At 37.1% G+C, this 288,358-nt stretch overlaps 3 protein-coding genes across 7 annotated transcripts; 2 read left to right on the forward strand and 1 right to left on the reverse strand.

Moving 5' to 3' along the window:
- Positions 1–33,508: 33,508 nt before the first annotated feature.
- Positions 33,509–43,153, forward strand: LOC126816726 (failed axon connections homolog). The gene is made up of 6 exons (XM_050543478.2): positions 33,509–33,628; positions 36,910–37,048; positions 37,394–37,587; positions 39,750–39,958; positions 40,398–40,514; positions 42,984–43,153. Exons 1-6 carry the CDS (start codon positions 33,528–33,530, stop codon positions 43,109–43,111), a joined length of 888 nt encoding a protein of 295 aa, XP_050399435.1. The 5' UTR covers positions 33,509–33,527; the 3' UTR covers positions 43,112–43,153.
- Positions 43,154–100,382: 57,229 nt separating this feature from the next.
- LOC126816716 (transcription factor E2F4) lies at positions 100,383–217,091 on the forward strand. 4 transcript variants are annotated; one of them, XR_008787741.1, is made up of 10 exons: positions 100,625–100,746; positions 121,030–121,082; positions 121,736–121,845; positions 122,221–122,382; positions 159,501–159,609; positions 161,769–161,978; positions 175,531–175,660; positions 188,380–188,478; positions 198,901–198,936; positions 205,433–217,091. XR_008787741.1 is itself a non-coding variant. In XM_050543468.2 (9 exons), exons 1-9 carry the CDS (start codon positions 100,495–100,497, stop codon positions 205,543–205,545), a joined length of 972 nt encoding a protein of 323 aa, XP_050399425.1. In that variant the 5' UTR covers positions 100,383–100,494; the 3' UTR covers positions 205,546–217,091. The 4 variants fall into 4 exon arrangements, 2 of the variants coding, with proteins under 2 accessions (XP_050399425.1, XP_050399424.1); XM_050543468.2 differs by lacking the exons at positions 100,625–100,746; positions 121,030–121,082 and adding an exon at positions 100,383–100,497; XM_050543467.2 differs by lacking the exon at positions 121,030–121,082 and having other exon boundaries at positions 100,619–100,746.
- Positions 217,092–234,945: 17,854 nt separating this feature from the next.
- On the reverse strand, positions 234,946–247,915 carry LOC126816704 (uncharacterized). Of its 2 annotated transcripts, none has more exons than XM_050543448.2 (5): positions 247,790–247,915; positions 247,115–247,502; positions 242,343–242,455; positions 235,759–237,290; positions 234,946–235,290 (listed from the first exon to the last, which is right to left on the reverse strand). In XM_050543448.2, the coding sequence occupies exons 2-5, from the start codon at positions 247,493–247,495 to the stop codon at positions 235,025–235,027; spliced, it is 2,292 nt and encodes a 763-aa protein (XP_050399405.2). In that variant the 5' UTR covers positions 247,496–247,502; positions 247,790–247,915; the 3' UTR covers positions 234,946–235,024. The 2 variants fall into 2 exon arrangements, with proteins under 2 accessions (XP_050399405.2, XP_050399404.2); XM_050543447.2 differs by having other exon boundaries at positions 247,696–247,915.
- Between the last annotated feature and the right edge of the window lie 40,443 nt (positions 247,916–288,358).

Raw genomic sequence — 288,358 nt, forward strand, 5'->3', positions numbered from 1 at the left:
CGTTAATGGGAATTTTTCACTCCTAAACAACTTTGTCGGCACGAAAACGTCAAGGGCGATATTCGAATTTTTGAAATATTCAAATGCCAAATATTCGATTATAAGCCAGGCTTTCATGAAATGTATTAATTTCAGAAATAGGAGACGCATTGAACATACTACGGCCTATTGTGTTTATTTACAGGCCCGTTAATGTAGATTTTTCACTATTTTTCATATTCACTTCAAAATGGTGGCCATCAGTTGACATAAATCAAACTTCTGCTCTGAACTTTTATTAGGCATTCCTTCAATGATTCAGAAAATGTAACTCCCATGTCTGTAAGTATAATATCGCAAAAGCCTCAAGGATTTTGCACGTTTCAAGATGGTGGCACTTCCGGTTGTATCGATGTGTACGCATCGGGAATTCCTCATCTAGAACAGAAAAAAAATTCAAGGCAATCTGACCTATATTTAGTCGATTTTTTTTTTAAAACGTTGACCCTTAATTTCTCCAAGGGGAGATAAGTTAGGACATATCTAATGGTATCGTTGATGTTGGGTCAATGAGGTCTACATACATTCCAAATTTCATGAAAATCCTACCAATATTAAATAAGTTGTCAGTTCTGTTTTACTTCTGGGGCGAAATGTGAATGACGTAATTTTCGAAATTCGAAAATGGTAGATTTGAAGAAAATATTTCAAGATCATTTCACATGTAAAGTTTTTTGTCGTGTGCCTATATATATTCGAATAAGAAGATCCTAATCCGCAAATTCATCCCCCCCCCCCCCCAAAAAAAAAAGACGAAAAAAAACCCAAATCTATACTACAATGCCCATTCACTAACTTTCAGGTGTTAACATGGGCCCTATAATACCGACCAAGGTGTAAATAACGCAACGGCAATCGGCAATTTTATTATATTTTCCAAGTGTCAGTTTTGTCAGCCATCTTTGAACTATCCCGACCGTGCTTTATCGCATGGTACGACTGGTCACGACCACTGGTTGAACTAAATGTCATTCGCATGCAGATGGTTCGACTATTGTACGAAAATCCATGCAACCGAATGTCGCCCCGGGATCAAGTTCGAATTTTTGGTGTTTGAAAATTTCAAATTTCCAATTTCGCCTTTGACCTTTTACGTGCCGACAAAGTTGTTTGCAAGACAATTTATATGTTTAATTTTCAAAATTTATAAATTTAACCGAAATATTCGAACAGCTGAGGTCAATCTGATTCAAAAAATATTAGTTCCGTTCAAAGATATCTCATTTATTTTTTCGATATGTTCCTGCCTATTTTTAGTTTTCCCGCCATTTTCATTTTATTTTCTCATCCGTCCCGTTTTTAAACGGCTTGATCCATTTTTCTGAAACTTCTGGAACGGGAATTCATGTGTATTTTCTGCAAATCGGATTTCTCAGAATCTAACCATAGGATCTTTCTGAAACTATGACCTACAACACCAAAAAGGGGGTGCGGCTGTGGATTAAATATATTTTCAAAACGTTTTAAGAATCCAAAATCACCGAATTTTACGAACGAATAAATTGACCTACATACTCATAACTCTGTGACTATGTGACCTATGTTACTAATTTTTTTTTTTTTTTTGAGTACCTTGAAATATTTTCTTCAAATCTACCATTTTCGAATTTCGAAAATTACGTCATTGACATTTCGCCCCAGAAGTAAAACAGAACTGACAACTTATTTAATATTGGTAGGATTTTCATGAAATTTGGAATGTATGTACATCTCATTGACCCAACATCAACGATACCATTAGATATGTCCTAACTTATCTCCCCTTGGAGAAATTAAGGGTCAACGTTTTAAAAAAAAAATCGACTAAATATAGGTCAGATTGCCTTGAATTTTTTTTCTGTTCTAGATGAGGAATTCCCGATGCGTACACATCGATACAACCGGAAGTGCCACCATCTTGAAACGTGCAAAATCCTTGAGGCTTTTGCGATATTATACTTACAGACATGGGAGTTACATTTTCTGAATCATTGAAGGAATGCCTAATAAAAGTTCAGAGCAGAAGTTTGATTTATGTCAACTGATGGCCACCATTTTGAAGTGAATATGAAAAATAGTGAAAAATCTACATTAACGGGCTTGTATATAAACACAATAGGCCGTAGTATGTTCAATGCGTCTCCTATTTCTGAAATTAATACATTTCAGGAAAGCCTGGCTTATAATCGAATATATGGCATTTGAATATTTCAAAAATTCGAATATCGCCCTTGACGTTTTCGTGCCGACAAAGTTGTTTAGGAGTGAAAAATTCCCATTAACGGCTTGAAAAAAAGCTTATTGTTTCTGTTTAGATTATTATTAAGCTTTCATATATCATATGAAAGCTAATTTTTTTCTGTTAAGATTATTAAACTTTCATAGGTATTACATATGAAAGCTTATTGTTTCTGTTAAGATTATTATTAAGCTTTCTTATTTCATATTAACGCTTATTTTTTCTGTTAGGATTATTAAGCTTTCATATGTATTACATATGACAGCTTATTGTTTCTGTTAAGATTATTATTATTATTTTTTTTTTGTCTATTTCCTGCAAATCTTATATCTCAGAATCTAACAATGGGATCTTTCGGAAACTTTGACCTACCCCCCAAAAAATGGGGTTCGACTGTGGATTAAATATATTTTCAAAACGTTTTACGAATCCGAAATCACCGAAATTTACGAACGAAGAAATTGACCTACATACCTATAATCTTGTGACTATTTGACCTATTTTACTAAAAAAAAATCTTTGAGTAACTTGAAAAAAATCTTTGAGTAACTTGAAAAAAATCTTTGAGTAACTTGAAAAAAATCATTTTCATCTGCAATTTCAGATTTTCGAATTTCAAAAATTCGTCGCTGTGATTTCGAACCGGAAGTTGACACCAACTTGACAACTTGACAAATAGTTGCACGATTTTCATGAAATTCATTATGTTAGTAGATCTTACTGATGCGACTTGACAAATGATTTTAGAAATTTTCTAACTTATCTCTCCTTGGAGAAATTAAAGATCAAAATTTTCAAAAAAATCGACGAAATATAGGTCAGATTGCCTTGAATTTATTTTTCTATACTAGTTAAGTAATTACGGATGAGTTCACAAAATATGAAGTTTGTCGATCGAACCGGAAGTGCCACCATCTTGAAACGTGAAAACAAACTTAAGGTTTTTGCGATATTTTACTTACAGCTATGGTTATTATATTTTCTAAATCCTTGAAGGAAAGCCTAAACAATATTCCAGGCAGAATTTTGATTTAGGTCAACTGATGGTCACCATTTTGAAATGAATATGGAAAACGTTGAAAAATCTACATTAACGGGCTTGTAAATAAACACAATAGGCCTTAGTTCGTCTCCTATTTCTGAAATTAATACATTTGAAGATAGCCTGGCTCATGGTCGAATTTTTGGTATTTGAATATTTCAAAAATTCAAATTTCACCTTTGATTTTTTCACTGCCGACAAAGTTGTTTACGTGTGAAAAAATCCCATTAACGGCTTGAAAATCTCGGAATAGGCCGTCGTTTCGTGAATACGTCTCCTATTTCCGAAATTAATACATTTCTGGATAGTTTCCTTCCGGAATTAATATATTTTCAAAAAATGTTAAAATCACGGAATTTTACTGACAAAAACCATTTATCCATAATAGATAGAGTACATTAGACCATAGTTCGTAGTTAAAAATTGTTACAAAGTGCCTCAAGAAGTTGGTGAAGGGTATATCTTTAATTAAATTTGATAAAGTATGACCCTAAAAATGAAATATTCTCCCGATAGAAATGGTTTGCTAATTAGTAATTAGCATTTAAAAAAATGGATTCTTTTGTTGAAGTTGGCCACAGCAAAGGCCATTTTTTAGCCAATCAGATTTCACCAATTACCCCTAAGTACCACTAGGATTTCCAGTCAATAAACTCGGTCGATGGTTGGGCTAAAATTTGGGAATAGTTTGTTTGACTGAAATAAAAAAACGCACTAACTCAAATATCATTACATCGTTTTTTGTCTATTTTGTTTATTTTCCCCCAAGTTCAAATCTGACAGTTGAAATCAAATCTTTGTAAGATTAAGGTCATCATCTAGGGTTAAGGGTCAACGACTCATTGTTTTTTGTCTGTGTCCGGTGCATGAAACTGATGACAGCATAGTATCTAATCGCTTCGGAATGAAACCAACGATGTGGAGGGATTTATAGAGGAGTGGGTTACTTGTTGTAATCTTAGTTATTGCCACCACTGCTTAATAAAGTCAAGCTTTACGTTTTTCCTCGTCATATTGAGCGACTGGATTATTCGACTTAATTGATTATTCGACTGAATTATCTGCCTGTTTTTCCCGACTGGATTATTTGACTGTGGGCGATTCTTGCGTTACGTACATTCATTTAGAGCCGATTGAACACAACCAAAGATTAATAATTTTATTATAATGTGTTGCAGAAAGTCACTGTTCATGGCTTTGGATAGCTAACATATCTAATATAGAAACTAGAACAATTTTTCCATTGTAGTGCGGCAGAACTATAGCTGAACCTGGAAATTGTATACAAAGTTTTTTTTATCACTGATTTAGTAGCCTAGGGTGTCCTCTTTCAGAATCTGCCGGGTGAACCTCAGTCACCCTTGAGCGTTTTGAGAAATTCAAGATGGCGTCCAAGATGGCTGACATTTCAAATAATCCCCTATAACTCCCATAGTATTTAAACTAGGATGATAATTTTGGTGTCTAACCGTATGTTTTCGGGGTCCAGGAATACTCTGAAAACATTCATTATGTTGTGGAGTGATTAGATGATAGTAAAATCCAAAATGGCGGCTAATATAGCCCCTTAACCATTTAGCGGCGATTGGGAGCGATTATTTCACCAAACCTAGCTATATCTAGAGAGAAGCTATATATTTCAGGACATAGGTGCATAAGACGGATACGATGACATCATATACATGGCTACCAGTGGCTATTTTTTTTAACATTTTCGACCCCCCCCCCCCCCCCGAATTCTACCCGCTAAAGATGAAAATGACTTCCAAAAATAGGTAATATTCAGTTTAACTCTTTAGTCGTGTTTCCGGCTGCATCCTGCGGCGACACAAGCGCAAAATACTGTACATTTTAAGCCATCCCTAGTGCAGTTACAAGCACGCGTACTACATGGGTTGTCACTCTTGCATCCACATCTGATGAGCCGCATGACAGACTCCGGAGCAAGTTGATTATCAACTGGAAGGGTGACCGGTTGTAATGTTTTCAATTTAGTGTCCTTTACCCAGCCATACAGTTCCGGATCAAGTTCAGGCGGATTATGATCTTCCAATGAACGCCACACAATAGCATGGTGATGAGCTCTTTTTACATTCTCTGCAAATGCATCATTCGTTGGAGCAAGACTACACAGTTAAGGTGGGCATGATGACGATACATTTCCAGTTTTGGATGCCCATACCCCCCAGCGTGTTTCAGACATCGATTTGCCACAGCTCTGCCCATAACACGCTGACATAAATGATGTGGCTTGTGTAATCACCGATTCTACTGGAGAGTCTACTACCCCGAGGAATGAGAGAGAATACAATCCAGCTCTCATCACTTTCAATGCTGTTCCTTTCCCCACACCGCAGCAGCATGCAACCGTGTCACATCCAGTAAGAGCATGAGCTGGCAGGATTTCAGTGATAATGGATGCGTGTTTCTCCATAGTTTTACCAATGTCAATAGTTGTTCTTTCCTTGATTGGTGATTACATTGTAACGCGATTCTTCATTTTGACTATGTGGTAGTAATGCACAAGAAGAACGAAGACATCGGTATCGTCTGATATTACGGTTATGTCAGCTTGTTGATCACTTTGGGCACACATCATCACCTGCTGAACAATGATGTTGTCTGCTTCTTCATGTGTTGTTCGAAGATCTGTCCTGGTTATAACTATACCACCATTGCTAATCTCAACCGGGACAGCGTCCCCACCTATTACTACCCATTTATGGTTCCTGGTGTATTCATGATGGAATGATTCATCTTCAATTACACCTCCTCCCCCCGGTTCCCTTCAAATTTAATCTTTTTCCCAGGTATGTATAAATAAGTGTGCCAGCAAATTATTTACATATTTAAAAAGATCAAAGAACGTTCTTTTAAGTGATTGCTGTATTTTCGTAATTAAGACCCGTATTTTTTACTTTAAATACCCCTACCCTCGTCATTTAATAGGGTTTGTACCACCCTACTTTGATCGTTTTTTAAGATAAGTAAATATGAATGTGCCAGACAATTATTTACATATTTGAAGAGAGCAACGAACAAGCTTTTCAGTGATATATAACACCATGACTGGAATTTCGAATTAAGACCCGTATTTTTACATTGATTACCCCCCACCTCCATAATCATAGTAATAGAGTTTAGTACCACCCAACTTTGGTCGTTTTTTAAGGTAAGTAAATATAAATGTGCCAGAAAATTATTTACATATTTGAAGAGAGCAATGAAAAAGCTTTTCAGTGATATGTAACAACGTGGCTGGAATTAGGTATTATGACCCGTATTTGAACTTTAAATCCCCCCCCCTCCATAATCATAGTAATAGAGTTTAGCACCACCCAAATTTGATCGTTTTGTAAGGTAAGTAAATAAGAATGTGCCAGAAAATTATTTACATATTTAAAGAGAGCAATCAACAAGCTTTTTCAGGGATATGTAGCATATTTGAAAAGAGCAACAAATAAGCTTTTCAGTGATATATGACTGGAATTTCGTATTTTTACATTGATTACCCCCCCCCCCCACTCCCATAATCATAGTAATAGAGTTTAGTACCACCCAAATTTGATTGTTTTTTTAAGGTAAGTAAATATGAATGTGCCAGAAAATTATTTATATATTTGAAGAGAGCAATGAACAAGCTTTTCAGTTATATGTAACATCATGGCTGGAATTAGGTATTATGACTCGTATTTGGACTTTAAATACCCCTACCCCCTCCATAATCATAGTAATAGAGCTTAGCACCACCCAAATTTTATAGTTTTGTAAGGTAAGTAAATAAGAATGTGCCAGAAAATTATTTACATATTTAAAAAGAACAATCAACAAGTTTTTCAGTGATATGTAACATCATGGCTGGAATTTCGTATTAAGACCGGTATTTTGACATTGAATACCCCTACCCCCGTTCATAATCATAGTAATAGAGTTTAGTACCACCAAATTTGATCGCTTTATAAGGTAAGTAAATATGAATGTGCCAGAAAATTATTTACATATTTGCAAACAGCAATAAACAAGCTTTTCAGTGATATGTAACATCATGGCTTGAATTTCGTATTAAGACCCGTATTTTTACATTGAATACCCCCCCCCCCCTCCTCATTATCATAGAGTTTAGTGCCAACCAACTTTCATCGTTGTTTAAGGTAAGTAAATATGAATCTGCCAGAAAATTATTTACATATTTAAAAAAACCAATAAACAAGCTTTTCAGTGATGTGTACATCATGGCTGGAATTTTGTACTAAGACCCGTATTTTGACATTGGATACCTCTACCCACCTTCATAATCATAGTAATAGAGTTTAGTACCACCCAAATTTGATCGTTTTCTAAGGTAAGTAAATATGAATGTGCCAGAAAATTATTTACATATTTGAAGAGACCAATACACAAGCTTTTCAGTGATATGTAACATCATGGCTGTAACATCTAGCTTCTCTCTAGATATAGTTTGGTTTGGTGAAATAATCGCTCCCAATCGCCGCTAAAGGGTTAAGAGGACATATTAGCCGCCATGTTGGATTTTACTATCATCTAATCACTCCACAACATAATAAATGATTCCAGTGTATTCCTTGACCCCAAAAACATACGGTTAGACACCAACATTATCACCCTAGACTAAATACTATGGGAGTTATAGGGGATAAATCGAAATGGCGTCCATCTTGGACGCCATCTTGAATTTCTCAAAACGCTCAAAGGTGACCGAGGTTCACCCGGCAGATTCTGAAAGAGGACACCCTGGGCTACTAAAATCAATCTAAAAAAAAACTTTGTATACAATTTCCAGGTTCGCTCGAATTACTGGGTTTAGCGACCGGACTATTGCCATTGTACATGTCTCTTCAAGACGAAAATGTTGCTGTTACGTACGTTACATCACAAAAGACAAAATTTTGTACCGGTACCACTAAATTTAAAGTCCAAAAGTCTGTGATTTGATCTTTGTGACTGTGGTGCCGTTTTGCCGTTCATACACAATAGTATATATTTTGGTGTACTAACAGATGATTCAGGCCCAATTCTCCCATTGACACAGCATTATTTGGTGTTACGTACGTTACACAAATTTGTGCCATATAACATTTAGAATGGATCAAAGCACGCTTTATAATTATTATCTCTGTTATGATTTAACAAGTGAATAAAATATATGAATTTCAGATAATTTATTTCATTAAATTTGACATAAAATTCTAGATATTTGAAAACCGTTACTGAAAACCCTTGTGGTAAACTTTAGCAATCTATATGTAACTCCGACACAACTAATAATAAATTTAAGACATAGCTAATAATTTATTTTTATACGCCCACATTTTCATGTGGACGTATATTGTCGTCGCCCCTGTCCGTCCGTCCGTCCACAATTGTTTGTGAACAGTCTACAGGTCACAATTTTTAATCACCCTAACATCTCGGTTCCTTTCGATATTGGCATCTATCGGACAGTAACTTCATGGATTATGGCCCCTGATTGTACGAAAAATCACGTTTTTGGCTTGTGAACACTGTAGAGGTCACAATTTTTATCGTTAGGACATTTCTAACGATATCGTTGAAGTTGGGTCAATGAGATCTACATACATTCCAAAGTTCATGAAAATCGTACCAATATTTAAGAAGTTGTCAATTCTATTTTACTTCCGGGACGAAATGTCAATGACGTAATATTCGAAATTCGAAAATCAGAAATAGCAGATTTGAAATAAATATTGCTAAGTACTCAAAGCAAAAAGAATTAGAAGAATTGGCCACATAGTCACAGACTTATGGGTATGTAGGTCAATTTCTTCGTTCGTAAAATTCGGTGATTTTGGATTCGTAAAACGTTTTGAAAATATATTTAATCAACGTTCGCACCCCATTTTTTTTTTAGGGGGGGGGGGTAGTAGGTCAAAGTTTCAGAAAGATCCTATGGATAGATTCTGAGAAATCCGATTTGCAGAAAATACACCAAAAAAAAAATAAATAAAAAAAATAATAATAATAATAATAACTAGATCTGCTACTGTCCCATGCAGATATGAAAGCTTTCATATTCATCGTCAGGTGACATAGATTATATCAAGTATCTTAAAAGAAAAAAAGAACAAGAAAAAATTACTATCAAAATCGGTGAAAAACTCTCGAAGTTACAAGTCTAAACATGGTGAGAAACATTGCACCCGGCAAAAAAATAATCTGAAAACTAAAGGGAAATAACTGAGACTTGGATTGCTGTAATCGGAATGACTTCCCGTTCCAAAAGTTTCAGAAAAATGGATGAGAAAATGAAATGAAAATGGCGGGAAAGAACTAAAAAAAGGCAGGAAAATATCGGAAAAATAAATGAGATAACTTTGAACGGAACTAATATTTTTTAAATCAGATTGACCTCATCTGTTCGAATATTTAGGTTAAATTTGTAAATTTTGAAAATTAAAAACATAAATTGTCCTGCAAACAACTTTGTCGGCACGTAAAAGGTCAAAGGCGAAATTTTGAAATTTTCAAACACCAAAAATTCGACCTTGATCCCGGGCTATCCTGAAATGTATTAATTTCGGAAATAAGAGACGCATTGAAAATATTACGGCCTATTGTGTTTATTTTCACGTCCGTTCAAGTGGATTTTTCTCTGTTCTTCATAATCAATTCCAAATGGAGACCATCAGTTGACCGAAATCAAAATTCTGTTCTGAAGGTTTTTTTAGGCATTCCTTCAAGGATTCAGAAAATATAACTCATATGTCTGTAACTATAATATCGCAAAAGTCTCAGGGATTTTTCACGTTTCAAGATGGTGGCACTTCCGTTTCGATGGATAGACTTTATATTTTGTGTACTCATCAGTAATTTCTTATCTAGTATAGAAAAAAAATTCCAGGGCAATCGGACCTATATTTTGTCAATTTGATCCTTATTTTCTCAAAGGGGAGATAACTTAGAAAATTTTTAATGACTTCGTTGAGTTTGGATCAACCAGGTCTACTTACATTCTTGATTTTATAAAAAAATCCTACTAATATTCAAGAAGTTATCATGTCTGTTTTACTTCCGGGATGGGCTGTCAATGACGTAATATTCGAATTTCGAAAATCTGAAATAGAAGATTTAAAGTAAATGTTTTAAGGTACTCAAAGAAAAAAAGAATTAGTAAAATAGATCACAAAATCAAAATGTTACAGCTGTGTAGGTCAATTATTTCATTAGTAAATTTCGGTGATTTCGGATTCGTGAAACGTTTTGAAAATATATTGATTCCAAGGCCACCACCCATTCTTGGAAGGAGGCTAACCAGAAATGTATTAATTTTGTAAATAGACGAATTCACCAAACGCCGGTCGATTTCGATTATTTTCAAGCCGTTAATGGGAATTTTTCACTCCTAAACAACTTTGTCGGCATGAAGAACGTCGAGGGCGATATTCGAATTTTTGAAATATTCAAATACCAAACATTCGACCATGAGCCAGGCTTTCCTGAAATGTATTAATTGAAGAAATAGGAGACACAATGAACATACTACGGCCTATTGTGTTTATTTACAAGTCCGTTTATGTAGATTTTTCACTATTTTTCATATTCACTTCAAAATGGTGACCATCAGTTGACCTAAATCAAATTTCTGCTCTGAACTTTTTTTAGGCATTCCTTAAGGATTCAGAAACGTAACTCCCGTGTCTGTAAGTAAAATATCAAAAAAGCCTTAGGGATATATCAGATTTCAAAATGGTGGCACTTCCGGATTGAGCTACAAACTCCATTTTTTGTGTACGAATCAGTAGTGTCGTAGCTAGTACAGAAAAATAATTCGAAGTGATCTGATCTACATTTCGTCGATTTTTTTGACAAATTTGACCCTTAATTTATCCAAGGGGGGGGGGGTAAGTTAGAAAGTTTCTAATCACACCTTTCAAGTCGCATCGATATGATCTACTTACATTCCAAATTTCATGAAAATCGTGCAACTATTAAAGAAGTTGTCAAATTGGTCTTAACTTCCGGAGCGAAATCACAGCGACGAATTTTCGAAATTCGAAAATCTGAAATTGCATGTGAAAATGACCTTTGTCAAGGTACTCAAAGAAAAAAGAATTAGTAATACATGTCAATAAACAATGCATTGTTCGTTTTTTCGTCCGTAAAATTCGGTGATTTCGAATTTTTAAAACGTTTTGAAAATATATTTAAACAATACTCACCACCCATTTTTAGGGGTGTAGGTCAAAGTTTCAGAAACACCCTATGGTTAGATTCTGAGAAATCCGATTTGCAGAAAACACACAAAAAAAATTAATAATAACTAGATCTGCAACTGTCCCATGCAGATATGAAAGCTTTCATAGTCATCGTCACGTGTCATGGATTATATCAAGTATCTTAAAAGAAAAAAGAACAAGTAAAAATAATTATCAAAATCGGTCAAAAACTCGCGAAGTTACAAGTCTAAATATAGTGAGAAACATTGCACCCGGGCAAAACATAATCTGAAAACTAAAGGGAAATTACTGAAACTTGTACCAAAAATTCGACCATGAGCCAGACTATCCTAAAATGTATTAATTTCAGAAATAGGAGACGCATTGAACATTCTTTGGCCTATTGTATTTGTTTACTAGCCCGTTAATGTCGATTTTTCACTATTTTTAATATTCAATTCAAAATGGTGACCATCAGTTGACCTAAATCATAATTTTGCATTGAACTTTTTTTAGGCATTCCTTCAAGAATTCAGAAAATATAACTCCCGTGTCTGTAAGTAAAATATCGGAAAAGCCTTAGGCCCATATTCTCGAACGCTGTCTAAATTAGTCACCGATTAGTTTTGTTTAGAGATAGTTTAAAGTTAGAAACATTACAGAATTATGAGTACAAATCTTTTGAGACATTAAATCTAAAACTAAGTTCCTCCAACACTTGTGTTCATATAATATGTCTTTATCGGCCACCACCGTCTATGAAAAACAAGCATACTGAAAATGAATTTGTTGAAGAGTTATCTTTGCTTCTCTCTAAGAATTCCAAACGGAATGTTGTGCTACTTGGTGACTTTAACATTCACTACGACAACCCAAATTCTCCATTTGTCAAAAAAATCGTCAGAATCTTAAAACTGCACGATCTTCAACAGCATGTTCAACAGCCAACTCATAAAGCAGGCCACATCCTTGATTGGATTGTCACTCGCCAAGATTGCACCTTGATAGAAGACGTCAAAATAAGAGATATACAGATCGCTGATCACTACCTTATATCTTCAAAATGGAATTTTGAAAAGCCCCAACCCGATAAACAGTTAAAGTCTATTCGAAAGATACGATCCATTCAGTTTGACGCTTTCCGCGCTGACCTTGCTTCATCTGACCTAGTTTGTAACCCTCCTCAAGATCCAGATGACCTTGCTGTCCTGTACAACACGACGCTGCTCACTATCCTGGATCAGCATGCTCCAATCGTTACAAAACAGATTATACCTCGACCTGGCATTAACTGGTATAACACCGAGGTACGCGATGCAAAGAAAAGTCGTCGTTTGGCTGAACGGAAATGGGGGTCTACTCATCTTGAGGTACATCGGCAATTATATAACGATGAAAGAGCCAGAGTATCTAAAACTATCAGAGAGGCCAAGTCACGTTACTGTCTTGAAAAACTGACTGAAGATGCCAACTCTCTTGATAAGTGTCATTCCTTCATGAAATCATTGCTTGGTACCAAATCCACAGCCACTCAGCCACATTCAGATGATCGCGAGAAATTGGCAAACTCTTTCTCTGACTTCTTTGCCTCAAAGATTGACAAAATTAGAAAGGAGTTTACTGATCATGGAGTCCTTAGTGATACAAATACGTGTATACCCGTGAACTTGACTGATGTCGTGCCACTCAACGAGTTTAAGAGTTTTAGTCAGGATGACATTTTAAAGATCATCAAATCCGCCAACAAAACGACATGTCCACTTGATCCAATACCTTCCAAGCTACTCATTCAACTGCTAGACATTCTACTTCCGGTTATTACTCTATTAGTCAACTTAAGTTTAAGTACTGGATGTTTCCCATCGGTGTTCAAACAGGCGGTGGTGAGACCACTAATCAAAAAGGAGTCTCTTGATCCCAATATTCTCAAAAACTATAGACCTGTGTCTAACTTGTCATTCCTTTCCAAAATTGTGGAAAGAGCTGTAAATCTCCGTCTTCAATCCCATATCTCGAAATATGAGTTGTTGGATAAGTTTCAGTCTGCTTACAGACCCCACCATGGCACTGAGACCACTGTGTTGAGGGTCCTCAACGACCTACAGTGTGCAGTGGATACAGGGAACGTAGCATCTTTGACTCTTTTGGATTTATCTGCAGCGTTCGACACTGTGGACCATCAGATTCTATACAATAGACTTAAAAACCAGTTTTGGATTTTCGGTACACCGCTTTTATGGATCACATCATATCTTAGTAATAGACATCAAACAGTTCTACTTGGTGAGGCTAAATCTCTACCGTTTAAACTTGACTGTGGCGTACCGCAAGGCAGTGTTTTAGGACCCATTTTCTTTGTTCTTTATACAACCGCTTTAGGGTCTGTGATCGATGGCTATGATCAGAGGCACTACTCTTACGCCGATGATACTCAACTCATTGGTGTGTCTAGTCCTATGCTAATCAGAAATGCCTTACAAAAAACTACTGACTGTTCGCTGGCAGTTAAACAGTGGATGAAAGCGAACAAACTAAAATTGAACGACGATAAAACAGAGGCTCTTTTAGTAGGTTCATCACAACAACTCAAGTTACTACCTGATCTTAAAATCACCATTGGTAATTCAGAAATAAATTTCTCCAAAAATGTTCGAAACCTTGGAGTGATATTTGATCCTTCTCTGACAATAGACGCTCAGGTTGATATGGTATGCCGTACATGCTACTATCATCTACGCTGTATATGCAACATCAGAAACTATCTCACTGCTGACGCTTGTAAACTACTTGTGAGATCACTTATTTTATCAAGGATTGATTATTGTAATAGTTTACTCTATGGAATCCCACAAGCATTTCTAGCCAAGATCCAAAAGGTTCTTAATACTGCAGCCCGAATAGTAACAAGGACACATAAGTTTGATCACATCCAGAATGTGCTGGTTTCTTTACATTGGTTACCTGCTGAGACGCGAGTCAAATACAAAATACTAACATTAGTGTATAAATGTCGCAATAATGCAGCTCCTCAATACTTATCTGAACTCTTATATGACTACAATCCTATTAGATCACTTCGCTCTCAAAATAAACAGTCACTAGTTGTTCCAAGATATAATTTGAAGTCATATGGGTATAGGTCTTTCAGTTCAGCTGGTCCTAGATTATGGAACGAACTTCCACAACAGATCAAGAATCAACAAACTTTTAATCAATTTAAATACGCACTAAAGACTTTCCTGTTTCAACAGTTTTACCAGTAGAGCCATTACAAAAAGCGTTTTGAGCATGTGTCAACATGGAGAAGACGCTATATAAAACTTCATTATTATTTATTATTATTATTACTAGCTCATCAGAGATTAGAGGTTCAATTTAATTGGTATTCTCGAAGTTCTGATCAGCTAATCTCTGACTAAAATAATTGCTAAATCAATGATTAAAACTCGACATAATCTTCCTTGGGCCAATGTACCATAAACGAGAGACTATCTCTAATCAAAGATTAGTTAATCAATGATTTTTAGTTTTTGTCAATGATGTTAAGGGCCCTTGACAGGAAGTTGAAAGGAAAAGCACATGTTTGTGAAAATGGAAGACAAGACAAAAACTGGTAAGAGAGGTACAAATTGGACTCCTGAAGAAAGGAATGTTTACTAGACTTGATTGAATTACATATAAAAGATGTAGAAGATAAAAGGACAGACGGTAATGTCACAAAACGGAAAGAGGCGGTCTGGAGGAAAATCCATGAACAGTTTACAGTGTCTCAAGGATACAGAGAGGTAAAAAGAATGAAGGAATTATGGAAGCGCATCAAAGATGCTGCAAAAAAAGAATATCAAGAATACAAAAAGGAAAGTAAAAAGACTGGTGGAGGCCCAGGTCCTGATGATTTATCTCACCTTACACAACGAATTTTGAATTTGATACCAAAGAAATTTCAACAGTATACCAATCCTTATGATGATGATGCGATTCAAACAAACAATGACGACAGGTCAGGTCAAGATAAAGAACCGATAGTTCCCCTAGAATTAACAGCTGATAATGGAAATAAAGATAGTGACATAGAAGAAGACATGCCTGTTGTAGAAAATGAGATTATGGTTTATGATGTACAAGTTAAAGATATTGAAGATGTAATTTCACAGAAAACTAGTGAACTACCTCAACATTCAGGGAAAAATGAAAACAATCGACGTTTACAAATACAAGCCCCAGTCAGGTAATCCACGTTTGTACTGTGTTAAGTTTTTCCAGTCCAATGTATTCAAACATTTTTTTCCTAATCATGCTTACTGAAAATAATTAAAATCAGTTATATACCTCAGGATTAATACACACAATACAGGCCAGTTGCCCCCTTTGAAAGAATTTGCCCCCCCCTCCCCTCCTTCGGCAAAATCTAATCGAGAATTGTTCATAGAAGAGTTGCCACGTGTAACCCCCCCCCCCCCCCCCACACACACACACACACACCCACACACCCCGAATGAATCTGCCCCATCCCCCCTGGCCATAAAGGCTGACTACCGGCCTGCCACAATACAATATGACAAATTGCTGGGTCTAAATTTTTAAATTGGTCTAGTCTTTCGGATGATACAACTGAGGTCCTTTGTATACATTGGTGTGCACGTAAAAGATCCCTTGGCAGTTGGAATTCAATATAAGAGTAGGCTATAGTGCCGCTGCCCGGGCAAAATTTCCCTCATAGCACACTGTATGGCATATGCCCATTTTCATTAGTCCAGTCAGAGCAGAACAGTAGGAGGTTAAACCCCATTTCATTTCACGTCATTACCGTATATAATTCTTTGTAATTTTTTGAAATTTCTGTCAATTTCAGGAGAAAGGCCCAAATAGGTTGATATGGTATGCCGTACATGCTACTATCGTCTACGCTGTATATGCAACATCAGAAACTATCTCACTGCTGACGCTTGTAAACTACTTGTGAGATCACTTATTTTATCAAGGATTGATTATTGTAATAGTTTACTCTATGGAATCCCACAAGCATTTCTAGCCAAGATCCAAAAGGTTCTTAATACTGCAGCCCGAATAGTAACAAGGACACATAAGTTTGATCACATCCAGAATGTGCTGGCTTCTTTACATTGGTTACCTGCTGAGACGCGAGTCAAATACAAAATACTAACATTAGTGTATAAATGTCGCAATAATGCAGCTCCTCAATACTTATCTGAACTCTTATATGACTACAATCCTATTAGATCACTTCGCTCTCAAAATAAACAGTCACTAGTTGTTCCAAGATACAATTTGAAGTCATATGGGTATAGGTCTTTCAGTTCAGTTGGTCCTAGATTATGGAACGAACTTCCACAACAGATCAAGAATCAACAAACTTTTAATCAATTTAAATCCGCACTAAAGACTTTCCTGTTTCAACAGTTTTACCAGTAGAGCCATTACAAAAAGCGTTTTGAGCATGTGTCTTACGCTGGTAAGAGAGGTACAAATTGGACTCCTGAAGAAAGGAATGTTTACTAGACTTGATTGAATTACATATAAAAGATGTAGAAGATAAAAGGACAGACGGTAATGTCACAAAACGGAAAGAGGCGGTCTGGAGGAAAATCCATGAACAGTTTACAGTGTCTCAAGGATACAGAGAGGTAAAAAGAATGAAGGAATTATGGAAGCGCATCAAAGATGCTGCAAAAAAAGAATATCAAGAATACAAAAAGGAAAGTAAAAAGACTGGTGGAGGCCCAGGTCCTGATGATTTATCTCACCTTACACAACGAATTTTGAATTTGATACCAAAGAAATTTCAACAGTATACCAATCCTTATGATGATGATGCGATTCAAACAAACAATGACGACAGGTCAGGTCAAGATAAAGAACCGATAGTTCCCCTAGAATTAACAGCTGATAATGGAAATAAAGATAGTGACATAGAAGAAGACATGCCTGTTGTAGAAAATGAGATTATGGTTTATGATGTACAAGTTAAAGATATTGAAGATGTAATTTCACAGAAAACTAGTGAACTACCTCAACATTCAGGGAAAAATGAAAACAATCGACGTTTACAAATACAAGCCCCAGTCAGGTAATCCACGTTTGTACTGTGTTAAGTTTTTCCAGTCCAATGTATTCAAACATTTTTTTCCTAATCATGCTTACTGAAAATAATTAAAATCAGTTATATACCTCAGGATTAATACACACAATACAGGCCAGTTGCCCCCTTTGAAAGAATTTGCCCCCCCCTCCCCTCCTTCGGCAAAATCTAATCGAGAATTGTTCATAGAAGAGTTGCCACGTGTACCCCCCCCCCCCCACACACACACACACACACACACACCCACACACCCCGAATGAATCTGCCCCATCCCCCCTGGCCATAAAGGCTGACTACCGGCCTGCCACAATACAATATGACAAATTGCTGGGTCTAAATTTTTAAATTGGTCTAGTCTTTCGGATGATACAACTGAGGTCCTTTGTATACATTGGTGTGCACGTAAAAGATCCCTTGGCAGTTGGAATTCAATATAAGAGTAGGCTATAGTGCCGCTGCCCGGGCAAAATTTCCCTCATAGCACACTGTATGGCATATGCCCATTTTCATTAGTCCAGTCAGAGCAGAACAGTAGGAGGTTAAACCCCATTTCATTTCACGTCATTACCGTATATAATTCTTTGTAATTTTTTGAAATTTCTGTCAATTTCAGGAGAAAGGCCCAAATAGATGAAGGTGGTAGCACCAAAAAGATCAAATCAGTTCCCCCATCATCAACCAAAACTCCAGATATTGAGCAAGCTATCCTCAAGCTTTCAGAAGAAGAGCATGCATTGAAAATGGATATTCTTAGAAAGGAACATGCAGCCAAAATGAAACTTCTTCATTTACACCAAAAACTTGCAGAGACAAAATTGTCTGAAGCTGGATCATCTTCATACACTTCATGTGACAAGGATTCAGATCACGAACTTTCATATTGTTCTTGTTCCATGTATGATTATATTATTCAGTTGTGAATAGTTTAGATTTGTGACTTTATATCCTTTTAAAATAATGTAGGGAATTTTAACTAATTTCAACTAACAGTTGGGTTGTATCTATAAATTGTTCAATTCATATGCTATAATCATGTGTTAGCATAAGGCATTATAATGGCATATCAAGCCCTAGTTCGCATAAATCATCTAAATAACTATAGGCGAGCATTGCGCCGTGAAAGAGTATTTAGGGACCGATTAAATCCTTATGATAAATTCAGTGATGAAGAATTTAGGAATAGATTTAGATTTTCAAAAGAAGGGGTTAATTTCATTCATAATCTTATTAAAGATCATTTAAAAAGACAAACAAATCGCTCCAATGCATTATCTTCTGAAATTCATATTTTCATAGCTCTCAGATATTTTGCTTCTGGCACTTTTCAAATCAATGTTGGTGATTTAAATACAGTCTCTCAACCTACAGTGAGTAAGGTTATGAAGAAAGTGTCAATTTTATTAGCTGAACTTAGATCAAATTATATAAATTTTCCAAATGATCTAAACAGTATAAGACAATTAAAGGCTAAATTTTTTGAAATTGATCAGTTTCCAAATGTTGTAGGGGCCATAGATGGGACCCACATTAAGATATCGAATCCTGGTGGGGATGATCCTGCTAGATTCATAAATAGGAAGAATTTTTTTTCTATTAATACTCAGGTTATATGTGATAGTGAAGGCAAAATTTTGAATATTGTCTCAAGATGGCCAGGCAGTGCCCATGATAGTAGGATTTTTAATGAAAGTAATATAAAGGAACGCTTTCAGAATAACGAAATTTCAGGTATTTTACTTGGTGATCAGGGTTATGCATGCCTACCATATTTGATCACACCTATGGTAAACCCTGTTACTCGAGCAGAGAAGCGATTTAATAAAAGCCACATCAAAACAAGAGGAGTTATTGAACGTTCGTTTGGCATTTGGAAGCGCAGATTTCCAGTAATGCAAATCGGGATAGAAACAAAATTACAAACAGCATATGTTATCATTATTGCCTTGGCTGTTTTGCAAAATATTGCCCTTTTGTTAAATGAATAAGAACCAAATAATGATGAAAATGATGAGGATGATAATACTGATGATAATGAAAATGAAAATAATGAAAGAAATTTAGCCGGGTTAATCGTACGGCGGAATTTAATTCAAACACATTTCAGTAATGTCATATGAATAAGATGTACCATTATATATGTAAACTTTTAAGGCAGGGCACTACCTATAAAACAGTTAATTTTTATATTGTATATTGTCGTCGCCCCGTCCCTCCACAATTTGTTTGTGTTTATCCGATTTATAGATTTATAGATTTATTTCCCAAAGATCCGAGTTCCTTTTGATATTGGCATGAATCGGAAAGTAGAGATCACATTTTGGACAATTAGTTTGTGGCCCCTCTAGAAGTCACAATTTCCATCCAGATTTTGATGAAACCTTAAATATATATTCATAACCCAAATATCTTGGTTCCGTTCGATATTAGAACATATCGGTCCGTTACTTCCTGGATTATGACACCTGATTGTAAAAAAAAGTCTTGTTTTTAGCTTGTGAACCCGGTGGGGGTCACATTTTTTATCCGATTTAAAAAAAAGTAATGACGGTTGAGTTCGAATTTTGTGAAAGTTGGACCGAAACTGACCGACAAATGGTTGCTCCTCGTAGGCAAATAGTGTAAAAGTATACCAAGGTTCTCTAGAGGTCACATTTTTTATCCGATTTGATAAAACTTATGTTTATATCCCAAATATCTGGGTTCCTTTCGATACTTGCGTGTATCGGGCCCAAACTTCCTGGATTATGACTCCTGGTTGTCTATTTCTTGCAAAATGTGGGCTTATCTCGATCTTCCACTGCAACGTTTGTTGAAATATATAGTCGTATCTGTTTCTTTTTTGTTGGTTTTTTTTTGTAAAATTTGACAGGATATATTTTAGCCATGATAAAGGCCAATTTACCTGAAAGTATCAGATACTATATTTTTGTTTTCTTTTTTTGTTGTTAATAATAAAATATTTTATAAAAGCCAATTTACCTGAAAATATCAGATATTAATATACTTTTGTTTTTTGTTATAAATAATAAAATATTTGAGAATTTCTCTGGATTTTTTATTGAAAAATATTTTTTTAAAATACCTTACAAGAGCAATGATTAAAATGTATCATTTTCCAGGCGTAATCAGACTTTAAACTACCCCCCCTGGACTGACTAAATTTTGGCATGGTTTAGTCCTTGATTAAATTTTAGTCTACATTCGAGAATAACACTTTTTAGACTACCAAGATTAAATTAATCCTAGATTTAATTTAGTCGGAGTTTATGAGTTAGTCAACGTTCGAGAATATGATTTTAGTCGATATTCCCAAATGCAGACTAATCCTCTGATTTAGGTAATCATGGATTATTTTAATCCGAGATCAAAATTTGAACAGTTTTCGAGAATACCATCACCAAGTTAATCAGAGATTAAATCTCTGATTAACGCTAATCCACGTTCGAAAATATGGGCCATAGGGATTTTTCACGTTTCAAGATGGTGGCACTTCCGGTTCGATTGATAGACTTCATATTTTGTGTACGCACCAGTAATGTCTTAGCTAGTACAGAAAAAAAATTGAAGGCAATCTGACATATATTTTGTCGATTTTTTTAAAACTTTGATCCTTAATTTCTCCAAGGAGAGATAAGTTAGGACATATCTACTATTCAAGAAGTTGTCATGTTGGTTGACATGTCAATTACGTAATATTCGAATTTTCGAAATATTCAAATACCAAACATTCGACCATGAGCAAGGCTATCCTGAAATGTATTAATTTCAGAAATAAGAGAGGCATTGAATATACTACGGCCTATTGTGTTTATTTACAAGTCTGTTAATTTAGATTTTACACTAATTTTCATATTCACTTCAAAATGGTGACCATCAATTGACCTAAATCAAAATTCTGCTCTGAACGTTTTTCAGGCATTCCTTCAAGGATTCAGAAAAAGTAACCCCCATGTCTATAAGTATAATATCGCAAAAGCCTGAGAGATTTTTCACGTTTCAAGATGGTGGCACTTCCGGTTGGATCGATAGACTTTATATTTTGTGTACGCGTCAGTAATGTCTTAACTAGTACATAAAAAAAATTCAAGGCAATCTGACATATATTTTGTCGATTTTTTTAAAACTTTGATCCTTAATTTCTCCAAGGGGAGACAAGTTAGAACATGTCTAATGGTATCGATGAAGTTGGGTCAGTGAGATCTACATACATTCCAAATTTCATGAAAATCGTACCAATATTAAAGAAGTTGTCAGTTTGGTTTTACTTCCGGGACGAAAGGACACTTTAATAAACAAATTGGCCAACAACTGACTGGGTTATAACGAGAAATATTTCAACAATGCATCACTTCACGTCGGATGTTACTGATGTTGTCAAGAATGTTAAAAACAAAGAGGAATTATTAAAATCGCTCGTAAAGGCGCCGAATTATAACGAGAAACATTTCAACCGGTCAAAATTTTCCGTTTAACATTTTTTATGTTGCAGAGAACGTTTCGTTACCAACCGATTTTAGTAAAACTTTCAAAATTAGAAACTATTGTCCAACTTAATCGTTCGCCATCAACATTTGACCTGATTTCAAATGTCTGCAGTTTTTTAAAAAAATAAATTGAATATGTTTTAACCAGACATCACTTCACGTCAGGTGTTCCTGATTTTGTCAAAAATGAAATGGAGTTTAACGTCCTACTGTTCTGCTCCTACACTGGACTAATGAAGACGGGCATACGCCATACATGTGCTATGAGGGAAATTTTGCCCGGGCAGCGGCGCTTCGGCCTACTCTTATATCGAATTCCAACTGCCATGGGATCTTTTACGTGCACGCCAATGTGTGCACGAGATCTCGGATTTTCGTCCCATCCGAACGACTAGACAGCTGTCCTGCATCACTGACAAGGGGAAACCACGCCGAGATTTTGTCAAAAATATGAAAGTATGGTTGACTAAAGTATAACGGTACTAAACCTTTCAACCGGGTAAAATTTCCCGTTTTTACATATTCACGGTCACTTCTTGTCACATGTTATGGGTTACATAAGGAATCACAACAAAGAAAAATAATTATTAAAATCGGTCAAAAACTCGCGAAGTTATCATCCTAAATATAGCGACAAACATTTCAGTCGGGCAAAAAAATAATCTGAAAACTAAAGGGAAATAACTGAAACTTGGATTGCTGTAATCGGAATGACTTTCCGTTCCAGAAGTTTCAGAAAAATGGATCAAGACCTTTAAAAACGGTACGGATGAAAAAATGAAATGGAAATGGCGGGAAAGAACTAAAAAAGGCAGGAAAATATCGAAAAAATAAATGAGATAACTTTAAACGGAACTAATAATTTTTGAATCAGATTGACCTCAGCTTTTTGAATATTTAGGTTCTGTAATTTTCAAATACCAAACATTCGACCCTGGTCTCGGGCTATCCTGAAATGTATTAATTTCAGAAATAAGAAACGCATTGAACATATTACGGCCTATTGTGTTTATTTGCACGTCCGTTAAAGTGGATTTTTCACTGTTCTTTATATTCAATTCCAAATGGAGACCATCAGCTGACCGAAATCAAAATTCTGTTCTGAACGTTTTTTAGGCATTCCTTCAAGGATTCAGAAAATGTAACTCCTATGTCTGTTAGTATAATATCGCAAAAGCCTCAGGGATGAAACGGTCATGACTCCTCAGTGAAGTCTGTAAGTAAAATATCGAAAAAGCCCTCATATAGACTTCATATTTTATGTGCGCATCAGTAATTTCTTATTTAGTATAGAACAAAATTTCTAGGGCAATCGGACCTGTATTTTGTCAATTTTTTGAAAACTTTGATCCTTTTTTCTCTAATGAATTCGTTGAAGTTGGATCAACCAGGTCTGCTTACATTCTTAATTTTATGAAAATCGTTCTAATATTCAAGAAGCTATCATGTTGGCTTTACTTCCGGGATGAGCTGTCAATGACGTAATATTCGAATTCCGAAAATCGGAAATAGCAGTTTTAAAGTAAATGTTTTAAGGTGCTCAAAGAAAAAAGAATTAGTAATTTACTTTAAAACTGCTATTTCTGATTAGATCCAACTTCAACGAAGTCATTAGAAATTTTCTAAGTTATCTCCCCTTTGAGAAAAAAAGGGTCAAATTTTTCAAAAAAAAAATGACAAAATATAGGTCCGATTGCCCTAGAATTGTTTTTCTATACAAAATAAGAAATTACTGATGCGTACATTACTATTAGTATTACTCACACAGTCCGTTTTGACAAGATTCCAATAGCCGTTATCAAGCATACGCAATTTACAAATGAGCAGAGACAGTTGATAATAAAGTCATCTCAGAAAAAAACATGGGCTATACCTACTACATTTAGATAATTAAAATATGAGTAAGGTAAACATAAGAGAAAAACATCGGGTATGAATAATATACTATTCAAAAAAAGTAGGGGGTATTTGATTTTGGGGGCATAATACTAAAATATGCAAATGACTACGAAAAAAGTCACTATAGAACCTAACAGAAGAAACATTTCCAGTTACATGTGACGCCCAAACGCACCAATAGCTACCGCATGGAATGCAGGTGATGCTTGGGATCATCATGGGGGTCCAACCCAAGATTTGCACGACTCTGACTTTGAATGTTACAGTCATTGTGGCATTGAATTCCAGGGTGGAAACATCAGTTTAATTGTTTTAGTGACCAGAAAACAAATTTTGATATGCGTCGGCTTACCCAAAATGAAAGGTTACGTGCCCTTGGCATGCTACAGATCGGCACAAACACAGGCGGTTGTGGCGCGGACGATGAATGTTTCTCAGTCTGTCATAAGCAGGCTATGGTCCAGATACCGTGATACACAATCTGTACAGGACAGACCACGCTCAGGTCGACCAAGGGCGACAACTCAAGCCCAGGATCGATTTATCCGTACCTTGGCCTTGAGAAATCGTGTCATCACAGCAAATCAGATCAGCGCTCGTCTTCAAACAGACACTGGTGTGAGAGTGAGTGGCCAGACGATTCGGAATCGACTGCATAGGGGTCACCTTCGCGCCCGACGTCCTCGCGTGATCCCTTGTTTGAGAGATCATCACATTCAGGCAAGACGTCGTTGGTGTAGGGATCGTCAACACTGGGATAATCAACGCTGGAGCAATGTGATGTTTTCAGATGAGTCAAGGTTCACTGTTGATTTTTTGGACAGACGTAGGAGGGTGTGGCGTCGTCGAAACGAGCGCTTCCAAGACGTTAACGTCATCAGACATGATCGATTTGGGGGTGGTTCTGTTATGGTGTGGGGAGGCATCCCTGTTGCTGGAAGAACGGCTTTACATGTTGTTGCAGGGCGTGTTACAGGCCAGTACTACCGGGACAACATCTTGGCAGTCCATGTTGTGCCGTTCGCACGACGTCATGGCCGCCGTTTCATCTTCCAGGATGACAACGCAAGATGTCACAGGGCCAGGATCGTTACAGGTTACCTCCAACAACAGAACATCTCCACATTACCTTGGCCAGCACTGAGTCCCGACCTCTCCCCCATCGAGCATGTCTGGGACATGCTTGGACAGAGTCAACGTCAACAACGTCCTGCCAATGTCCAAGAACTTGCTGCTGCGTTGCAACAGGAATGGGACAATCTGGACCAAAATGACCTTAGACGTCTCATTAGGAGTATGCCACGTCGGATCAATGCTTGTTTGGCAAACAGAGGAGGATTTACCCGTTACTGACTTGGTTGTGATGCTGTGGTAACTTTGCTGTTTGACCCCGGGTATCATTTTACCCTTATAATGGTCAGTCTGTGCCTTACTTAGTCTAACGATCATTTGGAATAAATCGATGAATGTGAACTTCATTTCATTTTGTCATTTGTTTCTTCGTCAGTTTCATTAGGTGACTTTAATAACACTTAAAAATCAAATATCCCCTACTTTTTTGGAATAGTATATATCGTGAATACAGGGGATAACAGATTACATAACTAAGTTAATATGTTTAATAAACGAAGATACACCTCGCCTCGGGCATGCTAAGCACGGACGTCACATCGAGCACCATATTTGCGTCTACAATTGATTAATTTTCAATATCTTTGATCAATAGATCTATTAAATTTAATATTTTTACTTACGAGTATATGCAAAGGTCAAGTGTCATGGAACGGCTAGATCACCAGCTAGAAGATGGAAAATCGAACAAAATTCAAAGTGAACAAAATCGAAATTCAAAAATCGGTTCCCTAAGGATGATTGCCATTTGGAGTAGGTTCAGTTTAAAAAAGAAGTTTCGAAAATCGGAATTAAAATGGCGACTGGATATCGTTTTGAATGTTTTTTGTAAAATCCAATATGGCGACCAAGCGGTTGAAAATGTTAAAAACAACGTCTTTAAAAATGGAAGATAATATCTGGGGCTAACATCACTATATGTCATATTTTGTCTATGTTTGAAATGGAGACAAAAATCGCAAGGCCTCGGTAATTTCCGGAAGTTTCCGGAAGCCGTCACAAACTTTTTTAACATGCCATTTTGAAGGCATTGATGTGTTCCTTATTCCTACCAAGTTTCAACTTGATACATCAAATAGTCAATTAAAAAATGATGAAGAAAACTTTCGCAAATCGTTGATGCTAATATTAATGAGCGAACTTCCGAATTTTGAAAAACCGTCAGTCAGGGGCCATATGGGATTTGTCCAAAGAATCCCCAAAAGAAAACCTGAAGAAGATCCATTGAGAAATTACCATGGACAATGTGAGAATATTTTTTGTCCCGTCCGTAAAACACTTCCTGTTCGTCAAATGTGATTCAATTTATATTTAATAAATAGATCCACGGAGGCCAACCACATCTACGTTGACAGAATGTTTGCACCATGTACAGTTGTGGCTGCACAAACTGACTAAACCCCCCCCCCCCCCCAAATAAAAAACCAAAAAAACCCCAAAAAAAACCCCCAAAAAACACTTACAGAAACAATACGTGTTTCGACCCAAGGTTAAAAAAAAGTAATAAAAACGCTTACAGGACCAATAACTTGTCTGGAAACCTCTGAATAGATACTAAATACGCCCAATATCAATCTCTTGAATATTATTCGGAGTATAAGCTATAGGCTAATGCTTAAAAAGGGGCATTTTAGTAATCAATTACCATCAGAATTATTGTATTTGGTGGCTTGGACCCATTTGATGAAATGAATATATTAGTGTAAGCAATAGAATCTGTATCATAAAGTCTGCCATTGAGTCGACTGGCGTGGTTTCGAATCCCCGGTTGTACGTGGCAAGGAGTAGGGTCGTCTGTCCAACCTCGTGGGTTTTCTCCGGGTCCTCCGGTTTCCTCCCACTGCTAAAGACCCCTACGCGCAAGCGAATTATGTAAATAGAATTAAAAACCATATGTTAGTCCCGAAATGACCTAGTTTGTGTCGAGTGGACGTTAAACCCCATCTCTCTCTCTCTCTCTCTCTCTCTCTCTCTCTCTCTCACACACACATACTTTTTACTTTACAGGGCAGCTTTAGACATGCTCTATAGAGGAAATGTCAGGACTCATGGCTGGCCAAGGCATATGGAAAATATAGTGACGCTGGGCACGGGCATTATCATCTTGAAAGATGAAACGTCGACCTGCATGCAGATTTATCGGCGCCAGGATGTGGTCACGGTAGTGCACACCAGTGACCCTTCCTTTAACAATATGCAAGTCTGTTCTGCCAGTCATGGTGATTCCTCCACACACCATAATAGACCCACGCCCGAATCTCTCATGCTGTCTGACGTTAACGTTAGCATGACGCTCATTTACAAGCCTCCAAACGCGAGCACGCCTATCAGTGAAATCCAGAGTAAATCTGGACTCATCTGAGAACATTACACTCGGCCATCGACGATTACCCCAATTTCTACGCTGCCTACATTGACGCCTGTTTGCCATGTGCTGGCGAGTTAATGGAGGCACATGCAAATCGGCTGCATGTAGCCGATTTCTAATCGTTTGGGGTGTAACTCGAATTCCTGTAACTTGGTACAAGTTTACGGAAAGCTGATTGACCGTTTTGCCCTCGATTTTGCAAGACCTGTGTACGAATGTATCGATCCTGGGCTTGTGTAGTGGCTCTAGGGCGACCTGAACGAGGTCAATCATCAACATTGTGTGTTTGTTGGTACCGGTTCCACAGCCTGCTGATTACAGACAGTGACACATTAAGCATGTTGGTTACTGCTCGCTGTGTAGAACCCATTTGAAGCATGCGTTCAACATGTTGAAGACTTTTCATTGCAAATTAGACGTAACACACTAAAGCAGAGATACGCTAAACAGTAAACCTTATGCAAGAACCGATAGGAAAGCAAACATAGATAGGATAAACCAGCACGCGGCAGTTTTCATCAACCCTTCCTTGAAGTGTCAAATTTGAGCTGCATGTGCAGCTCAATGGTTCTATTGGGGCGATAAGTTTTTCATCTGTGAACATACTCTCAAAGCATGTCAAGTGTCCATGACTATTTATCATATCACAACCTGCATATAGGTATTTTCATTTCAATATCCCCTACTTTTTTTGAAGAGTATATAATAAAAAGAAAATGCTTCATTTTTCTCTTGTGACGCAATAAATTGATCACTAAACAAAGACAAATTGGTTCAAAAAATTACATTATATTTATAAAGGAGACCACAGTGGTTGTTTGCCGCGGCACAGCTAGGACTCTCTCTCTCTCTTTTTAAATGAAATGGGGTTTAACGTCCTACTGCTCTCTTTTTAAAGGTATTGTTTTTGATATTATACAAGTTATAATACAAGATTGGGTTATATCACTCATATTTGTATAAAATGGTCAGGTTATATAATATTTTTATAGAACATTTCGGATAATACTCAATAATTTTAAAAGTGAAAATCTTTAACTTAATTGATTTAAACTCCCGGGACAATAATTAATCTTTAAGGTCCGTATTTTCGAAAGTGGATTAGTGCTAATCATAGATTTAATCTCTGATTTTCTGACCAGCTATATTCTGAAAAGCTGATTAAATTTTAATCTAAGATTTTTATCCAATTTCAATGAAACTTGAAATATAGGTTTATCACCCTAAGATCTCGGTTCCTTTTGATATTGGCATGTATCGGACTGTAACTTCATGGATTATAGCCCCTGATTGTACGGAAAATCACGTTTTTTAGCTTGTGAACACTGTAGAGGTTACAATTTTTATCCGATTTAAAAAACCGTATTATTATATCACCGTTACACCCCAAGGATGGCTGAGTTCGAATTTCGTGAAAATCGGCCCACAACTGACAGACAAAATGGCCGCCCCTCGTTCTCAAATAGCGTAAAAATATGGTATGTCAAGGTTGTGGACCCTATAGAGGTCACAATTTGTATCCGATTTTGTTCAAACTTGAAATATAATTTATAACCCAAAGATCGTGCTTCCTTTCGATATTCACGCATATCGGACCGTAACTTCTTGAATTGTGGACCCTGATTGTACGAAAAATTGCGATTTTAGCTTGTGGACCCCATAAAGGTCATAATTTTTATCCGATTTAAAAAAACGTATTATTGTATAACCGTTATACCCTAAGGACGGCTGAGTTCCAATTTCGTGAAAAACGGCCCATAACTGACCAACATAATGGCCGCCCTTCATTCTTAAATAGCCTAAAAATATGGTATATCAAGGTTGTGGACCTTATAGAGGTCACAATTTTTATCCGATTTTGATGAAACTTGAAATGTAAGTTTATAACCCAAAGAGGTCACAATTTTTATCCGATTTTGTTGAAACTTGAAATGTAAGTTTATAACCCAAAAATCTTGGTTCCTTTCGATATTCGCGCATATCGGACAGTAACTTCCTGAATTATGGCCCCTGATTGTACGAAAAATCACTTTCTTTTTAGCTTGTTCTCTATCCATCTCTCGAAAATGTGGGCGTATCCTGCCTGGCAGCCGCTGGTTATAAACTTTGATTAGCCTAATCAGTGAGTAAATCATTGTTCGAGAATACCATCAAATGTGGTATTCTCGAACGTTGACTTGTACTTAATCATTGACTAAATCACCCCAATATTTAGTCATCTCAGGGGGGTAGTTTAAGGATAGATTAAGTACATGAATATGCAATTACAACGTATTGAATGTAATAGAAATGATTATTTTTCATTGAATTCAGACACACTGCACTTAGTTTTTGCCACGAAAGAAAAAAATCACATTCACCGTAAATTCTGGTGAAAATTTTTTTTTAAATATTTAACATTCTCTAAAATATAAAACATAAATAATAATTTAGTCAAAATGAATAAACTAAAAAATACAAATAATTTTAACAAAAGGAATTGTAAAGACGGAGCAAATCAACCTCTTAGCACAAAAGGGAACCCACAGCAGCTAAGTCGTCCGGCGGTCAACAAGGGTTGTCACATATTTTTTTTCTTTGGTCAGTAATGAAAACATTTACGACTCTAAAATCTGAGTACGAGTAACAACACATGAAGTAATTATCAGAAATCAGTAGAATTTGTTTGGTTTCTAGTTCTGCCCTCTACGAACGTTTACTATACAAAACATATAGTATCAAGGGCCAAAATTCTGGAAGTAATTATCTGAAAGCGTTGACAATCAATAGATCCCCTCCTCTCATGACGTTAAACACTGTGTATAAATTTCAAGTCAATGGGATATTAACTTTAGAACATCCACAAATTTTTCAAAGTGATCAAGGGCCATAACTCTGGCAGTAATTATCGGAAATCGTTGGAAATCAATAGGCTGCCCCATCTCGTGACCCTAAACACTGTATATAAATCTAAAGATATTAACTTTAGCCTCTAGGGCGTCCACAAGGACCATAACTCTAACAGTAATTATCGTAAATCGTTGGAAATCAAAAGGCTTCCTCATCTCTTGGCCTTAAACATTGTGTATAAATCCAAAGTCAATCGGATACCAACTTTAGCCTCTAGAGCGTCCACAAGATTTTTCAAAGTGATCAAGGGCCATAATGCAGGCAGTAATTATCGGAAATCGTTGAATTTCATGACGCTAAACACTGTATAAATCTATAACCAATCGGATATTAACTTTAGCTTTCAAAGTGATCAAGGGCAATAACTCTAGTAGCAAAGCCCAGAAATCAATAGGATCCTCCGTCTCGTGGCCTTAAATACTGTGTATAAATTTAAAGTCAATCGGATATAACCTTTAGCCTATGGAGCGTCCATATGATTTTTCAAAGTGATCAAAGGCCATAACTCTGGAGGTAATTATCGGAAATTGTTGAAAATCAATAGGCTTTTGTGTCTCATGACCTTAAACACTGTGTATAAATTTCAAGCCTAGTACTGAATACATGAAAGAACCAATAGAAATATTGAAGCATAGTAATAGTATACAAAGTAGAAAAGTCAAACGTTTCTTTTGATTTAGCATAATCTTTATGGGGGTTTTTTCAAGGTGTCCACAATGGCTTTCTTTTTGTCAATAAAAAAGAATTTGTTACATTCTTAGTTTTAGCTGTTCAAGCAATGTTTCCGATGTAAGAGATTTAAGAAACGAAAGTCAGTCCATAGGTTTTTTTAAAGTGATCAAGGGCCATAACTCTGGAGGTAATTATCGAAAATTGTTGAAAATCAGTAGGCTTTTGTGTCTCATGACCTTAAACACTGTGTATAAATTTCAAGCCTAGTACTGAATACATGAAAGAACCAATAGAAATATTGAAGCATAGTAATAGTATACAAAGTAGAAAAGTCAAACGTTTCTTTTGACTTAGCATGATCTTTATGGGGTTTTTTTTCAAGGTGTCCACAATGGCTTTCTTTTTGTCAATAAAAAAGAATGTTACATTCTTAGTTTTAACTGTTCAAGCAATGTTTCCGATGTAAGAGATGTAAGAAACGAAAGACAGTCGAGTTTGTTAAGACGTGATAAATGTAAATCAATGTTTCACATTTTTATACAATAATTAATGTTGCTAAATGACATTTTATATGCTTGGCACTCAGTTCAACAGTTGTATATAGAAAAATGCATACTTCTTGTGTCTCAATAGGTCAAGCAACTCGAGTCTGAAATTTGGGGTATAGGGGTAGCTCGGACCGGGGAGTAACATAGGCCGGGTGGCGTTAGTGTACCACTTCCGGTTTCGGGGTTATGACCCCCGAGCGAAGCCGGGCATTCTTCTAGTAATTAATAAAATCGCCCATATACGAAGAAAACCAAAATCCCACTAAAATTTGGGAAAGTGTGCCAGTGTGGTATTATTAAAAGCGGATAAATAAATTAATAATACAGATATAGCAAGTTTATGCACAAAAGACAATTAGTGATAATTTTGGATTTTAATAGAAAAGAGGTGGCATAAAATTAATTGCATCAGGAGAATAAATGGGACTTTGATATTAGCAACAGAAATTCATATTTCGATTACTAAAAGGGAGCCACGGTGATGCAGGATGCATGGGACAAGGTTGAGTCGTTTGGATTGGATAACAAACCTAAGTACCCTGTACACATTGGGGTGCACGTAAAATAGCCCTTGGCAGTTAGAATTTGGTATAACTGTGAGCCGTAGTGCCGCTGTCCAGGCGAAATTGCCCTCATAGCACACTGTATGGCGTATGTTCGTCTCCCTTAGTATTCATTTCGAATACTAAACATATCCGAACTCCATTTTAATTGCCTTTTTTTTTCACACATTTTATTTCTTTCCTGTCCACCCATATGAACCTCTTTGACTTTGCGGACCCTAAAAATAATTTCACGGACCCTAGGATGTGAAAAACTGTTCTAAACACGTACTTTTCTAATCTACTTCCTGTAATTGGACCCCTTTATCAATGACAAAAGCCTTTTTAATCACTGATTATATATAATCATTGATTAAATGTTTAATTATAATCAAAGTTTAAACATGAATTTTAATCGTTGATTACAAAAAATTATAGTCAAAGATTAGCTAATCTGACTATTGAGAATACCAAACTTAGTCAACCACTAATCTCTAACTAGCTAGTTACTGATTAGACCTAATCACAGATTATTTTAGACACTGTTCGAAAATATGGGCCTAAAACTGTAATCGTGTGTGTGCTATTGAAAGGTGACTAGCTAAAGATGAAATAATGTTGGGAAAGAACTTATATAGGCTTTGCCTGTTGTTCAATCCTTTTCAAATGAATAAAATATTGTTTAAACTAAATAATGTTATGTAATGCCAATGACATGTTGATTTATTACCAAATTGTTTATAAAACTTTTATAGATAGGAAGGAAGTAACTATATTAATATGGCGCGTCTAGTGAACATGCCAGTTGTATGCTTAATTTATTAGTTGTTTTATTGACCATTGTTTTATTTCTTATTATTGTAAATAAATTACATCGACTCTTACCCGTGTCAACACTCAGTGTATGTAGATAATAATTGTTATAAGTTTCCAGTATTAAAGATTTGAGGAGCCATTTCAGATCCGAAGGACCATCACGGTCACAGTTGTCTCCAAGGTAACATTCGAATGGGTTTACACATAATTATATAATTCTATGGGTTAACCACATTTGTCTTTAGCAAGAATGTAACATTGAAACTGTCATCATTGGGGTATATAGTTACATGTGACATTTAGATGTAAAATGTTTTATATACTGATAAACTACTGTTGAGGGTGAACAGTATGATAACAATCAAGTGTGTTATAGCAAGCCTGGGGATAGAGCGCAACACATCAGATTATCAACGGAAAGATTGTTCAAACTGTTGTTCACGGTCATAGTGTAAATCACGCTTCATTACCAGGCGACCACCGTTATAATAGCAGACTATTGTTGTTGAAATTCAACAATGTCCGAGTTTTGTTAACTGACACAAGTCGTTAAAAGAGTTTGCGCTTCTTTTAGCTATAGAAATATGTTTGACCGTGTGGAATCAGAGTTTGTGACATTTTTTAACGTTACATGTGGTATTTGTATAATACTGATGTTGACAGTTATATTAATTAGCACTTCAAGGTAGGTCACTGTTAGAATAATATCTTGTTTGTATCAGTTTGGGCTACCGTGTGTCATTTGGGATGTGGGTTGGGGGTGGGCGGGTATTGTAGATGATGGCACTGCAGGTGTGATTTTATTTTAAACTAATTTTCACTGCGAAAAAGGAACCACGTGTATACATATATATATACCAAAAAAAAGTTTATATGAACTACTACCTGAGATATATACATAAAATCTCGTTGAAAAAAGAAATAAACACATATTTTTGGCTAACGTTTTCAGTTTTCTTGAAACTCTTCAGGCCATATTAAAGAGAAGTACAAGGGTGTGTTTAATTGAAGCGAATCCTATCGAATCGGAATCCGTTTCATCACTGTATGAATCTAACGCATGGATCAGACCTCTCAAATGAAATTTAACTCAACACTCTAGGAGCAGAACAGTAGGACGTTAAAACCCATTTCATTTCATTTCTAAAGCGCAAAATCTTTAATCAGATACTGTTCAATCAAAGACGAGACAAGCTGTATGCAACGGGGTCCTCTGAGAGGGTCCCACTACATGCACATTCTAGACAGGGTCGGATAAAAGGGGTGTGGGGGGTGGATTTGGACTGGGACCCCAAATTAGTTTTAAAACTAAGTGTGGCGCACAATGAACAGAATATGCCCTTTTTTTACTATTGATGCATGGGCCCCATATAGTGATATTTTCAGCCAAGGTCTCAATGCAAGTTTAATCCAGGCCTGATTCTAGATCATCAAATGATATATAGTCAGTGAAATATCGTTCACTTTTAGCCAAAAGCATACAGGTAGTTTTTGATGTCCTCTTTCGACTAAGAGCGCGACACACGCGATCTGACCTCATTTCCAGTTGCCATTTTTGATTCAAAATAGTCGCAACCTGAAATATAGGATAGGTAACAAGCAGCTTAAAGTTGTTACCAGTGAAATACTGCAACAAAGCTTGGGCAAACAGTTATGTAGGAATGGTTTTTGTATCTGGTGCTGACTGGGGAGGTAAATTTGTGGGTATCACAAACAAAACATGGGTTCGTGCATACAGGTCAAGGAATTCGAGAGATTTGTTTGCCAAGTGTACGCTTCATCTGGTCCATTAACTCTACCAGCACTTAGATGGCAATTGTTCAGGTAAAAAAAACTAGAGAGATGCTGCCCCCGACTCGTGCTGCATTGTTACCCCATATCACAAGAGCAAATTACATTGCCATGCGCAACAAGTCGTACGTTACTAGATCCCCGAATTAGCTGGCAGTTGGACAAAGGCATTTATTTTCTTGTGCAGAAACTTGCTCTGCCTTCCCCTCGTGGTTGTAAAACAGGCTGCACGGGGTGGTGCAGTTGCCACAAAAATGGTCTGCAGTGTAGCAGTGTGATCAGGGATGTGCAGGAGGACAAGGATGAGGAATAACTGATGTAGTAGACTGCGTTTTATCTGGCTTGTTATGAATTCTTTTTGTTTTCGATATTAAACTTGTTTATTTGTTACAAAATGTCAAATTTGTCTTGAATGTCATGGCAGAACATTCCAAATCACCTAAAAGTGACCATATGAAACATTTTACCATGCTTCAGAAGCCACAAAAGTGGTACTGTGTGATAGATTACTCTAAGTTGAAATCGATCCGAGTTTGGCGTTTAGCGACACCATGGAGTCAAGGGGTCGGAAAATTTGAACCCCGACATTTATCGTATTGTTAGTTTGTATACACTGTCATGTTGAAATCTATCATTAGTTTGGTCACAGCTGGCTGGTTTAAGAGATGGGTGTATTTAGTTGTACACACCAGTAACTGCATATGGATAACTGCGTCGTTTCTCGTCTTCCCCATACTCTTGGCAGTGTTCCGTTCTCGACCCATTGCTTTATGAATATGTTCTTTCACAATTACCCGATGCACACCAAATCCATTCACCGAAAGTAAATCATCGAATCAGTTTTATATGTCCAAGCCAATGTCGCATGTTGTACAAATCTTTTTTTTTAAACTCGTGCCTTCGTTCTAGAACTCCATTTGCTTACGTTTTTCTTACGCACCAGGGCCCTGTTTCACAAAAACTTAAACTAAAATCACTAAAATTGATTTTAACTAAAATCAAACTGTAATTTAAAATTTTATGCGTTTCACGAAGATCGATTGTAACTTAAAATGCAATTTTAATAGATTTTAGTTAAAACTGCATATGGCGTATCGAGTATTATAGGACTGACGGGGTTTCGATTCCCCGGTTGTACGAGACAGGAAGTAAGGTCGCCCGTCCAACCTCGTGGGTTTTCTCCGGGTCATCCGGTTTCCCCCCACTACTAAAAACTTCTACGCGCTAGTGAATTATTCAAATAAAATTAAACCATGTGTTAGTCCCGAAATGACCTAGTTTGTGTCTAGTGGACGGTATACCGCCCTCTCTCTCTCTCTCATTTTAAACAATTGTAGGCCTACAAAGATATATTTCTTTTATAGACATTAGACATGAAGTGTGTTTAGATTGTTTTAGTGGGTTTTGTTTGGTCTATTAATTATTTGAAAATAGTATAATTTATACTTGAATCATGTGATAATATATAAAATAGTAACAAAGAGTTTCGATTACTGGGGTTTTGAGGGTTTTTTGGTTCTTGGGGTTATAATTTGGGCGTCATCTAATTGCTTATATTGCCTTACAATAAAATAAACGCGTGGGCCGCAGCTATATTTTCCATGCAATGGAAAGAAATTGAATGAAAATTATTTTTGTGAATGATAGTATGTTTAAATTATATAATCCGGGCCATTGGCAATATTATCATTATTACAAATATATCTATATGTCGCGATAGATCTCACAACGTAGCTCTAATCAATGTTTGTTAATGTCGTGATTTTAAGTTAGGAGAGGGTGACAGCTGTCCTAAGTTAAAATTGATTTTAGGTAAAATTGTCCCTAAAATAGTTTTGTGAAACGCCACTATTTTAAGTTAAGATACAATTTTAACTTAACAATATTATTTTAGTGGATTTTATCTTAAATGCTTAAATCGTTTTGTGAAACCCATCTATCTTAAGTTAAGATGGAATTTTCGTTTAAGACGATTTTAAGGAGATTTAAGTTTTTGTAAAACAGGGCCCAGAACTTTTGTTTATTATAAATCACCAACACTATTTCAGAATTTACACTTCACTACCTACTTATCCCCAAATTTCCTAGTTATAAAAAGAATACCTGTAATTTAATCTAAAATATAAGAGGTGGAGTGAGAACCCAGATGTAAATGTATGTTAATGTATATTATAGAAGAAGAAATGTGTCAGAAAATGTACCAGATAATGTGGTTTTATTATATCAAGTTGGTAGAGGACCATATGCACCCAGTTCTTCTCCGTTTCCTCTTAAATTGGAAACATTTTTACGAATGTATAAAATCCCTTATATGGTGAGTCTCTTACTCTTCATCTTTTTTCATTGTTTAAGATTATTGATTTCATCGTGCAGTCAAAATACCTATATTATGTTCTAATATCAACGAAGAGATATTAAGGTCCAAGACATAAGCATTTAAATAATAATAACAAACCTAGCATTTTAAAATATAAAAATTGTCTCGGTGTATTGGAATGAGCTGACTAGACAGCAAAAAATTTGGTCAGTATGCATCTTCAGTGCACAGGCGGGTCAATCGTATGAATGTTATTCATGTCAAAAACTGAAACATATCATACCACAATGAACTAACATTTTTGTACATATCCTTATTATGTTTTGTTTATTTTGTTTATAGAATGATCATTCTGGTAAATTTTCAAGTAAAGGCAAGACTCCGTGGATAAAATATAATGGTGTTTCAGTAGCAGATTCTGAATTTTGTATCGAGTTTTTGAAAAGAAAAAGAAATATAGATAAAGAGAAAATCAGCCCTTTTTTAAAAGCGACTGGTCGGGCTTTACAAAAGTTGACAGAGGAAAACCTATACTGGTAAATCGATCATTTCTAGCTGTTATGACATGAAAGACTCGCTCATGTCACTGTTTATTATGGAGGGTTGTTGAAATTTTGCACCATTTTTTTTCTCATGTATTATGGTTCTATTTCAACTGGAACCGTTAGAACTAGGGATTTTTAGTACCATATTTAGGACTTGACAGTTTTAATCCCGGCGAAAACAAATACTGATTTGTCAAGTGTGGCAGACATCACTTCGCTGGTCTGACAAATTGTCCACAGAGTGGAGTATAGAGCTATGCTGGGTCATAACTGCAATTACACGCCATTTTAAGATCATGCGTATCAAAAACTGGGCTGGATAAAACAAAGTACGGACTGGAAACACACTTTTATTATTATTTTCAATGATCTTGTATTAACTTGCAAAATATAATCAAACCTATCTGTAAAAGCTGAAGAACTGGTTGACTTTTATCCATATAATGTTTTCATCTTGTTCTTACCGCAGTCAGACAAGAAAATCGATGAAAGTAGACTATGTATATCCATTCCACCCCTATGTTAAACTTAACACAAGGTTCAATTTTATGGATACACAATTACTGAGTTTAATACTAAGCGAAGTTTCGACGAGGATACTCTCGTCTTTATCAAGCAAATGATACAGGTATGTGAATAGTATCCTCGTCGAAACGTCGCTTAGTATTAAACTCAGTAATTGTGTATCCATAAAATTGTACCTTGTGTTAATATGTTCAATTACTAAATGCCATTCAAAGAAGATATGTTAAACTTGTTAGAAATATCTGAGAGCTTTTATGACCGATGTTCACCAGGAGAGAATCGGTAACGTTTTGCTTTGTTTTGGGGGCAAATGTTATAGTTTTCAATGCTATTTCATGCCGCTGAATTAAACATACATTATGCTAGAGCTAAATCTGCCTATTGCAGGTCTTTTTTTAGGCCTAAAATATTATCCAAATTATTATTTAGACATTTGTTAACTTATCCAGACCATAATCAACTCGATGCCATCGCTAGCCTGCGATTTGAATCCGATTTGCTGCTCAACGCTCATTGATGATTTAATCCAAAAATGGATAATCGAGACTATGTTTTTTATCGTACCGACTTTAGTAATGGTGATCGAGGCTAGGCCTAAAAATTCAAAAGCTAAAGTCTCGGTTCAGAGTGGATCAATTTACTGAAATTTTCAGGAACTATTATACATGTAATGGGAACTGCCAGCTCTTTATCTAATCTCCCATAATGTCCCTTTAAATTGGCCACAGTGCACGGAAATGATCACACAGTAGGTGTGTGATGATTTTAAAAGGCCATATGATTGTACTTTATGGATATGCAATAAATTGTGTGATTATATAAAATGACCTTTACCATCTCGCAAATTGGCGAAAACCTTAAAGGAAATTCCATCCAAAAAACAAAGTCTATAGCTTTTGACGTTTGTAAGCTGTCATAAAAATACACCATAGGTCCGTTACGTCATGGGACTGTCCATAGAGCAATGTAAATCGATGAAAGGAGGCAAGTCCCTAACTCAATATCGTCCACAGTTTTCGACATTGCAATCACGATTTATTGGTCAATTTAAATCAACATTGATGTTGTTATCTTACCGTAAAAAGATGGGCTCCTGGTATCAAATATTTAAGACAAAATGAAAATTTTAAAATTGGCACACGAATCGCGTGCCAGAATGCTTTGTAATTAAGCGACTCGGTGAACGAGGCTAAACATATCCTACAGAAGGACACTACCGGTGTAGATTGGAATAACTAGACGCCAAAGACTGTCATTCAATTTGGACTCTTCGTGTATTTCGCCGAACATAACTTATTAGAAACGGAAACGATTGAATGTAAATCAGTTTATATACATTCAACGTGACAAGGAGTAGGGTCGCCTGTCCAACCTCGTGGGTTTTCTCTGGGTCCTCCGGTTTCCTCCCATTGCTAAAGACCCCTACGCGCAAGCGAATTATTGAAATAAAATTGAACCATGTGTTAGTCCCGAAATGACCTAGTTTGTGTCAAGTGGACGTTACTCTCTCTCTCTCTCTTTCTCTCTCTTTGCGACGTGCCAAAGAATAGCGATTTAGCTTCTTTAACTATTCAAAAACTGCAAATTTCTCTTTTTTTGGATATAATGATGTATTGTTCTGGTTTTAGGACAATGTGTTATTCTATGTTTGTGGAAAATCAAGATATGATTGCCACCGTTATGCCACAATATAGAGGTTGGAGATTAAAATTGTTGGTGATAATACTATCAAGAGTATTAAGATTAGAGATGTGGGGACACGGTATAGGAAGACATTCTACTAATGATATATGGCATATAGGAAAAGAAGACATTTGTGCCTTATCAAATTATCTAGGTACTATCTGCATTTTAAATATTATCTGACTTGGACTAAATTGTCTATTATACATTGGTGGATTAAAAGGAATGAACATTTTTTTTTTTTTTTTTTTTTAGTAAAAACATTTATGGCCAATAATTTCTTCTTTGACGGTTAATTATGAAATTGAACAGATACAATCACAGTTAATGATAATTATTATATTTTCATAAAATTATATCGCTTAAATTAAAAGACGCCACAGATAGTTTGTAATCATTTTGATAGAGGGCCCCCGATGTGAATTACAGAGGGGCCCCCATGCAATTTTAATCCGGCTTTTCTATTACATGAACAGATTTTTAACTTATTTCATATTAGACCCTGCACAGAATAAAATAAAGGTGCTCTTTTACACGTAATCAGTAATATTTTGTCTATAAATCCAAACGTCAATTTTTATTTTATATTTCAGGTGAGAGAATGTTCTTTCTTGGAGATGAACCACATGAAGTCGATTGTGCATTGTTTGGAATGTTAGCTCAAATTATATACCATATGCCTAACAGTCCTCACGAGAAGCTCATTAAAGGTGAGAACTTTTGTCTACCCATCAGTCTACTCATCTTATTATGGTATTACGACATTAGTCGGATGCATTGACTGTAAGTGGATCTTTCTGTGAATTGTGAGGGTGGCGCCTAATGGCAAGTTGTCATTTAATGAAGTCATGAGTTATGTTAGAAAACACATTATTGTACACTAATCTATAAATGTGTTTACATTGTTGCTCTCTACATTGGCCTGGTGATGGCCATTTGGGGTTGAGTACGGCCGAGATATTGTGGCGCAAAATTACATTTCGATTCAGGCGCAAAAATCACCCTTGCATTTGATATGCACGCCACCTATTGGGTCAATAAAATGAAATTGGAAAGTTGAATTGAAAACGAAAGAGTGACCACTTAAAAATGAAAGTGGTATTCATTTTATTTCTGCATGAAGAATTATTTATTTTTGTTTTGCAAAAAGATCCACTTTTGATTTGTGATGCAAAAATGATATCAAAAGTGGCGCATAAGTCACTGTAATAATGGTGCATGAATATTGCTAGCAATGCTACTCACGTACTCATTATCACCAGGCCCCTGTTGCTGTATGATATAGATGCCCGGCGGTCCTTCCGTCAACAAAATGCTACAGTTTTTGACGGATTTTTTTTTTTCCAATTTGATCTGAATCATTGTGGTCATGAGAGGACAAACCATATCGATAATAAGCGTACCTCGACCTTCTGGATGACTAATTTATAGAAACGTATACACAATGGAGCTGTGATTGGTTCACCTTTCAAGCAGCAGCAATTTTGAAAAATATCACTGCATTCAGGTGTACAGAAAAACGTTGTCGCGTTCAAGGTATCAGATGGATGTTGTAAGGCCGGGACATAACCCATCTGTTAAATGTTCGGTATTTCGACATTGCATTGGTTCAAACGCATATTTGCCCGATTCCCTATTGTCACTATCATTTTAGTAACCAGTTCAAATGTAAATACATTGATTTAAACTAGGGTTTATTTCTCATCATGACTACTATATTAATAAGTACACGTATGCATATTTGCCCGATTCCTTATTGTCACTATCATTTTTGTAACCAGTTCAAATGTAAATACATTGAGTTAAACTAGGGTTTATTTTTCATCATGACTACTATATTATTTAATAAGTACAAGTATGCGTATATCGTATGTAACGTAAAACATTGGCATTTTTCTAAAACAAATTTTTTTATAAACATATATTTTATTCACTATAAATGAATGGGAAATTGGGGAACAGGCAAAATGTCTATGCCAGACCCTATCCCTATTTACAATACAAATTATATACTAATAATGAAAAGCAGTATATACAATATATACAACCCTTACATAGTTGAATACACCTAAAGTATTATAGTATGTAATAATAATAATAATATTAATAACAACAACAATAATAGTTTAAAATCGTTTAGTTATTTACAGTCATGCTCGGAGAGCTTTTGTTTAAAAGAAAAGAGACTTGTTGCACGTTTTGTTGACTGGTCTAACCGGTTCCATTCCTTTATTGCGGATGGTACAAATGAGTTGGAAAATAATTTCGTTCTACACCGATATTCAGTGAAATCATTTATATTTCTAAAATTTTACGAAGATTTTCTAGGGAGTGGAAATAGTGTAGAAAGATCATTTGGTGTAGTATTATTGAGGATTTTATAAACAAGAATAAGTTTATGTCTTCGTCGACGTTCTTTTAGAGGAATGAAACCGGTCTAAATTTAATGTAGTGGCAGAAGGACTAAGACTAGTAATTATTTCCCCTTATTTCATGATGGACGAATGTAGTGCGAGTTATAAATAGACAATTTTTCCCTTAATTTTTTTCTCCCCTCTTCCTGCATTTTTGGGTTGACTTTTTGGTCTAGAATAGGAGAAAAGGGATCAAATTTGCAATTTTATAGCAGTTTTGGGTAATACTGATGATATTACAGCGGAGGGATAGGGGGTGTAAAATGTCTTTCTGCCGAGCAATCATTGTATCGGAAGTGAGATTTTCACCCCAGTCAACTTCAAATCCCCGTAGCAAAAAATCTAAACGGTCAACCCCCTACAAGTTTATGATGAGGAGATTGCCAAATGTGTTCCCCATTGTGCCTATAAAGATTGGAACCAACGGAATGTTGAGCAAAAAGCTACAGCCTGTGATGTTACAGCCATTTAACATTGAAGTCAATGGGCAAATAATTACTAGTCTGAGTCCAGAAAAATACCAACCATAGAATTTAATAATGTACGCCAAATGACCCTCCCTCTCCCCGCTGAAATTACCAGAAATGTTTTTAAATAATGAAATGATTTTTGTGGTAAAGGCATGCGTTATATATAAGAAGCTGATAACAGATGAGTAGAGTAGACTATAAATAGGTTCATTGTCGTATTCTTAACATACCATTAGTCATCATCTTTGTCATTGGAGATAGTCACTTTTTTATAATTGATGCTTTTATTTTACAGAGAAACACAATAATCTGAGTAGTTATTGTAAGCGAATGAAGGATTTATACTGGCCCGATTGGAATGAGAGATGTTACAATGTTCTCACTCCTAAAGATGACATGGGAAAAATTTACTTCAACTATTAAAACAGAATTTATACAAAAATTAGACAATCCTTCAAAAATAAATCTGATGGGGAAAGGAGGTTTTTATATTTTTGTGTTTTTATTGTGTTTGTCTAAATGACTTATCATAAATATCACATTTCAAGGTTCTACTTGGGTGAAATTTACTTCAACAATTAAAACAGGGTTTATATTAGATCATAAACAAAAGAAAAATGTATTTCTCAGATTTTCATACAGAAATAACCACTTTTATTTACTAAAGTAAATGTCAAGACTGACTGTTTAGACTATTTACATTAATATGCAATACCATAAAAATAAGAATCGAATAAAAAACACATCCCCTGTTGCTATAATATAGCTGGTTTATCTCGTAACGATATGGGTAATTGCGTATACGGGCTATAATATAATGACGACATGGTTTCTAATCTTCATACTGGAAGAGAAAAGTACTGAGTTCACAGGTTAACCGAAGGAAAATTAGTAGTTACAATTGATCTGTCCACTATATTACAAGTATGATAAAAAACAAATAAAACAGTTCTAAGCATAACAATTACTGTATTTCTATTAAAGCTAGTTTCAACAATGATTCTCTTGTCGTTATCAAGCACAATACTGATACAGACAGAAGGTATGAAATATGTATATATATATATATACATATGTATATGGAAACAGATATTTCTAATCTGATCGAAACCCATCCAAACGAAGAGGTCATAACGTCACTCAAATCACTTTGGACCAAGGAGATTAAAAATGAAGAAGAACAATCAAATAGAATCTGGAATAAAAAGAAAGAATTCCTTTCGAGTTTACCTACTAAAGAACTCGAACAAACTAATCAGCATGACCAGGATGCCTCCATAGGGGTAAACAATGGGGATAACAACCCTCGTCCGCCTAGTGATGATCAGTGGAGGGAGGTTTCTCGAAAAAAGACCTCAAAATACAATAACCACAAAGGTTATACTCCCGGTCAAAAACAGTACAACCAGTCTGAACATAGGCCTTTTTTAGACCAGGGCCACAGCAAACCACGACGACCCCCAAACAAGCGACAGGGGGGTTATCAACAGAGCAGGAGACGGACACCCAACGGACTTCATCAAGGGGAATTCCAAGAGAGGAAATACCAACAGAGGAAATATCAACAGGGGGAGGATCAGCATTGGGAAGGATATCAAGACGGGGAATACCAAGAAAGAGACTACAAGCACAAGAGATATCAGCACCGAGGGAACCAACAGGGGATATATCAGAGGAAAGAATCTCAACAGAGGAACGATCAACGGAATCTACCGAAAAGGAGAAACTAAATCCTAAAATTATTAATATTTCTTCCCATAGTTTTACGGAAATTGAAATTCAACTTTTACAAAGGGGACTGAAATTCACACCTACGCCTAAAACCAATATGTGTGAACTCAAATGTGATATAAAACATTTCTGTCGAAAACGTCTATCTATAGTTGCTTCCCTTAGGCCTCACAGGACCCCTCTCTCCGGGGTCGAGGGCAGGCCCTCTCCCGAGGTCCGGATTGACCTCTAAGCCTCTACGGGTCTCTCCTGTCTCTCTCCGGGTCTGCCTGTCTCTGCCCCTCAACTAGGCTTTTTATATCGTGGAGCAATATCTGTCGCGTCAGCTAGGCACGCCATAGGTAATATTATAACTGCCATCCGTGCCCAAGTTTTATCATCTGCTTATTATATTACGGAGTGAACTCAATTAACTTTTAATCAAATTAGTAAGTGGAACAGACTATTTTAAAATATTTACATTAGTATTGACATAAACCAAATTGAAAGTAGGAGGTCATTTGGATATTTGGAAAGAACCTATCAAAATTAACAGTGGTTTTAACTCTATATTTTTTTTTAAAACCCAAAACAATACATTACATTCGCTCTTAATTCCGAGCAAGACCCTCGCTAGGGTGAAACCAATTCCGCCTTATAGGAATTTCACATAAAACCCGTAACATCTCGGGCTTCCCAATCGCATATTATTGGGGTTAATACAAATAAAATCTCTCCCGTAAAACTCGGGGCAAAACCAATAAACTTTTCCCGTAACATATCTGGCATTATTGGGGTTAACAGAAGTAAAATCTCTCCCGAAAAATATCGGGGCATCCCGTAAATCCCGGGGTTAAAATATATATAGACAAAACAAAAAAAATATAAGAAATAAAACCGTTTATACCATGCGAATATTTATGAGTTATATCTCTCAATTAGGATACTCTAAACTCGATTCCAGTTAATTAAACAATCATAAAACATTTCACTTATTTCGGCAGTTAAATTATTAAACATAACATATCAGCATTATCCGTGGCCATGATTAGGATCAGAAATAGACTTACCTCTTAATAAAATGCTTTAATCTTCTAGTGGTCAGGACTTCAAAAACATTGGTCTGGTCATAACCTCAGGTTCGTCGATCACAGCACCACTTAAGAGTATGTGATAGAATACATAACTCTTATTTATTAAAAAGATATTTTAATACTGGATAACATATTTACAGGTACATTTGAACATCATTTGGTTGGGTATAGTAACGTCTATCTATAGCTGCTTCTACTAGGTCTCAGAAGACCTAATTCCTCCAGGGTCGAGAGCGGGCCCTCGGGCCGAATTCCCTCTACGTCTCTACAGGCCTCTCTCCAGGTCTGCCTCTCTGCTCCTCAACTAGGCTTTTTATATCGTGGAGCAATATCTGTCGCGCCTAATAGTAGTACACAAAGATTGAGCAACTTTGTAGATATTATCCTAAAACCTTTTTGTACATACGTGAAAAGCTTTTTACGAGATGACATAGACTTTGTGTGCAAACTACTAGAATCTGTAGACGCTAACAGCATTTTAGTCAGTTTAGATGTTGAAAATTTATACAGTAACATCGAACAAGATCTTGGATTAAAGGCTGTAGATTACTGGATAGATAAGCTGAATACAGAATGCCCAATAAGATTTCCAAAATCATTTGTTGTAGAAGCACTTCAAATTGTTCTCTCAAATAATATATTTTATTTTGCTGGGCAATTTTATGATCAAATTAAAGGGGTAGCTATGGGCACTAAAGTTGGCCCAACATATGCAACGCTTACTCTTGGCTATTTGGCTATTGGTGATCTCAGAAAACCCAAAATAAAAGACAACGATTCTAATAATATAACACTTGTGACAACATTTAATCCTTCTCAAGAAAGTTGGTTGTCCATTGTGAAGAGGTGGTTGGATATTTTAAAGAACAATAGTCGTAAATTAAAATACATCCTAAATAATTCAAAAATTATAAATAGTCTAAAACAACCTCAAAATCTTAGAAGAATATTAACATCATCAAAGGTTGATTTTGATATTTCGGTACCCCGTGTATCCAAGTGTGGGGACCTACGATGTATGACATGTTCCGATATATTGAACTGGAACATTTGTCCAAATTACTAAAGATGTTAAATTCTATGTTAAACAAAATATGAATTGCAAATCGAAGTATGTAATTTACTTATTAATATGTAATGGTTGTAATGGCAAGTACATTGGAAAAACTACTGATCAGTTGAATTTACGAATTAACCAACATTGTTCCCAATATAAAACTCGCAAGAAATAGAGTTTTGCCGGTGAGCGAACGTTTGGATATTTGTGGCAAAGGTCAATTCAAGATATTTCCTTTGTACAAACTCAATATTAGTGATAATGATCTCTTGGAAACAAAAGAAAGCAACTTTATCGCTAAATATAACCTAATTTTGAATGCTAAGGGGTGATTATTTTAATTATGTTTGAAATTTAATTAATGTTATTTCGTTTTAATTTTTATATTTCACATAGTCATTGTCCTCTGTTATGACGTGACGTTATTGTAACAGCATAGTAACGCATTAAAATGGCCTGACGGTTCGTTTGATAACGATGAAAGTACTTGCCAAAATTTTAATTGTTAGTGTTTTTTCTCTAATACTTGAATTTTACTTATAATATATATATATATATATATATATATATATCTAATCTACGCATTGGAAGCAGCGTCGAGTGATGATCCTCTATCAAAATGAGAAGCTTTCTTAGCCAGCAATAACTTAAGGGCAAGGTAAAGTGACACCATCTTGTTGCATAGTAGTCTCAACACCAACAAGGCTGAAGATATTATTTCCCCAACACAGAATAGTGGCCCTTGGATTCAAACGTCCAAAATAAACTCAATTACTCACAATACACTATTTCACTGTCAATACCCCTTTAATTCGTACATTCGCGTGTTAACACGTAAACGAAAATTTCAGTTTCATCACTTTCTTGTCCAATCGCGGTTACACCTACAGACAAAACGATAAAACTTGTGAACAGCTATTATCTCTCTATTTATACTCTGATCTATGTAGTACAGTGGTCGAGTCTTAGATTTTCGAGTTGCTTTCCTATTTCGTTGTAGTGTGAGATTTCCACAACTTGCTACCGCGGGTTTATCTTTTTCAATCTTGAAAATGACCCTTCTTATCTTTAGATGAGTGATGCGAATAATCGTTAAACTGACACCGTATAGATTGTATAGATATGCAAAGGTTTCATTTACATCACCATACATACAATTATGTCGTATTCCCTTTAGTAATAACACAATTCGCCGTTGTATAAATGTAAACAATGTTTCGTAGGTAGCTTTCGTGTCCGATTATCTGGTATGTCATTGACCTTATGCTAATACCAATGAGCAAAGTGTTAATTTTAAATACAAATTTTTAATTTTTTAATTTAAACAACTCCGGAATACGATTAATTCATATCAAAATACAAATGGGGTGTCATTTACGGGAATAGATAATATTTTTTTAAAAAATGGCGCTATTGCACTTTCGCACCTCTACCATTTCCCGTTGTCGTAGAGACCTGAAATTTTCAGGGGATGTTAAGGAATGACCGCACACCGAATTGCAGCCGAATCGATCAATAACTTTTTATTTTACCGACCTTTTGACAGTTCTGTTTTCATCAATTTACAGAACGGTCCATATGAATAATGTTGATATTAAAAGATGTGACAGTTCTTGCAAGTGAAGCGCAATAGTCTATAATATTACGATTTGCCACCTCATGTAAGTATAATTGTAATAATATAAGTCAAAAAGTATTTATTGCATTTTTATTTACCTTTTTCTATATCGAATTACCGCTCAAAAGAATTTATTTTACCGACCTTTTAATTTCTAATGGGAGAGAAGTTCATCCGTTCGTCGCCATTTTCTTTGTTGACGATTTAGCCTCGAATAACAAGACACTAAGACGGATTCCGACGCACCGCGCTAGCTCCCTAACACTGCAGTTCATAAAATTTAAAGATGTGTTCCCGCGTACAAACTGGGTGATTTAATGGTATATATGGACCAAAAACATATTCAAACTAATTAATTTGTCATAATTATGCTTCAAATCCTTCTCAAACATTGTAATTGCGAAGGAATGCCCTGCTATTAAAATTCGATCAAACCAGGTCATGTTTACGTCACGTATTGGGAGTCAGAGGAGAATTCATTGCATACGTAAGACGATGTTGTCTTTAATCGCTTATTATTTATTACAAATATCGAATTCTAATTAAATTCTCGGATTATCCACTGCCCGCGTCTTATTCCGTCATTTTTATCTCAGAAAGTATTGTACGTCTAACTCTTCATAAAGCTTATCAACTTGTACATCAACTTGTTCGCGTGTGACCTTTGACATCACGCGTGCAGAAGTTCCTAATCGTCGGGCTGTTGATTAGGGGAACCCTTACATTTTTGTCCTGTTTTTCGGGGAATCCGGTATTTTTCTAGTAAGATTGGATATCTCTACTTTCCATATATACCAAAATTGACATACTTTTATTGGAAATAACCACCCGATAAATACTTTTCTGGGAACCCATCTTTAATAATAATTTTCGTATATTTTAAATTTTGCGCTAAGCCCTGAAAATACTATTTGACGTTGACCAAATGGATTGGCCTTTACGTGTAAATATCGTCGTGACATTGACGCTGACCCTGCTTTCAAATTTTCCATTAAGTTCGGGACCTTTGCGTTTATAAGGGCTGCGCCCCTATTTCTTGCTGTATTATCGAGGTTAATGTCCGGGGTGGAAGCAGAGAAGATGCCCTTAAAAAAAGATGATTTGGTCAAAGTCAAGGTCATGTTGCAGAAAACTGAACGCAAACTTTTCAAACTCAGTTTTGGGACATTTGACCTTGACTTACGACCTTGGCCCCGAAACCATTTTAAAAGGTCATCATCGTGGCTTGAAACATCGACGTTTACCTTGGCCCTGTCGCACATTGCTCGGTCAGAAAACGGTCAAACGCAGAGGGACCGTGTTCGAAAGGAAGTCAATGGGCGCGGTCAATATGAAAGGTCGTGGTGACCTCCAGTAGTCAACGCTAACCAAGCGTGACCATGACTTTGACCTTGAGTCCAAACCTCCCATCGATCTCGGGGCCTTTGCGTTTATGCTTGCCGTGGCCCTATTTCTTAATGTATTATTAAGGTTAATGTTCAAGATGAAAGCAGAGACGACGTCCTTCAGAAAAGGTATATGGGCTAAAGTCGTGGGTCATGGTCATGTTACAGAAAACTGAACTCCAACTTTGAGACATTTGACCTTGACTTACGACCTTGACCCCGTAACCATTTTCAAAGCCATCATCTTGGCTTGAACCATGGACGTTTACCTTGGTCCTGTCGCACACTGCTCGGCCAAAACCAAAAAACGGTCAAACGCAGAGGGCCTGTGTCTGAAAGGAAGTCAATGGGCGTGGTCAATGTGAAAGGTCGTAGTGACCTCCACTAGTCAACGCCAACCAACCGTGACCTTGACTTTGACCTCGAGTCCAAACTTCACCACCATCTCGGGGCCTTTGCGTTTATGCTTGCCCTGGCCTTTTTTCTTACTGTCTTATCAAAGTTAATGTTCGAGGTGAAAGCAGAGACGACCTCCTTCAGAAAAGATAACTGGGCCAAAGTCGTGGGTCAAGGTCGTGTTACAGAAAACTGAACTCGAACTTTTCAAAGTCCATTTTTGGACATTTGACCTTGACTTACGGCCTTCACCTCATACAAAATTTTATACGCCACCACCGTGGCTAGGACCACCGACCTGGGTTCTTTCACACACTGCTTGGTCAGAAAACGTTCAAACGCAAAGGGGCCGTGTTTAGATTATTAAAATAGATTAATGTGGGTGTATATAATCCAATATGGTTTAATAGAATTCACATTATAGTCAACCACGAGAGGATGGGTTCGGTCTAGATTTATACATTTTAAACAATGTTATCCTCAAATTCGTGTACGCCTACTATACGGCAGTCAGATAACCAATAAAGGGGAGGGGTGGTGTATAATTATATTAACGTTGGTTGCAGAATAACATACAGCGAGATTGGGAGAGGGGTATAATATTTATTAACGTTCGCTATAGAATATAGTAATATCTACTATGGGGTTGGGGGGGGGGGTGTAGTATCCTCATATAGAAAATTAGTAGTCTGAATCTAATCTATTTATAGTATTTGTATGTCCCTTGAATGTCCCTATAGTTACGGTGTAATAACAATGTGGGAATACAGATTTATGATTCATGAACCTCCACTATTTTATAATATGTGAACCCATACACCCCGTCACATATGGCGACGAGTACGGGATTGATGTTAGGAACAGTTAGAGACTAAAGTAGATGTCGTAGAGGGCAACAGGCACATTTTCTTCGTCAAACCAGGCAAGTTAGGTGTATTGTAAAGTACAACATTCCAACAAACTGAAACTCCCTCGGATTTTCACTCTCAGAATTAGTCATCCTCTACATTTTGTATTCAACTGTAACTAACGTCTATAAACCCAATCATCATCAGAAGACAGTGTTAGCTATTAAACGGGTGTTAAACATCATTACATCAACCATGGCAGGTCCCAATGACACAGCCAACACAAGTTCTTTGACTAACAGCAATGACACATTTCAGGCATCTGGAAGTGTTAACAGAGACATCAAAATGATTCAATTTGTTCCTGAGGCAGATCTACTCCTCAATGGGCCGAAATGGGAAAAGTGGATGGATGAATTTGATACAAGATTACGGTACTTCCGTGTCACAGATGATCAAGATAAATTAGATGCTTTGAAAATTTATGGTGGAAAGGAAATTCGAGATAAAAAAAAACTTCTTCGAGATCCAGAGCCTGATTCTGATGACTCGTCAGACACAGAATTACAAGCGTCTACCACACCGTATGGAAAAGCAATAGCAAAGCTAAACAACCATTATGTTGGTTTAAAAAGTGTGCCACACGCACGATTTCGTTTTGGTAAACAACATATATTCACTAACCGTAAGCATCAGCAATCCACACAACCAGCTTACTCTCGCAATAAACAAGTTGACTGTCCACACTGTAATGTTGATCACCCACCTGGAAGATGGAACTGTCCGGCATCGGGGGTCAGATGCGATAATTGTGGTGGTAAAGGACATTATGCTGTAAAATGTTTAAAACCAAAGAACCACACTCAACATTCTTTCAGTTATCGTAAATCTAGTAAAACTAACTACCAGTCAAACAAACATCGTCAAACACATGTGAAACAGATTTTCCAAGAATCGGAAACAGATGAAGAGTGTGTATATAAAGTGTGGATTCCCAAAAGCAGTCAAGAGAACTATTCGTCTTTAGTTAAGATTCATGTAAGTGGTGTAAAAGTTCAGTTTGCAGTAGACACCGGTGCTAGTTCAAATCTTATTGATGAAGACAGATTTGACAAAAATTCAAGATAAATTAGATCCAAATAATAAGCTAGAGTTAAAACCAACCAATGTTAAACTACTTACGTATGGTGATTATATGATTCCTGTTATTGGTTATTTTGAAACAATAGTAGCCAGCAAACAAAATAAGACAATGAAGGCTAAATTCTTGGTTGTAAAAGGTTCAGTCAGATCTAGTCCACTCCTTAGCCTACAGACATCAGTTGATTTAGGTTTAATATCATTTAATTATCAAGTCCAGACTTCATTAGAAAAACCAAGTGAAAATATTGATAGTATTCTGCAGCAGTATAATGATATATTCACAGGTTTAGGTCAGCACACAAAATATGAAGCGTCGTTTATAGTAGATGACACAGTACTGCCTACAATACAGAAACAACGCTAGGTCGCATATAATTTAGAAGAAATGGCACTTCAAGAAGAAAAACGATTAATGGATAACGATATTATAGAAGATGTTCCAACCACAGAACCGACAACATGGTGTACTAATCCAGTCATCACAACAAAACCTCACAATCCTGATAAAATCCGTTATTGTGTAAATATGAGGCCAGTTAACCAGGCAATAAAACGACCTATTACTGAAGCACAAACTGTAGAAGATATTGCATTCAAGCTCAATGGTTCAAAAGTTTACAGTAAGTTGGATATGAATGAATCATACCATCAGATAAAACTTAAAGAATCTTCACGTCACCTCACAACGTTCTATGGTGTTAACGGGAAGAAAAGATATAAACGATTAAATTATGGTGCCAGATCGTCTCAAGACATTTTTGATGATATTATGTACAAAACAGTTGGTGATTTACCTGGTGTCATAAACATTCGGGATGATATAATTTGTTTTGGTTCCGATGTACAAACTCATGACGCTGCTCTCAAATCTGTTCTTCAAAGATTTCGTGAATGCGGTTTAACTTTAAACAAAGATAAATGTCAATTCCGGTCAACAGAAATAGATTTTTTCGGTTTTAAATTTTCATCTGAAGGAATGAAGCCTGATCCGAAGAAGATCGAAACAATTGAGAATCTAGAGAAACCGAAGACTGTCAGTGAAGTCAGATCTTTTCTAAGTATGTTAGCGTTTTCATCCAGATTTATACCTAAATTCTCAGCTATTTCAACACCTCTTAGAAAATTAACAGAGAAAAATGCTGTAATGAAATGGGGTCCAGAGGAAGAGCAAGCATTCAACCAACTTAAATCCAGTTTGTCTAAAGATTTAACTTTGACATATTACAACACAAAGTTAACAACGAGAGTTTACGTCGATGCAGGTCCTACCGGTATAGCAGCAATGTTAGCACAATTTGAAAATCAAGTTTGGCATCCAGTATTATTCGTGAGCAGATCATTAACCAAAGTGGAACAACGATACAGTCAAATCGAACGAGAAGCATTAGGTGCAAGATGGGCATGTGAAAAGTTATACATGTATATAATTGGTTCAAAATTTGAATTAATTACAGACCATCAACCTCTTTTGCCTTTATTCAATAATCCGAATAGTCGTCCACCTATTCGTATAGAAAGATGGTTACTATATCTCCAACAGTTCGATTTCAAGTAGACATCCAGTTCCTCATACTGACAATGATCGTGGTATTTATAGACATAGTGAAGAAACAGTTCGAGCTATTATTCGTCAATGTTCGCTACCAGCAGTTACACTAAAAGATATACACAACGAGACTGATAATGACAGAACATTAATTAAGTTACGAGAGTATATCAACACCAGCAACCATGATATGTGTAAGTCAGATGACGATACTAAGCAGTATGCTACAGTATTTCATGAACTTAGTCTAACTGATGACGTCATATTGCGTGGTGACAAGGTTATCGTACCAAAGAAATTGCAACATAAAGTCGTGGAATTGAGTCATGAAGGTCATCAAGGAATGACATTAACCAAACAATTGCTTAGATCTAAAGTATGGTTCCCACTCATGGACAAAATGGTGGAAACTGAAATAAAGAACTGTATTCCATGTCAAGCAGTTATTCCTGAGCATAATAGAGATCCGTTAGTCATGTCAGTACTACCCAATCATCCATGGGAACGTGTATGTGCAGATTTTTGTGGTCCGTTTCCTACTGGAGAGTATGCATTGGTTATAATAGATGAGTATTCAAGATATCCAATTGTCGAAATTGTGACGTCAACATCATTTAAAGTGGTAAAACCGTCTTTTGAGAAGATATTTTCATTATTCGGAATACCGAAATCAATCAAATCTGATAACGGTCCTCCGTTTAACAGTCAGGAGTTTAAACAGTATCTCATAGACCGTGGTTGTAGACATTCACCTGTTACACCTCTATGGCCTGAAGCTAATGGTATGGCGGAAAGGTTTATGAAACCTTTGGTCAAGTTCGCCCAAACTGTCAATATAGAGGGGGGGGGGGGGTGATTGGAGAATTGAAATTCATTCATTTTTAGCTAATTACAGATCAACGGCCAGATCAACTACTGGGAAATCTCCTTATCAACTAATGTTTAAGCGAAGTGTCACTACTAAACTTCCAACATTTGAAGTTAACACTCCAGAAAATTTAGAAGTACTTGCAAAAGACACTCCTAAAAAGGACGAGATGAAGGAGTACGCAGCAATCATAAATTTATAGTCGGAAATCCGGTATTAGTTAAAACAAAGAAGAAATGCAAGTTATCAACGCCTTATGATCCTCAACCATATATCGTATGTCGTGTTAAGGGTACAATGATTACTGCAACTAGAATATCGGATGGAAAGAATATAACACGTAATGCCTCACATTTCAAATTATTAGAAATTCCTATGAGATCAGTTATTATGATGAGTGATAAACAATCTCCTCGAACTAGAACTGATGAAGATTTGGAAAACGTCATTGAAAACGAATTGCACAATCAACAAATGTTAGTACAATATGATAATCAATGTATAAATCAGAAATATTCTGATAAAAATGATGTAAATGGTGCACAAGTGAAAGTGCCAAATAATGTATCTCAAAACCCAAGTAATATTAAGGACAGTGAAATTAATCAAGGTGACTCTCAAATCATACCTACTCAGTCAAACTCTAATTCTAGTGGAAACCTGAATAATAACAGTATAAGAAGATCCTCTAGAGTCAGAAAACCACCCGTTAAATATGATGATTATGTTATGTGTATTAAATACGTGTAGTATTCTAGCTAATTCATAATCACCTGGATGACATTAATAAAACATGTTACTTAAACATATAGCAACTCTAAGTAAGAGATATCTTATTTTGTTTCAGACTTTAAAACTTAAACAAAGGAAGGAATGTAGTATCCTCATATAGAAAATTAGTAGTCTGAATCTAATCTATTTATAGTATTTGTATTTAGAGTGATGTCCCTTGAATTCCCTATAGTTACGGTGTAATAACAATGTCGGAATAAAGATTTATGATTCATGAACCTCCACTATTTTATAATATGTGAACCCATACACCCCGTCACAGGGGGTATAATATTTATTAACGCTGGTTATAGTATAACGTAATGACTACGATAAAACCAAACGGCGGTCTGCACCGAAATGAGGGTTTGGGGTAATAATTGATATTTTTTAGGCCGTATTCTCGGGGTGAAAATCTTGTTACCTTCGCTCCCGCTAAACCGGTCTACAAATCGGACAATCAATAATCGTGCAATCAATATGTCAACAAAGTTCTCCAATAAAATCTGCCAATTTAATAGTTCAAGCTCGAAATAGGCTATAAATCGATGACTTATTTCTTTAGAGTGCGGAGCCATATTTGCGTAGATGTGAGTTGGATCCTGCGCATCTATTAAAAATTTGGCCAATCAGCGGTCTCGCTTGCGGGCTTGCGGTCAAAAATTCTGGGGTCAAGTGCCAGGTCATAGCATTTGTAAACAAAGCCATGCGAACGATTTACCTTGCAAATCGCTCGCGGTTGGGACGAACAGTGATCAAAATGAACCCCAAAAACGTCCCATCCGTATAGAGAAGTGGTGTATGAGAGCCACAAAAGGTATTTTGATCACACTGACATAAAATGTGGCAGTCAGTCAGGTTTTTTCAACACTGATTAAGGATATTGGACCGGTCTTTCACTAGAAAAATGCCTTACTATCAAGGGAGATTACAGAGAATGCAACAAGGTCACTGCTTCTATAAGTGTAATTCTAATAAAATCATTCATTTTACATAACAAAATACTTAAAACCTGTCTAGCCTGCTGTCTTGATAATGATCATGGATAGGCTAGTGTATAGCTAAGATTAAGAATGAAAAAACATATTTTGAAATAAAGGTTGAAAACTTAAAAAGGTGCAGAAATATTAAGAAGAAATGCTCAAATAATTTGAACTAGCTCAGAATTGTCAGGGGAAAGCCCATATGGACAAAATAAAATTTTGCATCTACAATGTATAAGCTTACAATAGATATATGAATTCAAAATGGGTTTTGTCTGTCTGCAATTGCGAATGAACCAGATGCCCCCCCCCCATCAATATGGGGCTCACCTACGACATAGTTTACATGTAATCATCGATAAAAGTGCCAAACACACTTTCAATGTTGGAATCTTGCTTCTGATTAATAAATATTCTGATTTTTTTAAACAATTAAAACAGATACTGTACATGTGGTCGATCAAATCCAAAACTAATTACCTTTGATTTGAAAAATATTTTTGATCACCTAAGATAAATAAAATACAATTTAATGGAGGATTTACACTAAGAGTAAGAGACTAACTCATTTAGTAGTTAGAATAAGTCTACCGGTATTTGTTTCACTGGACTTATCAAAACCACAAAAGTGTTATTGGTGCTTTAAATAAAATAATAAAAATGCTGTTTTTATTTCGCACTGGACTAAATTGTCCCTCTTTTGTATGGCCCCCGCTCGAACATACTTGGATTTTTTCTTGCAAATTATACAGATCTCTGATAAAACTGACTTCTTTAACTCTGATGAAGTAGTAAAAAGTAATGCACCATGATGTGATTCCTTTGGTGATATTAATGAAGGAGTAGGGGTGAATGAGACACACTTTTAGTTTTTAAATTTGTTGAAGTACTAGGCCTAGTAGTAGGGGTTATGGACATAAAGGCCCTAAACCAAAATGGCTCAAGTATTTGGTCATAACGGTCAAACATTTTGGTCAAAACTACATAACGGTCAAAACATTAGGGTCATAATGGCCAAAAAGAACATTTGAATTTTGATATATTATGTATCAAATGATATTTATTAATATTTCTTAATAGATAATATTTTCATATATATTTCTTTAATACATAAATTTAAAAACACTGTAGACATTTAATACTTAATACACTGTATAACTATAACATACATAATTTACAAAGACATCTATTTAATATGGAGGGTGGGTGGCGAATGGTTTAACATGTACACATGAAATCATAAGGTCTGTCATTGCGTCAATGACTTAATTTCAGTTCTATGCTTGTACGTGACAAGGACTAGGGTCACTTGTTCAACCTTGTGAGTTTTCTCCGAGTCCCCCAGTTTCCTTCCCCTGCTACAGACCCTTACATGCAAGCAAATTATTTAAATAAAAAGGAACCGTGTCGACTGGACATTAATGTTCAGCTCATGTTACTTTATCAGTGGGGTGTGAAAGACTTAATTAGGGATTATCAAAAGCTTTGATTAATTAGTATTCCCCTCTTTCCTTTGAATCACAGCATGCAATGTTCTGAGTTGACTTGGATGGTTATATTCAATTCTTTCATTCACAAATTTTTCTGGACTTATGGTCTGTAGCCTATATATGATGCACCTTTATTTATTACATTTATTTATTACTTCTACTAGTTGGAATAGAAGTGGTCATATCTTGTTGAAGGTTTGGTGAAGCCGTGTTTAAAATATTATGTTATGAGTGAATTGCTATTTTTGTTGAATGATTAATATACTAATAGTAAGTTGTTAAATAATGTTTGGTAAAATATATTATGACCACATCACAGTAATACTAATAGTCTGTATGTATGTCGTGACAGTTTAGTTTCGGTTGGACTGAATGTAGACGCTGCCTTATCACTCTCTTTCTTTCTCGCATCATTTAACTGTTTTGTTCTTAAAACATCTATAAAACGTTGGATGAAATCCAAAACCACTGCCGACTGTATCTTCAATATAATATCCTTCGTAATAAAATATCCATTTGTATCGAAAAATGCTGCAATGGATTGGTCATTTCCATCCAATTGAAACCAGTCTATAGCTACCTCACGACATTTATCTCACCTTGTGTTTGTAAAGGGTTCTGCACTTCCCTTATTAACACCGTCTAAGTGAACAATACAAGTTAATTGAGCCTTTGTCGCCATTTCGTGTAGCTTCTACATGTATAACTGCAATGCGTTACTCGTGAAGCACGCCATTTCGTGTTTACCAACAAAACACGCGAATGTAGACAATAACGTGATTGGTCGATTGTGGAAAAAACGATCACGTGACGCGGCGAACAACGCTGAATTCTGTCCAGTGACCTCGCGCACTATGAATTTTACTATCAATAAATAGTCCGGATTTCAACGAAGAATATCACCGAAGAACTATGGAATTTTTTGGAGAACATTACAACAAACGAATATCTCTATATGAACTATACACTGACAAAATTTCTTCTAGACCGGATTTGTAGGAACGAAAATATTTTTGCAACGACAATTTGTGCCCATGGAATGCGGCCTAATTTATAATATTTATTATTAACACAAATTTTAATACGCAATACTTATATTATTGTAAAGTCATTCCACTATAAATTACATTTATCAACACATGCGTATTAACAGGTGTCAGACAACAGTTACTTAATATTCTAAGGAGGGTGGAAAATTTATAATATTTTCATAGCGTCACATAGTTCAGCCTCTATGTCAGGAGTTCTTGATAACGCTGTATATAACTGTATATTAATGAAAAAAAAATGAAATGGCGTCTGCTCCGACTGGGTTAATTAAGACGGACATACGCCATACGGTGTGCTAATGATGGAAATTTTGTCCGGACAGCGGTGCCACAGTCTACTCTTATATCGAATTCCAACTGTCAAAGAATCTTTTACGTAAATCCTAATTTGTGGACGTGACCTCGGTTTTTCGTCCCATCCGAACGACTAGACAATTGTCATTCCATCCGCCCTGCACCACTGAGAAGGGGGGTCCAATCCGGAACATCTCGATGAACTTCTCGACCAAAACCGAGAGCGAACGGCGACCTCCAGGGTAGGGCGCCAGAGTCTTACCCACTTAGCCACCATGGCTCCCTCGGACGATGGAAATATCGGTCTGTTAGATTTACGCGTCATCTTCCAGAACGTCTGGAGAACGAACTTTCGCAATAATGGACAGGCTGTCAGGTGTGTATGGGTTGTTAACTATATAAAACTAGTAAAAAGTCTAAAAAACGAATTGCCGTATTAATATATGTTCGTAATAACGGTTGGCATATATGTACGGAGCTTTAACTGTGTATTTAATGCTAGAAATACGGGCTCGGGTGAACTGACTTGTAAGGGACGATCGATTTAATAGCCCGCAGGTCGATGATGGCCATTTAAATTGGTTACGGAGTGTAGGTCGAATGTCCAAAAACTGACTTTGAAAATTTTGAATTCTTTGCTTTCACCCCGGACATTAATCTCGATAATATACAACTGGCGGTAGTTTTTACTTTGATGTCCATAGGTTGATATATTCGTTCATATCAACCGCTGATGACGTCATGACAGGTTCATATTTCATATCAACCGCTAATGACGTCATCTCAGGTCAATATATTCGGCTATAAATTTTTATTCTTTTGACAATTAAAATTTGTTATGGTACAGTTTCTAACATTCAGGACCGAAATAGACGGCGTACTTATCGACATACATGTATTTAGATCGGTTATCCATGTCTAAGACATCTTTCAGAATTTTCTTTTCGTCCACATAGCGATTATTTCTCCACACGCTACAAGACTTGAAAGTATTTATCGCCCAAGAGTTCCTTTGTAAAGTATTTTTGGGTACAGTCCACTTAAAACAGTCGGTCAAATCCTTCTCTGAACATACCGAAAACCTTCAATCATGGTTCACTGTCAGAATTCTTGGAAAAGAATGCCTTTTGGTCCAAATTTTCTCCAGGCTTTGGATAGATCCTCGTCGATATTTGCATTCACATCTATTCCATCGTCAATATGTTGGCTAAAAAGGATTGATTATTCGGCTGACTTCGTATTACTATCCATTTTGTTTTTGCTTTCAATTCAATAGTCCAAAATGGCGACGTATAAACAAAAACATGCACGTAATTGCACGTGATTACTTCGGTAATTTTCGCTATTTGGCGGAAACTATCGGGCAATTATCCAATCGTTGTTGCCTTTTAATGGAAGAACCCATTAAATTTAAGGGTGACAATAATAGCGAACCAACTTTCGTCGGGAAAACTAGTAAACAAGGAACCCACATAGATCTGGCATTAGTATCAACAAAACTATACCCCCATTGCAACTGGGAAATAGGTAACGAAACCACATAGCAATCCATATCTCCGTATCTTGCAACTGGGAAATAGGTAACGAAACCACATAGCAATCCATATCTCCGTATTTTGCAATACTAAAACAGAAAACACCAAATGTCAGGCTAAATGGAAAATGGATAAGGCAAATTGGGAACTATATAAAAACTTGTGCAATGGGTGGGATTTTGAGTCAATAAGACATGACAATATAGACACATTTTCAAATAATCTAACTAAGGCTATAATAAGCTCAGCAGAGCAATCTATCCCCCGAACAAAAGAAACTAACAGGAAATCCCCCAAACCTTGGTGGTCAGATAATCTACAAACTCTAGTCAACATCCGAAAATCAGCGCTACGAAAATACAAACGTAGGCCGAATGAGGAAACTAGAACTGACTACCTTGAAGCTAAACTTTCCGCAGAGACAGAAATCAAAAAGGCCAAGGAAGAAAACTGGCAAAACTTCTGTAACTCCCTCAATGATCGAACAAATATAAAAACAGTATGGAACAAAATATCAGGAATCACCGGTAAAAAAGTAAGACAAAATATACCTCTATTAACCTATAAAACCGAAACAGCCTTAAATAATACGCACAAAGCAAACTTGTTAGGACAGACCTATGCAGATGGCTCTAGTAACAACCAACACAATGAAACATTCAAGGCCATTAAAAGTAAATTCTTAAAAAGCCAACCTCCAATAATACACAAATATGCAGATAATGAATCAGATCTAAATAGTCCCATTAATATAGATGAGTTGAAAAAAGCATTACGGACTAAATCCGACAGTGCAGAAGGGCTAGACTGTGTGAAATACACAATGCTGAAAAATCTACCCGAGAAATCACTGGCGTTAGTCCTTGACGTCTTTAATCTCTCATGGTCCAACGGAAAAACACCACAAGAATGGAAGACTGCCTCAGTCATTCCCCTACATAAGCACAATAAAGACAAAAACGAAACAACGTCGTATCGCCCAGTCAGTCACACATCTACTTTATGTAAAACACTAGAAACAATAATTACAAACAGACTAAAATTTCACTGTGAAAGCAACAACATCTTCACAAAACAGCAAACCATATCATTAGATTACAACATGACATCTCCAAAGCCTTCACAGCTAAACAATACCTCTGCGCAATCTTTGTTGACTTAACAAAGGCCTTCGACCTTGTATGGGTGGATGGTCTTTTACAAAAACTCCATAACGCGAAAATCAAAGGCCGAATGTACAAATGGATTGAAGACTCTCTGAACGATAGGCATATCAGAGTACGCAAATGTCAAACGATGTCTTAAATAAGCACGGTTTAAAAGGAACAATCATAGAAATAAAAACTTATCCCGTCACTCCACCCTGGCAACTAAGCGATCCAATCATCAACACGCACCTAATTAACGTTACAAACAAACACGCTAATCCGATAGAGGCTAGAGCACTAGCATTAGAACTAATAGACACCAAATGGGCAGACTATCTCAAAATCTATACAGATGGATCGAAAAATAATACACTGGGATTAACAGGATACGGCATTTTCATACCCAAAGCAAAGCTAAACATCAGGAAAAGGATACCAGAACATTGTTCTGTGTACACCGCATTAAAACTGCAATAGAATATTAATCAAACAATCAAAAATACTGGAAGGGAGGTAGTCCTTGCATGGATCCCCTCCCACATCAATATTCGGCAATGAACAAGCCGACAAGCTAGCCAAGGAAGGGTTGTCACTAAACGATATAGAAAATTTATAATACAGCAGTCAGGAATTCACAAGAATAGCTAAAGATAAAATTAAAAATGCATGGAAAACCCGTCTAAAACAGGAAAATACTCATCGCTATCAAATTGATAGCAATCTTGTAGACAAGGTTTACATCAATCATCCCTCAATCAAAATATGCAAACTCATCACGAGGCTCAAAACGATAAACGTAATTAAAGACTTCACCTTTACACCAATTAAATGCCCATGTGGACAAATTGCTACCACGTCACACCTGCTAATCAACTGTAATAAATTAAACATAGAACGTCAATCCGTGATAAAGAATCTAGCAGAGAGGGGAAAAACTCTGTCTCAAATCTCTCCTTTCTCCACAACCTGACGATAGATACTGGACATCACAGCTTGTCTGGGATTTTATTGAGAATATAGGCATGACCAATTACATAAAATAATCAATTAAACAGTAGGGCGGAACGTAAAAATGTCCTCTAGAAGGAAGCGTAAACCGCCCTACACTACTAATAAATATAGGCATGACCAAATACATAAAATAATAAAATTAATCAATTAAACAGTAGGGCGGAACGTAAAAATGTCCTCTAGAAGGAAGCGTAAACCGCCCTACACTACTAATAAATATAGGCATGACCAAATACATAAAATTAATCAATTAAACAGTAGGGCGGAACGTAAAAATGTCCTCTAGAAGGAAGCGTAAACCACCCTACACTACTAATAAAACTCCGATAAAATTAATAAATCGAATTATACAATGTAGGATGAAGCGAAAAAACGTCCCCTAGAGGGAATCGCCACCTGTCCTACACCACAAATAAAACTATTAATTAATGAATCAGGGTTTTAGCGCAAAAATGTCCCCATAAGAGGGAAACGCTACACACCCTGAAATATTTTTTACACTTTTATTTATTTGACTAAATAAGTATTGATTGTAGATCATATTAAGCCACCATATATGTATTATTTTATTTATTAACTCCTAATAAATTTTGATTGAATGTATATCATACTAACTTGCCATAAATGCAACAATTTTTTTTTCTCTCCCCCCCCCCCCCGAAGCCTTACTAGACGAAATAAAAACAAAACCATCACAAGACCAGCTACTCTTTTTTCTCTAGCTTTCTCTTTTCAGGCGCTGGATTCTTCCTTCAGAGAACCAACAATAAAGGAACAAAACCAAATGGAAGGAACATTGGTCCAGGTCTTACACTCACCTACAAGCCCCAAGGAAGAGTTGCACCGCCCTGCCATTCAACCGAACAAATCAACCAGACCGACGAAAACGACCTAAATATATATATATATGTACATACTATGTCTAAATGTTTGTCCCTGTCCAAATGCTCATCCACATTCATGTCTGTTTTGTTACAAATTCGTCTGTTTTGTAAACGTCCACTGGCACCTTTTTATTCTTTGCACCTGTTATCTCATGTCTCTTTCTGTTATCTATTGTCTTTTGTACATATATATAAAAACCTAATTATCCTCTTTTCCACTAATCACATTGTAAATTATTGTACCTTGAATACATAACATGTTATTGTCTGCGATATCACCTCGGTGGAAGCGGACGTAAAATACAACTAACTAACAACAACGGATTGATATGGTAGAGAACGCTTGGGCTTCGCCCGCGCGTTCTCTACCATATCAACCTTGGGTAGGTTAATATCCTATACATACAGCAAGAAATAGAGGCGCAGCACAAAGCGCGAAGGTCCCGAGCTTGATGGAAAATTTGAAGTCAGGGTCAGCGCCAAGGTCACGGCGATATTCACACATAACGGCCAATCCAACTGGTCAACGCCAAATAATATTTTATAGATATTGGTTGCTTAGCGCAAAAGTTAAAATATACGAAAATAATTAAATTTTATGAACTGCTGTGTTAAGCAGCTAGCGCAGTGTGTCGGAATCCGTCTTAGTGTCTTGTTATTCGAGTCTAAATCATCAACAAAGAAAATGGGGCGCTATTGCACTTTCGTACCTCTACCAGTTCCCGTGGTCGTAGGCACTTGAAATTTTCAGAGGATGTTCAGGGGGGCTAGCAATTACCACACACCAAATTTCAGCCGAATCGATAAATAACTTTTTATTTTACCGACCTTTTAATTTCTAACGAGAGAGAACTTCATCCTTGATTTTGACCTTGAGGCCAAATTTCCCACCCATATCGGGGCCTTCGCGTTTATGCTTGCCGTGGCCTTATTTCTTACTGTATTATCAAAGTTAATGTTCGAGGTGAAAGCAGAGATGACGTCTGTAAGAAAAGATAATTGGGTCAAAGTCGTAGGTCAAGGTCATGTTACAGAAAACTAAACTCAAACTTTTCAAATTCATTTTTGGGACATTTGACCTTGACTTACGACCTTGACCTCGTAACCATTTTCGAAGGCTATCACATTGGCTTGAAACATAAACGTTTACCTTGGTCCTGTCGCACACTGCTCGGTCAGAAAACGGTCAAACGCAGAGGGGCCCGTGCCCGAATGGAAGTCAATGGGCGTGGTCAATGTGAAAGTTCGTGGTGACCTCCACTAGTCACCTTTAACCATCCGTGACCTCGACTTCGACCTTGAGTCCAAACTTCCCATCCATCTCGGGCCCTTTTCGTTTATGCTTGCCGTGACCCTATTTCTTACTGTATTATCAAAGTTAATGCTTGAGGTGAAAGCAGAGACAACGTCCTTCAGAAAAGATAATTGGGTCAAAGTCGTAGGTCAAGGTCATGTTACAGAAAACTGAACTCAAACTTTTCAAAGTCATTTTTGGGACATTTGACCTTGACTTACGACCTTGACCCCGTAACCATTTTCGAAGGCTATCACATTGGCTTGAAACATGAACGTTTACCTTGGTCCTGTCGCACACTGCTCGGTCAGAAAACGGTCAAACGCAGAGGGGCCCGTGCCCGAATGGAAGTCAGTGGGCGTGGTCAATGTGAAAGTTCGTGGTGACCTCCACTAGTCACCTTTAACCATCCGTGACCTCGACTTCGACCTTGAGTCCAAACTTCCCATCAATCTCGGGCCCTTTTCGTTTATGCTTGCCGTGACCCTATTTCTTACTGTATTATCAAAGTTAATGCTTGAGGTGAAAGCATAGACAACGTCCCTCAGAAAAGATAATTGGGTCAAAGTCGTAGGTCAAGGTCATGTTATAGAAAACTGAACTCAAACTTTTCAAGGTCAGTTTTGGGACATTTGACCTTGACTTACAAGCTTGACCCGTAACCAGTTTCAAAGCCCATCATCTTGGCTTGAACCGACGACGTTTACCCTGGCCCTGTCGCACACCGCTCGGTCAGAAAACGGTCAAACGCAGAGGGGCCCGTGTCCGAAAGGAAGTCAAAGGGCGTGGTCAATGTGAAAGTTCGTGGTGACCTCCACTAGTCACCTTTAACCATCCGTGACCTTGACCTCGACCTTGAGTCCAAACTTCCCATCAATCTCGGGCCCTTTTCGTTTATGCTTGCCGTGACCCTATTTCTTACTGTATTATCAAAGTTAATGCTTGAGGTGAAAGCATAGACAACGTCCCTCAGAAAAGATAATTGGGTCAAAGTCGTAGGTCAAGGTCATGTTATAGAAAACTGAACTCAAACTTTTCAAGGTCAGTTTTGGGACATTTGACCTTGACTTATGAGCTTGACCCGTAACCAGTTTCAAAGCCCATCATCTTGGCTTGAACCGACGACGTTTACCCTGGCCCTGTCCCAAAAATGACTTTGAAAAGTTTGAGTTTAGTTTTCTGTAACATGACCTTGACCTACGACTTTGACCCAATTATCTTTTCTGAATGACGCCGTCTCTGCTTTCACCTCGAACATTAACTTTGATAATACAGTAAGAAATAAGGTCACGGCACGATTAAACGCAAAGGGCCCGAGATGGATGGGAAGTTCGGACTCTAGGTCTGGGTCAAGGTCACGGATGGTTAACGGTGACTAGTGGAGGTCACCACGACCTTTCACATTGACCACGCCCATTGACTTCCTTTCCGACACGGGCCCCTCTCCGTTTGACCCTTTTTTGACCGAGCAGTGTGTGACAGAACCAAGGTAAACGTCCATGATTCAAGCCAAGGTGATAGCTCTCGTTAGAAATTAAAAGGTCGGTAAAATAAAAAGTTATTGATCGATTCGGCTGAAATTTGGTGTGTGGTCATTGCTAGTCCCCCTTAACATCCTCTAATAATTTCAAGTTCCTACGACCACGGGAACTGGTAGAGGTACGAAAGTGCAATAGCGCCGAAAATGGCGACGAACGTGTAGTAGTGTATATTTGGTTGTCAGTTGTTATATATTTGGACACAGATCACTAAACATTTCGGCGCTATTGCACTTTCGTACCTCTACCAGTTCCCGTGGTCATAGGCACTGGGGGGCTAGCAATGACCACACACCAAATTTCAGCCAAATCGATAAATAACTTTTTATTTTACCGACCTTTTAATTTCTAACGAGAGAGAACTTCATCCGTTTGACGCCATTTGCTTTGTTTACTAATTTGACTTGAATAACAAGACACTAAGACGGAAACCGACTCGAATAACAAGACACTTAGACGGAAACCGACACACTGCACTAGCTGCCTAACACTGCAGTTCATAAAAATTAATATAATTTTCGTATACTTTAATTTTTGCGCGAAGCTACCATTTTCTATAAAATACTATTTGGTGTTGATCAGTGGATTGGCCTTTAGGTGTAAATATTGCCGTGACCTTGATTTTGACCTTGAGGCCAAACTTCCCATCCATATCGGGGCCTTTGAGTTTATGCTTGCCGTGGCCTTATTTCTTACTGTATTATCAAAGTAAATGTTCGAGGTGAAAGCAGAGATGACGTCCTTCAGAAAAGATAATTGGGTCAAAGTCGTAGGTCAAGGTCATGTTACAGAAAACTAAACTCAAACTTTTCAAAGTCATTTTTGGGACATTTGACCTTGACTTACGACCTTGACCCCGTAACCATTTTCGAAGGCTATCACATTGGCTTGAATCATGAACGTTTAACTTGGTCCTGTCGCACACTGCTCGGTCAGAAAACGGTCAAACGCAGAGGGTCCGTGTCCGAAAGGAAGTCAATGGGCGTGGTCAATGTGAAAGGTCGTGGTGACCTCCACTAGTCACCGTTAACCATCCGTAACCTTGACTCTGACCTTGAGTCCAAATGTCCCATCCATCTCGGGCCCTTTGCGTTTATGCTTACCGTGGCCTTATTTCTAACTGTATTATCAAAGTTAATGTTCGAGGTGAAAGCAGAGACGACGTCCTCCAGAAAAGATAATTGGGTCAAAGTCGTAGGTCAAGGTCATCTTACAGAAAACTAAACTCGGACTTTTCAAAGTCAGTTTTGGGACATTTGACCTTGACTTACGACCTTGACCTCGTAACCATTTTCGAAAGCTTTCACCTTGGCTTGAACCATCGACGTTTACTTTGGTCCTGTCGCACACTGTTCGGTCAGAAAAGGGTCAAACGCAAAGGGCCCGTGTCCGAAAGGAAGTCAATGGGCATGGTCAATGTGAAAGGTCGTGGTGACCTCCACTAGTCACCTTTAATCATCCGTGACCTTGACTTTGACCTTGAGTCCAAACTTCCCATCCATCTCGGGCCCTTTTCGTTTATGCTTGCCGTGACCCTATTTCTTACTGTATTATCAAAGTTAATGCTTGAGGTGAAAGCAGAGACAACGTCCTTCAGAAAAGTTAAAAAAGTCAAAGTCGTAGGTCAAGGTCATGTTACAGAAAACTAAACTCAAACTTTTCAAAGTCAGTTTTGGGACATTTGACCTTGACTTACAACCTTGACCCCGTAACCATTTTCGAAGGCTATCAACTTGGCTTGAATCATGGGCGTTTACCTTGGTCCTGTCGCACACTGCTCGGTCAGAAAATGGTCAAACGCAGAGGGGCCCGTGCCCGAAAGGAAGTCAATGGGCGTGGTCAATGTGAAAGTTCGTGGTGACCTCCACTAGTCACCTTTAACCATCCGTGACCTCGACTTCGACCTTGAGTCCAAACTTCCCATCCATCTCGGGCCCTTTTCGTTTATGCTTGCCGTGACCCTATTTCTTACTGTATTATCAAAGTTAATGCTTGGGGTGAAAGCAGAGACAACGTCCTTCAGAAAAGATAAATGGGTCAAAGTCGTAGGTCAAGGTCATGTTACAGAAAACTAAACTCAAACTTTTCAAAGTCAGTTTTGGGACAGGGCCAGGGTAAACGTCGATGGTTCAAGCCAAGATGATGGGCTTTGAAAATGGTTACGGGTCAAGCTCGTAAGTCAAGGTCAAATGTCCCAAAACTGACCTTGAAAAGTTTGAGTTCAGTTTTCTATAACATGACCTTGACCTACGACTTTGACCCAATTATCTTTTCTGAGGGACGTTGTCTTTGCTTTCACCTCAAGCATTAACTTTGATAATACAGTAAGAAATAGGGTCACGGCAAGCATAAACGAAAAGGGCCCGAGATTGATGGGAAGTTTGGACTCAAGGTCGAAGTCAAGGTCACGGATGGTTAAAGGTGACTAGTGGAGGTCACCACGAACTTTCACATTGACCACGCCCTTTGACTTCCTTTCGGACACGGGCCCCTCTGCGTTTGACCGTTTTTCTGACCGAGCAGTATGCGACAGGGCTAGGGTAAACGTCGATGGTTCAAGCCAAGATTATGAATATTCACCAAAACCTGGCAGAAAATTTATTTTCAAACCCTTTTTTTCAATTCTACACCAAAAAGTCAACAAAAATCGCCATGCAAAAGGGGGAAAAAGGAAAAGGGAGAGGAAGACTAAAAATAGCTTTGGCCCTTGTTTCGTGGGTGACGGCGTAGGAATATTTGGTGATCTGTGTCCTATATAGGGGTGAAACTTCAGGTATCACCAAAAGGCCTTTTTTATTTCCTTCCCATGTGTTCTGGCAACATGCCGGTGAAAGAAAATCAAAATCAAAGAATAACTGTAAAAATGATGGCCCTTTAAGTACACATGCTGCTTTATGTACACTGGTGCATCTCAGGTCCATAGGCCTTTTGTGCTAAAATTTAAAAATCTTTCTTATTAAAGGCAGTATCTGAGTTCTGTGAAAAAAATTAGACAAGTTACAAAGAAACTACATAGAAAACACTCATAATTTGGATTTTTTTTCAAAAATATAATTTTTTACTGCCATGTGATGAAAAATGTACAAAATTTACATGTAGCATCTCTCAAAATACCAATAATTTTCCACTTTTTTAAATATCCGGACGGACAAGAAATATATTTTTAGAATCTGTGGACAATATGCAAACAGAAAAAATGCAAACCAGTTGCAGTGATTGTAATATTAGAGATCTATACTGAAACATGTATGCCTACCCCCTGAACATGCCACTGATTGAATTAATCTAATCTATGGTTGCAGAACTTACATTACCAAAGGAATCTGTTTAACAGCTATGTTTTACCATCCCTGGCTAACATATGCACATATAAACTAAAATAGGTGCAATAAATATGAATTATGGTTAAAAATAGGCCTTGATGAATGAAAAAAATGCCATATTTGGTCTATGATCACCCCTCTCTAACAGAAGGGTCACAGAATACACAATTTTCACAAATTTGGGAATATTTCAATGTTTCCAACATCTCAAACCTCAGAGGCATGTTACAAATTTGTATTGCAATCCTTGTGCTGAAGCAAGATGTCTGGAACTTTACATTAATTTTCTTGAAAAAATGAAGTCAAAAAAGTAGTCATGACAGACTTGACAACATAAAAAGAGGCCTGAAAAGGAGAAAAATTAACATTTTATTGTTTTATAGGCAACATAAATGCAGCAAACACCACAAATGCTGGATTTTGATAAGAAAATATTGAACATTAAACTGACATTTACACATCTACACCAGTTTTATATCTGGGTCTGGTCTCATTGGCCTGAAATGCCTCAGGGTTCTACTTTGACTTTGACTAAATAACATTCTTAGCTGTAATTCAACCACAAATTCCAATTAAGATCATTTTCATGTCAACACAGGTGCATTTAAATCCCTCAAAACACATTAATAGAAAAGGGTGGGGTGGGGCATTTATTGCCTCTCTAAACAGAATGATGGAGTAAAAAATGTCTAGAAAGGCTGGGATATTGCTTCCTACATGAAGGAAATGCAAGAATTTAATGTTTCAAAGGAGAAAAAAATGCTTATTCTGGGTAAAATAGTGGCAAAATTGAGCCAACCCCTGTTTTGAACATTTTGTACAAACCCATCTGCTGTACATTATTAACTCAGTGTTACCAATTTTAAATTTTCTGTAGGAAAGCTGGAGCTATTTCTAAACCTGACAAACATGTAGATCCCATCTAAGTTATATTAGCAAAGAAAATATGGGCATTTTTAGACATTTTGACTCATTTTAGTAGTCATGAAAATATTAATTTCTACATCCAAATGGGGGGAATCTCAAGATTTTTTGTGAATATTCCTGATTTTTAGACAAAATTTGGTGAAATTTCAATACTGTTCACTTTATCTGTGCTTTCTGAGACTGAATAAGCCAACATTGGGCATTAGAATATTTTACTTACTGTTAAAAATTCAATAAAAATTGAAAATTGAGAAATTTGCAGTAAAATCACAATTTTTCTTCAAAACTTTGATTTTTTTTTTTTTTTTTAAATAACTTTTTTTAGTTTTTCTGTAGCCAAACTATTATATTCATATTTTCTGAGAATTTAATCTTCATATTTTCAAAACTAAGGCATATCAGTGACAGCCTTATCACACACTGACAGGACACAGATCACTAAAGATTTCCCCATTGGCTCCAATGTTAATTCTCGTATCTTAGACCGGCTCTAACTTTTTCCCAAATTTTCGTTGGGTAGAACGCTTTCTACCACAGATGGAGCAACATGTGGCAACCACTTGCCCAAAAACACGTATGAGGTTCTTCATGAAAAACTTGAGATACACAAGCTGGAAGTAGAGACAAGTAAACACGCAATTTCAGGCCCTACATTTCAACGTAACCAACTTCTCAACTCTTGTATCCTTCCGCATCAAAATTATGAATATTCACCAAAACCTGGCAGAAAATGTATTTTCAAACCCTTTTCCTCAATTCTACACCAAAAAGTCAACAAAAATCGCCATGCAAAAGGGGGAAAAAGGAAAAGGGAGAGGAAGACTAAAAGTAGCTTTGGCCCTGGTGACGGCGTAGGAATATTTGGTGATCTGTGTCCATTTAGTATTAAGAAGTAGCCTTTTTCATCCTGTGTATGGTTTTAGATTATTTAGTCAGTTAACTCAGTTCTTTAATAGTCTTGTTCAACTAGACATTTCATATAGCTTGTAGTCTTGCTTTTCTATGTCATCTGTAGCTTCCACCTTATTTGGAGTGAGTAGTAATCGGTAACATAGATACTATCCTACCATCCTGATTCACCTTTAGTTAGGGTGACCCATCATAAATAAATATCTCCATATATCTCGACAATTACGCCACAATATTTATATATATGCCAAGCCTCAAATCAGTTTCACACAATTATAGTCACTAAATAAACGATCATGTTGTACTTAATAAGCTATGACCATTAATCATGTATAAATAATAGACTGAAAACTGGTTCCAAGAGTCGTCCATAACATCCAGACACTTTTGAGTAAAAGATAGGTTACGTGCCCTTGTTTTGAAATTAGTCTCGCTTAACCAGTCTATCGACCATTCTACGTCTGATTGACAGGTCGGGATAATCAAGACTACTTTTTTACGAAACGTAACAGAAAGCTAGAACAAGAAATTGAATTTAGAAATAAGCACGTTAGGTAGCTCAACAATCGTTTTAAGAAGCTTGTAAAAGTAAAATGAAACTACTGCTAGTATCATGTTCCTGCCTAACCCGAGTGATTCAGAGATATTATTTGTACTAAACCAAACGATGCCGCTCTTAACGGTACAGTTAATGATAAAGCGATTTAAAAAATGAAACGAACGTAATTTCTAAATCTGCTGTAATAACCAAGAAGCTTAATTTAACTGCTATTCAAAATCGTCAACAATAAATTTTTTACGGCTGTAATAGTTGATAGATTTGTAGAGAATTGCATGTGCCATGGCTATTTATAGTATCATACTGTCAGAAAGTTGGTCTCGGCACGGCGAATGTGCACGCTTCAGTGGTAGTCTCGAACTATCAGCGGTGGACTGTATTTCTGTGAGTACATGGGTCACCCTACTTTAGTACTTGAACGCAATCATAATATAAGTAATTTACATATTTACTTAGATAAGTTATTTACATAGTAGTACAAATAATTTATTTTGTTTGGCCCTTTTAAATAAGTTTTCTCTTTAGTGTTAGGGTGTAGTGACATTGACCTACTGACATTGACACAGTAACCTTATGACGGGACCGCCATTTTATTTGTTTACATTTCCCATTGTTCTATAAATTAACAATTTCTACACATACACTTGCATGTAACATCTCTCCATTTCTATACTTCTAATGTCATAAATTACTTTACATTTGGAAGGTACACTATGTTTATATATATGCATTTGGTTTACAATATTCGTACTTTGAATTGAATTATAAATTGTGGTATATGTAGTTGGTATTTAGATTTGATTTATCTTAATCAGATCAGGTTTAATTTTTTTTTGGACTTGTGATGTTGGTATCTGTCGGTGATTTATTTTCGTCAGATTGTGTTTTATATTATAGATTTCTTGTGTTGTTTGACTTGTCTTCTGGACTTGATTATTATTAAGGAACTTAGACGTATTTGAAATAGCTTAGTTGATGTGTGATTGAACCTGGACTTGTATAGTTTGTTGATAGTGATAGATCTTTATGGTTTGTTTAATATTTATAATTTCACTTAGATGTTTTGTTATTTGAAAGTTTCGATTTCTAGTTGTATAATTTGGGGAATTTTTTGTATTCAACTTATTTCAATTTTCCATCTTGTAAACATGTCTCAATCCCAGGATGCAAATTTAACTAGAGCAGTTATTGATGAAATTAAAGGTATTATGTCAACTTTGAATCTGGAATATCAACAGGAAATTTGTCATGATGTTCTTGGTCATGATCCATCTGTAAGGCCCAATAATTCTTCGCCAGTTACAAGTTCAGCCCCATCACACACTTACATTCCTGGTAATTATACTTTCACTCTACGGCCGATCCTTCAACCTAATTTTACCCCTTCTACTGTCACTAATGTTGTTTCACATGGTTATCCACCGTCATTTCAAGCAACTTCCACTATTCATCAGTCAAACCCTTATAGGCAGCCTGTTTATTCAAACCCACCATGGCGTTATTCATCATATTCTCCAACATATTTGACATCTGCTTTTTCAACACCTAGATTATCTACTTTTTCTGGGGATGGTAATAAGGATGGTGTGTCATATAACCAGTGGCGATTAGAGATTCTTGGTTTGCAGTAAGAAGGTACACATTCTACACCTGTAATTATTAATACTGTTCGTAGGGCATCCAGGGGTACTGCAGCGGATTTTCTTGTTGGTTTAAATCCACAGTCTTTGGAGGAATTGTCCAGTCACCTTGATCCGTTATTTGGCGATATTCTTTCTTCAGAAGTTCTACTTAATAAGCTACACACTTCTAAACAGACTGATTCTGAATCGATTTCATCTTGGGCATGTAGAGTTAAACGTATTGTAATAAAGTTAATTTCATCAGGTATTTTAACTTAGTCTTCCTCTGATAAAATTCTTTAAGATAAATTTTGGCATGGACTTCATAATTCATTAGTCAGGAGCAACACACGGCATATTCTCGATTCTGGTGTTTCATTTTCGGAATAAATGACAGCAGTAAGAAAGTCTGAAGAAGAATTAAATTTAGTTTCATGTTTTCCAGATAGTTCAAGTCATCCTTCAGTTATTCCTCCAAGTCCTGTAAATTCTTCTGATAATTTCCAGGGATCAGTTTTAGAGCAGATTTCATGTCTTTCAGATCAAATTAAAAATATCAGCTTTAGAATAAATGATATGGAACGAATGTCGATGCCTCGTGCAAGATCTTATCCACCTAGAAATCCCCAAGCGCAAAATTTTTCAGTTCCTCCGCCCACACCTTCGTTAAACCCAGCTTTTCGTCCTCCACCACGTTTTACAACTTCAAATCCACCTCGTATTAGTCCCATTTGTTTTAAATGCCAACAGCCTGGACACAGACAAGGTGATAGAATCTGTCCTTTAAACTATCAGGGACTTGTTCCACGAGGCGGTCGATGAGTCCTGATGATTTTCTCCCAGAAAGATAATGCCTCAAATTTTATTTTTAATATAGTTGGAAGTTCAAATGTTGCAGATATTTTAGTTAATAATATTTTATGTCCTTCATTATTGGATTCTGGTTCTATGATTTCTACTTTGTCAGAAGATTTCAATCATAAATATTTATCAGAATTTCATATTTATCCTTTGAATGATTTGTTAGATGTTCGTGCTGCAGGTGGTGTTCCAGTTTCATATCTTGGATATATTTCAGTTCCAGTTCGTATTCCAGATACTTCAGAAGATTTGCAAGCCTTAGTTTTAATTGTTCCTTCATGTTCTTTCAATTCAAAGGTTCCATTTTTAATTGGTACAAATATTTTATCTAGGTTGTGTAATGTTCAGACTAAATCCACTGTGTGGAATTCTACGTTTTCAGTTTTATGTGATAGGATTAATGCTAGTAATGTTCCTTCTTCTAAGCCTGTAACTGTTCCAGCAAATTCTTCGATGGTTGTTGTTGGTAGTTGTAATTTATCTAAACCTCTACCTGGTAAACAATATTTGGCGTTAGACTACAATTCACTTCCTGGTTTCCTTCATGTAGTTCCTGTGATTGTACAACCTTCTGCTGATATTCATATAAACATCACAAATTCTTCAAATAAGCCTATTACTATTTCTCGTAATATTGTACTTTGTCAACTTCAGCAAGTAAATATTGTCAATGATTCTCCATTTTCTAGTCCACATGATTCACCTTCTAAACCTTTTGAAGATTTATTTAATTTCAATTCACTTCATTCTAAATGTTCTCCTTGCGAAACCGCGCAACTTAAAGATCTCCTTCATGAGTTCAGAGATGTTTTCAGCATGTCCGACACAGATTTTGGCAGAACAGATTTAACAACGCATAAAATTAAGCTGACAGATGAAACCCCTTTTAAACAACGACACCGTAGGATTCCGCCATCAATGCTCCAAGAGGTAAAAGAACATATCCAGGACATGTTAAAAGCCAATGTTATTCGTCCATCTAAGTCCATTTGCTTCTCCTGTTGTACTTGTACGCAAGAAAGATGGTTCTCGACGTTTCTGCGTAGATTATAGGAAACTTAATTCAAAAACTGTTCGTGATTCGTATACCCTTCCTCGCATAGACGAAATTTTGGATACGTTAAATGGCTCAAAATATTTTTCATCTTTAGACTTAAAAAGTGGATATTGGCAGATTGAAATGGCAGAAGAAGATAAATGTAAAACCGCTTTCACTACAGGTAGCCTTGGCTTTTGGGAGTTCAATTCTATGCCATTCGGATTAACCAACGCACCCAGTTCTTTTCAGCGTTGTTTAGAGCGGTGTATGTCAGATATTCATTTATTTCATGTGATATCATTGTATTTTCCAAAACATTTGATGAATACATTTTTCGTCTTTGTTCACTATTCTCCAGACTAAGGAAGCACAATCTTAAGTTAAAACCTTCAAAATGTGAATTTCTGCAGTCATCATTGAAATATTTAGGGCATATAATTTCGGAAGATGGTATTAAAGCTGACCCTGATAAAATTTCTACTCTTACACACTGGCCTATTCCTACATCTGTTTCAAAAGTACCCAGTTTTATTGGATTTTGTGGATATTTCAGACGCTTCATCAAGGATTATGCTAAGATTGCTCGACCATTAACTGATCTTCTTGTTGGCGATTCACCTAAAAAACACAGAAAATCTAATTGTAATTCATTTCATTGGAGTGCAGAACAACAACAGGCTTTTGATAATCTCATTCCTCATTTAAATTCTTCTCCTATCTTAGCTTTCGCTGATTTTACTCAACCTTTCATATTAGAAACAGATGCTAGTTCTCATGGTTTAGGTGCTATTTTATATCAAATTCAGGAAGGTAAACAAAGAGTAATTGCATATGCCAGCCGGAGTATTACAAAAAGTGAAAAGAATTATCCAGCACATAAACTTGAATTCCTGGCTTTGAAATGGGCAGTCACACAAAAATTTCAAGATTAGCTGATCTTTCTGCATTTGATTTTTCTTTAGAATACTTACCTGGATCTCGTAATGTTGCAGCAGACGCGTTATCAAGACTTCCCTTTTCATGTGTAGATAGTTATATTTCGTCATTGGGATAATTTAATTGTAAAGGATGATATTTTATATAAGAAATACTTACCCGATTCTCCAGATCCTGTTTTACAAATTGTGTTACCCAATTCACTTCATTTTCTTGTTTTATCACTATTTCATGACAAGGTGGGTCACATGGGTCGTGATCGCACATTAGACTTGGTCAAATCATGCTTTGAGTTTAGAGCCTTCTAAGGGTGGTATTGAAAACATTATTACTGACCACTTCACAAAATTTTCTGTTGCTGTTCCAACTAAAAACCAGACTGCTAAAACCACCACCAGAGCATTAATTCATAATTTCTTTCTACCATATCGAATTCCTGAAAAACTTCATTCTGATCAAGGTCGAAATTTTGAGTCCAATATTATCAAAGACGTCTGCAGTATTTTAGGTATACACAAATCACGTACTACTCCATATCAGTTTATGTGAACGCTTCAACAGAACACTTTTAAATAGGCTAGGTACTCTTACTGAAGAACAGAAAGGTAGATGGAAAGATCACTTTCTTATTTAGTTTTTATTTATAATTCCACTAGGCATGAATCAACTTCTTTTTCACCTTTTTATTTGATGTTTGGTAGAAATCCTAAGTTACCTGTTGCTATAATTTTTGGAAATAATAATAATAATAATAATAATAACGAAATTTATATTGCGCAACAATTCATCCCACTTGGGGATGCTCTAGGCGCATGAAAGTGTTCATGTGGGTGTGACTAAACAGCCAGGTTTTCACACTTGATTTGAAGATAGACAGTGTTTCACATTTTCGAATGGAAGGTGGTAGCGAATTCCATAGAATTGATGCATTATACTGAAAAGTCCTTGAACCAAATTTCTTCATCTTATAAATCGGTACATCTAACAATAATTTATTCTCGGATCTCAGTGACCTTTTTGGCTGGTAGTGTGACAAGAGATTCTGAAGATATCTTGGTGCCGTTTTATGTAACGTTTTGTATGTCAGAGTTAAAATTTTAAAGTTAATTCTTTCGCGCACTCGGAGCCAGTGAAGATTATTTAAGATGGGAGTGATGTGTGATTTTGATCTGGCTTTAGTCACAATTCGTGCAGCACGATTTTGGATCCTTTGCAACTTGGAAATTTGTTCATCTGTTACTCCAGAAAGTACGGCATTGCAGTAGTCAATTCTGGACAGCACGAATGATCGAGCCAGTGCAGCGGCTGCACTTTCGGGTATAAGACGACGAATTGATCCTATTCTTCGAAGATGAAAATGGCAAATTTTGCAGATATTGTTTATGTGAGAGTTAAAACTGAGGTTTGAATCTAAGAACACGCCAAGATATCGGAATATCTGATTTTCCTATTTTGAGAGATTTCACGATGCAAGTTTTAAGTCTGTGATCAGGTCCAATAAAGAGAAGCTCAGTTTTGTCGTCATTAAGCTTTAACATGTTGGCAGACATCCAGTTCTTAATACCGTTTAGGCAACTTTCCAAATTATCAATTGTGGAGAGCTGGCTGACAGTGTTGAGGTCAAATTTATCGATCAGCTGTGTGTCATCAGCATAACAATGGTGTTGAATGTTATAACTATCGATGAGGTTTCCAAGGGATTTTGTATACAAAAGGGGTCCAAGAACTGAACCTTGAGGTTCTCCACAGGATAGTTGGACTTGCTTTGACGAAGAGTTATTAATGTCAACATAATGATATCGACTGGTTAGATATGAGCTGAACCACTGTAGAGAAGATCCAGCTATTTCGTAGTGAGTCTTCAGTCGGTCAAGTAGGTTGCTATGGTCGATTGTGTCGAAAGCAGCCGACAAATCTAAAAGGGCTAGCACACTGACACTTCCTGAATCGACGGATGATTTTAAAGCGTCGATGACACAAACCAAAGCTGTTTCAGTGCTATATGCGGGGCGATAGGCTGACTGAAACTCATCAAAGAGCCCGGACTGGTCAAGGTAGTCAATTAATTGCTGCTTGACAACCTTCTCTAGAATCTTTGAGAGGAATGTTAGATTAGATACAGGGCGGTAGTTTTTCAACAACTGCGGGTCAAGCGATGACTTCTTGATTAAAGGCTTAACGACTGCCGTTTTGAAGCTAAGTGGTACCGTTCCCGATTGCAGACTTTTATTGACGATTTTAGCCAGAACTGGTAAAATAGTATCAAGGATACTCAACAGGAAGTGTGTGGGTATGGTATCTATTTTCTTGAGCTGCTCTGGCTGAACAGATTGGAAATTAATGAACTGTGTTGAGACTATGGGTTGTTCAGTACGGTTAATAGACGAAGAACCAAGACCATCATAAATCTTGGATATTTTGTCTATGAAATAATCGCTGAACTCTTGGGCCACAGTACTGTCTTCTCCAACAGGAAGAATCACTTGTTTTCTGTACCCAGAAGTTTATTTAGGGTTGAGAACAACACCTTTGGATTAGAAGCACTGTTGGATATATTTGTGATGTAGTAATGTGATTTGGCATTTGAAACACATTTCTGAAAATCTCTACAATTTTGCATATAAATTTGTTTATGCACAGCCAGTCCAGTTTTGTGCCACTTCCGTTCAGCTTGTCGACGCTTTTGTTTGATGTCTTGTACTGATTCATCGTACCATGGAGTATTCAGTGAACGGCTAACGGTCTTTGTGCGAATCGGGGCATGTTTTGCTACCAGATCAGAAATGGTTGTGATGAATAAATCAACCATATCATCAACATCATCAGCTGTTAAGTTATTGAAAAGTGAACTCTTGTTAAGATCTTCATTAAACTTGTCCAAATTTATGGATTTATAATTTCTATATTGTATTGCTTTTGCTAGCTTCACAGTTTCTGGAAAGTTAACATCAAAAGATATCGGAGAATGGTCAATGTTTTGTACAAGATTAGTATTTCGACATAGAACCCAATCAAGGGTGTGACCAGAGCGGTGGGTCGGCAAAGTAATTAATTGTTTAAGGTCATAAATGTTCAGACGATCACAGACACGTTTAGTGAGAACATTGTTCGGAGAGTCAAAATGTACGTTAAAATCCCCGACAATAAGGGTGTTTTCATCGTGGTAAGGATCTTCAGATAGCTCAGAGAAGTCATCAATAAAGTCTGCATCAGTGCAATGATTTCTCCTTGAAATGGGTGGTCTGTAAATGCAAACGAGTTTTAACGTCTGTGATGTTGATTTTATAGTTACTGTCAAGTGTTCAAATGAAGAAAACGTTTTTGCTGATTTTATAGTTTTAAGTTTAAGCTTGTCATTGAAAACAACAGCTATGCCCCCACCTCTACCAGTGAGTCGAGGAGAGTGAAAACAAGTGTATCCAGGCGGTGTAATTTCAACACATTTAGCCTCATCACCTACTTGAGATAACCATGTTTCAGTTATCAATAGTATATCAAATTTGTATTCAAGAATGCAATCAAATATGCAAGCTGTTTTATTTCTAATAGACTGAGCATTTAGAAGACCCAATTTAAGACATTTTGAGACATATTTACATTGGGGTTGTTTTTTGATTCCAGAGCGCTTTCCTCGAAATCTTTTCAGGATTCCAATATCTTTAATGTAATCAAATGTAGAGTAAGGTATTTTTCGAACAGTAGGTGAGTGATTTAAATCCATGAGTTGCTTTACTGAGTATGTGATCATACTGAACTAAACACCACCAAGATAGAGTGGGAGAATATATTGTAAAGTGAGTAGATTTATCAAATACTTCTGCTACGGATGTACGTAGTTCTTATACACAGTTTGCTTCTGAACTTCAAGATAAATTTAAAGCCGTGAACAGTATTGCTACAGAAAATATTCAGAAAGCGCAGCAGAAGCAGAAACTTTATTACGATGTAAAAACTCGAGGTGCTAATCTACATGTTGGTGGTGTTGTGTTAGTTCGTAATGTACAGATCAGAGGTAAAAATAAACTTGCAGATAAATGGGGGGATGATTGTTATACAGTTATTTCACAACCAGATGCTGAAATTCCAGTTTTTGTAGTTCAGAAGGCTGACACTTCATTAAGACGTACTCTACACAGAAATCTTCTACTTCCGATAAGTTCTTCTGGTCGACCTATTCCTGCTCACGATTAAATGTTCCACTTCCACGTGTTCGTTCTTCACCTGATGTGAGTATTCCTGATTTTCCCATTTCTCAACCTCACACAAATGATAATGATAATAATTCAAATTTTAATATTTCATCCGATTCTTCTGTTTGTGTTACCAACGTGTTACCTGATATTTCTGTTCCGGATATTACTATTCCTCCTATTAATGTTCCAGATATTCCTGATATGACCGTTCCTTATATTACTGTTACTGATAATTCTGATGATTCAATTTCTCCACCTAATCCCGATATTTCCTCTGATGATATTTCACAACCAGTTCTAGCTCCTAAACGACAACGTAAACCACCTTCTTGGATGAAATCTGATGCTTGGGTTTTAGTGAATACTGTTTGGCTTTGATTTATATTAGTTGTATCTACTGGTATTTTAATAACGATTTTTTTTCATTTCTGCATTATTAGTTAGATTATAAATTCCATTATCAGTTGCTTACATCATCACGGTAGGCTACAGCATTAACGCGATCCCTGGAAATGTGTAGGGCGGTCCCAGCGCTCACGATGTCGATCGCCATTGCCGCCAATTGCGATAAATTCCATTATCAGTTGCTTACAGTTTTACTTGATGACGACTTGGTTTTGTGTATGGATTATGATTTTGGTTATGTGGATTGGTTCATTATTTTTGTATTATATATGTATACTGTTGTTTTTATTATGGTGTTTAGGGTTGTTCGTGTCGGGACGCCACATCTTGTGCTGGGGGGATAGTGTAGTAGTTTATGTTTGAAAGAAGGCCTGGGGTAAATTGTTCCATTCTTGGGCAAGAGCAGCTTCTAAAGCAGCAATGGTGTGCATCTGTGGTCTCCGATACAGACGGCGTCCAATCTCATCCCAGACATGTTCTGTCGGTGCCATGTCCGGAGACATGGCTGGCCAGTCCAAGACATTGATGTTGTTAGCAGTCAGGTAGTCCATACTAAAATGGGCGGTATGCGGAAGTGCATTATCCTGTTGGAAGTGCTGAAGTTGTGGGTGGGCTCGAAACATCGGAACAACAATTGGTTGCAAGACATCATCACGGTAGGCTACAGCATTAACGCGATCCCTGCAAATGTGTAGGGCGGTCCCAGCGCTCACGATGTCGATCGCCATTGCCGCCAATTGCGATAAATTCCATTATCAGTTGCTTACAGTTTTACTTGATGACGACTTGGTTTTGTTTATGGATTATGATTTTGGTTATGTGGATTGGTTCATTATTTTTGTATTATATATGTATACTGTTGTTTTTATTATGGTGTTTAGGGTTGTTCGTGTCGGGACGCCACTTCTTGTGCTGGGGGATAGTGTAGTAGTTTATATTTGGTTGTCAGTTGTTATATATTTAGTATTAAGAAGTAGCCTTTTTCATCCTGTGTATGGTTTTAGTTTATTTAGTCAGTTAACTCAGTTCTTTAATAGCCTTGTTCAACTAGACACTTCATATAGCTTGTAGTCTTGCTTTTCTATGTCATCTGTAGTGTCCACCTTATTTGGAGTGAGTAGTAATCGGTAACTTAGATACTATCCTACCATCCTGATTCACCTTTAGTCACTTTTTCTGACATCACCATCTTGGATGCATCATTTTCTGAATTTACTAACTCAGATAGGTTTATATTTGTTTAACTTGACTTGACAATATAATAGAAGACAATTCCTTTGTAATTTAAATACTGTTTTATTCTGATATAAGTTACAAATAAAATAATACATTATATTCAATCTAAATAAGTAAAACCTTATATTTTAAAATGTATGTCTAATTTGGTGTTTTGTTTTATCTTTTAGTGTTTCGCTCTTTTGTACATGTTTATACGGTTTTCATCATATTAGCTCTATAATTCTTCATTTCATAAGAGCACCTTTATCAGGTGCCCTTGTCTTCTACTTGCTCTATTGTAAATAATTTCCTGTTTTGTTCCTGTGTGTATTGTAAATAAACTGTATAGCTGTGTTCCTGTTTTGTCTCTTTTGGTTCAACCCGCGACCTGGAAAGGTGGATAGTCCGTCGTCCATCGATCCTGCTACAAACGGATGAACTTCTCTCCCGTTAGAAATTAAAAGGTCGGTAAAATAAAAAGTTATTGATCGATTCGGCTGAAATTTGTTGTGCGGTCATTGCTAGTCACCCTTAAGATCCCCTGGTAGAGGTGCAAAAGTGCAATAGCGCCAAAAAAATAAGTCATGCATGAACTCATTGATGCGAGCCACATTTCCTTTGATCGGTAATTCGATATAGAAAAAAGGTAAATAAAAATGCAATAAATACTTTTTGACTTATATTATTACAATTATCCTTACATGAGGTGGCAAATCGTAATATTATAGACTATTGCGCTTCATTTGCAAAACTGTCACATCTTTTAATATCAAAATTACTCATATGGACCGTTCTCTAAATTGATGAAAACAGAACTGTCAAAATCTAAGCTACCATGGCTGCCGTTGTCAAGTGTTGTAATCATTTATGTTAGAATAATAATCATTTTGAGGGTCTGATATATACTGAGCGCCATGGAAAACGCATCACTTAGTTTTTCGTATAACAAATGATCCTGTAAACATATCTTATTTATTTTGCTTCTTATTGTGAACAATATTCAAATGGGAACACATCAATAACAACACATTTGTACACTTATGGATGTTTAATCTGTAATCAACGGTACAAAGTCAGAGGGGTCAAAACCAAAAGTACGACACATATGTCAGTAGCGCGTGTGTCCTCCAAGGGCTCTTACGCACGCTGTGCAGCGACGTCGCATGGAATTAACCAATGTTTGAAAGAAGGCCTGGGGTAAATTGTTCCATTCTTGGGCAAGAGCAGCTTCTAAAGCAGCAATGGTGTGCATCTGTGGTCTCCGATACAGACGGCGTCCAATCTCATCCCAGACATGTTCTGTCGGTGCCATGTCCGGAGACATGGCTGGCCAGTCCAAGACATTGATGTTGTTAGCAGCCAGGTAGTCCATACTAAAACGGGCGGTATGCGGAAGTGCATTATCCTGTTGGAAGTGCTGAAGTTGTGGGTGCGCTCGAAACATCGGAACAACAATTGGTTGCAAGACATCATCACGGTAGGCTACAGCATTAACGCGATCCCTGCAAATGTGTAGGGCGGTCCCAGCGCTCACGATGTCGAATTATTTGGCGATAACTTTTTCCTGTATTGCGATTCTTTTTTAACCATGGCGATAAATTTTTCTTGCCACAAAGCTTTGATTTCCACGCCGTGCATACACGTTATACAGTCTATTGCGCTTGTCCGAGTCAGTTATCTATCAATTAGGTGCCATCAATGGAGATATCTTTTGTCTCTTGATCAATCTCGGATTAGTATTGATTAGTATTTACAGTAAGAGTAGTAATAAACTAATTAAGAGACAAAAGATTTATAAATTATTTGTCTTCAAATACGAATCGGTGACTTTTTTGACTGTTTCTATATATTCAAAATGGCGGACACTACAATACTCGTACGATTTGATTGGGATTATCTTTTTCTTACTCCTGTTGCCCGCATCGTTAATAAGTGAAGCCAGGTTTGTTTTAACAGTTTATAATTAGGCCTACGTATATATTCTTTGGGCTGTCGAAAGTCAGTTATCATAAAATTACATGTCATGGGCCGTAAGCGAAAAATTGAACAGCCTTCGTCAACGTCCGATAGATGAATGTCAGATTATTTTAGTATGTCACCACCAAAATGCTCCAAGTCTACAGCTGATACTGACATGATCAGCTCTCATCCATCAAATATTATTAAATCCTTGAATGTTGAAGTGATATCAACTTCTACAATAGGTCTGCATGTAGGCTACCTCAAAAGTTCGCGACAGAGAAAAATTTCTAAAAAGAAAAATCTTAAAGGGGCATTATGGGAGATTAGATAAAGAACTGCCAGTTAAAAATAGATAACGTGAATAGAATATGCTGGAAATTTCAGTCAAATTGCTCCACTCTGAACCGAGATATTAGCTTTTGAATTTTAAGCCTAGCCTCGATAGTCATTACTAAAGTCGGTACAATAAAAAACATAGTCTCGATTATCCATTTTTGTTTAAGCGCATTCTGAAAAGGTAGATCTGCAAAGCAGAGAAGAATATTGTAAATTGTAATATCATATATATATTGTATGTACTTATGTAAAAAAAGGAACACTGACAAAATCTAATAGATATTTGTTCTTTATTTTGGCAGAGAAAATATGTGGCTAATAAATTAAATTGAAAAACTGGCGGAAAAAAAATGAAACCCAGAGTGAGCACTGGGCGGTCCGGTGATGAAATGTGAAGCCTCCCCACACCATTACACTTCCCCCACCCCATGGATTCGTTTCGAAGACGCAGCAGTCTGCAAGACGTTCCCCAAGACGTCTCCACACACGTTGACGGCCATCAGCGTGATAAAGATGAAAGCGACTCTCATCACTGAAGAGCACATTTTGCCAGTCTACTCTTCTCCATGTCTGGTGTCCTTGAGCCCATATCAAACGCCGCTGACGGTAATGATCCCTGAGGATAGCTCCAACATAAGGTCGTCGTGCACGGTGTCCTACTTCTCTTAGACGACGTCTTACGGTGTTGGCACTTACTGGACCTTGTCTTCCGACGACTGCTGCACCTGTTCGAGTCGCTGGGCGGAATCTGTCACGCAGATGAGTGACCCGGATGTAGCGGTCTTGAGCCTGGGTTGTAACGCGTTGTGGACCAGGACGTTGACGGTCACGTGTTGATCCGGTAACTCGAACACGTTCCACCAACCTTACAATAAAGGACTGATGACAACTGAAGTGTCTGGCAATAGCACGTGTAGACATGCCAGCCCGGGACATTCCCATGGCTTCATTCCGTTGATTTTCAGTAAGTCTCGGCATCTCTAGCTCGATTCCTTCTCACGTCCAACAACAAATTACGACAGATTGACGTTTCACAGTTCATGTAGTGCACATTAAGTTGAAAACATGCTTTTAAAGGGCTCACACACAATGCTGCACGTGAATATTGGGTTTTTCATGTGCATCTCGTGCAATTTTTTTTTTTGTGCACACGGGCCGATATTTTTTGCGTTTGGGAGCATTGTGTGAAACAATAGTTCATAGTATTGCATAATATTATACATACAAAACCACCTAGTAATAAAATATTTGGGAAAAAAAATGATGCGTTTTCCATGGCGCTCAGTATAGAATTTGTTACCTAGATATAATTTTTGTGGGGCAAATTCTATGGAGTACCATTTGAAACACATATTTTCAACACATATTGGACTATTAGTGTACAATCTAAGATTAAACAATGTGTTGAGTGTGAATAAATATTGAATAAAATTTATAAGAAATTATTTTACTGTAAAACTAGTAAAATGTTTCAATCTTTAATTGTCAGTGCATCTTTATGCTTTCTGGCACAACGTTTCAAGGGGTGATTAAGAATTAATACAAATGATAACAATGTGTATTCATTATAAAAAAAAATTGCTGAAAACCAAAAGCAGTTTCAAAGAAATTGTGATGCAGTATTTACAATAGTCCATACAGACCCGAAATATTTAATCCAAATGATGTTTATGATGGTACTCAATACTGAAAGTATTCCCTTGAAAAAAAATGGATATTTGAAAAAAAAAAAGTTTAATTATATGAACGTGTCTTGATGGTTGTATATGTATATTCAGGTATCTCTGTGAGACTTTGTGACTTCCCATGTTGAGTTGTTTACCCTGTAGCTGCGCAGTGCTGAATGGTATATTTGCTTCATATTTTCCAAAGTCACAAATTCCAAAGTCATTATTTTTTTATTTTCATCCATTTTTTATTGTTCAGTATCATCTCAAGCACGCCTCGACACCAAAAAAAAAGGCGCTACAAATGTTGTGAATGATTTTTTGAGGACCCCCCCCCCCCCATTCCCCATTTCAGGTGTTGTGACAAATTTTGTCACGTTACCTTGCCCTTAAAGTAGCTTAGTCTCTAACTCAATATCGTCCAAAGTCTTCGACATTGAAAACACGAATTATTTGTCACTTTAAATTAACATTGATATTGTGAGCTTATCGGGAAAAGATCGGCTTTCGATATCCAATATTTAAGACAAAATAAACATTTTACCATTGGTACACGAATCGTGTACCATAATGCGTTTCGGCGCCATTTGTAACAAGGGACTCGAAGAACGAGGCTAGACATAATCCACTAGTCATGTCAAACGGCATATTTTTATCTGGAGAGCATGCGCAATAAATACTATCGGTGTAGGCTGAAATAACCCGGCGCTAGATTTTGCCATTCGATTGAGACTTCGGGCGTATTTCGTCGAACATAACTGATTTGAAGTTAGAGGAAAAAGGGAAACGATTGAATGTAAATCAGTTTATATAAATTCATATTATGTATTATATATACACATTACTTGAACAGAACCGTACATTACATTCATTTATTTTCTTTTACATATCTTTACTGTTTCAATTTTAGGATTCTTATTTCTACGTTTATAGACAATTAGTATATGTTTAAACCTAACTCTTATTTACTTAACAATGTATCGTATCTACTATGTAACACTATGCAGTTCTATGAGACACTGGCTAGATGTGGAAATCCCTCCAAACACCACATCCAATGTGTGACGCATGCCCTCTTCATTGCGACATATTATAATAGCCTTGTGATCGTCCATTTTTTTAAACTTCACTTTTTTCCTGAACTTAATTATTTTACTAGTTTGACATTCTTTTTAAAACTTTATATTTAGCAAATCCCTAACCTTTAAAATTTTGTTAAAATTATCCCTTGGTCGTTTTGACTTTCCATTGTCAGTTTATTAGGAAACTAGCAGGATACCCGGCTTCACTCGGGGGTCATAACTCAGAAACCGGAAGTGGTAGACTAACGCCACCTGGCCTATGTTACTCCCCGGTCCGAGCTACCCCTATACCCCAAATTTCAGACTCGGGGCAGACCTAGTGTAGCCGCCAACCCCGAACAGACCGGCTTCGTCGGGGGTCATAACTCCGAAACCGGAAGTGGTAGACTAACGCCACCTGGCCTATGTTACTCCCCGGTCCGAGCTACCCCTATACCCCAAATTTCAGACTCGGGGCAGACCTAGTGTAGCCGCTAACCCCGAACAGACAGACAGACAAACGACAGTCACAAATATATATATAATAATAGATATTATGTAACTACCTAAAAACGACTTCGTCCAAGGATTTCCTCCAGGGTCGCATCCGGACGTCAGCGGTGCCATTACTGCTATCTGTAATCATTGGCCCCTGATCATCGTGAAGGACTTCCCGCTGTTATGGCAATTCACTCCCGGATTCACAGTCACGGCATCCATTACTGATATCTGTAACACTATCTTACAGATAACAGAAGATCAGCATAATTGATAAGACCTTTATTGAGAACATGAAATAGACATAAATCGGGAGGAGCTCTATTCCAAGTCTGACTTGCTGTCAGCAAACGACTGCTTATATAGCGTCTAACAATTAGGGGAGATGGACAGGAGTGATAATCATATATGGTATTGTTTATTATCAAATTGTGGTGTTTGTAATTACACTGCATATTTCTTTGGAAGTCATTGTCAGGTCAAGGTATGATGCACTGACCACTAACCACTAATACATTCTCTTTGAAGTTCTGTCTAGTGTTATACACGGATCATGTGTAGCTTGTAAAGAACATATTGAATAAACTAGATGTTTAATAAGATCGTGCCTTAACAGAAGTTATAGAGAGTTTAAACGTCAACTTCAGGTATAGATCACTTTGTCACATTTGTATTATGTTAAATGTTTATGTAAATTTACGTATTAAATTAATGCGTATGTAGTAATGCGGTGCGTCGAATTACCCAATAACACCCAATAACACCCAATAACTGCCCAATAACACTCAATAACTCCAAAATAACAACCAATAACACCCAATAACTCCAAAATAACAACCAATAACTACAAAATGTTGACTTTGGAAACACAAAATAACAATTTAGTTGAATTTAAGAAGCATTGCTGCTTTGTGTCCAAATCGGAGTTTCACGCTCACTCGCCTGAAGGGAGATAACTCGTATATGTGATTTTTGTTGACAAGAAATTAATAACGTCCAATAACTGCCCAATAACACCCAATAACTGCCCAATAACACCAAATTGTTGACTTTGGAAATACAAAATAACAATTTAGTTGAATTTAAAAGTCTCGCAACGTTGAGCCCAAATCAGAGTTTTACGCTCACTCGTCTGAAGGGAGATAACTCGTGTATATGATTTTTGTTTACAAGTAATTAATGTATGCTTTCGTTGCAATTCGTTTTAATTATACATGGGCGTCAAATATGGAATAACTATTTCAACCCCTCCATGGGTATCGTCAGGCGGTTGCAATAACAAAACGTTATTACAGATGTCCCCGCTATAGTTTTTCATGAAATTCAAATTAACTTCCAATAATTTTGCGCAAAAATGCACTACCCGACGACATAACGATTAGTCTGTAAAGAAATTCTAATTAACTGCCAAACATTCTACGCACAAAGGCGCTGCCTGACGAGGTAACGAGATACTTGGCGTTAAATTTGAATTCCTTTACAAACCAATATTTTATTAAAACATACACATATTCAAAAATGTTTCATATTAAAATATTATAAAGATAATAAAATAATTAGTCTGTAAAGAAATTCTAATTAACTGCCAAACATTCTACGCACAAGGGCGCTACCTGACGAGGTAACGAGATACTTGGCGTTTAATTTTAATTCCTTTACAAACCAATGTTTATATAAACAAGCCAACAGTGAGGCTGATGTCCCCCGCCGAAATTGCAAAATAAATAGATGACACATATTAATTAATCGCACATTTATTTTTTTCACTAAGTTTCATCACTCTCTATCAGATAGAATCAAGATTATCTTGTCCCAAACCATCGACAAATGAAATCGATTAGCTCTGCTTAGCTTCAGCTCGAAATGTTAATTATTGAACTCAGTCAAGACATTCACCTAATGAACATCTACATATACATCAAGTTTAAACATTCACCTAATAGACACCTATGCCAAGTTTGAACATTCTACCTCAATTAGAAGGAGAGTTATTGTGTTCCAAAGTTTCTACCAATCAAATTGCTTATCACTCTGCTTACCCTCAGCAAAAAATGTTCATTATCGAACTTAGTTAAGGTATTCATATAATAAATCTATACACCAAGTTTCATCAATCTCACTTAATTAGAACTAAAGTTATCGTGTCCCAAAGCATCAACCAATCAAATTGCTCTCTGCTTACCCTAAGCGGAAAATGCTCATCTTCGAACTCCATCAAGGCATTGACCTAATCAACACATACACCAAGTTTGAACATTCTAGCTCAATTAGGAAGAGAGTTATCGTGCCCCAAAGTATCAACCAATCAAATTGCTTATCTCTGCTTACCCTAAGCGGAAAATGCTCATCTTCGAACTCCATCAAGGCATTGACCTAATAAACACATACACCAAGTTTGAACATTCTAGCTCAATTAAAAGTTATCGTGTCCCAAAGCATCAACCAATCAAATTGCTTATCTCTGCTTACCCTAAGCGGAAAATGCTCATCTTCGAACTCCATCAAGGCATTGACCTAATCAACACATACACCAAGTTTGAACATTCTAGCCCAATTAGGAAGAGAGTTATCGTGTCCCAAAGCATCAACCAATCAAATTGCTTATCTCTGCTTACCCTAAGCGGAAAATGCTCATCTTCGAACTCCATCAAGGCATTGACCTAATAAACACATACACCAAGTTTGAACATTCTAGCTCAATTAGGAAGAGAGTTATTGTGTCCCAAAAAGTGTGACGGACAGACAGACGGACGGACAGACAGACGGACAGACAGACGGACGGACGGACGGACAGACAGACGGACGAACCCATTTTAATAGTCCCCTGCTTTCTTCGAAAGGCGGGGGACAAAAAAAACATACACATATTTAAAACTGTTTCATATGAAAATATTATAAAGATAATAAAATAATTAGTCAGTAAAGAAATTCTAATTAACTGCCAAATATTCTACGCACAAAGGCGCTACCTGACGAGGTAACGAGATACTTTGCGTTTAATTTTAATTCCTTTCCAAACCAATATTTTATTAAAACATTTAAACCTGTTTCATATGAAATATTTTATTAAAACTAACATAGCCATTCAATGAGTTTTTTCTGCGCGCCTTCGTTTACGTTGCCCTGTTTTTTTGCCAGACGTTTCTTTGGGCTTTACGCACCCGAAATCGACATTTTTTGAATTAACAATATTTACATTATATACATTTTTCTTCTTCATTAAATATTTATTCAACATGCGAGTTTTCTTGTCCGCTTCCATACAAGCCCGTGTTTCAGGACGGATCTCAGATTTGTGGTCTACAAGTTGCCAATTGCTTGTCCCGTATAAAGCCCGACGTATGTTGAGAATTTGAAATGTTGACACTCTAGCCAATTTTGTAACAAGGTCAGGTAAATTCTGAATATGCCAATCGGTTTCTTGTTTCAGTCTATTATTAATTGATTCTGCGTTGTTATTTGTCCATAAGTCTGAGATCAGTTTATTTTGGAGGGGCTTAATAACATATAATAACAATTTATGTTTTAAATATCTGTCCCAATATTGTTCAAATCTAGGATATTTTTCAAAATAAACAGACAAATCATCTTTTTTCATTTCAAAATCCATGTCATTTTTCGAATATACAATTCCTTCCTTACCAAAAATTAAATTTCTTATAATTGAGCGTTCTTTTTGTGGTGTTCCCGATTTCTCTAAATATCGACATAAATTTTCATTAATGTGTTATGTACAAAGTAAGAAATTAGAATTCTGGAATACTTCATACAAAGATTTAGTCATAGATTTTTCTTCGTCGGTACCAAATATTATTTTATCACTACCTAACTGGGAACGAAGATGTGAAAAGAAATAGTGATAGGTTGGTGCTTCGCCATCCCAATGGAGCATCATGGGGCCAAGCATTATGGGGTTTTGATTCGTTTCGCTTGGTTTTTATAAGACAATGCAGTAACGAAACATTTACCCAAATTGAAGGTTCGATCTATTCCAACAACACCCCCCCCCCCCTTCACCCAAACAGTTTGATTTCATATCTTGCAATTGTTCTTTAGAATAGATAATAATGTTCGGTAGTTTCCCTTCTGTATGCTCGACTCTCTTAATAACACTTCCGTTTTTCTGCATTTTAAGAATTGTTAATACCTCATCCGCAACGTTGTTAGGTTTACTGGTTATGTCCAAATTACTGTCAGCGCAACGCGTTTGTTTGCGTTTATCGTTGTATATTTTTTCCCTTATTTGTTTGGTTGATCTGGGTGTCAGTACACTATCATCTGCTACTGCGTTGAAGTAAATGTCCGCTGGGGATTTGTGTTTGCCATTGTCAACACATCTTTGTACGATTCGCGGGATTGTTCTAATATAAGCGCGATCACTTTTAGAATTTCCGTGTTGTAAATTCTGTATGGTTTTGGTACCACAATATTCAACGAGTGCCATCTTCTGAAAATGACTCAAGTCCTTCGGCGCGGTCTTTATAGTGGTGATTCTCTTTTTGTACTCGTGGTCGCCTTTAAGTTTGCAATAATACCGGTGAAAAATAATGTATAGCGCTCAGGCTGGGGAATACACTTTTCATAGGTTGTCTTTCCACACACAACTTTTTTGTAACACATCATACCATTTCTAATAAAAACGCTGGACAGTTGATTATTTTCACCAATAGAATACGCGTGGTTTGCAGTTGTCCCTTTAGTCGAGTCCCACACACCCATGTCATCTGGAAAAACGTCCTTCTGTCCTTCTTTACGTTCCATATTTACAACAACATAGACGTTATCTTTCATTCCCAAAGGAATGTATGTATTTATATTATGGCATTAACTATTATGCAATTATGTTAATAAATATCATTTCGTAGAATCCTAGCTAATTCATTACCGGTAAAATCGGCGTATTCAAGACCAGTATATTATAGGGTTGGTTGATCGGTATATAAAGGTGCTAAGTAGTACTCATCAGTGTGGATAGAAGCCGATTCGATAATTATTATAGATGATTTTGATGATTGGTGTTTGATGTATTAAAATTGTTTTTTTTTTATTATTGAGTTGTTGTTTAAATTATTTAATCTTATTGAGTTGTTGTTCAAATTATTTAATCTTAAGCTTAGGGTATGTAATTATTTTATATTTAGTGTATTTACTTTACGCAATTGAATATATTATATTGTTTTGTGTGTTTAACAATGTAATTGAATGTAATAAACATAATTTAGTGTATTTACTTTGAATATATATATTGTGTTTTTCAGAAACAATCAGCTAATGGAAACACAAATTGGCGCTGTGTTCACCATCCGAAAGTGGACTACTGTCGGGCGACAGTAATACAGACAGGGGATGAGTACGTGGAGAACCAATGGATATCGAACCGAGTGTTTAGTGCGAAGAGTTGGTCCGTTTTATGCGCTCCGTTCGCACGAATAATGACGTCGAGGGGTGGCATAACCAAATCAACTCTCGACTGAACACTCGGGGACCAGTTCCATTTTATTTATTGCTTGTAGAACTACACAAAGAAGCTAAGAAACTCAAAATGGATATGGTGATGCTCACCGAAGGAAAAATCAGCAGATGCCAACGAAGCAGAGTTGGACTTATGCAGACACGCATATTCTCTCTATGGACCAACTACAATGCAGGTGAAATGGATACTAGTAGGCTATTGAGAGAGTGTGCGTTTCTGTACGGTCCCTCTGCGGAAACATCGTCGTAAGTGTATTGTAGTGTTGTTTGTGTTGTAAGTGTATTGTAGTGTTGTTTGTGTTGTATCAACCATAAAAGAAAAGAAAAAAAAATTAATAGTGTATCACATTTATGAACACAATACCCCGTTCAAGTATAAAACTAAAAGAAAAAAAATTATGAACACAATACCCTGTTCACAGTTTTTTACGAACTATTATTAATCGCATCAGCTGAAAACATTGATTTTTGATGTGATAAATAAAGAAATATTAATAGTAACATCAACACAATACTCAGTTCAAAGTTGAATACGAAACTATGGCTATTATTAATCGCATCAACTGAATACGATGTTTTATATGTAAATATTGTCTTCGAATGTTAAATATTTCAACTCTTGTTTGTATTATGATTATTTAAAATATATAATATTAATAGTAACGTCAAGTTAAACACAATACTCAGTTCAAAGTTGAATACGAAACCGTCGGGGGTCATAACTCCGAAACCGGAAGTGGTAGACTAACGCCACCTGGCCTATGTTACTCCCCGGTCCGAGCTACCCCTATACCCCAAATTTCAGACTCGGGGCAGACCTAGTGTAGCCGCTAACCCCGAACAGACAGACAGACAAACGACAGTCACAAATATATATATAATAATAGATATTATGTAACTACCTAAAAACGACTTCGTCCAAGGATTTCCTCCAGGGTCGCATCCGGACGTCAGCGGTGCCATTACTGCTATCTGTAATCATTGGCCCCTGATCATCGTGAAGGACTTCCCGCTGTTATGGCAATTCACTCCCGGATTCACAGTCACGGCATCCATTACTGATATCTGTAACACTATCTTACAGATAACAGAAGATCAGCATAATTGATAAGACCTTTATTGAGAACATGAAATAGACATAAATCGGGAGGAGCTCTATTCCAAGTCTGACTTGCTGTCAGCAAACGACTGCTTATATAGCGTCTAACAATTAGGGGAGATGGACAGGAGTGATAATCATATATGGTATTGTTTATTATCAAATTGTGGTGTTTGTAATTACACTGCATATTTCTTTGGAAGTCATTGTCAGGTCAAGGTATGATGCACTGACCACTAACCACTAATACATTCTCTTTGAAGTTCTGTCTAGTGTTATACACGGATCATGTGTAGCTTGTAAAGAACATATTGAATAAACTAGATGTTTAATAAGATCGTGCCTTAACAGAAGTTATAGAGAGTTTAAACGTCAACTTCAGGTATAGATCACTTTGTCACATTTGTATTATGTTAAATGTTTATGTAAATTTACGTATTAAATTAATGCGTATGTAGTAATGCGGTGCGTCGAATTACCCAATAACACCCAATAACACCCAATAACTGCCCAATAACACTCAATAACTCCAAAATAACAACCAATAACACCCAATAACTCCAAAATAACAACCAATAACTACAAAATGTTGACTTTGGAAACACAAAATAACAATTTAGTTGAATTTAAGAAGCATTGCTGCTTTGTGTCCAAATCGGAGTTTCACGCTCACTCGCCTGAAGGGAGATAACTCGTATATGTGATTTTTGTTGACAAGAAATTAATAACGTCCAATAACTGCCCAATAACACCCAATAACTGCCCAATAACACCAAATTGTTGACTTTGGAAATACAAAATAACAATTTAGTTGAATTTAAAAGTCTCGCAACGTTGAGCCCAAATCAGAGTTTTACGCTCACTCGTCTGAAGGGAGATAACTCGTGTATATGATTTTTGTTTACAAGTAATTAATGTATGCTTTCGTTGCAATTCGTTTTAATTATACATGGGCGTCAAATATGGAATAACTATTTCAACCCCTCCATGGGTATCGTCAGGCGGTTGCAATAACAAAACGTTATTACAGATGTCCCCGCTATAGTTTTTCATGAAATTCAAATTAACTTCCAATAATTTTGCGCAAAAATGCACTACCCGACGACATAACGATTAGTCTGTAAAGAAATTCTAATTAACTGCCAAACATTCTACGCACAAAGGCGCTGCCTGACGAGGTAACGAGATACTTGGCGTTAAATTTGAATTCCTTTACAAACCAATATTTTATTAAAACATACACATATTCAAAAATGTTTCATATTAAAATATTATAAAGATAATAAAATAATTAGTCTGTAAAGAAATTCTAATTAACTGCCAAACATTCTACGCACAAGGGCGCTACCTGACGAGGTAACGAGATACTTGGCGTTTAATTTTAATTCCTTTACAAACCAATGTTTATATAAACAAGCCAACAGTGAGGCTGATGTCCCCCGCCGAAATTGCAAAATAAATAGATGACACATATTAATTAATCGCACATTTATTTTTTTCACTAAGTTTCATCACTCTCTATCAGATAGAATCAAGATTATCTTGTCCCAAACCATCGACAAATGAAATCGATTAGCTCTGCTTAGCTTCAGCTCGAAATGTTAATTATTGAACTCAGTCAAGACATTCACCTAATGAACATCTACATATACATCAAGTTTAAACATTCACCTAATAGACACCTATGCCAAGTTTGAACATTCTACCTCAATTAGAAGGAGAGTTATTGTGTTCCAAAGTTTCTACCAATCAAATTGCTTATCACTCTGCTTACCCTCAGCAAAAAATGTTCATTATCGAACTTAGTTAAGGTATTCATATAATAAATCTATACACCAAGTTTCATCAATCTCACTTAATTAGAACTAAAGTTATCGTGTCCCAAAGCATCAACCAATCAAATTGCTCTCTGCTTACCCTAAGCGGAAAATGCTCATCTTCGAACTCCATCAAGGCATTGACCTAATCAACACATACACCAAGTTTGAACATTCTAGCTCAATTAGGAAGAGAGTTATCGTGCCCCAAAGTATCAACCAATCAAATTGCTTATCTCTGCTTACCCTAAGCGGAAAATGCTCATCTTCGAACTCCATCAAGGCATTGACCTAATAAACACATACACCAAGTTTGAACATTCTAGCTCAATTAAAAGTTATCGTGTCCCAAAGCATCAACCAATCAAATTGCTTATCTCTGCTTACCCTAAGCGGAAAATGCTCATCTTCGAACTCCATCAAGGCATTGACCTAATCAACACATACACCAAGTTTGAACATTCTAGCCCAATTAGGAAGAGAGTTATCGTGTCCCAAAGCATCAACCAATCAAATTGCTTATCTCTGCTTACCCTAAGCGGAAAATGCTCATCTTCGAACTCCATCAAGGCATTGACCTAATAAACACATACACCAAGTTTGAACATTCTAGCTCAATTAGGAAGAGAGTTATTGTGTCCCAAAAAGTGTGACGGACAGACAGACGGACGGACAGACAGACGGACAGACAGACGGACGGACGGACGGACAGACAGACGGACGAACCCATTTTAATAGTCCCCTGCTTTCTTCGAAAGGCGGGGGACAAAAAAAACATACACATATTTAAAACTGTTTCATATGAAAATATTATAAAGATAATAAAATAATTAGTCAGTAAAGAAATTCTAATTAACTGCCAAATATTCTACGCACAAAGGCGCTACCTGACGAGGTAACGAGATACTTTGCGTTTAATTTTAATTCCTTTCCAAACCAATATTTTATTAAAACATTTAAACCTGTTTCATATGAAATATTTTATTAAAACTAACATAGCCATTCAATGAGTTTTTTCTGCGCGCCTTCGTTTACGTTGCCCTGTTTTTTTGCCAGACGTTTCTTTGGGCTTTACGCACCCGAAATCGACATTTTTTGAATTAACAATATTTACATTATATACATTTTTCTTCTTCATTAAATATTTATTCAACATGCGAGTTTTCTTGTCCGCTTCCATACAAGCCCGTGTTTCAGGACGGATCTCAGATTTGTGGTCTACAAGTTGCCAATTGCTTGTCCCGTATAAAGCCCGACGTATGTTGAGAATTTGAAATGTTGACACTCTAGCCAATTTTGTAACAAGGTCAGGTAAATTCTGAATATGCCAATCGGTTTCTTGTTTCAGTCTATTATTAATTGATTCTGCGTTGTTATTTGTCCATAAGTCTGAGATCAGTTTATTTTGGAGGGGCTTAATAACATATAATAACAATTTATGTTTTAAATATCTGTCCCAATATTGTTCAAATCTAGGATATTTTTCAAAATAAACAGACAAATCATCTTTTTTCATTTCAAAATCCATGTCATTTTTCGAATATACAATTCCTTCCTTACCAAAAATTAAATTTCTTATAATTGAGCGTTCTTTTTGTGGTGTTCCCGATTTCTCTAAATATCGACATAAATTTTCATTAATGTGTTATGTACAAAGTAAGAAATTAGAATTCTGGAATACTTCATACAAAGATTTAGTCATAGATTTTTCTTCGTCGGTACCAAATATTATTTTATCACTACCTAACTGGGAACGAAGATGTGAAAAGAAATAGTGATAGGTTGGTGCTTCGCCATCCCAATGGAGCATCATGGGGCCAAGCATTATGGGGTTTTGATTCGTTTCGCTTGGTTTTTATAAGACAATGCAGTAACGAAACATTTACCCAAATTGAAGGTTCGATCTATTCCAACAACACCCCCCCCCCCCCTTCACCCAAACAGTTTGATTTCATATCTTGCAATTGTTCTTTAGAATAGATAATAATGTTCGGTAGTTTCCCTTCTGTATGCTCGACTCTCTTAATAACACTTCCGTTTTTCTGCATTTTAAGAATTGTTAATACCTCATCCGCAACGTTGTTAGGTTTACTGGTTATGTCCAAATTACTGTCAGCGCAACGCGTTTGTTTGCGTTTATCGTTGTATATTTTTTCCCTTATTTGTTTGGTTGATCTGGGTGTCAGTACACTATCATCTGCTACTGCGTTGAAGTAAATGTCCGCTGGGGATTTGTGTTTGCCATTGTCAACACATCTTTGTACGATTCGCGGGATTGTTCTAATATAAGCGCGATCACTTTTAGAATTTCCGTGTTGTAAATTCTGTATGGTTTTGGTACCACAATATTCAACGAGTGCCATCTTCTGAAAATGACTCAAGTCCTTCGGCGCGGTCTTTATAGTGGTGATTCTCTTTTTGTACTCGTGGTCGCCTTTAAGTTTGCAATAATACCGGTGAAAAATAATGTATAGCGCTCAGGCTGGGGAATACACTTTTCATAGGTTGTCTTTCCACACACAACTTTTTTGTAACACATCATACCATTTCTAATAAAAACGCTGGACAGTTGATTATTTTCACCAATAGAATACGCGTGGTTTGCAGTTGTCCCTTTAGTCGAGTCCCACACACCCATGTCATCTGGAAAAACGTCCTTCTGTCCTTCTTTACGTTCCATATTTACAACAACATAGACGTTATCTTTCATTCCCAAAGGAATGTATGTATTTATATTATGGCATTAACTATTATGCAATTATGTTAATAAATATCATTTCGTAGAATCCTAGCTAATTCATTACCGGTAAAATCGGCGTATTCAAGACCAGTATATTATAGGGTTGGTTGATCGGTATATAAAGGTGCTAAGTAGTACTCATCAGTGTGGATAGAAGCCGATTCGATAATTATTATAGATGATTTTGATGATTGGTGTTTGATGTATTAAAATTGTTTTTTTTTTATTATTGAGTTGTTGTTTAAATTATTTAATCTTATTGAGTTGTTGTTCAAATTATTTAATCTTAAGCTTAGGGTATGTAATTATTTTATATTTAGTGTATTTACTTTACGCAATTGAATATATTATATTGTTTTGTGTGTTTAACAATGTAATTGAATGTAATAAACATAATTTAGTGTATTTACTTTGAATATATATATTGTGTTTTTCAGAAACAATCAGCTAATGGAAACACAAATTGGCGCTGTGTTCACCATCCGAAAGTGGACTACTGTCGGGCGACAGTAATACAGACAGGGGATGAGTACGTGGAGAACCAATGGATATCGAACCGAGTGTTTAGTGCGAAGAGTTGGTCCGTTTTATGCGCTCCGTTCGCACGAATAATGACGTCGAGGGGTGGCATAACCAAATCAACTCTCGACTGAACACTCGGGGACCAGTTCCATTTTATTTATTGCTTGTAGAACTACACAAAGAAGCTAAGAAACTCAAAATGGATATGGTGATGCTCACCGAAGGAAAAATCAGCAGATGCCAACGAAGCAGAGTTGGACTTATGCAGACACGCATATTCTCTCTATGGACCAACTACAATGCAGGTGAAATGGATACTAGTAGGCTATTGAGAGAGTGTGCGTTTCTGTACGGTCCCTCTGCGGAAACATCGTCGTAAGTGTATTGTAGTGTTGTTTGTGTTGTAAGTGTATTGTAGTGTTGTTTGTGTTGTATCAACCATAAAAGAAAAGAAAAAAAAATTAATAGTGTATCACATTTATGAACACAATACCCCGTTCAAGTATAAAACTAAAAGAAAAAAAATTATGAACACAATACCCTGTTCACAGTTTTTTACGAACTATTATTAATCGCATCAGCTGAAAACATTGATTTTTGATGTGATAAATAAAGAAATATTAATAGTAACATCAACACAATACTCAGTTCAAAGTTGAATACGAAACTATGGCTATTATTAATCGCATCAACTGAATACGATGTTTTATATGTAAATATTGTCTTCGAATGTTAAATATTTCAACTCTTGTTTGTATTATGATTATTTAAAATATATAATATTAATAGTAACGTCAAGTTAAACACAATACTCAGTTCAAAGTTGAATACGAAACTATGGCTATTATTAATCGCACCTTTATATACCGATCAACCAACCCTATAATATACTGGTCTTGAATACGCCGATTTTACCGGTAATGAATTAGCCTGGTATTGAATACGCCTGATACCATTTCGAATATACATATATAATAAATGGTATGTTGTTTTTTTTTGGCCGTTACGACCAAATACTTTGGCCGTTATGGCCATTTATTTTCGCCGTTATGGTTTATGGCCGTTATGTCTATAACCCGTTTCTCCGTCCCATGATGCATCTGTAATATTTGAAACAAGATGGCTGACCATTGTACTCCAAGTCGTCATGAAAAAAGTCTAGGTCTTCTTACGACTAAATTCGTATCGCTCTTACAAGAAGCCAAAGATGGCGTATTAGATTTGAAAGTGGTAAGATTTTATTGAATCTTTACAAGTGCATAGTTGGTCTAAAGGAACTACATAGTTGGTAACTTGTTCGGCTTTCCTTTCATAATCATAATTTGGCATGATTTGGAGCTAGCATGTACCAACCCAATTTTATTTTTGGAGCAATTGCTTTGAAAATTGGCAGAAATAATTGCCCAAACATTAGAATTTCAAAACCATTTAAATTTTTAGAATCAGACTTATACTTTTTTTAATATTCAATTTATTTTAATTTTGTTTTTTCGGTCCGAAATCTTTAATCTGGTTCAAAAAGTGGTAATTTGACCTCAGTCAGTGCAATGTAAAAAATTTATTTTTCAATGAATTATTCAATTAACATGAAACTTGGTAGAATAACAGTTTGGTTACTCCTTATTAAATTCACAATCATTCAGATAATAATAATAATAAGTTCTTTATTTTCAAAAGGGTGAAAAATTAGGCGGAATCACGTGGCTAAGTGGGTAAGACGCTGGCTCGCTAGCCAGCCTGAAGGTCGGGTGTTCGATCCCTGCATTGGCTGAGAAAGTTACTCCAGATTTTCCAGCGTGGTTTCCCCTTGTCAGTGATGCCGGACGGAGGGCCTGACAAGAACAGCTGTCTAGTCGTTTGGATGGGACGAAAAACCGAGGTCCCATAGTGCATATATTGGTAGGGAGTTCAGTCAGAAAATCATAATTACACAAACACAATAATGAACACAATATTATAACAGATGAGATTCCAAGCTTTTATTCAACATTGATTTTATTAAAATCGATTGAGGGGTTAAGATTTTATGTAGGTTTTTAATCTTTAAAAAAGTGACATTTCGAAGACAGTTGAGACTTGAAACAATATGCATTTAACATTAAGTCTAATTGGACAATGGCACCTTGATTAACACAATATTTTGAATCTTATTGTTATTAAACTATAACTTTGTCATTTTAGAAGATATCTAAATAAAATTTTACAACATTAACAATTGAATAATATCATCACAAGAATTCGTAAAAAAATTGAAAATATTAATTTAAATAATTTATGCTAATTAGCATTTAATGGATCTAATTAGCATTAAATTTGCCATTTTCTCTCTTTTCTCACATATTTCTTAAGTTATAAACACTACTGTTGAATTTTAACTATGTATTGGTTTTTGTATGCGATGACAGAAATAAATATGCAAGTTACATTTTATCTTATGCAAATTAGACTATCTAATTTGCATAATATGACCTAATTTGCATAAATTTATCATTTATTTTAACATTAAGCCAGCAAACATAACATAACTTATCACATTGTAGTACTGAATAAATGTGCATCTAGTTGAAGGGAATTTGATGCAAAAACAAGGCAGCTTATTATCATAATGCTTACTAAATTTGCATATTATGCACCTAATTTGCATATTATGCACCTTATTTGCATAATTTTAGGTTTTTTTACTCCGTTTTCATCATTTCACTAAAAAATTAAGCTACATAACATAACTTATCACATTGTACTATTGTAGTACTGAATAAGTGTGCATCCAGTTGAGGGAATTTGATGCAAAAAAAAAAAGACAGTTAATTATCATAATGCGTACTACATTTGCATATTATGCATCTAATTTACATAATTTTAGCATTTTTATACGTCCACATTCATAATGTGAACGTATTATGCCGTCGCCCCTGTCTGTGTGTGTGTGTGTGTGTATGTATGTATGTGTGTGTGTGTGTGTGTGTGTCTGTGGTTCGCCTACAGGGCGCAATTCTTCATGGATTTTCTTCAAACTTGGTATACTTATTCCTTATACCCCAAGGAAGATCCCTATTGTTTTTGGTGCATGCCCGACCCCCCGGGGCAGAGCCACGCCCATTTCTAGTATTTGTTTGTTTGTCGTCTACAGGCCACATTTCTTAACTAATAATCTTGAAACTTTGCATACACATTCTTTGTACCCTAAGGAACATCCCTATCGTTTGGGGTGCATGCCCAACCCCCAGGGGCAGAGCCACGCCCATTTTCTTTTCGTGTGTCTTTGTGTCGCCTACAGGGCGCAATTCTTACTGGATTTTCTTCAAACTTGGTATACTTATTCCTTATACCCCAAGGAAGATCCCTATTGTTTTTGGTGCATGCCCGACCCCCAGGGGCAGAGCCACGCCCATTTTTTGTATTTCTTTGTTTGTCATCTACAGGCCCCATTTCTTAACGTATCATATTGAAACTTTGCATACTTATTCTTTGTACCCTAAGGAACATCCCTATCGTTTGGGGTGCATGCCCAACCCCCAGGGACAGAGCCACGCCCGTTTTCTTTTTGTGTGGCTGTGTGTCGCCTACAGGCCACAATTTTTAAGTCATCACCTTGAATCTTTACATACTTGTTCCTTATACCCTAAGGATGATCCCTATTGTTTTTTGTGCATTCCCGATCCCCAGGGGCAGAGCCACGCCCATTTCTTGTATTTGTTTGTTTGTCGTCTACAGGCCGCATTTCTTAACGCATCATATTGAAACTTTGCATACTTTTTCTTTATACCCTAAGGAACACCCCTATCGTTTGGGGCGCATGCCGAACCCCCAGGGCCAGAGCCACGCCCATTTTCTCTCTGTGTGTCTGTGTGTCGCCTACAGGCCACAATTCTTAATCGATCGTCTTGAAAAAATTTCATATGAATTCCTTATACCCTAAGGATGATCCCTATTGTTCTTGGTGCATGCCCGACCCCCAGTGGCAGAGCCACGCCCATTTCTTGTATTCATTGTTTGTTATCTACAGACCGCATTTCGTAACGTATCACCTTGAAACTTTGCATGCTTACTCCTTCTATCCTAAGGAACATCCCTATTGTTTGTGGTGAATGCCCAGCCCCCAGGGACAGAGCCACACCCATTTTCTTTTTGTGTGTCTGTATGTCACTTACAGCCTGCAATGCTTAATCGATCATCTTGAAAACTTTTTTATACTTATACGTTATACCCCAAGGCTGACCTCTATTTTTTTGGTGATTGCCCAACCCCCAGGGGCAGAGCCACACCCATTTTTTTCTTTGTGTCTCTGTGAGTTGCATACAGGCCACGATTCCTAATGGATTGTCTTTGAACTTGGGATATGTTTTCCTTATAGCCTAAGGACGACAACTGCATGTCACACCCCCAGGGGCAGAGTCACGCCCAATTTTTATGTTTATCGTTTACAGGCCCGAATTCTGGATGGATCAACTTGGTATTTGGCATATGTATTCCTTATAGCCTAAGGGCATCAACTATTGATTTTGGTGAATGCCCCAACGCCCAGGGGCAGAGCAACGTCCAGGGGCAGAGCAACGCCCAATTTTTGCCTTTAACGCCCAAAGGCCACAATTCTGAAAGGATTATTTTGGAACTTGGTGTACTTATTCCTTATACCCTAAGGACGGCAACTATTGATGTTGCCATTTCAATAACAGATGGTACCTGTTTATATTGTTTCCATATCCAACCCCCATGGGCAGAGCCACGCCCAGTTTTTGTATTTATCGTCTACAGACTGCAATTCTGAATGGATCATCTTGGAACTTTGCATATTTATTCCTTATACCATAAAGACAGCAACAATTTATTTTGATACTTGCCCCGACCTCTTGGGGCAGTGTCACACCCACTTTATTGTTAGTATTTTGTCTGTAAATTTGGCAAAACAAACCCGACGCCTAGCCTTCTTTGCCTCTGATCATATTACAGCCATTTCATTTTCATTCTCTTCATTTTAAAAAGTACCATATCAATCAAAGCTGGAATGTGGACGTATATTGCAGCGTTAGCAATGCTCTTGTTTACTCTGTTTTCAGAATTTCGCTATAAATTAAGTCGTCTAACATAACTTGTCATATTGTAGATCTATTATCAATCCATTCATAGTTAATACCAAGCTTTTAACAGTGTGTTCCTGTAATACAAAAAAAAAAGAAAAAGAAATAATGATTAAAATCTAGTAAATTCTAATGAAATTGTTCTATATTATTTTTTTAATTGGACATATCTAATAAAAAATACAAATATGGATGCTGTCACTATTTCATTTTGAAATGACATGCTCGATCAAAGGTAGAGTGGAATAGAAGTTTTAAGCCACCACGGTATGTAAGCCAACACCACAAAGTGTACAAATTCCCGTAATTTCTCTAATTGGTGCTGTGTAGTGATGGTTCCAGAAGGTAATGAGCTTACTTGCAGTGATAATAAACAAATCTTTATGGCATATAAGAGTTTGGCCATCCATCTGGCCTTGTGAATAGCTCCAGGTTTCTTGAATGTAACTTCCTTCACCAGGTGACCATTAAGAAACAAAGTACACAATTCAATCAGTTCCTTATAGTCATTTCGGCGTAAATCAATGTCCTTGTTACATTGGAGAAGAGTCGCAGCCCGAAGTTCATCTGCCAGCATCAATCCCTCTTCATTGTCACAGACACTAGCAAGATCAATAGTTTGTATTGGAACATGGGGTAAAGCTGAATAGTTTTTACGGAATCGTCCAAACAACGATGATTCTGGAGACCTGGAGACTTCGATTTTAAGATCGTCATAAACATATGACAATATAACTTCACCAATATGGTGACGGCAACCGGACCAGTAAAGCGTTTTTTGTAAATACTGCTGGATACTAACACATGTTGCTGTTACATGCCCAGTATTTGATGCAGTAGTGTCAAAACACATGTTTATAATAGATTTACCACAGTTCCACAGCTTTACCAACTCTCCAGTTTTCCTCATAATAATCTCCCCAGTATTTTCATCAGTACCAGGTTGGTACTTAGGCACTCCTAACAACTTTATCTCGTCCTGGGTTCCAACTGCTACAGTCAGCCGTTCTTCTAATGAATATTTATGATTTAATTTCTCCAGTAGCTTAGAATCCCAGTGGAGAGATAAGTATGGAGGAACATCCCATGATTGACGCACTGATGTTGCTGTGGTATTGTTTGCTAGTCTTCGATGCTTGTCAGTGAAGGCATATGAAGTATAAACTTGGTTAGTATCACCACCAATTTCACCGACCAATGCTGCTGTATAAGCAGCTTGTTGCGTTGGAGTCATTTTCATTCTAGTCGCGACTGCAGCTAGCTTTGGCGACTGTAGAATATTAGCTGGGACGAATAAATTTGCTCCTTTGGGGTCAGACTTCTGTCGTTTTGGTGTCGGCAGTATCAACTTAAACTCATCATCAGTATAATCATTATCAGTGGAATCTTCAGAGTTTGAGACATTAGCACTTGTTCCAGGTCTACGTGATGATAAATGTTGTCTCTTGAGTTCTTTTTCTTTTTTTTTGTTCTTCATTTGTTTTTCTATGCTCTTTCCTCTTTAAAGATCCTTGCAGCTTCTTATCAAATTTGCCAAATGATGCTACCCTATCCGTCTTCATCGATTCAAGAAATAGTAAATCCTCTTTATTTTTGATGAGTTCATGTGCATTGATTGGCCATAATTGAAAAGTCTTTTTAAGATCTTGTATTTCCTGATCTAATTTTATTTGAGTACTTTCCAAATCTCTCCGTTTGACTGGTATAGATCAAACTTTGTAATTCTTTTCTGCTTGCATGATAATTTTCTGTATACATTTCTTTTCAGTGATGACAGGGATAATCGCTTTTTCATAAAATGGCAGTACCTTCTTGAAAACCAATTCTGCACACTGTCTTTGAGTTTGATTTTTTTGTTGTGGGTTGTCTCTGTGGTATAAAAAACATCTTAAAACTTGTTCACAAGTGGGAAGGCGACTTCCGCTAATTTGAGAATCTTCACTTGTTATTGCATTTCCCAGGCCATATATTAATTTGACCCTATTTGATGCCATCATGGAACACTAATGAAAAGCAATTATAAAACCATAATATTCAATCAACAACTAAATGAATCGATGTACATGTATTGTCCTGCTGGGGATGTTTATTATGATTAGGCTAAAACTACTATCCCATATTCTGTTGCTCCACTCCCTGTAAAGGCATGTGTCAAGGGAGGCTACTCTTGCAGTCATATGAGGATGCAGACCACACTGTGATTGCAATGCAACCCAATAACTGCTTGGTGAAATTTAAGGCAATAAATAATACACTGCTGAGTGTGTAAAATTATTCGTCCAGTAGTTATTTCGAATTTTGGTTGCGATATTCAAATAAATGGCATTAAATAAATAATTAGAATGACTTATAATATTTATTCAATTACTAAGATAGTTATTCTGGTGTTATATTCAATATTGGCTCAATTTATAATTATTCTGTATTATTTCGGTGGCGAAAACTAATATTATGGCCCAAAATGGTAACCCATAATCTTAAAAGTGGAGGTGGCCCCCCTAAATGATGTCCGATTTTAAAAAAAACAACAGATTTATTCATTGTGGCCACAGTTGGACACTTTGGCACTAGGGCCGAAAGAATTTATGATGGTAAGTTTTTCGTGTGCACCCTAGCCGCCGTTCGTTCTCAAATAGTGTAAAAAATATGGTATATCAAGGTTGTGGACCCTATAGAGGTCATAATTTTTATCCGATTTTGTTGAAACTTGAAATTTAAGTTTATATCCAAAAGATCTCGGTTCCTTTCGATATTCGCGCATATTGGACTGTAACTTCCTGAATTATGGCCCCCCGATTGTAAGCTTACGCAAAAACGCGTTTTTTGGCTTGTGGATCCTATAGAGGTCATAATTTTTATCCGATTTAAAAAAACGTATTATTATATCACTGTTAAACCCTAAGCATGAGTTCGAATTTCGTGAAAATCGGCCCAAAACTGACAGACAAAATGGCGGCCGTTCGTTCTCAAATAGCGTAAAAATATGGTATATCAAGGTTGTGGACCCTATAGAGGTCACAATTTTTATCCGATTTTGTTGAAACTTGAAATGTAAGTTTATAACACAACGATCTCGTTTCCTTTCCTTTCAATATTCGCGCATATCGGACCGTAACTTCATGAATTATGGCCCCTTATTGTATGACAAATCGCGTTTTTAGCTTGTGAACCCTATAGAGGTCATAATTTTTATCCGATTTAAAAAAACGTATTATTATATCACCGTTACACCCAAAGGACGACTGAGTTCGAATTTCGTGAAAATCGGCCCAAAACTGACGGACAAAATGGCCGCCCCTCGTTCTCAAATTGCGTAAAAATATGGTATATCAAGGTTGTGGACCCTAAAGGGGTCACAATTTTTATCTGATTTTGTGGAAACTTGAAATTTAAGTTTATAACCCAAAGATCTTGGTTCCTTTCGATATTCGCGCATATCAGACCGTAACTTCCTGAATTATGGCCCCTGATTGTACGAAAAATCACGTGTTTAGCTTGTGGACCCTATAAAGTTCATATTTTTTTATCCGATTTAAAAAATATTATTATATCACTGTTACACCCTAAGGACGACTGAGATCGAATTTCGTGAAAATCGGCCAAAAACTGACAGATAAAATGGCCGCCCTTCGTTTTCAAATAGCGTAAAAATATGGTATATCAAGGTTGTGGACCCTATAGAGGTTACAATTTTTATCCGATCTTGTTGAAACTTGAAATGTAAGTTTATAACCCAAAGATCTTGGTTCCTTTTGATATTCGCGCATATCGGACCTTAACTTACTGAATTATGGCCCCTGATTGTACGAAAAATCGCGTTTTTAGCTTGTGGACCCTATAGAGGTCATAATTTTTATCCGATAGGTCATAATTTTTATCTGATTTAAAAAAAACGTTTTATTATATCACCGTTACACCCAAAGGACGACTGAGTTCGAATTTCGTGAAAATCGGCCCAAAACTGACAGACAAAATGTTCGCCCCTCGTTCTCAAATTGCGTAAAAATATGGTATATCAAGGTTGTGGACCCTATAGAGGTCACAATTTTTATCCGATGTTGTTGAAACTTGAAATTTAAGTTAATAACCCAAAGATCTCGGTTCCTTTCGATATTCGCGCATATCGGACTGTAACTTCCTGAATTATGGCCCTTTGATTGAACGAAAAATCACTTTCTTTTTAGCTTGTTTTCTATCCATCTCTCGAAAATGTGGGCGTATCCTGCCTGGCAGCCGCTTGTTTCATTTAAAAGAGTTATGTTTCTTGGTCACATCAAAGTTTCAAATTTTGCTCTGAAAAACGAATTCTTACTTTCCGCAGTCGGAATTCTTTTTTTTACGTAAGTAAAATTAACGATTGAATTTAACATTTGTACGCGTGCGCAGCCCTTAGAGAGAGAGAGAGAGATGGGTTGTATTTTTAGCTGATTTTTTTACCGTTTACATGCAATAGACTATAGTTAAAACTTTCTAATAAGGGGTGAATTTCGTGGTTTACAAACGCAGTATGTAGTGAGTGCTTACCGTACTCAAATTGTAGATGTTAAATATCCTTTATGATAATCCTAATTTGTTTCAAATAATTATCACAAATATAAAAATCATACACATCAAAAACAGAGGAGCACACGACATACGCAAAGAAAAAAAGCCTTTTAAAAAGCCTTTTCAAATCGGTTCGGCAGCAGTGGTCCAGATGACTAGCATTGCATCCGGAATTACGTATAACAATCTACTTAGAAATCAAAAATGAGACTACTACACATTGTGCTATAAACTGTGTTATAAATTATAGAATAAACTGTAAATCAATTGAACCCATTTCAAGGTTGAACTGCATGCTTTTTGATATGGTTGGGCTATTTGTGGCGCCAGATAATCTAAAAATAGAAGTCGATAGTGACAATGTGTCTCGAAAAATTCTTTGATCTGTTATATGAAGGGAAAATTCTGTTATAAAAAACAACCGGCATGACAATGACTACATAATAAGTTGGAAGTTCTACAATAGGGATCTTTTAGTGGAATATTAGATAAATTTAAGTTTAAATGTATATCCTTTGTGTTTGAATTACCACTTATGGTTGGTTGTGTCGTATTATGTATCAATCTGGAAATTTCTGTTTTATAGCTATTGTTCTTGAAAGTAAGACGCACAATTTACGCATCGTGTCGCGTTTTCATATTTTTAATAATTATGAAACGGTCAATGCTCGTCTTTTTGGTTATATTTCAGTTCTAGAAAAATGAGTTGTTGCTGGATTTATAATAACTGAAACGTTTTGTAACCTCCATGTTAGAAATGGCAAATGCATAAGGATACTAAACACGAATAATGGCATAGCCATATGGCACATCCTCCTATTAAATTTGTCACAAAACCGGAGGCCAAATTAGCAGTGCCCTAAAATGATTAGAATCCGAGTCTTGTGACCAGTACCGTAATTTTATTTTAATAATACACATCTGGTTAATCGAGACTAGGGAAAATAATTTCGTTCAATTAATTTCCAGTCTCAAATTTTTTCTGCGTATTTAGAGCTAGCAACAATGTAACTCCTAAAGTAACTAAAGCGCCCACTAACAACAGAGTTTTACAATTAAATAAAAGTAACTTTCACAGTCTTGCAGTTTCGGTATGTTGCCACGAGAGTGGATTGAAAAGATAGAAAAAGGGCGAAACTACATGAGTTGACTCTGAACCGAGAACCGTTACAATATATACGTCATTGGTTACAATCAACTAACTTAGAAAATAAATCGCCGAGTTTTAGCCAAAATTTTAATCTAGTTCGTAACTACTTATTTTTAAAAGTCCAACGAGTAAAGAATAATTTTTTACATGGCTTCATCATTGATAAATAAGTGAATGAATATTGTCACATGAATGTCTATTTTGGGCGACTGTTTGCTGCCTACAGTGCACGAGCAAGCCCATGAGAGCACTTTTCTCATAAACAAAGTTTTGATCCACGTGACAACATGCTGTTAAAACAGGTCAGTTTATATAGTACAGATAATGGAGTCTGTGGGCCACTCTATCAAAGGCAAATAACTTACAAAATTAAATTGCCAGGTGAGAATTTGACTTGCACATGTATTATCCTATAAATCAAGTAATCTAGGACTTTTTAATTATATTTAAAAGCTTTAAAATGTCAATATATTTTTATGTTCTTTAGTTAAAGTATATCAAATTATTTTCATTATGTCTGCATGAGGCAAAATAATTGACTGGAGGTGTGGAATAAGCCTTATAATATATTTAATTATTATAGAATTGATGTGTAAATGTTATACAAGTTTGTAAATTTAACTAAAGATCTATTGTTAGTGCTGATATCAAGTAAAATTTTACGCATCGATGCATCGGACGCAAACATCGATTCTCGTATCGGTGCATCGGGAATTTGCCGCCATTTTGTTAATCAAAAATTACAGAAAAAACATTAGTATTTCTGATAAAACATAAATTTCCCTAACATTATCATTAGGCCTATTATAGAAATGTCGATTTATTTGAATAAATTTATTTCCACAATATTCTTCTGTTATTTATTATGACATTAATATTGTCCGATTCACTTCAATTGACACTCGTTAGCCATTGTTCAAATTTGTTGTGAAGGCATTAGGGGTGAGGGGATTACAAGAGACAGCGTTTGCAATGTTTATACGGATCGTATCAAAGCCTGTCTATAGTGGTTTATGAATTCTCTATTGCTCGTGGCAGAAAATAAGACTGAATCGTTTTAAAACTAGCGTTAAGAACCGGCCGCGAAATATTATCCTTCTGACAGTAGGGTGACCCACCATAAATAAATATCTCCATATATCTCGACAATTACGCCACAATATTTATATATATGCCAAGCCTCAAATCAGTTTCACACAATTATAGTCACTAAATAAACGATCATGTTGTACTTAATAAGCTATGACCATTAATCATGTATAAATAATAGACTGAAAACTGGTTCCAAGAGTCGTCCATAACATCCAGACACTTTTGAGTAAAAGATAGGTTACGTGCCCTTGTTTTGAAATTAGTCTCGCTTAACCAGTCTATCGACCATTCTACGTCTGATTGACAGGTCGGGATAATCAAGACTACTTTTTTACGAAACGTAACAGAAAGCTAGAACAAGAAATTGAATTTAGAAATAAGCACGTTAGGTAGCTCAACAATCGTTTTAAGAAGCTTGTAAAAGTAAAATGAAACTACTGCTAGTATCATGTTCCTGCCTAACCCGAGTGATTCAGAGATATTATTTGTACTAAACCAAAAGATGCCGCTCTTAACGGTACAGTTAATGATAAAGCGATTTAAAAAATGAAACAAACGTAATTTCTAAATCTACTGTAATAACCAAGAAGCTTAATTTAACTGCTATTCAAAATCGTCAACAATAAATTTTTTACGGCTGTAATAGTTGATAGATTTGTAGAGAATTGCACGTGGATATAGCGTCACGAATGGCCACAAGCTCTGCAGTGTACACCGAACAGTTATTGGGCAGTTTCCTGCTTATTCCCTGTTGCCCGTTTGGCAGGTATATTCCAAACGAGCTGGTGCCCCTTTCAGGATTGTGTGAGCCATCCGTGTACACATGGTCCCAGTCATCAGACGGCCAGTTGTCTTCCAGGTGTTCTAGAGAGAAAGCACGTGCAGCAGTGGGGTTGTTTTTCTTGTCGGTTTTCTGTAGTAGATCTAGATTAACCGGCGGTATAGGGAGCGTCCAAGGGGCGATCGCTGGGGGGGCGTGTTCATTTATCACGAGCTCCCCCAGTCGCAGTTCCTTGATTGTTTCCCTGATACCCTGGCCGAAGCTTTTCTTTCTAGGATCTCTCACATATCTTGTATTTTGTAGACGGACAAAGGTTGGGGATCTTTCGCCCAGTTGCGAGATCTTAGCCCAGTACCTTGTCGCTAGTTCTTTTCTTCTTAGGGATAGGGGCAACTCCCCGACTTCCTGCAGTAGTGCCTCTCTCTCCCAGTCCCTTGCCCTACGCCAGTCGCAATACATAGAGCTTTGTATTGGATGGTGTCAAGCTTCCTTAAGAGTAATGGCGCGCAGTTCATGAAGGCCAGAGAGCCGTAGTCTAATACAGATCGTATTAGAGCACGATACACCATCATTAGTGTGACTCTGTTGCCCCCGCAAGTGCTGCCCGTTATTTTCCTCATTAAGTTTAGGATTTTGGTGCATCTATCTACAGTCTCGTCGATGTGCGGTTTCCAGGTCAGCCTTCGGTCAAAGATTACGCCAAGGAACTTGGTTTGGTCTTTAATCTCGATGGTTTTCCCGTTCATTCACAGAGTCATTCTGCTTATCCCGCTATCCCTGCTTATAAGCATGCCGACTGTTTTCTTCTCCGAGACTTTGAATCCCGAATCGTTTGCCCATGCCATGAATTTGTCTAAGGCCTTCTGCATGTTCTTTTGTAGTTCACAGATGTTCCTCCCTTTCCTCCATATGGTACTGTCATCAGCAAATTTAGCTAACTCAGTTTTGGCGTCGAGGTAGGAAGATTTGTGTATGTCGTTGATCATGATATTGAAGAGAGTGGAACTGATAACCGACCCCTGAGACGTGCCATTTTCTAATGTTTGCCCGGCACTCAGGAATCTGCCAACATTCACCTGTATCCTTCTATCGCTCAGAAAGCTTTTGATCCACCGAAACATTATGCCTGTTATACCAATACGTCCTAATTTGAAGAGCAGCCCGTCTAGCCAGACTAAATCGAAAGCCTTAGTTAAATCTACGAACACGACACATAACAGGTTCCCAGAGAGGAGTGCCTGCGACATGACTTGAGTCTCACCAAGTGGTCTGTTGTTGAACGCCCTTTCCTGAACCCGCTTTGATTTTCGTCGATCAGTCGGTTGCTCTCCAGATAGAACTGTAGTCGTATGTTAACCATTGTTTCCAAGGTTTTGCACAGTGTGGATGTCAAACTTACTGGTCGATAGGACTCTGCCTTTGTTCTCTCTTTACCTGGTTTTGGAAGAGGGATGACGTTGGCTTTCCGCCATTCTTTAGGTACCTCTCCTGCCAGCCAGGATGTGTTGAAGAAGTTTAGTATTTTTTTGGCATTTCTAGGCAGATGTTTGAGCATCGAGTACTTTACTTTGTCCTCACCAGCCGCACCATCCTTCTTGAGGGAAAGAGCCTTATTTAACTTCTCCTCAGAGAAGAGTAGATTGATTGGTTTAGCCCCTTCATTAGGTTCAATTTCTAATGAAGGGTGCTGTGAGTAAAAGATTTCCTTTCTCTTCAGGAACTCTGATGATTGGTTTTCGTCCCTGCTTGCGTCAGCGAAAGCTTTGGCGAATAGATCTGCCTTTTCATTGCCGTTGGTAACATACTAAACTCCATTCTTTAGGTTTGGTATGTTGAATGATCTGCGCTTCCCGTTCATGGCGTTCAGCTTCTTCCAGACGTCACCTGTTTGCGTGTTTTGATTCAACGCATTACAGAATGTCATCCAGTGTCCGCTTTGTGCCTTCCGGATGGTGTCTCTTGCGGCGTATTTCAACTTCAGGTAGTTTTGGTGATTGACTTCATTGTAGTGGCGTTTCCGTAGGCGTAGTGCCTTCTTTCTTTCGTTAACCGCCTTCTGACATTCTGGTGACCACCAAGGTTTTCTAATCCTTGATTGCCCTCCAGAAGTCTTGGGAATGGAGTCGTCTGCGGCACCTATTATAGCACTCGTGATGTTGGCTGCGTACACGTCGATGTTGGCATCGGTGATGTCTTCTTCTTTCCACCCAAGGCAGCCTACACGGAAGTTAGCCCAATCAGCCTCTTTTATTTTCCAGTTGGGTTTTATAGACTTCCTTGGTTGTTTCACATTGGATGCAGAGTTCTATCAGTAGATGGTCGCTGCCAAGTGTTTCATCTTTGTGTACTTGCCAGTCGCAGCGGTTTGCCATACCAAGCGTACAGAGCGTGAGATCCAGGTGTGAAGGTGGGGCATTTTCTCCAACAAAAGTAGGGCTCTCGTCGTTCAGTATGCATAGGTCGTTCTCTTCTATTATTGAGCATAGGCTAATCCCCCGACAGTCATTCCTCGGTGACCCCCACAGGACGTGTTTTGCGTTGAAATCCCCGCAAAACACAAATTCGCCCTGAGGAAGCTGGTCGAGAAGTGACTGGAAGTCAACTGGTTTTCTCGTGACATCTGGGGGTACATAGACATTCACTATTGTCAATTTTGTATTATTGCTCAATGTGATGGCTATGACCATTGCTTCTAGAGGGTCCTCTACGTCAAGCGAAACAGCAGTATAATTTAAGTTATCACTGACGTAGATGGCAAGACCGCCGCCACGTGTTGTGCTGCCCGGTTTGTCCCTTCTCTGACAAGTGTATCCGGGCAAGTAGATGTCGTTCTTGGTTGGTAGTAGCTTGGTTTCTTGGAGGCATATTACATCTTTGGGGTTGCGGGTGATGTATTTTCTCAGCTCAGCACATCTGGGAGCCAGTCCATTAACGTTTAGTTGTAGAACTTTTACCTGGCCCGCCATGATAACTGTCCGGATGGATGCCTCTCTGGTTTGTCTGTTTATTGGTCAATTGGCGTTTCACATTCCATAGGAGGTGCCTCATTAGTGTTCGTCTTTGGTGTTAAAACCGGCAAGCAGATGGGCACATCGCCAGTGCTGTAGTGACGAACATGAGATATCCTTCTACGGAGTGCGAGGTTTGCCGTTTGATCGCCTTTTGTGGTTTCTTTGTCGTCGTCTTCTTCTCTTGATCTTTTTTTTAACGTGTTGATTGAATTAATCATGACACACAGGACATCGGCTTTGACCATGTGTGTCCTTATTTTGCCGAGTAGACTTGCCATCTTTGTAGTTTGGTCCTCATTGGACACAGCCACCCTGAGGAACTTGATCATGAAGTTCATGAAGCCACTTTCCGTTCTAAATTTAGGAATGAAGTGTTCTTCATGAATCTTCGTTTTCGGTTCCTCTTCTTTCTTCTTGGATGGGTTTGTCTTTTGTTTGACCTCTACAGGTTTGGTAGATGTTTTTTTCTCTTTCTTCTTCTTGTCTTTACCTTTAGGAGTGGGGGTTGCATCGGACGTCGAGAGAGTCGGTGCTGGAGCTTGTTTTGGTTCCACCACCGGTTCTCTGACTACTTTTGCTTCTCTCTCCTTGTTCTTTACTTGCTGGGTTGCCTCCCTAAAGGTAAGTTTTTCTTTGCTTTGCAGACGTAGCGCTGCTTTGGTCGCTTGTATTCTTGGGCATTGCGGGGAGTTGGCTGCGCGGCTGCCCTTGCAGTTTGAGCAGTTAATTTTGCTACCCACCCTACACTCAGCCACCGCGTGTTCTCCTCCGCATTGGGCGCATACGGTTTTTCCCTTACAGTACTTTACCATATGTCCTAGTTTCTGGCAATTGGCGCACTTCCTCACCCTCTGAACATAGGGGTGGGTACGGCGGTTGAGGTACACGATTTTAAGGGCTTCAGGTGCGGTACCTTTTTTGAAGGATAGGGTGACGCTTCCCTGATCCTTCCCCTGGGCCACATTAAACCGATATACCTCGGTAGCTTGGTACCCCCTCTCTGTAAGATCTTCCAGAATTTCCTCCCCGGTATATACGGCCGGTATCCCCAAAACAACCACCTTATCAATAGACAAGGTGATCGGTTCGGACACCGTCACGGCCATACCGAAAAGTACGTTCTGAGCCAGCGCCAGATCCATCTCAGACCTACTTTTTAAGGCAAGTCTAAGTTGGCCTGACACAGAGATCTTTAAGTCGGGTATGTTAGTAATACCCCACTTACTCTTTAGTTCCTTCCCCACCGCGGTAAGTTTGGTTCCTTGAAAGGACTTGCTTTCCAATGGCCTCACTAGTACGACGTGAGGCTGTTCCTCTCTCCTTTTTGCCGCAGGAAAGAACTTCGGTGCAGGGCTGCTGTAAAAAGCGTCAGCCATGGACATGGGTGCGCTAGCCTCTGTCGCCATCGTTCTTATGCTGCCGAAAGATACAATCGAAAACAAAAGGAGGGACTGAACAGTGTTGATTAAGGATGTATTCTGTCGTTAATTAATGACGTAAGCTGATATACCTGTTGTTAACCCTTTCCACAAAGAAGCGCTAGTCAATCAGTGTAATTAATACTAATTAACTATGGGTTCCTATTGCTTGTATGAGTGTACATGTACTTAACAGTTATCAGGCTTATTAGCTATAGAAATAAATTAGCTTGTTATTGTTTTAAGAAGCTTGTGACTAGTTCAATCAGTTGATCGGCTTGTACACTGAGCTTCTTTGTTAGTAGATGATAGAAAGAAAAGTGAAATGATTAAATAGATACAGAATAGGGTTTGAGATGTCTTTTTGGAGTCTTAGCTAGGCCACTTTATCTGGGATAAATTTAGTCGATAGCTTTGGAGCTCTGGTGCATTAGGTGTTATCAGTACGAGGCCCAACCCCCAGGGGCAGAGCCACACCCATTTTCTTTTTGTGTGTCTGTGTGTCGCCTACAGGCCACAATTCTTAATGGGTCGTCTTTGAACTTGGGATATGTATTCCTTATAGCCCAAGGACGACAACTGCATGATCCCTATTTTTATGTTGGTGCATGCCCGACCCCCAGTGGCAGAGCCACGCCCATTTCTTGTATTTTTTTGTCATCTACAGACTGCATTTCTTAACATATCACCTTGAAACTTTGCATACTTATTCCTTCTATCCTAAGGAACATCTTTATTGTTTGTGGTGAATGCCCAACCCCCAGGGGCAGAGCCACGCCCATTTTCTTTTTGTGTGTGTGTTTACTTACAGCCCGCAATTCTTAATCGATCATCTTGAAAACTTTTTTATGCTTATTCCTTATACCCTAAGGCTGACCTCTATTATTATTTTTGGTGCATGCCTGACCCCCTGGGACAGAGCCGCGCCCAATGTTTGTGTGTCTTGTGTTTCGCCTGCAGGCCGCAATTCCTAACAGATCCTTTTGAAACTTTGCATACCCATTCCTTATTGCCAAAGGATGACCCGTATTGTTTTTTGGTGATTGCCCAATCCCAAGGGGCAGAGTAACACCCATTTTTTCTTTGTATAAATTTATGTGTGTTGCCTACAGGCCACATTTCTTCTTAATGGGTCGTCTTTGAACTTGAGATATGTATTCCTTATAGCCTAAGGAAGACAACTGCATGGGCAGAGCCACACCCAATTTTTGTGTTTATCGTTTACAGGCCGCAATTCTGAATGGATCAACTTGGTACTTGGCATATGTATTCCTTATAGCCTAAGGGCATCAACTTTTGATTTAGGTGAATGCCCCAATCCCCAGGGCAGAGCCACACCCAATTTTTGCCTTTAGCGCCCGAAGGCCACAATTCTGAATGGATTATCTTGGAACTTGGTATACTTATTCCTTGTACCCGAAGGACAGCAACTATTGATGTTAGTGCACGACCCCCTCCTCCACCCCCCACCCCTGCCCTTTCGATGGTGCCACACCCACTTTTTGTTGATATTTTGTCTGTAAATGATATACTGGTTGCAACCATTAACAGATTTGGATCCAATTTAGACTGATCCAGCATACACTGTTAGGGTTGTACCTATATATATATATATATATATATATATATTGGTCCATTTCCAAGACCCAGGGGCAGAGCCACGCCCAATTAGGTTTGGGTGATATACCGGTTTTTCGGTATACCGTGATAAAATCATCGGCGATTTATATGATAATTATCATGTCCCAATATTGGTGATAATATGCTACATCATACGAAGTCGAAATTGTAATGCGAGAGGTCATGATTGATGCAAGCACTCGTAATCCAGTAGACGTGGTACAAGGGTTAATCAGCGAACTGGATGTATGAGATGTGTTGTTGACGTTTGGGAAAGTAGGACGAGGGGAAATGTGTAGGGAGTGAAGTGCTGTAAAGGGATAGTTAGATGTATTATGAATGGTTAGAGTGGCTGTGGTGTTACGGTGAAATACTATGCCGCCACGGTAACACCACAGCTTTATGATTTGTTAGACAGGAGTGATGTAATGGGTGTCAACAACTGGGTATGCTGGTACCGTCGCAACGTAGCCGTGAAATATATATTGTGGGGGGGAAGGGCGGAAACGGAAAAATATACAATGTTGACAGTATGTGCCAGGCATGAGGCTGCGCAGACCGAGCGGCAGCTCGATAGGGAGTGTGTGGGAGGGTCACCCTCATAAAATTTTTTTTTTTTAAATTTCAGTTTTCTGTAAGCAGTGAAAACACTATTTTGGCATTGTTTGCGGGGTTAAACCTAAAAATCACATTAATACACCTATTGCACGATATTGGGAAACTAGCTGACGAAGACAGCTCGGGCGGCGATTGTTCGACTCGGGGCTGCTCTGTCAGTATCTAACAAACGCATTTAGTTTGCGTACAACTTTTAAAAACCGAATGTCAGTATGGTATTTCTCACATAATTGGTTATCGCAAAAACAGAGTAAACTGAAAGCGAGTAATCTCGACTCAAACCTATAGTCTATAGCCTACTTACCACAACACTCGTCACTAGGCTTCCTATATTATTGTTTGTGGACGGTTTACTACTCAGTGATAAGCCTGCGCCGCAAAAAGAGGTCTCGCCTTTTATTATTAGTATAATGACTTCCTCATGTGCGGCAGGTTGGTTTGCTTCTAAAAACACTGTTTTCCGTTCCAAAAAATACAAAAGTAATTTTCTACCAGATGACCATGGTTCTTTTCACCGAGACTAGATAATTTCTCTCGGTGTAAGGATATAGCTATGGATAAGTTCATACAAGGTCAATAAATCCGCGGTCACTTCGGGTCAAACTGTTGAGAAAATAAACCGATGGGTTTGTTTAGTAGCAAATCGAGCATGAATCAACTGAGTTTGTACTGAAAAATTTTTGAGTGATATGTATGAACTGTCTTCACACATTCGGTTTATAATTAGCGATACACAGGTACAGTGGCAAGTGTTGTACTTCAGACTGTTTACCTCCGAACTACCTCCGCACGAAATCCCCGATTTGGGTACTTGTTAAAAGAAAAAGAAATAGTACCTGTGCGCATGCCAGTAAAAAAAAACTAAGAGTTTGCGCATAAAAATGCCCGAACGTACCAGGCGCCAGGTCATCGAGGAACAGTTGTTTGGCAAGGTCAAGTTTGGACAGTAACGTATTTCTCGGGGTATATACATGTAAGTCGATACTTTTTTCCGCAGCCGAAGTTGGACCTTCATCTTATAGTCTCCATCGACTTATATATCGATGAAGGTAAAAAAAAAAATGAGATCTCTGTAACTGTCATCCTACACGAAGTACGATGTTGAGTGACATCGTTTGCTAAGTATCAAAATAATAGCACTCTCACGGCAAAGTCAACGCACATTGTTCCGACTTTTGCTGTTGTTATTCCAATACAAATACTTGTCGGAGTTTCTAAATATATATATATTATATAGTTTGTTTAACTTTTAAAAAAATAATATAACCAGCATTCAATAAAGGCTAGAAAATGTCGTTAAGATAGAACCTTTCTGCCGACAAGAAACATATCTCTTATCTCTCTTAATTTCTCGCAAGAATTCTACTTTGGGTTTCAACTAAATTAACAAATCATAAAAATTCTACTTTGAAAGCCTGTATTTATTTTTTTATTGTCCAATCAATAGATGACTTCTATTTTATTTTATTCTATTATTAGTAACACTGTTTGATCGCCAGTTGCGTGCAAATAGAAACCGTGTATTGTCTTGCATTTATCGGAATAATAAAAAGGTTCAAATGAATCAAGAACAAAACTTAGAAAATAATACTCAAGTTAGTCCTACATTTAGCAGCTAATTATTTTACATCAATTGATTTTGTTTAGTACATCGGCACAGTATTAGACTACGATAATAACACTACCGTAACTCGATAAAAGATTACTACCCGAAATGAATGGAAAAACATACGTCTTCACTACACCGATTCGACTTATCTATGGACGGATTCGACTTATACCCCTCGTCGACTTATACCCCGTAAAATACGGTATTTACCTCAGTCGCATCTGTCACCGTCTTATAAATATCAAAAAGTAGATTTTCGAACCCTTCCAGCTATGTTTATGTATTATCATTAATATTTTACTTCGACTTATGTACAACATTCTATTTATAGGATTAAATTCATTCGTAAAAATAGCATTATTAAGTACCAGCTGGTCTCAGATAAATCTCCATCAATGACCTTAGCAACAAAAATGTGGCATCAAGGGACGATTCTAGGACCAAGTATTCAAAATTTTACTTCTTAAGACACACATATAAATTATCACGATAATATCGTTTATCGTGATATTTGATAAATTATTATCATGATATTTATTTTGCATTATCGCCCAACCCTACGCTCAATTTTTGTGTTATTTTTGTCTACAGGCTGGAATTCTAAATGGATCGTCTTGGAACTTGGCATTTTTATACCTTATACTGTAAGGATAACAACTTTTTATTTTAGTGTATGTGTCCCAACCCCCAGGGGCAGTGTCACACCCACTTTTTTGTTAATATTTTGTCTGTAAATTTGGCAAAACAAATGCCTAGCCTTTTTTGACTCTTGTCATATTACACTAATTACAGCCATTTCATATTTCATTCTCTTCATTTTAAAAAGTACCATTTCAATCCAAGCTAGAATGTGGACGTAAACTGAAGCGTTAGCGATGCTCTTGTTAAATTTGCTAATCAAATTTGGTAAAATTGGACTTTTTGATTAGCATTGCTGCAAATAAACTGTGAAAATTTACTGACAGCTCTGGTATATGGTCACCAACTTACTGTATCCATTATTCTATACTTTTCATGTGGATATATGGTTAACTGTCACCAATCCCCAAGTAAACAAAGGTTATATAACCAATTATGATATCTGTCTTCCTGGTGAATGTGAACCTTCTTGCTCAACTAAATTTAGAGGCATGGTATACTGTCGGAGCTTATCGTGGGTGAAAAACACTCAAAAGTCAGTGCAATAATTTGTAAGCTTATTCTTAGTTATAACTTATATTATAATTTTAAATAAAAATAAGCATTGACTATGTGCTCTTGCATTCTCCTAATTTTACTAACCTTTTATGTTTATTAGGCAGCAGATCAACTGGCAGTCAGACAAAAAAGAAGAATTTATGATATTACTAATGTACTGGAAGGCATAGGACTTATTGAGAAAAAATCAAAAAATAGTATACAATGGAAGTAAGTATCAATTGCAAGTAGACCTACATGTACTGTCTGAGTCATAAGTAAAAATAAAGTTATAGTATGAACAAATTACTTAATTAAAGTTATTAAAAACTTAAGCATTTATTTAAAATCACCTCTGGTAAATTGAATTCTATTGATGTGTGATTAAATATTTCAACTTTGACATTATTGTGAAATATAATGGAAGTGGCTCAGTTCTACTAGAGTTGTTGACAGATATTACAACTACAGGTTAAGTATTAACATACATTTTCGTTTATTTAAATGCAAAGTTCCTCTTGATTTAGTTATTTGCTATGTTGTTGCCATTGAGAGTTTATTTTAAACGATGTTTAAATAATGTAATATTAATTTGTATATTTAAAGGGGTGCTGGACCTGGTTGTAATACAAGAGAAATATCTGACAAGTTGATTAACCTTAAAACAGACCTTGAAGATTTAGACAGAAGAGAAAAAGAAATTGATCAACATAAATTGTGGGTTCAACAAAGTATCAAAAATGTTACAGACGAAGTTACAAACACTCGGTATCCTTTTATAAAGACTTGATGCACACTGCTCACGGGCCTTCATGTTTGAGGCGTGCTGTCACTCTCAGCTTCTATCGCTCACCTAAATTCCAATCTAGGTGCATATTTTATTGCTCTCCTCAGGCCTCGGTAATCACTCACCCAACAGAAATTGATGAACATACATCACATGATGAAACTTGAAATGTAAGTTTATTACCCTAAGATCGGTTCCTTTCGATATTCGCCAATATTAGACGGTAACTTCCGGAATTATGGCCCCTGATTGTACGAAAAATCACGTTTTTAGCTTGTGGACCCTATAGAGGTCATAATTTTTATCTGATTTAAAAACATGTTTGAATATATCACCGTTACACCTTAAGGATGGTTGAGTCCGAATTTCGTAAAAATAGGACCAAAACTGACAGACAAATTGGCTGTCCCTAGTACTCAAAATAGCATAAAAATATGATATATCAAGGTTGTGGACTCTTTAGAGGTCACAATTTTCTTCTTATTTTGGTTCCTTTCGATATTCGCACATATCGGACCGTAACTTCCTGAATTATGGCCCCTGATTGTACGAAAAATCGCTTTTTGTTTAGCTTGTTCTCTATCCATCTCTTGCAAAATGTGGGCGTATCCTGCCTGGCAGTCGCTGGTAGTGAAACTAACCAACATTCAAAAATATCGCTATGACTATGAGAACGTATGTCCGTTAACAAATATTTACATTTTTTTCTCTCTCATTCATATTTATGTATGGAATTGGTTAAAACTTCATATCCAAAGCTAAAATAACCCATTCTTATTATAATGACCATAAAAAGAAAAGATTTGCAAAAATTCTCAGAATAACTTGGGTTTTCATAGATGTACATCCGTTACTTTTCACAGTATTTCATGTTACCAAATATTTACATTTTATCTCTCGCATTCATTTTTATTTTTGGAACTGTTCAAAAACTCATATTTTCTAATATCACTAATTCTTGTTATTATGACGATAAAAAGAAAACATTTGCTGAAATTCTCTGCATCATTTGGGGTTTCATAGATGTATGCACGTCCGTCACCAAAATTTTAGGGTAAAAATGTATGTCCGTTACCAAAATTTTTAGGTCACAATATTTTATGCAAGGAGTAATGTTTTCAGGAAAGTAACTGCTCCATTAATACAAATGAGTTAATTATTATTATTATCTATCAGTCCCATTACTTAAAGGTTTACATATCTCATGTAATGGGTTAGCAATTTGCACTTGTACGTCCGTTACAATAATTTCTAATTTACTGGGTTACAATAATTTCTAATTTACTGGGTTACAAGAATCCAAATGTGAGAAGTGATCGTACAGTACAAATCTAGTATTAGTGCCCTTTCTTACAGTGATTAAAACTTTTGAATTCCACAGGACAATTCACAGAGTTTTGCAACTAATTCACAGAGTTTTGCAACTATGTTCATGCAGGCAAATCATAGTGTTCATTTCTGTACGGTCGTTACCTATACTTTGAGGAGCCAATATTTATTTAGGCTGTGATTTAGCCCCGAAAATCGTTTCATCTCGTCCCAGCAAATTCCGGGTGAAAATCTGACGCTTTGTTACATAATTTAACCAGTAGGCCGTCACTGTCGCATACATTTCTGTTCCGATGCATTGCACAATACGTCTTGCACTCGAATTACGTCTCGAACTATATTTGTCAAGTGTAGCCATAATTGGGTGAAAAAATCAAATTCTAAGCCAATCAGAAACCATAAAAGCAAAGATCGTCATAGGTCAAGGGTCAATAGCCATAAATAGACCAGGGAATACCTTTTATGAGACGGAACATGTTGGATTGTTTACATTTGTCAGAGAATTTCTCTGCAAATATGCCGGGATTACTGGATAATATCACCTGTTAAATGTTGCATTGACACGTTAAAGACGACTTACTCTGATCTGTGGCATAAACACTATACGACTGGTACCGTGGAATCTCGGGTAAATAGCGTTATTATCTTATCTATGTAGAATTATATATCATTGAATTTGACCTAATAGCATTCAATTTGTCCTTGTATACAACTTAAATCTCAACGTGCAATTTTGATCACCAAGCGTTAATTAACTAGTGTTTAGTTTGTCGACACGTGTGTAATTATAAGCGTCCCACATAATTTTCACGACTGTTCAATAATTAGTTGGACCGTTCAATTTCCCGAGTAGTGATTAAAATTAGTCAAGGTGTCCAATTACGCCAGGTATTCAATTCTGTTGCCGAACATCCAATTTCACATGCGTTGTTCAGATTTTAACGAAATGTTTATATTGAAGGAGTTGTAATATAGTAATGCTGCCGTGAAAACGTGTACATGTATAATGTACAGGCCGGTTTGAATAACAACAAAATGAGTTCGGTAATCTCGGGAAAACATTTACCGGCATTCTGTATCGGTTAGGATTTTTTTCTAACGCACTGTACATGCATATAACGTCGGCCAAAATGTATGCAACAATGAACAACTTACAATTTTTTTTACAACGTAACATTACATCTTCGTCTATAACTTAGATGTAATCCATCAATTATTGGCTGCTATAAAATCCAAACTTTAAATTATATACGTCCTATGATGAGCTTGCAGCTTCAGTTAATCTAAATCAATCATTCATAGAGCACTCGATCCACTCCACGGGGCGCTTAACGGTAACTCACGTGGTCAGAAATGCGCCAAAAGATTATTAGGACTATTTACATCTACTTTAAATGTCGCCCAATTCATTTCGGTGGAAGTGGATATTGAATAAAGCCATTTCACACACGTGTACATTACATGCGCATGTCATATATTTATACAATGTCCACAATGTCAGACTGCAGTTATTTATATATTTGATCTTTTTTGTGGGTTTAATTTGTTTACAAATTATCGTGCGTACCACTGAACTATAAATGCTCGTATCTTAAAATTGATCACACGCAGTACCGTCATTTCCCGATATCATAACCAACCCCAATTTGATTATCCGATATATTCTAATCGCCATTGTTATCAGATTAACGAATCTTGTTTTGAAAGTTTATAAATGTAAAAATTACCACTGCTATATTTACTACGCGTTGGCGTATTAATATATAAATGTAGTTTCTTACCTGGGTCATAGATAGGACTACCGAGAAAAGGTATAACAAATGATAACTCACATATCAAATAACACTGATGAAAATAGAGACATGCGCCCGCTTCCACCCACGGTAATATTGCCCATTGCCGAAAATTATTCAGATTCGATCGAACTATGTGTAACGAGCTCGTCTTTGAAAGAATAATACTGATATATGACCTAATATTGAGACGCTTGTTCATATAGTCGCTTGTTTTCCATTGTATGAAATAGCTTTATTAATTTACTCCACAGTACTAAGAAACCACAGGTTCTGTGTCGGTTCGTGCACACTTTTCACACGGAACTGTTCTTTGATGTTGACAGGCACACACAGTTAGCTCTGCTCTTTGATGTTGAGAGGCGAGCTGTTTCTCGTGCTCGAATGGATTAGCTGATAAAGTTGGTTGGAATTGTTACAGTTTATTTCAATAAGTACAACAAAAAGGACAATTTTGTAATGTGGGTGAATACTGTAGAAAATTCAATTTTGATCTTATTGCAATGGATAAATATGTGTGGTTCACTTTTCGAGCATCTCATTTAAATAAAGCTTATACATAATATGTATATATTATATTATATTCATTTCATTTTTTTTCTCATAGGAAATTTCGGTTAGTATCTGAAACAAAAAAACTGTCCAAGTCATTATATTATGTTGTAATCAAAGAAATGTTCAAACAAAGAAATGAACTGGACAAGATAAAGAGTATAATAAGCAATACCATTATTTGTTGTCACATATTGATGTTTATATGCGTTCATAATTAAATGTTTTAATTAAATCGTAACGTAAGAATTGTGTGCTTTATTTTTCATCGAATTGGCAATTGGCATTAGCCAAGACATTTGCTGCTACTGCTACACGCATATTTGCTCCAATAATGATAGTTTGCGGAATTTTATGGGGTTTTAAAAGAAACATAGTCAATGGGTGGAATTTAAGACTGGGCAGGGCGAAGACGGGGAAGCGTTATCAAGTTGTTATTCAAAGAAATATAAGGCCAAGAAATACGCGATGACATTGAAAAGGAGAAATGCTTGTGCTACTATGCCGACATTATCACGGCGTACGTGGACTAATGCTAAATCATAGGACTATGATATTTTGCTATAGCATATTTTGAACAAAATTTAAAAAAAAAATCTTTGTGGAAAATTTAAAATTTTTTCTAATAATATTAACAAATTATTTTTTGTTTGGTTGTTCTTCTTTTTGGATTTGTTTTTTAATTATTAAAAGGAATTTCCAATTCACATAGTAGAAATTTACATTTCTAATTATAATCACCAAACTGACACCAGAGCATGAACTAGACGCTTCGCTGATCACCAACTTGTAACAATGTTGACCTAGATGTTATATAACTGCTGCCAGACTTTATTAGGGGCAATAAATGGACACACAATTCCATTGTAACTGTATAATGTGTATTATAAACCAAAGCTAAATTTATAGATTTCAGAACAGAACAATAATATTCCAAATACATTCACTGTCTTGTTATATGATGACTTTTTGGTTTAATAAAATTTGAAATTCGTCATGATTCTGTAAGTTAATAACGATGTGTTGTGTATCCTGTTTAAAAACTGTAATTTGTCAGCGACACAAACGCCTCAATGGATTATGTACATAAGCTATAAATATTTTAATTACATCAAAGGTGTATTAGAAATTACTGTTGATCTGAAATAGTTTCTTTTTAAAAAATTCATAACTTGGAACTCGATAGAATAATAAATAGCCAGAAATATTGAAAATGAAGCTATATAGGTTTAAAATAATGACTTTAAAATATAGTGAATATGTCGAAATGGGTAACTGCAGCAATAAATTATTATTGCCTAATGATATAAATATATTCCTATAAAGGTAGTGGCCTAATTCTTTCACGCAATTTTACATGTTGATGTGAATAGAATACATAACAAATATAGTGAAATTTACTGAAATACATGACAAACCATCTCTTTATGCAAAAACTTTGGTGTGCATCATTATTTTTTGTATGAGTTATCACATTGTTAATGCCCCATGCCCCCTTTATGTTTATAATATTTTCTCTGATTGTAACAGCTTTAAGTGATTTCTCGGTATCATTCAAAATAACAAGTCTTTGCTCTGCAAAAGGAGATCAAACAGTTATAAATGGGATTTAGACAAAAGGGAAACATATTTACGCATATACTTGAAGACTTTCTGTTTCAAATCTACGTTGTATTATTCATCTGTTTTATGTGATTTATTTTTGGTATATACGGACACATATTTAATGTTCCATATTGTTCATACTGTATTAACAGGCCTTTTTAGATTTTTAGATTTCGAAGCGCACACAATTAAGCAGAATTGGCATTAAAAAAAATAAAAAATTACTACGGCTTATTATGAAAATCTTTTCAAATAAAGCGATCGAAATCAAAAAAAAAAGACACCAAAGTGATTTCCAAAGGCGATTGCATGCTTTTAGAATGGAACAAGCTAGGCGACACATGGAGCCGTGCCTAATTGTCCAAGAAGGGTCATCTAAGCTGTTGAAAGAAGGGAAACAAACATACCCTAATGCGAATATATCAGGAAGACGTCATGTAAATCGGCGAAAAGCTGTTTTGTATGAAAATATGATTACAATATAATGGCTGCTTCGAAACCAGATTGGTTAATCTGATAACAATGGCGATTAGAATATATCGGATAATCAAATTGGGGTTGGTTATGATATCGGGAAATAACGGTACTGCGTGTGATCAATTTTAAGATACGAGCATTTATAGTTCAGTGGTACGCACGATAATTTGTAAACAAATTAAACCCACAAAAAAGATCAAATAACTGCAGTCCGACATTGTGGACATTGTATAAATATATGACAATAATCCCAATAATCTTTTGGCGCGTTTCTGACCACGTAAGTTACCGTTAAGCGCCCCGTGGAGTGGATCGAGTGCTCTATGAATGATTGATTTAGATTAACTGAAGCTGCAAGTTAATGACGTATATAATTTAAAGTTTGGATTTTATAGCAGCCAATAATTGATGGATTACATCTAAGTTATAGACGAAGATGTAATGTTACGTTGTAAAAAAATTGTAAATTGTTCATTGTTGCATACATTTTGGCCGACGTTATATGCATGTACAGTGCGTTAGAAAAAAATCCTAACCGATACAGAATGCCGGTAAATGTTTTCCCGAGATTACCGAACTCATTTTGTTGTTATTCAAACCGGCCTGTACATTATACATGTACACGTTTTCACGGCAGCATTACTATATTACAACTCCTTCAATATAAACATTTCGTTAAAATCTGAACAACGCATGTGAAATTGGATGTTCGGCAACAGAATTGAATACCTGGCGTAATTGGACACCTTGACTAATTTTAATCACAACTCGGGAAATTGAACGGTCCAACTAATTATTGAACAGTCGTGAAAATTATGCGGGACGCTTATAATTACACACGTATCGACAAACTAAACACTAGTTAATTAAAGCTTGGTGATCAAAATTGCACGTTGAGATTTAAGTTGTATACAAGGACAAATTGAATATGCTATTAGGCCAAATTCAATGATATTTATGAATAATTCTACATAGATTAGATAATAACGCTATTGACCCGAGATTCCACGGTACCAGTCGTATAGTGATAAATATGGCCAATAATTGGGAAATAGTGTAATGATTGAATGAATCTTTTATTTTCTGGAAACAAGTATTTCTTCAAAACTATTTCAGTGAAACAATAAATATCCAAGAGAAATATATACTTTAACTTAATACAGATGAAAACGATTTTGGCATGCTTGAAATACTGGTTCGGTCTTATAATTATATATAATGTTAAGAAAAAACAAAAATAATAATACCATGTGATCTGATCGATACAATTAATAATAATTCACCTTCAGCAATTTTACTACTTTTTTTAAAAAAGAAAACAAAAGACTTATTATAAGAGTATAGAGAGAGAGAAATGGGGTTTAACTTCCACTCGACACAAACTAGGTAATTTTGGTTCAATTTTATTCCAATAATTTGCTTGCGTGTAGTGGTCTTTAGCAGTGGGAGGAAAACGGAGAACCCGGAGAAAACCCATGAGGTTGGACAGGCGACCCTTCTCCTTGTCAAGTACAACCGTGGAATCTAAACCATGTCAGTGGACTCAATGACAGACCTTATGATACAGCGCGCATATGCTACCCATTCGGCTACCCAACCCCCTATAAGAGAGTATAAGATTACATTTATTTAAAGAAAGAAATTAAAAAAAAATAAACAAATGCAATTATATAAATTTCCTCGTACACAACAATACCATACACCACTAGTATTAATGAAAAATGTATATACATGTAATATAATAATATCATTTATAAAGTGTATGAATACAATTGCCGCCAATTGCGATAAAAATATAATTTTGGCGATAAAATATTCAATCTGGCGAAATTTTTGGCGATAACTTTTTCCTGTATGGCGATTCTTTTTTAACCATGGCAATAAATTTTTCTTGTCACAAAGCTTTATTTCCACGCCGTGCATACACGTTACAGTCTATTGCGCTTGGCTGAGTCAGTTATCAATCAATTAGGTGCCAATGATAGAGACATCTTTTGTCTCTTGATCAATCTCGGATTAGTGTTGATTAGTATTTACAGTAAGAGTAGTAATAAACTAATTAAGAGACAAAAGATTTAATTATTTGTCTTCAAATACGAATCGGTGGATATTTTGAGGGTTTCTACATATTCAAAATGGTGGACACTGTGAATAATACTCGTTTGATTTGTTTGGGATTATTGAATTATGACGTTTGTTTCATCTTTTTCTTACTCCTGTTGCCCATATCGTTAATAAATGAAGCCAGGTTTGTTATTACAGTTTATAATTGCGTACATATTCTTTGGGTTGTCGAAATTCAGTTATCATCAAATCACATGCCATGGAATGGGTCGTAAGCGAAAAAGGTCTGCATGAAGGCTACGGTACCTCAAAAGTTCGCGACTGACAAAAATTTCGAAAAAGAAAAATCTTAAAGAGGCATTATGGGGGATTAGATAAAGAACTGGCAGATCTCACTATAGTTAAAAATAGATAATGTGAATAGAATATGCTGGCAATTTCAGTCAAATTGCTCCACTCTGAACCGAGATATTAGCTTTTGAATTTTAGGCCTAGTCTCGATCACTGTGTTACAGTGTAATTTAATGTTACTAAGTACTGGAAAAGTGGTTAACCCAGATGTTGAAAAAGCTTTCAAAAAATGGGCTTCTGCAAAGCAGAGAAGAATTTTGTAAATTGTAATATCATATGTATATTGTATGTACTTTTGTAAAAAAAAAAAAAAATACTGAAAAAATCTAATCGATATTACTCTTTATTTTGGCGGAGAAAATATATGGCTAATAAATTAAAATGAAAAATTGGCGAAAAAAAAATGAAACCCAGAGTGAGCACTGATACTGGAGAACGGTTTCTAATGTGCTGTTCAGGTTCTTATATTCACAGAATACATGTATATATACAGACACTGGGCCTTATAGGGGATCACGTGGCTAAGTGGGTAAGACGCTAGCTCGCTAGCCTGGAGGTCGGGTGTTCGATCCCTGCATTGGCTGAGAAAGTTCATCCAGATTTTCCGGCGTGGTTTCCCCTTGTCAGTGATGCAGGACGGAGGGTCTGACAAGGAAAGCTGTCTAGTCGTTCGGATGGAACGAAAAACCGAGGTCCCGTGTACACATTGGCGTGCACGTAAAAGATCCCTTGGCAGTTGGAATTCGATATAAGAGTAGGCCGTAGTGCTGCTGTCCGGGCAAAATTTCCCTCATAGCACACTGTATGGCGTATGCCCGTCTTCATTAGCCCAGGTTAGGAGCAGAACAGTAGGACGTTAAACTCCATTTCATTTCATTTCATTTCTGGACCTTATATGGGGTCTCGTTGTGAAGTGTTCCAGTGGGGCATCATTAATATGGGGCATATATATTATATACAGATATATACCCCACAATTTTGATGCCCCATTTTGTTTGTAAAATAACAGAATTATGTTATAGATGCTTACATATATACCCCACAATTTTGATGCCCCATTTTGTTTGTAAAAAAACATAAATATGTTATAGATGCTTATGGGGCATATAATTTCTATACCCAATAAATAAAACACTAAATGTTCGTCTGTAAGCATCCAGAAGCACCCACGGGCGGGTTCTGAGGTTAGGTGTTCTAGAAGTATATCAACCCCGGGAAGTCACCAGGTGCCCTCTAAATTCACTCTCGATGGCCGCAAGTGGGTGAAATCGCAAGTTGGTGAAATTGAGCTATGTTGTACGAAAAGACCACTTGGAATGAACAGAAGTGGATTTTGAGGACATATCCTGATGCACAAGGACCAATAGCTGCAGGGCTATTTTCCCAGAGCTCCGACACAAAGTGGGTCCCATAGTTTAAAGCCCCCACTCGGTCCATTGAGGCTCCGGTGCCCCCAAAATCCCTTTTTTAATCATTTTTTCTAATTATTTTTTTAGATCATCCGGAGAACTAGTCCTCATGGCTACCTCCCCTAAATCGACTCTTGCGTATTGCATGGTGCATTTGAAATGTTTCTCCAGTGACCGGAAGTGGGTCGAAATGACCTACAGTGGTCATTTGACCTAGACCTCTGAGGGTCAAAACAAGGTCACCACACAACTCCCAGGGGTCGATTTAGTTTAAGAGGCTGCGACTTCAAGATGTAGATATTACTTAGTTAGTGACCTTGTACATTTCAGGTTCATAGCTTCAACCAAAATGAAATGCAACCATATTCATTTGGGCAAAATGGGGTCTTGTTTTCGACCAACTGAGGAGGGTTGGATTTCCTTATTGTTGCAGCTAGCAGCCTGAAATTTTACCTTCCTATAGATATCACGTAGTGACCCAGAAAATTTCAGGTTCTTAGCTTCAGCCAAAATGAAATACAAGCATTCTCAATTGAGCGAAAAACTATGCACTATGTGTAGAGAGGTTTTCATTGAAAAAAATGTCATTTTAAGCTTGTCAAAGCCTCAAATGTACAGTTCTAAATTGAGCTAGCAAGCTGAAATTGTTACTGTCACCCAGGAATACATGGATGATTCTCTGATTGCACATTCATGGCTCCAATATTTAAAAAAACAAGCAGGGGGGATACATGAGAATAACCCGAAAAGGCATGGGATTGCCAAAGAATGCAGAACTGAACACCACTGCCTTTGTCACTTCGAATCATACTATCCCCTTGAAATGTTTATATGTTCCCCAACAGACTCTGCAGAGGTACCTACCCCAATTCCAGCTTCCTGACATTAATAGAATTCAATACAGAGCATTACACACATGAAATTTGGTCAAATTTGCCATATTTAGACATGTATTGAATCCATATCTTCATTTTGTCTTAATCTAGTAAGCTGAAATTTATACAGCCACCTTGTCCTTGTAATTTTTATATAGGATGAATTTCTAAAATATTCCAGCTTCCTAGCTCCCAAATTAAGCAAAAAGGTCAGTGGTGGTATGTCGCAAAGAAGTGATCAGTTAGGAATGTCATAGCTGCAAAATCTCCATTTGCACTCAGGTCAGCAAGCTCCAATTTTCACAGGTCTTTCATAATATATACGGGAAGATTATATCAAATTTTAGTCTCCCGGCACCAAAATCGCACGGTGGCATTGTTTTTTATTTCAATTCCCCCTCCCTAAAATAAATGAGTGTTTAATGCAAGTGTTAAAAGTTTTAATAAAAGGGTTGCATAAAAGTCACAGGTCAAATTAGCAGCCATAATGAACTTATCTCATTTGCTTGCGCTTAGGGGTCTTTTAGCAATGCAAGAAAACCAGGGGACCATAAAAAACACACAGGAAACTATACTCATGTGCAGTCTTGGGTTCGAAAACCATGCCACTGTACTCAATTATACACTAAAGAATCTAAAGCGCGCACTTTAAGACCACAAAACCACCCACATGGAAATCGAATAGATGGATTAGAATCAGAACCAAACTGTTAGATCTGAATTATTGTCCCCCGCCTTTCGAAGAAAGCAGTGGACTATTAAAATGGGTTCGTCCGTCTGTCCGTCCTTCTGTCCGTCACACTTTTTGGGACACAATAACTCTCCTTCTAATTGACCTAGAATGTTCAAACTTGGTGTAGGTATTTATTAGGTCAATGCCTTGATGGAGTTCGAAGATGAGCATTTTCGGCTTAGGGTAAGCAGAGATAAGCAATTTGATTGGTTGATGCTTTGGGACACGATAACTTTAGTTCCAATTAAGTGAGAGTGATGAAACTTGGTGTATAGTTTCATTACATCAATATCTTGACTAAGTTCGATGATGAGCATTTTTTGCTCAGGGTAAGCAGAGCGATAAGCAATTTGATTGGCCGAGACTTTGGAACAAAATAACTCTCCTTCTAATTAAGCTTGGATGTTAAAACTTGGTGTAGGGGTTTATGAGGTCAATGCCTTGATGGAGTGTGAAGATCAGCATTTTCTGCTTAGGGTAAGCAGAGATAAGCAATTTGATTGGTTGATGCTTTGGAACACGATAACTTTAGTTCTAATTACGTGAGAGTGATGAAACTTGGTGTATAGTTTCATTACATCAATACCTTGACTAAGTTCGATGATGAGAATTTTCTGTTTAGCCTAACGAGCAATAAACATTTTGATTGGTCAAGACTTTGGAGCATAACAACTCTTCTTCTAATTGAGGTACATGTAGAATGTTTAAACTTGATGTAGATGTTCGTCTTGACTGAGTTCAATGATTAACATATCGAGCTAAAGCTAAGCAGAGATAAGCAATTTCCTGCTTTGGGACAAGATAACTTTGATTCTATCTGATAGAGAGTGATGAAACTTAGTGTATAGTTGATAATCAGTTTGATTGCTTGAAACTTTGGGAAAAGAAAATAGATGTGCGATTAATTAATATGTGTCATCTATTTATTTGGGGATTTCGGCAGGGGACATCAGTCTCACTGTTGGCTTGTTTTATTTAAAAATTAAAATACAAAACAAAATTGTTATAGTAGGTCATGACGGGCAACTCTACTTGACTGAATTACAGACTTTATGATCTAAAGAGCACACCTAAAGACTACTCAACCACCCACAAGGAAACCAATTAGATAGGTTAGAATCAGAACCAGACTGTCAGACCTAAATCATTTCATTTAAAAATCAAAATACAAAACAAAATTTTTACGGTAGGCCATTTCATAACTAACATGTAATTTCAATAATATGAATTAAATGTATTTTCAAGAAATTTATTCTGATCATCGGACCAGGGTTTTTTTGGTATCTTCTTAACAGGCTTTGCTAAAATAAAAAAAGAATTTTAGTTTTAAGACAGATAATAAACAGCATAATTTATAAATAAAGAAACCAAAATCTTCCGTATCAGATAGGATGGTTAATCAGTGTTTCCGCTAGCTTAAAAAAATTATCGGTACATCGTACCGGTAGAGGTCAAAAATACCGGTCCACTCGTAATTTTACCAGTCTGATGAAAACAAAATTTTACCGCTAATCATTCTTGTAAATGTATTCAAATAAATAAACCCTTCATTGAAACATGTTGTGAGAATTTGAACACATTGTGAAAAAAAGCCAGGCGGATCTCGTCATGGATTGTATTGTGAATCTCGAGAATCGCGCGTCTTTGATTGACGCTCCATATGAATTCCAGGTAGATATTAAAATAATAATTGGATCATAGATGTGATGGTTTCACAGACCAGTTGTTAGTTCAATTTAAATCTTCATTGAATATAATCCACTGATAGAACACCGAATATTCTGAGAAACAGTCATTAATAACATATTTTTCGGATAAAATCTCGGAATACCGATGACATGTGACATCGCTGAAATTAGGTCAATGAATCGGCGAAGTTAGCTTTAGTTTTAAATACTGTTTAACGTTATGATTTTTTACTTTATACTACATGCTGACAGAAGCTTTGATTTATAAATGTTGTCGATATTATTAAAGGCTATGACAGTCCAAAAAAAAAAAAAAGATTTTAAAGAAATTTCAATTGTGGTTGTCACGTGATCATGTTTGTTGTTTGTCTATCATCGTCGAATGAATAAAAACTAAAAGGTGACATACAAAAACTAGGGTGCTATGATAAACGATTACGCAGCGACGTATATTAAATTTTGCCGACGGAAACACGTTTTTCTCTGCTGGAACTACCAAAGATATAACGATATTTCTTTTGCGTTTGATACATGTATCACCACCTCCGTTAAAGGACGAAAGATTCGTCTACTTTGGCACCATTTTGTGAAGATCATGCAGACATTGAGCAGCGATCTTCAAGACGGAAGAAACCATCATACCGAAGTTACTATAAAAAGCACCACTTTTCGACACCCATGGTCAGCACGAGATTTTTGACAAGAGTTATGAATGGAAAGATAAAGTTGCAGTTAATTTTGTTGACGTTTACGATTTTCCGTATCATTGTTTACCGGTCCCATTGACCGCCGGGAAGATAATTTACCGGTACACGTTAAAATTTACCCGTATAAAACCGGAAAATACCGGTTATCGGAAACTCTGGATTAATATTTTCTCATATTATTATTTGTTTCACATTAATACCAGATTACTATTCCCAATATGCCAAGAACTGAATAAATTTGCCAATAACACACAAATCTATGGATGGACAAGCCAACAGTGAGGCTGAATTCCCCCGCCGAAATCACAAAATAAATAGATGACAAATAATATACTCAGCCAAATTAAAAACTTGACACTTGGGATTTTTGGGACTAGATTTTTAATATTTGGTTTACGGAAACTATTTAAGTGTTATGTTGTGCACAGACGGCCTTGACATCAACAGAAAGCAAGAATACGTCTCGCCGAAAGTCCTTGACATTGATAACATTCTTGATGTCACAGTACCCCCCCCCAAAATGAAATTAACAGACTTGGAGAACAATCGGAATAAAGTGTTTAGTAACGGTTGTGGCCTCTTCTCATGGATCTCAGAACATTAGTAAACACTACCCGAGGAAGACGTCGCCACTGCTCAGCAAGAGCATGTTGAAGGTCCTGCAACGTCAGTGGTGGATTCACTTGCTGACGAACACGTCGACCCAGTTCGTCCCAGGACTTGGACACTGGCATTTCTTTAAAAATTCTGGGTAGCAATTGCTGTATGGGGTCGAGCATTGTCTTGTTGAAACATTAGTCCAGGCCCATGTCTCTGCATAAACGGAAGAAGAACAGGTTGCAAAATCTGATCCCTGTACTGGACAGCATTTAAGTTCCCTTGGACAACAACAAGAAGAGAACGTCCATGTTCACAAAAAGAACCCCAAACCATGACGCTGCCGCCACCAAATCGGTCAACTTCTCTGACGCATACTTGAGCGTAACGTTCACCTCGTCTGCGGTACACTCGGACCCTGCCATCGGCAAATCTCAAAGTGAATCGAGATTCGTCACTAAAGACAACCGAAATCCACTGTCTTTGAGTAAATCTTGTGTGTCTTGTGGCCCACACAAGTCGGTTACGGCGATGAAGAGGTGTCAATATTGGTCCATTAAAGGGCCTCCGAGCTCGAAGACCAGCAGCCTGCAAGCGATTTCGAACAGTTTGTGTAGTTACCCTTCCACCAAACATCTCTCTAATTGTGGAGGTTGCAGTGACAAATTTATTTCTAAGATGACGTAATCGCATTGCTTGATCTTCCTGGAGTGACGTCACACGTGGCACTCCCGCCCTTGGGCGGTCGGCAATAGTTCCAGTTTGAAGCACACTCATTCTAAGATTAATTATTGTCTGGCGTGAACAATTGAAGGCTCTTGCAACAGTGACCACAGACTGACCAGCATAGAGTCTACCTATAGCACGTAGACGTTCTACATTTGAAAGGCGTGGCATTTTCTAACAAAGATGAAAATAACAATTTTAATTTGTTTTTCCAGTTCAAGTTACGTGTGCGTGTTCAGTTTAAGCAAACTTGCATCGATTGACCTCACGAGTTTGTGTTTGCACGTGTTTTTCAGGTTTTTATACGCCCACATTGAAATGTGGTTGTATATTGTTGTCACCCCCGTCCGTCCGGCGTGGACGCTCTAGAGGCTACAGTTAATATCCGATTGACTTTAAATTTATATACAGTGTTTAAGGTCATGAGACGAAGAAGCCTATTGATTTTCACCGATTTCCGATAATTACTGCCAGAGTTATGGCCCTTGATCACTTCAAAAAATCTTGTGGACGCTCTAGAGGCCAAAGTTAATATCCGATTGACTTTAAATACACAGTGTTTAAGGTCATGAAACGAAGAAGCCTATTGATTTTCAGCGATTTCTGATAATTACTGCCAGAGTTATGGCCCTTGATCACTTCAAAAAATCTTGTGGACGCTCTAGAGGCCAAAGTTAATATCCGATTGACTTTAAATTTTATACACAGTGTTTAAGGTCATGAGACGAAGAAGTCTATTCATTTTCAGTGATTTTCGATAATTATTGCCAGAGTTATGGCCCTTGATCACTTCAAAAAACCTTGTGGATGCTCTAAAGGCTAAAGTTAATATCTGATTGACTTTAAATTTATACACATTGTTTGAGGTCATGAGGCGAAGAATCCTATTGATTTTCAAAGATTTCTGATAATTACTGCCAAAGTTATGGCCCTTGATCACTTTGAAATATCTTGTGGACGCTCTCGAGGCCAAAGTTAATATCCGATTGACTTCAGATTGATACACAGAGTTTAAGATCTTGAGACGAACAAGCATATTGATTTTCAATGAATTTTTATGACTTGGAACAGCTAAATCCATGATACAGTATTAAAAGTTTTGTATACAAAACCGTTAGCATGGGGCAGAACTTTATAAAAACCAAACAAATTCTAATGGTTTTCTGAGTTGTTGCTCTTAATCAGATTTTAGTGTATTATAAATGTTTCATTACCGAAAAAGTAAAAATATGCGACAACTCTTGTTGACTGCTCGGACGATTTAGCTGCTGTGGGCGTATGTTTCGTTGCCTGGCAACCTATCTTTCATCTTTATATGCTCAAAAGTCACGTGATCTACGTGACTTTACAATTTTATGAAATTAAAGGCTTTTTACTACTTACTATCGTTAGAAACACTTTAAAATTTATTTGATTTACTAGAAAAAAAAATTTGTTGAAATTCAACAGTGTCAAGTTTTTAATTTGGCTGAGTATATTAATTAATTGCACATTTATTTTTTTCAAAAGTATCGAGCAATGAAACTACACACTAAGTTTCATCACTATCATCAGATAGAATCAAGATTATCTTGTCCCAAAGCACTGCTTAGCTTTAGCTTGAAATATTAATCATTGTAATCAGTCAAGACATTCACCTAATGAACATCTACATCAGGTTTAAACATTGTACCTCAATTAAAAGCAGAGTTTTTATGTTCCAAAGTCGACCAATCAAACTGCTTATCGCTCCTTGGCCCAGGCAGTAAATTCGCACAATCGAACTTAGTCAAGTCGCTCTCACTTCATTATAACCAAAGTTGTCGTGCCACTGAAGCATCAACCAATCAGATTTCTTATATCTGCCTACCGTAAGCAGACAATGTTCATCATCGAACTCCATCAAGGGATTCACCTAATTAATGACTACACCAAGTTTGAACATTCTACCTCAATTAGAAGGAGAGTTATTGTGTTCCAAAGTCTCGACCAATCAAATTGCTTATCGCTCTGCTTACCCTTAGCAGAAAAATGTCATTATTGAACTTAGTCAAAGTATTGATGTAATAAAGCTATACACCAAGTTTCATCAGTCTCACTTAATTAGAACTAAAGTTATGGTGTCCCAAAGCATCAACCAATCAAATTGCTTATCTCTGCTTACCCTAAGCAGAAAATGCTCATCTTCGAACTCCATGAAGGCATTGACCCAATAAACACCTACACCAAGTTTGAACATTTTAGCTCAATAAGAAGGAGAGTTCTTATGTTCCAAAATCTTGGCCAATCAAATTTTGCTTATCGCTCTGCTTACCCTGAGCAGAAAATGCTCATTATCGACCTTAGTCAAGGTATTGATGTAATGAAACTATACACTAAGTTTCATCACTCTCACTTAATTAAAACTAAAGTTATCGTGTCCCAAAACATCAACCAATCAAATTGCGTATCTCCACTTACCCTAAGCGAAACATGACCTAATAAACACCTACACCAAGTTTGAAAATTCTAGCTCAATTAGAAAGAGAGTTATTGTGTCCAAAAAAGTGTGACTGACAGATGTACGAACTCATTTTAATGGTCCCCTGCTTTCTTCGATATTATTCCTTTTTATACGCCCACATTTTCATGTGGACGTATATTGTCGTCGCCCCTGTCCGGACGTCCACAATTGTTTGTGAACAGTCTACAGGTCACAATTTTTATCCGATTTCAATGAAACTTGAAATATAGGTTTATCACCTTAAGATCTCGGTTCCTTTCGATATTGGCATCTATCGGACTGTAACTTCATGGATTATGGCCCCTGATTGTACGAAAAATCACGTTTTTGGCTTGTGAACACGGTAGAGGTCACAATTTTTATCCAATTTAAAAAAACGTATTATTATATCACCTTTACACCCTAAGGACGACTGAGTTCGAATTTAGTGAAAATCGGCCCAAAACTGACAGACAAAATGGCCGCCATTATTTCTCAAATAGCGTAAAAATATGGTATATCAAGGTTGTGGACCCTATAGAGGTCACAATTTTTATCCGATTTTGTTGAAACTTGAAATGTAAGTTTATAACCCAAAGATCTCGGTTCCTTTAGATATTTGTGCATATCGGACCGTAACTTCCAGAATTATGGCCCCTGATTGTACGAAAAATCGCGTTTTTTAGCTTGTGGACCCTATAGAGGTCATAATTTTTATCCGATTTAAAAAAACTTATTATTATATCACCATTACACCCTAAGGACGGCTGAATTCGAATTTCGTGAAAATCGGGCCCAAAATTGACAGACAAAATGGCCGCCCCTCGTTCTCAAATAGCGTAAAAATATGATATATCAAGGGTGTGGACCCTATAGAGGTCACAATTTTTGTCCAATTTTGTTGAAACTTGAAATGTAAGTTTATAACCCAAAGATCTCGGTTCCTTTCGATATTTGCGCATATAGGACAGTAACTTCCTGAATTATGCCCCCTGATTGTACGTTAATTGCGTTTTTTGGCATCTATCGGACCGTAACTTCATGGATTATGGCCCCTGATTGTACGAAAAATCACGTTTTTAGCTTGTGGACCCTATAGAGGTCATAATTTTTATCCGATTTAAAAAAGGCGTTATTATATCACCGTTACACCCTAAGGACACCTGAGTTCGAATTTCATGAAAATCGGCCCAAAACTGACAGACAAAATGGCCGCCCTTCGTTCTCAAATAGCGTAAAAATATGGTATATCAAGGCTGTGGACCCTATAGAGGTCACAATTTTAATCCGATTTTGTTGAAACTTGAAATGTAAGTTTATAACACAAAGATCTCGGTTCCTTTCGATATTTGCGCATATCGGATTGTAATTTCCTGAATTATGACCTTTGATTGTAGGAAAAATCACTTTTTTTTTTAGCTTGTTCTCTATCCATCTCTCGAAAATGTGGGCGTATCCTGCCTGGCAGCCGCTGGTTCCGATCTGACATAGGGTTCCTGAATGATAAGCAAAAAATATATTTTACATTCTGATAAGAAGAAAGCTACACTCGAATTTGAACAGTTCTTGGAAGAAAATGTTAAACGACATGCGATGTCTGATCACTCCGGATTGCTGTGACATCCGACATGATTTTCATGTCCCGATTTATTTCCTTATTACTTCAGCCAAAAAATCGCTGGTAAATCCGGATTCTGTATGTTCCGGATTACGACATTAATCAGCCGTCCCGTCACATAATTTTCATTGAATCGACACCGTATAATCCATACTTCAAACGGTGGGTGTGAAGCATCCAATTATCGGTGAGATTAAAACTCAATGGGTGTGAAGCCAGAAAAGATTAACAAGCAATCACCAATCAATTATCGGTGAGATTAAAACTTGCAAGCTCCAGTCTGTGTTGATTACTTTGATAATGTTATAAATTCTTTGTTGATTATTTTACAATTTATAATCTCTTGTAAGAGTGCGCTTGGTATTTGATTTTAGTTACTCATGTCAAATACCGCGACATTATATAAAAATTGCCGTGATTGAAGAATCATTATACATTATTGTATTCAAAATGTCTGAACGTCCTGCAAAGCGTGCCCGAACAGATTTTACATTAGATGAAAAGCGGCAACTTATAGCAGATTTCGAGAAAGTTCCACCACCTTCGCAGAAGGAATTAGCCGTTAAACATACATTATGCAAGAGCTAAATCTGCCTATTGCAGGTCTTTCTTTAGGCCTGAAATGTTATCTAAATTATTAATTAGACATTAATTAACCTATCCAGACCATAATCAAATCTAGATGGCATCGCTAGCCTGCGATCTTTAGTGGATTGTGAGACAATTTACTGCATAACTTTCCTTCTCGATTAAATAGATAATCGAGACTATGCTGTTTATCGTACTGACTTTAGTAATGATGACCGAGGTTAGGCAGAAATTTCATTCGTTTAGTTTTCGGTTCATAGTGGATCAATTTGAATCAAATTTTCAGCAAATTGCCTTTACGTTATCTAGTTTTTATACGCCCACATTGAAATGTGGACGTATATTGTCGTCGCCCCCATGCGTCCGTCCGCGGTCCGGCAATTGTGGACGCTCTAGAGGCTAAAGTTAATATCCGATTGACTTTAAATTTATACACAGTGTTTAAGGTCCTGAGACAAAGAAGCCTATTGATTTTCAGCGATTTCCGATAATTACTGCCAGAGTTATGGCCCTTGATCACTTCAAAAAATCTTGTGGACGCTCTAGAGGTCAAAGTTAATATCCGATTGACTTCAAATTTATACACAATGTTTAAGGTCATGAGGCAAAGAAGCCTGTTGATTTTCACCGATTTCCGATAATTACTGCCAAGGTTATGGGCCTTGTTCACTTCAAAAAATCTTGTGGACGCTCTAGAGGTCAAAGTTAATATTGGATTGACTTCAAATTTATACACAGTGTTTAAGGCCATGAGATGAAGAAACCTATTGATTTTCAGTGATTTCGAATAAATACTGCCAGAGTTATGGCCCTTGATCACTTTGAATAATCTTGTGGACGCTCTAGAGGCTAAAGTTAATATCCGATTGACTTTAAATTTATGCACAGTGTTTAAGGTCATGAGACAAAGAAGCCTATTGATTTTCAGCGATTTCCGATAATTACTGCCAGAGTTATGGCCCTTGATCACTTTGAAAAATCTTGTGAACGCTCTAGAGGCTAAAGTTAATATCCGATTGACTTTAAATTTATGCACAGTGTTTAAGGTCATGAGACAAAGAAGCCTATTGATTTTCAGCGATTTCCGATAATTACTGCCAGAGTTATCATCCGATTGACTTCAGATTGGTACACAGAGTTTAAGGTCTTGAGGCGAACAAGTTTATTGATTTTCAATGAATCTTTATGACTTGAACAGCTAAATCCATGATGTTAAAAGTTTTGTATACTAAACATTAGCATGGGACAGAACTTTATAAAAACCAAACAAATTCTAATGGTTTTCTGATAATTACTTAATGATTTGTTACTCTTAATCAGATTTTAATGTATTATAAATGTTTCATTACCGAAAAAAGTAAAAATATGCGACAACTCTTGTTGACTGCCCAGACGATATAGCTGCTGTGGGCGTATGTTTCGTTGCCTGGCAACCTATCTTTAACTATTATAGTGAGAACTGCCAACTCGTTATCGAATCTCCCATAATGTATCTTTAAGTATTCAATTGGCCGAGCTACAGTGTCAGACATATTAAAGCGTAAAGATGAATTTAAACAGAAGTTTGCCGATAATTTAAACTGCAGTAAGAAACGATTGTTATTGTTAATTATTTAATGTAATAAAATTTTGAAAGTACAGAAAGGTTTATCATTTTTAAAGGGAATAGCATTCTGGTGATTCGAAGCTACAATATAAAAATACTTCCGGTTTTCTTAGTTACAGTATTTCCGGTTTTGGAGAAAGCTCGGTATTCCGACACACTGTGTGATCCAAAATATTGTAACGATCCCATACGATGTCGGATGTGACAGAGTCCACTGTTTATCAATTTTCATGAAAGCGCATCCAATACAAAACCAATTTTAAATGAAACAGCATACCTATTTCCTCTAACACTGTTTCCTTTGTTGCATTTTCATTAGCCCAGAGACAATGGAATTTCTGAAATATAAAAAAATTGGATTTTAGTTAAGTAAAAATTTACCCCAAACTTTGATGATTATGTATAGTAACAGACAACAGCACAACTGGCAGCAAATGTACTCCGTCCCATATTATTTTCTAGAGTGAACAGTAAGGATAGAAGTATAGCATTTGTAACTTAATACATTTAGTATTACATTTACAGAGGGGGGTAATTACACATACACAACTTGTTTGTGGGGGGGGGGGGTAGCAAAAATGAAACCGACTCACACACGCATGAGTCAATAGATTATTGAGGAGTCTTGTTTCGTTACTGAATGCCTAAAAGATTTTACTAATTTGAGCTTTAATAAACTGCTGTGTATTGTGATATCCAATGAAATGAAATATGGGTCATTCCACAAATGAGGGGTCCGATTGAAAATTCATACATATCATTGCTCGAAGCAGCAGAAACACCTATTTACTGATCACCAATTGTTTAAAAAAGTAATTGATCATGTAATATGTTTATTATTTTATACTTATGTTCTATTAAAACATAGAAAATTGGTTTGAGGTTAAATTTTTCTATGTTGCAATTCGTGGTGTCCCTGAATTTTTGTGTTACGTTTTGGGGACATTTTGTACTCAACATTTTAACAACTGGACCATGTTGAGCACAAGACTAATATTTCCAAATATTTTTGCGAAACATGCAGCAGAGAATGTAAGATTCTGTTTGCTAATTTTTCATTTCTTAACAAATGGTAAGTAATCTCAGTGAGAAGATTTTTATTCACGTCTCACAACGTAAATTTTTGTGTCCCCAATATTTACGTTGTATTATTGTTACGTTAGCCACGATCTTAACTTGAAAAATCAAACCAAAATGTTTCATCTTAATTCCATTTGGACGACGTTGTAATAAATAACAAATTCCGAAAACATAAGCAGTTGTATTGTGTAAAATTGTCTGTGAAAATTTTATTAGCTTTGTCGATATTGAAAATCGAGTCCCTCGTTCAATTTACTAAGTGCTTGTTTATGCCGCTGGTAACGCCCTCTATTAGCTGCGAATTACGTCAGAGAGATATATTTAGTTTATGGTCACATGATAGACATACCCAAAGATTTCGATGGCCTGGCGAATGGATATTTTCTGAATGAGTTCGAATCAAAGTTTAGTGTCCCTGTATTTACGTTGTTATCGAAATTACGTTGTGATGTGAATTTACCCCCTGCATATGACGCATAGATGCCGAATGTTACAATTGCCGAGTCCAAAATAACAGTATTCTTCCATAGATGAAAATTATCGCTTCCTTGATATTCATGGATAACGTGACAGAATGGTTGTGGTGTCAGAATATTATTATGAAAATGGGAAACCAAAACTTTCGTGTCCCTATTATTAACTAGATATTGTATTAGTATACGCGTATGTAACCAATGCTACATTATTTTCTTTGCTTTCCGGTAAACAAGCTGACAATCTTGAAATGTTACCTTGATCTTTTCAAAGTCTTTTGTTTCATTGTTTTGGCTAAAAGGATTCACAACGTAAGCTATTTAAAGGGACACAACCAATTCTCAAAGACTGCTACTTATTTTGATTGTTGAAAGTTTAATATTTTTTTTATTTGAAAGTATATTTATTTTTCAAGTTTTAAAGGAGAAATACTACATAATATGGTTTGATTTAATTATTAGTAGGCAAGTCATCAACATTTGGTGTCCCTTTACACGTGAAACTGCAGTACTTCGAATCACAGTAAACCTTTCCATGTTGATTTTTCATGATAACTGATTTACAAGTAGTTCATATCGATTGTTAACGTCATACAAACTTCATCAATTTTGCAAAATCTTTATTTTATTAAAAATCTACAGAAACTGTTCAGTTTGTATCGGGAATTTGGGAATATCAATGTAATCGACATTGACTGGCAAGAGGTGTTGGCACAAATATACACTATTTCTGCTTAGACTTCTAATAAAGGTGCCTTGTTTCAATAAAAATAATACATCATAAACACATTAGTATATCTTATATATGCACAGAAATTTAGCATTAACAGTCTAATTTAATGTCCCTTTACACGAGAAATCTGTACGTAACCTGTCATGTAAAATCGTTCATTTCTTTTCTTTGGAACTTGACAATGAGAAATCACCAACTGTCCCTCAAATGGCACACATTACTCATATTATTTGTATAATTTTATAAGTGATTGAGATAACTTAAAATTTTAGTACCTATGTCACACTTTGGACCCCTCATTTGTGGAATGACCCATATACATGTATTAAGTATTTGGGATTTTTGTTTACCTCATCTATTCATTTTGTTGCTGATGCATAATTTGGAGATAGACTGCACTTATTTTGAGACCAGACTTTATATCTGCCCCTTCCCCCACCCAACATTTATGCCCGCGTTTAAAGGGATTTATAAACAGAAATCATAAACTAACCTTCAAAATCAATTGAAGTTAGATCTGGCCCTTGAAATTATGCAGTGTTCCATTTTCAAGAGCTATCAAGGCTTGAATATCGGTATGTATTGCCACAGTGTGGCCCATGGTAACTGCAACCAGTTGAAATTCCAAGTCATTTCAAGGAGCTGTAAAAGTAAAATGAAGAGGAATAAATAAAAAAAAATGAGCAAATTGTTAAAGAAAAACATGAAACAATGTTGATGTCCTACTTTTCGGCACGCTACTCCAATGTCGCGCTTCATCTTAAGACTAAGAGGTTAGAGTATCCTATAATATAATCTGCAGTGGATCAAAACAGAAGTAACTTTCACTGCCATAGCAGTCTGCAGTGGGCAAGTTGGACTACTCAAGCATGGATTTTTTTCAGCCCTACTTAAATTTACATGAGTAAATGAAATAAATTGAAATGAAATAGAGTTTAACGTCTTATCATTCTGATTCTTCTGTACTAATGAAGACGGACAAGGGGAAACGTTGCAGGAAAATCTTGGGCATTTACTAAGGCTTCACAAGGATCGAACCCTGAGGCTTTATGTTAGCGAGCCAGTGTCGTACTCACATAGCCACCACGCTCCTATGAATTAATAAAAAAATAATTCATGCTTTGTTTCAACTTGTGTATACTTATACAGGTGATACTTTTAAATGAGATCTTAATTGGAGGTCAATAAATCCACAATAAGTACTAGATATTTAATTAAATTTATATTTAAAGTGCTAATTATTTTTTAACTATGATCAGACTCAAATTCAGAAGCTGGTCAAAATTCCATTAGCAGAGAAGTGAAATAAATTGATAATATCATCATAGGCCTATGATGGGCTAAAGCCTATAATAAACAATGGAAATTTGTTCATTACCTTATTAAAATATACAATTAATCAGGACCATATATGTAGTAGAATTTCACAGATATTGTTGGGGGTTTTTTAGTGTCGGCTTATAATGTATATGGATCCATGCACTATGGTTTGTTAAGCAAAGAAATACAAGCCAGAAAATTTATTTTGACACGCCAAGCTTGAAAAAATGGCTACCAATTACTTATCTGTGCCCCGTAATAATCGACTACTTTCGTTTCTTCAATCGACTTGGCCACGACGATACATTAATTAGCCTATGGATAAACTACCTTTTTATTAACAAATCTTAAACTTACCTTCACAAAAAAAAAACAGAACTGTAGTACGAATACGATGCATTTTTTCGTTTCTTTGCTTATTTTCTTTGTTCCGATACTAATCTCCAACACACTAGACTAAAAGTAGTCTCGAACACGCTAGAGTCTATAGCAGTCTCAAACAATTTTTGTGGGGCCTATATCCCTTCAGCCAATCAGCTTCACCCGAATAGTAGACTCGAATGTCAATAAACATCCACGATTCTGAGAGATCGTCAGAAATGCGGTATGTGGTCTAAGGGGAGACAACTATTGGAAATATCAATATAAAAGCGAAATATGCACCAGTTGTTAAAAACAACATATTTGGGCTGTAGATCCAAAATAAAATCAAGATAAAAATGAGGTTTTATATATGCCCCATAATTTTTGAATACCCCACAAGAAAGGTCTTAAGTGGAAATATGCCCCGTATATTACCAAATATATCTTTATTTACACAGAGATCAGGTCTTATGCCCATATACACTGTACAAAATTGAAAAATATATACCAACCAGTAAATAAAAGTACATACCAGGCGGTATAAGAGAAAAACAAACAGTTACCTAAGTAAAATGGTTCTAGTAAAATGAATTAGAAATGAAATGGTCTAATGAAGATGGGCATATACGCCAATTTTGCCTGGGCACAGCACAATGGCCTACGTTTATATCGAATTACAATTGCCAAGGGATCTTTTTACGTGCACACCAATGTATACACGAGACCTCGACTAGACTGCTGTCCTTGTGCCTTGTCAGCCCCTCCGCCTGCACCAATGACAAGAGGAAACCGTCGGAAATGAATTAGACAAAATATAATATGAAAATTTATTGACGTGTACAGTACATTTAAAGGACAATATTGGTGCCAGTCATTATCGCATATGTGATAGAGCTAGTTAAACACATTCCAAAAATAATTTTAACACAGAGATCATTGCTACGATAGCTGAGTAATACAGGTTTCCAGAATCGGAAGTGACGAACGCCAAAGGAAAACACAAGTCATCTCTCTATATAACTGACTGATGTGACGAGTGATAACGGATATACGGGCGAATTTCTGCTCACTTATAATTCATTGGAAGACCAAAAGTTGTTGTATGAGATTGTGAGAGGATATCTGACAATTCATAAAAAGAATTGACTGCCACTAGATAAGTGAACCCGAAAGAAAAACAGAAAAAATCCGTGCATTACCATGTTTTTATAAGATATAGAATGAATATAAACAAGGGAATGTACAGACTATTTCTATTTTTCTCGTGTTCTCTTATCTAATGACATTCAATTACTTTATTGAATTGTCAGGTATCCTCTTACAGTCCCATATATCAACTTTTGGTCTTCGAAGGAACTATTAGTGAGCAGAAATTCGGCCGTATATTCATTATCACTTGTCACATCAGTCAGTTATATAGAGAGATGACTCGTGTTTTCCTTTGTCGTTCGTCACTTCCGACTCAGGAAACCTGTATTACTCAGCTATCGTGGCAATGATCTCTGTGTTAAAATTATATTTGGAATGTGTTTAACCAGCTCTATCACATATGTGATAATGACTGGCACCAGTATTGTCCTTTAAGTAAAACATATTTAAAATATGTATTATTTAAAAACCGCTTACAAAAATACATGTATACAGGTGTAGGCCTACTCACATAATTTCATCAATATCATCATCACTATTAAAATCAATGTCACTGTCAGCATATGTTTGGCTGTCACTTTTATATTCGAACAATATAGACAAATCCATACAAGAAAGTTTTCACTTGTAACAAGTACATCTATTACTGATCTATCTGGAAAAGTGTAATGCAGCTTGATTTACATTCACATTGAAAATTTTGTTTGGTGCTTGATCTCTAGTCACCCTAACCCTGTCATTTGTCTTTACCAGTGGTCTTCTGTCTTTGACTGAGTGGACTTCTCTATTGGTCTGAGTGGTCTTGGGCCGAGTAGTCCTTTTGGTCTGGGTTGTCATGCATTTAGGAGAATATATTCATCAGCTTACATTTGCAAGAAAATGGGGAAAATGTTAAGATATGATCCGATCCCCTTAAAAAATTAACCAGACCTATTATTTTATTCTCTTTCTCTTTTTTTTTTTTTTTTGCTGCTTGTTTCTAAACATCACTTTCTTCAACAATTTTGGAATCGTGATAATGTTTCATACACAGTTTTGTTAACATTGGTAACGTGGAATGTGAGAAGTAGTAGCCTCTACCATACCCCAGTGAGAGTTTTGTCTGCACATATTTAATTTACGTTTTCTATCAAACGTCAAAGAATTGATAAAAGAAAAGTTGTGTGACAATACAAAGTAATACTAGAAGAATTAGATGATGTAGTTTTTTTTTCACCCGAAAATGGTCGGGACGGAGAAACAGAAGCAAGCTAGCTAGAAATTTCACACCATGGCCTAATTTCAGGTGTTCATGAACAAAAATCATATATCAGGTAATACTTATAACATATGTCTTTAATGCTATATGAAACCCAAACAGTTAATTATTCATGGTTAGATAATATTGGAAGTATTCAAAATATGACGTGTTCAAAATGTACGTACGTTACCGTGAATTTCCCAAATGCATATTTAAATATGAAGGTGTTTGTGTATCGATCTGTCCAGCCCATCTTCAGTGTCTTTTGCACACTATGGCGGTAATCGAAATCGCCGACAAATAATCCTGTTGTGCACTACCATCCATTATTGTTTAAAAACATTTCCCCTATTGATTTTAATAATAATAATAATAAGTCCATTTATAACACGCTAATTCCACATATTCGTGCTCATAGCGCTACAAAAAAACACATAATCACTCTTGCAAATGTTTTTCAAATAAGTTTGTTTTCAATCTGGATTTAAAGGAGTCTAATGATGGACTGGATCGAAGATTTTCCGGTAGCGAGTTCCACATATTGGCAGCAACAACATTAAATGAGAGAGCTCCAAAGGAGCTTAGTTTATATTTTGGGACGTCAAGGTTGTTCTTAGTACTTGATCTTAGATTTTTCGATGGCATGTAAGGTACATGTACATGTACCACCAGTTCTTTCAGATAAGATGGCATTTCACAGTATATGCATTGATATGTGAGAGACATCAATTTAAAGTCAATTCTTGCTTGCACTGGACGCCAGTGAAGTGACCTAAGTGCAGGGGTAATAGGGTCTCTCAAAGGAGTTTGTGTTACGATCCGCGCTGCCTTGTTTTGTATGCGCTGCAGTTTATAAATTGACGTTTTATTAATTCCGGGAAGTAAACTATTGCAGTAGTCCAAACGGGAAAATACAAGAGAACAGACTAGTGTTGCCATGGCAGAAGGAGTAATTAGATTTCGGATGGAACCAGTATTGTGGAGATGGAACACACATTTTGAACGAACGGGAAAATACAAGAGAACGGACTAGTGTTGCCGTGGCAGAAGGAGTAATTAGATTTCAGATGGAACCAATATTGTGGAGATGGAACACACATTTTGAACGAACGTCGTCAATCTGTTTATTCATAGACAAAGCTGGATCAAGAATCACTCCCAGATTTTTCACTGAGGATGAAATACAGATGCTCGATTCAGCAATTTTAATGGGGCTGGTATTGTAATTAGACACTTTTGTTGTTGTTCCAAATGTTATGGATTCAGTCTTGTTTTCATTTAGCTTGTGCATATTTGAGTTCATCCAAGTCTTGATCTTGTGGGAACACTCTTCCAGTTGAGATAGTGTTAGGTTGAATGCAGATTTATTACTATTAGGTGGAAAACTTATATAATAACTCAAACTGGGTATAGTCAGCGTACAGATGGTGTTTCGCTTGTTCATTACTTAAGAGGTTGCCTAACTGTGTAGTATACAGAGTAAACAGAATGGGACCAAGGACGGAACCCTGTGGTACACCACATGTTAATTCAGCTTCTGAGGAGTGAGATGCACGGATAACAACGGATTGATATCGGTCAGTTAAATAAGAGGCGAACCATGAGAGAACTGTACTTTCAACACCAAAGTCGTGGGCGAGGCGATTTAAGAGCAGTTTGTGATCAATTGTGTCAACGGATAGGTTTAATAGTAGCAACAGAGATATGTCACCGTTATCAACTGCCCATCGAATATCACTAAGAACACAAATCAGAGCAGTTTCTGTACTGTGTTTAGGTCTGTAAGCCGACTGGTACTTGTGCGAAAGGTGTAACAAAGGGTACATAGCTACATGTAGATATATGTATAAATATTCAACGAAGTTAGGATTCTGAATCATCTATCGTCTGGATGAATTTAGAAAACGTCTTTTAACAGTAGTGTTTGGTCACATCACAAAATGCTACCACTACCATGTATCATATATACACCATATGATACACTAGAAATATGATTTACTCAGAAAGGAAGGCCTCTGATCTATCAGTTACAGCATATTATCGACTTTTCCTGCAGTTGTATGTGCTTAAAATTATGTATCAAAAATCTTTTCACTTCGTGGAAAACCTTTTAGAGCGTATGTTCCCATTGATTGGCTTTGATTCCGTTAAATTCTGTAGTATCTTTGAAAGATGTGTTCGAGAAATCAGTAGTCTGGATCCTAATCTGGAGGATTTCAATGAAATTTTAAATCAACCAGGAATAAAGGATTATAAACCATTACAATGGCTAGGAATTGTTTTGAGGTACAGTGACCTTCTAGCAAACTCTAGTGTACTAGAAAAAGCTCTTACTGAACTAGGTTTGTTTAGAAGCACTGGTTTTAGAGTTACTAATGAACTAGTTGTAAAACTTGAAAGGTTTCTGGTTGCTGAGGGCATCCAGGGGCATAAAACTATTGAATGACTGGGTTATTTTAGGGTGCTGGCCACCTGTTCTCTTAAAAAGGCCTACAGAACCATAGACAGCGTACTCAGTCAATATTCTAAGCTTATCAAATCAAGAAGGAAATCCGTTTCCTGTCAAGACAAATTCTTGCAGTGTTGTGAGCAAGAATTTGGTTTCCCATCTGTTGGCAGTGGCACTGACAGTATCACTGGTACAGATGATCTCCCCGTCGTAGATAAACAAGCACCTGAAAACTAAAAGGAAGAAGACATCAGTATTGCTGTTAGCCTTAATGATATTCATCAAAAAGCAGTGATGGTTGATGAACTATGTGAAGCTGGGAGTGGGATGACAAATCCAAAGACATCACTGGGTTCAGCACTAAGGAAAGCCGGAGGAAAAGCAGAAGGAAACTGATGAACTCCAACTCAGACTGCATGTGTTGAGGGAAGAAATGGTGAAAAAAAAGATGTTGAGCAAAGGCTAGAAATGTGTGAGGCTTAATCAGATAAGTTTAGATCAGAACTTTTGACAACCAAAAACAGATTAATAACTTGTCAACTACAATTGACAAACTCGAAAACAGCTCCTTTGTACAAGCGACTTAAAAGGAAGGAAGCCAAATTCCTCAAGTATGAAGCCTTCTATCAAAGAAACAATGGTAATAAGATTTCTGGGGAAATTGAAGCGCTAAAAAGAACTGTAAAATTTTACAAACTCGCATACATCAAATCACAGGAAGGACATGAGTTTTGGATATAACATGGTTGCAACGGAGAACACAGATACTTTGGTAGATGTTGCAACTAACATTTTGCAGGAGCTGGCTGATATTTACTCAGTCGGATTCTGCCATGGAAAAAGATCTTGTGTTTAGAGATATCCTGAAGAAGTTTGTTGCTCTCATGTCGGATCGTGCAAGCGTGATGAAAAGTTACAATAAAGCCTTTGATGCAAAGTGTATTGAAGTTCTTGGGGATGATTCACCCAAACTACAGTTTAATTACTGCAGCGCATGCTTTCTGTTGGGCCTCAGCTCCGAAGCAGAGAAGACACTGAAGAAGCAGGAGAAGTATCTTGGTGGTAAATTGGGTCGTAATAAGGAAGCTGCATTCAAGTTGTTTGTCATCACTGGAGAGACGGCTGTGATGTACTGGGTCTAAGAGGGGATGCAAAGAATGGCTGTCGGGATGCATGTGAGGCATATTGTGGTATCGAAGCAATAGGTTCAACAATTTCTTTGAAGGTGCAAGTGCGCTACACCATCACTGAGACAGTATTGCAGATTTTTTTACAAATTACCCTGAGAACCCAAATCTCAAATTGCAAAGTGTTCTTGCTGACTGTATTTGTGATGTATGCTGGATTGCCTACTCACTGCTGTTGGAATATGCTGTGACCGGACCCTACTGGAAATTGATCACAAGCAGTGTTGAATATTTGGACCTTTACAGATATTTTGTTCCCATGCGTGGAAAGTTTGTAGAGTATTCAAAAGATGCGTCCCCTCTGGTAGGTAATGAAACTGTGCTGTTGGTGATTCCAGGTTTTACCATGGGTGATTGTGACCAGATGAGAAGTCTACATGAAAAACAACTAGACAAACAGTTGGCCAAGGAAACCCTTGAGAAACTATTTGCAGGTTTTATTAATGTTGCTGACTGTCAGCTAGCTGACTTTCTCCCTGGATTGGTACATCAGGATGAAGAACTGAGACGCAAAATGAGACATTGTCAACTCACCAATTTGACATTAGGGACAAATTTAGCGGACCTAGATTTCACCATGTTCACACAGAGACATGCTTCACTCCACCATCGCAGCTTCATTAATATGATGAAGAGGAACAAACCTGTTATCACATGGTTGGACAAAAAGCCAAAAGCAGAACAGAGTCAGATTCTGAACCTGTCAGCAAAGAAAGCGCAATGTTTGAGGGATAGCCATAGGACCAAGGAAAAGGAAGTAAGGAGGCAGAAACGTAAACAGGCGGAGGAGGCAAACAAAAAAGCTGGAGGAAAACCGTGTCAAAGCCATGCAGCGAAAGGCAAAACTTGCAGCTACTGTCAAGTCAAACGGAGGGCCATGTCTTACTGCTAGAGACGTTGATAAACTCTTAGATCGGCATCGGTCTGCAACATCGAAGAAGAAAGTATTGAATAGCGAGATTCAGTACTAGAAAGTTGTGCTGGGTTCCGAAGACAAGCTGCTGAAGTCTTTTGAAACTTCCATGGGAAACAGTGGCCACCAACCTGAAGTGCTTCCTTTCTCATCTAAATGTACGAACAGGTAAATACATGTACTATTTGTAAATGGTATGAATGAGATAAACATTTCAATTTCAGGTTACATACTTTTATAGTAATATTTCATTTCAGTAAATAAAACTTTCAATGCATTTTCATGAATTTTTTAATTATTAAAAACTTGATTTAATTACATGTCCATATTAATATTATTTCACCTATTTTAAATGTTAATTTTTCCCTTCATTCATCTTCCAGAACATGATGACGCTCTTCACCCGAGTACTGATGTGCCAATGGCTGAAATTTCTGCTAATGACATGGATGGTGATATCATAGAGCCAATTGATGTTTTGGATGAAGACACTTGGATTTCTGCTTGGTCTGATTCTGAAAGTGAAAGTAGGGCTGTACGATATTGCAAAAAGGGACAAATCGATATTGGCATTTTTTTCAACGATATAGTTAAAAATCGCTATATTTAATAATAATGTCACTTTGTTATTCAATGAATTAAATATAAATGCATTAAAGCTGACTACAGTGTGAGTAAGAATTGTGGGTAAGAAAAAAATTGCTTTATTCATACACTTTAAACTTTGCTTTTTTATATGCCCACATTTTCATGTGGACGTATATTGTCGTCGCCCCTGTCCGTCCGTCCACAATTGTTTGTGAACAGTCTACAGGTCACAATTTTTATCCGATTTCAATGAAACTTGAAATATAGGTTTATCACCCTAAGATCTCAGTTCCTTTCGATATTGGCATCTATCGGACCGTAACTTCATGGATTATGGCCCCTGATTGTACGAAAAATCACGTTTTTGGCTTGTGAACACTGTAGAGGTCACAATTTTTATCCGATTTTGTTGAAACTTGAAATGTAAGTTTATAACCCAAAGATCTCGGTTCCTTTTTCGATATTCGCGCATATCGGACCGTAACTTCCTGAATTATGGCCCCTGATTGTACGTAAAAACACGTTTTTTGGATTGTGGAGCCTATAGAGGTCATAATTTTTATCCGATTTAAACAAAAATTATTATTATATCACCGTTAAACCCTAAGGACGGTTGAGTTCGAATTTCGTGAAAATCGACCCAAAACTGACAGACAAAATGGCCGCCCCTCGTTCTCAAATAGCGTAAAAATATGGTATATCAAGGTTGTGGACTCTCTAGAGATCACAATTCTCTTCTGATTTTGATGAAGATCTCAGTTCCATTCGATATTCGTACATATCAGATCGTAACTTCCGGAATTATGGCCCCTGATTGTATGAAAAATCATGTTTTTAGCTTGTGGATCCTATAGAGGTCATAATTTTTATCCGATTTAAAAAAACGTATTATTATATCACCGTTACACCCTAAGGATGGCTTAGTTCGAATTTCGTGAAAATCGGCCCAAAATTGACAGACAAAATGGCCACCGTCATTCTCAAATAGCGTAAAAATATGGTATATCAAGGTTGTGGACCCTGTAAGGTCACAATTTTTATCCGATTTTGTTGAAACTTGAAATGTAAGTTAATAACCCAAAGATCTCGGTTCCTTTCGATATTCGCGCATATCGAATGGTAACTTCCTGAATTATGGCCGCAGATTGTACGAAAAATCGCTTACTTTTTAGCTTGTTCTCTATCCACCTCTCGAAAATGTGGGCGTATCCTGACTGGCAGCCGCTGGTTTAAGACTCCATATAGAAATTCTCATCCACAGTGGCACTTTCCCGTAATCTCGAGCGCCACACGAAAATTGCTTAACATATAAGGCAGTGCTTACTATGAAGCTATGTGCTATGAGTCACGTCCGCCATACGCTGAAATTAGCTATGCCTTTTTACGAGTGATTTAACTATCAATGTAATTTTAAAATACTAACTTATGAGGAAGGGAATAGTGTTTTGTCATCACCACAAGTATTATTATTTCGAACGCCATTCTTTCATTTGCTGCCGTATAAACAAGACATGAAATTTTGGAGGAATATTACTGGCTAGCAGGTACGGATCGGCAAACTTTCATTCTATTGTATTACGAAAACACATAATTTTGTAGGAATATTACTGACATACATTTGAATACCATAACCATACAAGAATTAAATATGAAAAATAGTGAGGTGTTTATATTTCTATTACACACGGATTTGAATATTATGGTTGTGAATTTGATGCCGAAGCAGGATCGACAAGCTTTCATTCAATGTATTACGAAAATGCTTAATTTTGTAGGAAGGTTACTGACATAAATTTGAATGCCGTACGGGAATTAAATGTGAAAAATAATGAGGTTCACCAATTTTTATTACGTACAGGATTTGAATATTTTGTTGACAAGTGATTTTTGATTGTGGTAGGACTTGTATACCGTATGGGAATTAAATATGAAAAATAGCGAGGTTTACCTATTTTTATTACATACAGGATTTGAATATTTTGTCGACATGTGATTTTTAATTCTGGCATGAATTCTTCTGCTTAAATAACGATAAAAGTTATGCCCCGTTATTTTCGGTAAAATGTCAAACAAGAAAAATTTTGAAATCCCATCACTGTCTAAGATGTATGTTTATTTAAAGTAAGAATTATTTCTATGATATGAACAAATAAATATAAAATATAAAATGCTCAAACAAAATATTGAAAAATGTTCAAAGTTGCCCCATTGCTCAAAGTAGCCCCAGTTGAAATTGAATGAATAAAAAAGTAATATTTTGAAAACTTGTTAATATCTCCTTACCTAGTCTAAATCGGGTAAAATTGACTACTCCAGTGGATTTAGCAGCCCATTTTACTTTAAGGTGGAAATTTTCAGCCAGTTTGAAATTTTTCATTATTTGGCCATTTTTTGCTTTTAGGCTCCCGTGGAGCCAAATAGTGGCTGGGACCATTTACTGGGTCTGATATCTATCTTTAGGGCCTTTTCAAGGCTGTCACTAGAATTGGGGCTACTGTGGGGGCCATTGTCAGCTGATATATGGAAGGTAATACCTGTGGTACACTTATAATTTATTTTATAGAAGGGTCAAATTGCTCCAGCCGATTTTGTCTTGGGCATCGGCTAAAAAATAGCATTTTGATGGGTCAATAGTTTCAAAAGAAGTGAAATCACAGGCTTTTCCTTGCATTTATTCCAACTTGACAGTAGGTACTCAATGTTAAAGAAGTTTCAGGAGTGTATAAAGCTTAGTTTTTATACGCCCACATTGAAATGTGGTAGTATATTGTTGTGGCGTCCGTCGGTCGGTCCGGCGTCGACAATTGCTTGTGGACGCTCTAGAGGCTAAAGTTAATATCCGATTGATTTTAAATTTATACACAGTGTTTAAGGTCATTTCCGTTGTGGTTCCCCCTTGTCAGTGATGCAGGACAGAGGGCCTGATAAGGACAGCTGTCTAGTCCTTCGGATGAGACAAAAAACCGAGGTCTCGTGTATACATTAGAATGCACGTAAAAGATCCCTTCGCAGTTGGAAATCGATATAAGAGTAGGCGATAGTGTCGCTGCCCGGGCAAAATTTCCCTCATAGCACACTTTATGGCGTATGCCCTGCATAGGAGAAGAAAAGTAGGACGTTAAACCCCATTTCATTTCATTTCGTTTAAGGTCATGAGACGAAGAAGCCTATTGATTTGCAGCGATTTCCGATAATTACTGCCAGAGCTATGGCCCTTGATCACTTAAAAAAATCTTGTGGACGCGCTAGAGGTCAGAGTTAATATCCGATTGACTTTAAATTTATACACAGTGTTTAAGGTCATGAGACGAAGAAGCCTATTGATTCTCAGCGATTTCCGATAATTACTGCAAGAGTTATGGCCCGTGATCAGTTTGAAAAATCTTGTAGGCTAAAGTTAATATCCGATTGACTTTAAATTTATACACAGTGTTTAAGGTCATGAAACGAAGAAGTCTATTCATTTTCAACGATTTCCGATAATTATTGCCAAAGTTATGGCCTTTGATCACTTTGAAAAATCTTGTGACGCTCTAGAGGCTAAAGTTATCATCCGATTGACTTCAGATTGACTTCAGATTGATAATTACTTCATGGGTTGTTACTCTTTAATCAGATTTTAGTGTATTATAAATGTTTCATTACCAAAAAAAGTAAAAATATGCGACAACACTTGTTGACTGCCCGGACGATTTAGCTGCTTTTTAGCTATTGTTGGTATTCGATATTTTAAGTGTGCAGTTAAGTTTTTCACATAGCCAAGTATATGTAAAACAGGGCCTTTGAATACCGATTTAAAGTAAGACACTTATTAAGTGGAAAAATTAAGTATTTTTACTTAACTTTAAGAAAACCTTTGAATATGGATCCAGATATGATATGAAAACGAATATATCAGTTAGTAATTTTTTGAACCGGTTCACCAGTGCAACTGAACCATGACTGGTTAACTGATAACCCGTTTACATCCTTAGTTCAATGATTAACATTTTCTGCTAAAGCTAAGCAGAGCTAAGCAATTTTATTGGTTGATGCTTTGGGACAAGATAACTTTGATTCTAACTGATGGAGAGTGATGAAACTTAGTGTATAGTTTCACTACCAGTTACTTCAAAACCTCGACTGAGTTTCATCATGAACATTTTCTGCTTAGTTAGACTAAGTATAGATAATCAGTTTGATTGATCGATACTATTCAAAAAGATGTGTCATATTTGTTTTGGGATTGCGGCGTGGGATATCAGCCTCACTGTTGGCTTGTTTCTTTTGTTATTGTAACAATAGAAAGGTTGTATTTAGTTTTTGTGATTATTCTTCCATGTGTAAAGATGATAAAATAAATCAATTTATATGTTATTGGTAAAAGAATTCGTCTTAGTTTAAAGAAAATAAAATTGATATTAAAATATTTCTTAACTATAATAGTTTAGCATATGTTACACATGAAGATACATGTAAATGTTTTAGCGGTGATACGTTGATCGCTGTCCAAGCACCTTCTGGTACACAGTTAGAAGTTCCTATACCAGCTATAGTAAGTCTAATTGGATATTACTATTAAAGTAGCCATGATTGTTGATTACAAAATAAATTGGCTTTGGATGAAACAAATTATTTCCATCTACAAATCACGTCATTTCTCATACAGTGTTTGAGAACTCGGTTTAACAACCCAAATGTCAATTGCTTACTACAGTTAGTAATTTCATTGGGGGATGATGTTGATAGTATTCAAGATGGATGAATGTAACAGAGCCTAAATTGTTTGAATGTTTAGATTAATATATAAGAATAAATGTAGTTAAAGATAAAGGCTGAGTTTTCAATGAACCCTTTGCTTCTTTTAAATAGGTAATAATATGTATGTAGCTCAAAATGAAATTTCTTGGATTCTGATTGGTGAAAAAGTGGTGTCGCATAAACAGTCCTCTAAATATACTAAACAGCAAAAAAAACGTCAGTACGATTTCAAAATCAGAGAGGCACTTTAATCAAATCATACTAGAATACGACTTACTAAATGGATCAAAGCAATTTTTTGGGAACTGTATGTTGACATATTACTAATATTAGTGATTAATTCATCACAATTCCAAGACATTCTAGAAAATGTCTTACTAAACGGATCAATTTTTTGTGAACAGTATGTTGATGTATTACTAATATTAGTGATTAATTCATCACAATTCCAAGACATTACGAGAAGGTTCAGCGTCTGTACATAGTCTATACATCAGTATCTGGTGTGTCCACCGCAAGTGTCAATAACAGCAGCGCCGCATCTGTACATGGAGTGGACCAGACAATTGATGAACGCCATTGGCACCTGGAACCACACTCTCGGAAAAGCCTGGCGCAATCCATTGGCTGTGTTTGGTCTCGGTACGTCGTTATTAAGTCTCCTCTGAATTTCATCCCAAAGATGTTCAATCAGGTTTAAGTCAGGACTAAGGGCTGGCCAGTGCATAACGTCGACACTGTTTTGCTGTAGAAAGATCCGAGTAACTCCGGCAGAGTGGGCATGGGCATTGTCATGCTGGAAAATGTTATTTCGATGACGTGTGAAATGTGGTATGACGTGGGGTCTGAGAGATTGATCCATGTAGCGCACTGCTGTGATGCCGCCTCCTCTCCCTGGACCAAGATTTTAGAACAGCACAGGACCCACTCTCTGGTTCAGGCCGATTCCACCCCAACCCATTATGCTTGGACCTCCCCATGAGTCTCGTTCCATGACACATTGGTCAGAATAACGCTGGCCATATTCTGGTCCTGCCATCTGCAGTTGATATGCAATACCAACTCTCATCTGTGAACAGAACAGTTCTCCATTGCCTGTGTCGCCAGTTCTGGTGTTGTTGGGCAAACTGTAGACGTTCACGTCGATAGCAAGAGGTGATGATCGGTCCACGGTAAGGTCTACGGCAATGGATGTTCTCTCTGGTGAGACGTCGGCGCACTGTATCGGTACTGATTGGTTTTCCGTGTATTCCCACTGTCTTGTGTGCTGCCTCAGATGCCTGTGTGAAGGGATTCTGCATGTGTTGTCGCACAATATGGCTGTCTTGTCGCCTTGTGGTAACCCTTGGTCTACCCGTGGTGTTGGTGGCCCGAAAGCGTTGCTGAAGCCTGTAGATGGTCCGAACATTGACCTGGAAGTGATTGGCAACGGCTTGGGCAGTGTGGCCAATGTCAAGTCTTCCAAGTACCTGGTTCTTCTGAGCTGTCGTGAGTCATGGCATGCTGCTGACGTTGTAGTGTGAATGATTCAACCAAGTATGGGGGTGTATTTTATAGGGCTGGTCCCGGTGAACAGGACGTGCAGCATGAGTTACATGAAAATCATGGAGAACACATTACCATCTCAGAAGTCAGGTTGCGTTTTTGAGAACATTTTCTGGGCTCAATTCTGTGTTTGGGACGGAGCCTTATTGCTCAGGTAAAGTTGGAGATGTGGTCACAAATACACAATAAAAACATTTGGCAAGTTTTATACAATGCGTATATTCAGAATAACATACCAACCTGACTTTTCTTTTGCTGCTATATAATGGTGCAACTAACTGTAAATTAATATTTCCATGTCTCCAGAATCTCATCATAATGAATAAGTTTTCTTAGAGGAGATTGATTGCTGGATAATCTTTCTGTACCAAATGAACTCTCTACGGGAAGTATTTATCTATTTTTTAGGGGCCTGGTTTTAAAAAGAACTACCAAATTCACTTAAAAAGTCATTCAGGTGCTATCAATGTATTATTGGTTAATAAAGATACAGAAGCTGCTACACCTGTTGTTGTACAAGTACCTCCACCGTCAGATGATCTTGTTAATACATCAGAGAATCAAAATGTTAATCCTCATCCTTGTTCTACAGCAGCTAAAGTTGGCAAAACAGGAAAGGTTGGTATAGAAAGTGAATGAAATTGAACAATAGATTTCTTGAACTCTGTGTTTCTTTGAAATTCAGTATTGTTCTAAAAATCTTGAAAAAAATATATTATCTGTTATTAAATTTGGCTTGCGAAACATTTGTATTTTGCAGATTAACATGGCTATTTTTATATGCCCACATTTTCATGTGGACGTATATTGTTGTCCGTCGCGACGTCCGTCCACAATTTGTTTGTGGACACTCTACAGGTCACAATTCTTATTAAATTTTGACAAAACTTGAAATATAGGTTTATCTCCAAAAGATCTCGGTTGCTTTCGATATTGGCATGTATCGGATTGAAACTTCATAGATTATAGCCCCTGATTGTACAAAAAATCAGGTTTTTAGCTTGTGGACCCTATAGAGGTCACAATTTTAATCCTACTTTGATAAAACTTGAAATGTAAGTTTATAACCCAAAGATCTCGGTTCCTTTCGATATTCGCGCATATCGGACTGTAACTTCCTGAATTATGGCTCCTGATTGTACGAAAAATCACGTTTTTAGCTTGTAGACCCAATGGAGGTCATAATTTTTATCTGATTTAAAAAAAACGTTTTAATATATCACCGTTACACCCTAAGGATGGTTGAGTTCGAATTTCGTGAAAATCGATCCAAAACTGACAGACAAAATGGCCGCTCCTCGTTCTCAAATAGCGTAAAAATATGGTATATCAAGGTTGTGGACTCTCTAGAGATCACAATTCTCTTCTGATTTTGATGAAGATCTCAGTTCCATTCGATATTCGCACATATCAGATCGTAACTTCCGGAATTGTGGCCCCTGATTCTATGAAAAATCATGTTTTTAGCTTGTGGACCCTCTGGAGGATATAATTTTTATCCGATTTAAAAAACCGATTGAATATATCACCTTTACACCCTAAAGTTGGTTGAGTTCGAATTTCGTGAAAATTGGACCAAAACTGACAGACAAAATGGCCACCCGTCGTGCTCAAATAGCGTAAAAATAGGATATATCAATTTTGATCTGATTTTGATGAAACTTTAAATGCATGTTTATAACCCAAAGATCTTGGTTCCATTCGATATTCGCGCATATCGGATGGTAACTTCCTGAATTATGGCCCCTGATTGTACGAAAAATCGAGTTTTTGGCTTGTGGTCTCACCGTTACACCGTAGATTCGTGAAAATTGGACCAAAATTGCCAGACAAAAATTGCCACCACTTGTACGCGAATAGTGTAAAAATATGGTATATCAAGATTATGGACCCTGTAGAGGTCACAATTTTTATTCGATTTTGATGAAAATTGAAATGCATGGTTATAACCTAAAGATCTTGGTTCCTTTCGATATTTGCGCATATCAGATCATAACTTCTTGAATTATGGCCCCTGACTCTACGAAAAATCGCCTTTATTAGCTTGTGGTCCCTCTGGAGGTCACAATAATTACCCGATTAAAAAAAACATTTGATTATATCACTGTTACAATGTAATGAAGGTTGAGTTCGAATTTCGTGAACATCGGACCAAAATTGCCAAACAAAACGACCGCCGCTTGTACGCGAATAGTGTAAAACTATGGTATATCAAGGTTGTGGACCCTTTAGATGAAACTTGAAATGCATGTTTATAACTCAAATATCTTGGTTCCTTTCGATATTTGCGCATATCGAATCATTACTTCCTGAATTATGGCCCCTGATTATATATATGAAGAATAGCCTTTTTTTAGCTTGTGGTCCCTCTGAAGGTTACAGTTATTATCCAATTTTAAAAAACGTTTGAATATATCACTGTTACACCGTAATTAAGGTTGAGTTCAAATTTCGTGAAAATTGGACCAAAACTGTTGGATAAAATGGCCGCTGTTGTACGCGAATAGTGTAAAAATGTAATGAAGGTTGAGTTCGAATTTCATGAACATCGAACCAAAATTGCCGAACAAAACGGACGCCGCTTGTACGCGAATAGTGTAAAACTATGGTATATCAAGGTTGTGGATCCTGTACAGGTCACAATTTTAATCCTATTTTGATGAAACCTGAAATGCATGTTTATAACTCAAAGATCTTGGTTCCTTTCGATATTTGCGCATATCGAATAGTAACTTCATGAATTATGGCCCTTGATTGTAGGAAAAATCACTTTCTTTTTAGCTTGTTCTCTATCCATCTCTCGAAAATGTGGGCGTATCCTGCCTGGCAGCCGCTGTTTAGCTTGTGGACCCCATAGAGGTCACAATTTTTATCCGATTTAAAAAACCGTTTGAATGTATCACTGTGACACCCTAAGGATGGTTGAGTTCGAATTTTTGTAAAAATCGGACCAAAACTGACTGACAAAATGGCCGCCCCAGGGTTGTGGACCCTCTGGAGGTCACAATTTTCATCTGATTTTGATGAAATGTGAAATGCATGTTTATAACCCAAATATCTTGGTTCCTTTCTATTTTCGTGCATATCGAATCGTAACTTCCTGAATTATGGTCCCTTCTTGTACGAAAAATCGTTACACCGTAATTTTGTCTGGTTGAGTTTCGTGAAAATCAGACCAAAATTGCCAAACAAAATGGCCGCCCCTTGACGCAAATAGTGTAAACATCTGATATATCAAAGTTGTGGACCCTCTAGAGGCCACAATTTTGATCCGATTTTGATGAAACTAGAAATGCAAGTTTATAACCCAAAGATCTCGGTTCCTTTCAATATTCGCGCATAACGGCTCGTAACTTCCTGGATTATGGCCCCTGATTGTTCGAAAAATCACATTTTTAGCTTGCGGATTCTCTAGTGGTCATGATTTTTCTGCGATTTTTTAAACCTGTTTAAATACATTACCATTCCACCATAATGAAGGTTAAGTCGTATTTCGGGAAAATCGAAATGAAACTGCCCGACAAAATGGCCGCTCTTCGTATGCAAATTGTGTAGAAGTGTGTAATACGAAGGTTGTGGACCCTCTACAGACCTTGTCAAAAGGCGCGAGTCATTACTCACGCGAACGCTATACCCGTCTGAAATGTAATCCATGAAGTAAGGCATAACTCGCGCAAACATTTCTGGAAACTTTTCATAGAAAAATGTAATATTCTTAAATGAAAATTTAAAACTATCTAAGGCTCAGGGCTCTATAAAAGTTGAATGTGCCTGCGCAAACACCTGAAAATGTGCCTGCAGGGTCATACTGAAACACAGGGATGTAGCCAGGATTTGGTGAGTGGTGTAAAAATATATCTGGCGAGCGGAGGGAGACCAAAAAATTTTTGGGAGGGGGGCGTGGTCTTTTATGAAAATTAAACCCTTCTTGGTGTATTTTCAGAGCATCTGCTGCCTTTTGTATTTGGTTCAGTGCAAATCAAATTTCCATTTATATATTCAAATTTTACCAAATTCACTTAATTTTCATCAATGATACAGGGGTCTACAGTACACTTCAAGCGGAAGTACTAAATTTCCCCGAGGTCCAACCTGGGCGGAAATGAAAAATCGCGGACGTCAGTTAATAAATCCGCTCTGGCCACGCTCAAAATTCCGCTCTAAATTTCCTCCGCGAATTTAAATAAACCGCCGACCTCCGCGATTATTTTAAACTGGTTTGAAATGGGTTTATTTATTATGCGATTCCACGGCAGTGATATCATAGTCGAATATCGGTTAATACGGCATGCCAAAAGAAAGATTGTTAATTTAACACGGTTAGACACGCAGATTTTACTGGCTTATATTGAAAAATAACAAAAATCAAACACGCTTTTAAATAATAAAATAAACAGAATTATGGCTGTACCGATACATTACTTCATCAATATGTTCGACATTTTTAAGACTTGCATCGATCGACTATTTCAAACTCATTCAAATTACGAAAATTTCAAAGTTTACACACATAGATGCTGGTCTTACCGTTAGCGAAAGTTTTGTAAATCGAAATAGCCGTTTCCATTCGGACAAATATGTCACACAATGCATTTTAAATTGATAAATCACACCCGAACAAGTAATATATGACTTCATGTCCTGTTTTCAAGCACACATAGCCAGAAGTCACCGTCAACCATGCTGAACACGTGGTTGATTTCGGCACCAAAGAGTCTGAGTCAATGCATACTGGCAGTCAAGATTCCTAATTAATTACGTGAATTCACACGTGTCATCAAAAGGAATTGATAGTTGACTTAAATAAAAGCCCCTTAACAACAAATTGTTACCATGTCGTATTCTTGTAAACAATACTTTTATTCTGAATTGTCAGTAAGTAATCATTATCCAAAATAGTTGACCTCATTATTAAAGAACAATTACAATTGGGACACGACCAATCTAGATTTTCACACAAAATAGGTGCAGTTATCATGGCTAAATTACGAACGGGCTACGATGAATAGCACACCCCACCCCACACAATATACATCATGTATTACCAGTAGGTTACAAGGGATTCTATTAATTTTATTTACGATAAAACTCGGGATTTAAAAAATGTGGATATAAAAGATAATTCAATTTTTGAATCGGTTTTTGTCTTCGATATCACCTCGGTGGAAGCGGACGTAAAATACAACTAACTAACAACAACATTGAATCGGTACAGACTTAAAGGTTGTCGTATGCACTGTGTGAAAAGAATACTTAATCATCATATTCGCAGTTGACATATTCTGTTAAATCATTCGTTGAACCGGTGGTGATATTTTTTTTTAATTTGGCACAAAAACCATCCCTTATATCGCACCGTGCCCCTTTAAGTCAGACTTTCCATGCATGTACAGTCAGCACATCCGTATATGTAAATGTTTTAAAATAGCTAGGTTTATTTATAGTGCAATTGCACCGCAGTCATCATATCGTAGTCGAATATCAGCTAATACGGCATGCAAAAAAAAATTGTTAATTTAACACGGTTAGACACGCAGATTTTGCTGTCTTACATTGAAAATATAACAAATATCAAAAATTGGCAGGCAGGCTTTTATATAATATAATAAACAGAGTTATTGCTGTACGATACATTACTTCATCAATATGTTCGACATTTTTAAGACATTCAAACTCATTCAAATTACGAAAATTTCAAAATTTACACACATAGATGCTGGTCTTACTGTGGGCGAAAGTTTTGTCCATTAAAATATCCAATCCCATTCTGACAAATAAGTTTCACAATGCATTGTAAATCGGTAAATCACACCTGAAGTAATATATCTTCAGATTTAAATCACAAATGAATTAAATGCACACCTTGCCAGAAGTCAACGTAAACCTTGACGCAACGGGTACATTAACACGTATCGGTTGGATAATACCATGATGACCTATTCATTTCGGCACCAAAGAGTCTTGAGTCAATGCATACTGTCAATCAAGTTTCCAAATTACGTGAATTCGCACGTGTCATCAAAAGGAATTGATAATTGACTATAATAGAACCCCTTTAACAACAAATTGTTACCATGTCGTAGTCTTGTAGACAATACTTTCATTCTGAATTGTCAGTAAGTAATCATTACCCAAAATAGTTGACCTCATCAAAAAAGAATAATTACAATTGGGACGCGAACAAACTGGATTTTCACACTAAATAGGTGCGGTTGTCACGGCTAAATTACGAACAGGCTACGATGAATTAGGGTTAGGTTAGGGTTCCGATATCTTTCTTTAGGGTTAGGGTTGGGTTAGGGTTCATTAGTCCACCGATATCTATCATTAGGGTTGAGTTAGGGTTAGGTTTATTGATACCCACATTATAGTATTTCTTATAGCGGCGGACTAGTGAACCCCTCTCGGTGATAATATTTTTAATTTGGCACACAAATCATCCCTTATAACTAACGCATGCTTTTTTGTTAGGCAATTTCCTTTGTTCTGTTTGATGTTCACTCTTTGATCAGTTACTATTAATCTAAGTTCTGTCCGGACAAGATCCCATTCATAAGATCTGGTTGTTAGGTGTTTTATTAAAGGTTCTTCGATATGTTCATTGATAATTATTGGAAAGAAACCGAACCGGATTATTATTTAGGATATTTATCGTCAACTGTATAAATACGGTAAGCAGTTTGTGTGTTGCATTTATAAGTTAAAGTATAAAAAGAAATATTTGAAGGGGCTAAATAAGACATGATGTTTTTAAGCCTCTTACCTGTAACTGAAACGATTTGACGTGTTGATCTGTTTTGCAATGTGGGGAATGGGGAATCTGTAAAGTCAAATACGAAACTGAAATAAGTAAACAATCTTCCAGCTTCTATCCAATATGACTTTTAATTTTGGGGACATAAAGTACATGTATATATTGAACGTTGGGAGCCGAATCGTCATTTTAATTGAATTACCGTTAAAGGAGAAAATATTCCTTCCTAGCAATTTATGCTAATTCGTTTATTTCTACGAATATCGTTAAATTGTTGTTCATAATTAAAACAGATAATAAATCAGTATATAAAAAAACAGCATATTTTAAGACATCCACGTGCAAATCGCTACCTTATGTTTACTGTCGTCCATTTTCAGACATTGTTATCAGAATTCATGAAACATGGTTTCATTGTCTGCTTGTCGGATCAACTAATGACATAGAAAATTGCTATGTGTATGTGCTTTATGGTGTGATTCACGAATTAAATACCGATGTAGATGTACATTATAAATGAATAGAACATAACGGACATTTTAGGATATGAATACAATAATACATTGATACACTTTAGTTAATAATCAAAACGCAATTTGAAAAGAGTATTATGAATATATGAATTACCGGTGAACTAAAACGACTAATATACTCGTGATATCGTTCCATTAAATATTTGTTTCTTTCTAATAACGTCTAAATTACTCTATTTCAAATCACTATGGACTATAATCCGCCGTGAATTTGATATCCCAACGACTATAATCCGCCGCGAATTTCATATTTTCGCGGGCGATAATCCACCGCGAATTTTATATTTTCGCGGACTTTTTTCCACCCAGAACGTCTCTAATTCCGCTGAGTGTATATGGGTAAAACACCGCGATTTTTGAGCGGAAAAAACCGCCCAAAAGGACTATTTTCATACTTGACACCACCCGACCGAGCATAAAATTGTCCCACCCCACTCTGTTTCTCTTGATAGATAAGTTGAGGACCTTTTGGTATTTGTTTTGTTGTTTTTTTTTCAAATATTACTTTATTACTTTGAGATTAAAAATTAAAACGATTCTTAAAACGGTGTTTGTGTTTTATTTGAGTACAACGAATTATGACAACAGGTAGATATTGATAATTAAAACACGTTGTATTATTTGACTTGTATGTAAAGTTGTTGTACATGTCTCACGAATATTATTATTATTACGGTGGAATGAGAATCGGGTCAGGCAGAAACTGAGAAAGCTCTCATCGCCCTCCTAGTCCTACTCTCGGGCCGTAGCAAATCCACGGTCAACACAGGTAAGAAATAAAATAAGAAACATCGTGAAAATTGTTGGACAATTACGACATTCAAACCTTTAACATTGGAGTGCCGTAAATTGGTCAGGGTGACCTATTTATGGCAAATAAACAAAAATAATTGTAAAATGAATAGACCTAGGCCTACACATCTTCTAAGTATAAATAATCAAAATACCAATACATCTTTCTTTAAACTAATTTGGGATGATAGGGTCTACTACGGCACCCAAAAATAAATTATGCCGTGACAGACATGGTTTGCGTACGTCGGCTTTTACCATGGCTTTGTCGTTTAATTGCCGTGGTAAATTTCGAGCGCCGAGTTTGTGCACAGAGAAGGACGAAGTGGTTTAAATACGACTGGGCGGCTTTCTTCGATTTTTTCTTTGTGTTGGACGGCAAAAAATAGTACCGGGCGCAGGCGCCGCCCGGCGTGGCTACATCTTTAAAAATTTTACCGCAGAATAATTGTAAAATGAATAGACCTAGGCCTACACATCTAAGTATAAATAAACAAAATACCAAAAAATAGTGCTGGGTGCAGGCGCCGCCCGGCGTGGCTACAATTTTACCGCAGAATAATTGTAAATTGAATAGGCCTACACATTTTCTAAGTATAAATAAACAAAATACCAATACATCTTTCTTTAAACTAATTTGGGATGATAGGGTCTACTACGGCACCCAAAAATAAATTATGCCGTGGACAGACATGGTTTGCGTACGTCGGCTTTTACCATGGCATTGCCGTGGTAAATTTCGAGCACCGAGTTTGTGTACAGAGAAGGACGAAGGGGTTTAAATACGACTGGGTGGCTTTCTACGATTTTTTCTTTGTGCTGGACGGCAAAAAATAGTGCCGGGCGCAGGTGCCGCCCGGCGTGGCTACATCTTTAAAAATGTGCCTGCAAAAAAGTTTTTTTAAAGCAAATGTGCCTGCGTGCGCATGTACGCGGAAATATCGATGCCTGCTAAGGCTAAAGTTATTTGATTTCCTGATTTGCTCGGTTCACCATTTTTAATTCAATATCTACGATAAATTAAAAGACAATAGGCCAACTCTGTCTGTTTCCTGTTGTACGTGACACTGCGATAAAATTATTCCAATTAACAATTTTACTAAGAATAGAATAAAGTAAACATAGAAGGCGTCTATTGATTAGACAATAAAGAAATTATTTCGGGCTTGCAACGTAGAATTTTTATGATTGGTTAATTTAACTGAAATCTCGCGAGAAATATAACGAGATATGAGTCTTTATGACTATATTTTGAATAGTGGTTTCATTTTAAAATAAATATTAAACAAGCTAGAATATAGTTAGAAATGCCGAGAACTATTTGGATTGGAATAACAATAGCTAAAGTCAGAACAAGGTGCGTTGACATTGCTGTATGTACGAGTGCTATTTAAGAGTCATTCCATGAGAGAGGGGATCACGTGGCTAAGTGGGTAAGACGCTGGCTCGCTAGCCTGTAGGTCGGGTGTTCGATCCCTGCATTGGCCGAGAAAGTTCATCCAGATTTTCCGGCGTGGTTCCCCCATGTCAGTGATGCAGGACGGAGGGCCTGACAAGGACAGCTGTCTAGTCCTTCGGATGAGACGAAAAACTGAGGACCCGTGTATATATTGGAATGTACGTAAAAGATCCCCTGGCAGTTGGAATTCGATATAAGAGTAGGCGATAGTGCCGCTGCCCGGGCAAAATTTCCCTCATAGCACACTGTATGGCGTATGCCCGTCTTCATTAGCCAGTATAGGAGCAGAGCAGTAGGACGTTAAACCCCATTTCATTTCATTTCATTCCATGAGAAAACCATGCAAAATCGCGCAGAATCGGGAAGATGGGGGGGTCGGCAGATCGAGTTCATCTCTGGGTTATTTTATGGACTCCCCCTGACTACTTCACAGCCAGAAGGGCCGATTTCAAAATTTTCACCGTTATTGAGAAACAGCCTCTGGGTGATTTTTGGCCTATTTGCCATTTTTCAGGTCATTTTTGGTCAATTTTCAGCCACCTATTGTGGCGAGTCTAGGGTTTGGATGAAAATGGTGGTGATTTGTGATGTTAGTGGGGGTCTTCCTGTGCCCCAGTGTGAAGACCATGAAGTCGCATCTATTCTCTGGGAGCAATGATCAGCAAAATTGTAAGATATGGTGAATAAAACAAAAAATATATACCTGCGAAGATTAGCTCTATTTTTTATGATGCGGGTGTAGGTCAAAATATCGAAATGGTTTTATGCACAGCTCGACTCCCTCTATCGATATAAGAAATAAAATCTCTGTCACCTCTCTTCAATCAATGCGAAATCATAAGTCAAAGTTGGTGAATTTTCCCTATTGTAAATCTCTCATTCTCTATGAAATGGCCAACTACTTTCATTCAGGGTAAGCCAGCTCTCTCCGTTTCTTCACCAAATCATTCGCCCGTGCTCACTGGTAGCAGCTTAAAACACCCTCGAGCAAAACTAGTCTCTTTGATGAGGCTTGGTATCCAATCCAAGATGGCCATGCCCGAAAGCGCACAAAATTGCGTTTTTTCCTCATGTTTGGCCATTAAATGTGGTACATATCCCAGATATGACCAAGAGAATCACTTCATACGATTTAAAATGTACTAAGGACATTAAGGCCCACCTTTTAGCACATCACATAGCAATAAGTGATGTATGAACCGAATGGGAGTTGATTTCTTGACGAAGCTGCATTAAATGGAATATTCCAAAAGGATGCATGCTGCCACATCTAAGGAGAAGCCATACAAAGACCTTGTTGTGTCACTTGGAATCAACTGATTCCTATTGGAATGGCTAAGTGAAATAAAATACTATTGAAAAAAAAGAAGGAAGAAATTGTGTCTTTGAAATATCGATAGAAACCTTGTGTGTGTGCTCGACCACAATCAAATTAGCAGAAAACAGTTGTGCGGTGATACTCCAGTTGACTGAGTTAAGCGATGGGGTTCAGAAGTCCTCAAACCAGCTGCATTGAATCTGATATAGCTGTAATACCTTTACTAAAGGCCAGCTCTCTGCTCTTTTTTTTTAACTTTGGCAGCATTAAAAAATTCTTGTTAATTTTAGAATTTTTTTCTTCTATTCTATGTATATGCCAGAAATATTATGCTGCCCATAATGAGGAAATGGGATGTCAAGAGAGCCAAGTTCCTACACCGCCTCAGGGTAGTTCCTCAAATAAAAAATATGGCATAGGGTAAAAAATTCAACTTCATCATATGATCATTTTGGTAGCCCAAAATGGATCTTGCTGGGCCTTTTAAAACTGAATTTGTACATGAAGGACATTTCTATCTCCCACTGCTACATCATCTGCAGCTACTGGTAGTGCTGCTTACATCATCCTCTGCAGCTATGGGTATTGCAACTGCCACGCTGCCTCTTCCTTCTGTAACCGCTATTGGTAATGACACCAGTAACAGTAATGACTACCAATAATAGGTCTTGATCAGGTAATGACGATGATTACATGCGAATCTTGAACCAATCCCAGTATTCTAATTCTGATTTCTTTTGGTGTAGGGTTTCAGCAAATTCTTAGCAACCTTCCTAAAGGTTTTGCATGTAATCATCATTACCTGATATTATTGGTAGTTCTAAGTCATTACTGTTACAGGTGTCATTACCAATAGCTGTTACAGAAGGAAGAGGCAGCGTGGCTGTTCCAATACCCATAGCTGCAGATGATGTAGTAGCAGTAGATTGATGATGGATGTAAGCAGCATTACCAGTAGCTGCAAATGATGTAGCAGTGGTAGGGATGTCACCAGTTCTAACAGTAACCTGAAACAACCAAACCACATAAAATTATTTACTAAAACTATTTTCTAAGTATTTGCAGGGATCCCTGTTACCAGCCATCATTCAGAGACTCGATGCAAGAAAATTTTCAATGGCCCATATATGTTGGGGTTGATATCAACAATATTTTGAGAGGTGGGCCCTGATAGAAATGTCCATATACAAATTTAGTTTTAAAGGGCATGGCAAGATTTATTTTGGGCTCTGAAAATGATCCAATGATGAAGTTTAATTTTTGACCCTACGTCATCATTTATTTGAAGAACTAACCTGAGGTGGTGTAGTAAATTGGCTCTTTTGACAGCCCATTTCCTCATTATGGACAGCATATTGTTTACATCCTTTTGGAATATTCCATTTGAGACCCAGGCGGTAGCGATGGACCGCACATATCACCTTTCCATCTAGAATCGACTTATCAAGATCAAAAATCTCACTTCGTCAAGAAATCAGCTCCCATTCGGTTCTCAATTCACTTATTGCTATGTAATGTGCTAAAGGACGGGCCTTAATGTCCGTAGTACACTCTTTCAATCTATTAAGTCATTTCATTGCTCATATCTGGGATATGTACCACATTCTATGGCTAAAAATGAAGAAAAAAACACAATTTTCTGCGGTCTCGGGCGCGGCCATCATGGATTGGATATCAATCATCAAAGAGACTAGTTTGGCTCGAGCGGGTTTCAGGCTGCTACCTGCGAGCGCTGGCGAATGATTTGGTGAAGAAACGGAGAAAGCTGGCTTACCCTGAATAAAAGTAGTTGGCCATTTCATAGAGAATGGGAGATTTACAATAGGGAAAATTCACCAACTTTGACTTATTATTTCGCATTGATTGAAGAGAGGTGACAGAGATTTTATTTTTTATATCGATAGTGTGTGTCGAGCTGTGCATAAAACCATTTCGATATTTTGACCTACCCCCGCATTATAGAAAATAGAGCTAATTTCCGCATGGGTATATTTTCGGTTTTAGTCGCCATATGTTACAATTTTGCTGATCATTGCTCCCAGAGAATAGATGCGACTTTATGGTGTTCACAGTGGGGCACAGGAAGACCCCCACTAACATCACCAATCACAACCATTTCCATTCAAACCCTGGACTTGCTACACTACGTGGCTGAAAAATAACCTGAAAAATGGCAAAATTGGCCAAAAATCACCCAGAGGCTGTTTCTCAATAACGGTGAAATTTTGAGATCGTCCTTCCTGGCTGTGAAGTAGTCCTGAGGAGTCCATAAATTCCCCCAGAGATGAACTTGATCTGCCGACCCCCACCTTCCCACCTCCTGCATGGTTTTCTCGTGGAATGACTCTTAATTACTAAACTATTAATTATTAGTATATTTTAGCAGACGATGCCACTGTTAACATTGTGGGACAACAGTACATTCTACGATTTTCAAACATCTAATGTATATTACAAAAGGGTAGAGACGTATTTTTGAAAACCTACTTATCTTAGCTAAACAGGATAACGAAAAACATTTGTTATAATAAAGATGAATATGACCCCAAACGACAAGTCACAAGGGTCTTACATTAGACTTTACACACGATCGACTACTATTATTTTCACCAGTTGTCTTTGTTCCTTCGACAGAAGCCTTTCATATTTTTTTAAACTACTATTATTTTCACATTCAGCCAAAATAAATTGGACAAAATATTCTTTTATTATTCTTTATTAAATTAATCTAGGCACTCGCACAAATAGGTTTTCTTTTTGGAATTAGAATGAATAAAAGTTCAAGTGTTGAATTAATATTAATAATACTACAAATGACAAGAAGGCTCACTTCTAGTGAAGAACATTAGAAAATACAGTCTTTACAACTTTGGAATGGAAGTTAATCAATGGAGTCTATGCCTAGCTTCCATTTGTCAGAGTTCTTGGTCTCTGTTGTAATTTTACTCCCCTAGGAAAATTTTGCGTGAGTAAGTCAGTTACTCGCCAAACTCATGCAGAGTCTTATTTTGCTTGAGTAATGGAGTACTCACGCAGTGATTCTTCATGGCAAGCACTGCTATAGAGGTCACAATTTTTATCTGATTTTGATGAAACTTAAAACATATCTTTATATCCCAAAGATCTCTGTCCCTTTTGATATTTGCACATTTCAGGCGGTAACTTCCTGGATTATTGCCCCCGATTGTACAAAAAATCGCATTTGGTTTTAGCTTGTTCTCTATCCATCTCTTGCAAAATGTGGGCGTATCATGCCTGGCAGCCGCTGGTTCATATTGTTTCCATCATACTTTACTCATCATTTCTTGTTATAGAAAACTGGAGTAAAATCTCCATTAAAAACCAGTCAGCCAACATCAATAGATACAAGTATGGGTGGTTTATTATCCTCTACTAGAATGGCTACCCGATCTTCACCAAGGAAAAGTCTTGATAGCATGCAAGGTAATATTATATTTCTTTACATGAAATGCAGTAAATATAGTGTGATGGTATGTGATATAGACTTGATTGACATATGTGACCGGTGATAGCAAAATGAGTCGTAAGTCGCACAAGTAGATTTCTAATTATGAGTGTATCCGCGAGAAGACCAGGAAAAAATCGCAAAATGTGCTAAGATGGGGGGGGGGGGCGGAAGTTTTTGATCAAACTTATGGTATGACAATCCCTAGAGGCAAGAGGTGGCATGCTGAAGTGGTTACAACCTGATGTCGCTATAAAGGACTGTACTGGAAATAGTCATTTTATGGGTAAAATTTTGGTTTTCACATGTGTATTTAAAGCGTTTTATAAGCACTAATTTGAAAAAAAAAATCAGTCCATACTAATTTATTGTGGACTTATTTTAGGGTACCATATTCACATTGTCACAGTAGTACAGAAAAAGATACACTGTAACTTTTTCTTTCATGGTCGGAAGTAGAATTTCTTCGGATGGTTTTGAAATGCTAAGCACATAGTATCAATAGGTGTAAAAAAAAAAATGACCTGAATGGAACATACTTAAAATATAGAGCTTATTGAAAAGTGCTAAAAATAAGCTTTTGTGATACATTTTTTTGCAAATTGAATTAGAGAAATAAAATTTTTGACGTTTATACGTTTTCATCATAACCATAGCCATCATTTGTACCATGTGGTACTGTATATAAGTGTATATTTGCATTTATTGTATATTTTGTATTGTCGTATTGTTCCTTTAACATATTTGTTGTATTGTCTCTTTAAGGTTTCATTTTCCAACAGGTCACTGAAAATGGCTACAAAACGTTCAGTTTCAGAGCATGTTTCCACTATTCATTTTGGAACACATCCACTGATTTCTACAATTCTACAATACAGAAATGTGGAAGCTTAAATTTTAACGGCAACGCAGCCTTGTGTCGAAGTGGCCGACATTGAACAGTGTAGCATGATAGCTACGGTTCTCTAGCACCGTCAGCTACATCTTCAGGGCCGGATTTAGAATAAAAGAGGCCCTAGGCAATCCCCTGAACAAGGCCCGCGACATGGACCTTGGGGCCCTGGGACAAGCAACTCGGTGAGGGGGTGGATCGGGGGGCAATCATGCGATTGGTGGTTTGAATCTCACTTTTAGGTGAATTTTTCATTTTTGTTTGGATTATTTTATTTAAAATAATGTCTGTTTGAGAGTAATGGATATGTTTTGTTAACATCATTTCATTGAGCACGTCGATACTCCAATGGAAGCTTGTGGACAACTGCGGAAGTCAATACCCGTCAGCGTCAGATGGACCATGAACAATTACAGGCCTTTTAAAGTATTTTTTCAAGACATTTTTATAAAACAGATACTAAACACTATATGAATGAAAAGAAAAAAAAAATTGTTATTTTTTTTTTATCTACTACGGTTAATTATCTCCCAAATAGGGAATTTACAGGTTAATTTCATGGGTTATTTTTTCCTTTACCTAGTTTTTGTCAAGTCGATTCCGGTCATTTTTATTTTTTGTATCAAATTTTTTAAACCCACCCCATGAAAGAAGTAGCTATAGGTTGTCAAACTTTGGGTGACGAAAAATGGGAAATTTAGATAGGCTTTGATATCCAGTCCGTATACAGATCTCGTGCGTCAGAATCGTCTGAAATTAATTTTGCGGTAACAGCACTAGGTCATATACAAACTGTGTGAGTTTGGTCTTTTTGCTAGGTATAGTAAAGGTGTGAGGACTTGCCAAAGTTGATATTTGAGAAAAGACGGATTTTGGCAATTTCACCATATGACAAATGTTTTTTCAATTTTCTCAGTCTGGAATTGAAAGATTTATCTGATATTGCATATTTATGTGTTTTGGGACTATCCCAACTTATAAACCAAATTTGGTTAAAATCTGTGATTGAAGCCTTAGCATCTTCTGCATGGTGTTCTTGCGGACAATTGTGGATGGACGAGCCCGACGACAATATACGACCACATTTCAATGTGGGCGTATAAAAATTAACTGCAGTTTTAATTCATAACTTTATAATTATAACTCGAAAGGCGGCCGTAATCTTGGTTATGAAGACATCGCCAAAGTTCAACCAATCAGACGTCGCGATAGATAGGTCACGTCATTGACATCACCGAATCACGTCCTCCACAACGTCACATAGCAACAAGTGCAAAAAATTTCAAAATTTGATTTTGACCATTTTCGAATACCTACTTTATCATATTAAAATTCAGCCGGCACACTTTACTTGCAAAAAAAAATGTCGATAAAGGGTAGAAATAGAGCAATTATTAAAGAGTAGTTTACTCAAAGTGGGTCAAGTTACTTGTAACAAAGCCCTGCATGTAACCTATACCAAAACAACGGGCAAAATCCTCTTTCTATTTATAGTACTCATTATAATATTCTCAACACCCCTAACAGGGGTTGAAATTGAAACGAAAATGCCACAGTAATTCCTTCGTCACTACAGCAGTTTTTATTTGCACTAAGGCAAAACTTTTAATTTACTTTCGTTACTACGGCATTTTTTTAAACTGGGAAACTTTGACATATATATCGATATTATTACGGAATTTGTCCAGAATTAGGTCACCACAACACCCTTAAATTTACGTACACCGCAGTCCATATGAATATCGTAATATGAATCTGTTTTATTTCTTCGAAATCAGAAGACCTAAAAATTCTTGAAAGTCCGCGAATCTGCTTTGGCTCAGCGACACGAAGATCCGTGCAATTCTATAATCCGTATCCACGTGAATTCCACCAAATATAAGTATCGTGGTACCAAACTTGCATTTTAAATGAATACTTCGCCGTTGAGTTTTGAATTCTGATTCTAAAATATCAATAATACCGCAAATTGATTCTCAAAGCACGACTTCACTCCTGTGCATGGCATTATAATATTACATGCACATCGTGCGGCGGACATGTAAACGCCCTCTGGATTTTTTTTCTTTTCACAACCCCGTCTATATTTACGCTAACAATTATATTATATGCAATATTTTCCCGACCTAATTTTTTTATTTGGTCATATTTTCCAGTAAATTATTCATAGCCTTTATATCTGGAAATTGTTTTGAACTTCTTAAATGATTAAATACACTAGACAACAAGCCGTGTGTATTTCCATTCTAGCGAACAGCATGTGATGTTACGGTAGAATTAGGTCAGATAGAAAAATACAGTCACGAGAACTCAGGAAAGAAACAAAACAATAAATTCCTACTTTCGATTATGCTGCGGATTACGCACGTATACAACGGTGATTTTATTGTCAACATCGGCAAATTGCCGTCATGATATTCTTAAATAAATTACCACGGCTATATATGCCGTAGTTATTATTTATTTTCTACGGCAATTTCGCTAAATACTACGGCAATTGCCTCGGGGGCCGTCGTGAATTTTGACCCCTGACTAGTCAGCCAATAGCAGCATTTAAAATTGTAAACAAACCCGTCTTGTTGCTATGTGACGTTGTGGAGGACGTGATTCGGTGATGTCTGATTGGTTGAACTTTGGCGATGTCGTCATAACCAAGATTACGGCCGCCTTTCGAGTTATAATTATAAAGTTATGAATTAAAACTGCAGTTAATTTTTATACGCCCACATTGAAATGTGGTCGTATATTGTCGTCGGCCCCGTCCGTCCGTCCGTCCGTCCGTCCGTCCACAATTGTTTGTGAACAGTCTACAGGTCACAATTTTTATCCGATTTCAATGAAACTTGAAATATAGGTGTATCACCCAAAGATCTCGGTTCCTTATGATATTGGCATGCATCGGACTGTAACTTCATGGATTATGGCCCCTGATTGTATGAAAAATCACGTTTTTAGCTTGTGAACACTGTAGAGGTCACAATTTTTATCCGATTTGGTTTAAACTTGAAATGTATGCTTATAACCCAAAGATTTCGATTCCTTTCGACCGTAACTTCCTGAATTATGGCCCCTGATTGTACGAAAAATCGCGTTTTTAGCTTGTGGACCCTATAGAGGTCATAATTTTTATCAGATTTAAAAAAACGTATTATTATATCACCGTTACACCCAAAGGAGGGCTGAGTTCAAATTTCGTGAAAATCGGCCCAAAACTGACAGACAAAATGGCCGCCCTTCGTTCTCAAATAGCGTAAAAATATGGTATATCAAGGTTGTGGACCCTATAGAGGTCACAATTTTTATCCGATTTTGTTGAAACTTGAAATGTAAGTTTATAACCCAAAGATCTTGGTTCCTTTTCAATATTCGCGCACATCGGACTGTAACTTTTTGAATTATGGCCCCTGATTGTACGAAAAATCGCGTTTTTAGCTTGTGGACCCTATAGAGTTCATAATTTTTATCCGATTTAAAAAAAAGTATTATTATATCACTGTTACACCCTAGGGATGGCTAAGTTCGAATTTCGTGAAAATTGGCCCAAAATTGACAGACAAAATGGCCACCCTTCGTTCTCAAATAGCGTAAAAATGTGGTATATCAAGGTTGTGGACCCTATAGAGGTCATAATTTTTATCAGATTTTGTTGAAACTTGAAATGTGAGTTTATAACCCAAAGATCTCGCTTCCTTTCGATATTCGCACATATCGGAACGAAAGTTCCTGAATTATGGCCCCTGATTGTACGAAAAATCGCGTTTTTAGATTGTGGACCCTATAGAGGTCACAATTTTTATCCAATTTAAAAAACTGTATTATTATATCACCATTACACCCTTTCGAAAATGTGGGCGTATCCTGCCTGGCAGCCGCTGGTTAAAGTTATGACATATGAAGTTGCTATGGCAACCACCCAAAGTCCTTAATATTTCAATAAAATTATACAAATCATAATATTTCATATTACACGGGTTGCAAAAATAGGCTAAAATGCTTACTGATACTGTACTTAAAATGTCGTGATCGTTTGGTTTGTCATGGTAAACACCATTGAAAATGGTATAACATTGCCTTTTTGGGGGTTTGTTTTTCGTTTTGGTTGGTATAACAACTAAATATTAAGTAATATACAAGAGTAAAGATAAGTAATAATTCACAAACATATTTACTTGTAAACAAAATATCTCTTCAAGATCTTAATTCCGTCATTTTTTACTTATGTCTTAATAACGGCCAAAATGGACAATTTGCTACTGCAGAATGTTTTTCAAAAGCAAATCCCTTTCCAGGTTTAAGAGAATAGTATAAATATTTTGATTTTATTTAATTTTTAAAATCTTGCCCAATAGCTTCTGATTTTGAAATAATACAATTATCAATACATAGTATTGGTGTCATAATTATTGGAAAATAATGCTTTTGGGGAAAAAAATAACTGTGGTTGCTATGGTAACAACCGAAACTCTTCATATTTTTCTCAAACTTCAACAATCCATATCATTTGATATTACATGGGTTTCAAATATTTTAAACTGCTTACTTTAAAGTCTGGTAATGACCTTTTGGGTTATGGTAAATAGCGTTGAAAATAGTCAAAAATTGCCTTTTTATACGCCCACATTGAAATGTGGTCGTATATTGTCGTCGCCCCCAGTGTTTAAGGTCTTGAGACAAGAAGCCTATTGATTTTCAGCGATTTCCGATAATTATTGCCAAAGTTATGGCCCTTGATCACTTTGAAAAATCTTGTGGACGCTCTAGAGGCCAAAGTTAATATCCAATTGACGTAAGATTTATACACAGTGTTGAAGGTATTGAGACGAATATGTCTATTCATTTTCAGCAATTTTCAATAATTACTTCCAGAGTTATGGCCCTTGATCACTTCAAAAATCTTGTGGACGCTCTAGAGGCCAAAGTTAATATCCGATTTGACCTAAAATTTATACACAGTGTTTAAGGTCATGAGACGAAGAAGCCTATTGATTTTTAGCGATTTCCGATAATTACTGCCAGAGTTATGGCCCTTGATCACTTCAAAAAATCTTGTGGACGCTCTAGAGGCCAAAGTTAATATCCGATTTGACCTAAAATTTATACACAGTGTTTAAGGTCATGAGACGAAGAATCCTATTGATTTTCAACGATTTCCGATAATTACTGCCAAAGTTATGGCCCTTGATCACTTTGTGACGCTCTATAGGCTAAAGTTATCATCCGATTGACTTCAGATTGATACACAGAGTTTAAGATCTTGAGACGAACAAGTATATTGATTTTCAATGAATTTTTATGTCCTGAACAGCTAAATCCATGATATTAAAAGTTTTGTATACAAAACGTTAGCATGTGGCAGAACTTTATAAAAACAAACAAATTTTAATGGTTTTCTGATAATTACTTCGTGAGTTGTTGCTCTTAATCAGATTTTAGTGTATTATAAATGTTTCATTACCGAAAAAAGAAAAATAAGCGATAACTTTTGTTGACTGCTCGGACGATTTAAATAGCTGTTGTGGGCGTATGTTTCGTTGCCTGGCAACCTATCTTTTTCCATTTTGGTTTCTATGACAACCAAAATTGGTAATATATGGCGGATTGGAAATATGTAATTTTAAAAATTAAAACTTTTTGACATATTCCCATAATTTCACTTTTGTATGTCCATTCCTTCATATTTTATTAATGTCGCAAAAAGGCCGCAAAAATAGGCAATTGTGTGCCGCAGAAAAATTGTTCAAAAATGAACATATATTCAGCTCTTAAGAGACGGCATATAGATATTTTTACTCTTTTTTTTTCTGTTAATCTTACTTAATAGCTACTGATTTTAAAATGCATAACAACCAGGTTCAATATTTCAGATATAACATGGACAAGACCATTTTTTGATGAAAAAATTGACCAAAATCACTTTAACAAAATGGAATTTTTGAGAAAACCTATGTAAATGTGAAAATTGAAACATAATTAGCCATAGAGTTGTATTTCATGAATTTACGTCTACATTTTTGATAACTTTGATATGGAATGAAATATGGCATCACATAACACACCAAAAACGACTTTTGAATCTGTAAAAAGTCTCGTGAGAAGAATGATGAGATCTACTTGAAAAGCTAATAAAATCAAATGTATAATCATAATCTCAAAATCACCTTTTCCACCTAATACAAGTGAGAAGCAGGCATGTAACATGGACAAGTGTGAATTCATGCTCTGTTGTATTACCATTTTAGATACATTAAATACAAATAAATAAGTTTTGAATTATCAAAGTGGATTTCTAAGTGCAAAAGCGTATTCCTGAAGACATTGACATGATTGACATGAAAATTTTCATTCTGACAAGCACGTAACAGGGATAGTACAAGTACTCGTAGTGCTGTAGGCTATTACCTTTTTCTGGCGAAATTTCATTCACGTATTATATGCTTTGAATCAAAATTATTAAAAGTTTTACATGGTCATTTATTATCAGTATGATAAGATTTAGACAAAAAACTGGTCATTCTACAGGACATGCATTGCTTGGTGCAGAAAAGTGTGAGGTTGAACCTCATTCCCCCTCCCCCATAGCAGTCATCTGGAAATGTTGAAAAGGAAATATTGACCCATATCTACCATAAAAACATGTGATTCAGAGCAATGTTGAAATTGTTTATGTAACAATGAGCACTTACAAGTGGTGTCTTTTCTCATTATATCCCTGGGTACATGTGAGTGTAACTAAGGTGAAGGGTTCCTTTCATCAAGTGATATGTTTTCAAAAAGACCCATGTGTTGCTGTAAACACAGTTGTATAACATTAACATTCAAAATATTTACCAACTGTAATATAGGGCTGAGTAATGAAAAAAACTAACAATCTCAAAACAAAAAAAACAACTTTTAAACATGCATTATGCAAGAGCTAAATCTGCAATTTACAGGTCTTTCTTTAGACTTGAAATGTTATCAGTAATGATGACCGAAGCTAGTCTAAAATTCAATGGCTAATATCTCAGTTCAGAGTGAAGCAATTTGACTGAAATATTCAGCATATTTTGTTTTAATTATCTATTTTTAACTATTATAGCAGGAACTGTCAGCACTTTATCTAATCTTGCCTAATACCCCTTTAAATTTAAACACCCATGTCCATGTTACATACATCCCCACATTCAAATTCTTCAGTGAGAAAAGAAATTGCCCATGGATTGGAAGACTGTGATTTCCTGACTTCTTTGGTGTATTTTTTCCTATAAATAAGCAGTTTTCATACTCTTTTCCACCTTTTTATACGCCCACATATCCGATTGACTTTAAATTTATACATAGTTTTTAGGTTCATGAGACGAAGAAGCCTATTGATTTTCAGCAATTTTCGATAATTACTGTCAGAGTTATGGCCCTTGATCACTTCAAAAAAATTTGTGGACGCTCTAGAGGTCAAAGTTAATATTCGATTAACTTTAAATTTATGCACAGTGTTTAAGGTCATGAGACAAAGAAGCCTATTGATTTTAAGCGATTAACTTTAATTACTGCCAAAGTTATGGCCCTTGATCACTTTGAAAAATCTTGTGGACGCTCTAGAGGTCAAAGTGAATATCCGATGGACTTGAAATTTATACACAGTGTTTAAGGTCGTGAGACGAAGATATCTATTCATTTTCAGCGATTTTCAATAATTACTTCCAGAGTTATGGGCCTTCATCACTTTAAAAATCTTGTGGACGCTCTAGAGGTCAAAGTTAATATCCGATTGACTTTAAATTCAACACAGTGTATAAGGTCATGAGACAAAGAAGCCTATTGATTTTCAGCGATTTCTGATAATTACTGCCAGAGTTATGGCCCTTGATCACTTCAAAAAATCATGTGGACGCTCTAGAGGCCAAAGTTAATATCCGATTGACTTTAAATTTATACACAGTGTTTAAGGTCATGAGACGAAGAAGCCTATTGATTTTCAACGATTTCCGATAATTACTGCCAGAGTTATGGCCCTTGATACTTTCAAAAAATCTTGTGGACGCTCTAGAGGCCAAAGTTAATATCCGATTGACTTTAAATTTATACACAGTGTTTAAGGTCATGAGACGAAGAAGCCTATTGATTTTCAGCGATTTCCGATAATTACTGCCAGAGTTATGGCCCTTGATACTTTCAAAAAATCTTGTGGACGCTCTAGAAGCCAAAGTTAATATCCGATTGACTTTAAATTTATACACAGTGTTTAAGGTCATGAGACGAAGAAGTCTATTCATTTTCAGTGATTTTCAATTATTACTGCCAGAGTTATGGCCCTTGATCGCTTCAAAAAACCTTGTGGATGCTCTAAAGGCTAAAGTTAATATCTGATGGACTTTAAATTTATAAACAGTGTTTGAGGTCATAAGACGAAGAATCCTATTGATTTTCAAAGATTTCTGATAATTACTGCCAAAGTTATGGCCCTTGATCACTTTGAAAAATCTTGTGGACGCTCTAGAGGCCAAAGTTAATATCCGATTGACTTCAGATTGATACACAGAGTTTATGATCTTGAGATGAACAAGTATATTGATTTTCAATGAATTTTTATACGCCCACATTTTCATGTGGACGTATTATGCCGTCACCCCTGTCCGTCAGTCCACAATTGTTTGTGGACTCTCTACAGGTCACAATTCTTATCCGATTTCGACGAAACTTGAAATATAGGTTTATCCCCAAAAGATCTCGGCTGATTTCGATATTGGCATGTATCGGATCGAAACTTCATGGATTATGGCCCCAGTTTGTACGAAAAATAACGTTTTTAGCTTGTGGACCCTATAGAGGTCACAATTTTTATCCGATTTTGTTGAAACTTGGAATGTAAGTTTATAACCCAAAGATCTCAGTTCCTTTCGATATTTGCGCATATCGGACAGTAACTTCCTGAATTATGGCCCCTGATTGTACGAAAAATCACGTGAAAATCGGTCCAAAATTGACAGACAAAATGGCCGCCGTTCGTTCCCAAATAGCGTAAGAAGATGGTATATCAAGGTTGTGGACCCTGTAGGGGTCACAATTTTTATCCGATTTTGTTGAAACTTGAAATGTAAGTTTATAACCCAAAGTTCCTTTCGATATTCGCGTATATCGGACCGTAACGTCCTGAATTATGGCCCCTGATTGTACAGAAAATCATGTTTTTAGCTTGTGGACCCTATAGAGGTCATAATTTTTATCCGATTTAAAAAATCGTATTATTATATCACCGTTACACCCTAAGGACGGCTGAGTTCGAATTTCGTGAAATTCAGCCCAAAACTGACAGACAAAATGGCCGCCCTTTGTTCTCAAATAGCGTAAAAAATATGGTATATCAAGGTTTCGGACCCAATAGAGGTCACAATTTTTATCCGATTTTGTTGAAACTTGAAATGTAAGTTTATAACCTAAAGATCTCAGTTCCTTTCGATATTTGCGCATATCGGACCTTAACTTTCTGAATTATGGCCCCTGATTGTACGAAAAATCGCGTTTTTAGCTTGTGGACCCTAAAGAGGTCATAATTTTTATCCGATTCCAAAAAAAAAGTATTATTATATCACCGTTACACCCTAAGGACGACTGAGTTCGAATTTCGTGAAAATCGGCCCAAAATTGGCAGACAAAATGGCCGCCGTTCGTTCTAAAATAGCGCAAGAATATGGTATATCAAGGTTGTGGATCCTATAGAGGTCACAATTTTTATCCGATTTTGGTGAAACTTGAAATGTAAGTTTATAACCCAAAGATCTCGGATCCTTTCGATATTCACGCATATCGGACCGTAACTTCCTGAATTATGGCCCCTGATTGTATGAAAAATCAAGTTTTTAGCTTGTGGACCCTATAGAGGTGATAATTTTTATCCGATTTAAAAAAACTTATTATTATATCACCGACACACCCTAAGGACGACTGAGTTCGAATTTAAGTAAGTTTATAACCCAAAGATCTTAGTTCCTTTCGATATTTGCGCATATCGGACAGTAACTTCCTGAATTATGGCCCCTGATTGTACGAAAAAACCCGTGAAAATCGGCCCAAAATTGACAGACAAAATGGCTGCCGTTCGTTCTCAAATAGCGTAAAAATATGGTATATTAAGGTTGTGAACCCTATAGAGGTCACAATTTTTATCCGATTTTGTTGAAACTTGAAATGTAAGTAGTTCCTTTCGATATTTGCGCATATCGAATTGTAATTTTCTGAATTATGGCCCTTGATTGTAGGAAAAATCACTTTCTTGTTAGCTTGTTCTCTATCCATCTCTCGAAAATGTGGGCGTATCCTGCCTGGCAGCCGCTGGTCAATGAATTTTTATGACTTGAACAACTAAATCCATGATGTTAAAAGTTTCGTATGCTAAACATTAGCATGGGGCAGAACTTTATAAAAATCAAACAAATTCTAATGGAAATGAAATGAAATGGGGTTTAACGTCCTACTGTTCTGCTCCTATACTGGGCTAATGAAGACGGGCATACACCATACAGTGTGCTATGAGGGAAATTTTGCCCGGGCAGCGGCACTATCGCCTACTCTTATATCAAATTCCAACTGCCAAGGGATCTTTTACGTGTATTCTAATGTATACACGGGACCTCGGTTTTTCGTCTCATCCGAAGGACTAGACAGCTGTCCTTGCCAAACCCTCCGTTCTGCACCACTGACAAGGGGAAACCATGTCGGAAAATCAGGATGAACTTTCTCGGCCAATGCAGGAATCGAACACCCGACCTCCAGGCTAGCGAGCCAGCGTCTTAACCACCTAGCCACCGTGGCTCCAAATTCTAATGGTTTTCTGATAATTACTCTTAATCAGATTTTAATGTATTATAAATGTTTAATTACCGAAAAAAGTAAAAATATGCAACAACTCTTCTTAGACTCCCGGACAATTTAGCTGCTGTGGTTGTATGTTTCGTTGCCTGGCAACCTATCTTTAGAAAGTTATCACCCAATCTGTATGAGATTCATATGCATCATTTAAATTAGTGAAATAAAGAAGCCTATTGAATGTCAGCAATTTCTGTCAATTACTTCTAGAATTATGGCCCTTGTTTTACTTTGTTGAACCTTGTGAACGTTCGAACGACAACAGTTATCATCCGATCTGTATGAAATTGATATGCATTATTTGAATTAGTAAAACTAAAATGCCTGTCGAATTTCAACAATTTCTGTAGATTACTTCCCGAGTTACAGCCCTTGTTTTAGTTTTTAGAACCTTGTGAACCCTCAAACGACGAAAATTATAATGTCATCAGTTGTCTATTATATTCCCCTAATTACCTACAAAAGAATAAATATGCGACAACCCTTGTCGACTGCTCGGACGATTTAGCTGCTGTGGGCGTATGTTTTGTTGCCTGGCAACCTATCTTTGTTTTTAGCTTGTTCTCTATTCATCTCTTGCAAAATGTGGGCGTATCCTACCTGGCAGCCGCTGGTTTATTACTGAATAGAACAATATAGGTAGAATACTTAATAACATATCAATATTAAGTGAAGAATATTACACTTTCACAAACTGCTAATCAATTGGGCAAATTGCTACTCAGTTTGGAAATGATTAGTATCAATAGTTGAGAGTTAAAACATTCCTTACTTCAGTTTCTGTCTATAGTTATTCTCGAAATCCTCAAATGGAATATGGTACATGATATAGTCAAACTTTAAAATTACTATCAATATTACTGTTCTTCCATTCTGGCTTATGTCTTTGTAGTGTATGGTAGTATTGATTTGTATACAGCTGATAGATAATAATAATTAATATAGGAATATTGTTTATTGTAGGTACCAGTTCTAACAGTAATAGAGATTCTCCATGTTTATCTGGTTTAGATCCATTTTCACCAGAACTCTGTCTCTTAGATCCTACTAGAGCTGATCTAGGTAAAAATAATTGTCTTCTTATGGAACATGTGGTATTTCAACATTTCTCTGACAATACATCTATAATAATCTAAGAATTAGATGAACTTCTAAGCAATATATTACTTTATTGTTCCCAGACCTCAATAATGCATTTTTAGAAATCCAGGTTGTGTCAGGTTAGACATAATTAACACACATATCACATTTATGTACTACAGTTAGTCCCAAATTTTTGGGACCGAAATCGCAGAGAAAAAAACAAAACGCTCAGAATTCTCTTAGATTTCGCATTGAAATTTCGCTTGATTTTGCAGCGATTTTTTGCTAAGATTCGTTTGGAATCCACCTTGTTTCGCTAAGAATTCACCATGTTTCGTCATGCAAGGAATTTGCGAGCCTTTCGTCAGCTTTTCCTGCTGGCTTTTATACGGTAACAGTAGTGTACCTTCACTTATTTGTATTTTCCGATGGCTGTAAGGTTATTTTACGGCTTTTGTAAGTTCTACAAGTTAATACTGCCGTGAAAACGTGTACATGTACAATGTACAGGCCGATTTGAATAATAACAAAATGAGTTAAGTAATCTCGGGAAAACGTTTACCGGCATTCTGTATCGGTTAGGTTTTTGTCCTGCGCCATTTGAAGAAAGCAGGGGACTATTAAAATGGGTTCATCTGTCTGTCTGTCCGTCCGTCTGTCTGTCTGTCCGTCACATTTTTTGGGACACAATAACTCTCCTTCTAATTGGTGTAGGTGTTTATTAGGTCAATGCCTTGATGGAGTTCAAAGATGAGCATTTTCTGTTTGGGTAAGCAGAGATAAGCAATTTGATTAGTTGATGCTTTGGGACACAATAACTTTAGTTCTAATTAAGTGAGGGTGATGAAACTTGGTGTATAGTTTCATTACATCAATACCTTGACTAAGTTCGATAATGAGCATTTTCTGCTCAGGATAAGCAGAGCGATAAGCAATTTGATTGGCCAAGACTTTGGAACACAATAACTCTCCTAATTGAGCTAGAATGTTCAAACTTGGTGTAGGTGTTTATTAGGTCAATGCCTTGATGGAGTGTGAAGATGAGCATTTTCTGCTTAGGGTAAGTAGAGATAAGCAATTTGATTGGTTGATGCTTTGGAACACGATAACTTTAGTTCTAATTAAGTGAGAGTGATGAAACTTGGTGTATAGTTTCATTACATCAATACCTTGACTAAGTTCGATGATAAGCATTTTCTGTTCAGGGTAAGCAGAGCTATAAGCAATTTGGTTGGCCGAGACTTTGGAACACAATGACTCTCCTTTTAATTGAGCTAGTATGTACAAACTTGGTGTAGGTGTTTATGAGGTAAATGCCTAGATGGAGTGCGAAGATGAGCATTTTCTGCTTAGGGTAAGCAGAGATAAGCAATTTGATTGGTTGATGCTTTGGGACACGATATCTTTAGTTCTAATTAAGTGAGAGTGATGAAACTTGGTGTATAATTTCATTACATCACTACCTTGACTAAGTTCGATGATGAGAATTTTCTGCGTAGACTAAGGAGCAATAAGCATTTTGATTGGTCAAGATTTTGGAACCTAACAATTCTGCTTCTAATTGAGGTAGTATAGTTTAAACTTGATGTAGATGTTCGTCTTGACTGAGTTCAATGAATAACATATCGAGCTAAAGCTAAGCAGAGATAAGCAATTTCCTTGGTCGATGCTTTGGGACAAGATAACTTTGATTCTACATGTATCTGATAGAGAGTGATGAAACTTAGTGTATAGTTGGTAGTCAGTTTGATTGCTTGATACTTTTGAAAAAAATAGATGTGCTATATGTGTCATCTATTTATTTGAGGATTTTGGCGGGGGACATCAGCCTCACTGTTGGCTTGTTTTTTTTTCAAATCACTATACATAATAATATGTGCATGCATTACGTGTAGCCAAAATGTATGCGATCAATGAACAACTTACAATTTTTTAAACGTATCATTTGATCTTCATCGATAACTGAGATGTAATTTCATTAATTATTGGCTGCTGTCAGATCCAAATTTAAGATTATATACAATGAGCTTTTACGCATTACTTCATTACTCGCAGCTTCAGTTAATCTTAATTAATCAACCATCCATACAGCACATCATAAATCACTCCGCAATGTGCATAACAGTAAGTCTGTCACGTGGTCAGAAACGCGCCAAAACATTAAGTTGTTGGGTTCAATACAGGGACTATGTTCTTACTGCTGTATTACTCTACTTATCGATGGCCCAAAACTATTCACGCTAGGAAATAGCTAACATTTCATCGAGTTTTTCGGAAGTGTATTACTTTCACGGAGCATTTCACTCTTTTCTATTTTCCGATAGCCGTGAATGTGTTTATTTACGGCATTTGTAAGTTCTACTTTCCTTCGTTAAGGGGGCAACTTAGAACAATTCCACTGATTGAATGCTTGAATATATTATAATCAGTAACAGATCTAAATGAACACATAAACTACTTACCGGGTATTCTGTTTTGCCGAAATTAAAGAAATCGTCACTGTTTATATCCAAGGAGTAATGCACCACGTGGATAAAACTCGTTCATTTGGCGAATGAATACATACATTGTATCAAACAAGTCCCCAAATTTATACATGTAGATTATATATTAAACACCATGTGGTATTTCCGCATACCTCGATGACTTTGAAAATTTCCACAGCCTTGAACGGAGCTTATTTAATTCTATAGTCAAACTCTAATACAATATAATGGTTTCACCTTTAGAAAACATATTTGCAATAGCGTAAGAATATAGTCCCATATTGCGATTCCCTTAACCGATTGGCTTTTATAGATTTGGCGGGATCTCAAGGCATATCTTTCTCCGGTGATTTATGATACACTAAAATGTTTGATGCGAATTGTTTGTTTAAAGTCTCTAACTCAATATCATCCAAAGTCTTACACGTTGAAAACACGAATTATTTATCAATTCAAATCAACATTGATATTATGATCTTACCGGGTAAAGGTAGGCGTCTGATATGCAATATTTAAGCCAAAATAAACATTTTACCATTGGTACACGAATCGTGTACCATACATGTAGTGCGTTTCAGCGTCATTTGCATCAAGTGACCAGAAAGATTGAGGCTAGACATATTCCACAACTCCTGTCAAACGGTGACGCCATATCTTATCTGGAGAGCATGCGCAATAAACTGGAATAACCAGACGCTTGAAATTGGCATTCGGTTGAGACTCATGCCGTATTTCGCTGGACATAACTGATTTGAAATTAAGAGTCAAAATGGAAACAATTGAATGAAAATCAGTTTATATACAATCAGATAACATAATTATATGCGTTTCGACCCATAAGGGTCAATTTCTAGGTCCCAAATATTAGCGATTTAGCTCCTTTAAATTAAGTATGTAATTTAGTATTACATGTACATTAAAGCCCATTACAATAAAGCACTATACAACGTGATCCAGACCTGCAAGTTTTATTAAATCTTTGTTTAATTATATATTTACTCTTTATTACAATGGAAAATAATATTTTCTTATGAAGGGAGACTACGTTTTTATGTTTATGCAACCTGTTCCAGCCCTAGAATATTTACTAAATAAAGCACTATTCAACGCTATCCAGCTCTGCAATTTTTACATGAAATAATAAAGTTGTGTCAATGATATTATTATTAGCACTTTAATACTGTGAATAGGTGTCACAGCGCCATTGCCCGTGTTGGAAGAAAGTCATTTTTTCCCAATTTATAACACTTTTTCAACTTGACGTCATATGGTGCCTATTTAATATTAGTACTACTGATAATTAGTACATCGATTTCTATCCACTTCAACGGGAATTATACCCAAATAAAGTTGGGCCAACAAAAGAATTAACACTAGCTGAAATAATTTGAAAAATGGCTCATTTTCTGGATTTGCCGTTGGCGATTTACAACTTTTCGTTTGAGATGATGGAACCGACATAGATTATGAATTAGGTCAGTCATGTCAATAATATACTAATTACTATCATCACTCAGTTATTCAGTATTGATACGGATACCCAATTTTCGCAAAACGTTTTACTAAATAATTTAGCATTATATCACAGTTGTCATACTAATTATTATAATTTTAATTCTTTTTTTTTTTTAGGAAACTATATTTAACACCGCGAGTATCACATATTTGTTGGCCAGTTAAACAAATTGAATGAACCAACAGACATAAGGTCTTAATTAGGCCTTGATTCGATATGTATTTACGTTGGGTTGGATAGCTGAATGGTTAGCGTGCGCGCTGTACCTCGTGGGTTTTCTCCGGGTCCTCCGGTTTCCTCCCACTGCTAAAGACCCCTACGCGCAAGCGAATTATTGAAATAAAATTAAACCATATGTTAGTCCCGAAATGACCTAGTTTATGTCGAGTGGATGTTAAACCCCATTTCTCTCTCTTCTCTCCCCCCTATTTACATTGATTAAACTATACAAAAAAGGAAGTTGCTCAATGAGCTACATACCAATTTTAAGGAATAATAGAAATATTCAAAAGTGAAGTAAACACAAAACAATTCCTTGAGTTAAATTGTAGCTATTAGGCCTAGGCCTTTATAAACATGACTAGGCCCACCATGGCCTATCAGTAACTGAGTAACCTACTTTTACTCTTTAGTCTTTAGAGAATAATTTTTTATTGGTCAATGTTATCTTCTGAGTAGAAAATAATATGTAAAAGCAGAATTCTAACAATAATGTAAGCAAGGAATGCTGAGAACAATGATAATGAACCAACAGTTGTCCCTTTTTTAAAATTATGTGGTTGCTATGACAACCATCCAAAATCCTTAATAATTCACTAAAATTATACAATTCTTAATATTTTATATTGCATGGGCTATAAATATATATGCTAAAATGCTTTCTGCTACTGTACTTAAAATGTGGCGATCAATTGGTTTGTCATGGTAAACATCATTGAAAATGGAATAACATTGCCTTTTTTGGGGTGTTTCTTTTCGTTTTGATTGCTATAACAACCAAATATTAAGTAATATACAAGAGTAAAGATAAGTAATTTTAAAATTTACAAACATATTTACTTGTAAACAAAATTTCTCTTCAAGATCGTAATTCCTTTATATTTTATTTATGTCTTAATAATGGCCAAAAGGGACATTTAGCTACTGCAGAATGTTCTTCAAAAGGGAACTCCTTTCCAGCTCTTGCGAGAAGACATATAAATATTTTGATAGTATTTATTTTTTAAAATCTTGACCAATAGCTTCTGTTTTTAAAATAATACAATTATCAATATTGATGTCATGATTATTGGAAAATAATGTTTTTCGGAAAAAAAATAAATGTGGTTGCTATTGTAACAGCCCAAACTCCTTCATATTTTTCTCAAACTTACACAATCCATATCATTTGATATTACATGGGTTTCAAATATTTTAAACTCCTTACTTTAAAATGTGGTGATGACCTTTGGGGTTATGGTAAATAGTGTTGAAAATGGTCAAAAATTGCATTTTTTTCCATTTTGGTTGCTATGACAACCAAAATTGATAATATATGTAAGATTGGAAATAAGTGATTTTAAAAATTCACAAACTTTTTGACATATTCCCATAATTTCACTTGTGTATCTCCATTCTTTCTTACTTTATTAATGTCTCAAAAACACCCCAAAAATAGGCAATAGTGTGCCGCGGAAAATTGTTCAAAAATGAACATATATCCAGCTCTTTAGGGAAGGCATATATATATTTTTACTCTTTTTATACGCCCACATTGAAATGTGGTCGTATATTGTCGTCGCCCCCGTCCGTCCGGCGGTCCGTCCGTCCAGCGTCCACAATTGCTTGTGGACGCTCTAGAGGCTAAAGTTAATATCTGATTGACTTTAAATTTATACACAGTGTTTAAGGTCTTGAGACAAAGAAGCCTATTGATTTTCAGCGATTTCCGATAATTACTGCCAGAGTTATGGCCCTTGATCATGTTGAAAAATCTTGTGGACGCTCTAGAGGCCAAAGTTAATATCCAATTGACCTTAAATTTAAACACAGTGTTTGAGATCATGAGACGAAGAAGCCTATTGATTTTCAACGATTTCCGATAATTACTGCCAGAGTAATTGATCACTTCAAAAAATCTTGTGGACGCTCTAAAGGCCAAAGTTAATATCCGATTGACTTTAAATTTATACAGTGTTTAAGGTCATGAGACGAAGAAGCCTATTGATTTTCAACGATTTCCGATAATTACTGCCAGAGTTATGGCCCTTGATCACTTCAAAAAATCTTGTGGATGCTCTAGAGGCTAAAGTTAACATCCGATTGACATTAAATTTATACACAGTGTTTAAGGTCATAAGATGATGAAGCCTATTGGTTTTCAGCGATTTCTGATAATTACTGCCAAAGTTATGGCCCTTGATCACTTCAAAAAATCTTGTGGATGCTCTAGAAGCGAAAGTTAATATTCGATTGACTTTAAATTTATACACAGTGTTTAAGGTCATGAGACAAAGAAGCCTATTGATTTTCAGCGATTTCCAATATTTGCTGCCAGAGTTATGGCCCTTGATCACTTTGAAAAATCTTGTGGACGCTCTAGAGGCCAAAGTTAAAATCCGATTGACTTTCAATTTATACACAGTGTTTAAGGTCATGAGACGAAGAAGCCTATTGATTTTCAGCGATTTCTGATAATTACTGCCAGAGTTATGGCCCTTGATCACTTCAAAAAATCTTGTGGATGCTCTAGAGGCTAAAGTTAATACTGATTGAGTTTGAATTTATACACAGTGTTTGAGGTCATGAGATTCCTATTGATTTTCAACGATTTCTGATAATTACTGCCAAAGTTATGGCCCTTGATCACTTTGCAAAATCTTGTGATGCTCTAAAGGCTAAAGTTATAATCCGATTGACTTCAGATTGATACACAGAGTTTAAGATCTTGAGACGAACAAGTATATTGATTTTCAATGAATTTTTATGACTTGAACCGTTAAATCCATGATATTAAAAGCTTTGCATACAAAACGTTAACATGGGGCAGAACTTTATAAAAACCAAACAAATTCTAATAGTTTTCTGATAATTACTTTGTGAGTTGTTGCTCTTAATCAGATTTTAGTGTATTATAAATGTTTCATTACCGAAAAAAGTAAAAATATGCGACAACCCTTGTTGACTGCCCGGACGATTTAGTTGCTGTGGGCGTATGTTTCGTTGCCTGGCAACCTATCTTTTTTCTCGTTAATCATACTTGATAGCTACTGATTTTAAAATGCACAACAACCTGGTTCAATATTTCAGATATAACATGCACAAGACCATTTTTGATGAAAAAATTGACCAAAATTGCTCTGAAAAATGGAATTTTTGAGAAAACCTATGTATTTTGCAGTTGCTGTGGAAATCGGTCTAATTATTACAAAAATGTGAAAATTGAAACATAATTAGCCTTAAAGTTGTATTTCATGAATTTACATCTTCATTTTTGATAGGTTTGATATGAAATGAAATATGGCATCACAAAAAACACCAAAAATGGCTTTTTCAAAGTGTTGAAAAACCTTTCTTCCACGAAAAGTCAAAAATCGCAACTTTGAGTCTCAATTAAAAAAAAAAGTTTTCATCCGATTTTGAATCTGTAAAAAGTTTTGCGAGAAGAATGATGAGATCTACTTGAAAAGCTAATAAAATCAAATGTATAATCATAATCTCAAAATCACCTTTTCCACCTACTGTGAAAGGGATGTTTTCTTAGGTAGCCAGACTATGTTTGTATAGAGAATAGCTTGCTTAACATTAATATTGTATCTTATAGAAGATGATTACATTGTATTAACAACCTTAATGGGTCAAATTTAAAGAATGAAATAGCTTCCTGTAGATTTGTCAAAAGCCTTTGTCTCTTAGCTTGGTGGTTGAGAAGTATTAGTTTCGATCCCTGTAGCTCTATCGTCGTTGCGACATTGTTTTTAAATTTATAGACAAAGAATAGAGAAATAAGATGACTTTATATTTCATTAATTATTATATTTGGCAAATTAATAGTTTGACACATATTCACATATATACTGAGCGCCATGGAAAACGCATCACTTTTTTTTTTCCCAAATATTTTGGGGGGTTGGGTGGCCGAATGGTTAGCATGTGGGTTGTACGTGACAAGGAGTAGGGTCGTCTGTCCAACCTCGTGGGTTTTCTCCGGGTCCTCAGGTTTCCTCCCACTGCTAAAGACCCCTACGCTCAAGCGAATTATTGAAATAAAATTAAACCATATGTTAGTCCCGAAATGACCCAGTTTGTGTCGAGTGGATGTTAAACCCCATTTCTCTCTCTCTCTCCCAAATATTTTATTACTAGGTGGTTTTGTATGTATAATATTATGCAATACTATGAACTATTGTTTCACACAATGCTCCCAAACGCAAAAAATATTGGCCCGTGTGCACACAAAAAATTGCACGAGATGCACATGAAAAACCCAATATTCACGAGCAGCATTGTTTGTGAGCCCTTTAAAAGCATGTTAATGTGCAGTACATGAACTGTGAAACGTCAATCTGTCATAATTTGTTGTTGGACGTGTGAAGGAATCGAGCTAGAGATGCAGAGACTTACTGAAAATAACGGAATGAAGCCATGGGAATGTCCAGGGCTGGCATGTCTACACGTGCTATTGCCTAACACTTCAATTGTCATTAGTCCACTATTGTAAGGTTGGTGGAACATGTTAAAGTTACTGGATCAACACGTGACCGTCAACGTCCTGGTCCACAACGCGTTACAACCCAGGCTCGAGACCGCTACATCCGGGTCACTCATCTGCGTGACAGATTCCGCCCAGCGACTCGAACAGGTGCAGCAGTCGTCGGAAGACAAGGACCAGTAAGTGCCAACACCATAAGACGTCGTCTAAGAGAAGTAGGACTCTGTGCACGACGACCTTATGTTGGAGCTATCCTCAGGGATCATCACCGTCAGCGGCGTTTGATATGGGCAAAGTGTGCTCTTCAGTGCTGTTTCAAGGATCGATTATCACCGACCATCTGACAATCAATAATCGATAATATCGGCAAATTATTTTGACTTACAATTGGTTTGAAAACAATCATAATTTGTGCATGAATAACAAATTATATGCAAGTTTATGTTGTGATATCATTCTGTATGCATATAGAATTTTTTTCATTTATTTGACATTTGACAATAAAAGTGTAGAAAGAAACTGATCAACTTCGTTTGGAAGACAGTAAAATGTTGTTATTTCCTCTTCAGACATTTCTTTGCAAATTCCTTGATAAACTAATAAAAGGAAAGTACGTGTTTGACTTAGAAACAGACAAGACGTAAGAAATGGAGAGTCAAAATAAGGGGCACAACTGAATGTTACATGAAACCATTGGCTCTCATGACATAAGCGGCCAACATTACTTACCGGTGGCGTCTCGCGTGAAAAAACAAGCGTTGCGAAGAATACAGTGATAAGGATTATTTTTATGGACTTCTTCTTATAAGTGAAGTACCTATAATTGCGCGATAATTGATATTTTAAAGCTGTATCGATCATCAATTTTCAAAACGCTTACCGACAATTATCGGCAATATTGATATTTTCCGCCAGCCCTAATACCGGTGACAGTCAAGATTTGCTAAATACTTTTCGCCAAGTAACACAGTGTAAGAATATAGTCCTTGTGGCGAACCCAACAACTCAATATTTTGGTGCGTTTCTGACCATGTGACTTACCGTTAAGCGTATTGTGGAGTGATTTATGATGTACATGCATTGCACTGTGCTGTATGGATGGTTGATTTAGATTAACTGAAGCTGCGAGTAATGAAGTAATTTGTAAAAGCTCATCGTATATAATTTAAAGTTTGAATTTGATAGCAGCCAATAATTGATGGATTACATCTAAGTTATAGACGAAGATGAAATGATACGTTTAAAAAATTGTAAGTTGTTCATTGTTTGCATACATTTTGGCCCCACATTATGCATGTACAGTGCGTTAGAAAAAAAAATTCCGACCCTAGCTTCCTCACCAATGCTTAACATACCTTGTATTCAACTTAAATAAGTTACATTTTTCTTTAACATGCTTAAATCGGGATGATAGTGGCACTCAAGAGATTCACCGTGTTCCACCGCGAAACACTGTAATACGTTGCGAAACACCCTATTTCACGGTGATCTGGTTAGCTGGTGTTTCGCAAGCGATTCTCCAAGATTCCACCGCGAAACAGAGCATTTTTTCACCGTGTTCGGCGATTCCAGTCCCAAACTCCAGCACCGTAGTGTATGTTTATAGAAATGTGAATTACAGTTGAACTCTTAAGCTACTAATGCAGGTATATCGATACAAAATTTTATATTTTTCTGAATTAAACTTTATAATTTTTTTGCATAAATAGATGGAGAATTTATAGAAGACCTTATCTCGTCCGATGGTATGTATCTCAAAATATGACTGAATATCATTTGATGCTTTTACTATATCTGGGTTTTATAATCAACAGACATTTTATGGATTTGCAGTCTAATTATGATTAGATTAGTTTCATTTCAATTTGTTCTGAGCATCTGGATGTTCTGCTTAAATTCCACAAATTATTATACGACCACATTTCAATGTGGGCATACTATTATGTTGCCCCGTCCGTCTGTCAACAGTTAGTTTGTTAACTCTCAATATTTAGTGTTCTGTTACGGAGGTACCCCCTTCCCTTACCTGTAAACTTTGTTAACACAGTAGTGGAAAAACTCTCAATTTTATTTCATAAAACCTACCTGACATATGTACATATGGATTTCCTTTTTGCGCTATTTATAACTCGCACTTTCCGGTAATAGACTAAACAAGTCTACCGGAAGTTAAAAAACGTGTGTACTACGTCATCATAATGTGACTTCCTGCACACGTGATATAATATGTCAGTTTCCTTTCTCGGCGCGTCGAAATCGCACGTGTTTTTTGTGTGAACTTTAGTTTGTTTTCGGTTTTATGATGTCCGAAATTTCGAGTGATTCATCTACAACGATGACTTCTCTTTCCATTGCGGGGCCCAGTAAGATGCCTTCGGCTTTGGATTTAGACGGTGGAGCCGATGGATGTAGTAAAAATTTTGATCATGCGAATGATCGTGTCACTGTAGCGAAAGAGACAGCCATAGATGAGGTAAGAATTACTTCAAAAAAGAATAAATCTCACAAGAAGTCAAAGACAAAAGCTAGATTAGATGCTTTAGAGCTTAAACTAGATCGTATTTGTCAAGCGATCGAAGGTAATGGCGGCAATGTTTTGGCCAAAAAGCCAGTTACCTCTCCTGAATCATGTAGACGGACAGAACTTCGAGAGAAGTTAGCCCATGTTAGAACGGCCAATACTAATAGAGTTTTCTCTAGGAATGAAGATTCTTACGAATCAGATGACATTTTGTCTATTCAGCCAGGACAGCAAGAACGCATAGACTCTGACGACACTAGGTCTGATGTTGAAATGCCTATTTTAAGTCGTGAAAATTAACAAACGTCTAACACCTTTTCTGACAGTGTTCTGAAAAAAGGGTTATTTTCCATTTTTGGCAAGGATGCATTGACCAAAAAGGAGGTAGATGAATCTCAAAGAGAAGTTTTGTCTCAAAGTTGGAGAGCTGTAAATCCTTCTAGCATTTCTGCTTTTCCCGAAGAAAATTTGGGAATGTTTCCCATTGATGAGGAAACAAGAACATTTTTACAAGTCATGACATGAAAGAAGCCTGCTTAATTCAAAAGCATGGTTCAAAAGCATCTTTTGCTAAATCTGGTCGCTCCTTATATAAACAACCGTACAGAGCGGTAGAGAAAGTAGCATATAGGGGACAGCAGGCAGCTTTTATGGGTATCAGTATTCAACTTTATATCCAGCAGGCTTTGGGTGAACTCATGCAGCAATTTTTTGAAAGTCAGGATCTGAACTCTATAAAAGAGAACTTAGTACAGCAAGTACAGAACATTTTTGCTATGTCAACAAAAAATTTAGATCAGATAGGTACAGTGAGGGCTTTTCACCATATTATTAGACGTTCGGTAGCTATGACTGACACATCGCTTTTTGAAGTTGAAAATTCAAAGACTGTATCTAATCTGCCTCTTACAGGAGATGGTGTGTTTGGTCTTGATTTAGAAAAAACTTTGAAGGAGAAAAAGGATCAAAAGAAAGCTGTTCAAGACCTGTTACCTGATGTGCATCGTCGAAAGCGTAAGGGGGCGTTCGTTAGTGAGTCTTCCCCAGCGAAACGAAGCGCATCTTTCCACCCATCTACTAGTAGGGAAATGCATTTTAATACAGGGTCTTTTCGTGCCCCAACACAGAAGTTTACAAGTAGGCCTTTTGATAAAAAGGGATCATATCCTAACAAAGGCTACCATAATAACCGCAAACCTTCCTTTACGGTCGGCTCTCATAGGAAAGGCAAAGATCCACAACAATGACGAGGTGAGTGTTTTAATGAGGTGCCCAGAAGTACCTGTTGGGGGACGTCTTTCTCGTTTTCTGGAACAATGGCAAGAGATAACTACAGACAAATGGGTTTTATCAACCATAAAAGAAGGTAACAAACTGGAATTTCTTCAGTTACCTCCTTTCTTAGGAGTAAAGCACACTATTATGGGTGTGGAAAATTTAAAACTTATAAAAGAAGAAATTTCTTCTCTTTTGCAAAAGAATGCCATAGAGATTGTTCCAGAGAAAGAGAAAAATGTAGGTTTTTACAGTACACTTTTCTTGGTTCCCAAAAAGAACGGGGAGCTGAGACCGGTCATCAACCTACGGCCCTTAAACAAGTATCTCAAGAAAACTCATTTCAAAATGGATACTCTACGGAAAGTTTTGAATTTAGTCGAATCAAACGATTGGGCAATCTCAATTGATTTAAAGGATGCATACCTCCATATTCCTATTTTCCCAGGCCACCGGAAATATCTTCGTTTTTGTGTAGAAAACAAGGTGTATCAATTCAAAGTGTTATGTTTCGGCCCAACATTGGCACCTCGTGTCTTTACAAAACTTCTGTCGGTTGTAGCAGAAAATCTTCGCATTCAAAATATCAGAATGGCGTTTTACTTGGAGGACCTTCTATCGGTAGACAGCCAGAGGGAGAATCTTTTAATAAATCGAGAAAAGATTGTACATCTTCTTATTCGACTAGGTTTTATAATCAATCTAAAAAAGTCACAACTTGCACCATCCCAACAAATCGTTTATATAGGCGCCCTGTTTCGTCTAGACCAGGGCTTAGTTTATCCCACGTCAGAGAGGGTGAAAAGTCTGTTTTTATCTGTTCAAAGTCTGCTCAAAGATCAGTGCACAGCAAGGCATTATCTACGTCTTTTGGGGATAACAGCATCTTGTTTAGAGTTAATTCCAAATTCAAGACTAGCAATGAGACCTATTCAATTTCACCTTTTAGGTGTTTGGAAACCGGCAACAATGAGTTTAAATTTAAAGGTGCCTGTTTCGCCAAGTCTAAGATCACATCTGCAGTGGTGGTTACAGGAAGCAAACATTTTGAAGGGTCGCTCATTATGTCACATTCACCCTTCAATAACGATAACCACAGATGCCTCATTGAATGGCTGGGGAGGTCATGTCAACCATCTCTTTGTTCAAGGAGTTTGGTCGAAAACTCTGAGAACACAGCATATCAATTTTCTGGAATTGAAAGCAGTGTACTTAACAATCAAACATTTTGTTCCAGTTCTTATGAACAGAGATATACTAGTTCGTGCAGACAACACTACAGGGGTGCAATATCTAAACAAACAAGGGGGGAACAAAATCTGCACAACTCTGTCAGGAAACGATGAAAGTGTGGAATTTAGCGCTCAAGAACAACATGACTATACAGGCAGCTCATATAGCGGGGGTAAACAATTCTTTAGCAGATCGCCTCAGCAGGGGCAAAATTCTATCAACAGAATGTTTACTGAATCAAGATATAGTCAACATCATTTTCCGGAGGTGGGGATATCCGACCATAGATATATTCGCGACTGCCCAAAATCCCAAGACGCTGATCTTTTGTTCGTGGATCCAGCATCCTCTGGCCCATGCAATAGATTCTCTGTCCATTCCGTGGACAAATATTTTCGGGTATGCTTACCCACCAATAAGTTTGATTCCGTTAGTGTTACGACACATTCAAAATTGTCAGTGCGAAATCATTCTGATAGCACCGTGTTGGCCACGACAGCCTTGGTATCCTCAATTGTTATGACTTCTTGGAGCCCCTCCTCTGAAGCTGCCAAATTCAAAGATATTGCTGGAACAGAGCAATCCAAAAATATTTCACCCAAACTCAACAATGTTTCAGTTGACTGCATGGAGGTTGTCGACAAACGTTTTGAGACAAAGGGATTTTCTGCGAACACTAGAAAATTACTGGCAGCATCCTGGAGGTCGGGAACAAAGAATGATTATAGGTCAAAATTCAGACGATATGTTAGCTGGTGTAGTGAACGGGAAATTGATCACTATGCTTCAACTTTAAGCAACTGTGCTGATTTCTTGTCGGATCTGTACGATAGTGGGCTTAAATATAGAACAATTGCTGGGTATCGATCTATGTTATCAACAGCATTACAACCTATTAATGGGGTACCAGTGGGACAGCATCCATATATAATTCGCTTGCTGCGGGGTGTGTTCAACTCTAGACCATCCGTTCATAAACTTTTGCCAGAATGGGATCTTCCACGAGTTTTGGAATTTTTGAAAAAGCCACCCTTTGAACCAATGAGAAAATCTAAGTTAAAATATGTAACTTTGAAAACAGTTTTCTTGTTTGCCATTACAACTTTCAGAAGGTGTGGAGATCTTCAGTCTCTAAAATTAGGGGAAGGTAATATTAATATACACTCACGGGGGGTAACTTTTATTCGTCAAGGTCTTTCGAAACAGGACAGAGCATCTCATATGAATCCAACTATTTTTATTCCATGTTTTTCAGACTGTAAATTATTGGATCGAAAAAGAGCCTTTTCTATATATTTGAAGAAAACAGATTTTTCGTCAACAAAATGGGCAAGATCAGACAAAGGTCTTCTTGGGTATTATGCCTCATCATCCGGTAACGGCACAGACAGTGTCTAGGTGGATTGTTAATACGGTTAAAATGGCCTACACAGGTGATGTGGAGCCAGTTGTGCGGGGACATTCAACTAGAGCGGTAGGAGCATCTTGGGCTCTGTATAAAGGGGCATTGACTTTTATTTACATGATGTTAATGTAAATTTTTTACAAACACAATAACTGGTTAGTGAGGTGTTTGACTGAAATTTCGGCTAAAGTCGAATGGTTATTTGTTTAATTCCCGGCGAGTTTTTCGGGAAGGTATGTATTTTCTTAACTGTTGTATTTAGTATGAACAACTATAAGATGGTTCTTAAAAGTTTAGGTAAATGAACTGATCTGGAACCCACCGCCTTTTTAATGGTACTGCTTGGGGAATCTAGGATTAATCCATATGTACATATGTCAGGTAGGGTTTATGAAATAAAATTCAAAAATTTGATAAAATTCAAATTTTATGAATAATATACCTACCTGACATATGTACGAACCCACCCATCCTACCCCATATACCAAGATCAGTTAAACACAGGCGTTTTCACACGCGCCTCGTTGAAACTGACATATTATATCACGTGTGCAGGAAGTCACATTATGATGACGTAGTACACACGTTTTTTAACTTCCGGTAGACTTGTTTAGTCTATTACCGGAAAGTGCGAGTTATAAATAGCGCAAAAAGGAAATCCATATGTACATATGTCAGGTAGGTATATTATTCATAAAATTTGAATTTTATCAAATTTTTGAATTTTCAGTGTGTTCTGCTACCTTGGCTTTCTTAGTAATCCCCTTTTCTGTAAACCGATAAGAGGCTAGAGTTTTTAACCGATTTTTTCCCTGATTTGGTCATGAGAGGATGAACCCATATCAACCTTCTGTTGTAGTATTTAATGATGAGATTGACTATTATTTATTATTGTTATGAAAAGTGGAGAAAACATAAACCTGTGCAACACCAAGTAACATAGCTGGTTCTTAATAAATATGATTTCTGGAAATGTAAGAGTAAGGAATTTCTTGAATCCTTTATTGCAATATGTGCAATTCAAGGTATATAGTGGTCGTCGCCTTTAGAGGCTAAAGTTAATATCCGATTGACTTTAAATTTATATACAGTGTTTAAGGCCATGAAACGAAGAAGCCTATTGATTTTCAGCGATTTCCGATAATTACTGCCAGAGTTATGGCCCTTGATCACTTCAAAAAATCTTGTGGACGCTCTAGAGGCTAAAGTTAATATCCGATTGACTTTAAATTTATACACAGTGTTTAAGGTCATGAGACGAAGAAGCCTATTGATTTTCAGCGATTTCCGATAATTACTGCCAGAGTTATGGCCCTTGATCACTTCAAAAAATCTTGTGGACGCTCTAAAGGCCAAAGTTAATATCCGATTGACTTTAAATTTATACACAGTGTTTAAGGTCATGAGACGAAGAAGCCTATTGGTTTTCAGCGATTTCCGATAATTACTGCCAGAGTTGACTTCAGATTGATACACAGAGTTTAAGAGCTTGAGACGAACAAGAATATTGATTTTCAATGAATTTTATGACTTGAACAGCTAAATCCAAGATATTAAAAGTTTTGTATACTATATGTTAGCATGGGGCAGAACTTTATAAAAACCAAACAAATTCTAATGATTTTCTGATAATTACTTCATGAGTTGTTACTCTTAATCAGATTTTAGTGTATTACTGAAAGAAGTAAAAATATGCGACAACACTTGTTGACTGCCCGGACGATTTAGCTGCTGTGGGCGTATGTTTCGTTGCCTGGCAACCTATATTTAAAATTTGAATAGATTTTGATGTTTTGTTTTTTTTCAGCATTTGCACCATTACTTCGACTGAGTCCACTACCCAATGATCGTGATTATTATTTTAATCTAGATGATACAGAAGGTGTATGTGATTTGTTTGATGTACCTCTAATCATGTGAGATATATATTATATACCAGATGTGCCTCTCATCAGAATAACATAATTATCTCATTATATTACTCACACATTTCAAATGACAATTTATTGATATTGCACCTCTCTGTCTATGCTTCTGTTGACAATTCTTGAGATTTTAAATAAAGTTCCATTTGTTGTGAAGATCTTGGTCATCCCAATATCAATTATTGCCGATGTTTAGGGGATGGTGTTATATCTCCTGAGACCCATATCACTTTTGACACCACATTGTCGTAACTTCGGTAACATATATTGAATAATATCATGAAAATTAAATCTATCGCTATTAATTATAATTCATGTTCATATAATCAAAGAGATTGTTAAATAATATGTTACCAACATTTGGTTCTATTTTATTTTGTGTACCCCACTTTATCCTAATCTAAAGACACATGTTTATTAACCTAACAATTAAAACCTGTGATGTTGAACATTCTGCAAATGCTTTTGATTGGTTTCATTATCTAAGACATTTAATTGGTTGTCTAATCATGGTCAAAGGTATTATTATGCTGTCATGCTCAGAATACAATTGGACTTGATTGTGATTATTTTTACATATGTATACATATATTGCCATCGCCCCGTCCGTCGTCCACAATTTCTTGTGAACGCTCTAACCCCAAAAGTTATCATCCTATCTTTCTGAAATATATATGCATTATTTAGATTAGTGAAACGAAGAAGCATATTTAATTTCAATAATTTCCATTAATAACGTTTAGAGTTATGGCCCCTGTTTCACTTTGTTGAACCTTGTGAATGCTTTAATGCCAAAAAGTTAAAATCCGATATTTGTGAAATTTATATGCAATATTTAAATTAGAGAAACGAAGAAGCCTATTGAATTTCAGCAATTTCCGTTTATTACTTCTAGAGTTATGGCCCTTGTTTCACTTTGTTTAACCTTGTGAACACTCTAACCCCAAAAGTTATCATCCTATCTTTCTGAAATTTATATGCATTATTTAAATTAGTCTAACGAAGAAGCCTATTTAATTTCAATAATTTCCGTTTATAACGTCTAGAGTTATGGCCCCTGTTTCACTTTGTTGAACCGTGTAAATGCTCTAATGCCAAAAAGTTAACATCTGATCTTTGTGAAATTTATATGCAATATTTAAATTAGGGAAACGAAGAAGCGTATTGAATTTCAGCAATTTCCGTTTATTACTTCTAAAGTTATGGCCCTTGTTTCACTTTGTTTAACCTTGTGAACCCTCTAACCCCAAAAGTTATCATCCTATCTTTCTGAAATTTATATGCATTATTTAAATTAGTGAAACGAAGAAGCCTATTGAATTTCAGCAATTTCTGTGTATTACATGTAGAGTTATCGCCCTTGTTTTACTTTATTGAACCTTGTGAATGCTCTAACGCCAAAAGTTGTCATCCGATCTTTCTGAAATTTATATGCATTATTTAAATAAGTGAAACGAAGAAGCTTAATGAATTTCAGCAATTTCTGTTTATTACGTCTAGAGTTACGGCCTTTGTTTCACTTTATTGAACTTTGTGAATCCTCTAACATCAAAAGTTACCTGCTGATCTGTATGAAATTTACATGCGTCATTTAAATTAGTAAAGAGAAGAATCCTATTGAATTTCAGCAATTTCCGTTTATTACTTCTAGAGTTATTGCCCTTTTTTCACTTTGTTCATCCGATATGTATGAAATTTATATGCATCATTTAAATTTGTGAAACGAAAAAGCCTGTCAAATTTTAACAATTTCTGTAGATTACTTCCAGAGTTGAGACCCTTGTTTCCATTTGTAGAACCTTGTGAACCCTCAAACGGCAAAAATTATAATCTGATCTGTATGGAACTGTCTTGTAAAGGCCCCCAATTACCTACAAAGGAATAAATATGCGACAACCCTCGTCGACCGCTTGGACTATTTAGCTGCTGTGGGCCTATGTTTCGTTGCCTGGCAACCTATTTTAATATTAGCCCTAGCCATCAAGTTAACATGGCTTGTTTTCGCTACACAGTGTTTGATCACTGGGAATCGGAATAAAGACATTTTCAGATTCATTTGAAATCCATTCATTTATCTCAAGTAATTTTCAAATCTTTATTGTAATGTGTAAGCTTACTCATTTCAAAAACTATTTATTTGTGGTCGTGAACTGAAGTGAGAGTCTACATTCTGTATTTTTATACGCCCACATTTTCATGTGGACGTATATTGTCGTCGCCCCTGTCTGTCCGTCCACAATTATTTGTGGACACTCTACAGGCGGTGGGACGATTTACCCAATACACCGAATACCACCCGAATACCCCTCCAATATCACCACATACTACCCAATACTACAACATAATGGTGCCTAATGAACATATTACTAGATTTTGTTCAAAAATAGTGAGATATATCGTGAGAAATGTACTTCGAATGTGATCGAATGTCTGGCTGTTCCATTTGCCTCCCTATATCACCCAACTCAAGCAAATAATAACCCAATACTACCAAATACTTATCAAATACTACTTAATACTACCCAATATTATAAAATACAAACCTAATATCGTCAATTAGCAGCACATCAGTATAATTGCAACGAATATTCGATAATTTACACAAAATTAAAATATTTACGCAGTTATCTCCCTTTACAATCGACAAATAGATATTAGATTGCTACTCAGATTAATCACCTTGTTGGGCTTTACAGTTTGTTTCCAAGACAAAAAAGAGTTTTAAAAGAAGTTAAAGATTTAAAAATGCATTAAAATAAAATCAGTTTATAAAATAAACATCCAAGTAAAATAATATTTTAGAGGTAGATTTAAAAATGTTCATTTAACGGTCTCGTGCCCTACTCAAAAGTCTTCTTCTACTATAATTATTTCTTCATCCTGGTGATTTAAGTATTATAACACGCTGTCTACAAGTGCACGCATTCCTGTAAAAAATCATTTGGGTATAATATGTCAGGAAAGCACACAAATTTATCTTTATATCTATCTTTTAATGACTTATTAACATGTATGTCTTTTAAATGTTTCCGGTTCCAAACCAGTCACCCTTGAAAAAAACCCTCATGTCCGAATTTCACATTCCTCGAATATCGCCACTATCGAACAATTTCTATGTATTCTACGGTATATATCCACAGGTGACAATGTCGCGGCGATGTCATTACCACCTTAATGAATAGACACGGTCACCAGTTTCCTCCCACACATGCATATGTTTATATTTATTTTTTCATGTCAACGATTAAGTTATTGCATATATACTTAATGGACGATGTTTTATTTTAAAATTAACGAAATTGCATATGTTTCTTACAATGCACATATTTATTACAAATGTGTAATACTCTAATACATTCCACCTGACTTAACAATTAATCAATGGGGTTAAGATTGTTGATTGGGTAATCAAGTTCTGGTTTATTTATATTATCAAAGAAACCGACAGAGCTGTAACAGGCCGCAAATGATAGTTTTGATGAACTGAGAAGTGTCGTGTCGAGAATTACACACTGGAAAGAAACATGTGCAATTTGGTTAATTTTAAAATAAAACATCATGCAGTAAGTAAATACACAATAACTTAATAGTTGATATGCAATTGTTTTGTTAAAGCATTAATTTTTATACGCCCACATGGAAATGTGAAACTTCCAATCAGTAGAAGTTAGTATTTTTTACTGACGAAACGTTGGATAAAACGATGGTTTTTTGATATTGTATTCTATTAATTATTTTATATCACATGGAAATGTGGTCGTTTATTGTCGTCGCCCCCGTCCGTCGTCCACAATTTCTTGTGAACACTCTACAGACTACATTTATCATCTGATTGTTTTGAAATTGATATATGTTGTTTGTATTAGTGAAGAAGCCTATTTAATTTCAATAACTTCCGTTAATGTCTTCTGGAGTTACGGCCCTTGTTTCACTTTGTTGCGAGCCTATTGAATTTCAGCAATTTCCGTTAACTCATCTAGAGTTATGGCCCTTGTTTCACTTTGTTGAATCTTGTGAACGCTCTAATGACAACAGTTATCATCCGATCTGTTAGAAATTGATATGCCTCATTTAAATTGGTGAAACAAAGAAGCCTATTGAATTTCAGCAATTTCCGTTAATTACGCCGGCCGCCCGTCGTCTACAGTTTCTTGTGAACACTCTACAAACTACATTTATCATCTGATTGTTTGGAAATTGATATATGTTGTTTGCATTAGTGAGACGAAGAAGCCTATTTAATTTCAATAACTTCCGTTAATTTCTTCTGGAGTTATGGCCCGTTAATTCCATCTAGACTTATTGATATGCATCATTTAAATTAGTGAAATGAAGAAGCCTATTAAATTTCAGCAATTTCCGTTAATTTCTTCTGGAGTTATGACCCTTGTTTCACTTTGTTGCACCTTGTGAACGCTCTAACGACAAAAATTATCAACTGATCTGTATGACATTATTATGCATCATTTAAATTAGTAAAACAAAGAAGCCTATTGAATTTCAGCAATTTCCGTTAATTACATCTAGAGTTATGGCCCTTGTTTCACTTTGTTGAATCTTGTGAACGCTCTAATGACAACAGTTATCATCCGATCTGTTTGAAATTGATATGCCTCATTTAAATTAGTGAAACGAAGAAGCCTATTCAATTTCAGCAATTTCCGTTAATTACGCTGTGAGTTATGGCCCTTGTTTCACTTTGTTGTAACTTGTAAATGCTCTGACGACAAAAGTTATTATCCGATCTGTATGAAATTTATATGTATCATTTAAATTAGTAAAACGAACAAGCCTATTGAGTTTCAGCAAATTTCGGTTGTTTACATCTAGAGTTATGGCCCTTGATTTACTTTGTTGAACTTTGTGAACGTTCGAATGACAAAAGTTATCCGATCTGAATGAAATTTATATGCATTATTTGAATTAGTAAAACGAAAAAGCCTGTCGAATTTGAACAATTTCTGTAGATTACTTCCAGAGTTACGGCCCTTGTTTTAGTTTTTAGAACCTTGTGAACCCTCAAACAACGAAAATTATAATGTCATCTGTATGGAATTGTCTATTAAATTCCCCTAATTACCTACAAAAGAATAAATATGTGACAACCCTTGTCGACTGCTCGGACGATTTAGCTGCTGTGGGCGTATGTATTGTTGCCTGGCAACCTATCTTAAAATAAATACAAACAATCGACACTAACTAGGTAATTTCGGGACTAACATAATAGTTCAATATTATTTCATTAACTCCCTTGCGCGAAGGTATGTTTAACAGTGAGATGAAACCGGGGGACCCGAGAAAACCCACCTTGTTTGACAGACGACCTTATCAAGTGGTAGGAGACAGATGGGTCATTTTGGGAATAAAATATGGTATATCGTCATACTTGTTTTTCTTATTTTAAGTTTGTCGTCTTGGAAACCTACCGCAAAGCCAAAGAAGATGATTAAACCGTGTAGCAATCTAAAATCAATTTACCGGTTGTAAAGGGAGATAACTGGGTAAACATTTCAATTTTCTGCAAAATATCGAATATTCGTTGCAGTAATTATACTAATGTGCTGTTATTTGACAATATTAGGTTGTTATTTGATCATATTGTGTAGAATTTGATGAGTATTTGGTAGTATTAGGTTATTATAGGCTTGTTTGGTATAGGGAGGCAAATAGAACAGCCAGACATGGTTATCGCATTTGAAGTACATTTCCCACTATATAACTCTCTATTTTTGAAAAAAATCAAATAATATGTCTATTTTGGATCATTATGTTGTAATATTGGGTAGTATGTGGTGATATTGAGGTGGTATTGGGTAAATCGTGCCACCCCTCTACAGGTCACAATTTTTATCTGATTACAACAAAACTTGAAATATAGGTTTATCTCCCTAAGATCTCGGTTCCTTTCGATATTGGCATGTATCAGACCGTAACTTCATGGATTATGGCCCCTGATTGTATGCATAATTGCGTTTTTAGCTTTTGGACCCAATAGAGGTCACAACTTTTATCCAATTTTGTTGAAACTTGAAATGTAAGTTTATAACAAGATCTCAGTTCCTTTTGATATTCGCGCATATCGGACCGTAACTTCCTGAATTATGGCCCCTGATTGTACGAAAAATAGCGTTTTTAGCTTGTGGACCCTATAGTGGTCATAATTTTTATCCAATTTAAAAAAAACGTTTGAATATATCACCGTTAGACTCTAAGGGTGGTTGATGAAACTTGAAATGTAAGTTTATAACCCAAAGATCTTGGTTCCTTTCGATATTCGCCCCTGATTGTACGAAAATTCACGTTTTAGCTTGAGGTCCCTCTAGATGTCACAATTATCATCCGATTTAAAAAATGTTCAAATATATCACCGTTAAATCATAATTTTGGTTGTGTTCGAATTTCGTAAAAATCAGACCCATATCGCTGGACAAAATGGCCGCCCCTCATACACAATTAGTGTAAACATCTGGTATATCAAAGGTCACAATTTTGATCTGATTTTGATGAAACTTGAAATGCATCTTTATAACCCAAGGATCTTGGTTCCTTTCGATATTATGGCATATCGGATAGTAACTTCCTGAATTATGGCCCCTGATTGTATGAAAAGTCATGTTTTTAGCTTATGGTCCCTTTTGAGGTCACAATTATTATCCGATTTAAGAAAAACCTTCGAATATACCACTGTTACACCGTAATGTTTATTGAGTTCGAATTTTGTGAAAATCGGGCTAAAACTGTCGGACAAAATGGCCGCCCCCCGTATGCAAATAGTGTATAGCATCTGGTATATCAAGCTTATGGACCCTCTAGAGGTCACAATTTTTATCCGATTTTGATGAGAGTTGAAATACATGTTTATAACCCAAAGATCTTGGTTCCTTTTGATATCTGCCACTGCTAAAAGACCCCTACGTGCAAACGAATCATTAAAATGAAATAATAAACCACATGTTAGTCCCAAAATAACCTAGTTTGTAGCGAGTGTGAGTTAAACCCCATTTCTCTCTCTCTCTCTCTCTCTCTCTCTTCGATATTCGTGCATATCGAATAACTTTCTTGAATGTACAAAAAAATCATGTTTTTAGCTTGCCGTCCATGTAGTGTAGAGGTCACAATTTTGATTCGATTTAAAAATACATATAAATATATCACCATTACACACTAAGATCTTAGTACTTTTTGATATCGCGGCCGTATATCAGAACGTAACTTCCTGGATTATGGCTTCTGATTGTTCGAAAAATCGCATTTTTAGCTTGCGGATTCTCTAGAGGTCACAATTTTTTTTTCCGATTTTAAAAACCGTTTAAATATTTCACCATTCCACCATAATGAAGGTTCAATTCAAATTTCGGAAAAAGCGAAATGAAACTGCTCGACAATATGGCAGCTCTTTGTACACAAATTGTGTAAAAGTATGCAATACGAAGGTTGTGGACCCTCTAGACACTAGAGATCCCATTTTTATCTGATTCTGATGAAACTTAAAACACATCTTTATATCCCAAAGATCTGTCCCTTTTGATATTTGAGCATTTCAGACCAGAACTTTCTGGATTATTGTCCCTGATTGTACAAAAAAATCCTGTTTGGTTTTAGCTTGTTCTCTATCCATCTCTTGCAAAATGTGGGCGTATCCTGCCTGGCAGCCGCTGGTTAATTATTTTATGATTGCATTTATACTACTACTATAAACCTACAATCAAAACCTGATAGACTACAATTTATTAAATCTGACATCCATTTATGTAGACATTTAATAAAACTGATCTGTAAGATACTATAACTAGAAATAAAGGACAAATAATAATATTACTGACATTGAATGAGGTTTTCACAAAGGTCTATCAATGTGACAGCAATTTTTTTGGACCAAGGTTAAAGGAGCTGTCTCAGGTGTATTTTAGTGGATCTGCTGGTTAATTCTGTGTGGAATACTCATAGAAACCTGTTTCCTAGCTCCATGTAGCTATCTGAAAATCTTTGAAGTCCCAAATCCCCTGCTATTCACAAATGCCTGCATAACAATTTCTATATACTGTATGTATAGTGCTAAGCTGTTGTTGCAAGTACCAAGTCCATGGAATTCCATAAATGTGTCAAGTAAACCCTGTTAAACAAATTTAGCGATCACTTTCCATCGATACCCGGCGAAATCTAGGACTATCCCTTTAAAATCACTTGAGAGTTGATCTATTTTTGTAGCAACCTCAATCTTTGCTTTATTATATACCAGTTTTGAAACTGTTTATTATCTGATGATTCTATCAGTTTATTTTATGATAAGACAGTTCTAAAACTTGTAATATGATTTTTGTTTGCCTTATGTATTTTTTTTTTAGAAGTTTTCAACTGCCAAATGAAAGCTGCTTTTAAAACTGTCATTATTATTGTTGCCAAAAAGTTTCCACTCCAAATAGTCTGATTCAGTTTGTTACATAATTCCCATCCGTGGGCTTTACGGGTAGATATCGTGGAATAAGCTTTATTTTGAAGGTTTGATGTTTAACCCTTAACCGGTCATTGTCGATTATAGTCACCACAACAGCTAAGTGGTCGCGGTCGACCACAGCAAAAACCTTTTTGATAAGCCAGATTTAAGTATTTAGTTTCGTATTTAATTGATATGGCCACGCATGCGTGTCAGACAGGAACTTGTCTTGTCAAGGGCATTGAGAACAACATGTCTTTGTTCAAGATTTTTTGACGAAAAATGTAATTTAATGATGTCGGGGACATTAAAGACGCTCGAAGTGGTTGAAATACTTATGAATGATTCTGACTCGGATTATATCGACGACACCGAATCTGAAGACGATATTTCTGATGAAAAGGACTTAGAATGATTTGCAAATTATAGATCAACTTATCCACTATTAAAATGGGTTTGTCTGCCTGTCCGTCTGTCCGCCCGTCACACTTTTTGGGACACAATAACTCTCTGTCTAATTGAGCTAGAATGTTCAAACTTGGTGTAGGTGTCTATTAGGTCAATGCCTTGATGGAATTTGAAGATGAACATTTTCTGCTTAGGGTAAGCAGAGATAAGCAATTTGATCGGTTAATGCTTTGGGACACGATAACTTTAGTTCTAATTAAGTGAGAGTGTTGAAACTTGGTGTATAGCTTCATTATATCAATACCTTGACTAAGTTCGCTAATGAGCATTTTCTGCTTAGGGTAAGCAGAGTGATAAGCAATTTGATTGGCCGAGACTTTGGAACACAATAACTCCCCTTCTAATTGAGGTAGAATGTTCACACTTGGCGTAGGTGTCTATTAGGTGAATGCCTTGATGGAGTTCGAAGATGAGAATTTTCTGCTTAGGGTAAGCAGGGATAAGCAATTTGATTGGTTGATGCTTTAGGGCACGATAACTTTAGTTCTAATTAAGTGAGTGTGAAGACACTTGGTGTATAGCTTTATTATATCAATACCTTGACTTAGTTCGATAATGAATATTTTCTGCTGTCATGTCATGGCTGAGTTCAATGATTTACATTGATCGATGCTTTGGGACAAGATAACTTTGATTCTATCTGATAGAGAGTGCTGAAACTTGGTGTATAGTTTGATTGCTCGATACTTTTGGAAAAAATAAATGTGCGGTTAATTAATATGTGTCATCTATTTTGGGATTTCTGCGGGGGACATCAGCCTCACTGTTGGCTTGTTTATGGTGTCAAGAGTCAATCACTTATAAATTATCGACAGTAGTCGATTGAAATAGGCATACAAAATATTTCACTTTAGCATTTATTTAGCCTGACCACTTGACGTCATGACGTCAAAATGACATTGACCAATTAAGGGTTAATGACAAAAAAACAATGTTGACATTTTTTCTGAGTAGGTCTTCATAGTATGGGTGGCTATATTTGAGGGTAGCCATTTTGTGATAATATTCCAACTTATTTTTTTATTTTCATCTTTTTTGTAACGTTATCGACATACCAACTGTGATTTGGCAATGTATTAATATTGCCAGGGGTCGTGACTATATTTCAATTTTTTTTCCGTCACTTCACGAAGGTATTTCCAAGATGGCGACCATTTTAGGTGGGAAAATCGGATGATGTGCTGATTTTGATTAAGTAGTCGTCTTTGGTGTCAATATATATTTTCAGAGGCAGATTCCATTTCTGCCAGTAACAACTGTGTAAAATGATCACATGTTCACCTCATTTGCATATTTCCAAGATGGGGCCATTTTTGCGGGAAAATGGGATGATGTGCTGATATTGATCAAGTAGTCGTCTTTGGTGTCAATATATCTTTTTCTGGCGCAGATTCCATTTCTCCTGTTTACAACTGTGTAAAATGTTCAGAGAGAGAAATAGGGTTTAATGTCCACTGGACACAAACTAGTTCATTTTGGGACTAACATGTGGTCCAGTTTTTACCTTATCTAATTAGGTGACATGATGTACAAGGAAGTATGTTTACTCTTCTAGAACACTGATTATAAGCAGATATATATACTCTTCAAAAAAAAGTAGGCTATATTCAGAAACAATACAAAACTGCAGAAATGCACTGCTGTTTTTATTAGAAGTAACCAGTGTATGTTAATAACAGGCCAATTGCCAACACATGAACAGTTCATATGGGCGGCTTATCTGACGGCCCCATTTCACTCGCAAAGAGATACGTCAAAAGTGAAAATGGACTATTTTGATTTTTGTCTTAATAATGAGTAATTGCTCCACCAATCCTCAGACATTCAGCAATTCGTCGTGGCATGCTCCTAATCAACCGTCCAATCATGATTTGGGGCAATCTGACCCACTCTTCTTGCAGTGCCACAGCCAATTCTTGCAGTGTTGTCGGTTGACGTTGACGTCGACAAACGCGTCTCCCGATCAAATTAAACGTAACACACTAAAGCAAAGATACGCTAAACAGTAAATCTTATGCAAGAACAGATAGGAAAGCAAACATGGATAGATAAACCAGCACGCGGCTGTTTTCATCAACCCTTCCTTGAAGTGTCAAATTTGACAGTGAACCCCTCCCACATATATTGCGTGTCGAATGTGCAGTTCAGTGGTTCTGTTGGGGCGATAAGTTCTTCATCTGTGAAAATACTCTCAAAGCATGTCAAGTGTCCATGACTATCACAACCTGCATAGGTATTTGCATTTCAATATCACCTACTTTTTTTTGAAGAGTATACAAGAGTTCACAAAGTAAATAGATTTTGTTGATAAATTAGAATCTTCATTTCAGTGATGCTGATTGGCTGATTTCTTAATACCAAACTACATGTCTGTAGATTTATAGATTAAATCTTTACATTATATATAAATAAGACAGTTATACATTTTACTTAGCACTAGGAGGGAGGTTACCCTGTAAATATGCTGTGTATTATTATTATAGTTATGTTCTCTTATTTAATTATGTAAGTGCTGAATTCTAGGATTTAATAGAGGTTAAAAGCACCTGTTTGTTTTTACATGGTATACAATCTTTTGAAAGTTCATATTTGTGTAAATTTTCATTCAGTAAGTGAATAAATCTTACATATAAATAATTTATGTTGGTTTTGTTGCTACCTTAAAGATTCATTATTACTTACCAAGAAAATAAATGAAATTGGTACACTGTTATATTAGGCCTGCGGCCAAAATTTCCAGCGTGAAGTTCCGCTACATGGTCCTCCCAAATAAAGAAACTATACATTTTTGGAAAGCTTAAAACACCAGGAACACAAATCAATAGAGTTCCAAGCAAAAAGTCTGCACTAACTCGATTTAGGGCCAGATGAAAATTGTGATAATTGTCAAGTAAATGCTATATTTATACTAATAATTGAGAGGTTGACATAAAATTAAATATTGACAAAAACACCCGATGCCTTCATCCTATGCATGCAATATGCCGTTGGTTAAATTTTGATTTAAAGCAAAATGTTCAACCTTATTTTCAGATAGGATTTGAGGCTAAAGGTCTAACAAATATTTAACCTGAAACATAGCATCTACAGATATTTAGTTTTCTCACTAAAATAGATATGGCCAAAACTAAATAATACTGTAATGGGAGTGACAATATTGTAATGAAGAGAAAAAATATCAAATGGAGTTTAATGTCTTACTGTTCTGTACCAACCCTTATAATGAAGATGGGCGTACGTCATACATTATTGTTTGGTGGTGGGGGGGGATTGTACAACTAGTATGCAAGTGTCATCATAAGTGTGCAAGGAAGCCGCGGTGACTCAGTAAAGGGCTGGCTCACTTACTGGGCAGCCCAGGGTTTGATCCTAATCCGGCGTGGTTTCCCCTTGTCCGTGACTCACTAATCAGGAGGTCCGGGGTTTGATCCCTGTGTTGACCTAAACAGTTCCCCAAACTTTCCAGCATTGTTTCCCCTTGTCAGTGATGCAGGAAGTAGGGGGGGATGGGCAGCTTCTAGTTATTCGGATGGGAAATAAAACTGAGGTACCGTGGACAAGTTGACGTGCATGTAAAATAACCAAATCCCCCCCTATAGCATAATGTATGGTGGGCGTATGTACAATGTACATCTTTATTATGACGGTTGATTTTTTTTTTTTTTTTTCTCTTCATTACATTTGCTACTCCCTTACAGTATTATTTAGGTTTTGCCATATATCTATTTTAGTGAGAAAATTACGTATAGATGCTTTGTTTCAATTCAAATATTTGTTAGGAATTTAGCCCCAAATTTAATCTGAACTAAAAGTTTACATATATATTAGTAGAAATACTGTTTTGGGAGAGCTTATATGCCCGCCCGCCCTCCCAGATTTGTTGAACCGTCCATTTTTAGGGCAATGTATTTCAGTTTTTCGGGCACAAGCTTCAGAGAATGGAGAATGCGACCATATCACATGGAAATATAATTGTATATTTGTGTAATTAATTCAAAATAAACAACCATCACAGCTTTGTGGAAAATTCATTTTAGTTAATGATTGATTCATTCAGAAAATTTTGGTGACAAATTTTTCAGGCAAATAGGCTCAACTTCACCCCACCCCACACCCACACCCAACTGAGATTAGCCCCCTACACCCATGTAGCTCCTTACCTGTTGTTCAATCCGATTCACTTTGTTGAATCAAATATTGTTTAAACTATTGTTTTCCCTCCCATCCGAACGACTGGACATTGTCCTTCCAGCCCACTCCCATCCTGTATCACTGACAGGGTGTAACCGCACCGGGGTTGTCTTGTACATGTACATATCTAATCTGTGTAAGTGTAGTAAATGTGAAAATGAAATAAAAAGACTATTAAAGAAACCAAACTTTATGTTTATACATGTAGTGACAGTGATGATGATAATGACCAACTTTGATGACATGCATTTAAAGAGAAGAGTAACTGCGTAATTTTGATTTTCAATAATTGATTTACTTCAATAAATAATTTTTGTCTTAAAAAAATATTTATTTTTTAGCAAATTACACAATTATAAATACGGTTTCAGTTTAAATGTTTGTAATTCGGCCTTAAATATCTGAACTAGAGGTTTACAGCTCCCTATAGTAAAAATAACGTAGGGTCTAATTGAAAGTGTATGTTAGTGCGGGTTTATGTTTTAGTGGAAAAAATCATGTGGTTTCAATGCGATTTACAAAACTACGGACATAGTCTGGTCTCCATTACTTCATAGACATATTGCTCAACCAATGTCAAACATATCTCCTTGCTCATCAGACTAGGCGCTCCGCCCTTAATTTTTGGGTAAACACCCGCTCACCAACCCTTGCAGTCCCCTGTGACCCCATTAACGATATAAAAATTGGGCTTGTGTGCTCACACATGGTTTTGTTGTGGGTCTAGCCTAGTGGTCGCGGGTTCGCTCCTGGTGTTAGACGAGAAAGTTCATCTGGATTTTCTGCCGTGGTTTCCCCTTGTCAGAGGTGCAGGAAGGAGGGCCTGACAAAAGTAGCTGTCTAGTCGTTCGGATGGGAAGAAAAACTAAGGTCCCGTGTACACATTGGTGTGCATGAAAAAGATCCCTTCACACTTGGAATTCGATATATGTGTAGGCCGTAGTGCTGCTGTCCTGGCAAAATTTCCCTCACAGCACACTGTATGGCATAAGTCGGTCTTCATTAGCTGAGTCAGAGCATAATGGTAGGATGTTAAACCCGATTTCATTTCATTTGTTTAAAATTGTGTGGATTAGCTAGAGGCTAAAGTCATGATCCGATTGACTTTAAATTTATAAACAGTGTTTATCGTCGTGAAACAAAAAAGACTAAGAAATTTCAATGATTTACGATAATTACTCCCATAGTAATCGCACTTGATAACTTTTAACAATCTTGTTGTGTACTCAAGATTATAAATTTATTTTTCGGATGCCTTTATATCTTACACTGTGTTTATGTTCAAGAAATAAATTACTTTCGGTGGGTATTACCCTTGATCACATTTTAAAATATTGTGATTTCTCTAGAGGTTAAAATTATTTTGTTATTGATTAGAATTTAATACACAATGTCTATGTGATATTTTCAACTATTTCCGATAAACCGCTAAATTTATCACGGTTACCAAGATATATTTTCACAGGCATTTCAAGGGATTAAAATAAAACTTTTTATTACTGTTTATTTTAATCCCTTCAAGTGCCTATTTTATATTTTCACAGGCATTTCAAGGGATTAAAATAAAACTTCTTACTACTGTCTATTTTAATCCCTTCAAGTGCCTGTGCATATTTTTGTATAATAAATTTTTAATGTTACCATCTTGAAGAACTAGAAACCAATCAAATTCAAAATATTTCTGATAATTAACGGGTTGTTTTGTTTTTTTTGTGTTACTCTCGCTAAGTTCTTAGAGTCTCTTCAGTGCTCCCATTACCTACAGGGTGGTTGGATGGCCAAATGGTTAGCACGTGCACGTTGCATCATGGGGTCTGTCATTGAGTCAGCTGGCGAGGATTCGATTCCCCGGTTGTACGTGACAAGGAGTAGGGTCTCCTCTCCAACCTCGTGGGTTTTCTCCGGGTCCTTCAATTTCCTCCCACTGCTAAACCCCCTATGCGCATGCGAATTATTGAAATAAAATAAATTAAACCATGTGTTACTCCCGAAATGACCTAGTTTGTGTCGTGGTCGTTAAACCCAATTTCTCCCTCTCTCCCCCATTACCTACAAAACAATAATTATGCGACAACACCCTTGTAGACTGCACAAAGACTTAGCTTCTGTAGGCGTATGTTTCATTCTCTGGCAACCAATCTCTTAATTGGAGACAGACCACCATTAATCTTAGCGAACCTATAGCCTCTCTCTCTCTCCATGTCTTATTCATCTGTCGATTTGTGATATAAACATCTTCGAGCCGCCAAAGATAGCTAGCTTGGATGTTAGTGAGTAGGAAGTGAAATTTCACTACTTACTAGTGATGGTACAATTATCGGTTTCGCCATCGGTAATTAGCCAATAAGTGGCATATCGGCAGAAATCGGTATGGGCCGATACACGGCCATTTTGCTGATACTTGCGTAGCCGATATCAGCAAATACCTTTCAAATATTATTCAAATTATGAACAAATCATTCCTTATTTTTGTTGCCGGGTGTGTGTGACTATGTAGACATAATACAAGACTCGCCCATAATAGATGGTTGTATTTCTAATTCTATAAATAGAAAAGGCGGGATAGTGTCACGTGACATTTACAAAGACAGAAGCTATAACTGTTACTATGGGCCATTCTACAGGTGCAGATAAATTTAGGGATTTATATTGTAATCAACATTTAAGACCTGTTAATAAATCATAATCTGGATCATACAGCCAGTGCTCGAAATTAACCACGGCATTCGGCAAAACTGTGGTAAAAGATGAAGCAAACAGGACTACATTGGGTAATACAAATGACACACTAGATGGTTTTCTACACCAAAATTTATTCCTTTTATATACATAGTAAAGATGACACGTGAAATGCATAGGTCATAACCTTTAAAGTAGCTAAGTCTCAACTCAATATCTTCCAAAATCTTTAACATTGAAAACACGAATTATTTGTCAATTTAAAACAACATTGATGCTGTGATCTTACCGGAAAAAGATGGGCTTCTGATATCCAATATTTAAGACAAAATAAACATTTTACCATTGGTACACGAATCGTGTACCATAATGCGTTTAAGCCCAAGTTCTAGCAAGAGACTCGAGGAACGAGGCTAGACATATTGCACCAAACCAAACGGCGTATGTAGACTGGAATAACCAGACGCTAGGAATTTGCATTCGATTGGGACTGCTGGCTTATTTCACGGAACATAACTGATTTGAAATTAGAGTAAAAACGGAAACGATTGAATGTAAATCAGTTTATATACATTCATATTACAGTATTATATGAGTTGCGACCCACTTGTGTAAATAGCATACAGGAACGACTGGACTTGGAATTAGGTCAAATGGGCACAAAACCAGACCCAACTTTTCTACAGTTCATTTGCACTGAAAGTGAATGCGCTGTCATTCTTGTATTATGAAATGAAGCTGAAAATGATCGAAAGTAATGACACTTTCAAAAAAAATGTAAACTTGCTAAATTCACCTTTAGTCTTAGTGACCCTGGAGGTCAAAAGGTGAAATTTACCGTTTTTGCACTAGGAAGATTTAAAGTAATAAAATGTCAGCGTAAAATATAAAAACTAAAGCGAAGCCTGTTCTAATTAATAATAGGAACATTTAAAATTTATCTTTAGGTTGTCTTAGCACCAAACTTTTACTTTGGAACGTCGAAAATGATCTTGCATAACAGAACCAAAACACTTTGAAACCGGTTTCAAAAATACGTAAAAACGGTCAAATAGAAATCTCTCCGATTTTTTTTCACAACGATTGTTATACATAATGATACTAGTTATCTGAAAAACAATTGAATAGTTTCAGTGTTGGGACTCCAGGCCGCGTGGATTTCCGAGAATCCCAGTCTAGGAAAACCGACGTTAATCTGTGACTGGAAAACGCGTATCTGACGACGAGATTAAAAGTTGGCAAATTTTTTATAAGTTTTTATGAATTTCGCCGGAACATGGACGCAGATAAAACCGACGAATGCATTGTACATAGTAGTTCACAGGATATATATGTTGTATTGGTAAATGTTAGCGGGGAAAATTTTGGCAGGTTTTGTGACGCGGCCTGCAGGCTGGAGTCCAGCCATGGAACTATTCAATTGTTTTTTTCAGACAACTAGTATCATTATGTGTAGCATTCGTTGAAAAACTAATTCGGAGAGATTTTGATTTAACAGTTTTTACATATTTTTGAAACAGGCTCCGAAGCGTTTTGGTTCTGTTATGCAAGATCATTTTCGACGTTCCAAAGTAAAAGTTTGATGCTAAGACCACCTAAAGATAAATTTTAAATGTTCCTATTATTAATTATAACAGGTTTCGCTTTACTTTTTATATGCCCACATTGAAATGTGGTCGTATATTGTCGTCGCCCCCGTCCGTCCGTCTGGCGTCCACAATTGCTTGTGGACGCTCTAGAGGCTAAAGTTAATATCCGATTGACTTTAAATTTATATACAGTGTGTAAGGCCATGAAACGAAGAAGCCTATTGATTTTCAGCAAGTTTACATTTTTATACGCCCACATTTAAATGTGGTCGTATATTGTCGTCGCCCCCGTCCGTCCGTCGGTCTGGCGTCCACCTGTTCACGTGACTAGTCGTTTGTCTGTCTACGAATGAATAAAACATTTGCACGTTCCTTGAAGGAAAATGACAACAATATGTTTTAAATATGAAGAAATGCAGTGGTGCCTTGTTAACGTAGCTAAAAACGTTGAGATATAGGCTACTGATGTGTCGGGGTTGAGAGATGAGGTTTGTTATCTAGTGCCTTGTTAGCTACGGAATTTGCAGATTTTAGGTGCCGTAGTAGAAAAATCCCAATTTCAAGCACTGTCGTGCTTTACTAATAAATCATACAAGTAACTGAGTTCTCAATAGATTGTGTGTATTTTAATTCCGTTTTCGTCTTTGTTTGATTTCCAAGATCAAAGTACCATGCGTTTCCCGAATAACAATGACATACATCTACATCAATTACCATGGCATTCGAGGCATTGTAATGTGTCACTATCGGTAATTGTACCTGTATGGAAAGATATGTTTGACTGTCAACATCTGATATCGGTAAAACCGATAGTTGCCATATCCAACACGCTTCTTATACGCCCACATTGAAATGTGGTCGTATATATTGCCGTCGTCCCCGTCCGTCGGTAGGTCCGTTCGTCCGTCCGGCGTCTACAATTGCTTATGGATGCTCTAGAGGCTAAAGTTAAATATACATTATGGGAGATTAGATAAAGAGCTGGCAGTTCCCCCTATAATAGTTAAAAACTAGATTATGTAGAAGGAATTTGCTGAAAATTTCGGTCAAATTGAGCGGCAGATCGGATCCGAATCCAGTAAATGTCGCTGGCTAGCGATGACATCGAGAGTTGATTATGGTTTGGATAAGTTAATTAATGTCTAATAAATAATTTAGATAACATATTTCAGGCCTAAAGAAAGACCTGCAATAGGCAGATTGAGCTCTTGCATAATGTATGTTTTATATCCGATTAACTTTAAATTTATACACAGTGTCAAAGGTTATGAGACAAATAAGCCTATTGATTTTCACTGATTTCCGATAGTTACTGCCAGAGTTATGGCCCTTGTGGACGCTCTAGAGGCTAAAGTTAATATCCGATTGACTTCAAATTATACACACTGTTTAAGGCCGCGAGACCAAGAAGTAAGGTTGCAGCGATACCCCGGGGATGCCGCATAATCGCGATTATTTTTTAAATTATAATATCGTATCGGCCCAAAATCAGATAATCGCCATCCCCGGTATATCGGGAGATTTGTTCAGTTATTGCGATAAATCTAATAATCGCCAAACCACTGATTATCGGGAGAATAGACGTTATTTTAAATCAATAACATTCATCGATAGTAACTCTGACAAGTTCATTTCCGGTGTGGCGGAAGATGCCGGTGCTAGGCAACTGTTATAACTGATCATCCAGTCTCTTTTCTTTAATATATTATAACGACTCGTACTCGGGTTCAGCAATTGGAATAAATTTTTATACGTTCAAGTGGGTTTTTTTTTTACAATTTTTAGTTGCTTATTTTTAAAATCATACAAACCAATATCAATCAAAAGTATATATTAGCTGATATTTGTCCCCCGCCTTTCGAAGAAAGCAGGGGACTATTAAAATGGGTTCGTCCGTCTGTCTGTCCGTCTGTCTGTCCGTCTGTCTGTCCGTCTGTCCGTCTGTCTGTCTGTCCGTCACACTTTTTGGGACACAATAACTCTCTTCCTAATTGAGCTAGAATGTTCAAACTTGGTGTATGTGTTTATTAGGTCAATGCCTTGATGGAGTTCGAAGATGAGCATTTTCCGCTTAGGGTAAGCAGAGATAAGCAATTTGATTGGTTGATGCTTTGGGACACGATAACTCTCTTCCTAATTGGGCTAGAATGTTCAAACTTGGTGTATGTGTTGATTAGGTCAATGCCTTGATGGAGTTCGAAGATGAGCATTTTCCGCTTAGGGTAAGCAGAGATAAGCAATTTGATTGGTTGATGCTTTGGGACACGATAACTTTTAATTGAGCTAGAATGTTCAAACTTGGTGTATGTGTTTATTAGGTCAATGCCTTGATGGAGTTCGAAGATGAGCATTTTCCACTTAGGCTAAGCAGAGATAAGCAATTTGATTGGTTGATACTTTGGGGCACGATAACTCTCTTCCTAATTGAGCTAGAATGTTCAAACTTGGTGTATGTGTTGATTAGGTCAATGCCTTGATGGAGTTCGAAGATGAGCATTTTCCGCTTAGGGTAAGCAGAGATAAGCAATTTGATTGGTTGATGCTTTGGGACACGACAACTTTAGTTCTAATTAAGTGAGATTGATGAAACTTGGTGTATAGTTTCATTACAGTAATACCTTGACTAAGTTTGATAATGAGCATTTTCTGCTCAGGGTAAGCAGCAATTTGATTGGTTGATACTTTGGGGCACGATAACTCTCTTCCTAATTGAGCTAGAATGTTCAAACTTGGTGTATGTGTTGATTAGGTCAATGCCTTGATGGAGTTCGAAGATGAGCATTTTCCGCTTAGGGTAAGCAGAGATAAGCAATTTGATTGGTTGATGCTTTGGGACACGATAACTTTAGTTCTAATTAAGTGAGATTGATGAAACTTGGTGTATAGTTTCATTACAGTAATACCTTGACTAAGTTTGATAATGAGCATTTTCTGCTCAGGGTAAGCAGAGCGATACGCAATTTGATTGGTCGAGACTTTGGAAAACAATAACTCTCCTACTTTGATTGTTAGACTATAAGTAAAGATATACTGTTTGATTGTTCAATACTTTGTAAAAGATAATTTGTGATAAATTTATATGTGTCCTCTAATTATTTTCCTATTTCGGCGGGGGACATCAGCCTCACTGTTGGCTTGTTTCGTATTTAGACAACTACGCTTATTGGAAACACGTACAATCACACTGCCCAATTATAGCCGAACATATTCGAGGCTGGTCAATCTAGTCAATGCTGAACTCCCCGGATGTTTCAATTTTCTTTCTTGTTATGCCGTCATGGATCATCATAGCTTCAATCTATGAATTAATTTTATTTTTAACCAATGACATTAACATTGTTATAAATATGTCCAACACGCAAGATTCTAGGGAAGGGTCAAACATACTCCGATTTTTTGGGAAAGTGGAGATGATGATATTAGTTTATCAACCAAATGTAGCTAATGTTATTTTGCGTGAATGATCGGAAATCCAAATTATAATTTGATTCTATTCTATGTAAATAATCTGATATTGAAATTCTCTGTGTGTGAATAATCGGATATTCAAATTTCCAAATCGTTTGTGAATAATACGCAATTCTGTATATATGAATAATCAGATATTTTCAAACAGTTGATTAATACATGCATCTTCATAAAGACTAAAGGTTTTAGTTTACAGTAGTGATTACTTCATTTCATTTTGATTTGTTAACACAGGTGCTGAGTTTGTTTTTTGTTTTTTTTTGCAACAGAAAACTGAATAGATTTATATAAACATGTACACCAAACTGAAACATAGAGTTATACTCAGAAAGAGCTACTATTATAACATTTTGTTTATAAAAACTACTACTATAACTACTTATTTGGAATTGTTAAAATAAAAGTTGGAAACAAATTGTGACTTTTTTTATGGTGTATTGTCTGGAACATTCCATTATCGTCATTATTATATATTTATATTAAATTATCGCGATAAAAGAGAATTATCATGATAAAATACATAATCGCAAACTGCTATTTATCGCGATAGTTTCAAAAGCTGTTATCGTAATTAATCGTGATAAAATAATTTGATATCGTTGCAACCTTACCAAGAAGCCTAGTGAATTCAACTATTTCCGAAAATTACTGCCAGAGTTATGGCCCTTGATCACTTTGAAAAATCTTGTGGATGCTCTAGAGACCAAAGTTATCATCCGATTGACTTTAGATTGATATACAGGGTTTAAGGTTTTCAATGATTTTTGATAACTTGAACAGCTAACCATAGTATTAAATGTTTCGTATACTAAACGTTAGCATGGGCCAAACAAATTCTAATGATTTTCTGATAATTACTTAATGAGCTGTTACTCTTAATCAGATTTTAGTGTATTATAAATGTTTCATTACCGATAATAGAAAAAATATAACAGATTCAAACGAATTTGTGTTTTTTAAATCGCAAATTCTACTGGAAATAGTGTTGAACTATTATAAATTTGTGTTAGGTGTGTCGAAAAATGATTCATTTTGGGGAACAAAGAAGAATCAGGGTGAAAAATAAACGGTAAGGATTCCAAAATAGCCTTAGAACCGGGGTGTTGTAAAGCGTTATTTTCATATTACATGTTAATAGGGACAGACAGTAAACGTTAGTGGACATACTCCGACCAGACACCGTTACTCGAGTATCTATGAGAAAAGAACCCCTTGTGCAACCAAAGCTGGTTTGGGTGCACTTTGATGTAGAGTGGACGTACCCTTTGATTATCTCTCATGTAGTACATTTGCCCGACCAGTAGTTTTTGTTGAAACATTAAAGCCTTTAACCGATCTACTTTTTATTCACTTATAATGTTGTATAATAATAAAAACAAACAGATATACATATTACATATTGATTCATTTAAGTTTTACCAATTTATATTAGTAGAGAAGTTTGAAGTGAATAAAAGAGAACTATATAGTATATTGCAGAACTACACGAAATTTCACTTATTGCACCTTTAATTGGATTTCGAATCTAATGATTATAATGGCCTGCACAAACAAACGGCTGTATGTCAGTCTGAACAATGTAAAGGAACATTTTTTTGAGAAAATAAGACCTTGCTACCTTGCTAGTGTCAGTATGTGCGACACAACATGCTGTTAAAAAATCTAATATTGGGTAACGCACAAATTTACGTAACTCGGCCCCAGTAAAATTGACTGGGGGCCGATACTTTTTCGACAAGGATTCAATGGGACGGTTCCTGAACATACAGGGCGAGTGTAACGAGACCTACATTCAGAGCTGAACTAGGGTGCCCCATACCCATCCAGTCAAAATTTGCTCTATTAAAAGTTGAACTCAACGCAGCGAATGTTCAAGCCATAATGTCAAGTTACCAAGTGATTACAGAGCATAACTCGGAGTATATTCTATGGGGCCATAAATAACCATCGCACGTGAAATTTTCTACACATTTATTCTGAATAACAGTAATATTTAGCTTTGTGGTTGTTACAGCAGCTTAAGAAAATTATGTTCGTTTTGTTTTTTTAATTTATTTTATTATTAACTATACCGTTATAGTGGTATTTTCCTTTTGCTTTCACTGGGCTCTCAAAACAATTGTTGATTTGCCGAACGAAGGAGTTACGAAATTATATTTATTGATCTAGCTTTCTGTAAAGTTTTGATGTTTTAAATGGTTATAACTTGTTGAATACAACACGGTCGTTTATTTAATGACCATCAACGTGAGAAAGTAAGTTAAGACTTGTTATATATATATATTGTGGTATAATTGTTGAATATTGTTGATTACCTGTAGATATTAATTCCATTTCCAAATCTACGCATTTTTATCAGAGATTGTTTGTTTAAGCTTTTGGTGGCGATCACCAGTTGTGTGACTGAATCCTACGTGCTTATACAGACAGAATGTTTCTGAGTGTAATATGAGCCCTCTAAATCATCAAGGTAATAATATCATTTCCAAATCTACGCGTTTTTATCGGAGATTGTTTATTTAAACATACATTATGCAAGAGCTAAATCTGTCTATTGTATGTCTTTCTTTGGGTCCGAAATGTTATCTAAGTTATTAATTAGACATTAATTAACTTATCCAGACCATAATCAACTCTTGATGGCATCGGATTTCTCTGATATTAAATAGATTGGAACAGTTCAGCCATATTTTGATTTCAGCAACAAAAAAAAAACAAAAAAAATGGAAGAGCGAGACTTACCTTCGAACAACCAGTATGGTGGTTGAAATTATTGCACACGTCTTGTCCAACCTTCACAGGCTAATATCTTCGCTCGCAATAGAGTCATTTGAATGCTATTTTCAAAATTATTCATTTTACATTATCTATTTTTGAACTATTATAGCAAAAATGGCTAGCTCTTTATGTAAATCTTACATAATCAATCTTTGAGCTTTTGGTGGCGATCACAAAGTTTTGTGACTGAACCCTTAAAGAGACCCAAAAATCAAGGCGATAACCAAGGGCAAATTGGGCCATCGGGCGATCGCCCAAAGGGCCGGTCGGAAATGAAAAAAATAATTTTGTCCAATTCGTCTAAAAAAAACTATTCTACTGAACCTTATAGGGGGAGGGGGGTATTGGACCGGTCATGGAGCGATGATGATCATGTTGTATGTGGCCAGTGGCTTTAACGGGCCGCCACGCCATCACCGGAGTCTGGAATGGGCTGGTATAATAGACTTTCTTGGCCGGGTGTGCTGGTTGTGGGCCGGAATTCGGAATCCTGCAATGGGGATTCCGAATTTCATCCGAAAATTTCATCGGATTCACCCGACACTGTCGTGGTAGCTATATTTTGCGTCCAAGATCAAATTTTATTTTTATTTCCGCCCGCCGCTCCTGACAAAAATGTCGAGGGTAACGCAATTCTCATAATTAAATTTGTGTGGCCTTATACTCGAATATTCATTATCAATATAAACTAATGCTTTGTTCATTAACCAATATGTAGTGTGTCAAATGTTCAAGTTCGGAGTCATGGTAAAATAATTTACCTGGAACAACAAATCTAAAATTCAAAAAGCAGCTTTCATGAATTTCACTTTCGTCACTCTGTACCAATGTGTCTCGTGGCCTTCCACCACAGGAAGAATCAGCTAGCGCCCCGGGCAACAAAAATGGGACATTTTGCAATGAAAATATTCCTACTTATTCAATATTCCTAACTGGTTAATCAAATGGTCAAAATTTTCTCAACTAGTCCCATTTTTTAACCAGTTAAATTCTCTTGACTCTTGTCGATACAATGATAATACGTTAATTAATAATATGACGATATGATAATTTCACAGGTTGATGGTTGTAAATTACTTGCAGGTCGTGGTTTTGGCCTAAATTAATCGATTTGTGAGATATTTAATTTGACAGAGGTTATAATCAGATATGCCACCAAATCGCATATTTGGGGTTCATCTTCCAAAATTTTCTGGGCTCCTCGGTCAGTAAAAGGGGCAATCTGATTAAACTACAGATCAATATTTTGTTTCATTTTTTTATACTTTCGATGGCCTACACTACATGAAGATCTGACAAGTTATAGCCATAGGTCACGTCAGGGGTCAAAAGACCGACTTATGACCCGATGATGTCAGACATTTGATTAAGCAATCAGCATTGATGTTACTAGTTGACTACCCACAGTTCAGTGCAAAACACGCCTAAAGCTCCCCGTGACAGACCGTTTCATTGGCTTATCCCTGACACCATTCAGAACACAAGTTACTGTGTGAACCTTGCTATTTTATAAACGGATTTCTTCGATTATGAACAAACTATTTAACTTTGGTTATTATAAACTTACCTGTGTGTTTGAAATCAACTCCAGTTAAATAAAATCCATTGCACAATTAAATATCCCAACGAATAAAAAAGTTCTCTCTTGAAAAATTTGACGTGTTTACTTATATTTTCTATAGTATACAGGTCACAATTCTATGGAATACAATTACTGCTTTTTACTGAGCGACGTTTCGACTAGGCTTCTCTAGTCATTATCAAGCTATGATAAAAAATGAAAATATGACAGGACAATATATACATGTACACAACAATGCTAAGTTAATGCTGACAAACCAGGGATGTAACTTAATTACGTGTACCTAATGGTAATCTGATTTAATTGTACGCTAATAAGTAATAATACCAATTATCCTAAAAAATTGATTAATGGATAAGTTGTTGTGGAGTATACACAAAGATTAGTGGGTTTTAATAATACAAACGTTGCAAGAAAATGAAAATTGATGAAATGTTATCAACGACCCCTTTCACTGAAATAAATACAAATGATAAAAGAATAGATTGTTGTGGAGTATTTACAACGATTTGATGAGGTTTTGATAATGACAACATCCCACGAAGATGAGATTTGATTGGTGTTATGACCAAAATAATTGATATGTGGATGTTGATGCGAGTGATTACACTGATATACGAAAAACCCTTAGAACAATGACTGCACAAATGATCAATAGTCCCCTGAAGGCTGACGATTTAAAATATTGAGTGGTACTTCACTGGATGTTATAGTGATGTAGAAAAGCAGGGTTAGAAATATTGAGTGCATTAAATTACAATAACCGCAGGCAAGGGAAAAGCAACAGTCATCATGAATACTCACGAGTACCTCACAACGGTCAACGGTTTACTCCAAGATCCAGCAACATATAGAAGAATCCGCAAAGACCCAACAAACGCGCACAAGGACAGCCATGAAAACTTGCTTAAAAAACTCATATGATGTTGTAGATTTGTTTACAAATGTACCAAGGGAAGAGGCCCTGAAGATTCTACGCAAGCGCATAGAAAGTTTAGAAAACCCACTAGAGACTTCCCTATCAACAGACAACATCATACTCTTGTTGAAACAATGCATCAATTCAACAGACCAATGGATTACCCATGGGAAGCCCCTCTCCCCTTTAATTTCAGAAATAATTTTAACTGATTTAGAAGAGAAGGCGCTTCAAACATCCACCGTAACCCCAACATGCTTCTTTAGGCAAGTGGATGATACCTTTGTTATTATCAATCAACAAGATGATTCAGAAACACTGTTACAACACCTCAACAGGCAACACCCACGTATAAAATTCACAATGGAAACCGAAAATGATAACCAACTACCCTTCCTCGATGTTTGTGTATCTAAAACCAACAACTCGATCCGTACCAGTGTCTATAGGAAACCAACCCACACCGACCAATACATTCACTTCAAATCTAATCACCCGAATAGCGTCAAATCGGCCACAATTTCAACTCTGGTGAACCGTGCGAAAAAGATATGTGATCCTGAGAGCCTCTCCAAGGAAATTGATCATCTCAAACATGTCTTCACAAATTTCAACGGCTATCCAGGGAAGTTTGTGACAAACGCCATCAACAAGATCCTGTCGGCGAGTGCAGCTAAACCAAAAACCCCGACTGCCCCAGTCAGAATCTTCCTTCCTTTCAACGGCAAAGTCTCCTACCAAATCAAACGGCTACTAATGCAACAACCAGAAATAGATGTAACTTTCACAAAAAGCTACAGCACTAAAGATATATTAAGAGCCAATGGTAAACAAAATCCTATGATATTCTTATCACATAATCAAGGCTAAGCATAATTCTACTTTTTTCTTTTTTATCATATTTAATACTTATCAATATTCCAGTAATAACTTTAAGTTTGTAATAACCATCATAATATGCAAAAATGACAACTAATAATTCCCAACTATTTTTGCTTTTCAGGCATTTTTGCTTTTCAGGCCTGCGGTTATTGTAATTTAATGCACTCAATATTTCTAACCCTGCTTTTCTACATCACTATAACATCCAGTGAAGTACCACTCAATATTTTAAATCGTCAGCCTTCAGGGGACTATTGATCATTTGTGCAGTCATTGTTCTAAGGGTTTTTCGTATATCAGTGTAATCACTCGTATCAACATCCACATATCAATTATTTTGGTCATAACACCAATCAACTCTCATCTTCGTGGGATGTTGTCATTATCAAAACCTCATCAAATCGTTGTAAATACTCCACAACAATCTATTCTTTTATCATTTGTATTTATTTCAGTGAAAGGGGTCGTTGATAACATTTCATCAATTTTCATTTTTTTGCAACGTTTGTATTATTAAAACCCACTAATCATTGTGTATACTCCACAACAACTTATCCATTAATCAATTAGTCAATTTTTTAGATTAATTGGTATTATTACTTATTAGCGTACAATTAAATCAGATTACCATTAGGTACACGTAATTAAGTTACATCCCTGGTTTGTCAGCATTAACTTAGCATTGTTGTGTACATGTATATATTGTCCTGTCATATTTTCATTTTTTATCATAGCTTGATAATGACTAGAGAAGCCTAGTCGAAACGTCGCTCAGCAAAAAGCAGTAATTGTATTCCATAGAATTGTGACCTGTATACTCTAGTTCAATTACTATTTATTTATTTATTTCTACTAAGTGGGAGACAACATGGCTTTCGTCACGTGTTGGACGAAACCATTAAAATTGTTGTGGGGTGTTTAGTTTTGACAGCGAGTTTGACAACCACGTGTTGCTATGAAAACAAACCGCGATCGTTTGAGTTTGGGCGACGAAACATTTGAACTAAAAGCAATTACATAGAAGATATATATTAAAACCATTGATGGCCAGTCTACCAAATTTTATTCACAATGAAAATATCAATGATTGCACGGATACTCGTAAAAATAAAGTCGTATTTAAACTTAACCTTCCCTATCTTCTTTATACATGTATTATAAATAATTTAAAGAAACAACATGAAGCTCACGACCGAAGTTTCGAGTGCATCGTTAACTTTATCATTCTTTCGAGGAAACGATAACCGTTTCAGAAATATATACAAGCGTGTTGCGGCAGCCCTGAAGGTGCCAATTCTGTGGGTTATAATGCCAAAAAACCTATAAGACCTCGTAAGAAGCGTACATTTACTTCCAGATTCGACAGTTTTGACCGGAGCGTAATTAGGGAAACTATCCACAGTCTGTATAGAAAGGGCCAATAGTTGAAACAAAATTATATTATTTCAAAAGAAAATGTATAAACCTTGCAGGGATTTTACTAGAATGTAAAACTATGGTACCGTAATAAAATACGGGTAGAGAGATATGGGCCGAACCCCCAAACTCAATACCAAGACGAGGCTAATACCACGAATTGTCGTAAATGTACTGTAAAACGTTTCGATGTAGCATGCTGTCACCCATTTATACGAAATGATATCTCCCGAAGAGTGACGTAACCGGCTTCCATTTTTGTATTGCCCTATGTCAAAAGTTTGAGTTCAATTTTTCAAGAGAGAACTTTTTTATTCGTTGTGATATTTAATTGTGCAATGGATTTTATTTAACCGGAGTTGATTTCAAACACACAGGTAAGTTTATAATAACCAAAGTTAAATAGTTTGTTCATAATCGAAGAAATCCGTTTATAAAATTGCAAGGTTCACACAGTAAATAACAACTCTTCCAGATCCAAGTGTAGTAAAGACAAGTAAAACGAAATTTTGAACTATAAAAACGAAACGAAATAGGATCTGTGTTTTAACCAGATTGTAAAAGGGGTCGCTCCGACAAGGGAGCCCGAGTAGGTTCCCGGCCCCAATCCGCCCCTGGCGATAACGAACTCTCGAGAACGACATACTATCGCTGACAAATGTCGGTAACTAGAAATCTTTATGGCTAGCTCATTATCTAAATCTTACATAATGTATCTTTAAGCTTTTGGTGGCGATCACAAAGTTGTGTGACTGAACCCTTAAAGAGACCCAAGAATGAAGGCGATAACGAACTCTCGAGACCGACATACTATCGCTGACAAATGTCGGTAACTAGAAATCTTTATGGTGTGCGCCGAGTGTGTGGCTCGGCGGTTTGGTACCAAAGAGGTGTCGGGCCATCGGTGACAAATAATCCTTTGATTTGTGCATGCCTGAACTAATATTTTGTCATCTATGTAAACTTCCGGGGAAAAATAAATCGTATGATAACATTGGTATATTTTATATGGCGCAATTATATATAGAGTATATAGTCACGTTGAGCAAAGTTTCTACGATGTACCGACTAACCTAGTATTGGAGTATTAAACATTGAAAACATTTGATCCCTACCACCAATTACCTTGGTATTCGAGCAAGTTCCTATAACACAGGTATTTCTAGTGGAGCTATATATCATTCCACGTGGACATGATCTCGACCTAAACTGACCGTAAACGCAAAGTGCATATTGGGAACAATCATCCATACAGGGGAACCTTGCGCCGTATTTCTTACATCTCTTGTTTTCACATGCTATATCTACAGTACATCCTGGTGACACTTGACAACCTGAAACAATATCAACATAAACAATAGTTAACCTTTGTTTAAAGGCTATTTTCATAACATTGCTTATTTATTTGTTTTAATGTCAAAGCAGGATGTTATTATTTAATCGATTCCCTCTTTTTGACAGATATTGTAATCCCTTCTACTAAATCAATAACCATGTTTCACAAAAATGCCTATTATACCTGCAAATCACTATAAACACGACTAACTTTGGACTGTTCATATTTTTTCAATGCGCACTTAAGACTTTATGGATAGAAGGCAATGGCTAAAGGTTTTTCTTTATGGTGTTTAATGTTAGAAATAAGACGACGTGACTCACATTGGTGTGACATAATTGATAATGATATATTAAGTCTTCAACAGATATGTCATTCGGGTCAGGTCCATAACTAAATCACCTTCCTTGCTTTATTACTATTCATCACAAAAGGTGATTAGTTGAACGAACTGATTGGTACTTACCTTGTGTAACAATTGGTAAAGGTGCCGGGGGTGGAACTGGTTTTGGTAGTTCTTTCACCCATGGTAATCGATCTTTATAATCACAATAGAAAGATATAAAAAAGTCGTCTGTGTCAAAAGTGGGACACTCTCTGTCATTTCTGTAACCCCAAACATCAAGCAGTGCCTCTCCGTAGGAAGTTCCGTACTGTTTAGGTAGATCGGGCGTGATATTAACAACTCCGGAACATGGCCGATATTTTGCCGGATTAGAACCAGGAACTTTGCATGCCGTGTGACAAATACGTCCGCATTGATCAAAAGCTCTCAAAAGTGCAGTGGTTTTTCCAGTCCGTCCCATATTCTTTACTGCCATGTATGCAATGCTCATTGACGTAGCAAGACGTTGATCAACGATGGATGATTCAGAATAATAACCCTCATAATTAATACCTTGCGAAGAAATGAAAATTTGGCCTATACCTTGAGTATCTTCACAGTTTCCATAACCTTTAGGTTCAACAAGTCTCGGCTTAACATACTGATTGACATTCGTGTATGCTGACAGCCCATAAATATCCTCTCCAGTTTCAACATGTCCATTTTTTACAGGAAATGATAGACTTCCTTTAAATTCAGGAGGTCGGGTTGTGATGATTTTAACTGGAATATAAATCCACTGGTTAATGTCACATTTGCTATCAATACAAAATGTGTTCTGACAAGATTTTGGAGATCGAATAAACCTTTTTTTGTCCCTTTTAGAGCAGTTTTGACCATGGTTGATAGGCCCGGGATTAACAGGCCCGGGACTAACTGGCCCGGGATTAATAGGCCCGGGACTAACTGGCCCGGGATTAATTGGCCCTGTTACTGTATTCGGATCAACTGGTACACATCTCCACGTGTCTGTATTACATTGAAGGTACTTTGTTGAACCACAACTTGGATTTATTTGGCTACATTCTGGTGCTGGCTCGTAGTCATATAATTCAAATATATCACTATAACTTTCCGATGCTGTCACGTTACCAAATCCAAGAAGTGCATTAGCGATCTGAAGTGATGGAGTGTTAGACATTTCAGGGTAAATGTTTGGATCAACACCAATACTACGCAGTTTTTCACGAAATAATTGCCAGACTTTGTCTATGTAGCAGTGATGAAGGAAAAATAACGGATCGAACGACGCCCTGTCTAAATTTTCCATGTGACCTCCGATAAAAATGTGAAAAGCCCCGTGATTAAATTCCAAACTAAATTCTGCATTTTCAGATGGTTCATTGATTTCTTCCATTGAATTACGTGACATTATGCCATCTAATTGCAATTTAGACATTGGTACGGCTTGGTTACCAACATTTCTAGTTAACGGACCAACGGGAGTTGTCCAGTTAGCGAATGGACCCGACGTGACAACACCATTAGCTGTTCCGGCAAAATCTTCTGAAAACAAATGTGATATCTCATTGACGTCTACCTCACTTTCAATGGTGTTATCTATGTATGGTAAGCATACCCCAGGAACCTTTTCCTGTAAAGCCCTTTCAAACCTGAAATATATAATCCATCAGCCGTTTTAAAATCAGAGCTCAAACCCAATTATAACTGTTTAATTCTTGTGCTAATTTAATGCTTTAGCTATTTTTTTCTTTATTATATAGTGTACTTTCAAAGTATACAGACTGACAACCATGTGCACACAGTCTATATTAACATTCACTAACATTTTTATATGCCTACATTTTCCCGTGGACGTATATTGTCGTCGCCCCTGTCCGTCCGTCCACAATTTGTTTGTGGACACTCTACAGGTCACAATTTTTATCCGATTTTGACGAAACTTGAAATATAGTTCAATCTCCCAAAGATCTCGGACCCTTTCGATATTGGCATGTATCGGACCATAACTTTATGGATTATGGCCCCCAGATTGTACGAAAAATCACGTTTTTAGCCTGTGGACACTCTAGAGGTCACAATTTTTATCCGATTTTGATGAAACTTGACATGCATGTTTATAACTCAAAGATCTTGGTTTCTTTCGATATTCTCGCATATCGGGTCGTAACTTCCTGAATTATGGCTCCTGAGTGTACGAAAAATCGCGTTTTTAGATTGTGGTCCCTCTAGAGGTCACAGTTTTTATCAGATTTCAAAAACCGTTTTAGTATATCACCGTTAGAGGGATGGCAAAAACTTATTCTAATATTTTTTAAGTAATGGCATTTTTGCAAGAAGAGCAAAAGATGATTGAAATTCAGTTATTGCAGTATTCAAGTGACCAGCGACAACCACCTAAATATGATATGGGAATGAACCCCTGTTCCGACTCCTATTCTTAAGGACTGTCTAGACGAAGTTATTCCAGTTTTTACCAATATTATTAATTCTTGTATATCATCCTCTACTACTCCCAGCGTTTTCAAACAAGCTTATATACCCCTTTAAACAAAAAGTCTACACTGGATCCTAATGTTTTTTTTAAAAATTACAGACCTGTGTATTTCTTAAGTTTTATTTCTCAAATATTGAAGAAATGTATTGCTTCTATGATAAAGGCCCATCTAGATGATAACTGTTTGTATGAACCATTTCAAAGTGCTTATAAACAATTTCACAGTATCGAAACAGCTTTAACCCAGGTCAATTGATAATAGAAAATGTACATTTTCAATTTTATTAGATTTATCTGCTGCTTTTGACACGGTAGACCCTTCCATTCTTTAATTCGGTATTTGTGGCTCTGCATTAAATCTTTTAGAAAGCTATATTGTGGGTAGAAAACGGTGTATTTTAGTTAATTGTAAATCGTCATCTGAATTTGTTTTGTCATCTGGTGTTCCTCAAGGTTCTGTTCTTGGTCCGATTTTATTTACCCTCTATACGTCACCATTAGGTGATATTGTCAGAAAATATGGTCTCAGCTTTTATTTGTATGCCGATGATACTCAATTATATATTTCATTTACACCTAATTGTCCATCTTCTTTCAATTTATCAAAATTGCAACTTGAGAACTGTATTAGTGAAATTAGAAGATGGATGTCGAAGAACTTTCTCAAATTGAATGATGATAAAACCGAATATTTGTTATTAGGCTCAAGGCATCAATTATGTAAATTTGCACATGATAATTATAATTGTGATATATTTTCATCTTATTCTGCTCGTAATATTTGGGCAATCTTTGATAGTTTTATGCTTATGGGAGCTCAAGTAAATAATATTTGTAAATTGTGCTATTTTAATATCAGAAATATAGGTAAAATACGTAAATTTGTAACTGTAGAGGTCACTTGTTAATTCTCTGATCACTTCTCGATTAGATAACTTAATTCACTTTTAGTTGGTTTACCTTTTAAGCTGATAGATAAATTACAAAAAGTACAGAATACTGCAGCTAGACGTGTTACTTTAACTAAGAAATGTGACCACATAACTCCTGTTTTATATAATTTACACTGGTTACCTGTTAAATATCGAATTGATTTTAAGATTTTATTACTTACTTTTAAATGTTTAAATAATTTAGCTCCTGTTTACCTCTCGGATCTTTTAGAACTTTATACACATGGCCGAACATTACGTACATCAGATATACTCAGCCAAATTAAAAACTTGACACTGATGAATTTCAACAGAATTTTTTTTCTGGTAAGTCAAATAAATTTTAAAGTGTTTCTAACGATAGTAATTAGTAAGAAGCCTTTAATTTCATAAAATTGTAAAGTCACGTGGATCACGTGACTTTTGAGCATATAAAGATGAAAAACACGTGCAAACACAAACTCGTGAGGTCAATCGATGCACGTTTGCTTAAACTGAACACGCACACGTAACTTGAACTGGAAAAACAAATTAAAATTGTTATTTTCATCTTTGTTAGAAAATGCAGCGCCTTTCAAATGTAGAACGTCTACGTGCTATAGGTAGGCTCTATGCTGGTCAGTCTGTGGTCACTGTTGCAAGAGCCTTCAATTGTTCACGCCAGACAATAATTAATCTTAGAATGAGAGTGCTTCAAACTGGAACTATTGCCGACCGCCCAAGGGCGGGAGCGCCACGTGTGACGTCACTCCAGGAAGATCACGCAATACGATTACGTCATCTAAGAAACAGATTTGTCACTAGAAGCTCCACAAGTAGAGAGATGTTTGATGAAAGGGTAACTGCACAAACTGTTCGAAATCGCTTGCAGGCTGCTGGTCTTCAAGCTCGGGGGCCCTATAATGGACCAATATTGACACCTCTTTATCGCCGTAACCGACTTGTGTGGGCCACAAGACAAATAAGATTTACTCAAAGACAGTGGAATTCGGTTGTCTTTAGTGACGAATCTCGATTCACTTTGAGATTTGCCGATGGCAGGGTCCGAGTGTACCGCAGACGAGGTGAACGTTACGCTCAAGTATGCGTCAGAGAAGTTGACCGATTTGGTGGCGGCAGCGTCATGGTTTGGGGTTCTTTTTGTGCACATGGACGTTCTCCTCTTGTTGTTGTCCAAGGGCACTTAAATGCTGTCCAGTACAGGGATCAGATTTTGCAGAGACATGGGCCTGGACTAGCGTTTCAACAAGACAATGCTCGACCCCATACAGCAATTGCTACCCAGAATCTTTTAAGAAATGCCCGTGTCCAAGTCCTGGATTGGCCGTCGCTTAGCCCCGGCCTTAATCCTATTGAACACATCTGGGACGAACTGGGTCGACGTGTTCGTCAGCAAGTGAATCCACCACTGACGTTGCAGGACCATCAACATGCTCTTGCTGAGCAGTGGCGACGTATTCCTCGGGTAGGTTTTAGTAATGTTCTGAGATCCATGAGAAGACGTTGTGTGGCAGTACGAGACGCTAGAGGAGGCCACAACCGTTACTAAACACTTTATTCCGATTGTTCTCCAAGTCTGTGAATTTCATTTTGGGGGGTACTGTGACATCACGAACGTTATCAATGTCAAGGACTTTCGGCGAGACGTATTCTTGCTTTCTGTTGATGTCAAGGTTGTCTGTGCACAACATAACACTAAAATAGTTGCCTTAAACCAAATATTAAAACTCTAGTCCCGAAAATCCCGAGTGTCAAGTTTTTAATTTGGCTGAGTATAGAATACTTTTAAAGCCCAAACCTGTTCAATTAGTCTCTTATGGTCAGGCTTTTACGTATCTAGCACCTGTTTTATGGAATAATCAACCATTTAGTTTAAGATGTTGTACATTTCTATATTCTTTTAAAAAACAGCTTAAAACACATTTATTTAATCAGGCTTTTAACTGACTCTGTATACAATTGTTAACATGTCCATAACCTTGTTGTTTATTTATAATTACATTGTCACTTTGTAAAGTGCCCCTGAACATGTTATATGAAAGGGCGCACTAGAAACATGCTGTAATAATAATAATAATATAGAGGTCACAATTTTTATCCGATTTAAAAAAAAAACGTGTGAATATATCACAGTTATACACTAATGATGATTAAGTTCAAACTTCGTGAAAATCGGACAAAAACTGACGGGCAAAAAGGCCGCACCTTGTACTCAAATAGTGTTAAAAAAAAATATGGTATATCAAGGTTTTGGACCCCCTAGAAGCCACAGTTTTTATCCGATTTGGATGAAACTTGAAATATATGTTTTTATCATAAAGATATTGGTTCCTTTTGATAATCATACATGGAGACAGACCACCATTAATTTCCCCATTGACTTGAATGTTAATTCTGGCCTCTTTGCCCACCTCCAACTTTTCCCCAAATTTTCGTTGGGCTGAATGCTTTTCACTACAGACAGAGGAACAAATGGTCATGTCTTTGCACTAAAATTTGTATGAGGTTGACCACCAAAATTTTGAGATACACAAACTTGCAGAAGCATACTAAAAAAAACATGTAACTAGTTGCCGTACATATCGCCGTAGCTAACCTGATAACCCTCTTATCCTTCCGCCTCAAAATCATGAATATTTACCAAAACCTGGCAGAAAATGTTAATTCAAACCCTCTTCGTCCATTCTAGACCAAAAAATCAACACAAATGGGCATGCAAAAGGGGAGAAAAGAGAGAGAGAGAGAATTGCTATAAATAGACGAACTACAATTCGTGGTACCGAGATGATGAAATTTAATGGTGGTCTGCCTCCACATATCCGAACGTAACTTCCTGGATTATGGCCCCTGATTAGTCGAAAATCGCATTTTTAGTTTGTGGATTCTCTAGAGGTCACATTTTTTTTTCCGATTTTAGAAACTGTTTAGATATATCACCATTCTACCATAATGAAGGTTAAATTCGAATTTTGGGACAGAATGGCCGCTCTTTGTGCACAAATTGTGTATAAGTATATAATACAAAGGTTATGGGCCCTCTAGAGGTCACAATTTTTATCCAATTTGGATGTTACTTAAAAAATCTGTATATTCCAAAAGTCTCAGTCCCTTTTGATACTTGCGCATTTCAGACCATACCTTTCTGGATTATGGCCCCTGATTGTACAAAATAACGTTTTTGTTCTTAGCTTGTTCTCTACCCATCTCTTGCAAAATGTGGGCGTATCCTGCCTGGCAGCCGCTGGTTAAAATTACAAATGTATTCTGAAACTTACATTAAAAGGTATATTCTATGCCAACTAGGAAAAAGTGGTCCACCATGAGCTACTAAGGATGCAGTGCCAGTATGAAGTGAAGCAATAGCGTCATATCTATTCGGTGTTACTGACTGAAATAGACAAAATATACAGAAATGTTGTAGCACCCCATAGATCGGAGATTTTTTTTTTTTTTGTTTTTTTTTTTTTGCACAGAAAAATACAATTGTCAAAAGCGAAATCTCCAAGATCATCGCCGAACATAACTGATTTGAAATTAGAGTAAAAACGGAAACGATTGAATGTAAATCAGTTTATATACATTCTTATTACATTGTTATATGCGTTGCTACTCATTTGTGTCATTTTCTAGGTCCCAAATATTAGCGATTTAGCTCCTTTGGAACTTACTCAACCAAATTTGTAACATTCTCTTAGCTTTTGATTACTCAAGTGAAATGAATCCAACACTGGTGTCACTAATGTTTCCCCAATTTCAGCTCATGGACGTTTTCCCATTTTTTTAAACACGGGCCCCAATTGAGATTTTATGGTGTAGGTTCTTTAAAAATAAGTCAAGAAATTATCGAAGCAGGATAGCGGAAGCCATGTTTGAATTTGTTTCGAGTAACACTTGTGTTGTCTGCAAATCTATTCTTGTTATTTTATTAACATCTAAAAGGTGTAATTTATGGAAGGGTATCGCTGATAATATTAAATGCTCTGCGACAATGTCGTTTCCATTGATTATATGTAAAAAAAATAATACCGATAATGATAAAGTCAAATTACCTCTAAGGCAAGAGTTAAATGTAAAACGTCAAATGTTAAATGACAAATCTTTTGTGGGAAAATGCTTTTTATACGCCCACATTTTCATGTGGACGTATATTGTCGTCGCCCCTGTCCGTCCGGACGTCCACAAATTGTTTGTGGACTCTCTACAGGTCACAGTTCTTGTCCGATTTTGACGAAACTTGAAATATAGCTTTATCCCAAAAAAATCTCGGCTGCTTTCGATATTGGCATGTATCGGATCGAAACTTCATGGATTATGGCCCCTGTTTGTACGAAAAATCACGTTTTTAGCTTGTGGACCCTATAGAGGTCACAATTTCTATCCGATTTTGTTGAAACTTGAAATATAAGTTTATAACCCAAAGATCTCAGTTCCTTTCGATATTCGCGCATATCGGACTGTAACTTCCTGAATTATAGCCCCTGTTTGTACGAAAAATCGCGTTTTTAGCTTGTGGACCCTATAGAAGTCATAATTTTTATCCGATTTAAAAAACCGTATTATTATATCACCGTTACACCCTAAGGACGACTGAGTTCGAATTTCGTGAAAATCGGCCCAAAATTGACAGACAAAATGGCCGCCGTTCGTTCTCAAATAGCATAAAAAATATGGTATATCAAGGTTGTGTACCCTATAGAGGTCACAATTTTTATCCGATTTTGTTGAAACTTGAAATGTAAGTTTATTACCCAAAGATCTCAGTTCCTTTCGATATTCGCACATATCGGACTGTAACTTCCTGAATTATGGCCCCTGTTTGTAAGAAAAATCGCGTTTTTAGCTTGTGGACCCTATAGAAGTCATAATTTTTATCCGATTTAAAAAACCGTATTATTATATCACCGTTACACCCTAAGGACGACTGAGTTCGAATTTCGTGAAAATCGGCACAAAATTGACAGACAAAATGGCCGTCGTTCGTTCTCAAATAGCGTAAAAATATGGTATATCAAGGTTGTGGACCCTATAGAGGTCACAATTTTTATCCGATTTTGTTGAAACTTGAAATGTAAGTTTATAACCCAAAGATCTCCGTTCCTTTCGATATTCGCGCATATCGTTCCGTAACTTTCTTAATTATGGCCCATGATTGTACGAAAAATCGCGTTTTTAGCTTGTGGACCCTATAGAGGTCATAATTTTTATCCGATTTAAAAAAACGTATTATTATATCACCGTTACACCCTAAGGACGACTGAGTTCGAATTTCGTGAAAATCGGCCCAAAATTGACAGACAAAAATGCCCGCCGTTCGTTCTCAAATAGCGTAAAAATATGGTATATCAAGGTTGTGGACCCTATAGAGGTCACAATTTTTATCCGATTTTGTTGAAACTTGAAATGTAATTTTATAACCCAAAGATCTCGGTTCCTTTCGATATTCGCGCATATCGGACCTTAACTTCCTGAATTATGGTCCCTGATTGTACGAAAAATCGCGTTTTTAGCTTGTGGACCCTATATAGGTCATAATTGTTATCAGATTTAAAAAAAACCGTATTATTATGTCACCGTTACACCCTAAGGACGACGGAGTTCGAATTTCGTGAAAATTGGCCCACAATTGACAGACAAAATGGCCGCCGTTCGTTCTCAAATAGCGTAAAAATATGGTATATCAAGGTTGTGGACCCTATAGAGCTCACCATTTTGATCCGATTTTGATGAAACTTGAAATACATATTTATAACCCAAAGATCTTGGTTCCTTTCGATATTCGCACATATTGGATCATAACTTCCTGAATTATGGCCCTTGATTGTACGAAAAAATCACTTCTTTTTTGGAGCTTGTTCTCTGTCCATCGCTTGCAAAATGTGGGCGTATCTTGCATGGCAACCGCTTGTTTTGACGTGTTTACATTTGCACTCCGCCACATCACATTTGCCCTTTACGCATTCTAGATAGCATCTTTCGCACAGCATCAACTTTCATATGCAAATGTAGGATATCACGTGACTTATTAACATATACGGAAACCCGGCAGACTATAAACCAGCACACTAAGGATATTCACGGCACGATAACAGTAAAACTAGCTGGCACACCATGAATCATGAATGTGCCAGGAAATAATTGATAGATTCAAAGAGCCAAAGAAACATACTTTCCAGTAATTTATAACACAATAACTGGAATTTCGTATTAATACCCGTATTTTGATATTTTAACCCCCTACTTTTTCCGGTCTCTCTATAAAGAGAGTTGAGTACAGACAAATTAACATTGATCTATTAAAAAAAAAAACCCCAATATATTATAAGCATTGCGCCCAAAAAATAAATAATATATTTAAAGAGAGGAATGACTACATTTTTTAGTATGGACATACAGAATTTTTGATTAAGCAACGTATCTTTAGTTTAGTTTAGTTTAGTTTAGTCCCCCCCCCACACACACACACACACACACACGCTTCCTTCGCTTTAACTTTAATCTTATTTTGTAAAGTTAAGCAAATATGAATGTGCTAGAAAATTATTTGCATATTTGAAAAGAGCAATCCGTGATACGTAAAATGGTATCTGGAATTTCGTATTTAGATTAGTATTTTTACTTGAATATCCCTTTAATAGTGTGATATTTATTTGATTTAAATTATGAAAATACGATTGTACCATAAAACTATTTACATATTTACAAAAAAAATGAACGTGCTTTTCACTAATATGTAACATGATACCTGGAATGTCGTATTTGGACATTGCACAGACCCCACCCCGTAATCATGGTAAAGTACCATCCAAATTCTCAAGGTAAGTCAATTTTTATTGTGCTAAACTGATTTCCTGTTGTAGTGTCGTGAATATCCTTGTTCTGGCTTACAGTGTGCCAGGTTTCCGTATTTGTTAATAAGTCACGTGATATCCTACATTTGCATATGAAAGTTGATGCTACGTGCGAAAGATGCTATGTAGAAAGCGTGAAGGAGAAATGGGACATTTGTCATTTAACACTTAACATTTGGCGTTTTACATTGAACTCATGCCTTAGAGGTATTTTGACTTTATCATTATCGGTATTAGGACTTTCTACATTTTACTTTTTACATATAATCAATGTAAACGACATTGTCGCAGAGCATTTAATATTGGCAGCGATACCCTTCCATAGTAATTATCTCCTTTTTTCTTAACACTTTACCTGAGATCAAAACAAAGGGAATAAGATACACTACTTTTGACTTCAACCAATGTGAAATATCTGGCTATTCCCTTCCTTTACAGCTTATTATTTACAAGTAAATATGTTTACATTGAGGTATGAGACCCACTTTCACATAAAGTTAATCATTGTTGTATATACTAATTTCATTTAGATATAGTAAAAGGATGTCATATCTTATAAATGGCAAGCGAAATAATCGGGAGTTTAAAGTAGCTAACTAAGTCTCTAACTCAATATCATCCAAAATCTTCGACATTGAAAACACGAATTACTTGTCAATTTAAATCAACATTGATGTTGTGACCTTACGGGGAAAAGATGGGCTTCTGATATCCAATAATTAAGACAAAATAAACATTTACCGTTGGTACACGAATCGTGTACCATGGTGTATTTCAGCGCCATTTTATCAAGGGACTCGTAGAAAGAGGCTAGATATATTCCACAAGTCCTGTCAATCGGTGACGCCATATTCTTATCAGGAGAGCATGTGCAATAAATACTATCGGTATAGAGTGGAATAACCAGGCGCTAGAGATTGCCATTCGATTGAGACTTCTGGCGTATTTCGCCGAACATACTGATTAGAAAATGCAGTAAAAACAGAAACGATTGAATGTAAATCAGTTTACATACATTCACATTACATTATTATATGCGTTGTGACCCATTTGTGTCAATTTCTAGATGCAAAATATTAGCGATTTAGCTCCTTTAAACCTGCTGTGCTTGATCATATTTTAATTAGCCAAAACAAACTCTTCGAATGGTAAAATTATAGTTAATCATTATACTAGTAAATATAATATTGTGAACATACCGTGTCGTATTTTAATGCATTAACAGCTTGATGGAAAGCGCTTCTCTCATCATCTGTGAGTCGTCGATACTCCTTTCTTAAACATCTTGGCGCCTGTCTTTTCCCTCTATGATGATTCTCAACGGAATTATATAGACCATCGATATATGCTTTCTGTGCCGGTAACAATTGTTTGACCACGCCTTCAGTTTTTCTTAGAACAGGAGCTTCACACATCCAACACAGAGTCTTGCCGACAACCTGTGATAAGGGTTTACTGTAATGACGCTCGTAGCATTCCTTCAATGGAAGAGGAAGTGGCCCCTCTGTGATTAAGGACTCGGACACGGGCACAGCAACCAACAGCACAATATATAATACTTGACAAGGATGAAACGTCATTGGAATACTGAAATTAATTAAAACCCAGTTGAACTACTAATCTTTAACGTGTAAAATTGTATTAATTATTTCATACTTAAATAACTAACAAATAACAACTACCAGGAATGATTGTTTCTAGAATGAAGCATTATTTTAATTCAAATATTGGTCAATCTCAATCCATATACTTTTAAAATAAAAATGAATGCTAACAGTACCTGTTGAAGTCCACACTGGACAGCGTTCGTTTTTATATCCAATAAATTATAAAAGCAGCGAGGTTATTCGTGTAACTATCTCAAACTAACTTGCCTAATAGGTAATGAGAGATTAAATATGATGGGTCAGAAAAGCAAGGCTACTTCATCACAAATAATTTATATTTCTCTTTTCAAACTACTTAGCTGCGCTGGATTTCGTCACTCGCACGTAAAAGCTGTCAAAATGTGCTTTGATGGAGAGGAATTCGTCAGTAAATTGATAGGTGGCTATAAACCTCACAAGGAAATAGTCTAAGCTCTTGACATTTACTTCAAGTTATAACTGATTAACTTACTGACGTACCAAAAATATTCACCCCTTCCTTTAAAGAAATAATAGGCATGAATAGTGTATAATGAGATCTATCCCCAAGTGATATTATTTATTATTTCTCAATACTTGACTGTTTGAGAGGAAAACATCAATATATGTCACTAAGCTAGATGTCAGATACACTTTATGTAAAATATTAATTCTTTAAGCGAATTACGTCAGGTATCAGGGTCAACTTCAGATTTTATTGCCTTCACTCAAATTTTGATGAATTATCCTGCCAGATTAGACCCAGCTTCCACGGCTAGCTTAAAACAACGCCACACTGTATTTATCTCTTTCAATACTGTTGTAAATAGAGAATGGCGTTTATTAACAGTATTTAGAACAGACAGGAATTAAATTGACTGGAATTATAATTTGCTGTTACTTGAAAGTATAGATGGAATCTTTTCTTGGCCAACGACCGAGCAAAAACAGAGCTGAGCCAAAGCAGAAGCAATTGCTCGGATAGGCGCCCTTTAGTCTTTAAAGATAAATTGTCCCAAACGTATTTATCGGGTGTTTATTTCAAATAAATTTGGTATATATGGAAAGTAAGACGCCAATCTTACAAGAAAAATACTGGAACAGCCATGGGGCAAGCACTGGGCAAAAATGTCAAGGTATAACTAACTGGCAACCCGACAGCTTGTCCGACGGCTTATTGTATGCTAGCTTGACTGATGGATTGGTTGTTATTTCTTGATCAAATGGTTAGGGGGTTTGGGAACATTGAGGGATGTAAACCTACAAAAGACTCTGCAATTAAACGGCGGAAACAGAAGTTGACAGAAAATAATTAAGAATTTACTTAGGCCTCAATATGTATGGTAAATGGACAGTAAGTAATGAAAAATACATTCTGAAAAATGGAAGCTCTCTCGATCAAATTAGGTGACCAAACATGGCTTCTAACAACAGTTTATTTATAGCTTGTGGTATCTACCCGCGAATACAAAGTTTTGAGGTCGAGAGAGAGAGAGTGAGAAATGGGGTTTAACGTCCACTCGACATAAACTAGGTCATTTCGGGACTAACATATGGTTCAATTTTATTTCAATAATTCGCTTGCGCTTAGGGTTAGCAGTGGGAGGACCCGGAAAAAACCCCACGAGACTGGACAGGCGACGCTACTCCTTGTCACGTACAACCGGGGAATCGAAACCACGCCAATTGACTCAATAACAGACCCCCGTTTTGAGGGAGATTTGAAGCAACTTTTTGATAGAATAATTAGTTTGAATATGTTTTTAGTCCAAATATATCATCAAATTACAGTTTGTAGCCTACGCGGGAAGGTATCTTTAAATGTTTGAATAAATAAATTGAAAATTTGGAATATTTAAATGAGCTGTACCTGATATATTTTAATGAATCAAACAGACCAAGTGTACAATTATACTTGTGGCGTTAGGTCTGCTCATTTAGGTGTATACATGTATAGAATTAGAGTGGTGTGGGGCCAAAACGGCGGCAATGCACGTTCGTTTGTTCTACATAATTTTAATGAATGTATTAGAAAAAAAAATCCTCTGTGTGGGCAGGGGAGGGTCCGGACCTCCCCACCCCAATCCCTCATGACACGCGCCTGTATCGGCCCCCGCTATGAACTATAATATTTTATAATTTGTTCATTTTTTTTTTTCAAAACCAAAAACCTACCAAACGTTCTAATAGGTTGAAGATATAAGGTTAAATTATAAAATATACTTTTCAAAAAGGGGGTTGGGTGGCCGAATGGTTAGCACGTGCGTGCTGTATCATACGGCATGTCATTGGGTCAACTGCCGTGGTTTCGAATCCCCGGTTGTACGTGACAAGGAGTAGGGTCGCCTGTCCAACCTCGTGGGTTTTCTCCGGGTCCTCCGGTTTCCTCCCACTGCTAAAGACCCCTACGCGCAAGCGAATTAATGAAATAAAATTAAAACTATGTTAGTCCCGAAATGACCTAGTTTGTGTCGAGTGGACGTTAAAACCCCATTTCTCTCTCTCTCTCTCTTTCTCACTCTTCAAAAAAAGTAGGGGATATTGAAATGCAAATACCTATGCAGGTTGTGATATGATAAATAGTCGTGGACACTTGACATTCTTTGAGAGTATGTTCACAGATGAAGAACTTATCGCCCCAACAGAACCGTTGAGCTGCACATGCCACACGCAATAGCGCCATACACGTTGGGGGGGGGGGGGTCATTGTCAAATTTGACACTTCAAGGAAGGGTTGATGAAAACTGCCAAGTGCTGGTTTATCTATCCATGTTTGCTTTCCTATCGGTTCTTGCATAAGATTTACTGTTTAGCTTATCATTGCTTTAGTGTTACGTTTAATTTGATGGGGAGACGTGTTCTTCGACGTCAACGTCTGCAAGAATTGGCCATGGCACTGCAAGAGGAGTGGGTCAGATTGCCCCAAATCGTGATTGGACGTGTATTGTTTCTGAATATCACCTAATTTTTTTGAAGAGTATATATAATAGACAGCAAAATTCCAAGACATTACGAGAAGGTTTAGAGTCTGTACACAGTCTATACATCAGTATCTGGTGTGTCCACCGCGAATGTCAATAACAGCAGCGCAGCGTCTGTACATGGAGTGGACCAGACGATTGATGAAAAGCCAGGCGCAATCCATCGGCCGTGTTTGGTCTCGGTACGACGTTATTAAGTCTCCTCTGAATTTCATCCCAAAGATGTTCAATCGGGTTTAAGTCCGGACTAAGGGCTGGCCAGTGCAATACCGACTCTCATCTGTGAACAGAACAGTTCTCTATTACCTGTGTCTCCAGTTCTGGTGTTGTTGGGCAAACTGTTGACGGTCACGTCGATGACGAGGGGTGAGGATCGGTCTACGGCAATAGATGTTCTATCTGGTGAGACGTCGGCGCACTGTATCTATACTGATGGGTCTTCCGTGTGTTCCCACTGTCTGACGTGTTGTCTCAGATGCCTGTTTTAGGGGATTCTGCACGTGCTGTCGCCTTGTGGTAACCCTTGGTTTACCAGTTCGGGGGCCATCATCCGTGGTGTTGGTGGCCCGAAAGCGTTGCTGAAGCCTGTAGAGCATTGACCTAGAAATGATTGGCAACGGCTTGGGCAGTGTGGCCAGCGTCTAGTCTTCCCAGCGCCTGGTTACTCTGAGCTGTCTTGAGTCGTGGCATGCTGCTGATGTTGTAGTGTGAATGATTCAACCCGGCATGGGGGTGCATTTTATAGGGCTGGTCCCGGCGCAGCATGAGTTACATGAAAATCATGGAGAACACATTACCATCTCAGAAGTCAGGTTGCGTTTTTGAGAACATTTCCTGGGTTCAATTCTGTGTTTGGGAAGGAACTTATAGCTCGGATAAAGTTGGAGATGTGGTCACAAATATACAATAAAAACACACGGTAAGTTTTATGCAATGCGTCTATTCAGAGTAACACACCAACCTGACGTTTCTTTTGCTGCTTAATATATATAGAATAAACAATAACTATTTGTATTTATAGGATAGTATTGGATTGGAATATTATCGTCGTTTATATTCCCATCCATTGTTAATTAATCACCCGATTGCCTCCGGCAACAGGTTGGTATTTTTAAGTGTTGAACAGAGAAGTCACATTCTATGATTGTCTGATGATACGCCTCTCCTTTGATTGTTATAAAAAACAAATGATATATATTAGGATTACGAAACATATAAATTGGTGTAATCAAACTGTTTTTTCTTTATTTATATCATGATTGTTGTAATCAGACAACATACATCAAATAATTGACATGATTTATACCCAATATATTCGACAATTTATGATAAAGGTGAAAAGTTGATCTTTTTTTAAAAAAAAGTTGTTGGTTCATAAATTTTTTTTTAAAAAGTAGCACATAAATGCAAGAAACGCGATAAAGCACTTGAGACAAAGGATACCGAGGAACACTGATAGTAATAGATGATTAGAAACAAGCAACCGGGAACTTTTATAAAATTAAATGGGGTTTAACGTCATACTTTTCTGCACCGACTGGGTTAAGAATAACTTTTATGGTTCGTGTACACGTTATAAACAGTTTATAGTATGCTCTAACAAAATGTCGGCTATTAGGAAGGCAATTTTGCAACAAGTATGACTGATTTCGGTATTTCACAACTCAAACACGCGGATGCACAGTTAGAGGCATGCATGTGACCATTACACTGAATATGTAATAGTTATATACCTTGTTTTCAAGGTGTATGAGTTGATAACCGTCTCTTTTTTGAGTGGAGGTCTCCACTCAAAAAAGAGACGATGTTTCAGCCCGTATACCGAGAAAACAAGGTATATAAGGGTGTTTTCACAAAATGGAGTCAAAACAGTCAACTCAATATTTTGTCACATTTAATGATCTGATGGTAATAAATCTTACACAGAATATGTGAAATATAGTTAGGTTTGGAGGTCACACACTATTTTCATTCTACAACCAATATATGATTTACTTCTGTGGAAAAAAACATCCTTAAATGTCCCTACCGACATGACAAAATTTTTATATAGAGAGAGAAAAAACATCTTTTCAATATTAAATATGACATTCAAATCAACAAATATTTAAATGGTTTAAAACATAGAGCACTGAGCTTTAATATTAAACATACAATATGTCAAGTTTAACCAAAGGTAAATTTTTATGTGGCATCAAACTTTGAACGTAAAATTTGAAATTCAGTGTCTTTACCGTATACCTATTTTTTTAAGGGAGATAATTCACTAGGTCTTTCCATATAGAAGGTGCTTTTTTAACTTCAAAGTGCTAGTATGTTTTGAGTGTCCTTCTGGCATAAAGCCTTAGCCAGAAGATGTGATGAAATGACAGAACATGAATTTTGAAGTTCTGAAAGCTAAATGTCGCACTTTTGGAGAGTCTTTACCGATATTACAATAGCTGTCAAAGTTTTTCATTAATAAGCATAAATTATTGAGAATATACAGCAAATACATCACTAAACCCAGGGCTTAGAGCATACAACTGTGTACCGCCATAACATTCTGTCTTTACCGTCTACAGGTTGGCATTTCGGTAAAGACTTGTCTTTGAAGAATGACAGATTTAAGTGAAATTTAGACTTATTGTTGATGTTATTTGTGGTTATATGACACATATAATAACTAAAAGGTCTTACTGCTTGAATTAGTTACCAATATTAATCATGTAATCGCAACATGTAAGGCTAATAGTCGATGTCTGGAAGCATTAATACAGCCCATGCTATTGTCTTAAATAAAAGAAGTTGGTGACAATGTGTATTGGGACTGTCAGTAGTGAGACCAGGCATGGTACTTCTGCTATGGTCTCGTTTAGATCCAGTATTAAAAATTATGAAATGTCAAAATGTTTACGAAACTAATCTGAATATAAAATATAATCTGCTTTAATATAAAAAAAATATATCAATAAATGAAAAGTAATAGTAGAAATAGAACAAAATCAAACTACAGTATTTAAGGAATAAATCTTATAAGTTAGCATTTTTACATGTGTAAATACATGTAGTCAGTTTTCCATATGTAAGAATATGCATTGCTAGGTTAAAAATTAAAAACATTGAAAGAGAAACTATGTGAAATATTCACAATTTATTTTTTAAGTGGAATCTTTGCTTTTTAAATGTTTAATCTGTCAGTTATTTGAATTTTCAATCGACTACTTTAAATTTTAATTGTTTTATATTTATTGTCAAATGAATTTTAATATTTAGACTGACATTATAATGACGTTTCAATTATTGATGAATTTTAGTAGTTTGATTGTTTTTCTTGACACCAACAATATTTTTATTTCATGGTATGAGGATTACTTGCAGATGATTTCAGATCGTTTGTTTAATGATTGTTCAAAACCATAGCACCTTACGTAGCCTTGGCAAAGAATGCGCAAACAATTCTTGGGAGTAACTTTTTAAGTGGAGAGCATACAAGCTTACATGTAGATATATATACATGTATTATGAAAAATGTCCAATGAATAATGTGCTGGCTCACCCAGGGTCGGAGTAGGCTTGCATAGGCCCCATCGCTTAAGATGTCACTAGGGCCCTTGGCCCTTACATTAACAACTCTCCGTCACACTTACACAAAATGCAATTTGTATGTCAGTCTGTCCCCCTGGTTGCCTTACCATAGCTGTGAAACGTTTATGTCGCACTTGTTAAACTCTGCTGTAACATACATGTATGACACTGATTTATGTTTCAAAATTAAATTTAAAACTAATTGGGGGCACTTACCAGCAAATTAAATGAAACGAGGATTAACGTCTTACTTTTCTGCACCAACCGGGCTAATGAAGATGGACATACACATGTACTCCATGCAGTGGGCAATGAGGACTATTTTGCCTGGACTGCGGTGCAACAACATACTCTTATTACGAATTCTGTCAGGGTTCTTTTACATGCACGCCAACATGTACACAGAACCTCTGTATTTCGTCCTATCCAAAAGACTAAACTCTATTCCTTACCAGGGAACCGCAGTGACCGCCGTAGACTCTTAAAACCTTTAGACAAATTTTTAGCCAAATTAAAATTTTATTAGCCAATTCAGAAAGTTTTAGCCAAATATTTTATATCATTCTTATTCATATGTTTGTTAACTAAAAATGAAAATAAATGTTTAATATGTACTTATTTAGTACACAAGAATATTATTTTATTGCCTTGACTGTCCAAAAGTTCACATTATGGAGAGAATGAATGCAAATAACAAAACAATGTTTATAGGATAAATTACTTCACAGCCACATGATTTAATTCATCCTCAAAACAGAAAGACACCACGATTCTTTTTAAGACACCACTGATCAAATGCTCTGACAAATTCAAAATTTATCCTTTCCGGTCCATCCATTTTTATAAGCATGAGGTCATTAAGGGTTAGATCGGTCTCAGTTAAGGTATAATATTTGTCCACATGTTGGTGAAGCCAACGAAGGACTTGCATCACAGATGACACTCTCACTCTCGGAAGTAGATTCTGGACTAACAGCAGTCGTAGCAAGGAAAAGGGAACTATATCCTTCTTATTTTGGGTTTACTAGTATTAGTTGTCATTATTGTGCGTTTTATTTATTTGCTGCGTGAGAAAAGAAAACTTGTAGTGAAGCGAATGTAAGCAACACAGTGCCACAAAAAGGGACGTAACTGTGTTTGATAGTTTTAATGTGTAACATTGACTGATTTGCGATTTGTAAGATTGAGTAATTAATGTACTAAAAATAGACACTCCATCGAGTCGATCGAAAGAAGCGTTGGACGAGACGATTTCAAGTTTAATATTAGCAGATTCACGAAATAACACTCTCTAAAATTAATTTGCCAAAATTTTCACCAGTATCATCACTTTATTCGCCAATAAAAAGAATTGTTGCCATTGCTGAATGTTTAGGGCGGTCACTGGACCCTGTCCTGCACCAATAACAAGAGACAATCATGCTAAAAGATCTGAAGGCACTTTCTCAGCCAACACTGGAAATGAATGACTGAGTCACAGTGGCTTCCCACAGACCATGAGGTCCGACGTTCGATCCAGATGTTGACACCCCCCCCCCCATATGTGCATGTAAAACAAGAACCTCTGGCAGTTGGAATTTGATGAAGAGTAGGTGCGCGATGCATGCCCGTCTTCATTAGCCGGGTTGGTTCAGAAAAGTAAAACATTAAACCCTATTTTATTTCATTATGAGAAATCTTTGTGAAACTGCCATTTGTAATTTATTCCATGTAGTCACTGTGTTCTCGATTGTCTTTACCGTAAGGTCTTTACCGTAATGTGGATTACGGTAAAGACTAATTAAGATTTATGTAAAATGGATTTATTCATTAACATTTTGGCTTCTTGCATTCAAAATTGAGATACAAAATCTACATTGGTCAGAGCTTCATTTAAGACCAAGGAAACTAAAATCATTTCAATTTTTTTAGCATTTCGTCTTTACCGTAATTTCATCTTTCTGTGAAAAATGCCCATAACTGACTTATACTAAATACTTTTTCGAGAAATGGAGATTTTTTTCTATTTTTCCCAATTATTTCAAAAGCATTTTTCATTTCACAAATTTATCAAAGTTTCCCATTCAGAGCCCATCAACCATCTCATCGCAAACGCTTATTTCTACTCAGGTAAATCATATCAGTACATCGCACGTGCATTTCCCACATAACAATATGATGTTAATTTTACGTTACATTTACGTAAAAATGGTCAGTCAGTTTACCATCATTTTGCTCATCTTTTTAACGATAATTTTACGTCAGGAAATGACGTTAATCTAACGTAAACTTTACGTCATTTTTACGTTATATTTACGTCATTTTCTGACGTAAATCTAACGTAAACTTTACGTCATTTTCTGACGTAAATCTAACGTAAAATTTGCGTAAAGTTTACGTCATTTTCGTTAGATTTACCTTCAAAATTATTCATTATTTGCGGCAGTAAATGGGAAGTACATTCAACCAATAATCAAATTTTCCTGACCCGTGGGTGAGGCTAAAAGTTGAGTGGTCCAACGTGTGCGCTTTAGATCATAAGGTCTGTCATTGAGTCAAGTGGTTTGTTTCCACACCCAACTTGAACATGGGTTTTCTCTGGGTCCTCCTACTACTAAAGATTCCTGGTGCGGATGAATTATTCAACTTGAATTGAATCACTTAGTCCCAAAGGACAGTTTATGTCTATTGGATGTTTTACCCCATTGCTCTCTATCTACCCATAACCAGTCAGAATTCTAAATGTATTGCACAGAAAAGTTAAAAATCTAGCAGAATTATATGACAAAATATACTACAAGTATGTATACATATACTTTATTTAAAAGACAAAAATATAATGTTATAAAATACAAAATACACATTTAAATATTAACAGTTTTTATCCACAGCTGTTTGAGAAATGAAGACGGGCATATGCCACACAGTGTGCAGAGCTATGGCGTACTCTTATATAAAATTCCAACTGCCAAGGGATCTTTCACACACACACACACTTGAGTTTACACTGTACCTTGGTTTTTTTGTCCCTTCCGTATGACTAGTCAGCCAACCATGTCAGGTCCTCTGTCCGGCATCACTGACACGGGAAAATGTTCAAGAAAAAGGTCTACATTAGCGCTATGAAAGTGTTGATATGCATATAAGAAAGAAAAAACTGGGATATTGACCAAATTGGGCCAAAACCTATAGCCTCTATCTTATTTGCTCAAGGTATTGATGGAATAGAAGTTAACTTTGGAATGAGTGAAATGAAATGGGTTTAATGTCCTATTCCGACAGGGCTAATGACATGGAAATATGCTATACAGTGTCCTATTATGGAATTTTATCCAGACAGCGGCGCTAAAGCCTACTCTTATATCGAATTCAAACTGCCAAGGGATCTTTCACGTGCACACCAATGTGTGCACAGGACCTCGATCATTCGTACCATCCAAACGACTAGACTAGGGAGAATTAACCAAGGAAAGCAAAGTCCTGAAAAGCTGTATATTGATAATGCTTGTCCTCTCACAATCGGAATGATTCACATTTCACACCCAGTGTACGGACAAACAGGGCCAAAATTGATATGTGGGTGTATAAACAAAGATATATACTACACCAATATTACATGTGTTGCAGAATTGGTTTAACACATTTCAAATATAATTGTAACACGGATATTTGCAATGGTTGATCCATGACAAAAGATTTGAAATATTTTGAAGAGACGCAAAAGGTTACGCCATACAGTGTGCTATGAGGGAAATTTTGCCCGGGCAGCAGCGCTATGGCCTACTCTTGTATCGAATTCCAACTGCCAGGGGATCTTTTATGTGCACGCCAATGTGTACACTGGACCTTGTTTTTTTTTTGTCCCATCCAAACGACTAGACAGCTGTCTTCGTCAGGCCCTCCGTCCTGCATCACTGACAATGGGAAACCACACCGGAAAATCAGGATGAACTTTCACGGCCAATGCAGGGATCGAACACCCGACCTCAAGGCTAGCGAGTCAGCGTCTTACCCACTTAGCCACATGATCCCCCCTTGGCCTCTGTACATGTAGAGATGAATTTTGAGCTACCTTTATACATATATTTCTATTTTTAAAACCCGCGACAAGTATATTTATATCAAGGATTTAACCCTCTATCAGTTAACCCGTCACGGATTGGTTGCATTGGTGAACCGGTTCAAAATATTCGTTTCATATCATACCTGACCTTCAAATCCAGGAATTGTAGCCACAACGGGGATCACGTTGGTTAAGTCGGTAAGACACTGGCTATCTAGTCTAGAGGTCGGGTGTTCGATCCCTGCATTGCCCGAGAAAGTTACTCCAGATTTTCGGGCGTGGTTCTCCCTTGTCAGTGATGCAGGACAGAGGGCTAGACAAGACAGCTGTCTAGTCATTAAAATGGGACAAAAAAATGAGGTCCCATGTACACATTGGCGTGCACGTACAAGAGCCCTTGAAGTTAGAATTCGATATAAGAGAAGGCCGTAGTGCCACTGTCTGGGCAAAATTTCCCACATAGCACACTGTATGGCGTATGCCCATCTTCATTAGCCCAGTTCAGAGCAAAACAGTAGGACGTTAAACTTTCATTTCACTAGCCACAGCTCTGTTTTCTTTCAACAAAGGGGGGGGGGGGTGGATGGCTGAATGGTTAGCGTGCGCGCGCTGTATCATAAAGTCTGTCATTGAGTCGAATGGCGTGGTTTCGAAACCCCGGTTGTACGTGGCAAGGAGTAGGGTCGTCTGTCCAACCTCGTGGGTTTTCTCCGGTTCCTTCGGTTTCCTCCCACTGCTAAAGACCCCTACGCGCAAGCGAATTATGTAAATAAAAAATTAAACCATATGTTAGTCCCGAAATGACCTAGTTTGTGTCGAGTGGACGGTAAACCCCATTTCTCTCTCTCTCTCTTTCACCAAAGGGGGGGATCAAGTGGCTAAGTGGGTAAGACGCTGGCTCGGTAGCCTGGAGATCGGGTGTTCGATCCCTGTATTGGCCGAGAAAGTTCATCCTGATTTTCCGGCGTGGTTTCCCTTGTCAGTGATGCAGGACGGAGGAACTGACAGACGGACAGCTGTCTAGTCGTTATGAGACGAAAAACCGAGGTCCCGTGTAGACATTGGCATGCACGTAAAAGATCCCTTGGCAGTTGGAATTCGATATAAGAGTAGGCCGTAGCCCCGCTGCCCAGGCAAAATTTCCCTCATAGTACACTGTATGGCATATGCTCGTCTTCATTAGCCCAGTTTAGGAGCAGAACCATAGGCGTACAAGCCAGGGGGGGGGGGGGGACGATCATCACATTACCATACAGGGTATAAGTCGATGTTGAGTATAAGTCAAATTGCCAAATTTTACATTTTTCCAACCTACTTCCATAATTAAGTAGAGGCGGTATATAAGACTAATGTTTTTCAACTCCATGAGTTTCGGGACTGTTATCCTAGTCTAATACCGTGCCGGTGTACGCCGAAGAAAAGTTGGGCCATATAGATAATGAGGGTCTGGGACAGTTGTCAATAACACTTGCATTTATAAACAAACATGAATCGTGATGACGAATTAGGATTCAATAAAAAAAAACACATAGATATGGCCCATGAAGAGAGAAATTTTACAATAAAAAAAATTAAGAGTGTTGGATATTGAACTGACAATGCAATCAAATGGATTTTCGGAAATGGCATTCTTATATAAATTTCATGGGCGTCAACATCTTGTTTTAGGACTAGTTACCTCCCTTAGACTTTGTTTATGATAATGTAAAAGACCGGATAATCTAGCCTATGACCGATTATTCTCAAATGTTGACAACGCAACCACACTAATATTCGTAGAATATAGAATATTTTTTTCTAGATGATAGAGACTAATAATATGCCAACATTGAAATGTGTGCTTAAATATGGTATATACTTAACTACACCAATATTATACCTATGTCATAGAATTTGTTACACACATTACAAATATAATCTTAATAGAGATCTTTGCTATGGTTGATCTATCAATAAAAATTGGAAGATTTGTAAGGAACGCAAAAGTTTATTGTTTACTGGCTGCAGCAGGGAGCAATAACAGGAACACAGATGATTTTCAACTCACTGATACAACTCAGTTTAGACTTTAAGCCAAAGAGCTGTTATATAATACTGTGACAGGATATCTGCTCTAAACTAACTAATCATCAAAGAATTGACTGTCAAAAGTTCAGACAGAAAGTATTTTAGGCCTACAATGCTTGTAAAGCTTTGGCCTACATTCTGATGATATTTGTGCTACCATAGATACATATATATTTATATCATTACATTATGTGACAAGTAGTAGTGTTGTCTAACTTTCATTATAAAGCCCATATAAATCTTTTTAGAACTTCTTTGTCATTACTGCCACCAAGGGTGCTCAAATATACATGTAGGATCTGTAAAAAAAATAAAATAAATAAAAAGCAACTTTATACTCCCAAAAAAAAACGTAATTGGGTTAAACGGCCTACTGTTCAGCTCCAACTGGGCTGACAGCCAACCTACTGTGGATCTGTAATGAAATGGGGTTCAACATCATACTGTGCTGCTCAAACAGGGCTAAAGAAGTTGGACAAATGCTTGAAAGTGTGCTGTGATGGAAATTTTGACTGGCCGTGTGTACAAAAGAGCTTGGTTTTTTGTCCTATCCGAACAACTGTACATTAGCCCTTACCAGCCCCTCTGTCTTGCACCAGTTAAAAGAGGAACCATGCCAGAAAATCCTGATGAACTTTCTTGGCCACCACAAGAAAAAATAAGCAGGGGAGTAGGACTGAAACCTTTATGTACAAGTATGTACGTGCAAACTTGTTATTTAATGTTATATCATTTAAATAGGCCTATGTATATAAGCTTAAAGTCTTGATTATCCATTTTTCAATTAAATTAAATCATTAACATTAACCGCCAGTGTTTGAATATGTAAACATCTCGAGCACCCGATGGCATTGAGACTTGATTATAGACTTAGCAAGTTAATACATTAAAATGTCTTATAAAAAAATTTAACATTTACAGTCTCAAGAAATACCTACTTAACCTACGTACAATATATAGATTTAGCTCTTGCATTATGGATTATTAAATTTGCAAAAATATCAGTACAATAACAAAAAAACCCAACCTGAAACACCCATAAAAATGTTTAGAAAATACTACATGTACTTATATTATAATTAGCACAGCCTGAATTTTAACAGTCTACATCATTAATAAATTCGTTATGTGTTTGATAATTTTTTAATCCAGATTTTTTAAAAACAATTTTGGAACCAGTATTACTTTCGATAACTTAAAGCAATGTTGATTTTGTTTATGAATAGTATGGTTTACGGACAATGTAACTGCATCGTGTTAAAAACAAATACTGACTGTCTGATATACAAAGTTGCGTGCAAACTTTTTCCACGGCCAGATTATCGGTTTACGAAGGGTGATATCAGTCACCATATCTACTGGGTTTCTTTAATACTCATATTTATAGTATTTTATAGAGTCAGACTAGTGGACTAGTGAATGCACGGATTAGTGCACCCACGGACTAGTGAACCCACAGACTAGTAATTGGTAATGATGGAAAAGTGTGTAAAGACCTGTTTTACAGGTTGGCGTGCACTTAGAACTATTGGTAATGACTATATGCGGAAATGCTGCTCTCCAGGCAAAATGTCTTTCCTAGCACATCGTCATTAGTAAGTGCGGTAATGCTGCTGTCCAGGCAAAATTTCTGTCATAGCACATCTTCATTACTAATTTTGATAAAGCCACGGTGGCTAAGTGCGTAAGATGCTGGCTCGGTAATCCGGAGGGCACGTGTTCGATGCCTGCATTGGTGGAGAAAGTTCATCAGGATTTTCCGACATGGTTTCCCCTTGTCAGAGGTGCAGGAACAAGGACAGTAGTCTAGTCACTCAGATGGGACAAAAAACCGAGGTACCATGTATACATTGTCTTGCACGAAAAGATCCCTTGGCAGTTGGATTCGATATTAGTAGGCCATAGTGCCGCTGCTGGGGCAAAATTTCCCTCATAGCAAATTGTATGGTATGTACCTGTCTTCATCAGGACAAACCTACATGAGGAAAAAGCTACATTTCACCAACTTAGTAATTAGTAACGGGGGGGGGGGGGGGGATGGCTGAATGGTTAGTGTGTGGGCGCTGTATCATAAAGTCTGTCATTGAGTTGACTGGCGTGGTTTCGGATCTCCGGTTGTACGTGATAAGGAGTAGGGTCGCCTGTCCAACCTCCGGTTTTCTCCCACTGCTAAAGACCCCTACGCGCAAGCGAATTATGTAAATAAAAATTAAACCATATGTTAGTCCCGAAATGACCTAGTTTGTGTCGAGTAGACGTTAAACCCCATTTCTCTCTCTCTCTCTCTCTCTCTCTAGTAATTAGTAACACACTGGCTAGCAAATGAGGGGTTCAATTTCCGTGTTGGTCGAGAAAAATGAAATGAAATCGAGTTTAACGTCCTACTGTTCTGCTCCTAAACTGAGCTAATGAAGACGAGCATACGCCATACAGTATGCTATGAAGGAAATTTTGCCCAGGCAACGGCGCTATGGCCTACTCTTATATCAAGTTCCAACTACCAAGGGATCTTTCATGTGCACTCCTGTGTGTACACGTGACCTCAGTTTTTCATCCCTGACTAGACAGCTGTTCTTGTCAGGCCCACCGTCCTGTATCACTGACAAGGGGAAAACACGCAGGAAAATCTGGATGAACTTTCTCAGCCAATGCAGGGATCGAACACCCGACCTCCAGGCTAGCGAGTCAGCGTCTTACCCACTTAGCCAACGTGATCCCCATGTTGGTCGAGAAAGTTCCCTTTGTTAGTAGTGGTGTAGGACAGAGGACCTAAAAAAAACAGTGTCTAGTCCATCACGTAGGTGTGCACGTAAAAGAACCCTTGACATTTGGAATTTGAAATGAGAGTAGATCATTCATTCATTCAGTTTCTCTTTGTGTGTCACCTACAGACCGCAACTACTAAAGGAGCTAGATCTCTATTCTTGGGCACTTAGAAATGGATACAAAATGTAATGAAATGAAATGGGGTTTAACGTCCAACTGTTCTGCTCCGAACTGGGCTAATGAAGATGGCCATACACCATACAGTGTGTTATGAGGGAAATTTTGCCCTGACAGTGGCACTACGGCTTACTCTTATATCGAATTCCAACTGTCAAGGGATCTTTTACATGCATGCCAATGTGTACACGGGACCTCGGTTTTTTATCCCATCTGAACAACTAGACAGCTGTCCTTGTCAGACTCTCCGTCCTGCATCACTGACAAGGGGAAACCACGCCGGAAATCTGGATAAACTTTCTCGGCCAATGCAGGGATCGAACACCCGACCTCCAGGCTAGCGAGCCAGGGTCTTACCCATTTTAATGACTAGACAGCTGTCTTGTCAGGCCCTTAATTGTTAGTATCATGACATTAAACTGACATTTGTTTTACGTTTTACAACTAATATCAGGTTTATGTTAGAAAACTAACGTTAGATTTATGTTAGAAAACTAAAGTTAGATTTATGTTATAAAATTAACATTAGATTTACGTTAGAAAACTAACGTTAAATTAACGGTTAAAATTATGACATAAAACTAACACTAACGTTAGATTTACGTCAGAAAACTAACGTTAGATTTACGTCAGAAAACTAACGTTAGATTTACGTCAGAAAACTAACGTTAGATTTACGTCAGAAAACTAACGTTAGATTTACGTCAGAAAACTAACCATAAACTAACGGTTAGAAACCTGATGTAAAATTTACGTTAGATTAACGTTAGAATTATAACCAATAATACATATATAATTATTATGTCTGAATTCCGACTATATATCAATTGTTAGAATGTGCACACACTTGTAATGTTATTTAATCAAGAAGTATTCAAAGGGAAAAAAATTGGTTAGTAATCCGTCATAAAGTTTACGTTACATTTACGTCATTTTCTGACGTAAAAGTAACCATAACCATTATGACGTAAAAGTAACGTAAATTTAACCAAAGAATTTTACCATTATTGGACGCTAACCAAAATCTAACCATAATGACGTAAACTTTACGTAAATCTAACCATCAATGTTAACTGGGTTCACGGTTTAAATCGGGTCAGGGAATATGTTCATAACAGGGCTATTGATTGGTTGAGAAAAGCAAACGTCATCCAATCATTTTGTACAATCGCCATTGCTTGTTTTTCCAACATTCTGGTTGCGTCGATTGTAGTGGATGGCAGAAAATGAATGGGCAATTCGACGAAGAATCCGACTTTATAATGTCACAGATGTATATTCCTGACACCGAGAATATCAGTTCTGGAAGCGATGTGGATGATCGCGAAGATTTTGAGCTAACTCGCAATCAACGCGATTTAGAAGCCCCGTCCATCACAGAACAAGAAATTCAGGCCATGCAGATGATTCGAGAAAAAAAGAAATTGGCGTATAGTTCCGTACACAACAATGGAGTAACTACAGGTGAATGCTTTCCCCAGGTTCCACCTCTATCGGCAGACATACCAGCTGATATTGTTGATTATTGGATGTGTAGATTTGTTTGTGAAATCAATAGACAAAAGATACACCATATCCAGCTAGTACATTGACTGCCGTGTCAAGTCCGCAATTAATGTATTTACCGTATATCTCTAAGATTTTCCCCGAAGGTTTGAAGACCGGTCCATGTTGTTGTTGTTTATTAAAGATTTAACGTCCAATACAATGAATATATTATGGACAGGTTGATTTAATTAAATTATTTACCGTTGAAAATTGTTTAAAACACAAAGTAAAAAGGTCCTCGGATACCAAAAGTTCTTAAAGCACACTTATAAATTCGCTGTCGTGAGAAGAGAGGGCGGGTCGTCTTCTCCCTTTGTCATAATAAGTTTAACACAGGAGGTCCAGCTGATATTGTTGATTATTGGATGTGTAGATTTGTTTGTGAAATCAATAGACAAAAGATACACCATATCCAGCTAGTACATTGACTGCCGTGTCAAGTCCGCAATTAATGTATTTACCGTATATCTCTAAGATTTTCCCCGAAGGTTTGAAGACCGGTCCATGTTGTTGTTGTTTATTAAAGATTTAACGTCCAATACAATGAATATATTATGGACAGGTTGATTTAATTAAATTATTTACAGTTAAAAATTGTTAAAAACACAAAGTAAAAAGGTCCTCGGATACCAAAAGTTCTTAAAGCACACTTATAAATTCGCTGTCGTGAGAAGAGAGGGCGGGTCGTCTTCCAACTTTGTCATAATAAGTTTAACACAGGAGGTCCAACTGACTGATGTTTGGCGTCATCAGAGCGGATAGAAAAAAACCCGTTGGGAAAAAAGAATCCGCTGTAAAGCGGTAAAGACAGTAACTGTATTAGTTAAGTCCACCCCCCCCCCCCCCCATATCAACGTCACGACGGATAATTACATAGCACAACTGGGACAATAATAATTATTATTATTATTATTGTTCGATTTATATAGCGCTTCATTACACGTGAAAGTGTTTCTAAGCGCATATCACAAACATATACTTCAAACACACAGAAACAATCAAAATCAGGAGAACATAATTAAACACAGCTGCCTGTTAGGCGCTATTATTCAAAGGTTTATATCCAACAAATCAACCGGCTAATCTCAATATTGAACTCAGTCGAGGTATTACCTGATGAACACCTACACCAAGTAGAGTTCAAAAATAAAAACGAAGTTTAAAAGAATCAACTTCATTAACAAAAATTAAACAATCAAAAACTAAACAGATAAATCAAATTCAAACGAAACAAATAAAACAAAGAAAATGAAAAGAGCAGTTCGTTACCATTCTACATTAACAAAATAAAGGAAATCAACTTGTGAAAATTTTTTCAAAAAATAAGAGCAAAGTAACACTAATGTTAATAATTATCAAAAGGAACCAAGATCTTAATGATAAAAACATATATTTAAAGTTTCATCCAAATTGGATAAAAACTGTGGTCTCTAGAGGGTCCACAACCTTGATATACCATATCTATCTATTTCTTAATTAATTACAGGTATGTAAATTATTGTACCGGTAACCTAAATTTTATGAATATTGTTGTGATGTTATGACGATGTGCAATGCATATTGATATTGTGTTTACCTGTTTAAGATGAGTCAATAAAAAATCTTTTCTTAAATATTTAGCACCCATGCCATTTAATTGGACGTACGGTATCCGAGACTATGTTTAATATTATCATAGCAATCCAATAGTACATGTACCTATGCCTTTTTAAAGATACATTCCTGTGTACAAACTGGGTGATTTATGGTATTATAATAGGACTAAACACATATTCAAACTAATTAATTTGTCATAATTATGCTTCAAATCCTTCTCAAAACATTGTAATTTAGGCTAAATAAATCTTGTCAAAACATTCAAACATACGGTAGGCCTATACTGAAATGAAATAAAATGGGGTTTAACGTCCTACTGCTCCGAACTGGGCTAATGAAAACGGGCATTCCATATAGTGTGCTATGAGGGAAATTTTGAGGTTACCATATAAGAGGCTTATTTCATACCCTGCTTTACCAGTCAATATCTTCAAATAATTAATGTATAATGAGTTCACTAGTAGTACCACTCGGCAAACCTTGGCAAACTCTGGTACCCTATATCTAGCCTCGGCTGTATGTACCTCCCTATCATCCCAGTCTATACCCGGGTCTATATTAACACAGCGGTAATGAAACCACTCATCACATCGGTCACAGCGTATCATTGGAAGACCGTCATCGGGTTTTCTACAAATGCAATAAATATCGATATTTCCGGCATCAATCGGATTTATACCAGTTTCCGATTTTCTATGGAATCTCGAAATCCAAGACGACAATTCCCTATCATGACAAGCTTTTATACGGTCGTGATTTAAAACCGTTTCACCTTTCCGCGTCTTGATTTGGAACAAATACGGCTTAATTACTTATACGTTATAACTCCCGGGCCCTTCCATGTGGTGGATAATTTGCGACTTTTCCCCTTTTTAGTAGCGGTGTCCAAAATATAAACTGCATCATGTAATTGATATCTTTTCACGTTTGAACGTAAATCATAATCTCTCTTCATTCGTTCTTGGCTCGTATTTAATTTATCGCGAGCTAATTTATGCGTTTCAATTAAAGCCTGTTCGAGTTTGGAAACGAACGAATCCACGTCAACAGCGTTCTCGATGGGTGAACTAAACATCAGATCAGCGGGATGATTAACTTCCCGCCCTAACATAAGTTTGTCAGCAGTATATCATGTCTGTCTATTGACACTCGACCTCAAAGCGCTGGCAAGTTGCGGTAAATAAATCCCAATCGTTTTGACACCCGTCAATATAACATTTTACAGTTTCCGGGGGGCGAATGGTTCGCTGTATCATAAAGCCTGTCATTGAGTCAGTTGGCGTGGTTTCGAATCCCCGGTTGTACGTGACAAGGAGTAGGGTTTTCTCCGGGGCCTCCGGTTTCCTCCCACTGCTAAAGACCCCTACGCGCAAGTGAATTATTGAAATAAATTAAACCATATGTTAGTCCCGAAATGACCTAGTTTGTGTCGAGTGGACGTTAAACCCCATTTCTCTCTCAGCTTCCATAAGAGTACGGTTATAACGTTCGACTTGCCCGTTAGAGGACGGTCTATAGGGTGTAGTGCGGCCCTTATGTATTTGTAATACTTGGCACAATGCAGTGAACAAATGACTTTCAAAATTCCTCCCCTGATCCGTGAAAACCTGAAACGGACAGCCAAACCGCGAAAAGAATTGATTAACTGCTGCCTTGGCAGTAATCTTCGCAGTTTGCGACGGTAGAGGAGCGCATTCAACCCACTTTGAAAATTGGTCGACCATCATTAAGATGTATTCATTCCCCGCTTTCGTAACGGGTAAAGGACCCAAAAGGTCTAAATGTACCCTGTCCATTGGCGAACCAGCGTGATATTTATTCAATTTGTAACGTGCTTTAGCTTGCGTATTTTTATTAATATACTATTCAAAAAAAGTAGGGGATATTTGATTTTGGGGGCATAATACTAAAATATGCAAATGACTACGAAAATAGTCACTATAGAACCTAACAGAAGAAACATTTCCAGTTACATGTGACGCCCAAACGCACCAATAGCTACCGCATGGAATGCAGGTGATGCTTGGGATCATCATGGGGGTCCAACCCAAGATTTGCACGACTCTGACTTTGAATGTTACAGTCATTGTGGCATTGAATTCCAGGGTGGAAACATCAATTTAATTGTTTTAGTGACCAGAAAACAAATTTTGATATGCGTCGGCTTACCCAAAATGAAAGGTTACGTGCCCTTGGCATGCTACAGATCGGCACAACACAGGCGGTTGTGGCGCGGACGATGAATGTTTCCCAGTCTGTCATAAGCAGGCTATGGTCCAGATACCGTGATACACAATCTGTACAGGACAGACCACGCTCAGGTCGACCAAGGGCGACAACTCAAGCCCAGGATCGATTTATCCGTACCTTGGCCTTGAGAAATCGTGTCATCACAGCAAATCAGATCAGCGCTCGTCTTCAAACAGACACTGGTGTGAGAGTGAGTGGCCAGACGATTCGGAATCGACTGCATAGGGGTCACCTTCGCGCCCGACGTCCTCGCGTGATCCCTTGTTTGAGAGATCATCACATTCAGGCAAGACGTCGTTAGTGTAGGGATCGTCAACACTGGGATAATCGACGCTGGAGCAATGTGATGTTTTCAGATGAGTCAAGGTTCACTGTTGATTTTTTGGACAGACGTAGGAGGGTGTGGCGTCGTCGAAACGAGCGCTTCCAAGACGTTAACGTCATCAGACATGATCGATTTGGGGGTGGTTCTGTTATGGTGTGGGGAGGCATCACTGTTGCTGGAAGAACGGCTTTACATGTTGTTGCAGGGCGTGTTACAGGCCAGTACTACCGGGACAACATCTTGGCAGTCCATGTTGTGCCGTTCGCACGACGTCATGGCCGCCGTTTCATCTTCCAGGATGACAACGCAAGATGTCACAGGGCCAGGATCGTTACAGGTTACCTCCAACAACAGAACATCACCACATTACCTTGGCCAGCACTGAGTCCCGACCTCTCCCCCATCGAGCATGTCTGGGACATGCTTGGACAGAGGTTACGTCAACGTCAACAACGTCCTGCCAATGTCCAAGAACTTGCTGCTGCGTTGCAACAGGAATGGGACAATCTGGACCAAAATGACCTTAGACGTCTCATTAGGAGTATGCCACGTCGGATCAATGCTTGTTTGGCAAACAGAGGAGGATTTACCCGTTACTGACTTGGTTGTGATGCTGTGGTAACTTTGCTGTTTGACCCCGGGTATCATTTTACCCTTATAATGGTCAGTCTGTGCCTTACTTAGTCTAACGATCATTTGGAATAAATCGATGAATGTGAACTTCATTTCATTTTGTCATTTGTTTCTTCGTCAGTTTCATTAGGTGACTTTAATAACACTTAAAAATCAAATATCCCCTACTTTTTTTGAATAGTATATTACAGATAGCGCAAGAAGTGACATAAGCGCGTACATACCAATACCAATAGAACTGTTGCTTAATCCGACTTCTTGTTCTTTGAATGCCCTGATGACCCGACAATGGAATGTTGTGACAATGGACAACCAGTTGGGTATTTGACAAATTACTAGGTCGTTTAACGCGAAGAACGCCGTTATCATCCAAAACAAATAGATTAATCCAGTAATGTTTTATTGCGGGATTTTTTAATATTAAATCGCTTTTCGTAGGTTCAATCCCAGAGTTTAACCAATTAAAAAAATCTCTAAATCTTGATCATTATATTGGGCCATTTTAATCGTTTCCACTGAATAATCACATAAAGAAATCCTTTCGCCATCCGTGTCGTCATCAATTCCCTCGATAGTTGTCATTAAAATTTTGGATACCCCGTTACCGTTATGCTAACGGGATCCTCGGTTGAATTTTTATCCCAAAGTAAAATGCGCATTATATCGGACTTATTAGGCAGGGGTAGGCCTATTATATCATCCACATCTGTAGCAAACTCGATCCAATTTTTGTGAGCCCTCTGGCAATAAAGGCAGCCGCCGCACGGCAAATCGGCTAACTGAACGTCTATGTTAAAATCGTCACATGGCTTATCCGGCAGTTTCATGCGGCTGAAAACATCTGCATTAATATGTAAAATGGCTTTACACGGTGGATGACCGCCCCGTCGCGTGTTTGAGACGTAACAGCCGGGTTAAACTGGCGTCTGTTCTTACTATAAAAGGTTTGCCAAGCAAATAATGTCGAAATTGCCTTGTGAATGTACAATTACCAAAATTCTGGTCTTGTTGTACAGTAACGACGCTGCTCGGGCGAAAGGGAAAAACTACTATAAGCAATAACTCTTTCTGGGCCATTTTGTATATGTGACAATTCTGCGGCTACAGCATTCATGCTTGCATCACAGTCAAGAATAAGGGGATCATTTTCCCTAGGCAAGGGTAGCACAGGAGTTGTCACGAGCAAATGTTTAAGTTGATCAAATGCGATTTGTTGTTTATCACCCCATACAAAGGTTTTTTTTTTTACCGGCAATGGCGTATAACGGTATGACTATTCTAGCAAAACCCTTAAATGGTCTATGATAATTCGCAAAGCCAAGAAAGGATTCGACTTCTTTAGTACAAGTAGGAATTATCCATTTTTCGACGATTTTGCGTGGTTTCCCCTTGTCAGTGATGCAGGACGGAGGGCCTGAGGACAGCTGTCTAGTCGTTCGGTGGGACGAAAAACCGAGGTCCCGTGTACATATTGGCGTGCACGTAAAAGATCCCTTGGAAGTTGGAATTCGATATAAGAGAAGGCCGTAGCGCCGCTGCCCGGGCAAAATTTCCCTCATAGCACACTGTATGGCGTATGCTCGTCTTCATTAGCCCAGTTTAGGAGCAGAACCATAGGCGTACAAGCCAGGGGGGGGGGGGGACGATCAGCTGCCCCCCTAACTTTCGGGCAAGCTGACTTTTCGGGCAGACGGGTAAAGTGAAAAAAATTTTTTATTTCATCTACTTGGCAAAATAAAGTGCCCGAAATCTAATAAAACACTAATTTTACGGGCTGGAATAGCAGTAAAACGCGTTTGCGGCCGTCAAATATTCCAAAAATTTTCTTGGGGGGGGGGGGGGTCCTTACAAGATCAGCTCCGCTTCTTCGCCTCTCGAAGAAAACCGGCCCCGCTGTCTGTAAACCTGAAATTTCTTAGGGCATTTCTAGTTTTGCTTCCCAAACTGTCATCGAGCCTTAATAAAACACTAATTTTGCTTAGCTTTTAATTGAATACCACGAATTTGTACTGAGTTGACTATGGATTAAAACATTTTGTCTGGAGCCACTCTACTTTGTGCGACATTTTTCGGGCATCGATTATTATTTGTGAATGCAGCTGCAACAGTCTGATTGGATGGTTGGAAGTCAGAATGGGATTTCGGTTACAAAACCATTGGATACTTTTGGAGTTGCTTACACGGGCTAGAATAGCAGAAAACGCATATGCGGTGGTTAAATTTTCAAAATTTTCTCCGCCAGGGTGAGGCCCCCATACCCCGCGACGATTGATTGATTGTTTGGAATTCGGGTCAGCCAGGTGGGCTATATTGGACCAAATTGAAGTTCCGTCTTCGTGGACTGTAAACGATTGATCTTTTGATTGGAATTCGAGTCAGCCATGTTAATTAGGCTATAATAGACCACTTTGAAGTTTCTTTGTTCACGGGCTGAAATAGCAGGAAGACGTGTTTGCAGCTGTCAAATATTCCAAAATTTTCTTGAAGTGGGGGGGGGGGGGCATACAAGGTAAGCTCTGCTTCTTCGCCTCTCGAGGAAGACCAGCGCCGCTGTCTGTAAACCCGAAATTTTTTCGGACATTCGAGTTCTGCCCCCCTAACTGTCATCGAGCCCGTACGCCTATGAGCAGAACAGTAGGATGTTAAACCCCATTTCATTTCGACGGTTTTTGTTAAATAGTAACCCGCTTTTAGACCATTTTGACTTACCACTCTGCCCAGGAATTCGACTTCCTGCTGAAATAGTTCGCATTTTTTAGGTTTCAATTTCATGCCATATTCCCGAAATCGGTCTAATACTGATCTTAAATTACATAAATTGTCATCCACATTTTTACCCATGACCATTAAGAACTAGACTGATACTCCTAGAGTAACCGGAAACGGCTCCAGTCAAACCAAAGGGAAGTTTCGTAAATTCAAACAAACCGTACCTAGTAATAAAGGCGGGTTTCTTCCGACCCTCTTGCTTAAGAGGGATTTGCCAATACGCTGAATTTGCATCGAGTTTCGAGAACCATTTATTTCCTGACAAGGCATCCATACATTCGTCAACTAGGGGCAGGGGGAATACGTCTTTAGTCGTAACCGCATTTAATTTCCGGTAATCTATACACCATCGGACAGTTCCGTCTTTTTTACGGTTTGAAACCGGGGGAGATGCCCAATCGGAATTTGACGGCAATATTATTATAGTTTAATTGTCAATGTGTCATAATTGTCTATTATATTTTGTAGAATTGTATTTCAAACATAGATTGAGCTATGATTTAGAACAGATCGGATCTCTCTCTTTCTTGTAAATATTTGTTGATTTATCTTTGTTTAATAAATCACATAGAAGTTACTTGGACTCAGTCTTAATTTAATAAGACCAGAAATAACGTTGTCACATAATGCCGGCTTTTGATTACCTCAACAACATTGCCAAAGCGAGTAACCCCAATACTTGGATGTAGCCGAAGGTTAAAAGCAACGTCGAGTCCGGCCCACAGAAATGCTGAAGAACAGGGACGAAGAAAAGTCGGACCAGGAATGATAGACGTCTGAAGGGTTTATAAAGCTTTCTCTAGAAGAAATAGTAAGTACAACACATACTCATTTGATCTGCTATTAACAAGAACGATAAGAAAAAAACATAACATATGCATTGGGTTAAGTATCTAAAAAAAAGAAGAAAAAAAACAAAAACATTATATAATTCCGAGTGTCTTGATTCACAATGTATGGATGCCCTATTTTTACCAGGGGCGGATCTAGGAATTTTGGAAAGGGGGGGGGGCGCAAAATGAGGGCACTGACCGCTGAGAGGGGGGGGGGTCCCCAAGAGCTTTTTGGCTGATATTTTTGTCTAAGGAAACGTTCGGAAATCGTTGAAAAAGAGCCTTAAAATCGAGCAAAAAAGCCAGTTGAACACGCGACTCGAAAATTGTCAAGGCGAGCGAGGCATTATGATGGGAAAAAAGACGAATCTATTCCCTAGCCACTTCACTATTTTAACAAGATGCTATCATTGATGTCTGTTGTCTGCGATATCACCTCGGTGGAAGCGGACGTAAAATACAACTAACACACATTGATGTCTGTCTATAGTCACTCTATATAGGATTAGGGCACCGTCAGCTAAACAACAAGAATTCGTTTGAAAGGGGAAGCATTAATAAGACCAGACTGGTGTGTTTGAGTCGATGGTTTGAGTCTATTGGGATCCCTGCAACTGGTTGGGAACGGACATATTTGGGTCTGAGAAAAGGCACTTTCAGCAGTAAAAAAGGGCACTGTCGAAAATTAGGGGGGGGGGGGGATATATTACTAAAGCTAACAATTTAGGGTTTAATCTTAAAAAAAAATACCTGGATTATGAAAATTGAAAACATTTTTTTGGGAAAATGCTGATATCTTTGCTAGGAATGATTCCGAGTTAGGAAAAACTAATCTTTACTACCATAAAATAGAAACAGGGGACAATCCTCAAATAAAATCAAGGCCTTATAGGGTTACCCCCGAGACTAAGACAATTATTGAAGAGAAAACAAAACAAATGTCCCTGATCACAAAGGTTCTAAAAGGATTATCATGGAAAATATCTCATCTTATATTGATGATATGTTGCTTTAGTAAGGATTTCAATACCCACTTAGTAGCTCTTGAATACATTTTTGACAGGTTACGACATGCCAACTTGAAACTGAAGCCTTCAAAATGTAATTTTGCTGCAAAAGAGATAAAATATCTTGGACACATAATTAGCGACAAGGGAATTCAAACTGATAAATCAAAAACTGCTGCAGTGGCTACGTTCCCAAGACCTAAATCTCAGAAAGAAGTTAGACGTTTTCTTGCTTTGACCAATTATTACAGAATGTTTATAAAAGGGTATTCCATAATTGTTTCACCTTTAGCCGATTTGCTTTCTAAAAATATAACGTTTGATGATGAACTAGAAGAATATAATTATGGGAGAAAATGTGATTATGTTGACATAAATGATGATCATGTTATATATTAATTAAACATAAATTTCTAGGATTGTCTATTTCTAAAGAAGTGTATATGATGCCCCTGGACAACTGTTTTGATTTGTGGGGAGGTGGGGTGGTGGTAGCAGGTGTGTAAAATTTGATTAAAACACAGATGTTGTTTCGTTTTTTATAGTTCAATAGTTCAAAATTTCGATTTGCTTGTCTTCACAACACTAGGATTTGGGAGAGTTGTTACATAACAGGCGGTATAGTTGATGTGAGGAATTAGCCCTTGAAATGGTCTGTTACGGTGAATTCTTGGTGTGCTCTGCATGGAACTGTGGGTAAACCCCTAGAAACCACCTGGTTTAAAATAGACCTAAACAGTGTTTTCTTGTTAGCGTTTTGGTTCAATCTGATTAAAACACAGATGCTATTTCATTTCGTTTTTTATAGTTCAAAATTTCGTTTTACTTGTCTTCACAACACTAGGATCTGGGAGAGTTGTTATATAACAGGCGGTCTAGTTGATGTGAGGAATTAGCCAATGAAATGGTCTGTTACGGCGTGTTCTTTGTGTGTTCTGCACGGAACTGTGGGTAAACCCCTAGAAACGTCAACGCTGATAGATTAATCAATGTCTGACGTCATAGGGTCAAAGGCCATTCGTATGACCCCTGATGCGACAAAATAAGTGACACTCGTTGCAAACTAAATCATTTCAATAATTCGTTTGCACGTAGGGGTCTTTAGCAGTGGATAGAACCTGGGGTATCCGGAGAAAACACACAAGATTGGACAAAACACACAAGGTTGTCATGATTAAGCGGGGAATCGAAACCACACCACTCGAATCAATGTCAGACCTTGTGATTTCACGCGAACGTGTTAAACCACTAGACCACCCAATCCCCATGTAAGACGGATTTTGTAAGTTGTTGTATATTGTATATACCGGTACGGGAAATTTGTTTTATAATAGGCCTATATAATAAATTAAATTGTTGTAGCCTAAGGTGAAAGTCGAAAAATCGACTGTACGACAGATCATAGGTCGCTAATAGCGCAGTGTGTTAAATTCCTAACTTCCTATTTTCGAGTTGCATTTTGGCTTGGTATGCGTGTTGGCGCCTTCTTACTGACACCAATAAATACAAAAATATGACTAAGTCGAAAGTCGACTCGCAGAATCCAAGGACTTGATCGACGCAGTTCTAAAGAAGCAACTACAGTATTACTTGTACTGTAACGAGTGTCAACGAGAATAGAAAAAATCAAAATTAACACTGTTAAATAATTTTTTGTATGAAACAGAAGAGTTTATATGGTTTATGGTCGGTAACAACAAACAAAAGGGATTTGTTGCTGATGTATTTCCTTTCCTCGACAAATACCAACTTGTACATGTCACTATAGCAACTACTTGGACAGAATGGAAGTGGTAAGCAAACCTGTATGGAAGAAATTAATCGACAAGACGCCTCTGGATGCAGAAAATACGTGGTGGACAAAAATAACCTCGGAGGGAGATCTGACAGGAATTGGTAACATTCATCAAGGCGTTATATTGTATGATTTATGGAAAATGTGTAACCAAAATAGACATTGTATTAATATCATAATTAGGCTGACCATCTTAAAAAACTGATGGAGACGTGATGTGTAAATTGTGTAATAAAATGTGTGATGATATGACAAAGCATTTTATGCTGAACTGTGTTAAGCTATATAAAGAAATGGATAGACTGTATGAGAACATTTTAAACGAAATAGATATCAATTTATTTAATGATCTGTGGAACAGTGATGAAGATATTTTAATAGAAACCCTACTAGGATCCCGAACAGATCTTATGCGCCCTGATCAGATGTCAGCTGCGGAATGGACAAGATTTATGTGTCTAATTAGTGAAGGTTTAAGTGAAATGTGGACCCACGTGACGAACTGTTTAACTGAAGTGTAATTAGACAGATGTTCTATATTTAACAATCTTTCTCACTTTACTTTATATTTTTATTCTTATGTAATCTCATTATTGAGTAAATAAAGATAACCAATCAATCAATCGTATGATCTTCAGAAAGACTTATTTGTTATTACGCTACCACATTTGCCGTTTTTAGTCAGCTTTATAAGAGAAATATCGGTTCAGTTCAGAAAATATGTTATAAATGTCTGATGAAATTATTTACGACAAATATCCACAGGATAATGTAATGTCTAGACCATTGTAATGTGCAGATATTGCTTCAGTAAACTATTAGTGACGGGTAAGTAGAGTCCTATTAAATCATGATCTTCATAGTGTCCTGTTTATTAATACATACCTTTACTATACTAGTTGGTTTTCTTCTAGTGTCCACAAAATTTGGAATCAGAATTCAGGTGTATATTCTACGGAGCCCCTTAAGCGCAATTTTCGATACTTTTTTTAATTATTTCGTTTAAACGAAATAATTAAAAAAAAGTATCGAAAATTGCGCTTAAGGGGCTCCGTAATATTCCAACAATAGAACGTCTTTTACGTTAAGCAGATGCAGTTCTATTTCATGTCATTTAGCCCAATGTCAGGAACTTTAATTAATGTAAAAAAGTGTGTTCTTTATTATTCAATTTAGCAATGTTGTACAAAGTTTTGTACATGTTTAACATTTAAAATTAAAATACATTCATTAAAATCTATTAATTGGTTTGATCAATTTTAGTATGAATATGGTGAGTGTAAATATTTACTACTTTCCCTAAAATTCGGTAACCTTTCAAAAATCTTCAACAAAGAAAGTAATTTTGACGGCTTGGCCTGCAATTGTTTAATTTCGTGATATTGAAATGTAGACTGCTATGGTGGGGGTTAAAACAAACTGTCCTCCAGTTAAAGGGAGATAAGTACAGTAAACGTAAAACGTGAACCCAGATTCTTTCTCAGATTGGCCGCCATCGGGTTTTGTCTATTCTTTGCGGAATTGAGATATAAAACGAGGCACTTAATAATTTGACCTGCCTTCTGGCAGTATAGGCGCTGATACAAGAGTTTTGAGAATACAAAGTGTGTAGTATTAGCGTGCAATTGAAATGGTGTTGAAGTCGACTCAAAAGTGTAGTTTGCTACATGTTGCATTAAAACAGTTTGGCACATTCTTATTTTCATAGAGCCGCGATGACTCGTTAACCTAGAGGTCCTGGGTTTGATCCTGGTGATGCCCGAGAAAGTTCCTCGTTATCTTCAGGTGTGATTTCCCTTTGGTGCAGTACGACGGGGCTGGCAAGCAACAGCGTATAGTCGTTCGGATGGGACGAAAAGCTGAGGTCCCGTGTACAAATTGGCGTGAACGTAACTGAACCCTTGACAGCTGGAATTCAAAATAAGAATAGGTCGTAGCGTCGCTGTCTGGTCAAAATGTCCCTCCTAGTACACGCCACGGCGTATGTCCGTCTTCATTAGGCCGGTTGGTGCAGCATAACTCTATTTCTTATTTCCGTATAGTCAGACAGCTTAGTAGGTTTGTGTGGAAGTTCCGAAGAAAACCGCCACTTTTTTTTCCAGATGCAACCCATTGCCTTAGCACCACTTCCTCCAAATATATTATGGCAACCATCTTGGACCTTCAAGATTTCGGATATGCAAAAACTTGCATCAGCCAATATCCCAGCTTCTAAACTACTTTGGATCGCAATCTTGGTGTCTAAACCTACATTTTCAGGATTAAGGAATACAATTATACAATTTACTTTGGATCGCAATCTTGGTGTCTAAACCTACATTTTCAGGATTAAGGAATACAATTATACAATTCAGAAATGGCACCACTTATTCGAAATATATTAAGATGGCCATCTACTTGTTATATATACTGTAATAGCCATGTGGCTATTTATATCTATGGGAGCCACGGTGGCTAGGTGGTTAAGGCGCTGGCTCGCTAGTCGGGAGTTCGATCACTGCATTGGCCGAGAAAGTTCATCTGGATTTTCCGACGTGGTTTCCCCTTGTCAGTGATGCAGGACGGAGGGTCTGACAAGGACAGCTGTCTAGTCCTTCGGATGAGACGAAAAACCGAGGTCCCGTGTATACATTGGAATGCACGTAAAAGATCCCTTGGCAGTTGGAATTCGATATAAGAGTAGGCGATAGTGCCGCTGCCCGGGCAAAATTTCCCTCATAGCACACTGTATGGCGTATGCCCGTATTCATTAGCCCAGTATAGGAGCAGAACAGTAGGACGTTAAACCCCATTTCATTTCATTTATATCTATTTATATTTATATCGTAGGCCTAGTAAATAACATCTACTCCCCATAAAGCCTGTGTTGTGTTGTTGTTCTATTTTTAGATTGTTGACCTCTTTCTATAAACATCAGACCAGGTACGGTCATGTGAGGGAATCACAAACCTTTTTTTTGTGATTACTTTGAATGAAACAAAAGTGCCCTGTGTTATCATGTCCAAACAACTAGTAGATCTAACGATCGTGCCGTGGATGTAGAGTGTAGCGATGACGCTAATGTGTTGGACGGAATAGGCCTAGTACAAAGTTTCATTGACTGGTAGGACCAACCCGAGTGACATCTTTTCTTCTAACCTTACCGTTGGACAGTGGCGGCGCCAGGGGGGGGGGGGGCATTTGCCACCCCCCCCCCCATTATTCTGATCTGCCCTCTGTTTTGCCCCCCCCCCCCATAATTTTAGAAAATAAAAAAAGTATTTGTGATACGTTTCGGTAATCAATACCTTCTACGGTGAATAACCTACATCCCCACTCAGTCATAAACTTGCATGTTGTAGAGCATTTCATTTCCGACAGTCTATTTTTCAAAATTTTCTTGGCGGGGTCCCCAATGGACTCGCTACTTTGGCGCTCACAAGGGGAATTCGTTGAGGTTCGCAAGTCCGTTCGTTTGACATTTTGTTCTCTAGTCGGATAAACTAGTGATCAGGCGACGGACGGTATCTGGTCAGATCTATTTATCTCGACGATCGGTGCCTGGGAATACTGTAAGACAGCATTTCCGGGAGTCTATTTTTCAAAATTTTCTGGGGGAGGACTCCCTACTTTGACGCTCGTGAGTGGGCTTCGTCGTGATTCGCAAGTCCGTTCGTTTGACACTTTACCTCATCGATCAGTGCCTGAAATACTGCCAGGCTGCATTTCCGGCAAGCTATTTTTCAAAATTTTCTGGGGGAGGCCCCCTACCCCTAGTTGAAGCTCGTGCCTTTGCCCCCTTAACCTTGGACTTTGCCCCAGCTTTGCCCCTCCAATCACCATCGGCTGGCGCCTCCACTGCCGTTGGAACAAGTATGATAATCGAGTCAGCGTGTAACCATTAAAGATTATAACACCTTACCTGAAATTAGCCTCCGTCTAGTGATCGCCACCCATTTATATGAGTTCAAGAATTACTTCATAATGCCTGTGTTTCATACTCGCTAACGAGCGTTCATGTTCGATTAGTTGTAGACTATGGTAGACCAGAAACCTGTTGTTTGATCGTAATAGTCACTTGCTTCGGTCCTGCCACTCGCACTTTGTCCTAGTCCTATTTATGACGAACATGGAAATAAACATCACAACTACTAATGGGGGTCGTACTTGATTGTCCCGCACATAAAACACATTTTTCAAGACACAGCGTTGATACACAACTATAGCCTACTACGAAGCAGACAACGATAGGCCTACATGGAGTTGGGAGATGACGTCTAGATTACTACGCCGTGTTGACGGCAGTTTTGCTAATAAATAAACGCTTAGTGCAAACTATTCAAGCGCGGATCTAGGATTTTTTGCAGGGGGGGGGGGTCTAGGTTGGATAATTGCTTAACTAATTAACTAATTGCGACGAGCGCCGATGACTTTAAACGTTGTAAGGGGGGGTCTGGGGACCCTCCCCCTGAAAAATTTGGTAAATTAGATTCAATTTGGTGCATTCTGACGTATTTCCGGAAGGTAAATTCCAAAATTACAGGTCTAAAAATCGCCAATAAAATCGCATTAAATGTCCTTAAAATGTTGATGGGGGATGCTCCCTTCACAGGTGAGGAACAAAATATCTTCAGATACCATATTATGGTTGTTCTTAACAAGCTTTATTAGCAGTATCAATTTACCAATAGAGTAACCAGTCCATTTAAGTATAGGAAAGTTGGTCGGGGTTTTCCAGAGCACAAACTTACACAGACGAAAAGTCTATAGACTTGGTTTACTGTTTTTTACTGGGAAACGCTCGTCTGTCTTCCCAGTAGGCCATGGGAAGACGGGGACATCGAGGCCTGTGAACTATATAGACAACAGAATAGGATTTATAGGGGATACGAAGAATAAATGGGATAATGGTTTTTATATAAGGGTCAATCTATATGGGGTTTGCACAGACTTTTTAGTGGACAGTGGTTCAACGATGACCATTGTCTCCTGCTACACATTCGATCAAATCAACTCACTACACGCACCAGAACCGAAACCATGGATATCAAATGTAGCTAGCATAGACGGAACTAGCCTGAATATGAGAGGCCAAACAACTGTTGAGATGTATATTGGTAATGCTTCCTACCTACACCCAGTAGTCGTAGGTCGTATAACGCCGGAGGGTATATTGGGACAAGATTTCATGTTGAAACAGTTAGTAACATCGACTACAAACACTTGCGATTGTATTCGGCTGTAGGGCCCCCTATATAATGTCGGGTTGCCGGTGAGGCGGAGGCCATATGCCGAGTAGATATTCGATCGACAACGGTGATACCTGGCAACTGTGTTTCCTTAGTTGAGACGAAAATAAGCCAAACTGAAAAACTATCTACTTTGGGTGTATTAGAATCGATACCATGCCTACTCGAGGGATTCTTTGTTCCGGGGTCTATAATAGATACCGATCGTGCAGTTCAGAGGATAACCATTTTCAATTATGGTGAAGATGATATTACTCTCCATTACAATATGAAGGTAGCGACATTGGAATCTGTGTATATCGAACCAGAGACCACTATAGGAAGGTGTGCTGGAGCAGTCGTCGTAGATGTAGATGCATCAACCGCAGTCTCTTCGCAGTTACCACCACATGTTACAGATCTGTGGGAGAAAAGTTCAACACACCTTACTGTGGACGAAGGAGAACAGTTTGCGCGGTTGCTCGTAAAGTACCAGAATGTCTTTGCAACTTCATCTGCTGACCTTGGGAGAACGAAAAGGGTGGCACATAAGATAAATACTGGAGTGATGTGTCCCATCAAGCAATCCCCACGTCGACAACCGTTCGGAAAAAGAGAAGTCGAAAAAGAGGAAATAAAGAAGATGATGGATATATACTATTCAAAAAAAGTAGGGGATATTTGATTTTGGGGGCATAATACTAAAATATGCAAATGACTACGAAAATAGTCACTATAGAACCTAACAGACGAAACATTTCCAGTTACATGTGACGCCCAAACGCACCAATAGCTACCGCATGGAATGCAGGTGATGCTTGGGATCATCATGGGGGTCCAACCCAAGATTTGCACGACTCTGACTTTGAATGTTACACGTCAACGTCAACAACGTCCTGCCAATGTCCAAGAACTTGCTGCTGCGTTGCAACAGGAATGGGACAATCTGGACCAAAATGACCTTAGACGTCTCATTAGGAGTATGCCACGTCGGATCAATGCTTGTTTGGCAAACAGAGGAGGATTTACCCGTTACTGACTTGGTTGTGATGCTGTGGTAACTTTGCTGTTTGACCCCGGGTATCATTTTACCCTTATAATGGTCAGTCTGTGCCTTACTTAGTCTAACGATCATTTGGAATAAATCGATGAATGTGAACTTCATTTCATTTTGTCATTTGTTTCTTCGTCAGTTTCATTAGGTGACTTTAATAACACTTAAAAATCAAATATCCCCTACTTTTTTTGAATAGTATAGGTATTATCGAACCTTCAAAGAGTGCCTGGGCGTTCCCCGGCGTTCTGGTGAGAAAGAAGGATGGTAACATGCGGTTCTGTGTAGCCTATCGCCGACTTAATGACATCACGGTGAAAGACGCGTATCCTCTACCCCGAACAGATGATTGTCTAGATGCTTTGGCTAACTGCAAATGGTTCAGTAATATGGATTTAAATTCTGGTTTCTGGCAGTTTGGTATGGATGAGGACGACAAGTTGAAAACAGCTTTTGCAACTAATATGGGCTTGTTCCAGTTTACTGTTATGCCATTCAGGTTGGTTACCGCTCCCTCAACTTTCCAACGACTTATGGAAGATGTTCTATGTGGACTTCAATGGGTTGAATGTCTGCTGTTTATGGACGATATAATAGTCGGAACGACCCAAGAATCGCTCGAAAGGCTAGAACACGTATTCCAAAGACTCTTAAAAAATGACCTCAAACTGCGTCCGTCCAAATGTCTTTTCTTTCAAAAGAAAGTCCGATTCTTGGGGCACATCGTTTCGGAAGTCGGGGAGGAGACGGATCCAGAGAAAATAGAGAAAGTTCGTGATTGGCCAATACCCAAAAATGTTAAACAGGTTATAAGCATCCTTGGGTTGTGCTCCTACAACAGGAAATTTGTGTCGGGATTTGCCGATATAGCGTGACCTCTTCACAAGCTAGTTGAAAAGGGTAAGAAATACGTATGGACAACTGAATGTACCGATGCCTTTGGTAAATTAAAAGCAGCCCTCATTTCGTCACCAATTCTCTCGTACCCAATACCAGGACAGAAATTTATTCTCGATACTGATGCCAGTGATAAGGCTGTCGGATCTGTTTTCTCACAAGAGCATAACGGGGTGGAGAAAGTCGTAGCGTACATAAGTAAGTCCATGAACCGTCATTAGAGAAATTACTGCATAACCCGAAAAGAACTATTGGCCGTGATAACATCATTAAAGCACTTCCATAACTACCTGTATGGCCCAGAAATATTACTAAGAACTGACAACGCTGCTGTAAGCTGGATGCGCAACTTAAAGAAGCCTATAGGACAAGTTTTTAGGTGGTTGGAGGAGCTCGGGACGTATAACTTTTCTGTCATCCATAGACCAGGTCGGAAACATGATAATGCGGACGCGCTTTCGAGATATCCATGCAAAGTGTGTTCACGAAAAGATAGAGATGAGTGTGAATCCTCGGACGATGATGATCAGTGTGATAAATGTGGAATATCACCTACCGGAGCCACGAGAGCAATAACGCGCAGCAAGACCCACTCTCCAATCGGAACCGTGATGGGCCTTGATGGCTGGACGCTAGAAGAGGTACGACAGAAACAACTTATTGACACCCAAATAGGGCCAATTCTAGTAGCATTTGAAGATGCGGTAAGACCAGAATGGAATTCGATTTCTTCCGATATGTCGGTACTCAAAACGCTATGGAGACATTGGGATCGACTGCTTCCACCATTCAATTAATTGTACCGGAAGTATTGAAGGCAGATGTTATGAAATATTACCATGAGATACCCACAGGAGGAAATATGGGGAGAGATAAAACGCTCGCAAAAATTAATCAATCCTTTTACTGACCTAGAATAAAAGATGAAATCGATGTATACTGTCGTGAATGCGAAAATACAGAGCTCGGAAACAGTCTAAAGTACCACTTAACGCTCCACTTGGACAATACACATTAGGAGAACCAATGGAAAGGGTGGCGATGGATATTCTTGGGCCGTTACCACTGACAGCATCAAGAAATCGTTATATACTTGTTATATGTTTACCAAGTGGACAGAAGCAATAGCTATCCCAAACCAGGAGTCACAAACTGTAGCAAATGCACTGGTCAATGAGTTTATTAGTAGGTATGGTACTCCACTGCAGATCCATACAGATCAGGGCTCTAACTTCGAATCCAAACTCCTCCAGGACATGTGTTCGCTATTCGATATCCATAAGCTTCAGGCCACAATCAAATGGCAATGTCGAAAGGTTTAACAGAACGCTACAACAGATGCTAACAATGTATTGTGAGAAAGAATAGAAGACTTGGGATACTTACCTTCCACAGGTGATGATGGCGTATCGATCTTCCGTGCATGCCAGCACCGGTCACACGCCAAACAAGATGGTCTTTGGCAGAGAAATCATCATGCCCATGCAAGCTGTAATTGGTAAACCCAATTTGGATGGAGACCCGAGTGAAATTAGTGCGTATGTCTCTAATCTTGAGGAGAGGCTGAAACGGACGCATGAAATTGGGAGGGTTAAATTGAAGAAATGTGCCACTTACCGAAAGAAGAATTATGACATAAAGTCCCGGAAAAGGCGCTTTACAGAAGGACAAGCTGTTTGGCTTCATAATACCGCCCGACGAATAGGGGTTTCTTACAAGCTGACCTCCAGGTGGAAAGGACCGTATCTGGTAGAGACGAAGCTCGACGATGTCACATATCGAATCAAGCGCTTTCCCAAAAAGCCGGTTAAAGTATTCCATGTAGATCGCCTTTTACCATATAAGGGGCGAAATTTGCCTGCATGGATAATAAAGTATCAAAATTCCTTACCGTGTTCATAAACGGATCTCGATGTCCCTAAATCTTGTACATATAGATATTTACTTGTTTCCTGGAAGTTTATTAAATTTATTGTTGAACTGTTTGTTTTTTCTTCGAGATACGTACGTATCGAGTATTTTTTATGAATATATGTTGGACCGCAGCAACCTACCTAATATACCTGAGTCAACCAAGGTGGACGGCTCTGGGGACCGTAGTGAGAGTAAGGACGAGAGGAGTTCTGGTAAAGAGGTAAAGAAGTCAAGAGTCGAAGAACTACTGAACAGTAGACGTGTGTGGGTCCACAAGTTTTTTTTATTTCAGCTGGGTTTGGGCTTGATCACCCCATAACCAACTGATCATGGTTTTTCCTCGTGTACTTCTTACTACGGTCGATGGTATGCCTGTCCCGGTAATTTTCGTTACGAGTTGCGAGACGTAGGTCGTTTCCGTACCATGTATTCCGTTGTTGACATGATGGCATAGAGGCACCATATTATTTGATTTAGTCCCGGTAGTAAGCAGTCCCATATATTTCAGGTTTAAATTCAGAGATATATACATACCATGTCTTCGAAGTATATCTGCGGTGTAGATGATTGTTGCAAATCCTTCGCTACCAAGAAGGACTTAAAGAACCACCTGACCCCATTGCCTCACCGAAAAATTAAAGTAGTGTGTATTTTCTGCAGAGGCTTCCATGCATTTACCAGGGTTGCCGATCTTAAGACACTGTGAACAGGGACATCAGGCAAGATTGAAAGACCTACCCCGAGACTTTCTGGGTGAAAGCAACTCAGCTTGGTTCGCCCTGGAACCCGCTGTCTACAAAAGAGTTGTAGTCGCACCAAAATGGACCAACAAGAAACCTTGTGCTGCAGTGGTGTAGGGAATTAAAAGATCCCCTGAAGAGTGAGGAAGAATGGGCCCGTTCCTGAGAGGTATTCCGGAGTGAAAGTTTAGAAGGAAGCGGGGACGTCCTTGTAGTAACGGAAGATGGTCGCATTTCGCCTGTTCCCAGCCTCCAATACGATCCTTCTGAATCCTCGTATTCGCCAGCAGATGCTCTACAATTAATGGATCTTACCATGAAGAAAGAAGGATGTGTCGCCTGGTTCACCACCAAGATAAGAGGAATTGTCTATAAAGGAGAACTGGCACCCGAAGTCTTGAAACGGCCTAGATCAAGCGAGGCTTTAAGCAGAAGATTCCTCACCCTGCCATCAACTCCGATGCCCAGGCCAACAGGAGAGGGAGAAAGTTTTCCGTGGGAAAGAGTTAGAGGAACGACGGTTGGTGCTAGCCAACTTGTTGGGAATTGATGACATCCAAATCAAAGCCGTTGTCCGATGGACTGCACCTTTCCGACAGCCTACAAAGACCGTAAGTCTTTCAGTTTTAGTACCCCAACGACCAGGACCGCCAACGTCTTCTTCATCATCATCGTCAGATTCTTCATCACCGTCGTCATCGCCACTAAATCCCCCTTCAAATCCTACAGTCGTCTTCGAGATGTCCTCTTGTTTGGCAGAGAAGAGGAAGATCGACCACTTGCCTATCCCAATGGTATCAAAGACAATGAAAACCTCATCTGGTCGGCACTACTGCCTCAACCACAGGCAGTGCCTTGCTTCCCAGGCACGAGACATCCTTTTCGTGGGCTGTATGCCTTTACTACCCCCGGCAAGGCGAGATTGGTGCGCCCGACATTTATTAACTATCACGGCAGGAACAAAAACCATAACCTGGCCACCTAGGAATTTTGGAGGCATGACCCCGGACCAACGCCTTCTGCAGTGGGAATATGCTGCCATGACCCTAGAGGAAGGGCTCCTGGGTCGAACTCCCACTGTCCACCGACATTACCTCCTCGACCGCTGGAATATGCTAGCCCTTCCGGGGACGAAGACGCCAACCATTGAAGATGACGGCCATGCAGCCTCCAGGAAATCGCGCCTATATACCTACAAATCCATGGTGGATGTAGCTTTACGGAGGGAAGTTTGTGGGAATCCCGAAGAGGAAGTGAAAATGTTTAAGGCCGCTCAACAGGCACGGGACAGAGAAACAGATGCGGTAGTAAAGACCATCGAAGCCGGCAAAGTTCCTCTTCGTCTCGAAGTCTCAGTACCGGAGGGGTGTGTTGTAATAGCCATGTGGCTATTTATATCTATGTATATTTATATCGTAGGCCTAGTAAATAGGGGGGTTGGATGGCCGAATTGTTATCACGTTCGTGCTGTATCAAAAGGCCTGTCATTGAGTCAACTGGCGTGGTTTCGAATCCCCGGTTGTACGTGACAAGGAGTAGGGTCGCCTGTTTTCCCCGGGTCCTCCGGTTTCCTCCCACTGCTAAAGACCCCTACGCGCAAGCGAATTATTGAAATAAAATTAAACCATGTTAGTCCCGAAATGACCTAGTTTGTGTCGAGTGGACGTTAAACCCCATTTCTCTCTCTCTCCCTAGTAAATAATATCTACTCCCCATAAAGCCTGTGTTGTGTTGTTGTTCTATTTTTAGAACGTTCATGTGAGGGAATCACAAACCTTTTTTTTGTGATTACTTTAAAAGAAACAAAAGTGCCCTGTGTTATCATGTCCAAACAACTAGTAGATCTAACGATCGTGCCGTGGGTGTAGAGTGTAGCGACGACGCTAATGTGTTGGACGGAATAGCCCTAGTACAAAGTTTCATTGACTGGTAGGACCAACCCGAGTGACATCTTTTCTTCTAACCTTACTATTGGAACAAGTATGATAATCGAGTCAGCGTGTAACCATTAAAGAATATAACACCTTACCTGAAATTAGCCTCCGTCTAGTGATCGCCACCCATTTATATGAGTTCAAGAATTACTTCATAATGCCTGTGTTTCATACTCGCTAACGAGCGGCCATGTTCGATTAGTTGTAGACTATGGTAGACCAGAAACCTGTTGTTTGATCGTAATAGTCACTTGCTTCGGTCCTGCCACTCGCACTTTGTCCTAGTCCTATTTATGACGAACATGGAAATAAACATCACCACTACTAAAACACATTTTTGAAGATGCAGCGTTGATACGCAACTATAGCCTAATACGAAGCACGACAACGATACGTGGAGTGGGGAGATGACGTCTAGATTACTACGCCGTGTTGACGGCGGTTTTGCTGATAAATAAACACTTAGTGCGAACTATTAAGCATGTTTCCATGCCCATACTGACTAATTTCGTGTACATTATTCCTGTAGGACTAAACTCCTAATAATGTGCTGTACCCAAATGTTATATCCCTCCTCTCTATAATTGTAATCGAATATTTCAAGCGTAGCATACACCTTGATAGGTTGCATCGGCGATGGCAACAGGTTAGCAACGGGTTGCGAACGTTTGCATTGGGTGGGATGGCAGTAATTAATTAATTAGGAGGGCCCATTG

This window comes from Patella vulgata, chromosome 3 (genome assembly GCF_932274485.2).
Source record: "Patella vulgata chromosome 3, xgPatVulg1.2, whole genome shotgun sequence".
NCBI classification, from domain to species: domain Eukaryota; kingdom Metazoa; phylum Mollusca; class Gastropoda; family Patellidae; genus Patella; species Patella vulgata.

Coding starts and splice junctions, on each gene's coding strand:
- LOC126816704 (XM_050543448.2), bottom strand. CDS start 247,495: ATGACGTTTCATCCTTGTCAAGTATTATATATTGTGCTGTTGGTTGCT. Junction 237,291..242,342: donor CATAGAATATACCTTTTAAT/GTAAGTTTCAGA, acceptor TATATATTTCAG/GTTTGAAAGGGCTTTACAGG. Junction 235,291..235,758: donor TTTACCAATTGTTACACAAG/GTAAGTACCAAT, acceptor ATATTGTTTCAG/GTTGTCAAGTGTCACCAGGA.
- LOC126816716 (XM_050543467.2), top strand. CDS start 100,636: ATGGCTGACCATTGTACTCCAAGTCGTCATGAAAAAAGTCTAGGTCTT. Junction 159,610..161,768: donor AAGTTCCTATACCAGCTATA/GTAAGTCTAATT, acceptor TCTATTTTTTAG/GGGCCTGGTTTTAAAAAGAA. Junction 161,979..175,530: donor AAGTTGGCAAAACAGGAAAG/GTTGGTATAGAA, acceptor TTCTTGTTATAG/AAAACTGGAGTAAAATCTCC.
- LOC126816726 (XM_050543478.2), top strand. CDS start 33,528: ATGTTTGACCGTGTGGAATCAGAGTTTGTGACATTTTTTAACGTTACA. Junction 33,629..36,909: donor ATATTAATTAGCACTTCAAG/GTAGGTCACTGT, acceptor TGTATATTATAG/AAGAAGAAATGTGTCAGAAA. Junction 37,049..37,393: donor TGTATAAAATCCCTTATATG/GTGAGTCTCTTA, acceptor TTTTGTTTATAG/AATGATCATTCTGGTAAATT.